Raw genomic sequence first — 288358 nt, 5'->3', positions numbered from 1 at the left:
ACGAGCAGGTTGACCAACATCAACAGCGACGCAAAGAGGAGAACCTGAGAATTGGAAAAGCGATGCATAGGCAGGTTGGAGAGGATAAGATCGAGATTCCAGTTCAACTGATTCCTGATGAGGTTGAACTGAAGAGCAGCATAGCTTTGGAGACATGTCAGGAGTTGGAAGATCTCCCATAACTTGGCGTATAGGGGCATACCTATTGATGCTCAAATATGTGTTTATACACTTTCTTTTCAAACTGTCTACGGGCACATGTTTGGTAATCCTCTGTGGGTGGACTAAAAGCCGAAATGGCTGGTTCGACGATGAATCTAAGCTAGCAACGGAACGAGTAATGTTGCATTATGAAAGGACGCGGTCACGCGCGGAGACTTATCACGAACTCCTTCGAGCGAAGAAGCGACACAGATGGTAAAAGGAAGCCTGGCAGAACCACCGAATCTGTGAACTCGAAAAGTGCAGGGAGCAACCGCACCAGGCGTGAAAATTTTACAAACAAGTCAGCAAGATGGAGCCTTACAGACCTTGATGCTCATCCTGCCGATACAAAGAGGCAAATCTGATTTCCGACAGAATGGGCATACTAGAGCGATGGCGTGAGCATTTTGATGAACTTCTCAAGGGCTAAAACATCAGCAAATTGGAGGTTCCACGGGCACGGACGACAGACAAATACTGCCATCACTAAGTATAAAAGAAATAGTCCGTAAAGAATCTGCAATTCATCGGCTTAGAAACCATAAGTCGCCAGGAGCCGATGGAAATACAGCCGAATTGGTTAAATATGGAGGCGACTATTTACACCAAGTAGCAAGGCGTGGAAGAGCCACGACGGGCAAGGAGGCATTATATGTCCCATACATAAAAAGAGAGATATCACGTAGTGCAGCATTTATTAAGGTATCATGTTGCTGAGAGCCATCTGCAAAGTATTCTCCGCTATCTTACTAGACCGGATAGGCCCATACTCCCAAAAGCTCATTGGTCCATATCAAATAGGCTTCATTTGAGACAAGTGAGGAACAGATCAGATTTTCTCTCTCCGGCAAGCTATGGAAAAACTGTTGGAATATGGATATCAGTTCCAAGAACTTGTAAAACTGTACACGGCTATGAGAGAATTGGGTATCCCGACGAAACTGATAAGACTAACTAGGCTGACCCTGACCTATGTGTAAGGCCAAATAAAAGCAACAGGATCACTCTGGAGACCATTCGGCATCACCAACTGTCTACGACAAGGGGATGCCCTATCATGCGTCCTCTTTAACCTGGCCCTGGAGAAAGTGATTCGATATGCTGAGGTAAATGCGAAAGGCACAATCACAAGAAAAAGATGACGAGACATACTCTGCCTGAGATGGAATGATGGCGGCGTAGGCGCCAGGGACCTTTTAGTGTTTTCGAATTGGTGGACTTTGGCGCAAAATTGGTATGTCTGGAGTTCCTTTTAAGATCTGGTCAAGACCGGATACCGATTTTTGCTCGTTGACTATGATGATTTATCATCAGAATGGAGCCGAATGGAAAAGATCTATAATGGCAACAAAGATGGAATCACTCAATAAAGGTCATTCCAAACACAGGTTGGTCCCTGCCATCGGTGAATGAATGAAGCAAAAGCATATTGGATCAATTATAATCTGATCTAGCTTCTCACTGACCATGGAAGATACCGCAATACCCTTTCAGATTTAAGTTTGACATACCAGCTGATTGTCCAAATTGCGACGGGATTCCGAAAGGCCCAGTGTACGTATTCCTCCAATGTTCGAGGTTTAGAGAAGAAAGGAGAAGCTGAAAGGAATACTATCACCGAAAATTTTGCTGGCGTATCAGGAGGATAGAGATTAACTCTAAGGTCGTAAAAATCCAGGGTAAATTGGGAAAAACAAAAGAGATCTGGAAGGTGTGATTATGAATACCACGAAAAGCAGACCTAACTAAAGAGAGCTAACTCGGTCTCGTGATACGATTTCTAACTGTGATTCCAAAGGGGGCTTTATTGCATACCAATCCCAAGCCAGCGTCTTTTGAAAATTTTCACCTTTTTATAAAAAAAGGTTTCCACGAGATGGGAGGAGTTATTGAGGATTTACCTTGCGTCAAGGATATGCTACTTGACGTAAGGTTAGAGCACATTAAAGCCACCGCAAGTAACAAAGAAGGGAGAAGGGAAACACAGTTAGGATTCACGATGATCTGTCGGAGAATGTTTCCTACAGGTGGGAAGGATTGTGGGAGGGAAGAAATACACAGGGAATAACAAATCTGGTGCTGCTTAGTTCGCTTTGTCTAGGGCTGTGATGTTGCGATCATAATGAAGCATTGATGTCTATTCTATTCTCATCATTCTGAACACGTAAATTCCTTTCGTTTATGAGCAATCTGAATGACACTTCCTGATTAGCAATTCAGCAAATTAACTTGCTCTAAACCTGAATTATATAAATTGAATAACTTATATGAGCACTTATGGTCAAAACTGGTGGAAGACGACCTCAAAAGCCATTCCAAGAACTCTTACCACTGGTAATTCGTTTCTTCGAAAAGTGTTCATTCAAATGGAAATTAAGGATCATTCTACCGTAAAAAGGTATCACTACCCGTTTGATTAACCAAAAAGCTAACCTGTTTTTCGTCCCTGTCATTTTAATTTTATTGAGACGAAGCAGAGGTAAATCATTAATAAAATTTCCTAGACGTTATCATGAATTTTACAAGTGAGAATTTTTTAAAATTAAGATTTGCGACATTCTATGTTCCATTGATTACCTGCCGATTAGTCTCACGGCATTGAACAATTTGCTATTTCCACTTCATAACGATAAACCTGAATGATATTTTTACAACCTATGCTAAGGAGTCGATCCTATCGACGTGATTTCCATCTTAATTCGCGCTAAGCACCACTAACTTTTTATCGTGTAAATCTTCTTGTGTGGCAAGCCATCAATTAATTTCGCTATCTTTTATTGCTCTTTTTGTCCCGCGGACCATGGAATAAAAAGTACGTGCTCAGACAGAAGCAAAATGCAGTTTTTATTTGTGGTAGGCAGTGCCGTCACCCTCGGAAGTGATTCATAGAGAGATCCTACAGAAGAACCTGATCGACATTGACCTCCATGTTCACAAGAAACTTGGCCAGTGGCTTGATGGCCAGTTTATCTGTCTGCATTTTAATTGATTCCCACTTGGAAATTTTGAAGGATCTTCAAGGTGAAAGAGTTAGTTGGACGAGAGAAGGTTCTGATCCTTCCTCAATAATCTTGTCTAAGGAATTACTAGAATTGAATGCTTCAAGGCAAATCTACTTTCCTACTGTTCTATTTTCTGAGATATCTAGGTTTTTGGTAGCTACCTGGCATAGATCTAAATACAGATACACAGACCAGATTTGGATCAAATTAGTTTTTCCTTACAATATCTTCCAGTTCTATAAATTTGCAAATCCGTATTACCTGCTGCTCTGGGAATAATCAATGAAATGGATCCAAAATTTATTGATCTAATAAAATATACAAATTACAACATCTCCAATCCATGAATGACATAATCTCTTCCCAGATGGACTAATGCCCAGCCTCCGATGCTCCACATTTCTTGGCTTCTTAGCTTCTCCCAATTGACCAAATTGTGCTCATACACATCCCAAATTGGTAGCGTTGACAGAAACACGTTCCCATGATTTGCATAACATCCACCAGACAAGTGCAATATAACTAAATCAAGACAAATAAGTTGGGGAATAAAAAAGATACGGATCTGAGTGGAACGGCACCAAGGCAGGTCACTAATCGGCGACTTTATTTGATGGATACACCCATCACATCACTAACATGGATAAATTCCTGGAAGTTTCAGGCGACCGCCGACCAGCGTTAGAGGGTAGACAACATGCAGGCAGGGAAGCATGATGCGGACTCCGGGGCGAAATAAATTTGCAGGAAATTAAGATAATTGATAGGACCTAATTGGCGGTTATTAAATATTAGGAAATGGAAATAACAACAATCACCAGATTCGCCCAGAATGGTGCGTTTCGGAGAAGAAGGTACCTCGCCGAGTATATTGGGATCATAAGAAGGTGCTATAAATATTTTGATTTGGTGGCTTCGGAATAAGAAAACAATGCAGACAGTCGTTATGGCGATGAAGGCCAAATATTGGCAGCCTTGCGCCCAGATATTTTCAATTGGATTGTTTATATTTGATTGATTTATTTTTCTGAGTGAATTTTCTTATAAGTATTCTAAATTTAGAACGTTCTGGTCTACATTCTGAGAAACTGAAGAAATTTGAAACCTCGCTAATTTGAAAATTTTTTGAGCGCTTTAATGGAGTCAATTCAAATTTCTGAAAGATCCTTATTACCTTATTAAAATCGGTTTACTGTCTGTCTGTCTGTTTTTTTTTTTTTTTTTGTGAGGAGGTGGAAATCTTCAAAAGACACTGGCCTGGACACGCCAGCGTGTGGGATTCTTACCCACTAAAACCACCCCCGACTCCCTCCAAACCCCGTGGAACCACCGTACGGTATTACATCACGGGGCGGAGTCAGCTCATTTTAGCTTCGTCCCCTTTCGTCTCTACGCGACGTACGTAACCGCGCTTTCCTGATCTCCTCTGCCTTTCGCAGTTCGCTATGGATAGATACGACCATGGAGATGATCGCATCGCAGTCTTCCTGACATGCTAGCATTCTTTGCACCAGATTCTCTGGTACGAGCACCTCTCCTAGAGTCTCCTCTAGGTTCTTCCTTTCCTCCACAAACCTTGGGCAGTGGAAGAATACATGCTCTGGGTCCTTTGGGACTCCATCGCAGTTTGGACAATCGGGTGAGGTATCTAGTTTAAACCTGAACAGGTACTGGCGATAGCCTCCATGCCCCGTGAGAAACTGAGTAAGGTTATAGTTAATCTCGCCGTGCCGTCTCTCCAACCTTTCCTTGATGGCAGGGATGAGCCTGTGTGTCCACCGACCCTTTCCCGAGCGTTCCCATCTCTTGCTATCTATTTAGAGATCTCTCCCTTTCGGGGTTCTTCGTCTGCGATGAAGGAGAGATAGACTTCGCGCTATATATATTCGTCATCTCATCTGCCAGGATGTCAATGGGCATCATTCCTGAGACGACGAATGCTGCATCATCTGAGACAGTCCTGAATGCCGAGCACACCCTTCGGGCTGCTCTTCTGTACACTGAACTCAGTTTGTTAGCGTTAGATGTAACCTGCAATGCCTTTACCCAAACTGGAGCTGCATAAAGCAGGATCGAATTCACTACCCTAGCTATAAGCAACCTGGAAGCATGCCGTGGCCCTCCCACGTTCGGCATAATTCTTGCCAGGGCCACACTCGCAGTGGATGCTTTGTCGTAGACATACTGCACGTGTGGCTTATAGCTAAGCTTCCCATCTATCATCACTCCCAAGTATTTGATCGCAGGCTTAGAAGTGATGATATGATTCCCAATTAGAATACGGGCAAAATTTCTTTTACGGCGCTTGGTGAAGTGGACCGCTTCCGTTTTTTCCTCCGCAAGTGCCAGACCAGGACTCTCTAGCCAACCCTTAACAGCAATGATCGCTTCGCATGAGTATAACTCAGCATTTTCGAGATGCTTTGCAACAACAACCAGCTCTATGTCATCGGCGTAGCCCACCACCGTGGCTTCCTCCGGAAGGGGAAGATTAAGAACATCGTTGTATATGATGTTCCACAGCAGTGGGCCCAGTACGGAGCCCTGTGGAACACCCGCGAAGACAACGTACTCCTGGGGTCCATCATCGGTGTCATACCAAAGCCTCCGTTCTTGTAAATAGCTGTTGACAATAGCTGCAAGATAAGCGGGAATACCAATCTTCGCCAGAGATTCCCGTATTAGGTTCCAATTGGCCGAATTGAATGCATTTCTCACATCCAGGGTCACTACTATGCAATATTTGCTAGTACTGCCCTTTCCGTGGATTGCATCTTCGGCCAAGCCAGTAACCAATTTGATGGCATCAATGGTTGATCTGGCTTTACGGAACCCATACTGTCGATCTGAGAGACCTCCCTGGCTCTCGACAACCGGGAGTAATCTATTATAGATAACTCGCTCTAGCATTTTGCCCACAGTGTCCAAAAGACAAATAGGTCTGTAGGAGGTTGGCTCACCTGGAGGTTTGTCAGCCTTAGGCAGTAGCACCAACTTCTGTCGTTTCCATGATGCAAGAAATATCCCCTCGGACATGCACGCTTCGAACAACTCAGCGAACATGTCCGGTCTGGATTTCACGGCAAGCTTAAGGACCTTATTCGGCACGCCATCTAGACCCGGAGCTTTGTTATCTCCTATCCTAGTGCAGATCTCCAGCAGCTCGTCACTGGTGACCGGCGGTATTGCCGTGTCGTTCAGAGGTCGCTGGAAGCTGTCTATGCCCTCCTCTTGCTGAGGGAATAACCCCGGGATAATTTTTAACAAGAGCGAAGGGCACGTGATCTGCGGAGATGATCGGACTCTGAATCGCCCCATCACGATTCTATAGACGCTCCCCCACGGGTTTACGTCCGCTTCTAAACAGAGCTCTTTAAAGCATTCCCTCTTGCTCCGTTGGATGGCGAGCTTGAGGGTTTTGCGGGGCTTCCTTATAGGCGCGCTCTTTTTGCCCTTGGTCGATTCTACCTACCGCTCTTTGAGCCGCTCTTCCGGCTCGGTGACAGGCTGATCGAAGGCTGGCCAGTTCAGCATTCCACCAGTAGTTTGGTCTTCTACTGGGGAATGAGCACCTCCTCGGTATGGATGCGTCACACGCTTTGGCGATGCATTGGGCCACCTGGGCAGCTCTTTCCGTAGAGGCGCCTGCTTTATTAGGCTGGTCTAACCACACCTCCATGAAGGTCTGCTCATTTAGAGCTTTAACGGACCAGCCTGACATCTTTCTTGGTTTCGGGCATGATGGTCTTATGCCCGGTGACTCCACCATAGCCCAAAGAAGATTGCCTGGTGATTGCTGTGGGTGTAGTGCTTGCTGACACACCAAAATATACCACGTGCCAGTGCAGGGCTGACAAAAGTTAGCTCTACGATTGAGGTAGACCCCCCTTTCTGAAAGGTGTTTACATATCCTTCGTTGGCCAGAACGACATCCAACTGTGTGAAAGCGTCTAATAGACTGCGGCCCCTTGCATTTGTCTCTCTGCTACCCCACTCACGGGCCCAAGCATTGAAGTCACCAGCAATCACCCTTGGACTACGACCCCTTGCGTCGAGAACAAGACTGTCAAGCATTTCCTCGAATTCGGGCAGTGTCAGGCTTGGGGGTGCGTAACAGCTGTACACATATACCTCGTTTATTTTCGCCCACACAAAGCCGCTGTATGTCTGATTCCCAGTACATTGTATCGCTTGTCGACCGCATGCCCATATCGCCGCTCCACCAGACGAATCCATAACCCACACGCCACCGTGACGGTTTCTATAGGGTTCGCTAATGATGGCAATTTCCACCTCGGATTCGTAGATGGTCTGCTCGAGTAAATCTTGAGCGACCCTACAATGATTGAGGTTTATTTGAATAAACCTCATTTTTTCATTGAAGTCAGCGCCTTCCTAAATTCCGGGCATTTACCACTTCCGGCAATATGCCGGTAATCCCGTCCCTCACTTCCTTCGCACAACAAGCATTTAGGGTCCCTATTGCACGCTTTGGCAATATGGCCTTTCTCCCCACACCTTCTGCATTGATCGGACCGATCAATGCTGCTGGTGCATGCCTTCGCGAAATGGCCAAACGCGAGGCACTTGAAGCACCTCTTTAGAGAAATCTGCTCTCTCAGACGGCAAACAACCCATCCAATTCGAACCTTCCCGGCCGCCAATAACTTCTTCGCGGCGTCCACTGGCAATCGCAATGTGGCCGTCTGAGTATTGCCATAGGCTTTCCGCAAACTCACAATGGACTCTTCGGCAAGTTCCTCCAACTTTAACTGTTCCATCAAGGCAGTGCAAATTTCTCCTTTGGATGTCACTTCATCGAGATCCTTGCACTGTATATAGACCTCATGTTTTTGGGTCCTTACTGTGACATTCTCCCCAAGTGAGTTCTTCACCTGAGTTCGGAAGCCATCAGTTTTCCCCAAGCTGGTTTTTTTCAGCTCAAACATGAGGTCACCCTTTTGGGTCCTTCGAATCTTGCTGACATTTCCGCCTAGATCTTTTAGGTCGGGGTCAGCTTTGACCTTTTTCAGTATCTCCGCGTAAGACAAACTTCCATCGCTGGAGATTACAACCGCTTCCGGGCGAATTCGCACTTTTGCCTTTTTCTTAACTACCTTGATCCATCCACCATTTTCATTCCCCTTAGATTTTGTCGATTCGATTGCCGGAGCTCGCACTTGGGGACCTACTTTCTGTCTTCGGTGCCTTTAGTTCCGTTTTTCGGAACTATTTGTATGGTTTTTTTCCTCTTAGGCGTCTGCTGACTTCCCTGAGGATCCACATCTACTTCCCGCACTCTCTTGTTTGGTGGCAGGTTGATTGCAATACGATTAGGTGTCACTTGGGTCGCCTGTGACACCGTTGGGGCAACAGATTTCGACTTGCCCTTGGAATTTCGTTCCTCCTGCTACGATTTATTGTAGAGCACTCTAATTGCTCTGACCATATTTTTTATGGCTTGGTGGACGTTATGCTTGTCCTTGATGAACTCAGACAGCTCCATTATTTTGGCACCAAGTTGTGTGAAGGGTAATTCCCCTGCTTCAGGGCTCTGCTCTCCATAATTCCTAACCAGATTACTACTTTTAAATAGTCCTTCACATTTGGCATTCATTGACCTTCGATCCGTTTTATCTTCTTTGATGTTTGGCATTGGCGGAGATCTCAAAGTTGACGAACTTATTCTGAATGGGTCCTTTTCCTGGTCCTGGAGTACCTCCTGTTGCTGCTCCTCTCGAATGTGTCCCTTCGATGTTGTTGCTGTTTTTGTTGTCCAGCGATCTGCTTTCAATTCATCCTTCTTCGGCTGGTTACTGGTTACTGGTGTCCTAGGCAGAGTGGTACTTCGCTTGAACACTTCCTTTTCCAAATCTAAAACTCTTGTAGCATTAGATGCCACGGTGGCCAAGTTGTCCACCACCGAGGCACTGCGGTCAAGGGATATCGACGACCGGGAGCCCGCTTGCTTACTCCCAAAAGCCGCCGGTACTGGGGTTCCGAGCCCCTGCACCGTAAGTTTCCTCCTTCTCTCGTCTTCCATGGTGGTTTTATGTGCTGGGTATCCTTCCCATAGCCATTTTGGTCCGCGCACCAGAGATGAGCAAACACTAGCCCATGCACAGTCAGAAAAGAAAAGTGCATGAACACATATTTACACATCAATAGGTATGCTGGGGTCGCGCCTGATGGGAGATCTGGCCACTCCTCACAGGACTGTCTGTCTTTTTTTTTTTTTTTTCCCGATGGAAGGTGGAAAGCTTCAAAAGCTACCGCAGGCTCCTGCCACACGGTTATGTGGGACTCTTACCCACTAAAACCACCTCCTTCTCCTTCCACTCTCCCCGCGGGACTCCCATTTGGTATTACGTCGCGGGGCTGGATCAGAATTTATTCTGCGCTCATGTCAACATTCGTTTTCCTCTCGCGTTCTTTCTTTCGGATGACTTCCTCCTGCCTAAGCTTCTTTCCGATGGCTGTAATCACTTTTTCAACTTCGGTCCATATCCCCTTGGCTTTCACCATAAGCTCCATGATATTTTCGGGTGTAAAGTACTCCCCGGTTGTAGCTTCTAATGTGGCCCTTTGGGTTTCGAATCTGGGGCAGTGAAAAAAGACGTGTTCTGCGTCCTCTGGAATGTTTGCACAATGTAGGCAATATGGCGAATCATCGCGCCCAAATCGGTACAGATATGCTCGATAGCCTCCGTGTCCGCTCAAGAATTGAGTTAGGTCGAAACCTACTTCGCCGTGAGGTCGCTCGATCCATTTCCGGATATCCCATATGATTTTGTGAGTCCAACGGCCTTTTTCCGACTCGTCCCACTTCTCTTGCCATTCCGCGACAGTTTCAGCTCGTGCGAACTGTCGCCGACGGGCAGGAGATTCTCCGGTGAGGTACGTTCGATCGTAAAGTCGTTGTATTTCTTTCACCAGAATCTCAATCGGGATCATTCCTGCTATCACGCAAGCTGCTTCATTAGAAATTGTTCTGTAAGCACAACATGTTCGGAGTACACTTATGCGATACGCAGCTCCAATCTTTTTTTTATTTATTATATTTTCCAGTGCATCTGCCCATACTGGGACTGCATACAGTAGGATCGAACTGACCACCCTTGAAATAAGGAGTCGACGGCTCGGCCTTGGGCCAACTATATTTGGTAGCATTCTCGCAACCAGCGCTCCGATGTTATATGCCTTGGTTGCTGCACCCTCCACATGCAATCTGAAATTCAACCTTTGGTCAATCATTACACCTAAGTACTTAAGTGCAGGCTTGGAATAAAGTGTTTGCGTTCCAACTTTGATCTTCATGGAAGTGCACTTTCTCCGCTTGGTAATAAGTACTACTTCCGTCTTATGCTCTGCGAGCTGTAGACCAGCATTCTCTAACCAGGATTTAATCTCATAGACTGCTTCATTCGCATAGAGCTCGGCTTCCTCGAGAAGGCGTGCAACAACCGTCACACCAATATCGTCCGCGAAACCAATGGAGGCCACACCAGTAGGAAGGTCTAGGGTCAGTACCCCGTTATACATAATAATCCACAAGAGTGGCCCTAGGACAGACCCTTGTGGAACTCCGCATGTCGTTTGGTAGGATTTCATTCCTTCATCTGATTCGCAGCACAGAGTCCTATCGATTAGGAAGTCGGCAACAATACGTACCAGGTACTTCGCCACGCCTAAGTTAATTAGGGACTCAAGTATCTTGCTCCATCTAGCGGAATTGAAGGCATTCTTCACATCAAGTGTAATCACTGCACAACATTTGCCCTCGTCAAGTGCGGTCTTAGCTGTGTTAGCTACTAGGACAAGTGCATCCGTTGTAGACCTCCTCTTTCGAAAACCGAACTGATTTTCGGAGAGACCGCCATCCTTTTCGGCAATTCGAATTAATCTGTTATAGATTACTCGTTCGAATAGTTTGCCAGTATTATTTAGAAGGCATATCGGCCTGTAGGACGAAGCTTCACCCAAAGGTTTGTTTGGCTTGGGGACTAGAATTAATTTCTGCTTCTTCCATTGTGTAGGAAATACTCCTTCTTTAAGGCATGTGGTGAACACCTCGGCAAACATATGTGGAGCTATTTTTACTGCTGCCTTCAGAGCTTTATTGGGGATGCTATCCAAGCCAGGTGATTTATTTCCAACAATTTTATCCGCAGCTTCGAACCTCCTTTTCGCTTACCGTGGGAACTTCCGCGGTGTCTATCTCGACAGTGGGAAGGTTAGCGGTACTCACATTCTGTGGGAAAAGATCCGTTACTATTTCATCAAGCAGAGTAGAGGAAGAGATCGGTGGGGAGCGTTTGCATTTAACTTTCGATATTACGGTTTTATGAGCGCCACCCCAGGGGTTCGTGTCAGCTTCATTACACAGTCGCTTAAAGTGTTCGCATTTACTTTTCATGATGGCCACATGTAGTTTCTTCCGAGCGTTTTTATATTCTTCATGTAATTGCTCGTATCCAGATCGGTTTCTATTTCGCTGACTGCGCCTTCTGGCCTTGAGGCAGGCCTTGCGGCATTCTCCGATTTCAGAATTCCACCAAAAGTTCGGAACTCGCTTCTGTGATACAACATACCTTGGCATGGATGCGTCACATGCTCGTCGCAACTTCTCGCCAATCTGCACAGCTTTATTTTCTGCGCTTCCTTCAAGCGCTGTATTTTGCTGCAAAACCTCTCCGAAAATCTCCTCGTCAAACCTATTAGCTGCCCACCTTTCAGCTCTCGTCCGAGACCGTTTCATTCGTTTTCCATGTCTGATTTCAAAATTGATGGCCTGGTGGTCGCTATGTGTATATTCGTCACTGACATACCACTGCAGATCCTTAGCTAAAACATCGCTAACAAAAGTGACATCTATCACGGACCCCATTTCTCTCTTACGGAAAGTGTTCACGCCTGTCTGTCGGTCTGTCCGTCACACTCAGTTTTCTCGGAGATGTTTATAGCGATTGACACCAAATTTGGTAGAAAGGTGGGGACTATGAACGCTCATGCATATAGTGAGTTACATCCTTCTACGACGAATTTAAGGGGGGTCCCCATACATGCAAAAGGGGGGTGTACATTTTTTTTCATCAAATATAGTCAGGTGGGGTATCAAATTAAAGGTTAGTACTTTTCGAAGCCGGTCTTGGTTTTGACTTTTATTGAAAAGGTGAGGAGTACTGGGAGTTGAAAGTGGTTATTTTTCTTAACGAACCCATTCTCAGGAACTACCAAACCGAAAAATCTGAAAAAAATCAGGGGGCTGCTAATATATGGTACCTAGGCTCCGAAATACCATCTATACCGATACCTGTTCAAATAAAGTTAATAATAGTATATTACTATAATTTCTAGTAATTGACAGGAAAACCAACCTTAAATTCACCCTAGAATCACAAAATTTTGCAACAATATAGGCTACAGTATGGACCATAATCCTGCCAAATTTGGTGGAAATGGTACTATTACTAACAAAGTTACACTAGGTCAAAACTGTCGCTCCTCTGCAAATTCAAGACTATGAATGTCGATATCACTTGAAAGTAGCTATTTTCACATAATATATGCATATTTTACCTGCTACATGCTAATGGGACAAATGCATACTCAAATCTCTTTATAAAAGAAATACACAAAACCTTTCATACCTGAAGCGCCCAACTTTCGGTTTCCCGACTTGTTTGAAGATGCATTAAAATCAAACTTTAAATAGGAAACTCTACCAGTACACGACCGTTATAAATGTTTGGCAGACCCAGAAAACTTCATACTGTTTTTACCCTCTCCTCATTCGGGGGTGGAGTAGGCAAACCAAAATTTATCATAATAAATTAAAAATACCCTCCTCTCCTCTTGAGCAACATACTGCCTACCGCGGTAATTTTTCGCTGGGGCATATCCCTCCATAACCTTTCTTCCCTCTCAAGGGGTGGACTTCAGAATGGAACCCTATCGACTTTACCTAAAAATAGTCCCATTTTGAGGCATAATACCTTTCTGAAATGAGGCGTTGCGAAAATTCTTCAACGGAGCAAGAAGGAAAGAGCCTTCCTCTAACATTCTCTCCTTGTCAACCCTCTCGCCAAACTTCACCATGATAATATCAGAAAGCCCCATTTGGAGAAGAGGTGCGTATCGAATTTTCATCGAAGTTCAAGAAGGGGACAGGTCTCTTTCTGCTCCGTAAATTCCCTATTGCTCCCTTTATCAAACATTCAACATTAATCACATCAATCGGCTCAGTTTTAGCTCCTCTTCTCCCAGAGAAATTGATTCCCATCGTCAGACGACTTTCCAAGTAAAATTCTTGTGCCTAACCCCTTTGCTTCCGAAGTCCTCCATGACGCCGTAAAACGGCGTCCTTCGTTGGAAATTTGGTGGTGCATTCCCCACGTACTCGAGAAGTCTACAAATTTACAAGGGACTCATTTGAGATTAGAGAACCAGAAACCGACATATGCTTCAAGAGGATCCCAGGAGGATGTGCTCTCGGGCCCGTGATTTGCGGTTGGCCCTTTGTTGGAATTTAGTGGTGGTTGCGGTTTAATCCATGAAGAGTAGGCAGAGCTTCTTCTGGGTTAGTGTAGTTCAAGAAAAATATTTTTTTTTCCATTTGAAAACCTGAATCAGAATCACCCACGGCAATTACCGAATATTGAATATCTAGGTCCACATGTAGCTACTTGCAGCAATGGAAATGGTCCCACCATAAGCCGTAGCATTCCTTTATGCCTAAGGAATATTGAGACGCCCGTTGGATATTTCACTTTTTGTGACTATAAAAAAATGTATATCTGTCTAACAAGTGGAACAATGGAATGGGAAAATTTAAATTTGGATATACAAGTAACCGGATAGATAGCCTAAGGTACAGACAGAAAAACTGTGCTTGTCCACGATGACAACCTACTGCATAGGAAGGGAGGAAACTTCTTTGTGGACAATCTCGATGAATTACCCTTCTGTCGCCATAGGTACACACCCCGTGTTCGTACTACGCCTCGGAAGGACCTACTGACGGCCATACTTGATCTCTCAGTGAATATTGTATCAGAGCTACAATGTTTGATGCAATGTCAAGAAATCCTGACGGCCCATTTCAACTCACTGTCCTTCCAACTTAACTTCGTTACCGGGTTGAATTGGAACAGAACTCGCCAACGTAATCGAGGAAACCATTAGCGGATCAAAAGCTTTTCATAAAACCAAACGTAGGAACTGCGGGTAGGGGGAGGAATGACACCATAATGACGTACGCCGTTGCATCTCTGCGACTCTGACAAACTGGTGTATTTAAACCTAAATGGCCTTGCTGTACTGACGGCCAAAAAACTTGTCAAGCGGAGATTAAAAGAATTTGGGAGATTTTTTACGGCATACGTTGACCCCCTTTCGTCATGCAAGAATAGACGTAAAGCTTGTGTCTATGGGCTGGAACGTGTCTCATTATATAATGACAACAATTGACAATAACATTTACTCACGTAAATGGTACTTATGGCTCTTATGGTTCGACGACATTGTCACTGGTTAAATATCTGAGTACCTGAAAGATAGAACAAATATTAGATAAAACATAGTTATCAAGTTTCCCATTTGGAATCCCAAAATATCGAGTTCATTGAGTTTGTGTTTTGTCATTAGTACTAATTCCTTTGCATGATTCGGCAAGTAGCACCGCTGTGCTGAAATCAACCGCAGGGACCTGCCAAAGGGAGGCAGCAGACGGACTAGTGGTTCCCAGTTTGGAACCCATTGGCGTCGAGCTGGGTGCAACGAGTACCAGCCATAGTACCCCTAACCCGAAACGGTGGACGTCGAGGACCTCCTCAAAAACAAGGGCAGGCAAGAATGTCGGTCACCAGAAACCGGTAAAGCAGCGGAGGTCCACTGCAGTCCTGCTCAAGAGCCAGAACAAAACGCCATACATATTCTGAGAAAACCTGCGAAGAGTTAGGAGCTTGGTATTGTCGACGAGCCTAGTTTTAAGACAAGCAATGCAGAGTGCGCGAAAGTTCGGACGTCAAGCAATCTCTGCAAATAGGTGAGAAGCAACAGCCGGCCGACAGGCAAAAAACTGCGAAACCCTGAAGCTAGGAGCCACTTACGTGTGGCGGTGACAGATGGCAATTCCACAAGCGGCAACCAAGACCCGGAATTGTTAAGGCCAGGCTGTCGGAGATTGTCATCGAGAAATTCCTGGACGACAAAGGCGAAGACAAGAGATTCATCCCCTGTTTCGATTCATCTCAGATGGTCCGTGGGTTCCATGTAATAGCATACGAGGGCCAATACTCCAGGGACTTTCTCGCTAGGATCGACGCCTGGAAGGGCGTAAAGCTCAAAGCCATCCCCTATGACGAGATACCCCTGCCCTTAAAAACACCAGGAACGAATGAAAGACTGCGTGGTTATCAAAGAGGAGAAACTGTAGTCAAACAGCCAACCTTTTCTGCTCCGTATAGATGGAGAACGCCTGGAATACCCGGAAAAAAAACAGAATACAAAGCGCGACTCGGAGACAAGAACGTCCCGAAGGTAACGCTGATAAACCTGCATCACCCCAAGTGGGCAGCTAATTTACTAGATCTTTCTGAAGGAAGACACTCGCACTAATATAAGAGTCCTGAATCGGAGGCTGGTGAACCATCAAAAGACTCCAAAGCAAAAATTATAATTTATTCCACAGTGCAAGAAACACTGATCGGGACAGACCTAGAGCATGTGTCCTCGCCAGGAAGAGTTTGCACATTTTCCTGTGTATGGACCCGAGTTGCAGTGATCTAGTTGTGGTCAAACTGGAAAAGACTAGAACAGGAAACGTGTATAGTACCTCGGTTTTCATGGCTGACGACTGTTCAGATCCGCCACAAAAACCGCAACATTTGACGTCCACCATAGCAGCAAAGAAGGTAAACCTGTTGGTAGGCTGCGATGCCTATGCAAGGCATTCGATTTGGGGCAGCTCGGAAACCAAAGTAAAAGATGAGCCAGCCTTCCTTTGATTTTGTTATTAACACAAATCTATCGGTATGTAACAAGGGCAGCACATCAACCTTCCATTTTCCCCATTTTGGAGAAATTCCACTAACCGTCAATGGGATTCTTGGAATGAAGAACGGAGAGTGACTGACCAGAGGTCCCTCTCAGATCACAGTTGGATATTTTCAATCTAGATCTCGCCGCAGAAGTCTGCAATCCTTTTCGAGACCCCAGAGAGTTTGATTGGAAGTTTTGTCAAGTTATCGAGAACAAACCAGCAGTGCACAATTTGGTAAGATTGTCATGATCGATGAACTGGGGTCAAAAGCCTGGGCTCTGGAAAAGACATTCGAAACCACCTTCAAAGTCTGACCTGCTGACCAAGATGACCCTGCTACCGTGATTGAATGAAGACCTATCCAGCTACAGAAAGTGGACTAAGGAGATTTTCAACATCTGCTGTAGGCGCACATATTGGCAGCCATACAAGGACTGCCCGAAGAAGTACAAGTCGGCCATCAAGTTTGCCAAGGGGCGGTGCTACTTTGACTATTGTCAGAACATTGAAAACACCAGCAAATCTGCGAGGTTGAGTAAAATTCTATCTTAGGAACATAGGAGCCCATCCTTTCTTAAAAGGTCAGAAGGCCCCGCCACGGAATCTACTGACGAAACCCTGATGCTGCTGATCCTGATACACTTCCGTACAAGCGAGGACTAATCATAAACCCAACCGAAACAGAACTGAAGCTATTCACCATCAATACAAGGGTACCCGAATTCCACCTACTTCGGCTGACTGAACAAAGATTGGTTCTTTCGTCCAGTGTAAGTAAGTAAGTATCTGCGTGTAATCATGGATCAGATGCTAAATTCGAGATTGAAGATAGAACTGAGGGTTAAAAAAGCATGTATAGCCTTGTATGTCTAGAAGGAAATTAAAGGGGTCCGCGGTCGAGGATGTTTCTCTGGATATACATAGCTGTGGTGCATCCCATTCTAACGTATGGCTCTATTGTATGGTGGCTGGCTTTGAGCAAAAAGTACAATAGAACGAAGCTTAACAGCATTGGAAGAATGGCGTGTAAAGGTGCTACCAGGGCTTTGCAGTCCTGCCCCGCAGATGCTCTCAATGAACTCCTGCATCTCCTCCGCCTTGATCTCCACATTAAATACATTATAGCGTGCAGTGCCGTCAGACTAGGTGAATCGGGATGCTATACAGCGAAGCCCTACAGCCATAATGAGTTCCTAAATGAGGTACCTCAGAAACTCTTTGCATTCGCCGCGGACTATGCCACACGCAAGTCGAATTTCACAAGGAGCTTTCCTATGGACTTTCCAACCAGGACGAACTGGAAAATCAGCGGCGTATTGCAAGGCTCGATCAAGGTCAGCTCCGTCTCGGTTTCCGCTCATAGGAATATAGGGGGGATTAAGCACGCTGACGGATTTCCTAGGCGAAACTCTACTCTTAACAGTCCATCGGTGGGCACAGTTTATGTGCTGCTGGCGATTATGCAGGGTGCAAGCTATTCCCACTTCTTAGCAGCCGCGAATCTCGGATGGCAAAGGCTCACCACCTGTGCTAAGTCAGTTAAGATTACGGCGTTCTGTACGAGGCACTGGCCTACTGGAAACCATGCCGCAACACCCGGTATGCCCTACAATTCGCATTGCTGCAGCAACATAGAAGAAGGAGAAACTCTCAGGCACACGCTTTGCGATTGTCCTGGCTTTAATTAAAGCCAGCCTAGAGGTGCTAAATCATTCGTTAATCACCTCAGAAAGATCTGTAGCTACAAGGCTCCCTAGTGAATGTTACGTGCTGGCTCTGCAGATCTGAGCGGCTGGACTGTATATCCTTCCTCTTATCACAACAGTTATGGTTTTAGGAGTTTGTGACATCAAAACGGTGCAACACAGCGTTAATTCGGCTCCTTGGGTCCCATCCAAATAAACGAGATTCCTGGAATAGCTTAGAATTTCGTGCAATTAGCCGACAAACTAATTAAAGTCTTTACCTAAAGCGGCTGAAATGGCGCGCAAATACAGTTTGCCTATGGGTCACAATAGCCTTCCAGTAGATGATTAAATCTGCAACGATAGCTGCGTCGAGTTCCATGATAAAGCTCATTTCTTGCAGAAAAACGTTTGCCAGGGTCTCAGAAAAGTACGATTAGAAATGTTTGACTAAAAAATGACTCTCTTCTCAACCTCTAGTGATATCTTTGTTGAAGGAGTTATCTTGCAGGAAATGTTTCTATTGCAAAACTTTGAAGCGGCAGCATAAAAATATGGCTACGTCAAGGTAAGCCACATTCTCCAATTTCAACCTGGAATCTGGGGATTAAACTGACCATCCTGTGCATCTTCTTTTCTTTTCTATTTCATCCTTCAATTAGCCATTTTTCATTTCTATGCCATATTTTTGATAAATTCATTATGTATAGGTGATACATAAATAGCATAGATTATGCATTTATTATTAAGCGAAATAAACCCTGACATAGGAATCTACTGAGAAAGTATCTTTCGCCCATATATGGAGTCCAATGTATACGTGCACAATTGTGAGGAAAATATCTGAAATCCATTTGAATCATAGGTTGGATAACTCGAACCATAAGTTGCGCGTGTGATAAGGTCGGCTGGTTACCGTACTTGTTCACATATATTGCGCTGTAATTGATAAAGTGACACTCATTTGTGACAGATCTGCCATAATATACTTGTGCAAATCTCCAATGAATGCATTTTTTGAAAAAAAAAAACAAATTGTATATGGAGTGGCGCAGCATATTTACATCGAAGAACATGTCTACGATGTTACGCTAGTCACTTGGCTGGTAGTTTAGAGTTACCGATATCATGCATCATCGGAAAATACCGTCTGTCATTCCACTTATAATAAAGTATAATGAAACTGCATATTAAGATAAAGATTGTTTTTTATTGTGGAAGGAAAAGTTATTATTCAATTAACAATTTGGTAGAAGTCGTCTCAACCATACCTGCGTTCCATTGCTATCGGGTCCTGGCAATACCCTTTGAGGTCCCCCATGACTTTCCGAAAAGCTTGCACTCTTCCTCCACTGCTCTGTACCACGTAGCTGAAGGATGACCCATACGGTGGCCATCATAGGATAGTAAGTTAAATTCGTCACATAACCAGCGATGAGAATATCGCCCTTTCTTTATGTGTGACCTATCCACTGCCACTTCTGCCTTTTGATCACCAAATGAACATACTTTCCTCCGCACTACTCATATTCTGATTCTATCGCCAGAGAAATTATTAGCTGCCCTCCAAAATTTCATTTGACAATATGACAACCCTCTAACCGCCTAAAACTGAGCTATCACCAGTAACTTCAAGACACTGATTAATCTTAAAAGGCTTTTCCTTCCTTACAATTAAGGCAATACAAATCATGCATCAATTGAGTGTTTGGAAGGCTGTATATGTAGTGTTTAGCGCACTGGCACCAGCTCCAATGCCTTTTAGGGATTGAACTTATTAACCGAAGCACATATTTCGTCCGTTATAGGCAATTTCAACTGCGGATCGTTTAACCGATTTTTAACGCTTCGCACGTAGGAAAAGTAATGGCATCAAAACCAGATTTCAGTATCCAATCTGAAGCGTATATGGCGAATGAGTTAATATTAAAAGTTTGTAGAAATAAGGCAGAGGGATGAGATTATTTATGATTGCCAAATACATAAAATTGTTCCTATACTAAACGATCGATTTCAGATCGAAACCAATAGAAAATCATCTCCCTCTTGTCCTTTCTGCGATAGGTTTTAAGAGGTTTTTAGGCCGTAAATAGTGGAGATTTTTGAACATCAGCCTCTCGATCTCGGAGTCCCGGGTTCGAATTCAAGTCATTATGGATGCTTCGTGTTGTCTGGCTGCTGTACGTTTATCACAGCAAAATCTTATAGAAAACAGAGACTGCGTGAATGCCTTACACTACAACTAGGGGTAAGAAGGGACCATTTATTGGCCCTGGAGAGTGTATCGAAAGCTTAACCTACGTTTAAGATGGGCAAGAGTCTAATCTGCTATGCCACCTACTTCAAGTAAGTAGACCGTGAGAGTAAGTGACGTCAAGAGAAACAAAGTAACCCATCAGGCTAGTAGAAAGTTTGAAGAGAGTACACAGATCGAGGTAGGTTCGCCCTGGTTTGAAGTAAGAGAGGATAAAAGGGTGGAGATAGAAATGTAGTCTGCACGTTAAAATTGGTATACTGCGTGGGCTACAGCCAGCGAACACCACTGCTCAAAGAGCAGGGACCAGCAAAAGCACGTCTGAGATAAATATAACAGCCGCCAGGAAGGAGACAGGTCTCAGTGGCGCCGGGGTTAAATGGTACCTGCGCTATCTGAAGGAAGGCCTGAAACCAGAAGAGGCCCTTAAGAAGGCTCAGGACAGACCTAAGCCATCTCTACCGGAGCCGAGAAAGCGGGGAGCAGCAGAGATCAGCCCGCATGAAGGGAATGCTCCCAAAAAATCCAGACCTGAACCCACGGGAGAAGAAAACCCGGGCAGGTCAGAAGTGAAGGCAGGACCCAGGAAGCCCGGCATTAGTTATGCTAGTGCGGTCAAGGGCATTCGACTGGCCATACTGCCAAAAAGGTTTCCCGAGCAAATATTCACTCGGAGGGAACAGGAAATCATTGAGGAACTTGTCGTCAAGTAGATGATCAAGGGTTGGACGTCGAAACTGGTGTTCACCGGGATACGCTTTCGACCAGGCCTTATACTGGTGGACTGCGCGACGGAAGGCACCGCAGAATGGGTTAGAACCATAATTCCATATACCAGAAGCCCACATGGTGACGGTTTTTCTGCCAAAGGCCGCGGCAATAGAAACAGAAGACCTTATGAGACTCCTAATTGCTCAGAATGAAGATCTCCATACTCTTCAGAAGCAAGGTGGAGGGAAAGGGTAAACTCCTCACGATCGGGGTAGATGACCGATCCCTGGAGGCAATTAAACGTCGGAGTTGTCATATCAACTACCGATTTGGCAACATACCCGTACATCTGCACAAGGAAAAGCCAAGGAAAGAGACCTCGGAGGAGGCATCGGGTGGAAAACTTACCGAGGTCCCTGAAGAAGTCGCGGAAGCCATAGAGGCGGAAAGAACTGGATCAACCAGGGAAATAGACCTGCTGCCCAGTGAAGAGCAGAAGCTGGACGACCTAGACCTAGGACTCTTAGGGCTCGAGGTGGACAGCGACGCGCAGGAAAGCGCCATGTCGGAGGAGGAGGGTGACACTCCGACAGTGGAGAAGAGCTCCAAACAATAACGGAGCCAATGGCCAGTACTAGGATAGCCCAGATAAACCTCCACCATGCGAGAGCTGCCTCTGCAGTGATTGCAAGGGCAAATTCCAAGGAGAACATTGGAATAGTGCTGGCTCAGGAGCCCTGGGTGTACCGGGGGCAGATTCGCGGTCTGCAAGGAGGAGACATGCAGGTAATTTGGGACTCCTCTTGTGAAAAACCAAGAGCTTGCATAATTCTCAAACGTAATTTAAAATACATTTCAGAGTTCTTAACCGGGGAACTTGTGGCTATCCAAGTCTCATTGGAAGCCGGGAGGAGCACTCGAGAGGCAGTTGTAGCATCGGGATACTTCCCAGGAGACGGGAGCCGGGCTTCACCGGAACAAGTCGCAAAGCTGTATTGCGGAGTATTGCGAGGAGAGGGCGTTAACACTTCTTCTCGGCTGCGATGCCAACGCCCACCACGAAGTCTGGGGAAGCAGCGACACTAATCGTAGAGGTGAGTACCTTCTCGAATTTATTCTTAGTAATAAGTTAGAAATATACAACGTAGGGAACACTCCAACATTTGTGACCAGCACCAGACAAGAGGTACTAGATATAACTCCAGGAAATACCCTAATGAACGGGATGGTCAGGAATTGGAGGGTGTCGGATGAACCCTCAATGTCTGATCACAGGATAATCAGATTCGACATTGAGGGTAACTCCAAAATAAAAAGAATAATAAGCAATACCAAGAGAACGGATTGGGAATCCTACACAACGCACCTGAGCAACAACATTGCCCACCTTCAAGGGGGCGGTGACATCAGGAGCCAATTGGAATTAGAAACGGTGGTGGAAGACCTCAACACAATCGTCATTGACGCATATGAGGCCAGCTGTCCGGCCAAGACAGTCAAGTCATCAAGGGATGTGCCATGGTGGAACAGGAACCTAGCCAAAATGAGAACGGAGGTACGAAAACTCTTTAACCGGGCAAAACAAACCGGGGACCGATGGAGGTATAAAAATGCACTGACTGCGTAGAGCAACGTGATCAGGGAAGCGAAACGGAATAGCTTTAGGGAATTCTGTGAAGATATTGAACAGATCACAGAAGCAACCAGGCTGTACAAGGCTGTAGCCAAAGACGGGGGAATATCCTCTGTCTGCTTGAAAAAGGAAGATGGGACATTCACCGAGAATGAGGAGGGCAGGGTACACCTGCTTCTCAGAACTCATTTCCCGGGGTCCTACCCCTCGGTGGCAGGCGACAACAATCTGCCTGAAACCCAACAACGAATAAAAGGGGAAGGAAAGAGAGCTGGAAACTTGCAAAAGAGGTATGCTCAGAAGCTAGGCTAAGATGGGCAGTGGGAACTTTTCAGCCAATGAAATCTCCCGGAGCAGATGACATTTTCCCAGCACTTATCCAGAGAGGCCTAAGAATTATCTTATCTTCTGAGGGTGGTAAGGGGAAGCATTGCACTGGGTTACATACCAAGGGCATGAAGACGGGCAAAAGTGGTCTTTATTCCGAAAGCGGGTAAAAAGGATCCTTTTCACCCTAAATCTTTCAGATCAATCTGCCTAACATCGTTCGTACTCAAAACGGTGGAGAAGGTCATAGACAAATATATTAGAACTAATGTTCTAAAGCGTAATCCCGTACATCACTGTCAACACGCTTACTGGGCAGGACGGTCAACTGAAACTGCTCTGTATCAGCTGACAGAGGTACTGCGGGACTCCATAGAAACAAAAGAAATTGCACTGTGCGCGTTTCTGGATATCGAAGGAGAATTCGACAACACATCGCACACAGAAATACAGGATGCCCTGAGCCGCAAAGGAGTGGGAAACACTCTGGCACTCTGGATGGGCAAAATGCTAGAAAGCAGGCAAATAGAGGTACAAACAGGTACAAATTCTATTATCATGAACATCACTCAAGGCTGTCCACAGGGTGGAGTACTATCGCCGCTGATGTGGAGTATGGTAGTGGATGAACTCCTGGACGTGTTAACTAACACTGGAATGCAAGTCCCGGGCTACGCGGACGACATTGTTCTAATCTGTAGGGGCAAATATGAAGATACCCTATGTGATAGAATCCAAACTGGATTAAGGGTTACTAGTGCCTGGTGCAGGAAGGTGGGACTGCGGATCAACCCAACCAAAACCACCATAGTACCATTCACTAGGAGGCGTAAGCTGGATCACCTGAAATGTGCCTCCTTTAATCTGCAAAGGAACTACAGGGGGCTGAACATAGCTATTCTCACCGAAAGCCAAGCAGCGATCAAGGCACTTAGGTCCAACCAGGTGAACTCTAAACTGGTAAGGGAATGTCTTGAGAGACTGAATACACTCGGTTCGTCCAACAAGGTACTTTGGGTTCCAGGCCATGCTGAGTTGGAAGGCAATGAGACAGCGGATGAACTAGCCAAGAAGGGAGCAGGAATGCCTTTACACGGGCCAGAACCCTTCTGTGGTATCGGAAACGGTTTCATGGCTATGAATCTAAGAAACGAAGAGAAACGGTTGAGGAAACTATATTGGGGGGGCCTACCAGGGATGGAGCATTCCAGGATGCTTATTGGAGGATACGAACCCATGCGTACAAAGGATTGCTTAAACCTTACCAAAAAGAACCTCCGAATCATAGTGGGAATTCTCACTGGTCATTGTCGGCTGAACTATCACCTAGGGAAGCTAGGGATATCTACGGACACTGCCTGCAGGTTTTGTGAGGAGGAGGACGAAACCTCTATGCACGTCCTGGGGCAGTGTCCGGCACTTGTGCAAAGTAGGTCGATATATCTGGGAGAACACTTAATACCAGATGCAAAGCTGAAACTTTTGGAAGTGGGGAACATACTAAAGTTCCTAACGGTTACAGGCCTGCTTGAGATACTATGATCAACAGGTACACTATAACCAGTAAAAGGGCACAATAGTTCTTCAAGGACGCGGTGCGACTTTCCCTTAACAGAAAAATAATAATAATAAGGTCAAGATAATCACAGTTGAGGCAAAAGATCACAATTTCAACGAACTAGTGGAGAGAGTATTAAGTAGGGTTGGTCAGAGTGAGCCGAGGTGTGCAATGCGAACTCAGGTATTCTGGAATAGCTATTGCTGACAACATGGCACTGTTTGTTGAAGGCGAGCTTATCATCGAAAGTTACAACGAGAGCTTGGATACAGTTCCGGAATGATAAAAGTTTGTCGCGAATAGGGCATAAAGACTAAAGAAGAGTTGGAGAATATAAGGCAGCAACACATGGGTATTCGCCCACTTATTTATAGGACACACTCTATTGGGGAAGATATAGAGGAAAAGAACTGAAGGTCGTCCACAAATCCCTCTTTTTGAGTTAAAGCCCAAGTTTTAAAAACTGCTCCCAGGGCAGAGGTGAGGGGGCATCTGATAAGATGCCTCTGCCCTGGGCGAAATCGCCAGTCAATGTTTCTTATCGAAATGACATCTCGTTGTCATGTAATCCCTTGGTATTAATAATTCAGGGTATCGTCTTGAAAAAATATCAATCTTCCTTCGATTTAGGCAAAAAAAAATACTGCTAAAGCCACGGCTTGGATTGATAAACATTATTCGGACTTTTCACCGGGGAAATTAACCGTTGAGAAGTGGTTTGCTAAGTTTAAACAAGGGAGAATGAGCATCGAGGATGACGCATGTAGTTTGCGGCTGTTACCGACGAAAACACCATGGTTGAGGTTGATTTGTACTAACCTTATTTAGCCCAGCGGATCAGCTCCCTCGTATATGCCAGGCACCTGCCTGGTCGTCCACTCCCCTTTTAAGGAAATGGCCCTCTGCTCCACACTTCCTGCACCTTCTCGACCTATCATGCTCACTAGTATATGCTGTCGAGGATACTTGCTCCCTAAGTCGGTACACAACCCAACCTATTATCACCTTGCCCGCGGAAATCATTTAATCCCTGATTCGATAAGCTAAGAATAGCGGTTTGTGTACCTCCATACGCCATCTCCATCGTTTTGAACGCATTTTCTTCTATTTCGCTCAGGTTGAATTCTTCCCTTAGCGCAGCACAGACATCCTCTGGTTTATGTTTTCGCATTTGATTACTATCTTTTGCTTTCGACCTTTTATTTCCGCTTGCACACTTTTCCCTCCTGGCCGCGAAAACTATCTGCTGTCTTTTCGCTGGATTTGTTTAGCTCCAGCATTAGATCCTTCTTCTGCGTCTGTTTGATACGATTCACACTGCCGCCCAGGTCTGTCAATTCTGGATCGGATTTGACTTTCTGAACCATATCGACGTAGGGCATATCTCCTTTCTTGGAAATAATGGTTATTTCCGGACGAATCTTCTTTTTATCTTTCTGACGCTTTTTACCGTCTACCTTTGTCTATTGTTCCGGTTTACTGGCTGCAGACTCTTCCACGCTTGTCAAAGTGGGTGCTATAATCGAAGAACTACCCGGGTTCAGCTGTCTTCGGCGAAGAGGATTTTGGCTGCTTGTTGGGCACCAAGGGATTCACTTATTCCATCTCTACTCCATTTGCCTGCGCTCTCACCTAACTTATGTGGAGGAGGCGTCGCCTGTGTCTTCCGCTTCACTTTACTACATAACGTTTAGGCGTTTTTCTCCTCCACCGCCCAAATATAAGACAACTTCATGGCAGCTATCAAAGCCTCGATATTTTGGTGTGTATTTCGCTTTTCCTTGATGAACGCGAGGAGTTCATTTTTGCGTTCTCCCAGTGAAAGAAACGCTGCTGTAGTTTGCTGCCTTCTACGTTCATCTTTTGCAACATTAGTAATCATGTCAATCCAGGGATTACCCAAGTTCTTATTCGAGTCACGCGACGAGTCTCCATTTCGTAGGGGTAATGTTGCCCTCAGTGGTGCCTCTCCACGCTTAAGCTCTTGCGAGAAGTATCCGGTGTGGATCTCATCTCCACTCCACTAAGATCTCTTGTAGCAAGTACCTAAGTACCTCTTGTTGTATCTAAGTTTCCCATTACGGAGGCACTGTGACCGCTGGATATCGTCGGCCTATTTGATTTGATTTCTGGGTATCCTCCCCATAGCCAATTTTATCGACGGGTGGGCATTTACTCACCACCTTTCCAGCCTGCGTGTATGCACGTCTCCTGATGCACACCATGCCCATAACGCATCACCGAGCGTTCCCTTATCCGCACGAAAGGACGGACCCGATGGGAGATTTGGCAACTCCACATAGGAGCCAAATATGTCTTAGTCGCACGGTTATGAGCATATACTTTAGCTGACTTCTACGGTGGACGGTTCTAAACCTGTTGCCTCAACAGCTCCGTCAATCTATTCTTAGTTGTCCCTAAGATTTGATTAGTGTTACCTTGCACAGATTTCTAAGCTAAGGTGGTTTGCCTAGCTCTGGTAAGCCTGTTAGTTACGCTTGAATAGTCCACAGGCAACCGGTGGCCGGAACGTCCGACTCACTTGCCAGTTACGAGTTCAGGCAAGCCGGTTGGTGATAGGATGCCTTCAGCCGGCATTTGCCGAACAGACGGTATTGATAGTGAGTGCTATGTTCACTATGCAAATTTTATGTCGAACGCTTTGTAGGTCAAGGGTTCAACTGATAATGCCTTCCTGCCAGAGCGTGTATGACTGGCTTAAGGGAGTGCGAAAACTGGCCTTAGACCTTAATTTGAAGCATAGACTGACTGTTAGAACTTTATCACAACTTCCTAGGCCACCAGTGCATATAAAACCACGGCCGTATGAATTTGCAATGAATTGCCAATTGTTCCCAAGAGAAATAGGGTTATTATCTCTAGTCAAGGTATAACAAAGCTTGGGCAGCCCACCTAAGGATGAAGTCTGTTGCCCCGAACTGCTGTATTCAATTGACTTTTGACACCCATTATTATTTAGGGACCTCTCGGTATTTCCCTGTTCTACGAACTTTGCCGTCCTGAAGTTAGAAGGCGGACATGATACCTCCAAAAAAATAAGAAGAGAAGACGTGATTAACGTCAGGGTGGATTTCGCATATGGCCATTAACAAAATCCATGTTATAATATTGTCCACAATCTATAGTAATGCTCCATTGAACATTGAGTTTCCTTGTATCTTTTGTGGAGGTGCTCAGAGGTGGCGGTGAGGGAGAAGGGGCCCCAACTCTGTCGGCTGAACCAAAACCAAGTGCCCGAGAAGAACCTGCATAGTGGTGACACCAAGAGACGCTGTATCACTGTACTTTACAGACAAAAGTACGAATGCGACAAAGGCACAAATGACTACCGTGCCTCAGCTAGAGTCCCTCAGGAGTCAATACTGAGTCCACTCCTGTGGAACATCATGGGGTCTTCCGCCTGAATTTTCCAAAAGAGGATATTACCAACGTTGTGCTTGTACAGTACATCCATGAGAGAGGGGCAGCATCCAATAAAGCTATCTGGAAGATCAAGAGTTGACTGGAAACTGCCGAACTAGTGCTTGCAGATCATTAAACAGAAGCCATAATAATAACAATCCGGATGGCCCTGGAATACGTGGTGCAAAGACAATCGGGCCCTTCCTCTTTCTTTTTTCTGTAAGCCAAAACAGAATTTGGACCTGGGTTTGGCTATATACAACAATCTCAATTGCGTGAAACAACGGAAAGATGAACTCTACGTTGGGGGGTAATTGTTGTAAACACTGAGAGCTGCAATGATGCTCCTTCTCTATTGTTGTGCCATAAGGAATGAAATATAGACGATTTGTGGTTTCATCTAGAGCATAGGAAACTCACCAGATGCTACCCCTGCCTCTAGCGAACTCAGGGACGTGCTGCTTGTTGTGTTTATGTTTTCTTTTAAAGTAGGTGTGCTGAGATTTGTGAGGAGGATTTGTCTGAGACAGTGCGATAAGAAGACGCTACTCGTAAGGCTCCTCGCTTATGCACCTCCTTGTCAAGGGCATGCATTACTTCCATAAGAAGACATCCCCTAGTAGATATAGGGCCCCCAACATTCGCCATTAGCTGACTCAAGGCTGAGACTCCAGCTGCAGCCCTGTTCGCTGCTGCTTTGATTTGCTCGAAGAAGTTCATCTTCGAGTTGAGGATTCAACCAAGGTATTTAATCGCTGGATGTAAATCTATAGTCAACTCGGCGATCGAGTCAAGAGATAACTTGGCATGTGAAATGTGCCTAGCATATCTGTCTATATTACGGAATTACGGCTTGATGAACCGCATCCACGACCTCATAACAGCATCCACAGGGGTTCCCACTGTTCTGAACCCGAACTGCCTAGGGAATAACTCCCCGGTAGCGCGGATCGCTATAGTGAGTGTACTCCTGATGAGCTTCTAGAGAACTTTCCCGGCCGTGTCAAGCATACACCGCGGTCGGTATGCAGACGGGAGCTCCGGGTCTCCTTTCCCCTGGCTGACCAGTACAAGTCTGGCTACCTTTCAGCAACAAGGAAAAATGCTCTCCTTGAAACAAGCGTTGACTGCCCCAAGCAGCAAATCTGCCTGTAAGCGGAACACCAATTTATAAACTTCCACCGCGATGCCATAAGAGTTTGGCTCCATCTTGTTTTTCGAGCTTTTTCATTGGGAAAAGGGGGCAAGTTTATAGCAAAGTCCCCACGGGTCCTCATTCACCTCGTTGATCAGGTTCTGCTAGTCGAGAGCTTTGCTTTTATTTATGGGACTGCGGAGCCTCCTTTTGTTGACCTATACTGTGCCTTTATGGCGCATACCTCTTCGTTGGCGTGTAAACGTTGTGCCAAACGGCGGAGCTTAGATCGGCAAATTCGATCATGGAAAGCTGGTCACGGCTGGGGACTTTCCGAGGCATGGAAGCCTCACACGTTGTCATTATCTGGTTTATCACTGAATTTACGACGGTGTCAGTTGCGACCGCAGCCCCCCCGCAAGACCCTCCAGCGCGGCTCTGGCTCCTTCAAGGACTTCGACGAACTTTCCCATGCTCACCCTTCACGACATTCAAACCGCAAGAAGAGCCTCGGGTTGGTGCACGCCGGCAAGTAGCGTCAACCACTTCGAATGCGATGTACTGGAACCACTTGCCGAGAAGTCTTCCAGGATTCGTCACCTGTCCACTTTTGATGCCAGAGGTTCCGACGCAAAAGTCAGGAGAGCTTTCTTCACAGCCTGGACTCTGAAACTCTGGCATGAATCCGGTATTTAAAACTACGAGCCCGGTTCTCGTCGCCATTTCCAGAATCCGTTTCGTTCTATAGTCTGACTGAGGCATGTCCCATTCAAGGGCCCTACCATTAAAATCACCGCCTACCAGGATTTACTTCCCCGTACCCGAAACGGCGTTCTCCAGTGCATCATGCCGGCGTCGAAAGTCCGGCATCGTCTCATTCGGTGTCAGGTAAACGCTGAAAAATACGTTATCTCTCAACACCGAATCCTCGGACTTGGGCACGAATACCTGATAAGTCGAAATCCCATGAAGCTGGGTTCCTATTTCGGTATAGCTCGCTAATTAGCACTAGGTCAGCATTTACCTTCGCAGCTAACTTCGCTAGCAATTGCTGAGTGGTTGCACTCTGATCCATGATTATTTGTAAAATGCGGATCATGTCATTCGCGCCCTAGCCCTTTCCAGCCCTAAAGATTGGACAAAGTCCCGAGCCCGCAGTGTGTGCCACGATTTCACCAGACGCGCTACAATCCCAGCAGATAATGCAATTTTCACTTTCATTGCAAGTCTTCACTTGGTAGCCCTACCTGACGGCATCTCCGACATACTGTCCTCCTGTCGGCTCTCTTACAAGTTGTTGACGTGTGTTTATAGTCCAAACACCTGTAACATTGGTGGGGACTATTTGCATTCGTACCCTGGATACTAACCATGTAATTTTGATTTTCCCGCTGCTAAGGAGTTTCCTCGCATATTGTTCGGGGCTTCCACCACGGAGAGTTTTTGGTCTCAAGCATTTACAGAGGGGACACCTATCCGGGCTTTGATTACCTCTGGACAGTCACACTTTATGGCCTCCTCCACTTCGATCTTTTCTGTGAGGCAGTCAAGGTCTTGGATTTCTAGACAGCATATAGGTTCTAGGCTAAAAACAAGAGCGTTCTCCCCCAGCAACCCTGCCTCCCGTTCATTTTCCGAATGGAAGACAATTCTGCTCCGTTGACTTCGGGTTTCATCCTGAAACAGGTTTCACTAAGGACCTCCGCAAAAGTCTTGCCTTCCGTCAGCTTAATGAGCAGAGCCGGTGGTCTAGTCTTTCTTCGTTTCCTCGTGTTTTCTGCTACTGGCTTTTGGTTTGCAGCCAAAGACAAGTTCTTTAGACAGACAGGTCTCTGGTGGCGTAATCCGTTATTTCCTTTTATCTTCCTTCGTCTTCTTTTTTTGCACCCTGGAAACTATTTTGATAAAGTCTCCTTCCGGCATGTCGTCCTCTTTCCGCTTTTCCCCCTGTCCCCTTTACCGTGAGCTATCTGCGGTCCGTTTGGTGCTAGCAGTGTTCTCAGCGTGCGATGTTGCCGACTGCACACGCTCTACCACTGCCGCGCATTTCTTCATGAGTCTCTCTTCGGCTCTAGCTAGGACGGTCGACTGCACTTCTACTAGGTTCGCGTCCGAATCCACCTGCTCACCTGGCGATTCTGACTGGGTTTTTTCGGAACAGGGGCACACTGGAGTCCCTGCACCCTCAGTTGCCCCACTTGGTAAGGCTTCCTCTTTCTTTGGGCGTCCCGGTGTCACATCAGCCTTCACTACCTCTTTCGCTGATCGCTGCGGTGACTGGCACATTTTTGTGTTTTGCCCAAACGCACTCAGTTCTTCTTCCTTCCCTGCTATTTCGTAGATTTTTTTGTTGGCCTCACTTGAAAAATCCGTCCAGGCACCCCCGACTAATTTTCTTGGTCAGTCCCTTTCGGGCCTCGACGTGGTGGTGCGTTTCAACACGGGTGCCATACTCCTTAGTTCTTTAGAGATTTAGGTTTAGGTGCTGAGCCATGCACTCTGATTGTGGTCACAAAATCAATCCGTGTTTGAAGAAGACCGTGGGATTAAGTCCCCGGGACAGGTACCCACGTAAAACCACGTAAAGAGGCGTAACTGTATCTTTTGTGGTAAATTCCCTTATTATTGTTCAATTCAAAACCATTTTTTAAGGGACTCTGTCAAGTAGGAATAATGCACTGTTATTATACAATTCCTCCCCTCATCCAGCATCGCAAAAGTCCAACTCACACCCCCATCACCTCGGCGGGCTACTGCCTCACAGCACTGCATGACAACTCCTTGAAGGATTCTTTCATATTATTTGTCCATAGAATCTCACGTGAAAGGAACCCTTTGAGCAGCTTATCACAAAGACTCCAAAGTAGAAATCTTCTTCAGATTTTATCTTAAATCTTCCGTTCTTTAGAAAATTTCCGGTTTCAGCATCTCTACAGATACAAGACGATGAAAGAATGCGAAAATATTGCGTCAACATGCCCGACTAACCCGTTGAGAGACAGTTTCGACCTAATTACGGCACGAAAATCGATTTCCTAATTTGTTTGCATTCCGAAAGAGTCTCATTCCCAATTTCTAGATTGGTATCGGGGGCAGAAGCAAGGTAAGGGTTATATCACCTGCGGAACGTTTCGGCCGATTTTTCCCACAATTTTGTTCTTGTTTTGCCTTTTGCAATCGGAAGGATGACAAAGTTCTATTTTCAGTTGAATTATTCCTTTTTGTTTTTTCCTTGCTGCGGATTCGTTCGCTGGGGGTTTGTTTTTTGATGGCATTCTCCTTGCGTTCATTAAATGGGGACGGATCCTAGATAAAGAGAACTTTAGAATGGGACTGGCAAGGGGTTGGATGGAGGAAATTGGAAGAAGTAGGGTGAATCCGATGCCTTCAGTGGTAATTCAGTTTGCTGAATTCGCCTTCATTCCGAAATAAAGTTGAGTCCTTAACAAAAACAAGCATCTTTTATAGAAACGAAGATTTTGTTTAATTTTGGAAACAAATAGGATCTTAAGTTTTGAGAAGTTCGAGTTCCATTTCCCGAAAATTTCGAACATTCAGAGAAACTTTTGCTCTCCCAAAACTAATCCTCCAGTTAAATGGCATTCATAACAGAAACAATTCCGCTCTAAATAGCAACAACAATGGAAACTAGTGGATCTCGTTACTCCGGGGCTGAACAAAACAACCCCAAAAAATTGTTTCCTAAGCCTACCTGTAGTCAATTTGCATCCCTCGAAAGGACTGTGCCCCAACAATTAATAATTAATGGGTCGCTGTTTGGAAATCATTTATCAGAGCCCAAGGGTCCTTCGGCCCAGTTATCTTTTGTCTTATCGTTCAGATACTTATTATTGACTTACAAACACCCTTAAAGTGTTTCGTAAAGGAGCTGCTCAAAATTATCGCTGCGATGTCAAAGTTACCAAATCAATCAGGAAACAGGAACAAACCTCCCTTCAAGCTGTTCCTCGCGAACCTGAGACAAATGGCGTACGAAGACGTCGGAGAATGGAGTTCCTGCTGGTTTTGATTTCGGAATTTAAATGAAGTTAAGCGTTCACTGTGCGAAGGAAAAGTACGCAAGAGTCAATGATAAATGACCGAAAGTGGCGTGAGGGCTGTGAATCTGGAGCTCCGAATAAAATTTCAATTTGTTATCACGGAGGAGTCGCTCACGAACAGAAGGGGCGCAAAAGACAATCTTGTCAGTAGGTAGGCCAGGTGTGAGGTGTAAATGCTGTGGAGGGGGTTGTCTGTGATTTTCTTGTTATTCATAATTTGATTAACTGTGTTGAAGATAAATACTTATGAAAGTGATATATTCGAGTTTGTTAGTAATTTTATTAAAGGTTTTGGGGAATCTGGTTCAGAATGGCAATTTAGAAAGGCATCGGTAACGAGTTGAAGGCGGTTGACTTCGTGTATACCTACACGTCAAGTAGGGCCGAAAAAAAATGTACACACACGTTTAGAATAAGACCTACAATCGGTTTCAGATATAAGTAATAGTCCGTCACCAAGTGGATGCGGACTCTGGACTCCCAGCATCCTCAACAAAAAATTCACTTCGGTCTGATTTAGGTCTGGACTTATGACGGATTTCACTTGAATATAATTCATACCCATTACGTGCTTGCGTTTATAATTAATTGGAGCGATTTCCATCTGTCGTTACTTTCGGTCACGCTGCTCCCAGGGCAGAGGTGAGGCAGTGTCTGATGAGTTGCCTCTGTCCTGGACGAAACCGTCAGTAAGCTTTTTCGTTCTTTTTTGAAAAATTGGATTTTACTCAAAAAAAGAAGAGTCCGTGGACTACAAAAGAGGAAGTAAGTTACTTCCCAAATGGCCCGGTCTGTCACCAAGTGGGTCAGGACTCAGGACTCCCAGCATCCTCAACAAAAAATCAAAAAATTCAGTAAGTCAGTTTAGACGAAGTTAAGCCAACCATGGATCTTGAATTGAAACAAATGTCCTACGTCCTCCATGATGTTGTATAGTTAAATGTCTTTATTCAAGAGCTTGCTAGAATGACAGGTGAAACTGATTGTTTAGTACTTTTCAGGTATCTTGAACATACATCGTTTTCCTGTTATGTGGTGGCATTCTAAAGTACCGGCATGATATAGGTTGGAAGCTCTGAATTCAAACTAAGATCTGCTCTGCGATTTTCTAGGAAACTTTAAGTGGGTCATGCCACCCCAAGCACTTCAATTCACCCAGGGCCCGGATTCTGTATCAAGTAACAGTTAAGAACCCGAGGATAAGTAATACGCTTGCAAATACGACTATTACTGGGATCGCGATGAACTGCACACAGAGGTTTCCTGACTCAGATCCCCAGGACCCTTACATTCTGTTTGAAAATAGTGAAAACAAGCTTTCTGAGGTAGAGGGTAATATATCCACAGTAGCAATATGTGGAAGTCATTGTAATCGCAGAAGCCCGTGACATCACTGCGAGGTCGAAGATAGATAGCTCATACCACCAGTTACGAAAACAAAAGCGGTTGTTTGCTAGTTAGGAGGCAAAAAAGAAACGACTCATGAATCATAAGAAACCTATCAATTTCTGGACTGTTTGCAGAGCCTCGGCGGCACCGCAGCTTCAGAGTCGCTGATGCGGCGTCTATGGATGAGATGGCAACTATCTGCTTTTTAGTCGGTAGATGGTCAGCCACTGCAAACCACTGCAGACTTGGCTAATAAGCACTGTACCACACTTCTGCCAACCTCGCCTTCGGCAGTAGGAACACATTCAATGCAACTAGTCCAACAATAGTCAAGCCAATTTGCAAAACTGGCGACGGGGCTATACGCGGTCAATCATGTGTCCTACTCCGTCAATTCTTTCGGACGTACACGTCAGTGCTCTCGATTCCGATCGCATTCACAGTCGGAGCAATAATCTGCTACTCCAGGTTATATATTAGTATCATAGGAGCCACCAAATGGCTTCGAGGAAACGCTTATGTTCTCTCCTTATGCCGTCCGTCTATATTCGTTTCCTTGTAGACACATATGAGTGCTTCCGTACTCTGCGTTCCAAGGCCCTTGTAAAAGGGCATAATTCGAGCTTTCGGCAGCCTCCTACTCAATTTCAGCGTTTGATGGGATGTCCCTTACAATTTATAGTAGCTGTCGTGCCTTAGGGCTTCTTATTGAAACCTACCTACCAAAAAGAGATGTAACGATGTACAATACCGACCATAAGGGCGATTACTAAAGGAATATGGAATTGCAAGGATGGTGTACCACCAAATTAAGCGTCATAACACTAGCCATTTTAAAACCAAAAGATTAGCTCCAGACAAGTTGGACGCGAATAAGTTTTGAGAATGGTTTACGATTTCCAAATAAGATGCAAGCTGGGGCGGAGTTCAGATGAACATCGACCCTCGACCAATTCTTCTACGGACTTGGAACTGTACAAATATGTGTTCGAATCAAATACAGGAACCTGGGCTCTAACCAATAGTCCAGCTCTTCATATGCGATAAGATCATGTTCTTGACGACTTTTCGTAAACTCTCCTTCGTAAAACTTGATGTGGAAACTAATTTATTTTTCAAAATTCATTATTTTTCTCAAATCACGGCCTGCTCTACCACAGATAACACCACTGTCAATCGAATTAACAACATTCGAAATGCTGCGCCATCCAGCTTGGATTTGAATATCTCTCTTAAAATAATAACGAGTAAAGACCGAGCACAGATGTCGCCACCACCCCGATAATAACCGGAGTTACGTCGAAAAATAGTCTGTTCGACATATCCAAGATGCTGAAAAAAAGCGTATCGAAAACTGACAGCATAACACCATTCGACTTTTCGAATTTCCATTTATGACATTTTGCCCACGCAACGCAGCGCAAATGTTCCAGCGTTCCATCACCGAAACTTTCAGGACATTGGACTTCAACTATTCCAACATCGATGACATATTATCTTCTCCTGAGGAGCACATCAACCACTCAAGGAATCTGTTCCCTAGGATAGAACAGTATGGAGTCCTGGTGATTCCAAACAAATTCATTTTTGGTCAGCAAGTAGTCTGCTTCCAGGGATACCTAGTCTCACGTCTCTTGGCACCTAAAGTCAAAACGATTCTGTCAAGGTCAAGGTTCATGCTAGAGCAGCAGCACTACAGGAACTACTCAACGAAATTCTTCATGGAAAAAGCAAACGGCACTCACTAATCAACTTAACCTGGAAATATACAACAGCTTTCGAAGGTTCCAAAAAAGCACTGGAATATGCAACGCTGTTTGCGCATGGAAGATTTGACGCACCTTTGGCCATCTTCTGCAATGAATCTAATTTTTCGGTTAGAGCAGTCCTCCACCAATGGATCAACTCCAGCTGGGAGTTAACATATTTTTCTCTCAGGAAAGTTCGGTCCAGCGGAATGTCAATATGGAGTATACGACGGGACACTACTGACCACGCACCTAATGGTATAACACTTTCATCACATGGTTGAAGCAAGGAAATTCAGCATGACTACGGGTCGCAAGGCTTCATCTTCCATAGCATGCTTTGCATAAGTTCCAGAGACTGTCCCAGAACATGTCTGGAGGTTCCATCGCTCTCCTCACAGAATCTACAGACAATGCCCGTAGGTATCCCAGGTGATAGAGGTCACAGTTTCGCCTGCAATGAGCACTGAGCATTCCCACTCTGTTCTGGAGGCTCTTCTTGGTGAGGTATAAACAACCTTTCGAGCGCTTGCGTTCATATCCTCCCCTGAAGCACTCTGAACTGTTCTATTCTTGGCAAGTTCAGCGAGTAAAGTTCCCTCAGCTATTCCTCTTCCTCTTTCAATGTCGTAGCCATGAATCCATATCCGACTTCACAGAATGGCTCTGGCACGTACAGCGGCATAGCTGCTGCTTTCCCGGCCAGCTCGTCCACTGCTTCATTGATTTTTATCCCAATATGGCCCGGAACCCAGAGTATCCAGACCTTATTGAATGAGCCAAACATCTTCACCTGTGCGAAGTTGCCAAATCTCCCATCAGGCGCGTCCCTTCGTGCGAATAAGGGAATGCAAGCATCCGGAGATGTGCGTGTATGGGCATGCTTATGCGCAGGCCGGGTAGGTGGGAAGTAAACGCCCACCCGTGGATAAAAATTGGCTATGGGAAGGACACCCAGAAATTAAACCAAATATGGAAGAGGAGAAAAGTAGTTTTTTTACGGTGCAGGGCTTCGGAAACCCAGTGCCGACGGTTTTTGGGAGTGAGCAAGCGGGCTCCCGGCCGTCGATATCCAACGACCGCAGTGCCTCAGTAGTGGGAAACTTGGCTACTGTGGCATCTAATGCTACAAGAGATAATGGTGGAGTGGAAATTAGGTCCACACCGGATCCCTTTAGGAGGAGTTCGAAACTTGGGAGATCACCACCGAGAACAATGGTTCTTTTTGGTAGTCGAGATTCGTCGCGGGATTCTGAAAGAAATACGAATAGCCCCTTAATCGAGATCATTCCTTGTGGCGCAAGGCGCGAAAGCAAACGGGTACATACCGGAATGGCGTTCGTTACACTCGGGGAACGAATAAATGAACTGTGCGAGTTCAGCAAGGAGAAGCGGAATATCCACCAAAATATTCGAGCCTTGATAAGAGGCATTAAATTGTCTTATATCAAGGCACTCGAAGAAAAGAATTCCCAAGCATCAGTTGGCAAGGTCACAAGGGAAACGCAGGTGACACCTCCCCGTGATAAAGCAGGCGGGAAGACAGGAAAACGGGCTAGAGACGGTACCAGCGAGCCTCTTGGACCACAGCAAGTCCCGAAGAAGAAAAAAGCCTCTTCACTAAAGAAGGCGGAGCCGGCGAGAGTACCCGCGAAAGTCGGTAATCTCACGATTGCAGCCACAACACCTACAAAAGTGGAAGAAACCAACGCCCGGAGGCCCGAACAATGGACTAAGGTGAGGAACAAGAGGAAAAAGGACGAAAAGAAGCTCCGCCCGGAAATAGTAATTATTTCCAAGAAGGGAAATATGTCCTATGCCGACATCCTCCGAAAGGTGAAGTCAGACCCGGAATTGAAGGATTTGGGGGATAGTGTGAGCCGTATCAGGCGAACACAGAGAGGGGATCTGATGCTGGAGTTAAGTAAATCCGCCGACAAGTCGGCCGATAACTTCCGCGGGAAAGTGGAAAGTGTACTTGGAGAGGAAGCTGAGGTAAGAGCTTGGAAACAGGAGATAGTGGTCGAATGCAAGGACCTAGATGAAGTCACCTCACGGGAGGACATCTGTGCTGCGCTGAAGCAACAGTTCAACCTTGGTGATATAGACCAGAGTGCCATAAGAAGGATGAAGAAGGCATATGGTGGCACACAGACCGCTATTATTAGTTTGCCGGCGGAATCAGCTATTAAGTTAATTACCGCGGACAAGGTAAGAGTGGGTTGGGTCGTGTGCAGGCTCAGGGAGCAAATCTCTCTAAAGAGATGCTTCAGATGCCTCGATTTCGGCCATTTTGCGGCAGCATGCACTAGCCAGCATGATAGGTCGACGAGTTGCAGGAAGTGTGGGGAAGAGGGCCACCTCATCAAAGATTGCACCGGAGATCCACGGTGTATGTTATGTAGTGGGAAAGAGGGCGTGGACGGCCGGCATATTGCGGGAAGCAGCAGATGTCCGGTATATAGGAGGGAGCTGAACCGCACAGGCAAATGAGATTGATACAAATCAATCTCAATCACTGTGAGGCAGCTCAGGACCTGCTCTCGCAAACCATTCGAGAGTCGAATGTCGATGTCGCGGTTATTTGCGAGCCGTACAGAAACTACGGCGGTGCGACTTGGGCGGTGGATGCGTCTGGCAACGCCGCAATCTGCGCGTGCGGAAAACAGGCCATTCAGGAAGTCATGGGCCCCCCGGCAGCCGGTTTTATAAGGACGAAGGTCAACGGTGTCCATATTTACAGCTGCTACGCTCCTCCTAGTGCAACCTTAGCACAATATGAGGAGATGTTAGACAGTCTGGTGTTGGATGCTAGAGACCGCAGCCCTAAAATCATTGCGGGCGATTTCAACGCGTGGGCCCTGGAGTGGGGAAGCCGATCGACGAACACCAGAAGTCAAATTCTGTTGGAGTCATTTGCGGAGCTGGACATCGTGCTGCCCAACGTTGGATGCGTGCCCACCTTTCGAGGAAGAGGGTCGGGTTCGATCGTTGACCTGACATTTGTTAGCACTTCACTGGTGAGGGAGATGGCTTGGCAAGTGAGTGAGCACTACACCCACAGTGACCACCAGGCCATCTTCCTCTGCATTGGGAACCGGGGAAGCAGTCAACGACGCTCTGGAGGTGGAAAGGCTAAGGCGGTTTGCTGGTCTATCGGAGCTTTCGACGAGGAGACATTCCTGGCCGCATTGGAGGGAGCCCATGATCCGGATGGAACAGCGGTGGAAAGGGTCACACAGCTGTCTCAGTGTGTAACCGAAGCATGCGACGCTACGATGCCACGACGACGTTTGCACCACGGCAAGAGACCAAACTACTAGTGGAACACAGAGATCGCTGCCTTCAGATCCTCTTGTCTCCGAGCGAGGAGACTTTCCCACAGGACAAGGGGAAGGCCGGAGCACCAGGAACGTGAGGAGGAATACAGAGATCTGCGAAGCAACCTTAAGAAGGCCATTCGGAGAAGCAAGCGGGAATGCTACCAGAAGCTCTCCATGGAGGCTAATACGAATCCGTGGGGTACAGCCTACCAAGTTGTAATGAAGAAGATCCGCGGGCGAAAATCACCTCAGGTGACATGCCCACGGCTCTTGTTGCAAATAATTGCAACAGGAGCAGCAGGAACAGGACGAAAGAGAACCCCAACTGGCAGCTCAGCAGGACGTCTTCTCGATCCCTGATGTTACCGAAGAGGAACTTTAGGAAATCTGCAGACGTATTGGGGACAGCAAGGCTCCGGGATTGGACGGAATTCCGAACAGGCCTCTGAAGGTGGCGGTCAAGGCCAGACCAAGGTGGTTCGCAAGCACATTCGAATCGTGCATGGCGGAAGGAGTGTTTCCCGCCCAGTGGAAGAGGCAGAAGCTGGTCTTGCTACCGAAGCCCCGAAAACCACCCGGCCTGCCCTCTTCATATCGCCCTATTTGTCTCTTAGACACCATGGGGAAGATATTGGAGAGGGTGATATACAACAGGCTGCTCCCGTTCATCGAGCTTCCGGGTGGCCTTTCAGAGCGGCAATATGGGTTTCGGCGAGCCCGTTCTACGGTCGATGCAGTAGCAAAGGTCGTGGAATTGGCTCGAAATGCAATGGCCATGGGCAAATGCTGTGCTCTGGTAACGCTGGACGTCAAAAATGCTTTTAACTCAGCCAACTGGGGCTGGATTAAGGGCGCTTTGACCAAACTGGGTGTTCCTAGCTACTTGGTTCGGCTCATCGAGAGTTACTTTTCGGACAGACTTCTCTGGTACGAGACGGACGACGGGCCGAAGGAGTACATTGTGACAGCAGGTGTGCCTCAAGGTTCTGTATTGGGACCGCTGCTGTGGAACATAATGTACGACGGAGTGCTTGGCCTTCGCGTGCCGGAGGAGACAACGCTGATTGGTTTTGCGGACGACTTGGCGGTAGTTGCAATTGCAAAGCATCCCGAGGACGTGGAGCTTTATGCAAATGAAGCCATTCATACCATCAAGTTATGGTTACGAATGGCCAAGCTGGACCTGGCGGACGAAAAGACGGAGGCGGTCCTCATTACCAACCGTAGGAAGAACAACATGGTTACCATCCAGGTTGGTAATCGTGAGGTCGTCTCAAAATCGGTTGTCAAATACCTGGGGGTGATGATCGATGCCAAGCTGAGTTTCAAGGGACACTTGGATTATGCGCGAGAGAAGGCAGCAAATGCCAGCTCATCCCTTGCAAGGATGATGCCTAACGTGGGAGGGCCGAAGTATAGTCGCAGGCTACTCATCGCGGGAGTGGTGAGGTCGATCCTGCTATACGCGGCCCCTGTCTGGGCGGGAGCGTTGAACCACGCTGTCAACCGGAGGAAGATAAGTTCGGCATACCGGCCAATTGCGCTAAGGGTGTGCAGCGCATTTAGGACGGCGTCGACGGAAGCAGTGTGTGTTATCGCAGGAATGATCCCTATAGATCTTCTAGCGAGCGAGGCACACTGGCTCTACGAAAAACGGAGGGCAAATCCAGCCGAGGTGAATGCGGATTTCCGAAAAGCCATCAGGAGAGAGTTGTGTGGCAAGTGGCAACAACGATAGGATAACTCCGACAAGGGCAGGTGGACCCATACATTGATCCCGTGCATCGAGAAATGGGTCAACCGAAAGCACGGAGAATTGAATTACCACCTGACACAGTTCCTTACGGGACACGGTGGCTATAGGAAGTACTTGCATCGCTTCGAGTTGGACGAGTCTCCCAACTGTCCTGAATGCGGTGCTACACTCGAGGACCCGGAGCACGTTATGTTCCATTGTCCCACATTTCTGCAGCAGAAAAGTAGGTTGAACAGCATCTTAGAGGCGGACATTGAGCCCTCCAACCTGGTGGAAGAGATGTTGAAGTCGGAGGAAAACTGGATGGCGGTAAATGAGGCAGTAGCCGTGGTGCAGACAACACTCCTGGAGTTGGATCGAGCTCGGAAGGCGGCGCGACGGAGACGTGACATGGACGAGCTGGTATAGCGAACCAGGGCCTCCCCCGCGAAGTAATACTTCACGGTGGTCCCGCGGGGAGGGGCGGAAGAGTGGGGGTGGTTTTAGTGGGTGTGAATCCCACACACTGCTGCAACCTGGCGTAGCAGCGTCTTTCTAAGATTTCCACCTCCATCCATAAAAAAAAAAAAAAGAGCCAAACATCTTCAGTCTGCTAAGACATTCCCATACCAATTTAGAGTTCACGTAGTTGAACCTAATTGTCTTGATCGCCGCTTGACTGTCGGTTAGAATAGCAATGTTCTGTCCCTTTTAGTCCCTTCTGAGGTTGAAGGATCTGATTATGGCGTATCCATTGGTTCAAAGTGAATTTTCCTTAGACGAATAAACCCAGCACCTGCCTCCCTCTGCCGAAAGGAATCTGTCAGTGTACCAAGTAATTAATTACTGGTTTAAGCCGCATGTCAATGTCACGCTCTCCTCATTTTCCCTGTTGTTACAAACTATTTCAACCTTCTTATCAAGGTGAAGCTTCGTTGTCATGTTATCCTTTGGTATAAGTAATTCGTAGTTCTGTTTGCATTCTAACTTATAGGGTATCCTTAAATTTGCTCATACAGATTAAAACAATATCATCAACGTAACCGTTTGTTAGCTCTCATAGGAGCTCATCAAATGCCATGCTCCACATTTATTATGATAATACCCTACCTTGTGGCCAACCTCGATGTCACTTAGGTGCCTTGTATAGGACGACCAATATCTTCTCCTGGGATTCCTTGTTATTCTGTTTACTTCCGAGTTACCCTCGGTGGTCCGGTCTGAATATACTGTGATCCGGCATAGAATGCTCATCCGACACCCTCCACTTCTTGACCAAGCCGCTCATCAAAGTGTTCCCTAGAGTTATGTCTAGTATCTCTTGTGTGGTGTTTATCACAAATGTTAGAGAATTCCGTTCGTTATGCGTTTCCAATTTATTATCGATAATGAATTCCAAAAAGTATTTTTCGATTAATGGCGCTGCTTCCCCAGACCTAATGGTGGGCGTTGGCATCGCAGTTGAGACGAAGTGGTAATGCCTTCCTCTCGTAAAACTTCCGCAGTCTAACACTTAATTCCAGTGAGATCCGGGTGTCGTCGCCTGGAATGTATATTGATGACTGCCTCTCAAATACTTCCCGGCTTCCAGTGGGACTTGGGCAGCCACGGGGTCTCCTGTTAGAAACTCGGAAAGACATATGTATGTTAAGTATCTTTGAGAATAATGTATGCTTTTGGGTTTTCATAAAAAGAATCCGAAATTGCCTGCATAATTCCTCCTTGCAAATTGTGAATCTGCCCTGGTATACCTAGTGTTCATAAGTCAGTATTATTCTTGGAACTTACCCTTGCCCTTGCCCTTGCATTTACTGCAAATGCTTTTTATTTAAGTGCTGGTCAGCGATTCCGTTAGTACCTCGAGCTCTCTTCCAATGTTGGAGCGTTACCTTCCTCCTTCCACATGGCACTTCATTACTTTTCGCTGTCTGACTTGAGCTCTAGATGATGGTCGTTCAGCTTTTTCTGTTCTGTGGGCGGCAGGTCCACAACCCTGCTCGGCCCTGCACTTTCACCCTCTATGGCTTCCGCTGGACTGTCACCATTTGTGCCCCTGGTAGACTATCCTCAGCACATGTTGACAATTCCGTTCCCTTCCGTTCTGCCAGTTTAAAGACTAAATGCCGTCTCTTCAGCCACGCGGTCTACCAGTATCAAACTTGATCGAAATAGTATGCCCGTAAACACGAGTTCCTCACGAACGAGTACTTGCTCTGGAAATACTTTCGGCAGTATGGTCAGTTGAATGCTCTTTACAGCATTAGCATAGACAACAGAGGGCTCTTGTATTCACCCCTGACCTCCTCGATATTTCCTCTCTCTTGGGCTCGAGTTTAGGTCTCTTGGGAGCATTTCCTTTTTGCTGGCTGATTTCTGCTGCTCCTCGGTTTCTTGGCTCTGATGTTAAAGGCTTAGGTCTGTCCTAAGCATTCTTAAGGGCTGTTCTTCGGATGGCGTAGACACCATTTAGTGATAATCTGGCTATGAGTGTTACGGAGATGACCCTCTGCCTGATGGGCCAATTTTTGTGCGGTACGAGGTCCCGCTTGTTTATTGTTTGATTTGTTGGTTTTACATTTCCGAGGTGTTACAATCTCGGCAGATACCGGCTTTTACCTAATGCTAGCACTAAGTGCCAAAGTCCGACAAACCTATCTATTTAAAAGATACAGGGGCGCTGGTGATGATGGCCGGTGGTAGGTTAATGGAAGAATTCGTGGAAAACTGTAGCTGGCAATATTATGGGAACTACAGCCACCCGCTCGGGGCGCCAAATTTCTTTGATTTCCCGTTCCAGTGGCTCATAATTCACCTTCTTCTCCACGTATTTCGTTTCGATGTTGCTATTATGGGGGATAGCTACATGAATAATATACGCGGAGCGGCCTGTCTTGTCAACTAACAGCTCCTCAACACACATGCATCTGTTTGACAAATGCAAAGACATTTTATGTGCTTCCAGTGCATCGCCTTCGACTTCCATTCATCGATCCAACTTCGCCCTATTCAGAGGAGTGAAAGATCGATCCTCCAAGTTAAGTGGAGTCAGACAAGCGCATGCAAGGGACTCGCCTGCTCTTTGCTGTAAAAATAAGCGCGCTGTGAGTCGACTTGGCGATGATGTTGTGCCTCCACGTCAACCACGCCCCTACCTCCAATGTCACGAGGCAGGTTCATCCGCTCCACGGCAGACTTTGGATGATGCATTCGGAATTTGGACATAGTTATCCGTATCTGCCGCTGGACATTTTCCAGATCGGTCTTCGTCCACGGCAATATTCTGAATGCATAAGCCGTTGAAGGGGTAGTGAATGCATTCAATACGCTTATTTTATTCTTCCCTGAGAGATGCGATTTCAGTACCAGCTTTACACATCGCAGAAATTCAGACAGCGGAAAATCCTTCAGATCACCAACTCGAGTATGGATTCCTTGCAGAATTCCTAGGTACTTGTAGAAGTCTGTCTCGGACATAGCTTCGATATGGAGGTCACCAATGCTATGTCCGGCCTGCGGCTCGTGATGGCCATTGCTAATAGCTTGGATTCGATACTTGTCTACTATTCGCAACAAACTTCTAAGGTGGTCGTCAATACCAGTATACAACTTGAGGTCATCTAAGTACATCAAGTGTGTCAGTTTGCACTTAGCACACAGGCCATACTTTATTGCAAAACCATGCCCTTTAGCATCATTCAGTAGCCATGAAAGGGAGTTCAGTGCCATGCAAAACCAAAAGCGACTCAACGAATCCCCGTGGAAGATGCCCGTCCGTATATGGATGGGCTCTAAGGTATTAGCACCCTCAGATGTACGCACTGATAGGGTGGTGTGTCACCCTTCCATGACTGCCGCCAAAAACTTTATTGGTTTCGAATCAATGCGATACAGATGTAGGATATCAATTAGCCGGGCATGCGGGATGCTATCAAAAGCCTTGGAATAATCGATATAGCAACTAAAGAGGTTTCTTTGGCCTCTAGTTGCTTGTCCTACAACTACTGAGTCGATAATGAGTTGCTCTTTGCAGCTCCTTGACCCAACTCGGCAGCCCTTCTGCTCCTCGGAGAGAATGTTGTTTGTCCCGAGGTACGCATTGACCCTTCCACTAATAACGGACGTTATGAATTTGTAGAGGGTTGGTAAGCAAGTAATCAGTCTTGTATCTAAGGGCTCCTGCACCTTGACCTTCTTAAGGATAAGGTAGGTATTCTCCGCAGAAATAAAGGGTGGAAATTCCTCCGATCGACTAACGACCGGATTTATGCTGTGTGCCAATCGACCATGTATACTGGTGAACTTCTTGTAACAAATGTTCTGCACCCGATCCAGACCTGAGTCCCTCCAGTTCTTCGAGCTGTTTATGGCTCATCGATCCTACTCATCGGTAAAATCCGCCTTCGGCGGTGATCCACTCAGCATGCTCAGCCAAGGTCCACCCAAATACTCTTTCGTTTCCGTCATCGAAAACTGTCCTGTGTGAACGCTCTGTGGGGATTCGTTGAGAGATCTGAAATTCTGAACACATCTGGAATAACTATCGCCATATCGTCGTAACCGACTGCATATGACAAAAAGTTTCTGCTTTAGTGTGTCCAAAATTTCAACTACGGGTGTCTCACTGAGGATGGCATAGTTTCTGTAAGCCCTTTGCACTTTATTTCTCACCCATCTGCTGGCATTGCCAGTATTTATTTGAATCAGCCTAGCCATGTCTTGCTTTAGTCAGTCCCGCCGTCGTTCCAGACGAATTTTGCATGGTGGATCTCTTCTGACACTCAAACCAATAACGCGAAATCGAATCTTCTGACCATGTAATCTGACACCCGCAACTGCACCACAATACACGAGCGATTGTAGTTTCAGCAGCGACATATCAGCACACAGCCGAGATGCAATCTCATCATTGATTTAAGATAGAATTCTCAAAGTGGCTGGAGATGCATAGAGTCTGGGAATACACGGTCTATGCAAAGGATCCATTTCCGAGAATTCTATACTCGCTCTTTGGAATTCGTCTCGAAGCTTAGCAGACAGTGGAGAAGAGTGCTTCGGCGTGTACTGAAACTGTTACCTGCAGTGCGGGGTTATGTTGTTGATGCCGCCGCTTCTGCCCCCTGAAGTCGAACACGCTTCTTGATCTTGATGATGGCCGAGATTGTGCCACTGCAAGTTATAGAGCGGTGCTGGTCTGCAACTCGCTGTACAGTCACGTGCGCGAATTGTGGGAAACGCTCCACGAAGCTCTGGTGCAACAAGGGGCGGTAAGATGTTGTACCAGCCCCGTCGTTTTTTCGTTGTAGGAGTGGATGTTCCGGAGGTTCATTATGTCTGTCCACTTCATCCGCTGCCTATGCGAACCTCCCGAAGTAGTCGCCACAGACTGTAGCGAAACAGGTGCTGCAGGCAGAGCAATGTTTCTGGTCGTCGTGGAGCCTAGACGTCGAACCGCCCCACGACTAGCGATTTCGACGCCATGCTGTCCATTACGGGAGCCCGACCCAGTTACCAAGTCAGACGACTTCCGCCGGTTATTCGTACCGGACCTCAAGTTTCTCTTTGTTCTCATTAGATGGATTTGCAATTTATCCCTAACTGTCAGGTATGGTGAAAGCTTCCTCAGTGAGTAATCTGCAAGACTACCTGTGTAGGCCTGCATTTTCCTCACCTACCCCCTGAGACTCTGTGGTGGCGTACAGCCATTCAGACTGAAGCTATCTACCCCGCCTCCTTTCACAACCGGGCTTGTGACAGGCTACGAGGGGTTTCACTATTAATTATTTACTATCTTCAATTATTCAAATAATTCCCACAAGTGTGGGGTGTTGGGCGGTCCGCCTTGTCGTGATTCTCCCTAGGACGGTAAGGTCAGGCTCAGTTTACTACTTGACCCCGGGTATAGTGATCTTTTCAGGTTCAATTTCATTATCATCGGGCTTAATAGTGTGCAGTTGATAAGACCACTTCAACAGGATATCACAAGAACCGGAGTCCGATGCCGAGGCTTGCGCTGAACTATGTCGACTATCGCACTATAGCCCTATGTATACTTAAACCATATGTCCATTACATTATAATGGATTATCCTTTTTATACTCAAGAAAACATTGATTTTACCTTCCAACCATACAAGAACTCCTCTTCAGCCATACCCCAAAGTTTTATGTGAACAACCATTTGGATGGTTTCAAACATGGGGAGTATCCTCCTTTACATCCAAATGACTATTATTTCTACACCCCCTCGTCCTTGTTTGATTTTTTGAAAGTTATGTTTATTACAGGGTGAAATAATTAAAATAATCCCCAACCCATTGCACAGTCTTTATCAGGCTATCTGCAGGCCATTGACAACTAAAATCATGACTCCCATGTTTCCCTGCACAGCTTTCTACCCACTTTCTCCGTGTGGTTTTCCCTTCAACGACGACCGTTAAATTTTATAATGAAATTGGCATTGGCGATTATGCGAAACTGGGGGAAACGCTCAAGCGGCACTCGAACCGTTTGTTTGCCAAATTAAATGAAAGTTTAATGGTTGTCGATTTTATGACACGAAGCAGTGCACCGCGTAAAACATAAATCGTAAAATGCTTGGCTCTATCAAGGCTCGACTTGACGTAGCTGCATCTGATTTACATCCTTGCGAATAGCATCTCGACATTTCGTATGTTTGCGCTGAGAGATTTTTAACGAGCAGAATCACTGGTGAATGTGCATAGCTCGTCATAAATGAGATAGTTCAGGGTGCATGGGTTCAATTGCTTCAAACCGCTGAAGGGTTGACGGATCTAAGGACTTCTTCCATCAAGCAAATGAAGGGACTTGGCGGAGACATTAGGTCAAACTTAGTGGCTTTAAGCAGGATTAGTCATCATAGTCAAACCCAAATACAGATAACACCCCAGGACGACATCGAGCAAAGATGATACATAAAGCTCCTACCTCCCCCAGCAAACGACTCCTTATCACCCACCCCCCATCCACCTGTATCCTGGGAAGCGCGATAACGCTGGATGCACCCCCGTCGACCTTCGCAAGTGCACTTTTATTTGTTTACGATCAACCCCGGGCTGCACTCTCCTGCACTTTGTAAATATGCGGCCGACGCCGTTCGAGAGCTTTTCAAACGCATGTTGTACATAATAATAAAACGCGATAGTAAAAATCCTGTTCTTAAATAGATTTTGATGTCTGGAACGTCTGTCTATGAGTGCACGTCTGTGTGTGCATTGGCATCCCGAGTTTGATTTTTGAATGCTTTATGGCCGATATAAAACGCATAGAGATATAATTTATTGACATCAGTCATCACGGTGCAATGGAAATCCAAATCAAAATAGACATAAAGCGAGTGTTGTTCTCAAAAGGGAGACTCGCTGCCGAGTTTAATGGCTTGAATTCAAAATAGATGCTTTTAAGTGAAATACAATAGTCGATCGGTGGATTGATTGGTTTATTTCTGCAACCAGGAAATTGTAAACAAATGAGAATGGAATTCAGATGAAAAACTTTGTTGTGAATTTTAATGAGAACTGCTAATGGCGCTACGAGGAGTCCTTCCTAGCTTACTAATGTACTATTCATTGCTCAGTAGTGCAGCTTTACTGGTTTCTATTTTTTACTTTAATAATACATTCATGGAGAAGCGATATTCTTATAAATAGCTCCAATCGTAATTAAACTCAAACGATGATGAAAATATCGTGATTATCACTTTGATATGGACATTCGATGAGATGGCCTTAGAAGTCCTAGTGTGAACACCCCAATACCCAATGAACTGTGTTGGGTCTCTCGATAAAAAGTTCATTTTCTGACAGTAATCGACTAATAAGTCCTATATAGCCAATAAATGCTTACACTGAAGCTTCCCACCTCATTGGGTCGATCCAGAAAATTGGCTTAGTTGTCCTTCCTCGACAAACTCAGTATTGGCTTCCAAACCAGCAGTGTCTCTATCTTAACGACTGAGCTATCAGCGATATATCTCGCCATAACTGTCTCTCTTAATGGATAGACTATCCTTAAGTCCCAATTCCATTATTGTTCCTTAGCATAAAGGGCGACAGGAATCACTCCTGCGATCATCACCACGGCTGGTTCAAAGACAGCTCGTTAGGCAGGCGCCACCCGCAAAACTGCTCGTCTCTGTACTTGCGTAAGGTGCTTGCGATGTAACCCCTTGTCAAGAGCCCAGCCTACAGCTCTGTGCAATAGAGCAGAACAGACTGCGTTGTACTCATCAGAAGGCGTCATCTACTAGACGCAGGACCTTCAATGTAGCCGACTTAAGGCTCAAATTCCTCCTGCAATTTTATCCGCTGCTGCTTTAATATGCTTGAAAAAGCTCGTCTTTGAGTCAAGCGTCAGTCCAAGGTACTTAACCATTGGATTTGACTCGATTATCGACTCGTCAATCGATATGGGACGCATGATCGGGATTCTCTTCTTCCAAATTGGCAGACTATCATAGGAAATGTTCCGGAGGACCGGCCCTATGATGGACCGCTACGCTAGAACCAACCTGACTTCCATCCTCCCCGGCGCCACATACCAGTTCCGCAAGTTTACTCCTGATGTAGTTTTGAGCGCATTCTCGGCCGTATCAAGCATTCAAAGTGGCCGGTATGCAGATAGAATTCAGGATCACCTTTGCCGCCAAGTCTGGATACCTTTCAACGGGAGCAGTAGGTCTGACTAATAGTAGAATACAAAAACGCCGATATACCATCGCCTCCTTTGGGGAATAGTGCCCATACAATACGATCTAAAGTCGACAGCGTTTCCGCAGTTCCCGATTTTTCGGGTTACCAGTTTATAACCGATTCCCCGGGGGTTTCATACACCCCAGTGAATATGGTCCTAGAGCAGCGACCTTTGTCTCTGTTCATCGCGTTTCGGAGTCGTCTTTTGGCTGTGACTCTGTGTACATTGTGATTAATGCCATCTTCCGGTCGTCTAGGCATGGTATCAAATGATGGAGTTTGTGATACTCCTCGGGAGCTCGGCAACATCTGGGTGCCCTGCAAGGCATGGAAGTTCCGTAAGCTGTCTGAATTTACGACAGTGTCAGCTGCAGCGCCAATACCTCGCAGAGCTTCGGAAAATCTCCTGATATGCACTTTTGCGACGTTAGACGCACTGGAAGAGCAGCAGTGCGTTTCGAGAAGTGCCGTCAACCACTACGCACACGATTTATTAATGGTTGCTGGCCAAGAGATCTTCGAGAACTCGCCACCTGTTCACCAGGGATTCCAACGATTCCAGCGCAAAAGTTATATTGGGAAAGCTTCCTCCACAGCGTGAGCGCCGGAGTGTTGATGTGGATTCGGTGTTTAAAACTACGAGCCCAGCTTTCGGTGCCATTTCGAGAATCTGTTTCCCTCTAAAGTCAAGGTGAGGAATTCCCCCTTCAAATGCACTGAAGCCACTCCCAACCTGAATGTACCCCCCAATCCCAAGACAGCGTCCTCCAGAGCAGCACCCTGCATGAAAAGTCCGGTATCGTCTCATTTGGTGTTAGATAGATGCAGAAAAACATAATCCCTAAACACCGAATCCAGGCAACTCTCTTTTTTGATGCAAATATTGGCTATACGACCCACCTGGCCACATGCTGCGGGCATGCCGCCCTAATGCGAGCTCTTCAGCAAGTTGCAGACGTGTGTCCATAATCTAAGCATCTTTAACACTTGGACGTTGCCCGAATTCGTTAAGAAATTTTCTCGCGTATTTCTCGGCAACTTCTACCATAGCAAGTGTAATTCTCCTTCGTCTTCCCACTTTTTTTTTGAGCCCCACCATTTATATTTTAACTTAAGACAGAGGTTTTTTGCCGGTACCGTATGTTGCTGCCTCTAGTCCTTATATACCTTCTTCTTTTAAAACTTAGAGACTACCTGGGTGAAGTCTCCTTCATATGCGCCTTCAAAGCGATCCATTTGGCCCTTACGGGGGATGCGGTTGTTTCTGTTTTTTTCGCCCATTTTTTGTTGCTCTATATGCCTGTATACGATCCACGAGTTCCCCCAACTCCAACTGCCCGTATGGAGGAGCTTTGCTGACCGCGTGCGCTCTACAATTTCCACGCATTTTCTGATAGGCCTTTTCTCCTGGCCTTTTGCAAGGACAGTAGTATTCACTCCCATTCAGCTATCTGCCCAGTTTGAACGGTTTTCTTTATTCTTCTTTCAGGAAAAGCAGTTCTGAATGGTACTGGGATTGCCATCCTTTCCCCGGCGTTGCTTTAGATTGCCAGATTTCTTATTTATTTGGCTGTGCATATGCCGGTGTCCTCGGGTATTATAATATTTGCTATCTCCTGTTGCTCGCTGGATAACGTTGCTGGCGGCGTATTTTCGTACTCCGCTCAAACGCATTCAACTCTTTCTCCATCCCTACTTCCTCAGTTTCCCTGTGGAAATTTTCCCAGCGTATCGTGTACGAAAGAGCGGGCCCAATAGTCAAGAACGGGTGTAACCTCGGTGACAAAGCCCCTTTCTAAGTTTGCTGGTTCATGACCTATGCGTGTGTAATCTGGAAACTCACGCGATCTACTATACGTACTACCCGGAGGGGCTCCCGATACACGCTACAACTATCAACTTGCCCTTGCACATCATTCCATCAAGGCAAAGAGTCGTCGATAGCTCCGGGGAGACCCAGGGTATCCCGGCATGTATCGGTTATTAGCAGTTTGCTCTTCACTGAGAAACCTTCTCGAAGCTAATGCCAACTAAGCATCAGAAATACATGCTTGTGCACTTCAAGGACGCTACTACCCGTATCGTAAACTGCTTCTTAAGGACTGCTGGTGGCCCTTGAAACAAGATGTGGATCAGTGTTGATGCTAGGTTATCAGAGATGATCATTGAGCATCTCCTGGAGAGCATGAGGACAAATAACCCAAGTGATTTTTTGGGGTTCACATGCCGCTAAGATTTTCGATGCCAAGGAAAGTAAAAAGCCCAAAGTCAGCCCAACAGCGAAATTCCCAGGAAACCGTCGATCACATCTGGTTGTCGAAGGTCCGCATGGAAAAGGACAACCTCAGTCCATCCTTACGTCTTCAAAACACCAGGATCTCCATGGAGGACTCGGTGCTAATAAAGTAAAACGAACTTTAGATGAACAGCCAATCGTTTCTGAGAGTGCTTGGAGGCGCTAGACAGCTTCGGAATCACGAACACAGATGGTAACCTGGATCCAGTCGACGTCGACAATGAACTGCTAGAGGAGATGTAAGTCAACAGTCCGACGGGGACTATCGAGCCCCCTGCGAAAACTGATCTTGCTGAGGATAACGCAGCTAAATCTGCAGAATTCGAAGTGCGCCTCAGCTAATGTGCTGGTCTTCCTCCTAGAGGAAAACATCGAAGAAGCCCTGGATCGGAGGAGACGGAATCAAAGGAAAGCTCTGAAACAAATATTATAAATATAAAGCCCGCACGTTTTCTGTTTCCGGACCTGAGTTCCAGTGACCTAGTCATGGTGAAATTGGAGTAGGTTCAGCTTATATGGCTAACGAACTCCACCAGAAGAACTGCAACATTTGACATTCACCTTCGCAGTAAGGAAAGCCAACCTATTGATAGAATACGATGCCAATGCACTCACTCTTTGTTTTTATTATTGATACAAATTTATCGGTGTGTAATAAGGTAGATACACCCACCATCCATTTTCCCAGCTCTGAGAAGCATGACAGTTGGGAGGGAGTCCTTGATATCACCCTACTAACAAGCAATGGGGTTCTTAGGATCACAGTTGTATACTTTTCAGTTTAGATCTCGCTAAAGAGATCTTCAAACCCCCCATGAGGATCGACTGGAGGAAATTTGGTCAAGTTATCAATCTACCGCGGGCAAATTGATAAGATTGGCCCGACAGAGATCTGTCCAGCCTCAGGAAACTGACCGAGAAGATCTTCAACATCTGCTTACAAGCACAAATTTGCCATACAAGGACTACCTGAAGAAGTACAAGTCTGATAAGAAGACTGCCGAGACACGTTGCTGGTTGGACTATTATCAGAACATTGAAAGCACCAGCGAATCGGCGAGACTCAGTAAGATTCTCTCCAATGAACATAGGAGCCCATCTTTTCTTAAAAACTCAGAAGGCTCTGGTCGGTATTTTCTGGTGAAACCCTAGAGCCGCTGGTTCAGACACACTTCTCCGCTTGCAATAGGTCTGAGGATCAGATTGGAGGCACTAGCCATGCGTGATTATCAAATCGGTACCGAGGATAAGATCAGCATAATTCCAGCCACTAAAGCAGCAGGAAAGGGTTATGCCGTGACCGGAGTAGTATCTTTTTGGGATACATGCCACAGTCCTGGAGACGCGCACTAATGGTTTTCATACCGAACGCGGGCTGGCGTGCACATCAGTCCGCGAAGGACTTTCGATCAACAAGTTTCACCTTTTTCTTGTTTAAGACATTCACTTAAGGATGATTATAGAGAACGCCCTTTTTCAACTCTCAGCACGCCCACCTCAAAAGCAAAACCACAAAAAACGCTCTCCACGAGATGTCTTCCAATTCTTGATTGATTTCGGCCTTTTCGATAAACTAATTAATGGTTAAGTTCCAGCTGGTTTCACAAGCACCCTGCCACTAAACCACATACGGTTTGATTGCAAAGCAGACACAATTTGGCAGTGCCAAATAACCGTAGCCTTTATACACACAATTAGTAGGACTGGATAAACAATTAAAAAATGAAAACTTTAGTTAAGCTCTCATGAAACAGCACTCCGCGAAGGTTACGGTGAGAAGGAAGTAGAAAGAGGAAGAAGAGACTCATTTCAAACCGCCCCGGACGTGGAGCTTGTAAGAGTGCTTCATTCATTCCAGGACTTTAAAGGGATCCTCAGGTGGGCCATCGCCTTCCGAGAAGCGTTCACCCTAATGAAAACCTGCGAGGATATCGACTACGACGGATAGTAGCGAGGCATTAAGGCCTTCACCGTCCAGTGCCAATGCTACAGCATCCCACTGTACTGCGGGTATTATGCAGTGGTCTTGTGTCGTTTGAACCCCTAGAGCTTGTCTTACCTCGAGAAAAGGATAAACTCAAATTGCATTCGCTGGCCCGTGATGATTACGGCTGGTACACCAAAGCACGGGATCCATTCTCCTCAAAAGGCCGCGACACATGATTATACCGTAATGTCAGTCAGAGGTATTACTTCAGGCCACCTCATAAACCTGTGGTGATTGTGAGGCAATATTTGTATTCGTGCCAGTCTTGCAAAGAATCAATTATGTCGAGGTGGATGGTGTATAAGCGTTTGTTCGACTGAGGGAATACGCCTATTTCCTTTTTTACGTGCATGTTGATCTTACACTTCTGGCACGCGATGCACTGTCTGGCCCAAGAGTTTACCTTCTTGTTCATGAATATTTTCCGGTGACTAACTGGTTCGTCGTTCTGATATCTGGGTGCGCAAGATGGTGTACAAAATTCAGCCTGAATAAGGAGCCTAGGTCCCTTGTTCGAGCTCTCGTAGAAAAAAGCAGGCGTTTGAGCCGCGGATAAGAAACTTCTTGAACTTGTATTTGCAGTTTGTCCTCAGGCTCTCAAGCTCTATGTCATCCTTCTGCGCCTCGGCAATTCCCATATAATCGACCGCGGTGGGGACTGTAAACACCGATATTTGTGATGAAGCGTCTGCAACGATGGTGTTTTTCCAGACGCGTGTTGAATGTCGGAAGTAAACTGGCTGATGAAGCCCTGTGCCGAAGTTGGCGAAGGGACGCTTTTTCGGGCTTTTGTTTAAGCGCGAAAGTAAGCGGCTTCAAAGAAATCTTAACCAACATAGAATTGGAGGGGTATCTTTAGCATTGGATAATATCCACGCTAATCACTAGGTTTATCCGTTCTGATCTGGAAGGTAACCACTTCTTGACCAAAGGTCTGAGTAAGGGTATGCCGCAGGGTGGCACTATCTTTTCAGTGAAATTCTGTACATATGATGAGCAGGAGTAGGATGAAGTTGGTGACGCATCCCAACGACTTGATTGCATTGTTATCAAGGATGTTTCCCTCCGTTATGAGAGAAATCATAGAGGGAGCATGTGGCCTGCATGATGCGGACCCGGCTTAAATCCGACCAAAACAGAACAAACATTGGTTCTTAATTCCAATGTAAAGTATCTTAGTGTAATTTTAAATACTAAGTTAAAGTGGGGCATGGACGTAGAACTGCAAGTTAGGAAGGCCTGTACAGCCTTCTTCACCTATAAGAGGACCTTTCCAAGGAAACGGAGTCTCCAGCTTAGGACAAATCTCTCCCCTTGGACCCCACATTAAATATGCATGCAGTAGTGCTGTCAGACTACGAAGACTTCGGATGTTGGACAGCGAACTCGGGACCTCTGGTCATTTCCTACGAAATACGCCACATACAAGCCGAAGTTCACATGGAACTTTATTGTGAACTTACCAACTAGGGTAGATTGAAAGACCATGTTTCGACGCTAGGACACAATATTCTTTACCGACGAATCAAAAATGGTGTGTGCAGTAAGTGCACGAATTTTCTCGGATGCGTACCATGAAATCGAGTTGTATGATAATCCGGGATTTGCCAGTGTATTCCAAGAAGTGATGCTGTCGTTATTGGAGGGCTCTCGATGGCTAATGAGTGATTCGAAACTCAATCGTAAGATAATAATTCTGACTAACAGCCAGTCAATAAGGTTTGGAATTGGTGGAGACATGGTTCCGGTTGGTGGGGCAGTATAGGAACACGCTGAACAGTTTAAGCGGAAGTCACCTTCATCTAGATTCCCGATCAGAGAAACATAGAGAGAAATGAGCGGGCTAACGGACTGGCCAGGCAAGCCTCTGCTCTTGCGAATCGCTCGATGGGTACAGTTTGTGGCCCTCTGGCGACTGTTAAGGATGGAATCTACTCGTACCATTTAGTAGCGCGAACTTCAAATGGCAAAGTCTCTCCAAGAGATTAGATTTTTGTCTGCAATTTGCAGTCGAGTCTAACATTGATAGACAAGAGGTAGGTTCATCCAAACTACAATTTTTCGTTATAAATGTAAATATATATATTTTTGGAGCGACTTACCCCCCTTACAAAGCTTTGTACTGATGAAGATTCAGTTGTTTGAAAAGAATCTCAACGGGAACCAGATTTGGTTGATCCGTGAACGAAAAGCAGCACCCACCGCTGTATCTAAGACATCGACAAACACGTGGCGTATCTGGCTGAGGAATCACCAGAAGGGTAGCATCAACCAGCTGTTTTTTTGCGGTTTCAAATACCTGGATGGCCACTGTAGATTATGCAACTTCGCGAGAGTCTTTTGTTTTGAGCCCAAACAAGACAGCATTAAGGATCGCTTGATGGTGAGCGGCCGGACAGGACACGACGATAGAAGTTTAATATTCCCAAGAACAATCACAGATCCTTGACCATGGTCGGCAGGGGGAAGCGTTTGATCGTTTCAACCTTGTCTGGATCTGAAGTCATGTGACTGCGAAATTTCACCTACTTTTGTAGGAGTTTGCACTTTTCAATGTTTTTAACAAAACCAGCCTCAAGGACATGTTGAAAGATACACTCGAGATGGCCCAAATGCTCTGAATCGGAAGAATAGGCTACCAAAACATCATCCATGTTCGTCTACATAGAAGTTTAAATCTGAATGTCATCCTGGTGAACACGAAAAATCCGAAAGGTGTGCAAATAGCTGTTTTTGGAATACTTTCAGGGATTTGATGGTACTTTTTGACTAGATCTAGGGTCGATAAAATACGGCCGTTTTACAAGTAATGTGTGAAATCATGGATGAGTGGAATAGGGTATCGATAAGGAGCTGTCTGAGCATTGAGACCCTTGTAATCTCCGCAAGGTTTCCATTCGCCTTTTGGCTTAGGGAGCATATGGAAAGGAGATGACCAACTAGCTTCTTATAACAAGACCCAATCACAAGAGTTTGCAAATGCATACAACGGCACCACAATGCATGTACAGCGCGCAAGCTTGTAAGGCACCATGCGGTCAGACCTGGCAGACCATACGAATCGAATGCGGAGAAGAAGGAGAAACGCTAAGGTACTTCCTCCGCGATAGCCCTGCTCTAGCTAAAACAAGGCTACGGACATCAGGAAAACCGCTCTTTCAAGACATCAAGTAAATCTCTAATTGCAGGATAGGGGAGCGGCTTTCCTTCGTGAATACTACAGGCTGACTCTGAAAATCTGAGCCAGCAGGACCCTCAGCCACTTTGCTTTTCTCACAGCAGTTATGGTCCTTGAATTTTCTCAGCAAATGAGGAATATTTTCAGTGAATCCTTAATCTTGACTCATTGGGCAGTCACTATCTCAGTCAGGTAGTTAAGGTCTTGAGGGTCACATCGTCTTCTATTACCTGAAGCAAGGTCCACTGTCATTGCTAGGATTCACTCATTCAGTTTACTGCAACTTTTCCTTCACCTTTTAGTACAGAATGGTTAAAAGTCAATGAAGGATATAGTCGGTGATACATGTTCGGAACTTCTATGTTCCTAAGTTTTGCCCGACTATTTTGCCCGTTGCTGACCCTATTATGCAGATGAGCCACTTCATTGCACTAGTTAGGGGGCAGAATCAATGTATGGACATAGAACATCCATAGATTGATTAACAAAGTTTATTCCATTTTAAAGGAGTACTTGTAAAAATTTGGGCACTAATTAGTAGCCTTCGAGCTATTGTGTTAAAAAACGGCCATTGTACCTTTCAATTTCCTGAAAGCTTGTCGAAATATTGTAATACGCCACGGCTACCAAACACAATGTAACTTTCATATGCTCATTTGCCACACAAAACATTTTATCAGCATCCCGAGCACACAGATTGTTACTGGATCCCTTTGAAACGTCACGTTCCGTTCCAGCCATCCAGCACGAAGCCCCCCTGTTGCAGGATTCATTTGCTAAAAATACCTTTCATCTCAATTTTTTTCCAACATGCTTCTGTAATTAATCCTTTTCAATACGTTTGTTCCGAGCAACCGGGAAAAAACTCCCTCGCTCCACGTTCTCCATATCCAGATATAATCCCTACATCAACTTTGTACATGATATTTACGGGTAAATATTGGGAATTCAGGTTTCATTCGTATTCGACGCCGGATATTGCAATATCGGGCGTATTATGCAACAGACATGCAAGTGGATATGTAGATATTCCTGGAAAAACCAAACAGGAATTTCGTCGGATTTCCAGTCCGACGTCGAATATGATCCAGAGCAAATGCAGAGATAGTGAAATTGAATGAGCCTGCGGGCACGGAAACCAAATATTGTCCGGACTCTATTAAAAACGTTTAATTAAAACAACATGAGGAATTCGTGGTTCGCTTACGCGTATCGAATTAATTAAATGATTTTGTTCCCTGGCGAGAAGGAGTTGTGGATTTCCTAAAAGTGCATTGAGTGAATCCCACCCCCATTTAAGTATGATAGAATGTCCAACAAATTGACAGCAACAGATTTTACATGGGACATGGGTTTAGAAATGTTCGGAAGGGACGCTTTCACTGGAGCTTGTCTGACCCTTTCCGCAGGACCCGAAATTCTTTCTTTAAAGGAACGGAAAATTGCACAGCAACAAGTTGAACTGAAACTAGAACTGAAAGTAATTTAAGGATTGCGAAGAAGATTACGCATTCGATCGCTCTTACCACCCTAAACAATTGTTTCAGTTCGCAGTCCCAAGAGTTGATTCAAAATGTTCCTCCTCCGAATAATCCGAGATAAATTGCCACCACTCCGCCAACATCCAGGAAGTAGACGTGGATCGAACAATAGTAGTCGTACTTCAACTCTGGAAGAAACTTTTCTAGTAACAAAAGACCTTCATCCAAAATCGTCACAGTCACTTCCGCCAGCGTCCTCGCTTCGCAAGAGTCACCTGTGGAAAACTCTATTGTGTACGTCAAAGAACATTATTTCACTCTTAGCACTAATTAGCAAGTAACCAGGGTCGGAAAAGTTATGCGACAGGCAGGGCGGTCGGCATATCATATGGGAAAACTTTTAATTGGCAGTCAGTTGGCTTTTCTTTAGGAAGCAAATGAGAAGGATAATGCGACGGAAAATTGAAGTGAAATAACTACTCCTACATATCGATTTTAATCACATGATTTTCAGCAACATTTCCCTGATTCCACCTATGCAGTTGGTTGGAAGAAAACATTCGATTCTGACACTGAAGTGCTACGTGTATCGTGTGCGTTGGGCATTACTAAGTTTTCATAGATGTCGAGGCGTAGCTAACCAACAGAAGCCATAAGTCATTATTGCAATGCAGAAGCTTTGAAAAATCTCCGCCTCCTAGGGTGTGGGGTACATTTTTAGATTTTTCTTTTTGTTTGGAAAAGTGTAAAAATGATGATATGGGCAGCAACGATCCCATACGTATGCAAATATTTATCTGTTTCAAGCAAGAAAACTCTTCAGCGGCAAATCTCATTGGCGGAAAATATTCTTTTTATTTAAGATTGTTGGGGTATCAGGACAGCGACAATTTAGTATGGAGGATCAATAACGAACTCGAAATGGCTTCACCAAATTGATAGCAATAGCAATATTCAGTGTAAGAGGCGACTAAAAGGGATCGAAATTTGTGGGCTAGCAACCTGCAAGTTTTGAAACGATATTACTACCTTGTTTGTTTAGGGATTGGGGTGTCCTAAGTCCGCATCCACTTGATGTCTGACCGGACCAAATGGAGAGCAACTTACCCCCTACTCTTTTTGATACCCGGACTCCTCCTTTCGGGCTTAACAACCAAGGTTCAATAATTAAAAGGGGATGAAGAGGGCTTACGGTTTAGTATCAAGCCGGAGGCATCTCATCAGACGCTGCCACACCTCTGCCCTGGGAGCAGCGTGACCGATGCGGTTCGCAGGTATTACGAAGAAGGAATCCATGAGTCAAAACAATGGGAATAAGCTGCTCTCCACTTGGTCCAATCCAACATTAAGTGGTTGCGAACTTAGGAATCCTCAATCCCTAAAAAAAATTTCTAGATCCGGCCAAGCTTTGATCTGGTGCAATCATGTTGTGTTTTGCGGAATACAAAAAGAAGCGTATAAGACTTGTGAACGCTATTCCTGGAAAAAATACGGCGGGTCTATGAAAGAGGCAATTTTTTGCTTTAGCAAGTGCAGGAGAGATTAGAAGGGAAAACACACGGCTCTGTAACCCCCTAGCACATTGCGACGTTGATTGCCCTACCAAGGTCCTTGTGCCTCCTACATAGTCTCTTTCCCCTCCCTCTCTAGAGTAGAGCTGGCAGATCAAACTTTACTATGGTGATATCAAAATGCTCTTCATTTGAAGTGGCATAACGTTTCAATAGGAGACTTTCCTCGATTTGTCAACATGGGTCGACAGAGAGAACCTCCCGCTTCTCCCTTCATATCCTTTTTAAGGTTTGTGTAAACACCAAACCTTATTGAAATCGGTTTACTGTCTGTCTGCCTGCCTTTTTTTTTCTTCAGGAGATGGAAATCTTCAAAAGACACTGGTCTGGGCACACCAGCGTGTGGGATTTTTACCCACTAAAACCACCCCCGACTCCCTCCCTGCCCCGCGAAACCACCATAAGGTATTACATCCCGGGGCGGAGTCAGCTCACTCTAGCTTTGTCACCTTTCTTCTATACGCGGCGCACATGACCGCGCTTTTCTCCTCTCCTCTGCCTTTCGCAGTTTATTTTGAATAGATGCGATCATGGTATTGACTGCATCCCGATTCTCTTGACGTGCTACCATTTCCGGCACCAGATTTTCTGGTACCAGCATTTCTCTTAGAGTCTCCTTTCTTCTACAAATCTCGGGCAGTGGAAGAGTACACGCTCTGGGTCCTCTGCGACTCTATCGCAATTTAGACAGTCAGATGAGGTCTCCAATTTAAACCTGAGCAGGTATTGGATATATCCTCCATGCCCGTGAGAAACTGGGTGAGATTATAATTAATCTCACAGTGTCGTCTCTCCAACAGCCTCCTTGATGGGAGGAATAAGCCTGTGAGTCCACCGAACCTTTTCCGAGCGTTCCCACCGCTCTTGCCATCTATTTATGGATTTCTCCCTCTCACTCTTTTTCGTCCGCGATGAAGAAGAGGTTGGCTTCTCATTGCATATGTTCGCCATTTCATCTGCCAAGATATCAATCGGAGTCATTCTAGAGATGACGAATGCTGCATCATCTGAGACAGTCCTGAAGGCAGAGCATGCCCTCAGGGCTGTCCTCCTGCATACTGAACTCAGTTTGGTAGCGTTCCCTGACATCCGCAACGCCTCCCTCAAAACTGGGCTCTCATAGAGCATGATTGAGGTCACCACCCTAGCTATAAGCAACCTAGAGGTATGCCGTGGCCCTCCCACGTTCGGCATTATCCTCGCCAGGGCCATACCAGTAGTGGACGATATAGCGCGAACATACTGTACGTGTTGCTTATAGCTGAGCTTCCTACCTATCACCACCCCCGAGTATTTGATGGCCGGCTTGGAAGTGATGATGTGATTCCCGATTTTAATACAGGCGTAATTTCTCTTCCGGCGCTTAGTGATGAGGACCTTTTAACAGCACCGATTTTCTCACTTGAGTATAACTCAGCATCTTCGAGATACTTTACGATTACAATCAGCGCTATGTCGCCAGCGTAACCCACCATTGTGGCTTCCTCCGGAAGGGAAAGATTAAGTACATCGTTGTACATGATGTTCCACAGTAGTGGGTCCAATACGGAGCCTTGCGGGACACCCGCGGAAAGAAGGTACTCCTGGGGTCCGTCATCAGTGTCATACCAGAGCCTCCTTTCAGTTAAATAACTATCGACGATAGCAGCGAGATAGGCAGGGATACCAACCTTCGCTAGGAATTTCCGTATTAGATTCCAATTGGTCGAATTGAATGCATTTTCCACATCAAGGGTTACTACCACGCAATATTTGCTGGTATTACCCTTTCCGTGGATTGCACCTTCAGCCAAACCAGTAACCAATTTGATGGCATCAATGGTTGATCTGGCTTTACGGAACCCATACTGCCGATCTGAAAGGCCGCCTTGGCTTCCAACAACAGGGAGTAATCTATTATAGATTACCCACTCTAACATTTTCCCCATCGTGTCCAAAAGACATATGGGTCGGTATGAGGGTGGTTCACCTGGAGGTTTACCAGGCTTAGGCAGAAGTACCAACTTCTGCCGCTTCCATGCCGCTGGAAATATTCGCTCGAACATGCCCGCTTCAAATAACGCAGCAAACATGTCCGGCTTGGCTTTCACGACAAGCTTAAGGGCCTTATTCGGTACTCCGTCCAGGCCCGACGCTTTATTGCTTCCTATTCTTTCGCAGATCTCCAGCAGCTCGTCTCTGGTGACTGGTGGAATTGCCGTCAAATTCAGGGGTGATTGGAATGTGTTGGTGCCCTCCTCCTCTGTCCGTCTGTCTGTCTATCTGTCTGTCACATGCATTTTTCTCGGAGATGGCTATAGCGATTAACGCAAAATTTGGTGGAAAGATGGAAACTGTGAACGCACGCGCATGCAGTAAGTTGCATCCTTCTACGTCTAATTTAAGAAGGGATCCCCATACATGCAAAAGGGGGGTGTAAATTTATTTCATTAAATATAGTCATGTGGGGTATCAAATGAAAGGTCTCGGTTAGTATTTTCCGAAGCTGGTCTTAGTTTTGACATTTGTTGCAAAAGTGGGGTGTGTTGGGGGTTGAAAGTGATAATTTCTTTAACGGGCCCATTCTCAGAAACTGTCCAACCGAAAAATCTGAAAAAAAATCAGGAGGTTGCAACTATATGATGCCCAGCTTTCAGTTTCCCGACTTGTTTCCACCTGCGGGTGGAAATCAAAATCAAGCCCTAGCATTTTTACATTTTGGAGAGCCACGGCCTTTTAAAGGGGATTGGTTAACTGCCCCAATTCATTGACGGATTTAGAAAGAGGGGAGCCTTTTTTCGTATTCATATCATCTAACCTCTCCTCCTCACGGAGTGTAGTAGAGTATAGTTGAAAACTTAAACTTTATCTTGACTACATAAAAAAAACCAAACTTGGGGAAATTGTGACTTTTTAAGGGAGGTTAGTTACTACCCACCAGGCGACACCTCTCCTCTCCCTCTCCATAAACCCCTTGCCTCCTCCGCCGAGAATGGGGTCGAAAAGTCAAACCTTTCCAAAATCTTGATGAAGTTCTAAACGAGTTGGCGGCGTAAGCTATTTTACGGCAGAAGATAGACCTCGTCCGGAGAACGAAGCCAGAGGAAGTGAGGTTGCTTAACAAGTAGAAATGGAAATAGAGAAGAACTCATTGATCTCACCATATACCAACAAGTCTCCTAGAAGACCATCGAAGAGAAGTTGAAAAGAAAGCAAGTCGCCAATGCAGCTCCCATCTCTGCTTGGTCTGATGAATATGGAATAATCAACCGATAAAAGAAGGGAAATTAACCGAGACATGTGGCCCCAATGATGTTTTAAAGGGAATGCTGCACTAACCGCGTAAGTTAGGGAATGATCGTCTGCAAAACTGAAGTCAATATGCATCAACTGCATCACAAAAAATGAAAAAATGTAAACTACAGCCAGAGACCCTTCTCATTTTTTACGAAATCCGCAATAATGTTAAACCAGAAAACATAGGGATAGATGTCAACTGTATCCACCAGCCTCGAACCGGTGACATACCGAACTTAGATCGGGCCTTGACCAGAAAAACATATCCTGTGAGGCAGTCAAAATCACCTTGGGTTCGAAAGTAGTTATTTCCTGTCTCAAACCGTAGAACGATGGACCTAGAATATCGTGGCAGATCTCAAAATCTCAATCGCATATGTCAACATATGTGTGGGTACCTTATTTCACAAAGGAACGAGCAGAAGACATTGAATTGCCATTATGTGAAGCTTGTTCCCAGTTTGTGATAGCAACATTCGCTAAAACTACTGACACTCCAATAGCTAGTTCCGATTTGCTAACCAATTCAAGATTTCATTTCCCTTTACACTATAGTGACCGAGTCGTTTCACCGTAATTAATCCAGTAATGGATTGCAGTTTCTGCATTCCTAGGCGATTTCTGATCATAGGACTGTCCGACACCCTGAGTGCAGGTTGATTAACCCTGGAGATTGCAGCATGCCTGTCCTTCCATCATTCGTCAGTCATCCAGGTTGCTGCTCTTACGTATATTTCAGCTTGGAAGACCGTTGTACATTGTTCCGCAGGAAAGGCTATTTCTGATTTTTATCTGAAAGGTAGACTCCACGTTCTCTATCTTTGAAACAAAGGAATGAAGAGCTGACTTATAGGACTTTCTGCCCTGGTAGGCATGTTGATTTTATGCGAATACAACGTTCAAGCAGTGTCTTCAGACATTTAAACGAAGAGAATGTTAAGCTGATCCACCTAAAGTTTTTGGGTTTGAATTCTGTTTTTGTCCAGGCTCCGATATGGGGACTACCTTAACCCTATGTCAAGAGGTAGACATGTGGCCCAGAGCAAGATGTGTTGTAAAAATATTTCTTAGAGGTCGCTTTATGTGCGGTATGTCCGCCTCTCCCTCCACTGGAGGTGCTTTGAAGTGTTCAAAAGGCAGTCTAGCAGTGTCACCTTTTCACTGGTGACTGCGACAGGCACCATATTCTTCAAGTCCACCCAACTGTTGGCTTACGCTGGCGATATCGACATCATGAGAAGAATAACCCGAGACATGTAAGAACATCGAATTGCACTGGTCAATCGAGAACAATCAAGATAGGAAACTACAACCTTGAGACCGTCGAGAATCGTAGCCGATAACAACTATGACAATGAAATCCGCGGATGGTTGTTGAATCCGCTTTGAACTTACAAAAACTGTTCCGCTCGAAACGTCTCACCGTAGGGTCAAAGCTCTTCCTATACAAGATAGTGATCTTACCAGTCCTCATGTATTCCTCGGAGACCTGGGTTTTTAGGAAGAAAAATTACGAACTCTTGGTCGTGAGAGAAGAATCCTCCGACGAATTTCTGGCCCCCTATATGAGGATGGACGATCACGCAGTCTCTACAACGATGAAATCTAGGAGCGATAACACGACCGTCTGGTTGTAGATAAAATACGGTTCAATAGGTTGCGGTGGGCGGGTCACTTAACCGGTTTGGATAAGGATAATCCAGCCCGAAAAGTCTATTAGTGCAATATCTATGGTAGGAAAAAAAGAGGAAGTAGACCCTGCCTGAGATGGACCGATGATGTAGGCTAGGACGCCAGGCAGCTTTTAGGGATATCAAATTGGTGGACCTCGGCGCAAAACCGGGATGTCTGGAGTTCCTTATTAAGGCAGACCAAGAGCGGATACTAGTTGTTGCGCCGTTAATAATGATGAAAAAAGCGTGAGGAGTAAGGTGGCCTGACCTACACGACCGCCCGTCATTATCAGTGTGGCACAAACGTGAAATCAAAGCAAAAGTACAATCCACAAAGTGTACGATTTGACAGCGCTGCTGTTCCAGTATGGAAAAAAAAGAAAGCTGCATTCGCGATATTATTGAAATTATCGTGATCTAGGTTTGACAAACCTACGGAATTTCTAAAGTAATGCAAGCTATGCTATTATCACGCCTTGTCGCCGACTATGGTTCTGAGTGCTGGCCGACCAAGGACAATAAACGGCGCCTTGCGGTAGCGAAGACGAGATGTTGCAATGGATCAATGACGTAACCTACTATGATCTCGTAAAGAAATGAGGATATCCGCGATCGATATAGAATAACAACATTAAAGGAGAGGTGTTCTTGACAGCATAACCCAGAATTCTGAAAACATATTTGCTGTTGAGTCTTAGTAGCTTGCAATAAATCGAGTATGGCTGAACTTTTGGCTATTTTGGCAGTCAATAGCGTTAAGATTTTACCTTGTTCTTCGATGAACACCTTCCCCCACCAGCATGTGTCCTCCATGCTACGTTGCTGATAGTATGATAGTATGAATTTCGCCTTTCGGAATCTTACTCAATTCTAGCGTTGGTTCCACCTTCAACATGGGTTGCAGCACTCAGTCTCTATTGAGCATATTTGGAGTATATCTCACTATGACACCCTGTGATGTGAAGGGGTAGGTAGGTAGGTATCAGTGGCCGCTCCGAGGAGCCCAATTAGCGCTTTGATGCGCAGTTTTGATGCCACAAACTACTAAGACCGTGACTGTTGTTATGGGAGCAGGGAAGCAGAGTCCAGCTCGTCTGGCGCTGGAGCTCTCGTGATCGAGCTATGTTATAAGCGGGCCAAATTCTCCTTGACTTGGCACAGCTTGTAAGCCTTCGTCATCTTAGGCCCGCGGCTGCTAGGTAGTGCGAGTAGACTCGGCCCCCGACAGCCGCCAGCGGAACACCGACTGTATTCGCCGAGGGACTGCCAAGAGCACAGCCTTGCCTGACCAATCCGTCAGCCCGCTCATTCCCCCTCTATGTTCCTATGCCCGGGAACCCAAAGGAGAGTGACCTTGAGCGTGCCGCCCAGATGGTTGAGCGCGTCTCTGCACTGCCCCACCAACCGGAAAGATGTCGTCGTTGAGTACAAGGCCTTGATGGCCGCTTGGCTGTCGGTCAGAATGGCTATGTTACGCTTGGGGCTCGAATCACGCTCCAGCCATCGACAGACTTCCAATATCGTCAGTACTTCCGCCTGGAATACACTGGTGAAACCTGGGAGACCATACGACTTGGATGCACCGTGTGCATTCGAGAAAGCCCCCGCGCCGACTCCATAGGCCATCTTTGATCCGTCCATAAAGAATACCGTGTCATAGTCTTGCAACACGCCGCCGGTCTTCTTTGCTTCTTTGCTGTGGAAAGTTTCTCGTGAAGTTCAGCTTGCGTGTGACATAGTCCGTGGGGGATACCCAGATTTCCCGAGGTATTTCATCTAGGATGTTGCTGTGGCCGTAGCACTTCGCTGTCCTGCATCCGGACTCACGTAGTCTGACGGCAGGATCGAACGCACTACAGTGGTGTACATCCAGAGAATCATCCTCAGCCGGAGACCCCATTTCTTTGCAAAGGTTCTCTTACAGGCATAGAAGGCTATACAGGCCTTCTTAACCCTCAGTTCTATGTTCAACCTCCAATTTAGCTTAGGATCCAGGATTACACCCAGATACTTTACATTAGAGGAAAGAACCAATCTTTGTTCATTCAGCCGTGGTAAATGGAATTCAGGTATCCTTGTCTTGGTGGTGAATAGCATCAGTTGCGTTTTGATTGGGTTTATGCAGAGTCCGCATCTTGCGGCCCACAGGCACACCTTTCGCAACTCTCCTTCCATGATGTCGCTCATAATGGACAGAAACATCGCTGATATTAATATCACCAAGTCGTCGGCATATGCCACCACCTTCACCCCGCTGCTGTCCAATGTACGTAAAATTTTGTTCATTACTATTAACCAGAGCACCGGTGAGATGGCGCCACCCTGGGGCGTGCCTCTGCTCGCAGCTCTGGTCAAGTAGTTGCCTCTCAGATCGGACTGGATTATCCTGGTACTCAGCATGGATATAATCCAATGCGTGAGATACCCCTCCAATCCAATACCGGTCAAGGCTTCCCTTGATGGCGTTGGTACTGACGTTGTTGAAAGCTCCCTCTATATCCAACAAGGCAGCAAGGGTATACTGCTTGTACTGCAGTGACCGCTCAACCGTACCAATTATCTAGTGGAGGGCGGTTTCTGTGGATTTTCCTTTGAGGTAGGCATGCTGGGACTTAGAGAAAGGCGTTCTCTCCATAATCGTCCTTAAGTGAATGTCCAGAACGCGTTCTAGGGTCTTCAGCACGAAAGAGGTAAGGTTGATTGGCCGAAAGTCCTTCGCGGACTCATGACCGCGCCTGCCCGCTTTCGGTATGAAAACCAGTCGTGCGCGCCTCCTGGACTGCGGTATGTATCCTAAAGTGGTAAATCCGGTAAATCTCAACAAGCCACGGCACAACCCTTTCCTGCTGCTTCTGTAGCATGACTGGCATTATGCCACCTGGGCCTGGAGATTTGTATACGGAGAAGCTGTTTATAGCCCAGCCGATCCTATCCCCGGTAATTACCGATTTGATAGTCTCGCACAGCTGGGGTTGCCGCAAACCCTTCAAGCGAGGTTCTGACTCACAGTCCTCCTCGCTAGAGGGAAAGTGCGTTTGCACCAGCAGCTCCAAGGTTTCACTAGAAGATTCCGTCCAGGAGCCTTCCGACTTTTTAAGGAAGGATGGACTCTTATGTTCCTTGGACAGAATCTTATTGAGCCTCGCGGATCCACTAGCGCTTTCAATGTTCTGACAATAATCTAGCCAAGACCGCCTCTTGGCGGTCCTGATGGCCGACTTGTACTTCTTTAGGCGGTCCTTCTATGGCTGCCAGTATTTTTGCCTGTAGCAGATGTTGAAGATTTCTCTGGTCAGCTTCCTGAGACTAGAGAGATCTTCGTTCCACCACGGTGGCAGGGTGTTTTTGCTGTACTTAGCAGGGCACGAGACTTTGAAGGCGGTATCAAAAGCCTTCTCCAGAGCCCCGACCTTTGACTCCAGTTCGTCTGTCGTGCCATTCCTACCAATTTGCGCACCGAAGAGTTTGTTCTTAATTACCTGACCAAACTTTCTCCAGTCGATCCTCCTGGGGTCTCTAAAGGGCTTGGAGACCTCTGCGGCGAGATCTAGACTGAAGAGTATCCAACTGTGGTCAGAGAAGGATCTCTGGTCAGACACTCTCCAGTCCTCCACCCTAAGAATCCCGTTGTAGGTTATTAGGGTGATATCAAGGACCTCCTCCCAACCGTCACAGTTCTCCGAGCAGGGGAAATGAAAGGTTGGTGTACTGCCCATGTTACACACCGATAGATTTGAAGTAATAATAAAATCAAAGAATGACTCACCTCTTTCGTTGATTTCGGAGCTGCCCCAAAGCGTATGCCTTGCATTTGCGTCGCAGCCTATCAGCAGGTTGGCTTTCTTTGGTGTTATGGTGTTCGTCAGATGTTGTAGTTCTTGTGGCGGAGCTGATCGGTCGTGAGTCATGTACGCCGAGGAAATATACACGTTCTCTGCCCCCACCTGCTCCAGCTTGACCACAACTAGGTCACTGGAACTCAGGTCCGGGCACAGGAAAGCGTGCAGACTCTTCCTCGCAAGAATACATGCTCTAGGTTTAGCCTGATCAGCGTCTCCTGTGCTGTGGAATAAATTAAAATATTTACTTTGGAGCCCTTTGATGGTTCGGTCGCTTCCGACCCAGGGCTCCTGTATTAATGCGATGTCGATGTCTTCCTCTAAGAGGAAGACGAGCAGATTAGCCGAGGCACACTTCGAGTGCTGCAGATTTATCTGCGTTACCCTCAGCATGATCTGCTTGCGTGGGGGGTTTGTCAGCCCCCGTCGGACCGTCGATCGTCATCTCCTCCAACAGCTCGTTGGCGGCGTCGATTGGGTCAAGGTCGTCATCCGGTTTTGCAGAGCGGAACACTTTTACTTTGACATTCCTGACTCCGAACCACACTTTATAATCAGCCTTTTTCAGTGCCTCCAGGCACTCCTCGTTTATGCGGAGTAGTACGGGCTGGCTGTTTATGTGAGGTTCCTCCTCCTTTATAACAACCCAGTCGTCCATGGGAATCCCGGGGTTGTGAAGGCGCAGGAAATGGACCAGCTTGTCCTTCTCCATGCGGATCTTCGGCAATCAAATGCGAGCGACCGGTCTCCTGGGAATCTCGTCGTAAGGGATAATCTTGAGCTTAACGCCCTCCCAAGCGTCGCTGATCTTAGCGACGCACGAGCCGAGAAAGTCCTTAGAGAACTGGTCCATGCAAGCTATTAATTGGAACCCACGGACCACCTGAGATGAATCAAAGTGGGGAGTGAGTCCCGGGTGTTTGCCTCCGGTTTCCACGAGATGTTCATAGATCATGCCCGACAGCCTAGCCTCAACAGTGGTCCACACCTCCAGCGTTAGTTTGCCGCTAGCAGAATTGCCATCCGCCAGCGCCACACGTAAGTGACTCCTGGCCACATCGCTGAAGGTCTTCGCAGTACGTGGCCCGCCGGCTGACGGTTGCTGTACAATTTCCTTCGTATGTTGCTTGGCGTCTGCGCTCTTGCCCACTCTGCTCCGCTTCTTATCTTGTTCGACCTCGTCTTGAGATCGGTTGCGTTTTAGAGCGATGGGCTTCGCCTTCTGCTCGTCAGCCCGGCGTTTGCTGTTGTATTCATCAACAATCGCCTGGTATTTAGCGAGGTCTTTTTCATCCCGCTCGTCGACAGTACCGGCCTCCTTATTCTTGGCAATCTTGCCAAGAATATGCATGGCCTTCTGGTACTGGCTCTTGAGCAGGACACCCGTGGACCTTCGCTTCTTAGCCGGTTTCCGGCGACCGACATTGTTGTCGGTTTTCGCTTTCGAGGGATCCCCCGACGCTGAGGGCTTCGGGTCAGGAGTACTATGTCTGGTACTCGCTACACCCAGCCTAACGGCAGTGGGTTCCAGGCTGGAAGCCACTAGTCCGTCTGAGGCCTGGCTCCGGGAGGTCCCTGCGGTTGGTTTCAGCACAACGGTGCTACGGCTGGCACCGAGTGTACTGCTCTCGACGGCCACTGTCTCCTGGCTGGAGGCCAGCAGCTCGTCCTCCGATGATGCGCCTGGCATCATCGCCTCCTCTTCTATCGTCGTTTTGGTTTTTTTGTTAATTGAGTCCATGTCTTGGTCCCACGAGTAGTCCGGGAAGAATGTCCACCCTGGCTGGCCCGGCCACCAGGGTAAGGGTCATATTTGAAACTGAAGGTGCCCAAGGTATTCAGAGTTCGCATACTAAAGACCAAGCTCCCCATTGACCACGCAGCCCTCGGCGTATGCTGTTCCACCTTGGCTTGGGGTCCTATTAGCACCTTCTCCGGTGCATGGAGGACGATCCCCGGGCTGTTGTTTCAGTCCATCCCCCCGCCAGATCTACTTGCCCCTAACACATGACCAGTCAGTCAGTCAGTTGGATGAGCCTACTCCCAGCCCGGCCCTACACACTCTTGGCCCGCCCGAAGACGGTTTCCAGCGGCCACCACGCGGAGGTTGTGTGAGGACTTGCCCAATTATGCAACTTTAACCTGAACCATAACCAGACCAGGCCGCCTAAACTTCCAGACTTCCTTGAATCATTGTCTCCTAATTCTTCGCAAGGACCAAAATCTTACTTTTTTCTCCTTTAAACTCTTTATTAGAAAAGGTATCTGCACCCTTGCCGTCTTCGGTATCTCAACCTTAGCAGTATCACACTCTATCAAGCAACAAGCTTATTTGTAACTTAGATCAAATTTGCTCATTTTGGTGTATCTACAAATAACCCGGTAGCGTTCACACGTTAACAAGTTGTCTGGTTTCCTGGTTATCATGTAGTACAAACGAGGCACCGTCGCATCGTCACTTCGCTTTAATATCGGACGAATTCCTTTGATGTTCTATTGCATTTCTATTATAGATGGTTTTGTTAGTGAGAAGAAGTGGCGTATCTGCTTTCAAAGAATCGCGCGCTTCATCGCGGTGTCATCCTCATCGTCATCGTCATGCCCTGTTAATTTCGTACACTTCGCAGCTCAAAAGATGAGTGTGCAAAATAAGGAGACGCCAATCTCACATGCATAAGTTTGCATTCAAATGCATGTGCGGGTACCGTACACCTGAACCAAGAAAGTGCAATGTGGAAATTTTGGCCGCCGGTGGAAAGCTGAGAGTTCCTTTCTAATGATATTGCCAAGGGAAATGGAAATTCCCAGTCTGCGGTCGCATACGATCCCAACTTATCAACATAACTTTGCTAAATTAGTTCCAACTGCAAATAAAGGTAATGAGGTATAAAGTCTTACACTGATATGTCCTTAGAAGCCAGTTCCAGGGAAAGCTGAAAGGAGCACATTCTGGGAGGATGGAATCTGAAATTGATACCCTCACATGCTGAGTTTGTCGAAGTTTTCAGATTCTCCGCAAGTTGCGAGATTTTCGGGAAGAACCGGATTCCACTTCAAGTTCTTATCAAATGCTCCCCACCACCCCTCCGCGCTCCTTTAGAAAAACGAAACTGTTTCGAAATTAGAATCAGAAAATCTAGATGTTCACGTGTGTATCTCTTATGCAATTGGCTGATTACAAATTGCTAATAATACATATGTACGCATATGTATCTTTTCCAACTCGGAACCAACAGTCCCCCCATAGTTTTCCCGGGGACAAGCGCTTCTATGTGTGTTCGTATGCAAAGTTCACGTACGAACTTCTGATGACTAATTGGGAAAAAAAGAGGACTGGGGAAATCCAATTACAGTGCACAAATCAAATCGAATGCCCCCAGCGGCGAATTTATCGTGAGCACTAGCAATGGCGAGGAATAGTTTGGACGCGATGCATATGGTTCATACTTTGGGGTATAGGCGATTGGGAAAGCGCTCGCCTTTTGATGGAAACCCTCATGGAAACTTTCGGCCAAATGGTTTTTGGATGCTACAATTTATGGTGTTCTATGAAATAATTTTCTTGCAAATTTTCCGTAGTCCCGGATCGATTCAGGCAATTAATCCATTTTTGATTATGGGCACTTAATTTTTGAAGCCGATGTAACGTGGCCTATATCCAAACTGTATCCCTCATCAAGGCAAAAGTTCAAATTTTTGAAAAATGTCTTGCTTTTATACTATTTGTTCTCTAGTACTGGAGAACTCCAAAAAGTGCCTTCATGATGATGTGGTTGCATCCTGGTAGGACATTGATATCCAATTGATGAAGGATCGAATCAATTGGAAAGAAACTTTCTTCCAATTTTTCAGTCCACGGACTCCTCTCTGAGGTTAAATGCCGAAACTCAAAAAGGACGACTGACGGTTTCATCCAGTGCAGGGGTAGTTCACCTGACGCTGCCTAATCTCCTATCTGGGAGCAGCGTGGCAGAAAGTGATGCACTGATTGTTGCACTTTCGGTTAAGACGCTCCCAGAGCAAAGGTGAGCCAGCGTATTAGTTGTCCTTTCCTAAAAGCGGAGTGGGTGTATACCGAAAATGCTACGGTTGAACTTTGCCGATAAAAGTACGAACGAATGGCTCAGACAATACTGCTCCTCCTTCAACGATGTATGGGAGGGTACGCGGCCACCCTGAAAAGGGTATCTGATTTCCAATCGCTCAAACTCTTTCACTGGCTTTCAAAAGAGGAGCGTCATGGCGCTGTGGTTCGCGAAGAACTTGTTGTTCAGAATATCCTCGACATTTCCTCCTTGATGCTGCCACGTAACAACACTGGAGAAACTGCCGACAGGCATGGTACTTTCCTTGCTATCGGTAATCTTGAACCACTCATGAAGAGGCCTGCTCTGCTATGCGCTGGGGACCGTCACTTTAAAAGTATCGGCTTCTAAGGCCATTGGAAGGGATGTGCAGCCCGTGGCTTCTTCGTCTGAAGCTTAGATGAGGTGCCATACATCTTGCAGCATTGTAAAGTGGCGACTTCACTCCCTTAGATCCCTTTTGTGCGTGGTAGTTTCAAAACACCTCTAGGCTATCTTTGTTAACGAACTATATGATTTCGATACCACAACGGCCAAACTGACCAAAAACTGTCAGCAGGGAAATAAGGAGATCTTTTGATATTCCGCTTATTCTTCCGTCCGACGTTTCCAGTAGAACATCCATTAGAGCTATCCAATATGCCAAAGTAAGAGCATGGGAGTCATAGCAGGATGTTATGTAAACACCCATCATAGGTGCTGGGGAAGTTTGAGCATCCATACTTGAAGTTCGGAACTATTGGAATATTAGATAGGAACCGAGGTGCAGCCCTTCAATTTAGACAATGAACCCTCTTTCTTCAACGTGGTGAGGCTAGAGGATGTCGACATCATGGTGGCATTCACCGACATTGCAGATCTTATCGGAGAATGGGAAGCACCCAGCGATATCACACTTCCGGATCACAGGCACAATGATCTTGTAATGGGCATGACATTCACAAAATAAAACTGGGCGTCAGAGTTATTATACAATCCCTGTGGGGCGCATTAAATCCATTGCTGGAATTGAGAAAACTATTCAAATGATCGCAACTAGCATGAAAAAAGCTTTCGAAACGAGCTATCCACTCAATACCCCGACAGTAGCGGAACCCGGATTTTACAAAAGGAATGATAAGGGCGCTCCTCTACAGAGCTCTAAAATCCTATTCAGAAGTACAGAGGGGCTCAATAAGTTGCAAAGAAAAGCAGCAGATCAACTCTCTTGAAGCAACCCTAAAGCTGAAGCGGATCGTTGTCAAAAAACGTAGCCAGCAACTTGCTTATCAACGCTTACGGGGGGGGGGGGGCTATACAGAAAGCGATTGGATAACAGCAGGCCCATACCCCATACATTGTCCCAAATGCTAGCGACCAATCAGTATGAATTCCTTTCCACTAAAACGATCGGAAATACTAGTAAATCCGTTCATAAGAGATACATACGTATATTCCTAGGTTTCCACTTCACTATATGCGTCTACCAGAAAGACAAGTCCATAGAGGCAGCACTCCATAAGCACATGGAAGAGAAAAAACGTTTTCCGAAAAAGAATACCCCTTAGTCCATATATGGGTATCGAAAATACCTTTAATTGTGGATCCTTCACATGCTTGAGGGGAGAAAAATCCACATACTAGTCGGACAGAAGTCTATAGTCTCCTCTTGCGGCTCCTGATAACGGGCACTTTGCTATAGTTCCTAGAGGACACAAACGTCTTTGCATAAGGACTTCTTGATGAGTTAGGTGCAGTATTTATCGGCAGATTCTCCCTCGACGATTATGTCCCTTGTCGTGGTGAGGGAGCTCAGTAAGGAAGATCCTCCAGGAGGTGACACCTGAAGCCAAGCGGTAATCAAAACCCCAAGCCAAGGTGTGACGACCGTGCCGAGGGCTGAATGGTCACAGGGGTTAAGATGTGGCCGTAAACGGTGAACTCTGGGTACCAGGCGATCCCCAGTTTCAACTAGCCTTGTCTCGGCAAAAAGGGGCTCTGCCGAGATCGGCTTACTTTCCCCGGAAAAATTGAGGCCATGGCAGCCAACTATGAAAACAACAAAAAAACAAAAACATAAACCTATCAAGCAAACACAGTTAAACTTCGATCGTGACGATCCAACCCCGAGTGAAGGGGCAACCCTGAGCTCATCGATGGAGAATCTGAGTCTAGACTCAGATTCCCCACTTATTCCAGTGGGAACCAATTCTATTGGGGCCCAGTCCTTAACGAACGAGCCGAAACAGGCCCCTTCTGTCAGTACTCCTGACCCCAGACTCCAATCGGCGCCACCTGCTGAGGCTAAAGTCTTGCCCATGGGTAAGCACCTGCCCACGGACAGCAAACTGCCTTTGGGCAAACAGCCTTCGGGCAAACCGCCTTCGGGCAAACCGCCTTCGGACAACGCACAACCAAAGAGCTATGCCAAGATTGAGGGGAAAAGAGCGTTCGGGGCACCTGCGGCTAAGGGGAAACTGAAGCGGCAACGGCCCTCGGACGATCCTTACTCTTCGACACAAAAGGCAGCAAAGAGGGCTCGACCGGCAACGGCTAGGCCTTCATTTGCAATCAAGGCTATCGAAGCTGATGGATGGGTCCTGTATGACGACTCTAATCCATCCGGCTACGATAATGAGCAGTGCGAACAGCTTAGGAGGAAACTCCTCCTAGCTGTAAGGACGGCATCCGCGCAAGGCATTAAGCTTTGCTTTGAGTCGGTAGGTGTAGGTGTACGGCTGAACTTTGACGAAGAAGACACGAACGAGTGGCTCAGGCAGTACTTCTCCTCCCTTAACGATGTGTGGGAGGGTGCACGACCAACCTTGAAAAGGGTCTCTGAGCTTCCATCGATCAAAAAGTGCTTTCTCTGGCTTCCAGAAGAAGAGCGAAATGGTGTTGGGGTTCTGGAACAACTTGGTGTACAGAGCAACCTTAACACTTCCACCTGGTTGCTGCTAGGCAGCAAAGCAGGAGGGAGAACCGATAGGCCGGGAACTTTTCTCACTATCGGCGTTCCCGAACCTGATATTAAGAAGGTAAACGGATATACTGGATGCATACATCCATATAAAACCCATTTTGATGTATGCATGCATCGTCTGGTGGCCAAGACTGAACTTTGCTAACAGCAGGAAGCTGCTAACGCAGATTCAGTGACTTGGTTGCCTAAGTATTACTGGAGCAATGAGTACTACGCCGACTGCGGCATTTGAAGCTATCCTAAATTAACCCCCCATTCACTTGGAGGTGAAACGGAAAGTGGCCAACGACGCATATAGGCTCGATACCATTGGGGCGTGGAAAGGCGGCCAATCCAACGGGCATGCGTGTATCTGGAAATTCCTTGAAAAACATCCGGTAGCCCTGATGCCGACCGATCATATGGTTTCTAGATTTGTCTTTGAAAAGACATACACTGTCGTAATCACCGAAAGAGAAGAATGGTCGACAAGTGGCCATGAGTCTTTTCAGGTTACAGACCTAATAATCTTCACCGACGGGTCAGGAGGATGGATCGGGTGCAGGTGTGTTCTCGGAGAATCCGATTATAGAACTGGCCCGACCCCTCGGAAAAATGACGACCATATTCCAGGCGGAGGTATATGCCATTTCATTGGCAGCAGAAGAATGTCTGCGACAAAAATGGAGGGGTCGCACCATTCGAATCTGTCCCGACAGTCGGACGGCATTATCAGCACTAAATGGCAACAACATATCAAGCCAGTTGGTGTGGAGTCGTCATCAGGTGCTGCTGAAGTTTGGCCGACTGAACGAAACATTCCTGATGTGGGTGCCGGGGCACTCTAACATCGCCGGTAATGAGGAGGTTGACAGACTGGCTCGCCGAGGGTCTGGATCCACAATGGTGGGGCCAGAACCAGCTTTTGGAATTCGACCATCTACTGTCAAGTCTACTCTGAAAGGTGAAATTGCAAGGATTCACGTAACCGAGTGGAGAAATTTGGACTCTTGCCGACAAGCGCAAATCCTTGTGAAGGAGCCTAGGGCCAGTAGAGCGGCATTTTTGTTGTCCCTTAAGAAGTGGGACATGAAAACCCTAGTAGGGCTTTTGACGGGACACTGCCCCTTAAACTACCATATGGAAAACATTGTGGTAGTGGTTTCGGCTGTGTGCAGCCAATGCGAGGAGGAGGAGGAGACAGCCCTGCACTTTTTATGCAGCTGGCCGGCATCCTCAGATCTCAGACGAAGACACCTTGGCAAGGTTCTCTTCAATGAAGAATCTGCACACTCTCTGCCTCTTGAGAATGTTCTCAGATTCGCTAAAGCCTTGAATTCAACTATACAGCTAACCCCCCCCCCCCCCCCCCATTCGTTTTGAGGTGGAAGGGAAAGCAGGTGACGAAGTGTATAGACTTGATAGAATCGTCGCCCGGAAAGATGGCAATCATACGGTCAATTTGTTGGCAAACCTCCCAAATTCCAGATCGCTTTTGAAAAAGCATGCTCCATCGTAACCTTTTGGAATTAGAGACCTAATAATCTTCACCGAAGGGTCAGTCACGAAAGACAGATTGAGCGCAGGGGTATTTTCGGGAAATCCGACTATTGAACTGGCCCGACTTCTCGGAAAAGTGACGACCATATTCCAGGTTTAGATATATGCTATTTTGTTGGAAGCGGAAGACCTTTGCGACAAAAATGGTGAAGTCGCACCATTCGAATCTGTTCGGACAGTCGGGTCGTTGCCACTAGTTGCTGTTGGGACTTGGCCGACTGAATGAGCCTTCTTGATGTGGACGGTAGGCAACTCGAACATCACTGGAAATGATGAAACCGAAGACTGGCTCTTGAAGGATCTGGATCCGGTATGCGACAATTCACTGACAAGTCTATTATGAAGGGTGCAATTGAAAGGATTCAAGACACTGAATGGAGAAATTTGAGCTTCTCCTCATTGACGATCATCTTTCTGAAAGAATCCCGCATTTTCGTTGTTCGTCAGAAACTGGGACCTGAAAACCCTAGTAGGGCTTTTAACGGGACAGTGATTCTTAAAGTATCATATGCATGTTATGTTGACATTGGGGTAGTGCTTTCTGCTATATGCAACATAGTTGGAGGAGATGGGCTTGCAGTTCATATGCAGTTGTCTGGCCTAATCATATCTTAGATGAAGATATCTCGGTATGGTTTTCTTAAACAAAGAGTCTGCGCACTGACTCAGGCCATTATGGTTTCCGAAGTGCTGTAAAAATTGCGTAAAGTAAGTGAGGTTTTGGTAGCACTAATAAGCTACGTCATATGGGTAAATATAAATGAACAAAAAAATGTTCATTGTCATATGTTTAGAAGATTAATAAAAGATCCTCCGACGTCGATGGTTTAGTTCACAGAAATAGCCTGAATATACGATAGACAAAATAGCGAAATCGACCCCAATCTGAATATTGTTGAACCATTAGGTCTGACGAGAGAGGAGGGGTAGAATTCTGAAAAAGGAGTAAAATAATTTGAACTCTGGATCAGAAATTTCTATTAATTTTTATCTATTGTCTAGTATCGCAAAATAGAGGAAAATCGGCGATATTTGCGGATTAAGAATTTGCTTGAATAGCCAATCACTTATGGCCCTCTTAGATGAAAAATCAAACGGAGGACTGGCAAGCGTATGGAGGCAGAAGCAGCAGATTCTTTCTATTCAACTCCGTTGGAAAATTGCGATAGCCGCCCATCCTTAAAAAGCTATGATGTCTCAAAAGAAGGCATCCCAGTAGGATATGAAGGAGGATCCTTCCTGAAAACTTGCGACAGTTATCTGGCTTCTCATATACAGTTACGGGTTAGCCTCAGAGGTGCAGAAAGCAGTGGTTTCCCTCCTCCTACCTCCATTGCGGTAGTACTGTAATTGCCTTACGAATAAACTTATTAATCATGTGGAAATAGCTGCTTTTTACAGCGCCGTTGCTTTCTTTCTCTCTCTTTCGTAACCGTAACCGTTGCAAGTTTATAGCATGACCCCCTTACCATCCCTTTCCAGAGGTTCAGTTGAGAAGTTGATCTTTCCCCCGATGACAGTAAAAAAATTTCTATTTGAAGCAATATATACCTCCAGAGGGGAGGGAACCACCAGCATTTTCCAACGCAGTTAAAGAAAAAAGACCTGGCCACCGCCTAAGGGTAGAACGACCGCTTGGAAACAGAAGAGAAATTATTCTAAATCCCAAAATCGGGATCTTTGACGTCACTCAAAAACTTCTGAGCTATACTCACGCGACGATTGCTCTGGATTAAACTTCGCTGACGCACATCCCCTTATGCCCAAAATATCCGTAAATATTGCTGAAACCAAACGAGACGCTAATGTCATCAGTATTCTCTAGTAGTGATTCGACGATCCTTCAACACAATTTCTTCACTTTTTCATCAGTTTTTGTCCAGAGCGAGCTTCGTCATTAACATCTTCTCAGTCTTCTTTGGAGAGCTTATAGCAACTGCAGACATTCCTTTTAAAAGAGCAACGGCGATGATAAAAAGACCACCATATGTGGCCGAAATCGATATAGTGCAGAGAGCTATCCCAAAAATCTAAAACTTTGGAGGGATTCACCGTGAAGGTCCGCCCGCAAATACTGAAGCGGGGACTCGATATCCGCTAGCACCCTTCTTTGGTAGCCAGGTTCGGGAATGTAGAAGGGGTTCTTTGAATACTTCAGTGCCTCACGTATCATTTTAGGAAAACTTGTCGTGCCCTTAAACTGTTTGGTGGGTTCGAACCGGATCCTGAAAGCGAGACTAGCACGGGGAATATCGCGCGAACTAAAACTAGAAATAAGAAAAACATAATTATGGCTTGTCCGTGCCGGGATTGGGAGGGAAAATCCACGACGGATTACATTTACAATCGATGATCCTCTTGTCTGGGATATTCATGATATGCGGTCTTTGGGGTTCTCGTACTGCTATGACATCCTGGCAAATATTAAGGGATGCCCCAACGAACACTACACGATTGAGACTATGAGCATACCTCCATTCAGTACAAGGACAGAAAGGGACTTTGGCGTTCTGCAGGTTAATTTAACTAAGCTTTATGTTTGTAGACATAGGCGTACGCTAATGTAAAAGCTGCTCGCTGCTCCAGTGTGGATCCCACCGAAGATATCAGCTTCTCCTCACCTTCCGCCGAAAGTTCCGCTCCCCTGTGCCCGATTTATCTGGATATCCCCAGGACTGGTAGTGTAGCAACGTCTATTTGGGAGCTTGTATTCTTTTATAATTCGAAATAGGTTTCTGACATGTTTTTCGTATTTAACAAAGTTCAATACACAATTTCAAAAATGTACTCCTATTATAGCTCCGAGATATTAGAAATTATACTGATTTCCGTCTGTAACTATTTTCTTTCTGGATAAAACTCGTTCTTTTCACAATGACTGCCAACTGTCTTTTTTACTTATTATTATTTTTTCGTCTGACGTTTCTCGTCACCTACTCTGTTCTTCACTCTTGTAGCGAGTTCTGAACTGAGTGGAGAGCGCCGGTGACGTCATCTGCCCGCTGGTATTCGCGACATTCGAAATAAATTTCGAATGCCGCGAATCCTGCCGCGCCACATCACTCCACCCCCAGAGGGAAACCGAGGGGTTTCAGCGACCGAATCCGGAACTGTGTTCCCCATCAGTCCTTGAAGCGAACGCGCCGTTGTTTAGGGATGCACACGGGCTTCAGCCTGGACAAGGAGACCGCCTTTTTGTGTCCACCAATCTCGAGCTGGAAGAAATGTTCTCCCCGCTCGAGAACGCGGTACGGGCCTTCGTAAGGAGGCTGCAGCGGCTTCCGGACGGCATCCGTCCTTGGGCGCACAGACAGGTGCGGACGAGTGTTGGATGGGAGGAGTGGCCTTGATGCGTCGGAGATTGTCCCTCAGCAGACGCACCAACCCCGATTCTGTGAGACCCGATCTCTTGTCGAAGACCGGATCACTTGGAAGTCTCGGGTTCTCCCCGTATACCAGCTCCGCGGGGCTGGCAGCAAATTCCTCCCGGCGGGTTGTACGTAGGCCAAGTAGGACGAGAGGCAAGACTTGGGTCCAGGACGAATCGTCGCGTGCCATAATGGCGGCTTTCAGCGTCCGGTGCCAACGTTCTAGCATCCCATTGGATTGCGGGTGGTATGCAGTAGTCCGCTGGCGTTTAAACCCTAGGAGTTTGCCTAACTCGGAGAAAAGGGTGGACTCAAATTGCATTCCCTTGTCAGTGATGATCACTGCAGGGACACCAAAGCGAGGTATCGACTCTCGACAGAAGGCTTCGGCACAAGATTGCGCCGTAATGTCTTTCAGAGGTATTGCCTCAGGCCACCGCGTAAACCTGTCGATGATTGTGAGACAATACCTATAACCGTGCCAGTCTCGCAAAGGTCCTACTATGTCAAGGTGTATTGTGTGGAACCGCTTGGTAGTGCGGGGGAATGAGCCCACTTCTTTCCTTACATGCCTGGAGACTTTACACTTCTGACATGCGATGCACTCTCTGGCCCAGGAATTGACGTCCTTATTCATAGAGGGCCAGGAGTATTTCTCGGTGACTAGCCGATTTGTTGTCCTGATGCCTGGATGCGCTAAGTCGTGAACTGCGTGGAACACTTCCTTGCGAAAGGTGTCCGCAATGTATGGCCGAGGTCCCTTTTCCAAGCCTTCGCAGCAGAGAGAGAGATTTGAGCCGAAGAGGGGCAACTCCCGAAATTTGTATTTGGGGTTGGATTTGAGGCTCTGAAGTGCTGGGTCATCCTCCTGCGCCTTGGCAATAGCCGAGAAATCGAGTGAGGCGGGGATGTTAACCTCGGAGACACGAGACAAAGCGTCAGCAACTATGTTGTCCTTGCCGGACACGTGCTGGATGTCTGACGTAAACTGGCTTATAAAGCTCAGGTGTCGAAGCTGACGAGGGGACGCTTTGTCGGGCTTTTGTTTCAAAGCATAAGTGAGAGGCTTATGGTCCGTGAACACTGTGAACGGCCTGCCTTCTAGGGAGAAACGGAAGTATTTGATGCTCAAGTACGCGGCAAGCAGTTCGCGATCGTAGGTACTGTAGTTCCGTTGAGCGGAATTCAACTGCTTCGAGAAGAAGCTCAACGGCTGCCAAACTTGATCCACCTTTTGGTGAATGGCAGCACCTACTGCGATGTCAGAGGCATCAGCAAAAACGACTAGGTGTGCATCTTGCAGAGGGAATGGCAAGAGTGTAGCGTCGGCCAGTTGTCGACGGGATTTGTCAAACGCGCTGATAGCCTCTTCAAGACAAGTACGCGTTCAGAATGGACTGGTGATGGGCGACCTTGGGCAGGAAACGACGGTAGAAGTTTAGCATGCCCAAGAACCTCCTCAACTCCTTCACTGTCTTTGGACGCGGGAAGGTTGTTATCGCTTGCACCTTGTCTGGGTCGGGCTGTATGCCTTCAGGGGAAATGAAATGGCCGAGGAATTTCACCTGATTTTGAAGAAATTTGCATTTCTCAACGTTTAGGACTAAACCGGCCTTAAGGCGACGTTGAAAAATGCACTCGAGATGGGCTAAGTTCTCAGACTCAGTTGAAGAAGCGACCAAAACATCATCCAAATATACGAAACAGAAATCGAGCTTTCGCAGGACTGAGTGAATGAACCTTTGAAAGGTTTGCGCCGCATTGCACAATCCGAAAGTCATTCAGGTGGACTCGAAGAGTCCAAAGGGTGTACATATTGTCGTCTTTGGAATGTCTTCAGGAGCTACTGGGATTTGGTGATAAGCCTTGGTTAAGTCCAAGGTCGAAAAGATGCGGCAATTCGCGGTGATGCGCAAAGTCGTGGATGAGTGGAATTGGATATCGGTCAGAAACAGTCTGTGCATTTAGCCTTCTGTAATCCCCACATGGGCGCCATTCGCCGTTTGGCTTAGGGACCATATGCAGTGAGGAAGACCCCCAGCTGTTTGAGGGCCTACAGATACCCTGTTGGACGAGTTGTTCAAACTCTTTCCGGGCAATAGGCAGTTTCTGGGATGGTAGAGGACGCACCTTCGAGAAGATCGGGGAATCAGTAGTGATAATGTAGTGCTGCACATTGTGCTTCACTGGTTTGGAGAGACTACACTCGGTAGTAATCTGGCTGAACTTTTGGAGGAGTGTCCGAACACGAGAGTCGGTGATGTCTTCCAAAAGAACGGAAAGGTTATTGTCAGTGTGAGATACCATTTGGCCCGACGAATTAAGGTTGGTCGTAGGGTCTATAAGGGACTTATTTTGCAAGTCCACCAGCAAACCATAGTGACACAGGAAGTCTGCGCCTAGTATGGGGAAGCTGACATCCGCCAGGATGAAACGCCACAAAAACATCCTACGCAAGCCAAGACTCACGTCAACTTGCTGCGCCAGTTTGAGCGGTTGTGGAAAAAGTTGATGTTGCCGAGGTACGGGAAGAACCGAAACTTCCGCACCAGTATCGATGAGGTAGTTGCGCCTGTTGAGAGGGTCGTAAATTGTTAAGCGACGTGGCGCTGCGTTCTGGGTGGCCGTCGCCAGGACCCCCCGCGGACCTAGTTTTTTGCGGCAGGCGTGAATTTACAAGGGATTGTACACTTGGTGGCTTTATCGCCGAATCTGCGGTGGTACCAGCAAATCCCTCGGTCCGTGGACTGTCCTGACGATATGCTACCTGATCGCCCTTTTCGGGTGGCAGACCGCGAGTGAGCTCGTAATCTGGCGCCCGAATGCTGAGCGTCGCCTGCATCTCAGCCACACTGGCTGTTAAGGCGGCTATTTCGCGCCTTAAGTCGCCCACCTCATCCGATGGTTGTTGAACGGCCGCTATGGTCGGGCGTACGTGCACCTTGTGCACTTTGTCGGCCGCAGCTGCCAGTGCCTCCAAGGAACCAGAGAAACACGCGAGGACCGCCTGGGTGCCTTCCGAGAGCCGATTCGCGACATTCGAAATAAATTTCGTAAGGCGCGAATCCTGCCGCGCCACATCTCTGTCCTCATTACGAAGAAGCTTTACCTCCTTTCGTGGTGCCTTCCATTGTCGTCTGGCGGGGGCCCTTCCAGGTTCACGGTGTCTGGGCTGCATGGATCTGTTTCCACATGCTGAAATTAAACTAGTTGCATCTACATCACCAGCTTCTCTTCCATCCGTTACATCAGTAGAGGCGAACGGGAAGGCTCTGGTAGGCAAGCCTGTAATCCCATCTCTTTTGCGACTGAAGATTTAGGCTATAGTGTCACTGAAAGGCCGGTCGTAATCAGATTTCCAGTTTTTTTCATTAAAGGAGTTGCTCCACTATTCTTGCTGGCTGACCGCGCCATAGTCACTGTAGGTTTTCCACTGAAGTGAAAAACCTGTCTTCCACAGATTTCTCCATTTTAAAAGAATGTTGCACAAACGCTGGGGAATCACCCCCCTCTTTCTCACCCCTTCGCATTGGATCAGCCAGCTCTTTCCCAAAACTATCAAAAAATTCTACAATTGAACCTTTGAACAATCCAAAACTTGATTTGCAAATTTCTCAACCGTTCGTCTGGGTTTTCAATCAGATCCATTTTTTACATATCGCAGACAATCCCCCCTCCTCGATTCGTCAACCGCCTTACATAGTACTAGTATAACTAAATAGGGCTAGTAGATTGCGATACAATCTAAACATATCAATTACGATTTATTATATTTTTGTATCTATTTTCGAGCATACCAAAGCAACCAGGAATAAGTACTGAGTTCTGTTTGGCATGAGGTGTTTATACCAGCCCAAGACAATGGGCGCTCGATAACTGTCATTAAAATGTGACGTCCATATCAATCGCCAAGTGATATGCATAAGTTCACAGTATCTTATTGAAACATCTTTTTAGAATTCATTAAGTGTTTGTACACTATGGATATAGCAATTAGTCGTGATTCGTATTTGGAATTTGTATCGTGTCTAAAGAGATCCAAGCACGTTACACTATTATTAGTAAAATCAATCACGAATTATCACTTTTACAGTCATCAACGCCAGTTTAGACCCCAAACACCATCCCTGGCCGCTGGGCATGAGGTTCCCTGGTTTATAATTCATCACATGTAAAGCACACACTGGTCAATTGTTCTAGCAATTGAGATAATATTATATTATTATTGCTCTGCTGGGACGATGAATTGATAAAGTACGGTAATGGGACGAGGGCATGGAAAATCTTAATTGTAAACATAGGATACGTTCGGTTCAGATGCTAATTGTCTACACATGCTTGGTTTTTCAACGGTTTTAATTGTTTTGTGAATAATTTTCTTGTTTATTGACTACGCATAGTTGGACATCATAAATTATAGGTTTTAATGGTCCTTACTATTGCTGATAATGGAAAATCTGTACTATGTAGCTGTTAATAAGTCATAAAAGATTCATTTTAATTCCTATTCTGAATAATTGTCCCCTTATGAGTGTTATATATTGAAAATCGAGAAGTGATTCATTTTATTCGGATGAAAAGCTGTGAGAGATACTCGAGGGAACATGCCACCCATGAGAAGTAGGACCTAACTTCTGTTAACACCCGCCTCCGCCGTCCCATCGGAGTACGCTGACCTGATACTATAATATTACAAAAGAAGGCCTCTGTAGGCGGAGAGGCCAGGCCCTCGTACGCAATATGATGGGCAGGCCAAAGTAGCAATATCAAGGAGGGGCGACAACCTAAATGCACTCTCTCTACTAAGAGAGCGGGTAAATGGGTCGGCCTAGGGCCACTAAGCGGAGAACAGAAGAGAAAGAGAGCCGACGTCTCGGTCGCATCTTTTGAAAAACCTTGAACACCCGTATCTCCGTTAACATTGCGAGTTTCGAGAAAAAGAGCTTACTTCGTGATCACTTGCATAGAGCACGACTAGACCTTTGAAATGATGTATGGGTTGGGGGGTCTAGGTGGCGGTAAAATGGCCGTAAATTGGAGGAATCTTTTGAAAAACTTTAACCGCGCGTATCTCGTGAAAAGGAGCTTGATTCGTGATCACTTGTATAGAGGACGATTAGACCTTCGAAATGATGTATGGGTCGGGGGGTCTAAAAGGCGGGAAAATGGCCGAAAATTGGGGGAATCTTTTGAGAAGCTTTAAACGTCCGTATCTCCGTTAATATTGAGAATTTCGAGAAAAGGAGCTTAATTCGAGATCACTTGTATAGACGACGATTAGACCTTCGAAATGATGTATGTGTTGGCGTGTCTAGGTGGGGGGAAAATGGTCGTAAATTGGGGGAATCTTTTGAAAAACTTTAAACGCCCGTATCTCCGTTAATATTGAGAATTTCGAGAAAAGGAGCTTAATTCGAGATCACTTGTATAGTTGACGACTAGACTTTTGAAATGATGTATGGGTTTGGGGGTCTAGGTCGCGGTAAAATGGCCGTAAATTGGGGGAATCTTTTGAAAAACTTTAAACGCCCTTATCTCCTTTTATTTTGGCAATTTCGCGAAAAGGAGCTTAATTCGTGATCACTTGTATAGATGACGATTAGACCTTTGAAATGATGTATGGGTTTGGGGGTCTAAGTGGCGCGAAAATGGCCGTAAATTGGGGGAATCTTTTGAAAAACTTTCAACGCCCGTATCTCCGTTAATATTGAGAATTTCGAGAATAGGAGCCTAATCCGTGATCACTTGTATAGAGGACGATTAAACCTTTGAAATGATGTATGGTTTGGGGGTCTAGGTGGCGCGAAAATAGCCGTAAATTGGGGGAATCTTTTGAAAAACTTTAAACGCCCGTATCTCCGGTAATATTGAGAATTTCGAGAAAAGGAGCTTAATTCGTGATCACTTGTATAGTTGACGACTAGACTTTTGAAATGATGTATGGGTTTGGGGGTCTAGGTGGCGGTAAAATGGCCGTGAATTGGGGGAATCTTTTGAAAAACTTTAAACGCCCGTATCTCCGTTAATATTGAGAATTTCGAGAATAGGAGCCTAATCCGTGATCACTTGTATAGAGGACGATTAGACCTACGAAATGATGTATGGGCTGGGGGTCTAGGTGGCGGGAAAATGGCCGTAAATTGGGGGAATCTTTTGAAAAACTTTAAACGCCCGTATCTCCGTTAATATTGAGAATTTCGAGAATAGGAGCCTAATCCGTGATCACTTGTATAGAGGACGATTAGACCTACGAAATGATGTATGGGTTGGGGGTCTAGGTGGCGGGAAAATGGCCGTAAATTGGGGGAATCTTTTGAAAAACTTTAAACGCCCTTATCTCCGTTAATATTGGGAATTTCGTGAAAAGGGGCTTAATTCGTGATCTCTTGTATAGATGACGACTAGACCTTTGAAATGGTGTATGGGTTGGGGGGTCAAGGTGGCGGGAAAATGGCCGTAAATTGGATGAATCTTTTGAAAAACTTTAAACGCCCTTATCTCCGTTAATATTGAGAATTTCGAGAAAAGGAGCTTAATTCGCGATCACTTGTATAGATGACGACTAGACCTTTGAAATGATGTATGGGTTGGGGGCTCAAGGTGGCGAGAAAATGGCCGTAAATTGGGGGACTCTTTTGGAAAACTTTAAACGCCCGTATCTCCGTTAATATTGAGAATTTCAAGGAAAGGAGCTTAATTCGTGATCACTTGTATAGAGGACGATTAGACCTACGAAATGATGTATGGGTTGCGGGTCTAGGTGGCGGGAAAATGGCCGTAAATTGGGGGAATCTTTTGAAAAACTTTAAACGCCCGTATCTCCGTTAATATTGAGAATTTCGAGAATCGGAGCCTAATCCGTGATCACTTGTATAGAGGACGATTAGACCTACGAAATGATGTATGGGTTGGGGGTCTAGGTGGCGGGAAAATGGCCGTAAATTGGGGGAATCTTTTGAAAAACTTTAAACGCCCTTATCTCCGTTAATATTGGGAATTTCGTGAAAAGGGGCTTAATTCGTGATCACTTGTATAGATGACGACTAGACCTTTGAAATAGTGTATGGGTTGGGGGGTCAAGGTGGCGGGAAAATGGCCGTAAATTGGGGGAATCTTTTGAAAAACTTTAAACGCCCGTATCGCCGTTAATATTGAGAATTTCGAGAAAAGGAGCCTAATCCGTGATCATTTGTATAGAGGACGATTAGACCTTCGAAATGATGTATGGGTTGGGGTGTCTAGGTGGCGGGAAAATGGCCATAAATTGGGGGAATCTTTTGAAAAACTTTCAACGCCCGTATCCCCGTTAATATTGAGAATTTCGAAAAAATTAGCTTAATTCGTGATCACTTATATAGAGCACGACTAGACCTTTGAAATGGTGTATGGGTTGGGGGTCTAGGTGGCGGGAAAATGGCCGTAAATTGGGGGAATCTTTTATATAATAATAATCGTTGGCGCAACAATCCATATTGGATCAAGGCCTTGAAGTGTGTTAGAGCACTTCATTCAAGACCGTAACGGTACACCACAGTATATTGTGGGAGGCAGTGTGGTCAGCATTGCGCTCGCCCGAGATTATTACCCTGATTTGACTCAGGTACTCATTCACAGCTGAGTCGACTGGTGTCCGACATCCAATCACGATAACAAATTCCTCTGCCCCCAGCGAGATTTGAACCGCGACCTTCCGCTACGACAGCCCAGCGCTCTAACCACTTGAGCCATCCGGACACTTTTGAAAAACTTTAAACGTCCTTATCTCCGTTAATATTGGGAATTTCGTGAAAAGGGGCTTAATTCGTGATCACTTGTATAGATGACGACTAGACCTTTGAAATGGTGTATGGGTTGGGGGGTCAAGGTGGCGGGAAAATGGCCGTAAATTGGGGGAATCTTTTGAAAAACTTTAAACGCCCGTATCTCCGTTAATATTGAGAATTTCGCGAAAAGGAGCTTAATTCGTGATCACTTGTATAGAGGACGAATAGACCTTTGAAATGGTGTAAGGGTTGGGGGGTCTGGGTGGCGGGAAAATGGCCCTAAATCGGGGGAATCTTTTGAAAAACTTTAAACGCCTGTATCTCCGCTAATATTGAGAATTTCCAGAAAAGGAGCTTAATTCGTGGACACTTGTATAGAGGACGATTAGACCTTTGAAATGATCTATGGGTTGGGGGGTCTAGGTGGCGCGAAAATTGTCGCAAATTGGGGGCATCTTTCGAAAAACTTTAAATGCCCGCATCTCTGTTAATATTGGGAATTTCGAGAAAAGGAGCTTAATTGGTGATCACTTGTATAGAGGATGATTAGACCTTTGAAATGATTGATAACTCAGAGTTCTTAGGGCAAGGAGAGTCGCGTTGGCAGACCGTGCGGTCGGTGATAAAAATGATAACGTCATCGTGTGTAGATTCCATACCCCGAAGGGTCCCCGGCCATGAAAAGCTTACTATGTTATGGCGGGCGGTAGAAATTGAAGACCTATAGAAAGAATGCCATAAGTTCCGCCGTTTGACACAACCTTTACATGCCCAAGCAAGAAGAAGACTCCGCAGAGCTATAAATAAAAGGGAAGCTCGCGGTTGGCAACAGCAACAAACAAAATGAAGACCCGTGGTGCCTGGCTATAAACTTCTCAACCGGAAAATCAGTTTCCTGCGGAAATCTCGCACACTAAGTTCATAGCAAATGGACCACATTGTAAGCGCACCTACGGCACTTGTACGAAGTTATGTCAACAGGGCGGAAAGCGTCGAGAAGTGCCGCTTTTCGCAATAAGAGAGCTCGAGGAAGAAGTTCTCACAATGAGCCAGGACCTAATGGTATCCTGGCGGAAGTTGACAAGCTGCTGTTACGTCAATGGCCAGATTTGTTGAAGAGCAATTTTTCTTCTCGCTGAAAGGAGGAGAGGCTCGCGCGAATCAGCAAGGCAAAATGAGTCCCTAGGCTGCCATCTGCATAACTACCGCTGTGTATCCTGTATATGGGAAGCGCTCAAAAAGTTCGTCAGGACTCGCTGAAGTCATCCGCACTGACTGGGATTTATCCCCATGAAAGTCCTGGGGGTTTAACGTGAGTACCTGCCGTGAAGGCATAATCGCACGGTCCTCTTCAGACACGGATTGATTTTGGGACCACAATCAGAGCCCCGCCATGCAAGCACAGTGGTCCTGGTTTATACTGAGTGCAGGCTCAACATTCATACCAGTGGGTGCGAGGCCTATCTAACACCTCTACCGCAACTAAGGGGTACAGCACCCGAGTTGTACAGCGCAACTCCACGCTTGAGCTCCGAGGAACTCTGCCCGCGATGTAGGCACAACCACAACCACCATGAAACTCCAACCGCAAATAACCGTGCCGAGAACACATCCTCCAGGAATTCTCCTGGGGCATATGCTCCCAGAGGGCCATCCCGGTTCCCATGGTACCAGATAACCTCTGGTGAGGCTTCGTGGCCGAAGCCACTTCAGATGAGTCCCTTGCAGACTCGGGTCTGATTGCCCTCCTCGAGTACGTGAGGACGGAACTCCCCAACGAGTTAACTGAAATCAGCCCGAGGCAGAGAACAAGGGATTTATCCCCAAGGCAGTTCAAGTTCAGAGCTGGAAGATCCACTTTGAATGCTGTGCTGTCGTGGATGGAGTTCGTCAAGATGAGACATACAGCCGCCGATCCCGAAAGACAGTGTTCTTCATAAAAATTAAGGTCAGAAATGCCTTCAATTCCGTAAGATGGACAGACATGGTAGGCACATCAGAAAACTCATTCCACGTAGCAAGCTATCTCTTGCGTATAATGAGGGATTATATGAAGGACCGCTCTCTGCACTTTGAGATGCTGGAGGGTCAAAGAAAGATGGAGATCACGTCAGACGTCTAAAACACTTCTTACGATAGTCTGCTAAGACTCGACATGCCAGAAGAGTCGCACCTGGTCGGCCATGCAGGCAACGTTGCTGCACATGTTGCCAGACGCAGTGTTAAGTACATGTAAGGTAGGCTTTGCATATTGATGCGACCAGTAAAAATAGAATCTCGACATTGTGTGCTTTATGGATCAGTGGGCTGACTATAGAGTCAAACCCAGCGGTTAAATACATTGGCTTAATGTTCCACGGGAAGATGAGCTTCTTTGAGCAAATCAAAGCAGCAGCAGACATAGCTGCAGCTGGAGTTTACGGCTTGGGTCGACTAATGGTGGATATTGGAGGTCATGTATCTACCAGGAGACGTCTTCTTATGAGAACAACGCTGATCCCTTGACGTGGAAGTTAACCATATGCACCTTGCTCAAGTGCAAGACGGGGCGCTTTGCGGGTAGCATTTACTTATCGCACTGTCTCAAAACCGACCGTGATGGTGATTGCAGGAGTCACCTCCCTTGCTCTGCTTGCTAAGGACCGGGAAGCTATCGACAGCCGCAAGAGTGACGATTTAAGAAAGATAGTTGCCCGTGAAGAGCGTCATCGTAGACTTATCAAGTGGCCACTCTCTTGGCATAATGAAAAATGAGGCCGAGGGACTGCGCAGCTCATCGACAGTTTAGGCCCGTCGCTGAATCGAATGCATGGTGAGATTAACTACTATCTTACCCAACTTCTAAGTGGGCATGGAGATTTTCAGTCTTACCTTCTCAAGTTTGAAAAGGCACGATCTCCTGTTTGTGCAGACGCAGGGAGCTCTCTTCAAACAACATTTTCAGAGAGATGCGTTCGGGCTCTTCTTGTTACGAAAAAAATGAGCCCGACCGGCGAAGAGCGCGTATGGCTAGGCGTTCCCTGAGCTTATAATTCCACCTTCCACCCCTCTCTTTCTATTAGTGGAAGGAATTCCCTGACTTGAAGATTGCTGAAGCCAGAGAGCGGTTGGGCTTGCTCGAGGTAATGTATCAAACAGTTCCAGGATAGTTGTCTGATGACAAGGAAGTGTTCAGGAGTTAAACACTCCGTGCGAAGGTACATTAATATACTCTACTCTCAAAAAAGGAAGTAGAAAGTAGGAATGAGGTGTGAATTCAAAAAGACATACTTAAATCCAGGACGACGATACTGAAAACTTTGGTGCAAACCCGACTGTTACTAACGCATTCTTATATTATATCTTATGTAAAGATATATATGCACGACAATTTTAGATATAAATTTAAGTAGAAGGAAGTGAATAGTCTGGTCATCTTAATTCATGTTCGTTAGGAGCGACAAACGAATGGGATTTTCGTGCTCCGATATAAACGTACATAAGGAGTACATTAAACGTTTACACCTGAAGTTCCAAGCTTCCGACTTTTAACTGACTTTCCGCTTTAAATAGTTCCCTCATTTTGAAAAGTCTCTATGAAAAATCCAACGAAATTTACGTCATAATTCACAAAGTAACACGAAGTCATGTTGCTCATTGCACCCAAGAATTTCCACCATAAATCCTAAACTATTTACAAATCGACTGCCAGCAATATAAATAAAATTTTCGTTCGTCTCTGCCATATTTCATATTGTTAATTGCTTTCCAACGGACTATAATTAGTGTCCTGTTTTTCCTAACTTTCATGCGAAATCGCATCACGTACGATCCACGTACGGTGGTACTGCAAACGGCTCGCACGGTGAGAGTTACAAAGCACACCAGGTTAAATGGCATCACCAAATGTTGCTTCACATTCTCCATAAACATATTCGTGTGAAAAGCATAAATTTCCTTTAATTAAGAGAATTTATTTGCTTCGGAAAATAGCGGAACGTTTTGCTTGCGCTTAGTGCAGGATTTCCACTGCAAATGTATTGTGTCGTTGTAGAGTGTCATAGTCGCAGGAGTGAACTCCTTGAAATGCGTGCAGTTAATCACAGCAAAAAGTAGCGCATAAATCTCCATAAATACGTCACGAAATGAAAACATCGCAAACATTGCAATGGATAATCCGGATAACAGCAACTGCTAAGTTATAGGATAATGCGATTTAGACTGGACCTGATAGTGTGTCACTGAACGGGGGCCTCACAATCAATGGTCGCCAGTGGTCTTCCACTACTCCATCCTCTGTGTGAATTGTTTGTAAAATCATCTGTGATTTATCCCTGAATACCATAATAAATCATGACTAAATCTGTTGCGAAGGACCCTCTGATTTTTCTCATCAATTTATGCTATTTTCTTTTCAAACAGGTTCGAAGGAAATCTTCCCACCAAATCCTTTCTATCTATTCTCATTTGTTATTGATCTTAAGTTTAGCATCTCTGGTCCTGTGGATTGTGTTTACACTAGTATATCCAAACCATGGTCGTGAAGGCAATCCATTGTGATCGTGAGCTAATCAGAAGCCGGAGATTTTCCAGAACGTACTGATGCAAAAAAGATACAGTTGACCATTTTTTCCACTCGGTTCAATTCCTGTGTTTTATTACCTTAGGTGTGATAGGGTTCCGCCATGCGTATGAACACTTCCTGGCTGAAAGCGTGAATTATTGTATATTCGTAATATGCACCTTTGTGGACAAACTTATATCCAAGTATTACGCCTTAAAGCTCTTAAGCAGGAATAAAGCACCAACCACCAACAATTGATAGAGTCGCTTCCTTCAAATTTAGTTTTCGACAGTAATTGGAAATCTAAAGCCAGATCTATTAACTTTTGGAAATCCATGGAAAATGATAACCCCTATCCTTAAGAGTGCATTTAGGCACCTCCCACTAAAGTTGTATGGGGCGATCTTTAACGGGTCGCCCACAATACAGGGATAAGTAGTTCTGACCCCCTAGCTGGCAGTATACTTGCGTTCTAGGTAGTAGCCTTGACAAAACCCCTCGGAGAAGAGCGAATCTCGAATGACCGGTACACGTTGGAACACACTGGGAGTCCCCGGAACCGTTAGCAGCTCTCTGCCAACGTGAATGAAGTGATATGAGCCAAGCTCTGCCAAGGTAGTTGTTATGACGTGTATCTGAAGCCAACCCCTTTCGGACCCTGGTCGGGTAATGTGCATTAACTCGGTATTACTAGCTCACGTTTTCCCTAGCGAACGCTGATCCGTCCGTGAGTTTCGGTTTCAACTAAGCGTAGGTCAGGCCAGAAGAAACCGGGCTTTGTTCTTCCAGGGTACACCCATTCCCCGCTCCCCTGCATACGATGCGTTGGAGAAACTCAAATGGAGAATAATCATAACAACACAAAAAAATTCGACGAAATATCAGCGAAGGAGGCAGAGTTGACTGCGTTTGGACGCACCATGAAAATGTGTCGCTCACCGCAGCGACCAGTGACAGAGGCAGCGAGCGCTAAAATACCCGATGTGGCATCGGGAAGCTCAAATAAAGAGGAAACTTGACCGCCTGGCACGACTGACAGTGCAGTGTCCTTTTTCCGGAAACAAGCGGGAATACCGGGAGCTGGTGCTTTGGGTATAAAGGTTTTAGGTTCATCTCTGTGAGAAACCTGGTAAATTTTGTACTTTTTGCATGAACTTAAGGGCGGTTTCCTGCAAAATTTATAAAACTAAGTAATGTGCTATTATTAACTTTATTTGTACAGAAATAGGGACGGGATATATTTTGAGGCCTAGATTTCGTTTAGATATACCACTGTGATTTTTTTCAGATTTTTCGGTTTGGTGGGTTCTGAGAAGGAGACCTTTTACATTTTATAGTGGTCATATTTTGAGCCTCACTCCGATACGTTTCACGCGATATCATATATGGGACGAGTTTCGAAAAGTACTAATCAAGCTCTTTCATTTGATATCCCACATGGCTATATTCTGTTAAAAAAAATTACCCCCTTTTCGTATGTATGGAGGGACCTCCCTCCTCCCCTTAAACTCAACCAAAGTAGCGCCACTTGCACTTATAAAGGAATTCACAGACGACACGTTCTCACCTATTTTCGTAACAATCGGTCCAACCGTTCCCGAATAAATCGGTGTGACAGATAGACAGACAAACAGACGGACAGATAAACAGACAGACATCGACTCGCTTTCAATAAGATTTTATTTAACACAAAACCTTAAAAAGAACCCAGTCAGAAAAAAGGAAAAGAAAAATCCAAGTAGTTTCCAGGGTCCAAAAAGATAAAGTAAGGAAGGATAAAGGACAAGGCTGGCAGATCAGCAAAAGGCTAGCTACACCGCTAAAGACCCATCTGTCCAAACACAAGAAGGCAACAAATCAAAAGCCACTAACAGAAAAGAAAAGGAAATTAGGGAAGACTAGGCTCAGTTCATTAAGTCAGCCGAAGGCAAGACATTTGCGGAAATCCGCTACAAAATGAAACCCGAAGCAGCTTCCATACGGAAAGCGAAATATGGCCAAGTTCACGTCAAACTGGTTCCGAAGACTACTAGGAAGAGAACGTTCTGTCAAGCGGTGAAGGAGCTACTGTGGGAAAAGGCTTTCGTTTCTAGTCTAGAGCCTTACAAAAAAAGTCGAAGTAGATAAGGCAGGTGACTGTCCAGAGGCAACCAATGCCCGGATAGGTATCACCTCTGTGTATGATGCAGGTTAAAAACTCGGTGTGGTTTAAGTCCACCCCCCCCCCCCCCCCCTCATGCGAGGAAACTTCTCAACAGTGGGAAAATCAAGATTCAAGGAATAATATGCAGGGTATGAATGCGGAAAGCCCCACCAAGTGCTACAGGTATCTAGTCTATGGACACATTCAGTAATTTGCAAGGGACCCGACAGGAGGACAGCATGCAGCATTCTACAAATTAATATACACTAGAGTGCAACCGCTCACGAGCTACTAACGCAGATCCCTGGGTAAGTAAAAGTTGATCTGGTGCTAATCAAGGAGCAATACCGGAACAGGGACACGAATTCGTGGCATCTCGACTTATTGGGAACTGCTGCCATTTGGGACGCATTCGACTTCGGCAAGACCAAAGGGGTGACTTTCTCTGGATTCGGTGGTTAAGGATAAGGATATTGATGCGCTAGAGGACGCCGTTCTAAGCACGGAAGGGCGAAACCTGATAAGAGATAACTTCAATACTAGGGCTCTTCATTGGAACATACCTCATCCAGACTCCAGATCCTGAAAATAGCAGCTTGTAGCTTTAAACACTGGGTTCACATCACGGCACGCGGATGCGAAGAAAGTACCCCTGACGTAACTGAGTTTCGGGAGACTTTTTGGCAAGTGTTTCACCAGTAATCGTGTTCGAAATGGTTTACGCTATTTGTCAGCGTTCCGCCAACGCGTGGAACGCAGCGCGTGTCAAGATCGGGAGATGCAAAGTCGTTCTGGCGGCCAATTCGGGGGGAAAGGGATGGCGGTACTGGAGACCCTGATGTAAATTCAGTCATGAACCTAATGACGGCCTGCGGAACGTCCACGGCCCGAAGGATACTAAGCCGTAACAAACATCCTATGTACTGGTGGACGGCGAAAGTTACCTACAGAAAGTCTTAATTCCGCCATTTGACACAACGTTTGCACGCAAGGGCAAGCAATACAGTTGCAAAGTACTAATCACCTAAAGTGAAATTCCGGAGCGCGATTAACAAAAGCAAAGCTCGCTAATGGTAGGACCTAGTCACCAAGGTAAATGAGGATCCCCAGGAACTCGATTATAAACTTGTCACCCGGAAAATCTGGCCGCTGCAGAATACTGCCGGATACTTAATTCCACCGGGTCAAAGGGTGATGACAACAGTGCAGAAGGCCTCCTGGCCTGCCCGTTTTCCGCTATGAATGAGCTCGACGAGTTCATTATGAAAAATAAGAAGAAATATTTAATCTGGTGTTCCACCAACGGCAAGACCCGTCGGGGATATCGCCGGTATTCATTCTTGCACCGGACTTCTGGAATACTTCCAACGATAGTTCGCGCTAAGAGTCGGCTTGCCAGAAGAGTCGTGCCTGGTCTGCAATACACCGGTAAGAGGATGGATAACTGCCCAGAGCTTCCAGTCCAAAGTAGTCATCTAGACCAAAAAAAGAATCCCGATCTTGTGTCCTCAATCGGCGAATTGACTATAGAGTCGAAACCAACGGTTAAATAGCTTGGTTTACCGCCCGACTCGAAGATAAGCTTCTTCGAGCAAATCAAAGTAGCAAGGGAGAAGGCAGCTGACATCTCGGCCTTAAGCCGGCTAATGGCGATATTGTGAGCCTCATATCTACCAACTCTTTAGGCAAAATGTGTCAAGAGGCAGAATTGAAAATATAATGAGATTGACTATTTTTTTATCCTATCCTTCTATCCTTCCTATCCTTCAGTGCAACCTGTGATCCGGAAGGCACGATTCCCTGACTGTGGGTTCTGTAATGAAGTTGTGGACGACGTCGATCACACCTTTTTCTCTTGAGGTGGGTTTCATCAGTAACTTTATGTAGACGCACGTTGTCAGAGAGATTCTCAGGAGCGCTGACAGGTGGTGTCGTGTTCCGTAATATGACCGGCTTCTCCTTGTTGTGAAGAAGATTGAGCCCCATCCAAGGATAGACCGAATAGCAAAGGTTTCCTTATACTAACAGCTCCCTTCCCCCATTCCTTACCCGGTGGTGAAAGCGAATTCTTGACTTCAAGACTCCCTAAGATAGGAGTGAGGAAGGACTAGCCCAAACTAATGGGTCAAACGGTTCCAGGATAATTTCCTGATGACGGGGAGGTGTTTAGTCGGTAGTTGCGGTGTCGTAGGGTTGCGTTTTTGTAGTAGTTTTTTACTTTCTGCACTATATTAATGATTTTTATTAATTAGTAAATTATTTTCATCTAAAACAAATTGATGGCATCGATGGCACATCTTACAACAAAAAATTTGTATTCACGTCAAACAAGCAGGAAGGTCCCTCTTCACACGACTCCTGATTGTGAACTTTTCCCGATCATTCAAACCGACATTGTGGTAGGCTGTGCTCTTTTCGGCCGATGGCATGGCGCACATTACCCAGTGCTTAGTTTCACTCCAACCCAGCGAAAACCTAGCAATTCTGTCGAGAAATGGTAGACTACATAGCTGCGGTCGATTGCAGCCGTCGAAACAAGCGAGATGCTCTTCTTCCCTCGAGTTCCGATTGCTTTCTGGAAGGAAGGCTTCAACGTGTCCAAAGAGATCCGTTTGGGCTTGCCACCGACGTCCAGACTGAACACGTTATCCCCGTTGACAACAACGGCTTCCGGAGAGCACCAGTCCTCACCAGAACATGGGTGCAAACTTCAACTTCCCTAAGAATACGGACCGCCGGCTGCGCGTAACGAGGTGGCTTTAATCTGAGAACGGCTTCTCGTAGTAGGCGCAACAATTCCGTCTCTCCAAGGCCATCTCTCCTGTCGACTGACAGCAAACTCCAAGTGGCCGGGGAGTCGAAGGTTGCCCTTGTACACCGGGTCAGCACTGCTGGTAGCAAACTCCTCACGAATAACTATACAGAGGCATGCAGAACGAAATGCAAGACCTACGACCGCTCGACGGGGTTCATAATGGCCGCCTTCAGCTTTCAACGTCCGTGCCAACGTTCTAGCATCCCATTTGACTGCGGGTGGTATACTGTTGTCCACTGATATTTGAGTCAGAAGAGCTTTCCGAGTTCCGAGAAGAGAGTAGATTCAAACATCATCGATCAATGAGCATGAGGCAATAGTTGTAGCCATACGAATCTGGCAAACGGTCTTTAATATCGAGGTGTTTAGTGTGGAAGCACTTTGTCAACTTATCCAGTACACCTACTTTCTTCCTAGCATGCCTAGTGCTTAGACATTGGCATGCGATTCACTCTCTGGCCCAATGTTTCACGTCCTTGTTCATGGAAGGCTAAAAATATTTACTGGAAACTAGCCGATTCGTTCTCCGAATGCCAAGGTAAGCTAGATCGTGCACCGAGCGAAACACTTCTTTACGAAAAGTAAGCAGAGTATATAGCCTAGGTTTCAGCTATCTTGCGGCAAATAGAGGAATATGAGCCGAAGGTAGAGAACTCCTTGAGCTTGTATTCTGGGCCACAGCGATTGGCAAAAAATCGACTGCGGCTAGGATATTGATCTCGGAGATCCGGGACAAAGCGTCAGCGAGTTGTCTTTACTGGACACATGTTAAATGGCCGATTTGAATTGGCTGCTGTAGGTTAAGTGCCGAAATTGGCGAGGGACGCTTTGTCGGGTTTTACCGTAAGGCAAAAGTCAGGGGCTTGTGCTTCTTGAGCAAAAGGAACTGAAAGTGCTTAAGACTGAGATACGCAGCTAAAAATTTACGATTATAGGCACTGTAATTCCGTTGAGCAGGATTCAACTGCTTTGAGAAGAAACTTAACGATTGCCACCTTTGATTCACCTTTTTGTGAAGAGTAGTACCTACTGCTGTGTCTGAGGCATCGACGAACACGGTCAGAGGTGTATCTTGTTGGGGGTTTAATGTTTTCATACCAACACCGTGCACCTTGAGACCACCACTTTCGCGAAGTGCAGCAGTACTTTTATGGTTTCGCTGGCTTCTCCTGTTTGTATACTCGTACGGGTAGCCTCCAGTCTCATCTAGGTTTTATCCCATACTGTCACTGCTCCTAGACCAAATTAAAAGAAGAACGTTATCTAGAAGATAATTATTAACCTTTTCTATTATGTACAGCCATAACCTTTGATTACATATAGATTTGTACAATCTGCAGTGGCCCAAAATCTATCTATGATATGTCCTAGAACCCCTGGCTGATAAGCACACGAGGTTCATTGCACGAAAGCGCAGCAACTATCCTCGGCTTAGGGCTAACTGGAGTTGCTAAGCCTTTCCTACAATAGAGTCTCTGGCATGAAGCAAGCAAAACTCCATCCTAAAGAAGGTCAGAATCGGCTTGAAGCCAACTAATGACCAACTTGTTCAGTATAGGAACTAAGACAGGCCACTTTCCCTATCCTGGACTCGACTTTCATCAATATACAAGAAGTGCATAAAAATGTCTTCATAAAGAGCAGCTGCTACTCGAAGCACATGGTGGGAAATGGTGGGGGTAGATTAGGGAGGCGTGCGAGTACTCAGAGCGAAGCAGCATAGGAGATTCATTCGCTCTCTATGCTGGTTCGCTTCGGGCTAGTACTGCTGCTATATACGAAAAGTGTCTAACGCTTTTGGAGTGAATTTTTCATATCATAACAAGGGAATGTCAAAAGTGTAGCGTCTACCAGTTGTTGTTTGGTGATTTCAAACGCTTAGACGATATCCGGAGACAACACAACCTTCCGCGAATCTTTAATTTTAGACCAGACAGGAAAGCGTTTGTAATGCCTGGTGGTGAGCGACTTCTTGCAGGAAACGACAGTAGAAGTTTATTATGTCCAAAAGCCTGCTAAGGTTTTTGACCCTTGTCCACCTTGTCTGGGTCGGGTTAAACGCTATCAGGGGTAATGGAAGGGCCTATAAATTTCACTTGTTGCTAGAGAAATTTGCATTTGTCAACGTTGAAAATTAGGCCATTTTCAAAGCGGCGTTGAAAGATGCATTGGAGATATACCAAATGCTCGGACTCAGTGGAAGATGTGACCAGAACATCAGCCAAGTAGACAAAACAGAAATTCAAGTTTCCTAATGCAGAGTGGATGAACCTCTGGAATGTTTGCGGCACATGTCACTGGTCAAAAGACTCTAAGAGTCCAAAGGCTGTGCACATTGCTGTCTTTAGAATCTCTTCGGGAGCTACAAGGAGTTGATGGTAAGTATTGGCAAGATCGAAGATCGAGCAAGCACGACCATTTGCCAAATTGTGCGCAAAGTCTTGGAAAATTGGATTGGGGTACCAGTCCGGAATCGTTTGAATATTCAGGCGTCTAAAATCTTTTCAAAGTTACCATTCGCCATTAAGCTTGGGGACCAAATGGAGTAGTGATGGCCAACTGTTATTCGAAAATCTACATATACCCTGCTTAACTAGCTGTTCAAACTCCTTCCGCCCAACAGAGAGCTTCTGGGGTGGTAGAGGATTCACCTTCGAGAAGATTGGGGAACCAGTAGCACTGATGTTATGGTGCACATCATGCTTAGCTGGCTGAAAGAGACTATATTCGGTAGTAATGTAACGATATTTTTGAAGGAGTAGGCCAATGCGTGAATCGGCAACGTCCTTAAAAATGCTAGAAAAGAGTGTTGTTGTTCGAGTAGGTTGAAATTTTACCTGACGATTGTGGGGTCTATCAGGGATCTATGCTGCATATCTACCTGCAACCCTAGGGACACTGATTTCAGCCAAAATGAAGTGCCACGAAAAGGTCCAACGCAATCCAAAACTCACGTCTACCTGCCTGAAGCCGGAAGTTACGATGGGCGAGGAATTTTCTGCTTGTTGGGTTTGGAGACGGGGAGGACCGAGACTTCCACACCTATGCCTACTAGATAATTGTGCCTACTAAAGGAATCGTACACTGTAAGGCAACGTGTTGCTGCAAATCGGGTAGACATCTTTGTGCCTCCAGTGAACTCAGTTTTTCGCACGGGCTGGTTTCGTGGTCTGATCTGCAAAGCTACCGTGGCACCAGCGATCTAGACTCGCGATAGCAGCGGTATCTCTCAAATTCCCAAAAACACATACATTTTTGTAAGCCGATGGAGAGGAACGTTGTCCTGTGGGTAGACTATAAGTTACATTTTTCTTGTTTAGAATGTAAGGAGCCCTGAATCCACTTGATGACGGACTGGTCCGAAAAAAGTAAGAGTAGTAATAGATTGTTTCTATAATCCCGAACTTGATTCCCTTCATCTCCTCATTACGGTAATATTTACCATGAAAAATTATTATCCACAACATATGTATGTATATTTTTTCATTAATCTAAACATTATCATAAAAATTGCTCTCATTTGCTTGCAAATTTCATTCGGAAAAATTAATCACTTGCGTAAATTTCTGGTATACCTTGGAAACTACTTGTCTTCACCTCAACTCACGCTACTCTAATAACAGATATTACTCCACAATCCCAGCTAAGCTCTAAATGTAATATGTGTCTAATTACCTCAATTATCCTCAATAAATATGATGTATTGCATTATTTAACCAACTGGTTCGGAATTGCACTTTCTTACTGGTGATTTAAGAACAATTAACACCGTCAAGCCAATAATCAGCGTCGTAGCATTTGCCTAACTCCTGTTGCAATTCAAATTATCTCAATTTTTTCTCTCTTGACCTACCGCAGCGGTACGACTTACGTAAATGCGGTTTTTAATTGACGATTTTATTGAATTAACGGCTTTGAGCAACGAACTAATGATGTTTACTGGAAGTGCAACTTTGATGTTAGAAAAGGAGTTTGTCCATCATGTATGCATATTCAAATATCCTCAGCACATATGCTCAGAGATGGCGAGAAGGCAGACAGAGCAAGTAGCCAAGGAGAGCCTCCAAATGGCACCGGGAAACAATGTTCGTAATTCAGTAAAGAGACTCATCGGAAGTAGCCCCAAGCGAGTAGCCTCATTCCAGATCATCTGGTACCATCGGAATCGGGACGGCCCTCATATGTCTCAGGAGAATTCCTGTGCATCTGCTCCCGGCTCGGTTATTTACGATTGGCCCCCTGTGAAAGTTTCATAGTGACTTTCTTTGTGCCCTGTAGACTCAAGTCTGGAGTTGGGCTGCACATCTCGGGTGCCAAGATCTTTAGTTGCGGTAGATGCTTTGGGTTAACCTTGTATCCACCGATATGAATGCTGAGCCCAAATTCGGTAAAATTATTACTGCTGTGCCAGTCACAGCGGGCTCTGGATTTAGAATCCCAATAAATCCGCATCCGAAGAGAACTGGAAGCTTAGTCCGACACGTACATTGAAAGCACCAGCGAGTCCGCAAGGATCAGTTGAATTCGGTCCAAGGAACATAGGAGCCCATCCTTACTTAAAAAGTATGAAGGCTTCTTGAAGAAATCCTCTGGTGAAAGCTTGGGGCTGCTAGTTGAGACACACTTTTCCGCTAGCGAGGAAGGCTATGAGCCAACCGTTAGGCAGAGCCTTGCTTGGAGCATATGCAGCCGCCCAAGCCGAGCAAGACTATAAAATCGGTAATAACTGAGGATAAGATCGGCTGAGCTATAAACAGCTTTTCCACACATAAATAACTGAGCCCAGATGGCATAATCCATGCTACAGATTCAACAGGAAAAGGCTGTGCAGTGAGTTGTCGAGATTTACCAGAGCTGTAATTGTTTGAGATAAGTACCACATTCTTGCAGACGCACACAAGTAGTTTTCATAGCCGGATAGTCGCGGCCATGAGTCTGCGGAAGACTTTCGACCAATCAGTCGCACCTCCTTCTGTTGAAGACCTTAGAGCGCGTCTTGGACATCCACTGGAGAGAATGTCTTTTCCTAAGTCCCAGCATGCATCCCTCAAAGGCAAATGCACAGAAACCGCTATAATTGGCATAGTTGAACACTCACTGCAGTACAAACAGTTTACTGACTTCTTAGATATAGAGGGAGCCTTCAACAATGTTGGTACCAACGCCATGAAAGAAGCCTTGACCAGTATTGGATTGGAGGAATATCTTACGCATTGAATATTATTTTCCATGGATATTACCACCAGGATAATCCAGTCGGATCTGGGAGCCAACCGCTTGACCAGAGCTATGAACAGAGGCACCCCGCCGCCATCTTTCCGGTGCCCTGATTAATAGTGATGTACGAAATTTTACGGATATTGGACAACAGCGGAGTGAAGGTAGTGGCGTATGCCGAGGACATCATAGAAGGATCGTTGGGAAGGGTATGTCTGTTGGCCACACGGTGCGGACTCGGTATAAGCCGACCAAGACAAGGGTGCCTGAATTCAACCTCACACGCCTGAATGAACAAAGATTGGTTTATTTCTCCAATGTACTTTACATCTGGTGTAATACTCGATTCAAAGCTAAATTGGAGATTGAACATAGAACTACAGGTTAAGAAGGCCTGTATAACCTTCTATTCCTGTAAGAGAACCTTTGCAGAGAAATAGGGTCTCCGGCCGAGGATGAGTTTCTAAATGTATACAGCTATGGTGCATCCATCCTAACATAAGGCTCAATTGTATGGTGGCGGACGCTGGGCAAAAAATGCAATAGAACGGATCTTAATAGGATTCGAAGAACCGTGTGTGCAGGTGCTACTGGGGCTCCGAACTTCTGCCCTGCAAATGCTCTCAATATACTCCTGCATTTCTCCCCCTAGACCTCCACACTAAATACGTTGCACCGTGCAGTGCCGTCAGACTCCGTAAGTGCGGATGCTGGACAACAAAGCCCTATGGACGTAGTAACATCCTAGACGAAGTATCTCGGGAAATCTAGGCATTCCTCATATATCATGCTGCACGCAAGTCGAACTTCAGGAGAAGCTTTGCTGTGGACTTTCCAACCAGGCAGAGTGGAAGACAGGCCACGTTTTGTAAGGCTATGACGCAGTATTCTTCATCAAAGGACCAAAGATGGTCTGTAGAGTCGATGCGGGGTTGTTCTTGAATTACCACCTTTCGCCTGTGTATTCCAAGCCAAAGAACTGGCGATACTGGAAGCCTGTCGTTGGCTGATCCGAACCCCAAGCGTAACATGGCTATTCTGACCTGGCTGTCGGTCAGTAAGGCCTTGAACTCAGCGACGACATCTTCTGCACTAGTGGGGCAGTGCAGAAACGCGCTGGAGAGTTCTTGTGCGCGTTTTAGATAACCACCAGTTTTTGCACGTAACAGTATTTAGACCTGATGAAAAAGTCGACGTAAGAAATAGTTTCATGTAAAGGTGGAGTTTATGTTGCTGATTTATATATTTAAGATTTAAGCAAAAATGGCTGAGGGATAATAGTTTTAATTCAGTTAAAAACTTAATAATTTGTGTCGGCTTCGATTTTGTTACAAAGTATTATTGCACCAAGTATCAATTAACTAAAAAATGGATAGACGGTTTCTTATGCGACGGTGTTGCTCACGGCCGCTCTCCTCCACAGTGAAAATCAGAAAACACGCGCGTTCAGCGGAGGAACCCCGGACGTGATCCCGCCATTTGAGTTACGCGCGATCCTAACGCTTTTTTGGAGCGTCCCCCAGTTCGGCTCCCTAAACGTCGAGCTTGAAGGAGTACTCCCGTCGCTCCAAGACTTTAAAGGAGCCCTTGTATGGAGGGTACAGCGGCCTCCATGAATTGTCCAATCTAATGAGGACCTGTGAACATGTCTCAAGGTCCCTGGGGTGTCGACCCCCGGCGTTGTATGTCGGGAAGGTGAAGATGGCCCCAGTTTCGAAACCGCGTTCCGTAGCAGACGCAGCATGATGGAGTCGCTTAACACTGCTCTGATATCCAGAATAAGGTCGGCGAGAAGTCGCACATTCTGCCAGTTTACCATCTCTGCAGGGCTGATTGTGAACTTCCCTCGATGGACTATGTAAAGGCTGAGGAGGACGCAAGGCAAGGACGGCAATCACGACGGATCGTCGCGAGCTATCAAGTCAACCTTTAGTGTCCGGTGCTAACGTACCAGTATTGCGCAGGACTGCGGATGGTATGCAGTGGTCCTGTGACATTTAAAAGTCTCAAACTGCATTCTCCGGCCTGTAATAATTGCGGCTGGTACCCCAAAGCGCATTCTCGCAGAGGACCTCGGCTCATTATTGTGTAGTAATGGCAGAGGTATTGTTCAGCTCACCACGTGGTCCTGTTGATGATTGCAGGGCAATACTTGGAACCATGCGAGTCTCGAAAAGGGCCAATGTTGTCGAGGGAGATGGTGTGGAAGCGCTTGGTGAACCAAGGGAATGCGTCCTTTCCTTTTTCACGTGCTTGTTAATCTTACGCGTCTTCCCCAAGAGTTTACGTCCTTGTTCATGGACAGCAGTATTTTCCAGTGATTAACCGATTCGTCGTCCTGGTTCTGTGAAAGATCGTTACTGCGTGAAATATTTCCTTGAGAAAATCGGCCTGAATAAATGGCGTAGCTCCCTTGTCTGAGGTCTCGCAGAGTAAGCGAAAGTTTGAGCTGAAGATAGGAAACTGCTTGAATTTGCATTCGTCTTTCTGCGCCTCGGCGATTGCCTTATAATCGACCGCGGCGAGGGCTGAGATCTCCGAGATCTGAGACAAAGCCTCCACAACGACGTTGTCTTTTCCAGACACGTGTTGGATGTTGGAAGTAAACTGGCTGTTTAAGCGCGAAAGTAAGGGGCTTGTGGTTCGTGAACCTTGTGAACAGCCTACCACCAAGGGAGAAGCAGAAATATTTAATGGCAAGGTACGCGGCGAGTAATTCGCGATCTTAAACGCTGTAGTTACGTTCAGCTGGGTTGAGTTGCTTCCAAAAGAAGCTCAACGGTTGTCAAATTTGGTTCACCCCTTGGTAAACAGCGGCGCCTACTGCTATCTCAGACCGCCAACAGCATCGGCAACAATTCACCGCCAGCAATGCTGTCGTGGTTCTTGCTTCCGAGCTGCTCACGGTCAGCCTTCTCTGAGTTCCTTGTCATAGAAACATAGAGGGGAATGAGCCGGCTAACGGATTGACTAGGCGGGCCTCTGCTCTTCGCAATCCTTCGGCGAGTACAGTCTGTGTCCAGATGACGACTGTCAAGGGCAGAATCTACTCGCATTACTGAGTAGCCACGGACCTCAGTTGCCGAAGACTCACCACCTGTGCCAAGTCATGGAGGATTAGGCTCGTTTATAACAAAACCCGAACGCGAAAGCTCCTATGCCAGACTCGTGCAAACACATATAAGATTATGGCGATATGCACTAGGCACTGGCACATTGGGGACCAAGCCGCCAAGTTTGGCATACCCTACAATTCGCATTGTCAAAGCTGCGAAGAAGAGGGGAAACTCTCAGGCACTTCCTCTGCGATCGCGCAGCTCCATCTAGAGTTAGTTTCCGGACACTAGCTCAGCCATTCTTTGGGGTCCTCAGCTGGGTTTCTATTTGCAGGGTGAGAGACCCCGCGTCCTTGCTCTCATAACAGCAGCCACGGTCTTAGGAGTTTGTGAAATCAAAACGGCGCACCACCACGCTAATGGATGATTATGGCTTGTTAAACCACTGGTCCAAAGCAACATCTTGGCTTCCATGACTGCAAGACGCCGTTCATTGTTTTTCATAGTCAACGAGCACCAAGAACCAGCATAACTTCAAACTCCGTAACGTATTATAAGCTGATCAGATGCTATCCATGATTCCTCTGTAGGCATAATTCAGTTTAGCTAATTGGGCTAATTGAAGTCTTCATTTAAAGAATTAATTGAAGTCTTCATTTAAAAAATTAATTCAAGTGTCTATCGAACCTCCTGCCAACCTTAGTACCTCCACGACTACCTCGCCAAAAAAGGATTAATTCACCAAACCATATGGCACGAAAACTTTGTTGTGAAACTGCTAGTCTTCTTAATATCTGTCGTTGTATTTCGACCTTCGCCGAAAACATATCAAGGATGATGAATAATGAAACAGCAAAATGGCGAAAATAAACCTTGAATAATTTAACAGAAAAACAAGTGTCCAGACTTTTATTATCCTTGTCGTTTCAGTCTTTTATGTTTTTCTCATTCACCCGTTACCATGATTGCCATAAAATGGAACTTTTCGCAGGGAGCTTTGACCTTCTGGGAAATTCCCTGCTACAGCAATTAACTGGCCACAGGATGCACACACAAGCATGTCTCTACGTAGATAGTTGCATTGTACAGCAATAAACTCTACAAGCTATTGGCATTTATCCTTAACAAATTCCTGCATGCCAGAATGGAGTTAGGTTCGTCAAATGACCAATCAATCAATAAATTCGTCTGCAGGCGACCACTTTGTCCGGTTCATGCACTCCTGATCAAAGTTATGGGAGACTGTAAAATATCCAAGTGTCCACTGAAGAGCCATCACCGCAACTCCTACCTTCATCGTCTTTTATTGATGCCCTCGAATGTGTTGCACCCTTGGAAGAAGTGGGAGGTGGAGCTCTCGCAATCGGGGTCGCACGTTTATTGTCCTTTTTACAGTCTAGTACATCGCGAAAGGATTCATTCGACCACGTAAAGATTATTGCCATGTGCTGCTGAAATGTTTTCATGGAAAGTTAAGGGTTGGCTTGCGGATAACCTGCATGGGAAAATGTCCTCTTGATATCGACACACTTGCAAATGTCTCAAAAGGAAAAATTTCTTAGCTCCTTGGATTGAGATGCAAGCACGTATGAGCATGTAAATTTACGGTGGAGGACTCTCCAAAGAAGTTTTCATGGCTCAAAAGTTTTCTAAACTTGGTGGTGGAAACTTCCAAAGGGACTTCAAAGAGTCACAGTAATTCATAGCCAGCTCAACCCAATTCCAGAGCAATGGCATTTATAAATTTCATATACTCCAGGATACCAACAACTCTCAAATGCACTCGTACTTTCACTCTATTCAGTGAATGTTTTTCGCGATACCCAGCGGAACATGGCTACACTTATCCCACAATAATTACCAACCGCCATTCCTCCACCTGTAATAGACTACACCGACAAATGGAAAAAGGACTTTTCCTCCGATTCCTCTAATCTTTCAAGCGCCTGAACGTGAAACGACGACAACAGCACGGACTGCGATGTCGGTCGACTCGAACGGAGTGTAATCAAATGTAATTTGCTGCAATTATGCACCTCAGAATGATTCTTTGATTTTCATTGCTGGCCACTAATTTTTCTTCAAGTGTATAAATTGCAGTCCTCGGGTTTTCCTAACATCGTGCAAAAGGGAGGACGACGCCAACTAAATTCTCATTGCAGAGCTTTTGCACTCGGTCGGGTCAGTCAGGATTCAATGAAATTTTAAATAGCCACCTGGAGGGTATTACCTTTATGTTTTCCAAAAGGACTCTTCTAACTTTTTTGATGGTATGGTAGGGGCTCTTTCAGGAATAATATGTTTTGCGGTTCATGGGGGCTACGGAAGTTATTTAACATATTACGGTAATTTGGGGGATGATTTTTTTAGTTCAGGGGTTTTACATTCAATTTGTTTGACATATTTTATTAGGGTTCATTAGGGTGAAGAATTGGAACGGGAAAAGCTGGAACCACCCTATAAGGACAAATCATGATTTGTTCTCATTTATTCTGATGAGTTTTTCTTGACACGTCAGCGAAGGAAATACTGCTGTGGGTGTAACCTGAATGGCTATTATCTAAAACACCCTCACCTATTGCATCTAGGACTTTAAACCAGAACAGTTTGACACATTGACCTCAGGCTCATTGTAGTAGCAGAACCCCGTGATACAGGGGCGTCAGCTATCCTGCATCTCTCCTAACATATCCGTCTCTCACTTGTTCGGCTTAAGAATTCCTTGAGTGTAACATACCACTCGGCTCCACGTGTCTTCGCTCTAAAGTGTGACCTCAACTATGGTGTCCGAGGACACTTGGTACACTTCCATCGAAAGGTGGTGGTGATGGTGCTGCCAGATTCTGCAGAAGAAAAAGGTGTGGCAGGCATCATCCACCATGTCTTTTCAATAAATGCAGCCGGGCGACCGTGATTTACCGATTGTGTGCAGGTAAGAGTTAAAATATCGATGTCTGCTGAGCAGCTGAGTTAGGTAATGGTCAACCTCACCGTACCTCCGACTGAACCACATCTTCGCTAAGATGTGCGATCCATCTACCCCACGATCCTCTTTCCCAAGATTGTTGCTATGTACAGGGAGTACGGACTCTTTCTTCACAAGCGGCGGCTTCCTTATTTCCCTCACCTTATTTGAGGAATATAAACCTCCGCTCGGCACTATCGAGAGCGATCGGAATAACTCTTGTTGTTAACATTACTGCTGGCTTCGAGACGATACGATAGGCGAAGACTATTAGCAGACCCCATCGTCTTTGTACTTGTGCTAGGCGCTAGCTGGTGCATCTTCTCACTTATAGAGTTAACCCATACCTCGGAACCGTAAAAAAGAACGGAATGAACCGCACTTATAAGCAAACGATTCCTACCAGATAAGCGACCTCCGTCATTGGACACCAGTCGGAAAATCGCAAACATTCTAGCTGCAGGCTTGTTTGTGGTGTAACGAATCTGCTCGAAGAAACTCATCTTCTTCTTTCTCACGATGTTGAGGTATTTCACCGCCAGCTTCGACAAGATCGTGATTTCACCAATCTTAATATGGAAATAAATAAATAAATAAATCTGCTGACTTGCCACATGCCCATTCCCAGTGTGCGCCTGAACTGGTTCAACCGTGCGTGTGGTAACCAGTGCCGCAGCATCGCCCACGTGCCCGTAGAAGACGACCGTACAAGGCATTCCAAAAGTCCAGGCCAAGGATAGATCCTTAAGTCACAATGATTTTACGCTGTCTCATAGAGCAAGACACAGTCCGTTAAATAGCCCCTCAATATCCGCAATAGAAGCCTGGAGTATGAAATTTATTTTCCACTGCCTCATGCAACCGCACCACCTTAAAGATTCGTTTAGGGTCACAAGGAGCACAGCTGGCTGATAGTGCCAACTCTGCGCCTCAGCGAATTTCACCACTTGGGCCACTTCTTCAACCGCATCAAGTATTGTCAACCATTTTGTGTTGGTGAGCAATCTCCCGCAGCCTGCATTGCGTTAGTCAGTCTGAGCTTGAAGATCTTCTCAAGCAGCTCTTTGCAATAACTAATGATATTTGACGGTGAGATCATCACCACCCGGAGAAGCGAGAATGTGGACGCTTTGTTTGAGCACTTCAGTCCTTCGACTGCCGTTTAACAATATTCCTCGTGTCCTTATACCAATGTGTCCGCAATGGAACCTGAAGACCAAACATCCATCGTGATATCGCGCGACCTATCGCTAACTTATCGGAAGATAAACACGCGACCTAAATCTGGAAATGAAAACAAAAAGACTTACGCCTCAACCGCGGATGTGGCCCAAATGCCGCGATCGAGAGGGAAGATCCACGGCGAATGGCACCCTCTTCTTCAGACATCCATGAGGCGCGGGCTATGGGGCTCATACTCTGCCTTGACATTCTTAGGACAAATTCAAGAAACCCCTCATGTTATTGTGCAATTGGCAGTTAGAGAAAAGAAAGGGAAAAGAGAGTCCTCAAGTTAAAGATTTGAGCACAAATTGATATCTGAGAAGGATCAGATAATTCTCAGCCTATCGCTCAGTTGGTAACCAAACAAACACTAGCCATACACGACTGCGAAAGGTTATCTCAATTCGCACCTCTTTTCTCATAAGTCTACTTGCGAGTGCATCAGTCAGTAATCTCGAAACTGTCGTCCTTTAGGTAATTAGATTCCGCTTTCCGTTTTCAGCCAATTGACTCCCTATTCCCTCCCTCCTGCGTTCAGTCGAGTAATTATTCTCAAAAATTCACAAAAAAAAGTCCTGATAACGATTTATTTCTTTTCTTTTGTCTTCAATATCCACTCCCTAGGCACCCAAACAAAAATAGCGTCACAAAAAAACTCCACTGCGTCCCAAACTCGATTCCCTTCACAAAACAAAAATCAGCCATATTCAGTCACTTCCAAATTCACTTCATTCATCTGAGCCGCGGTTCACCTTCCTGAGCTGCTCAATATACCGCTAACTTTTTCGGTACAGTGTCTGAATCCAAAATTTTCGTCAGCTAAGACAACAGCGAAAACTGCCTGAATTTTTCAATAATGTATGGAGCTCTACCTGCCTCGACCCGGTCTCATTACAATAACAAAATCCCCTGAAAATCAATTTTCATTCGTATGCATTTCCACTTAGCCAAAAATAAGCGTTAGAAATGCATTTAATAATATGCAGCATGAGTATTCCTATGTGAAAGCAGCAACAAAAGGTTTAATGATCGTTGTCGGAATATTAGTAAATTGCTATGTTAAAGTAAATATCGCAATGGAAATCAGAAAATTGGAAGAAGGATAAGGGAGAAGCTGGGATTAAATGTGAAAAATAAAAATGCTGTATATTAGCAAATAAATAAATAAAAGGTGATAAATTTCCATTACCAAACAAGGAATTTATATGTCATTACCCTGTCTGTCTGGCATACTCTAAGTAGAAGATAGAAATTCGTCACTTGCTTTCTACAACTCTGCATATTTCATTTGGTAACCTTTCTTAATCTCCGAGTGGGGGGCCCTTTCGCCCAGCTTATATGTTTCTCGTTAATCTAAACGTGAGAAAATCGGTATTTTCCGACCATTTTTGACTGAGGTAGCATGGAGCTATCAGCTGGGACTTAAGAACACACTCCAAATTTTTCTACGGAAGAAACGACTAAAAGTGATAGAAATTTGTGGACTGATAGGTACCGATCGCACGTCGAAGACCTTCCTATCAAAGACGCTTTTGATCAGCGGCAACGAGGATCTCGACAGTGCTCGCTTTCCCGAAGGATAGCTGACATTCTACATTGGTAGCACGTTGTTTAAGCGCTGAACCTACCGTAAGCTCAGTTGGGTTTCAACGGCCCGCCCCTTCCTGTAAGGTTAGAGAGCTGCTACCGCCTGAGTTCAACATTGACCATTTGTATGATCAGGCTGACGCCCTTCAGTGGAAGAGCTATCCTGCCGATCGGACAATAGATACCCTGAGTAAGGCTGAGGCTTTATTGACCACTGCAAATAATGCCGGACGTAACGCACCCGAATTATGACACCGAGCAAAATCGCGAGAAGCTGCACTACATTCAACTTGTTGTGCCGTAACAAGAAGAGTTTATTATTGTCCTGGTCGGGGAAGCAGAAGATGCTGCAGGATGCAACGATTTCAGAAGTACATACCGCATACGCAGGAACCAACATGTCCTGTGAATAACGTTAACAATCGATTCCTTAGCGACATTGACCAGCATCCAAAGAGGTGGAAAGAACACTTCACCATAACGGTATCACTATACCAACCGAATACGGACTGTTCCTCCAAGCGGAAGGGAAATCGTCTCGGGCAAGCTCGGTATAGCCGCTGGGCTCGACGGTCTCCGTCTCAGAGTTATTTATCGTCGCACATGCAGCTACCGCAGATCTACTACTTCTACTATGTACTCTAGGTAATCGAATACTTTTTCCAGAGAATATAAAAAAGGGATAATCTTTAAGATTCCAGAAAAGAGTCCTTTTTGAACGTGATAATTGTTGGGGTATCTGCGTGCTCTCTACCGTTGTAAAGATTATAGCTAAAATAATCCTGAAACAAATCGATGAACATCTCGAAAGCTTGATCGACAGAATCAGGCTAGTTTCCGCTCCGAATATCATCATTTTGGTATCATTTTGGAATAGAGTGCGGAGGTTACATCTTCACCTCACCTGTTCTTCATCGATTTCGTGGAAGCTTTCGGCAGTGTGAACAGGGAGTGTATCTGACATGCTCTGCACAGGGGGTGCGCAGCGAAGTGCACCCGGGTTCCATTTTATTGCCGATGTTATTTCTTCTTGTTATCGGTTCTTCATACTGTCTTGTCCGAAGGACATGGAAGAGTTCAATAGACGATGACATATTTCCTCAAACACCTCCACTACCCTGATGATATCTGTTTGCTCTCACCGGGTCATGGGAAAGAGAGGCAAGTAGAGTTGGACTGACAATAAACATCAACAAAACCAAGGCTCTTAGTCTAATGGTTTAAGGCACTCTCCCTATTGATTTATTGGCAAAGCATCGAGAGCGTCGATCAATTTATGGCGTGGAATCTGTCAACGGCGGCACCGAACTGGATGTTGTCCAGTGCTAGATCTGCTTTCGCTGCCCTGTCTAAAATTTGGAAATGCATTTATCTTAACACTAAGATGAAGTTCAGACTGTTCTGTGCTAGTGTTCTTTCTGTGTTGCTATATTGGACAAGCACATGGAAAGTGAACTCCATTGTTACTCAAAGGCTCCAAGCTTTCTTCAATACTTATCTGCGTCATATCATGGGAATACATTGGCCTAACACTATCTCAAACAATCAACTTTGTCGATGCAAGCCTGGCACTCGTATGCGGCATAAGGGGAGGACGCAAGTGGCAGTGGATAGGTCACATATTAAGGAGAGGCAGGGTAATCCACTCTCCCAAGATGGCCGACAAGTGGGTCACCCCAAAGGCACCTGCGCAGAACAGTAGAGGAGAGTGTGAATTTCTCTGGAAATCTGAAGCGGATTTCAGTTAACCGCGAGCGATAGCGCGTGGATGTTGTTGACGCGCTATACCCCACCAAGAGGTCACATATATATAAATTATAAAAACTCTGAACAGCCCGCTCAAAAAAAGTGACAAGCATTAGACCGGCATCCGCTGGCGAATGAAATTGTCAGCCACTTCCCAAAAAAAAGTCGCAAGACTTGGCTGACTGTGGAAGCGTGGGGTCGATCAATGGACGTAAGAACCTGAAAGTTCTATCGATCACTGGGAACAGAGTAAGTACGAGAAGTCCAGTGCAGCATATGTCGCAACAAAAGAAATTCTACCATCGTGTTGGTGCAGGGATTATAAGTTACCACAAATATCAACGAAAAGGTGGAAGTAGCATTTTACCAAAATTCTCAACCATATAACATTAGGTGAAGTTCCTTTTTTCTGCATGATGCAGTATGCCACCGTAACATTCAATACTGTTCCTCGAAAAAAACTGTCTCCCAATGGCACTGTTCATTGCTTGCAGTTTGTGAACAGTTGCAACCTCCATTTGAACGGAAATCTTGGGAATTTCAAATCTTTTCCAGGAAGTGTAAGAAGAGGATATTGGTCGAAATTCCAGAAATAGCATCGACCATCAGTGCGACAATCGGAGGGATATTTGCGTGTTCCCTGCTGTTGCAAAAATAAAAGCTAAGATCATGTGTTTCATCAAAAATCATCCCACAAAAGGCCGAATTCCGCTGTGGATTGCTGGTAAGCCGACTATATTCTAAGTGTACTCTAACACCTCGTTTTAGGCGTAGCATCCAAGAAAAGAAATACAAAGAGCCATTTAGGTGGGCACTATTTTTAAACCAGGGGCACTGGTCCAAACAAGCGAATTACCCGGATAGAGGACTTCGTGGTCTGCAACCATGCAAAGACGGAAGCGGATGATTCGCCGAAGACGGTATCTATGTCAGAGGGGTTAATTGATATAAGTGGATGTCCAAAGCAACAGAGTAATCTGAAAGATTTCAATTTGGGATTTGGAATTGGTTTGACTGGAGAAGTGTACTCCCAAATATTCGACTGATAACGCAGTCAGAATGTAGCTACTCCAGTTAATGTTATCCCCGGTATGCGGAAAATCTAAATAATCATACAGTGGATCGATTACAGTCTAATTTGGGTCGTAAAATACCTCTTAATAGTTATTGATCCGTGCCATATCAATGAAAGACCCAACGCAAATTTCAGCGATGGCGTAGGCCAAGACGCCAGACAAGTTTAAGGGATATCGAATTGGTGGACTTTGGCGCAAAACCGGGATGTCTGGAGTTCCTTACTAATGCAGACGTCTTCCGAGCCCTCTTTGAATAAGATACACAAATGTCTTTCATCAGTCTTTCCCACGACTGGTGCAGCCAACGAGCTTTTTACGATGCTACTAATTTATTTGTGAGGCGTTCATCTCATTTCGATTCAAAAGGAAGATGCCCGGGAATGCAGGTTTCCACCTGTAAGTGCCTTAATCACCACTTGGCTGTCAGTTAGAAGAGCAAGATTCTGCCCGCTGTAGTTCCTTTGGAGATTAAAGGAGGCGCATCTGTGAATGGCGTATATTACCGCCTGGAATATGCTAGTATGCCTATCCATTGGCTCATAGATAATTTTCCTCGCTCCCTCTGCTGAGAGGGATCCGTCAGTGTATCAAGTAATGAGTTGCTGGCTTAAGCGGTATGTCGCAGCCGCATTCCCCCAGTGTGCCTTGTTACTCCAACGTGTTTCAAATTTTTTATCGAAGTGAAATCTCGCTGTCATATTGTGGCTTGTTATCAATAATAGGTAATCATTGGCCTTCCTATTCCAGTGTATATTCAAACTGGTATCTTCGGGGTATAGCCCCATTTTTTACTGCTAAGTGCCTGCATGTCATCAAAGCCCGCGTAGCCTCCCGATAAGTGTTTCCGACATGCGTCTCCCAGTAATTTGTGGTCGAATGAAATTCCCAAATATTTGACCTCTACTTCTCGTTTTACCTCCGTGCCATATAATCCTCCCCCACCCCTGTTGCTGTTGCTTCGCCGAAATATGTTCCAGCTCTCTTCAGGTCTTTCTGATAGTGTGACCTACCCAATGCCACTTCCACCTTCACATCAAAACGTCTAGCCCACGAAGCTCCTCGTTCGAGATGTTGTCAAATGAGAGCACCCCGATGACTTGGTAGAAATAATCATTGAGGCTATGGTCACTTTCCATGTACTTCTCTCATATAAAAGCACAGAGAGTATATCAGTGCGAAACAACCACAGCTGGTGTTGAGGTTCAGACATTTCTACATGTTAGACAGAATTGTAAGTGCGAACCAAGTGCTCTCAATATGTTAGGTGACATCTGGTACGGTGCCATCATTAGCAAAAACAACCCTATAGATAAACGACATCAATACGACCTGATTAACCTTGGTTTTATAGTTGTTTATCTTCTGTCCGACTATGCTTCTTTCCTTCTCCAAATCCAGAGCCATTTCACCAACCATTATGACTCCTTAAAAGATCACCACCTTTGAATCTCTCCACAGCCTCCCTTCAGGATAACATAAAGAACTTCAATCCACAACAGCCATAACAGGAAAGAATAGTATCACCGGCAGAATTCAAGCTTGTCGGACCCGGCTTTGGACTTCAAAATCCTCCGAAATTTTACAGTGATGCGTCGTCTTATGTTACTTTGGAAATAATTATTAGTTTTTTCTGGAATGGCTCTTCTGCATAGAGTACTCCAGATACACTACCTGTTTACGCTAACGAAAGTCTATTCGAAGGCAGTGAAAAACAGGTAAAGTGAAGTTCTGAATTCCGCTCAAAGCCCCGAATTGAATTGATGTTGTGGTCAGTACAGGAGGGTCAAGAGCGGGAACCAACCCGCTCTCTGCTTTCGAGGTCTCCTTTGGTGTGTTCTAGGATAATTCCAGCTATTTACTTTGCGACGGCAGAGAGCACGCAAAAATACCTCCAATTGTCGCACTGGAGACGGGTATCCTTTTTCGGAATTTTGGCGGTGATCCCTTTCTTCTACAGCTTAGGAAGACTCCCAGGATTTTCAAACAAGTTAAAGTGCCAGCTCTGCAGAGGCTGTAAAGAATTGTTCCTCAAGAAAACCGCCCTTTATGGATGTCGATATATGAGAAGCAAGTAATACTTACGGTAGTTTTTTTGAGGCAGATGGAATCAGTGGAATGATGTCTGTTGTCGTCTTTGGCCATTTTCTCCCTTTACTTTTGGTTACCAAGAAATTCTTTGCTTTCATGGTTTTCTCTACACGTAAACGAGCATTTCTGCTCTTTGACCGCGATCTTTTATCTTGAAACTTCATTCAGAAGTTCTGGTAGTATTCTTGTTCTATTCAGGAAAAGAGGGTCCTCCGCTTCCAAAATAATAACTCTTTTTCAGGTGTCGAAATTTTCCCACTGAATACATTCGCCCCTAGGCTGTTTTCCAGCGCCCGTAACAATAGTTCTTCCATGGGGATGAGTTGTTTGTCCATCACCTAGATGCCAACCTGGAAGACTATATTGAAGATGTCCTGCTTTGTAGCTCAGAATAGTCACCGCTAACCTTTCGCCTTTGACCGGGGGCTCGATTTCCGCGGTCCTACGATTCACCGATAAATGTGACAATGTTCATAAACAGTCGGCCTTGTTGTAGATCGTCACCGATAGCAGGCCATGTCCTACTTGAGTCAACTGGTATCAGATATCCAGTCTACGATAATAATCCCTCTACCACCAGTGACATTTGCTTTGATTCGATTTTCTGAAGCAGATTCAATATTCACTTCACTTTTGGCTTTTAACCGAAATTATGCCAATATGTCATAGATTGCGATTCGTATATCTTTACCAAAGGAGCGATATTTCTTACTAGAGAACTCGTGGCTTTTCTGCTCGCTGTGATTCAATAGTAGAAGCTTCTTTCAACATGAGCATGAAATGCGAGATTTGTAGGTATTTATATGAATACAATGCTGAACATTCGTTTCAACAAAGGTTGACTTAACTTCACTTACTGCTACTGCGAACTTAGTTCATTGAATGCAAGATTAATTTCACAGCCATGACAGGGCTTTTATCAACCTCAAATGGTTCTTGCATTACGTCTGTAATCCTCAGTCAATTCATCCAATTACTACAAACGGATTCCCCGCTATACAGCATCAACTCTAAAAGGACCATTAGTCAAACCATAGAAAAATGACTCATCGAATTTATGCATAAAGTGCATCAGAAAAACCCAACATTATTTCAACAATCGACAGAAGTCTATTAACCATTCAATTTCCACTGCAGAAAGCAGAAAGAAAGCAACTTGTAAATCGATTCACAATCTATCTTATTGCCATCACGAACACACTCTTCATAGAATCTTTGTCTCTTCATTCATCTTCCTTCGCCTTCCACTCGCCAGTCCTTTATCCTTGTGCGTTTGTCTACCAACTCTAAGAAGCCTGATATATTACGTTCAAAAGTAAAATGTTTACACATATGGAAAATCGTTTCATGGAAAACCTTTACATGAAAATATAACCATTTTCCATGTGTTTCGTGGAAACATCTGTCAGTGACATGGTACTGGCATCCAACAAATAATTGGGAACAATTTTAAAGGAGAAAGTAAGGAAAAATCCCAGGGAGAGAAAAGTGGAAGAAATGCATCCCTTATGCATGTTGTGTAGAGGAAGAGTGCCTGCTCTCAGACAGGATGAACGAATTGGTCCCAGGAGACACGTTGACTTCATACAAATATTTTCAACTAGGTCTGAGCTGGCTTTGCTCTGAGCAAATGTTTGGGACGAGATAGAGCTTACAGGAGTACCTGTAGTGTTTGCTGCTTCCCACATTGACAGAATAAATCTTTGATAGAGAGACAACTCAAAAGTTATTAATTTGAGTCTTTCTATATCACCTTAGACCCGCTCTGTGGGGACTTATTCAACATTCGCTTTTGTACGTATCTCAGCAAACAATCTCGTTTTACCTTATTTCTCGGAACCATTCTTCAAGCCTCAACACCATTTCCAACTAGAAACCAATCATATCCTCAGCAAGGTGCCATTCCTTTACGTCGAACGCAGCAAGGATCTATTCTATTCGGTGTACATTTCGTGTTGTACGATAACAAGAAGGACTCGGTTTGTAATTTGCTCACCTGAGTGCAGCACATCTGTCTTTGTATCGAATGCTGGGATGAGTCCTTTTGCCTCGTCTATTGGAGGTGGCATGGAGAATACCTGGGAACTTTATCCCTTCTTAAAGCACCCGAAAACCTGTGCAACAACAGTTCTCAAGAAGGCAGACAGACAGAAATCCAGTCAACCAACCCGATAGCTAAGCATTTAAGGTCAACGGCTGTCTGGAATTTTGTGCATGTATCCCCGTTGAATGTGCACACATATAAATTCCCTCTCATGGTGAGTTTATTATTATTTTTTGAAAGTTCGTCCTTTTTTTTCCTGCTCGACGAAATCTGCAGTTTGAGAGTTCAATATTACATTTTCCTCTTTGTCGGATAATTTGTTATGTTAGAGATACTTTCACCGGGAATGCATAGAAAGGTTCTTACCTATTTCAGTCCCACAGGACACTAAGTTATGAAGGACCATGGCGCTTGCAAGATTTTTTAGGCAGCTTAATAAGGATTATAGATAAATTCGGCTGGAATTTGGTTGGTTTTTTGCAATATGATTGAGTCCACTTTGAACCTTCGGTGGTATTCTGCCCGAGGAAATCTACACATCGTCTATGAACAGTTTTTTTAAAGCTGCGCCTGACTACGCATCCTATTCTGGCTGGTACCTACTTTAATTCCACGTTGCGTGTCCGTTCGGAAAATCTAGTGCAATTCGTTTGGGAAAATCATCACCAGATGTTCGGTTACATAATGTCCTGCAGACTATGCCTCAGGATTGCTGGAAAGCCATTTACAACCTACATACCTTGCTTGTCGAATCTGGCGTTTGACACCAAAAGGTCGGCATTGATGAAGATATAAAAAGTTGATGTAAATCTGAAGGCAGTAGAGAATCGTGCCAATGAATTGCAAGACTATGTGAATCTAAATAAAATAAAATACAATTGATTCCTTCCTCAAACGGGATACTTCATGTATTCTTATATACGTATTTCGAGCACGCTGTGTCCTTCTTCAGTACCTGATCAATTAAAATAATAATTCCTAATCTATACTATGCTCCCCCACGGAAACCACATTGTCGTGGTAGTAATTTATTTGTAGGAAGGCTCGGCAGAAGGGAACTTCGGCCACTAAGGAAAGGGGACTGCAGGCTGAATCTTGCCTGTCAGAACCTCCGCCTTCACCCATACCGGGAAGAGCGGACGAAAGGGAAGCTAGTGACGTGGAGGCTACTGGTTTAACGCCGGTATGTGGAAATGGATCCAAGCGGCCCGGACACCGTGAAGCTGGAAAGGCCCCAAGTCGGCGGCAGAAGAGAGCACTGCGAAGAAAGATGAAGCACCTTGGGAATGAGGACATGGACGTGGCTATACCACTAGGTGCGGTAACGTCCGGAGAAATCGGACGCAAGGAAGCGGAATCTCCAGCGGAAGGTGGGGATAAACTGGAAACCCCGGTGAGATCCACACTGGACGCACCAGACTCATCTGTCAACGGTAATGCGCGCAAGAAGCGTAAGATCAACACATCTGCTATAGCCAATGGTTTGTTGTGCTGCGCACCAGAGCTTACATCCACGCGTCTCGCGGGGATTAGGATCGGTGTGCCGGGAGGTGATCAAATCAGCGAGAGAAATCTCAATGATGCTGGTCCCTCCCATAGGAATACGGACACGAAGGCGAGAAGGAAGAAGACGTATGCACAAGCTACAGCCCCTGTTCAGACTGCTGCCGTGGGAGTTTCGTCCAAGAATGGCAAAATGTCAGAGGGACAATTTACCATCTTCCGGGAATGCCTGGAAGAAAAAATGCTGGACCCTGGAACGAAGCTACGATTTACCAATCTAGGTTTTCACGATGGGCTTCTCCACTTGGACTGCACTGACGAGGCTGGCTTAAAGTGGCTCTAGCAGACAATTCCGGCTTTGAGTTCTGCCGGCCCAAGAGCTGTAAAGGATAGATAGCGAAAATATTTCGAGCAGATTTCAACTGAAGAATTTGCTCATCTTCCACTTGCATAATCATTACCGACACTTGGAACAGTTCCATTTGTCAGCGCAACTGGTGCTCAGAGGTGGTGGAGATAGTCGGGCGAACCAAAACCGAGTGGTCAAGTAAAACCTTCATAGTGGTGGCACCGGGAGACGCTGTATTACATTGGTTTGCCGGCCGTGATACAGTAGGTGAATGCTCCAAAGGCCTAATTAAGGGGACAAAAACCCGAGTCTGCACGGGGACTCATCTAAAGTGGCAGTAGGTCACGAATCCTTACCAGGGGTAGATTGGTACTACGGGAAAGGGGATAGCTTCTGAATTGACATCCTTCGGGAGAATTCCTGTTGTATGTGCGTTCAGCTCAGTTGTTGCGGTTGGCCTCCTAGTGCGAGCTTCATGAGGTTTGGGGTTACGTTCAAGCGAACAGAGACCCTCGCACCTCGACGTCGTGTCACGTTTCAATGCAGGAGCCGCACTCCTTAGTTCGGCAGAGGTTTAGGTAGGTCCTGCATCCACCAGCATGAATGCCGCGCCATGCACTCGGTATAGACTGGTACCGTTGTAGCTAGTCACAGCGGGGCTCTAGAATTCAGTCCCCGAGACAAGTACCCGCGTAACACCATAGAAACCTAACTATCAGCGCAACTGAAGTCGAGGAAGCAATAAAACGAATGAAGTCGGGGAAAGCAATTGGAGCTGACGACATGACGTCTGAGCTCTGGAAAGCGAAGAGCTTGGAACCAACACTGTGGCTCAGGTTATTCTAGAAGATAGAACACCATCTGACTGGTTAGAAAGCACCATAGTTACAATATGGAAAACGAATGGTCGTCCAGCAGAATGTCCAAATTACCGTCCAATCCGGTTATTTTCCCATATCAGAAACGTTTCGCGTCTTTATGGATGTTCTTCACAGAAGTGCTCCCTCTTCACTCCTCTTTGATCTGGTTACGGAGACTGTTCCACGCGACATCCAACGTCCAGCGCAGCTACTTTATGTAGATGATACTTTCCTGGCGTCTCATAGCAAAAATTATCTCGAATTTCATCAATAATGGAATGAGCGCCTTATGCAACGCGGTCTCAAATTGCACCAAAATAAAACTGAATTTTTGACCACCGATCCCCATAAAACAGGCACTTTCACTGTCATTGGCAATGACTCGCCCAGAACTGAATGATTTAAATATCTCGGGTCAATTCAATCAGCCAATGGAGAACTGTTTTATGAAACCGATTCACGAATTAGCTCAACCTAGATAAAGTGGCGTTCCACAACTGACAATGAACGGCGTCTTGCAGTGATGGACAAAAAGAAGACCCCGCTTGTCAACGGGACAAAGGCTAAAGAAAAGGAAGAAACGCTTGGAGTTTTCAAATAAAAATGTGGTCGATTTCTGAGCCGCTCCCAAATGGTAGTGCAAAAAGAACATCAGCACAGAACAATCTCAATTGGTGTTGACATAGCTGCATTTCCAGATGCTAAGGAAAGGAGGAAAGGCTGATCAAGTGCCCTAAATTTGTCTGGGACATCAAAATCCGTACCAACCCAGCCTTCGGCAGAAATAATGTTTTCTAGATATACGAGTCAATCAACACCAACAATATTCTGCTTACCAATTCGAATAGGGCCCGTCAGACTAAATACCTTGGTTCTTCTGGAGTTTATCTTCTCCTTCTTCCCAATTCAGAACTATAAGGTTTGGTCTATAAATCGATCAGAGAACATCAGCGTAGTCAAGGTGAGGAAAAATGTCACAGTCCATTGAAGGCCTCCCCGCCCTTCATACAAAACAGCATGAGGAACGTCACCGATGCCAAAAGGTAATAGTATCGAACACTGAAGGCAATCCTGGCCGGTTCGACTTTGGACTTTAAATGGCTCAGGATGCAGCACGTAATATTTTGCTATATATCGCTCTGATAATCGCTACTAATTTCCGTATAGCGCCTCTCCTACGTAGAGAATTCACGCTGTCAAGAGCTTTCTTGAATTCGATGGTGTTTCTATCATCGCGAATTACATGACCACATCATTGAAGACACTCTTTCGTGACTTTCTAACAATCGGTGCAACCTTGTGTCGTTCGCGGATGTTACCGCGCTGATTCAACGCAACATTTTCGTTGCTTTAACGCAAGGCGCCAGTCACTGTTTTTGATAGTCAACCAGCACCCAGGTCCAAAGTGGGCATCAAAGTAGACTCTGAGTGTAATTTTGGATTTAAGACCATTGATCGGGGCAAAAGTCACTGGGGAAGAAGACAAGCTGATGATTCTAGTGACAGGTTATTGATTTCGATACTGGACACGCCTTTCGTAAAGATAAGTGAAATTTAATGAGACGTCATTTGTTATTCAAACAACAGTCGTAAAACAAACGCCTGGGTAAAAGGAGCAAAAAAAATGTATTATTGAAGATGAACCTCAGTTTGGAGTAGGAAGTTCACATATATGAATATCGCCTGATGAGCTTGGATCAGCTTAAGTTCGAAATGCTTCGACAGAAAATCAGGATACATATATCGATTATTGAGCTTGCGGAGGTTGAAGAACGTAGTTGTGAAATATGGTTCATCTTCACAAGACTCAAAAACTTCTTGGAAATGAGTCAAATAAATGAAAACTGCAAGCTCATAACCCATCCTAGTCCGGACTCCTTGCATTCAAAACTAACGTTTCAATTTGCACTCCGTCTGATCAAGTTATGCTGGTTAAGGACGCCTAGTGCCTTTGGGAAAAAAGTGTCATAGACCTCTCTCGTTATACATATACCAAATCTAGGCATGACGGCTTGAAGTTCGTCAGAAATTATAACCAGGAATGACAGCAATAATCATATTAAAACTGGGTCACCCTCTCATCGACAGGACCAGTTCGAATGGAGTGGACAAGAGGAGGTGTCTGCGCGATTTTCTTTATCTTCACTGTTTCTATGGAACAGGGTAATCGATAAGCACCAAGTTTTTCGGAAACCAGCTTATAATCGAGACCCCCGATTTTTCCTTGATAATTTCTTTGAAGGGTTCCTTTTTTGTTCCCCTCATATTTCTCCTTCATATTTCAAATCACTCCGAACTTATTCAGAAAGGTTGGTTCAGTGTGAGGTAAACGCTGAAAAAACTTTCCCACAGCGAAGTCATCTCCTTGACAATGGCTAGTTGCAAGTTGATCGTATCTCTCCCCCATATACCAGCAATATAAGATATATTGGCATACCTCTAAGGAGAGCTACTATCATGCCACTGCTCGATGAGGAGCAACAGGTTAACACTTCTTTCTTACACTATCTTCCCCAGTTGCACTTTTACGTATGGTGCTTGACTTTTCATTTCTTGTAACTCTTCTTTGAAGACCTGACAGTACTGGAACTGGAACTGAGAACATGAACGACGTCTTCTTTCTGCAGACATAGTCCTTGCGGAGAACACAGCAGTTTTTCGACACGCAAGTCTTCACTTTGTGCTCGGGTTTGCCACACTTGTAACACAAAGTGCTTCTTTCCTACCTTTTGCAAACACCTACCCTTAATTTTCTTTCTTAATTTCCGCAGTGAAGAAGTTCGCTCACTGTTTTCTCTGGAAAGGTGGCAATTACAATTTTTTTTTCCTCTGGAGTTGACAGATATATAACTCCCACCTTGAGGCTGTTCATATCTGGGGATCACTTTCGCTACCACCTCCTTATTTTCGAGGCAATCCAAGCTCCTTATTTAGAGGGTTCACATGGTTTCTAGGCAGAAAACTAGTGTTTTCATACATAGAATGCCCTGTACTGAGTTGTAGAATGTATGTTTCTTATCGGTAGGGGTAGTTCCTTGATAAACTTAGGGGTATTCCTCCATCTGTATTATCCCATTTGAGACATCCACAGAGGTGTTTATTTGGATGATGATAACGGCCTTTGTCCTTTCCTTTGTCTTTCGGAGGAAGTTCTTCGCATTCGGTGAGATGAGTTGCAGTTCACCTTGGTTGGCGAGTTCGTCAATTTCTTTGCCGATAAGAGAATATCACACAGCTCAGAGCTTGCCATATTTTCTCGATAATGTTTTTTCGACTTCCAACCCATTGGCGTCTCTCTAGTACGCTGCACTCCCTCTTTCATTACTAGTAGCCTTCTCCACTGGCATAGTGCACCTTTTTTCCTGTTCAGTCATCGATCGTTGTAACGTCGCGCTTCTTATAGTCGAATCTTCCATTTTAGCTGCCAGAAACCGTGACCGTCGTATATTGCCGCTGCTTTGCAACTATTGCCAGTTGTGCCCTTGTAATTGTTGCACTGTTCGTGTCGGTGTTATCCGCTATACAGCGCCATAAATACTCCCCATGATCGCGCCAGCTGAAATCCTTATAAAAGTTTGTGTTCTCGGCCAGGATCAGGCGTTAGTCAGGAGTACATCCCAACTGAGCTTTGAACGTATTTTTACCCTTGCGAACCTAATCGAAATCGTTTGCCAAATTGTAAGTCCGTGGCATGCCGGATCATCGTTGTCATCACCGCTCACGGTAGTTCACCAGCAGACTGACTGGTTGTTATCCGGGGCTACCAATTGAGGGGTGTAATTCAAGTGGGTTCGAAAATAATCAAGGATAGTCGCCATCTAGCAGCTTTGTTCTGTCTGCACAAGCCCATTTGGCCCTAAATATCAATAGGTATGTCAAAACTGAGGATATTAATTCTTCTTGATAAAGTGGAATAGGGACATCTCATGCCCTCAACCAAAAGAATTGCACTCATCCGTCCTACTACAATCGCTTCCTGGCCAGATACTAAATTGTTCCAGATGAATTCCACGTCAAATATACGAGTATCTTCAATCCAGTAGATAATCTATATATGAAAATAGAATCCTATTCACAGAGGTCATATCAAAAGTTCCTAATTGATGTAGCTCTCCTAAAAAAGCCGGAAAATTGCAGAGAAATATCGCGGAAATCCGCCGTATTCTCGGCAGTGTCCTGCCCTGCAGTATGTCATAGCGACCTTGATTGCAAATTTGTACTACTGTGACGTAAACAATAGTGGTTCGCCAGAGGTTAGAAGCACTGAATCACTGTCTTCAGCTCATATGCTGGTTGGTCGCCCTTCAGTCTGATTGTACGGAAAAAGGAAGCCACTTCAATGCTGTAATATGCCTGGATAACTCATGATTTAATTACAATGCATTTGCAAATATTACACACAAGATACATACAATTATTCAAAAATATTCTCCGACTGTGAACAAAAAATCCAAATCAACTTCAAGTTCAACGTAAAATTCAAGATTACTTCCTACAACACCACCAGCAATCGAACAATAGTCAAACCCGCATATTGGAAGCAGAGCCTTTATCAGCGAACATGTAATATGGAAATTAATGTGTTTTTTGATTAAGTTGTAACAATGAAAGTGCTGGCACCAGGGCAGGTACTGCTGGCGACAACAATAGCCGTGTCAATTGCAAAAAAAGTGCAGCAAGAACTGCACATAAGATTCTACGAAGTGCATTCGAGCACGCTCTCAAGGACTCGATTGGAATTATTCACACACCCCGAGCCGGGCTGCAACAAAGCAATCTCAAAGACCACCACGAACCTGTCATCCATTGTACAACAAATGAAGGAAATAATTACTGCGCTCAGATATTCGCTTTAATCAAAAACATAAACATTTTCCGATTACTTAGCGGAGAACCTGAGCGACGGATGAATAATGAGGTTCAACTGAATTATTGAAAGTACATTTTGTAATCTACTTTGGCTCCGTGGAAAATGACGCAGGTTTTTGGCCTTTCGTGGGAACGATTTTGGGGGAGTTTCTAGTGAGTAATTTTCAGTACTCACGGTAATTCGAAATGGAACGGAATCATGGGGTGCGTTGGGGCTTATAAGAAACTCAAAATATTCCAGACGTCTAGACGTGGAACGCTCTATAATTTTTCTTAGAATTGTGATTATTGAATTTGCTTGAATGGAACGTCTCGGCGAGAAAGGAAGGTTATTGTCAATAAAATATAAACACATGCTCTTGGCGACAATCATCGAGGACTATCATCATTATGAACAGCCCCAAGTTGGCTACTAATCTTTTAGATCACCGAAACAAGTTTAGAACCTCTTGACGTGTTGTAGTTTTTCAGGACAACATGGGGTTTTCCACTTAGATAATGTGGCGTTATCTGATAACTAATGGTTGAATATCTAGTGTGGATTGAATGAATGATTTATGTTTAGGTCAAAAGGACGAAAGAGATTCATTGAGTTCAAGGGCAGCTTCAGAGCGTTAAACATGCATGACATCCATGAGCTTACTACTAGAGTACATAGATATGTATGTATCTTTACAGCTGGAATAGATAAAACAAGTACCAACAAATTCATGAACATGTAAATGTGCCTTTTCAAGCATACTGTTCAAAAATGATATATAGGCTATTTATCTGGGCAATTCTGGAAGCTCCAGAGAAAATCAGCCTATTCTCCGTCAAGGTGTTATTTGGTAGATTCCTGGATTATTTTAGATAATACCCTTGCTACGTCAAAAAGCACGCGAATTCCCTTCCAACTGAGGTCCTAGAGATGGGTGCTCTATAGTAACTGCACCGAACTTCCTCCACGATTACCTACCTTGTCGTGATGAGGGAGCTCAGTAAGTAGGATCCTCTGGAGAGTCAGAAGTAACACAGAAGTAAGCTAACCCTAAACCAAGGTGTGTGTGTTTGAGGTGGGGAGAGGCAAAGCCTCTGAGCACTCAGACCTTTGTGGTCCATTGTACTCGATTCCACCGTCTAACGGAATATCCCGGATTCGTTTATGTATCGCAGAATTTCCGCTAGTGGATGTGATGGTATTCGCTGCAGTTGGAGCATATCAGCACCAAAAATCTGATGTCTGATCCGTCCGTAAGCGGGGCACTCACATAGAAAATGTTCTGTGGATTCCGCTTCCTCATTACAGGATGGACACGTATCATCTTGGATAATTCTTATTCTGAACATATGCCCAGCTAGTGAATTATGGCCAGTCAGAATGCCCACAATACTTCTGAAAGTCCTCTTGCTTTTCGACAGGATAAACTTTGCAGTATGTTTGTTTGGTTCTGACAGGAAGAGTTTAGTCTGTCTAGCAGCATTAAGGCTTCGCCATCTGTCATAATGGGAAGTTTGTTCCCAGTTTTTGATAGCAGCATCACCCAATGCTACCGACGCCCTAATTGCTGGTTCCGGTCCGGGCATGGGGAAAGTTGAAGCCTCTTTTGTTAAGGCATCCGAGATTTCATTTCCCTCTACACCACAATGACCAGATACCCAGAGTAAATCCACCATGTTGAATCTGAAATCAGAATTCAATCGGTTTCTGCATTCCTGAATGATTTTTGAAGTGATCAAAGTACTACTCAACGCCCTCTATGCAACTTGACTATCGCTACAGATTGCGATGCGCCTGCCCTTCAACCGCTCGTCAACCATCAGGTTGCAGCCTTTAGGATCGCATACACTTCAGCCTGAAAGACCGTTGTGTATTGTCCCAAAGGAAAATCCCACTTCTCGTTTTTATTCGAGAGGTAGTAGACTCCTGCTCCAGAACCGTTTTCTGTCTTTGAGCCATCGGTGTAGAAGACGTCAGTATATCCTGACACGCATTCTTCTGGTTCATCCCAGTTTTCTCTTCGGTTTAAGATAACATCATATCTTCTACCAAACAGATGTATGGGGATCTGAGAATCGGAAAGCATCGCGAAAAATAGATTCAGTTCTCCCAATGACTCTTCCAATGCTTTGTGTCCCCCACGTCCATTGTTAGTCTGTGAGCCGCTCTCACTGAAGTGCTCTGAATAAACAAACCCAAGGGCTGCAAATTGAGTAATGCATTTAGAGCTGCGCCGGATGTTGTCCTCATGGCACCAGTAATACCTAGCCACACAGTTCTTTGCAGTGTGCCTAGTTTACAGCGAAGACTCTTCTGTTTTACCTTAACCCACCGCACTACGGATGCATGCGAGCCTAATTATAGCAACATATCTTCACATTACTACCTGAGGCCTAAGTCCCCATGTCGAGGCAAAGGTCCGCCTACACAGCCCATAAGCTGTAAGAGCTCGTTTCATCTTTACCTCAACATGTTTGTTTCAAAGAAGCTTCTTGTCTAGAATAACTCCCACTTCACTTCTTCGATGAGTTGAAGGGTTGTACCCTTCATCTCTGGAAGGCAAGGCCCATTCAGTTTCCCCCTTTTTGTAAATAATATCATTGCGGTTTTATTTGGATTTACTGAAAGTCCATGCCTGAGACTCCAACTGTCAATCAAATCAACGGCGCGTTGTGTATTTCTACACACCATTCCGAGATCTCCACCAAGAGCCAGTACAGCCACGTCATCCGCATAAACTTGAACGTGCATTGGCAGATTTTGTAGTTCGCATAGTAGTGAGTCGATCAGCATACTCCGCAGAAGAGACGATAGCACACATCCTTGAGGACAACCTTTCGTCGCTTCAGTTGTTAGGTAGCGATTAACACCCACTTCAGCACACAACAATCTCTGCGTTAGCATAGCGTAGATCCACTTTATTAGAGTTTCATCAACACCATTCTCTCTGGCGGCATCACAGAGCTTTTGGAAGGGTGCGCAGTCAAAAGCCCCTTCAATGTCCACGAAAACCCCCATCGCGTACTCACCCTTCAGAGTTGCATCCTCTATTTTTGAAACCAAAAAATGAAGAGCAGACTCATAGGATTTTCCACGTTGGTAAGCATGTTGGTTTTCATTTAGGTGGTGCGACTTTAGCGCCTTCTCGCGAATGTGACGCGCAAACAGTCTCTCCAGACATTTCAGCGAAAATAATGTTAGGCTGATTTGTCTGAAGTTCTTTGGATTAGAATAATCATTTTTCCCAGGCTTTGATATGAAGACTACACCTTCCAAGCCAAGGTGTGACTACCGTGCTTAGGATTGAATGGGCACTGGGGTTAAGATGTGGTCCTGGATGGTGAACTCTGAGTACCAGTGGACTCTTAGTTTCAACTACCCTTATCTGTCTTCGAGGGGCAAACCGCTTTTGAGCAAAATGCCTCCTGACGAATCATCTCCGGCTAAACTGCTTCCAGGCGGACCACAGCTTCCAGAGCATGCCAATGTTGAAGAGAAAGGAAGGAAAAAAAGAGAAAGGAGGAAGTCTGGCCATCCCAACTCTTTTGCTCAAATGGCTGCAAGAAGGCTCGGCCAGCAACAGCTAAGTCTTCACGCCCGATCAGCACCGTCGATTATGAGAAGGTCTTGAATATCACCCTATTAACTGAACAATGGCACTATCAATATTAATGATTGGAGAGTGCCTGATAAGCGATTCTTCTGAGATCAAGGCTGCATATTTGTCAGTCGCAAGGGAAGTTATCCAAAACATACTCACCATGATGGACAAGCTAGATTGACAGGTAGAAGCTTTGGAGAAAGTGTTCGAAATCACCTTTAGAGTCGCATGCTCGTCAAAATACAAGAAATAGAACAAAGTTCTGCCCAGTCTCAGGAAGTTGACTGCAAAGGTCTTCAAGGCATAAATACCAACAGCCATAGAAGGACTGCCTAAAGAGGTATATGTCGGTCATCAAGACCACTTGGAGACGGTCCTGGCTGGAGTAATATCAGAACATCTAAAGTATCGATGATTCTGTGAGGCTCAATAAGATTTTGACCAAGAACTATACGAAACCATTCTTTAATGAAAAGCTGGACCCTTGGACGCAATCTTTTGGCAGAGCCCTCAAATTGTTAGTCCAGACATATTTTTCCGACAGTAAGGAGGACTTTGAAGCGCCCTTTTTGGACGCTATCCAGTTCCAATCATTTAACAATACCGAATCGACAATCATCAAGGATAAACAATAAACAGCTTCTCCACTTACACATCTTTAATCGCAGATAACATAATGACCATTATTTTCGTGGCTTATAAAGATTTATTGGTACTGCATTTCGGTTTAGATATGTATCGCACTTCTGGAGACGTGCATGGTTTTCATACTGAAGGCGAGCAGACGGCGCCATGAATCCCAGAAGAACTTTCGACCGATCAGTCTCGCCTCTTTCGTATTGAAAACTGTGTAAGGTGTCTTCACTTTTTAAGGACGATCATGGGTCTCCCCTCTCCAAACCCAACACATATACCTCAACGGCAAATCCTCGGTGACCGCTCTACACGGAGCAAACTAACGCTTTTCAGCAATTGTTACCCTACAAACAACATACCTTAGTTGTCTTTCTGGATGCAAAAAGAGCATTCAATAACATAAGGACCAAAGCCATGATGAAGACTTCGGTATTCCGGAAGCATTGGAGGGAATTTTATGTAATGGATAGCACCCATGCTAAAGGCTAAGATAATCCAGTCTGATTTCAGGGATAGTAGCTGGTGATAGCGATGAATGAGATTCCACGGGCGCTGGACATGAGTGAACGTCATAGCGGATCCCAACAAGTCGTTGGTATTGCTTTCAAGGATGTTTTTCTCCATTATAGGCGAAATTATGGAGGGTGCTTTGAGAAAGGCCATGTGGCTGCAAAATACGACATGCAATATAAATCTAACCAAAACAGTATACGTGAATTTCACTTCTTTCGCCCAAATAGGCAAAAGATGCCACTTCCCTCAAAGTAAAGTATATCCCGGAAAATCCAAGTCCATAGCGGGGCGGTTAAAGGATAGTATAAGTTCAAGGGCAAAACGCAGATTGGTACATACGATGGAGCATACGTCTCCTAAATCAACACCAAAAACTCTACTACAAAACCCTACCTCCACATCGTGATCGCTGGGATTTCTTTCTTAATGGAAAACTGCAGATGGAGAAAGATGAAGGCAAGCCTTTCGCGCCTAAAAATGGGACAAATTGTTACCACTGGTCTTCCAGGTTGGGGGTTGAGTAGAGCGTACAATCTTCAGCCTTGGACAAGATGGAATTTACAAGGACCAACCCGGCAACGAAAACGGAATAAGAATTTGAGCGTTTTTTCATGGAGCGTGCGGTCCCTGTACATACCGAATACTGCTCAGAAGCTAGCCGATACCTTGTCACAATTTAAGGCTGATATGGAAGCGCTGAACAGGGACCGGTTTTGAGATGAGCCACTACACGATACAGAACAGCGGTCATCCAATTCTTAGTCAGCTAAAAAATGAAACCTGGCAATGTGGTCAGTATTGCGCTCGCCCGAGATTATTACCCTGATTTGACTCAGGTACTCATTCACAGCTGAGTCGACTGGTATCCGACGTCAAATCACGATACAAATTCCACTGCCACCAGTGAGATTTGAACCGCGACCTGCCGCGACAGCCTTGTGCTCTAACCACTCAGCTATCCGAATATCGTAGCTATGGTAAAACTGTACACGGCCATGAGAAAATTCGTTATCCCGACGAAATTGATAACACAGACTGGACAAACTCTGTCCAATGTGCAAGGCCAGATTAAAGCATCAGGATCGCTCTCAAGACCATTCAACATCAACAATGGTATAAGACATAGGGGTGCCCTATCATGCGTCCTCTTTAATCTGGCCCTGGAAAAGGCTGTTCGTGGTGCAGATGTCAATGCAGGAGGCACCATCCTCTTCGGCTGTTTAGACCGAAACGTCTCACCGAAGCTCTTACTATACAAGATCTTGCCAGTCCTCATGTATTCCTCGGAGACCTAGGCTCTTAGCAAGAAAAATTGCGAACTCTTGGCCGTGTTCGAGAGAAGAATCCCTTGAGGAATTTTTGGCCCCCTATATGAGGATGGACGATTCCGTAGCCTATAGTTCACTAGCATCTAGCTGGTATCCAAAGGGAAAGCTATGTAATTCTGGTGAACCGTACTGTCAGAGGTATGGAAGTGTGAGTCCTCCAATGGATCTGTATTAAAAAACAACTATTCTAATCATAAACGATGCGGATCAGTCAAGGCCCAAAGTTGAATGATGCCTTGATGCTACTTGCTACAGCACCGGTAGATGTAATCTGCGGGTTCGTACTTCACGGAGACCGACATAATGAACATGCGAAATGTCCACAGAAGTTAGAGAAACCAAACTAGCCGGCTCAAAGCCAAGGAACCGAGCCTTTTGACTCCAAACCTCGTCTTAAGAATCAAAGACAATAATCTGAAGTCGTTTGATTGAGGAGGGAGAGACCTTAAGTTTGCATTTACCTGTTGTCAGACCGGACCGAATGGTTCACGGGCACCTCGTTTTAAGCTTAACATTCAATGTTTAAAAATCAGGGACGAAAACAGCTTACGGTTTTATCGAAGGCAGCGACAACACATCAGATGCTGCCCCATCTTTGTCCTGAGAGCAGCGAAACCACGGTTCGTAGATGTTGACGCGTCTGATGAATTTCCCCTGCTTTAGATGAAACTGTAAGTCATCCCTGATAAAAGCTGGACATAACTAAACCATTAGCACAGTAAAACCGTACTAATTATCCTGTTGATGTTCGGATGAGTTAGTGGTTAGAACGCTAGGCTGTCGCAGCGGAAGACCGTGGTTCAAAACTTACTGGTACCAGAGGGATATGTATTATGACCGGATGTCGGATAGAGCAAGAATCACGTGCGAGTGCAATGCTCCTATAGTATCCCGTTTGCCTGTATTGTTACGGCCTTGAATTAAGTGCTGTTGAAGGTCTAGATCAAGTTATCCTTATCCTTATCATTGTTGGAATGCATAGACTAGAATGTGCCCTTCCAATTTCCCCAAGAAGTGGCTTAGACAAGCTGGATAATCCGGTGCCAATACAGACAAACAAGAATGCTATTGATTGTATTTTACTCATTATCAAGTCACAGCTAAGTCGTTGTGGTTTTCCATGAATATCCGCAGTGACAGACTAACGTTACGGCCCTCGTCAGACGCGAATTGATTTGGAGATCCTAATCAGTTGCAGACTTAGCATTCATAGCGGTGGATGCCAGGCCTACCCAAAGCCTTTACTGCAACTACGTCACCCACAAGAAACCCTGCCCGCGACATGGGCTATAGTTCCCCATAAAACTGCCAAATGACAAACAACTGGGCCGAGAACACATTTTCCAGGAATCCTCCTGAGAGATATGAACTCAAAATAGCCCTTTGTTCCCAAGGTGCTAGATCACCTCTGGTAAGGTGTCGTGGCCAGAACCACTTTAAACGAGTCCCGTGCTGACGTACGTCTAATGGCTCAACCTACGACTACGCCTAGTGCATCACGACCACTGAGTGACTGTGAATACAGAGTTTCCTGATGCCACTATTTTGTGGTTCGCCTTGGCCACTCGGTGTTGACTCTGCCCACAGGCTTGTTTCCCTATCTGCCTCCTCGCCACTTCTTTCATAGATAGAATCCTGACAATCACCTCTGAACTTATAAAGAAGGAAAGTATCCGTAGCTTACATAACAATGAAATCTATGGGCGATACCATGACCGTCTGGTTGTGAATAAAATCCGGTTGCGGTGATCGGGTCACTTAATCCGGATGGATGAGGATGATCCAGTCCAGAAAGTCTATAAGTGCAATATCTATGGCAGAAAAAGAAGACGAGGCAGACCCTGCTTGAGATGAAGTAGTGGCGTAGGTCAGGATGCCAAACAGCTTTTAAGGATATCAAATTGGTGGACCTCGGCGCAAAACCGGGATGTCTGGAGTTCCTTATTAAGGCAGGCCTAGACCGGTTACCAGTTGTTGTGACGTTGGTGATGATGATGAAATCGATAAACATAAATCTGAGGGTTAAGAAGGCCTGTGTAATACTCTACTCCAGAAAGAGAACCTTCATTTGGAGGCTGATGATAGTTCTTTGTATTATATATACATAGATGTGAGGAGATGGGACCTAACGGGCTGTCCAATTGCATGTACAGATGTTACTTGGGCTCTACGTTAAACACAGGAGTTCTGGATGCCTGCTAGGAAACCCCTACGCCCAAAGTAGTATCTTAGACGAAGTGCCACTAGAACTCTGGGTATTCCCACTGGACTACGTCACCTGCGAAATGAACTTCAAGCGTAATTTTGCGCAGAGACTTTCATTCAAGTGAGAGTGGAAGGTCGGTGATGTGTTGCGAGGTTACAAGATATGGTTTAACAGCGGATCAAAGACAGTCAGTGAAGTCGGATAGCAATAATATAGTACAGCCGAGTTGTATGGTCTTCCATGATATGCCAGGATATTCCATTTGCCTGTCGACGACTGAAGCATAATCCGAGTCACATTCAAGCCGGCATTAAGGCCTTATACTCAGTGTCTTTCAAGATAGTGGCGTAGTGTAGAGACATGTTGAAATGTCTTGGTCCTCCTCTGGGTTGCCGGTGATAGAAGCATAGAGGAGAATGAGTAGGGCTCCGGTCTTAATAGTTCCCCTATGTGTGAAGTCTATGGTAGGTCCCGCTGACTAATGTGAAGGGTGGAATCTACTCCCACTACTTGGCAGCCGCTGGACCCAGATCAAAGAAGTTCTGACCTTTTTACAGCAAAAGCGAATCGCAAGAACACGCACGCAAACTGGTACAGAGTCACTACAATTCGCATTGTCGAAGTTGTGGAGAGAAGGAAGGGACTGTCAGGTACTTCTCTGGCAACTACCCAGCTCTAGATAAAACCAGGCAGCGAATACTAGGTGAACCCATTCTCTGGGGACCTCAAACAGGGAGGGTGGAAGAGCTGCTATCATTCGTGAACACCACGAGCTGGCTAGATTCTACTCCCCTTATCGTTCTCACAGCAGTCACTGTCCTAGACGTCTCTTTTCTGCTAAGATAATTTTTTGCTCCGTGTTCTGACGAAAACTCATGGACAGTAAATTAAATCTGATACCATTTTCTCACAAAGCCCCTGTACTCTACAAACAAACACACAAACGGAACCGTTGCAGTGAATTCATCAAAACGATATAGTATTACCCAAAGTATCATACAATGATTATGCACGTACGCGGATGCATATCTACATATTCAAAGTCCTCATTGAAGCGCATAAGGTATCACAATGAAATGCAACGATTACGCAACGCATGTACCTTTTAATTCCATGCCGGGAACAGAATGCCTTGCATTGTTGCATTTCTTCTCCATTCCAATTTGCATTCTATCTTCGGCTTGGAATTTTTTCCCACTCAAAGTAACTCTTTGAAGGCAGCTTTCCAACTCTCGACACCCTCTTGTGGTATTTGAAGAACAATAATGACTGCAGTGCCAACAGGTTTTTGTTACACCAGCCATTTACCTGTGAATTTCACACATCCTGCAAGTGCAACTTGCGTAGAGTCTGTACGAAAAAGATTTCTGCTTCCAGGGGATTTTCTAGAGGAAATCATTTGTAATTAAATTCTCATCATGCGAAAAGGAGCCAGGAATTAGTTGGAAATTAGGCGTTGGAGCTTTGAAACTAAAGGAAGCCCCCCTCAACTAACACCTTGGTATTATCCTGTTTCCTTGCAGTTTGCTAGAGGTTTAATTCGCGCAATCTAACTTTTCAGTAAAGTAGTTCTGTAGATCTGTAACAAAGACCCATATAGTCATCCAGGAAGGAGATACTACGAACAGGAGCAGAGCGTTCGGAACACGGAAATGAAGCAAAATAATGGCAAGAAAAATGATTAAAACGAAGAACCCTCGAAAAGGTTCACATCAAAGTAACTTCCGATTCGCAACACTACCTTAAACCTTCAACCCAAGTATCTCCTCAAACACTCACTGTTTCTGTCAATCAAAATATTCCCTTTTCAACCTTATTTATTTCTCGGTTCCCACACGTGGATTTCTATTACGATTTCAGCCCCCACGAAGACAATGAAATGCATTGTCGGCAAAATTCATTTGAAATTCGATATAGCATGAAAGCTGTTAGCGGAAATCAGACGACACATCAAAGAAACTGGACTCTGATGATGGTCACTAGCGGTCATTCATACACATATCGCTATAAACAATGCAAAATACCACATAATGCTGAAAGAATGAGGATCTGTGCGGGAGCCGAGAAATTGCATTTCAGTTTTCCGCGCCACCCCCTTTATTAACGGGGAAGATACTCTTCAGGTAGGTCATGGGCAGAGTGATGCAATCTGCTGCGATTTTCCATAACTGGAAATTTCAATTGAACGTTTATGGTTTCCGGAAGCCTTTTATATCAATCGAAAGGGGTTCGTGTGAAATTCAATTCATTTCTATATTCCTTTCATGTTTTCACACTTTGAAACAATTTTGAGCCACGAAATGAACCAGATTATTTGTGTTTTCAACAGGATTAATAACAAGCCATTGAGGCCAGAAGAAAAGCCGTCCTTGCATAACTTTGATGGCAGTTTAGTGGGCCCCTGGTCATAAGTTTCCTCGGGGGTCCGGAATAGAGACTTTAACAAAGACTTCTTTGATAATATGGAAGGTCCCACTACGATCTTGTTCATGTACTTTGAGGAAGCAAACAAAAGGGTGTTGATTGCTCCATTCGATCCATAAAGTAAAGGGATAAAAGCCCACGGGACTAGAAATCCCAATGATGCAAAGAAACCGAGGGTTTACATAATAGCCAAATTCCTTCGAGCCCCAAATTACTGAAAATGAGGTAGATGCTAATTGCAACAACCTCAACTTTGGATGAGTCTCTCAGGATTTTAATACCCCGACTACTTCCGATGTAAACCTTCCGAGAACCTTTGTAATAACGTATGGATCACAAGTGCGGTTAGTGAGGCAGCAAAACGAGATTGCGTGAGGCAGATTTGTATCACCTAAATTAAACGGAGTTTTCAACCTTCTCTATCACATACAAGTGATTGCTAAAGGCTTGTGAAAATCCTAGGAAGTGTAGAAAACCTACTGATCCAAAAAGGGGAAGAGCGTCAAGCTGACCAGCAAAACCAATAAACTACCTAACTTTCGGAATTCATCCTGATGAGCTTGGTCAAGAATTGGATGATGTTGGATGAGCCTTCTATGTCGGATCACAGAATAATCAGATTCGACATTGAGGATAACTCAGAACTAGATAAAATAATAAGGAATCCAAGAAGGGGACTCCTACACGAGACATATGAGTGACAACATAGTTCATCTACTAGAGACCGATGACATCAGGGGCGAAATAGAGTTAGAAACGGTGGCGGAAAACCTCAACAAAGTTGTAATTAACGAGACAAACTGTCCGACTAAAATAGTCTAGTCATCAAGAGGCGTACCCTGATGATATCGGAACCGACCCAGAATGAGAGAGTAAGTACGAAAACGCTTCAACCGGATGAAATACACCGAGGACAGGCAGAGGTACAAAAGACCACTAACGACGTATAGTAATGCAACGAAGAAAGCAAAACGAAACAGCTTCAGGGAATTCTGTGAAAGAATAAAACAAACCTCAGAAGCATCCATGCTATATAAAACTATAGCCACAGAAAAGTCAATATCTTGTGTCTGCCTGAAGAAGGAAGATGTGGCATTTACCGAGAATGTGGAAGGCAGGGTACATCTACTTCTCAGAACTTATTTCCTTCTTCGTCCCTAGGGCGTGATGGTTGAAGGGGTAGAGCGTTAGCCTCCCAATCTCGCTGTTCTGGGTTCGAATAACAGTCGTCATGGGTGTCTGTGTTCATTTTGCGTTTTTCTCACCACTGTGACCTTATCACTTGCACAGCATTGACTGTGTGGATGACCTATAATCCACCAAAAAGTGAACAGGAAACAGGAAGAAAGGAGGACTGGAGACTAGTAAAAGAGGTGTAATCAACAGCTGGAATAAGATGGGCAGTGGAAACTTTTAAACCAGTGAAATCACCCAGAGTGGTTGTCATTTTCCCAGCACTACACCAGAGAGGTCTTGACATAATCTTAGGATCTCTCCTATGAGTGATAAGGCGCAGCATAACCTTGGGATATATACCAAAGGAATGGAGACAGGCAAGAGTAGCCTTTATTTCGAAAACGGGTAAAAAGCATTCTTTTCACCTTAAATATTTCTGACCAATCTGCCTGACATCGTTCGTACTTGAAACGGTGCAGATAAGAAGTAATTCCCTACATCCATGTCAGTACGTTTATTGAGAAGGATGAGCAACCCAAACTGCTCTGTGTTAGATAACGAAAGTAGTACGCAATGGCATAGAAACAAAAGAAATATATTAGCACTGTGTGCGTTTTTGGACATCAAAGGAGCTTTCAAAAACACATCGCACACAAAAATACGAGATGCCTTAATCCCGCGAAGAGTGGGAAACACCCTGGCCTTTTGGGTGGGCACAATGTTAGAGAGTAGAAGTACTGATTCGAACCAATTCTATTGTCATGAACACTAATCAAGGTTTTGTATTATCACCATTAATGTGGACCATGGTATTTGGTGAACTCCTAGGAGAGCTTATAAACACTAAAATACAGGGGTACGCTGATGATTGTGTATTAACCTGTAGGGGAAAAGGATTCATTATGTGTCAGAATCCAAGCCGAACTGCGAATCACTAGTAACTGGTGCAGGAAAGCGGGGCCTGCATATAAATCCAGCCAAGGTCAATATAGTGCCATTCACTAGGAAGTGTAAGCTTGATCACCTGAAAACCATTTAATTGCGTGGCATGAAGGTGAAACAAGTAACAGAGGTAGAATATTCGGAAATCCCACTTGACCAAAAACTACTCTGGAAGACACATGCTAAATTAATATGTATATCGGAAAGTCACAAGGGTTCTAATGACTTGTATGTCCCTAGCAAAGGCAAAGTGGGGATGCACACCGAAAATGCAGCGCTGGATAGATACTAAAATAGAGTGGTAACCTGGGTAGAAAGAACAGAACTCAGCACAACAGCCAGAGAGTTACACATGCTTGAAAGACTCGTTAGCCGGTGCATCAGTGAATACTCAGGAATACCAGTGAGGGGGAGAGCTGCCTAAATCGAAGTAAAATTGATATTCTTTCTAGGCGGCATCCCGAATTATTGATACCAAGGGATAACAGGGCAAGAAGGCTTAAGTTCGTTAAAATGTTTGAAACACGTTGAACCAGCAGGACAAAGTGGGGGAGCGTCGCATTGACATACGGCTTAAACCGGCAACTGAAAACCTGGTACACGGATGGATCACATGCAGCAGAAAGAGGGGGGAATCAATGGATAAGCATACCAGCATATTTCAAGCGGAAATATACGGCACGGACAGAAGTGCCTCTTCAAACATCGAAAGGAACTATAAGGGGCAGACACTGCTATCCTTACCAAAACCCAAGCGACTATTAACCCACTTAGTTACTACCAGGTAAATTCCACATTGGTATGGGAATACCTGAACACGCTTGGCTCGTTCAATAAGGTCCGCATACTGTGGGTTCCAGACCACATTGAGTGAGAAGGCAATGAGGCAGTGGACGAACTGGCCAGGAAAGGAGCAGCCACGCCACAATGTCAATCGAAGCCATTCGGTGAAGTCGGAAATGGGTTCATGGCCACGCATTGAAAAAGGAAAAGGAACTTTACCGGGTGAACTTACTAGGAATGGAACAATCCAGGGTGCTCATGGGGGAAACGAACCCAAATTCTCGAAAGTTTGTTTAAACCGCACAAAGAAGAGCCCCCGATCATAATGGAAATACTCACTGGCCATTGCAGGCTAAACTGTCACCTGGGGAAACTAGGGATATCTACCGAGTCTAGATTTTTTGAGGGGAATGATAAAACCTCCAAACATGTTCTGGGGCAGTTTCCTGCACTTGTGAAAAGTGGGTTGAGGCACCAGATGCCAGGTTGAAAGACTTGGAAATAGAAAACATAACACACATAGCACTCAGGTTTACATCAGTACGACTAAGTCACCCGTCCGACGTGTTTTCCGGGCTCGATTCAGTTCCTGCAGTTTTTACGCTTATCGCAATCCAATTTACTTTTGTCCTCAGCATCTTCTCCACGAAATTGTGAGGTCCGATAACCGCGGTGAGGGAATCGTTTAACCTCCCTCTTCCAATCATGAATCTCAGACAACGAAACATAACATGCTCCGGGTCCTCGGGTGTAGCGGTGCATTCGAAACAGTCAGAGAACTCATCCAATCCGAAGCGATGCCAATGCTTCCTGTATTCACTGTGTCCCGAAAGGAACTGCGTTAGGTGGTAATTCAACTCCCCATGCTTCCGCTCGACCCATCTCTCAAAACACGGATCAGTGCCCTTCTTCGGAATTTTCACACTTATTTGCTGCATCTCCTTCCTAGTGGCCTTCCGGAAGCCCGCAGCCACTTCGGCCGGATTCACCCTCCTACTCCGGTGAAGAAAGTGTGCCTCATTTGCTAGAAGATCCAAGGGAGTCATCCCCGCGATGACACATACTGCCTCACCGAATACTGTCCAATATACATTGTACAGCCTCAGCGCGATTGTCCGGTATATTGAACTTACCCTTCCCTTGATCACAGTGTTATCCAGTGCGCACACCCAGGCAGGAGCCGCGTATGTAGTATGGATTTCACCATACCTGCGATAAGTAGCCGACGACCAGACCTTGGTCCTCCAATATTAAGCATCATCCTTGCTAGAGAGGAGTTGCCTTTTCGTGTGCATAAATCAGATGCCTCTTGAGCACCTCCTCCCAACCGTCACAGTTCTCCGAGCTGGGAAAATGAAAGGTTGATGTACTGCCCCTATTACACAACGATAGATTTGTATTAGCAATAAAATCAAAGAATGACTCACCTGGTAGAATTAGGTCCAAACACAGAAAATCGCGCAGATTCCTCCTCGCGAGAATGCATGCTCTAGGTCTGTCCTGATCAACGTCTCCTGTGGTGTGGAATAAATTATAATATTTGCTTTCGAGCCCTTTGATGGTTTGTTCACCTCCAATCCAGGGTTCTATTGGTGTGGTGTCAATGTATTCGTCTAGGAGGAGGACAAGCAGATTGGCCGAGGCGCACTTCGAGTGCTACAGATTATCTACGTTACCCTCAGCATGATCTGCTTCCGTAGGGATTCGTCCGTCGCTGTAGGACTGTCGATCCTCATCCCTTCAACAACTTGTTGGCGGCGTTGTCGGCATTCAGGTCGTCGTCCGATTTCACAGAGCGAAAAACTTTCACCTTTACTTTCCTGAATCCGAACAGCGCTTTATAGTCTACCTTTTCCAGTGCCTCCAGGCACTCTACGTTTATGCAGAGCAGGAAATGTTGGCCGTTCGTCTGGGGTTCCTCGTCCTTGATAACTACCCAGTCCTCCATGGGGTTTTGAAGGCGCAGAGATTGGACGAGCTTGTTCTTATCCATGCTAATCTTCGGCAACCAGATGCGAGCGACCGGTCTCCTGGGGATTTTGTCGTATGGGATAACTTTGAACTTTACGCCACCCCAGGCGTCGCTGATCTTAGTGACGCGCGGAAATGCCATTCGTCAGCGCTACACGTAAATGACCCCTGATTGCGCAGTTCGTGGTTGGCCGGCTGTTGCCGCTTACCAGTCTACCAACCCAACCCACAGGATCTCTCCGCGTGACCGCGTGCCATCGTCAATCAGTGCGCAGGTCAAGCTTAGCCGAGCTCCATTGACCTGGAGGTGATGTCGAGGGAAAGCGATAAAGGTCGTGATCTCGTCGATGAGACATACTTGTAATATCAAAGGAAAAAAAATAATAGACTTATTCTCCACCCAAGAAAAACCAAACAAAATGTTCAAATCAGAAAGAAAAAGAACCGAAAATTACGCAAACAGAAATAACAAAATCGCAAAAAGTAATGAAAGTCAAAAATGAAAATATCAAAAGGAAAAAAATCTAAATTTGAATAACCAAAGAGCTAAAGGGAAAGCGAAAATAAGGTATATCATAGAGAAAAAAAATTAAATCAAGAATAATAAAAAAAGAATGAAATCAGGTAAATTCTCAATAATCAAAATAAAACGAAAAACAAAATACCATAGAAAACGTACCCTGAGGGCTCCTTCCTCTCTAAAATGACACTTCTTTAATCAACTCCCGCAAAACTCTCGGATAGCCAAAATGCCATCCCAACCTCAAAAATTGTTTCAGAAAAACTTCCACCCACAGTGCTTGTTAATGAAGAAACCACAATCGACTTGTCCCCGTAAATAATAAAAACAACAAAAGGGATCGGGAGAATTCTATCTTCCTCGTTTAGAGTCAGAGAACAAAGTGAAGATGAATCACTTAGGACGGAACGGCACAGTATATAGCCGACTACTTCCGTATTTCATCAAGGATTCATTTCCCCTGCTACTTCATCCCTACGCAGAAGAAAGAAGATTTAGTTTTTCAAATTCGAAAACGAAGAGATAGCCGGACACTCCTCAGAAGCTCGGACGGCTATACCTTTCAGCATATAGCCGCAGAGGCCCGTAGATCCAAAAACTTCTGGAAGGCAGTCACCTACGAGACGTTAAGTCTCAAAGGCAAACACAATAAATGACTAACTCTTGTGGTATTCCATCAAGGATAGGGTAGGAAACTCTGCTTTACGCACTCTTAGCCTATCCGAAGACGGTTTCCAGAGGCCAACGTGAGGATATTATATGAGGACTGGCGAATCATGCAACCTTAACCTGAAGCATAATTAGACCAGGCCGCCAAATATTTCTACAAATCTTCCTGCATTTGAACAGGATAAACGCTACGGTATATTTATGTAGCTTTGACAGGAAACGTTTTATGCGTCTAGCAGATTAAGGCTCTCTCACAGGTCCTTATGGGATGCTTGTTCCCAGTTTTTGATAGCACCACTAGCCAATGCTACTGACACTCCGATTGCTGGTACCCGTTCTAGCTAAAGCATTCGCGATTTCATTTTCCTCGACACCGCAGTGACCAAGTTACCAGAATAGTTCCACCACATTGAATTTAGAAATAGAGTTCAAACGGCTTCTATATTCCTAGGTCATTTTCTAGGTGATCAAAGGACACAACGCCTTGTATGCAGCTTGACTATCACTGCCGATAGCAATGAGCCTTGAGATCGCATACACTTCAGTCTGCATATTATTGCAAGGGAAAAGCCTTAGTATGGTTGGTCCAGGACGCTGTTCTGTTACCAGACTGGGCCCAATTGAGAAAAATGTCCTTATGAGATCTGACCCCCATCTCATGTCTTTATGAGGTCTCACCCCATAATTATACTTTTGTTCATATAAAAAGAGACACTTCCTTCGCAAATGAGTAGTAGTCCTCCGAAAACTAATCACAAACAATAGCACATCCTCCTAACAAGTAATTGGTGAATGACACATTAGCCTCGGTTCCCCACTGTGTATGGCAATCTTGACGATAAGACCTGTTTTTCTGAAATATGTACTAAAAATTTGGGCAAAGCTGACTGATTTATGAGCCATGTCAAAATGGTATACCCAGACTTCAATTGAAAAACTATATTTGCCGAATCCAATTGACTGCCAATAACTTTGAGTTTCAGACTTTTATTGTGTGACTAGAAATGTCTATGTTTTTTCCTTTTCCTTTAATGGCACTCAAAGCTACCCTCATTGATTTATGATCCCCCACAGCGTTATTGATTATCCCGCAACTTAGCGAAACTCCACAAGCGAAAACTTGTAATAAACACTCCAGATCGAAAATGTATTTTTAATACACAATCTATGCAACTTTATGGGTTTTAGTATGCAATCGAAAAGTCAACTCCATCCATCCAGCCCCCTGGCAGCTAGCCTGATTCAGGCAGCGCCGACATTTCCACAGAGTCCCTGCCAAGAAGAAAATTGTTATGTACATTGGCTCCTTTTTTGTCGACGGGGACCTCTAATGCATGCAGCTCAGTCGGTGTATGTAGATGTCCAAAGTATTAATGATTGATGGAGTGTCATGAACGCTGTTTCCGTTGCAACATCGTCTTGGAAATCAAGCAACGCTTTTTCTTACTTATTTATGGAAAATGTGTTGATTTCTTACTACGCCATGGCGCGCTGTGAAGACCAAAGTTCTCCGAAGTCTCACTGCTGCCACCACATTGCGGCCGGCATGCATGGGGATGGGGATAGCTTAGTTGACAGTAATTACTTTTTAATAAATTGCACTTTAATGTAAGATTACAGAGAGACGAAATGAAACCACCCGGGAGACAGAGCTGTTGCAGTTAAACGTCGTTGGAGTCATTACGGGCGCTATTAAAATCTAATGAAGATATCTAGCACGCAATCGCTAAATGTGCTAATATTATAGCCGACATTCTGCCTGTTTTTGATGACTCCGTGGAAAACTCGAGCTGTGCCGGGGATGAAAGTGCAATAATCGTAATTCATTTGCGTGCAATTCGGACTGGCATTTAGTGATTCAATCAATCGTTTCCTGGAGATTGCTCATCGTGAGTTATTTCTCGAAAGCTGAATGTCACCTTCCCTCAGTAAGGAATTTAGAAAGTTCCCCAGTTTACCCAACAATTTCACTTTTACAATATTCTGAGAGACTCTCCAAAGATCAGCCATAAAAATCAACCCCACCCAGCGTACCCACTTCCTACTTCACACTCATAATCAACCCCTGCCTAACCTATCAAAAAATTTTCCGCTTATAACAATTAGCAACCTATGGCTTAGCAATCAACTGGAAAAGCTGGCAAATTTATTTTCGAATTTATTTTTTAAATAAAAATACAGATTACAAAAAAGTTACGGGAGTGCTTCTATGCAACTTACCAACTTGTTTGTGTCGATTAGGAGCCGGGTAAAGACGAGAAATCGACAACATCACAATCAATCATGAGTCCCGGCAAAATGGGTAATGGACGCTTCCTATTCTATCCATCTTTTGGATGAGTATCTAAGATACTGCAAGGATGCTCAGTCCAACAGTAAAGTGTCGTGTATGATTTTGATATCCTTTTGTGTTGCAGGCGAAAAGAAACTGGTCCGAGTTGGCAATTATATGATGACAGGGAAAGTACTCGGCAAAGGACATTTTGCCAGAGTAGAAGAAGCAGTCCATGGTGTTCTTAATGTCAAGGTGAGTGGGAATTCTTACTTAATTCTAAAAAGGTTACAAAAGATTGAAACGAACCGGATGAATTGTTACCATTCGCATGAATATTGGCGTAATTTTTGCACTTGATATTATGATGCTGGTATCAGACACTTTTAATCCTTGATAGTAGCAATGGAGATGAGAAAGGTATTCGAAAGTTTTCACAAAGTACCAGGATGATTCACACATTTTTGGGCCGATATTGCGTCAAGGCCAACCCTATTGGAAATGTCCAGCAGTTCTTCCCGGGTCACTGCAGGTATTATTACTGCGGTATGCCATTTGTGGAAATGCGCAAATTTAAATCTCGGCGTTACAGCTCCTTAGGTGCCTTTCCACGAGTTTATTTCGGCCTCAGATTGTCTGAAGCCACCTCTCTTGCAACGAAGTACAACTAACTTGAGGTCCTAGCAAGCTTCTTTGTAGGTGTTTTTGTTATTAAATTCACTGTAACCTCCTGTGTATCACACATGCCGACCTAAGTTCAGACAATTTATTGTTCAGGAGTATCTGAACCTTCCACCAGGAAATGTCTACTATTTCAATAATGATGAGCTGCAATGCACTCTATTATATGAAGAGCTCTCTCTAACACCATATTCCATAAAAGTTTGTTAGTTAACTCTTTCGCAGACTAGCCCCATATCGTCCTATTTTTAGGCTGCACAGACCCCCAACAACTTGGCTTATTTTTAAATCGAAGATCATTGTCTGGTAATCGAATGTGGTCTTCTTTTCGGAAAGCATTAACTTCATTGACGTCCACACCCCTACCGAGGAGACTACGGAGTCAGAGAATGATACCTTCTGCAAGGCAATAGAGCGGAATGATACCAAAATCGTACTTGGAGATTTTAACAGTCAGGTAGGGACGCAGCCCGTATTCAGACAATACATCGGCTCCCATAGCTTACATGTTGGAAGTTCCTAGTTTGCGCGGAAAGAGGACAGCAAAAATACGTGAGTCTCTCCAAACGGGATCACTTTCAACCCAATTGACCACGTCTTGATCGAAAGCTACCACTTATCAACCTTGATAATTGTCAGATTGTCAATATCACCACCATCTGGTGGTGCTCCGAGCTCGAATAACAACACCGCTACTATCCCCTCTGACAATCAGGTGAGTTTGAATAGCGAAGCCATCCACAACAAAGCTCTATGTAACACCTATAAAGGGCAAATGGATGGTACAATAACCACTGCTAGCTGGGGTCCCGGAAATAAGGCATCAACAAGTGAACTTCACAATCATCTGAAGAACGTTAGCATTGATACGGCCGCAAAAAAACTTGGCCCCAGTTTTAAAAAAGTCGGAACGGCTGGATCGACGATAAATGTAACCAAACAACGGAACGGAAGAATACTGCATACCAGGCAATGCCGCACTTTCAAATAAGACGGTGCTCAGAGGTAGCGGTGAGGGATAGGCGCAGCAACCCTGCCGGCCAAACCAAAACCAGGTAGCGGAGGAGAAGCCCCATAGTGTGATGCCGGGAAATGTTGTATTCACTTTGGCTTGCCGGCCGTTTTACAGTAGACGAATGCTTCAAGGGCCTACTAGGGCCATCAGACCCGAGTCTGCACGAGGACTCATCTGAAGTGGAAGTAGGTCACCATGGTGGTACCATGGGAACGGAGATGGCCCCTAAATTCACATATTTCAGGAGAATTCCTGTTTCATGTGCGTTCAACTCGGTTGTTACAGTAGGTAAGTCCTGCATCCACCAGTATAAATAAACTGAGTCATTCACTCAGTATAGACAGGTACCGTTGTGCTTCTTTCAACGGAGCTTTGATTGTGGTCACAAAATCAATCCATGTCTTAAGAAGACCGTGGGATTAAGTTTACAGAACCAGATAAACACGAGACGTAGCTCTCAAAGAAGGTGAACATCTGCAGAGGCTTATCCATCAAGTGGAGCAGCGACTTCACAGCCATAAAAATGAATACTGAGAGAACCAATAAGTCTATGCACTCGAGAAGTCCAGCAAAAAACCGCACCAAACGCAGAAGATAAAAATTTCACCAACGAGTCAGCAGGATGAAGTCTAATACACATCGATGTTCATCCTGCCGAGACAAAGAGAGAAATCTGATTTCCGACAGAATGGACAGAAGGGTAGGTGAATGCGTTTACGCACAGAGTGTTGGACTCCCGCAGCAGAGAACTAGCCTGGAACCGTTTGACATATTACTTCGGGCTAGCCCTCCCGCTCTCCCGGCTTTGGGAGCCTTCAAGTCAGGGAATTCCTTTCACCAACGGGAGGGGAGGGGAGGAAGGGAGTTGTTAGTTCAGGGAACCCCTTACCGTCCGATCCCTCTGCCGGTCGAGTTCAATCTTCTTCGTAGTAAGAAGAGTCCGAACATAATGCGCAATACGACTCCAGCTGCCAGCACTCTTCAGCATCTCTCGCACAATGTTATCTGGAGAGAGCTCCCCTATGTCTGCATAAAGCTGCTGGCGGAGGCCGTCCCACCTCTCGCAAGAGAAAAAGGTGTGTTCAGCGTCATCCGCCACTCTATTGCAGAACACACAAGCAGGAGATCGCGGCTTCCCGATCCTGTGCAGGTAAGACTGAAAACCTCCATGCCCACTTAGAAGTTGGGTAAGGAAGTAATCAATCTCACCGTGCTTTCTGTTCAACCACGGATCTAATTTGTCGATGAGCCGCGCAGTCCACTTGCCCCTTGGCTCATTTTGCCAAGAAAGTTGCCACTCGTTAAGGGTGCGTTGACGTTCTTCACGGGCAACCACTTCTCTTAAGTTTTCGCTCTTACGGCGGTAGATAGCTTTGCGCTCCTTGGCAAGGAGGGCAACGGGGATCACTCCCGCAATCACCATCACAGCCGGTTCGGAGACCGTGCGATAAGCAGACGCCACTCGCAAAGCTCCCCGCCTCTGCACTTGAGCGAGGCGTTTACGATGCACCTCCTTGTCAAGGGCATCAGCCCATACCTCCGCACCATAGAGAAGGGCGGACTGCGTTGCTCCCATGAGGAGACGTCTCTTAGTTGATATAAGGCCGCCGACATTCGCCATTAGCCGACTCAAGGCCGCGACTCCTGCTGCAGCCCTGTCCGCTGCTGCTTTGATTTGCTCGAAGAAGCTCATCTTCAAGTCGAGCATTAAACCAAGGTATTTAATCACTGGTTTTGACTCTATAGTCAACTCGCCGATCGATATGGGACGCAAGGTCGGGATTCTCCTTCTGGTCAGGATGACTACTTCGGTTTTTTCCAGCGCAAGGTTGAAACCGCGAGCAGTCATCCATCCGCTTACTCGTCGCATCAATATGCCAAGTCTGCTTTGCGCCTGTTCAATAGTGCGTCCGGCAACAAGTGCCGCAACGTCATCTGCATAACCGACCAGGCGCGACTCTTCAGGCATATCGAGTCTCAGCAGACTATCGTAGGAAGCGTTCCAGAGGTCCGGCCCTAGGATGGATCCCTGCGCTACTCCCGACGTGATTTCCATACTCCTCTGGCCCTCTAGCGTCTCATAGAACAGGGAGCGGTCTTTCAGATAATCCCTCAATATCCGCAAGAGATAGCTTGGCACGTGAAAGGAGTTCTCTAGTGTGCCTAGCATATCTGTCCATCTTATGGAATTGAAGGCATTTCTGACATCAAGCGTTATGAGGAGCACTATCCGTCGGCGGCTGTGTGCCCCGGCTCGATTAAACGCATCTACGACCTCCATAACAGCATCCACTGTAGATTTCCCTGTTCTAAACCCGAACTGCCTTGCGGATAAGTCCCCGGCAGCACGGATCGCTTCAGCGAGTCTTCCCCTGATGAGCTTCTCGAGCACTTTTCCGGCCGTGTCAAGCATACACAGCGGTCGGTATGCAGACGGGAGCTCCGGGTCTCCTTTACCCTTACTGATCAACGCGAGTCTGGCCACTTTCCAGCGACAAGGAAAAATGCCCTCCTTCAAGCACGCGTTGAACGCTTCGAGCAGCAATTCTGGCCGTTGGCGGAACACCAGTTTGTAAACTTCCGCCGGGATGCCATCAGGACCTGGCGCCTTCCTGTTTTTCATAGTGAGAACCGCTTCCTCGAGTTCTCCCATTGTGAAAAGGGGGCAATCCACGACGCTTTCCGTGCTGTTTACATCAACCCGTACAGGGTGTCTGGGGAACAATGCCCGCACAATGCGGTCCATCTGGCCGGTGCTCAATATGCAGGGCTTCCGCAGAGCCCCGATTTTCCGAGTGACAAGCTTATAGCCAAGTCCCCACGGGTCATCATTCACCTCATTAACAAGATTTTGCCAGCCACGAGCTTGGCTTTTATTTATAGCACTGCGGAGTCTCCTTTTTGCTGATCTATATTGTGCCTTTATGGCACATGCCTCCTCGTTGGCATACAAACGTTGTGCCAAACGGCGGAGCTTATGACACTCCTTCCGTAGGTCGGCAATTTCCGCCGTCCACCAGTACATAGAAGGCTTGTCGCGCCTGGGGCCTCTCCGGGGCATGGAAGCCTCACACGCCGTCGTTATCAGGTTCATCATTGAATTTACGATGGTGTCAGCTGCGACACCACCACCCCCCGGAGTGCCCCCCAGTGCGGCCCTACCTGCTCCAAGAGCTTCGACGAACCTTCCGATGTTCACCTTCGCGACATTTCACACGCAGGGGGAACGTCGTGTTGGTGCTCGCCGGCAAGTAGCGTCAAACACTTCGAACGCAATATACTGATGATCACTTGCCGAGAAGTTTTCTAGGACTCGCCACCCGTCCACCGATGATGCCAGAGATTCCGACGCAAAAGTGATGTCGGGAATGCTTCCTTCACAACTTGGGCGCCGAAACGTTGGCGTGGATCCGGTGTTTAAAATTACGAGCCCGGTTCTCGCCGCCATTTTCAAAATCCGAATGGACATATTGGAGCGATGGGTTGAGTACTTTGAAGAGTATTATTCTGTTAAGGGAAAGTCGCACCGCGTCCTTGAAGAACTCAACAACCAAAATATATGCAAGTTAGAGGTCCCGCCAACTGAAGACGACAGACAAATGCTGTCACCACAAAGCGTGAAAGAAACAGCCTGTCCAATTTATCGGCTTAAAAATCATAAGTCGCCAGGATCCGATGGAGGCGACCAAGTACACCATGCAGTTCATCAACTGATGTTTAACGTGTGAGACAGTGTATCAATGCGTGAAAACTACAACTAACAAGTAACAACGGAACCAGTCTATACTGACTGCATGGCTCAGCATTCATACTGGTGGATGCAATGCCTATCTAAATCTCAACGGAACGAAGGAGTACGGCTCGGGAGTTGTAAACGCAGCTCCCCGTTTGAGGCCCGAAGCTTTCTTGTCCGCTTGGACAAGATCCCTATCCCTAACACCTAACTGGCGTCCTGGCCTACACCATTGTTCCATCTCAGGCAGGGTCTACCTCGTGCTCTTTTTCTACCACAGATATTGCCCTTATAGAGTTTCCGGGCTATTAAGTTGGAGGAATACATGAAGACAGGCAAGATCATTTGTGAGACATTTCGAGCGGAACAGTTTTTGTAAATAGGTTCTGTTGGCTGCCAACAACCGTGCGCGGATTTCATCATCGTAGCTGTTATCGGTTGTGATTTTCGACCCTAGATAGGAGAAATTATCAATGGTCTCAAAGTTGCAGTCTCCCTATCTTTATTCTTCCCGTTTGACCAGTGCGGTTTGATGTTGTTGGTTGCTTGATATTCGGTGCTGACCTTGCCATCATATATTTTGTCTTGCCTTCATTGATGTGCAGCCCAAGATCTCGCGCCAATCGACGCCTGCTCGATCTGGATGAACGCAGTTTGTCCGTCTCGGGTGGTTCTTCCCATAATGTCGATATCGTCAGCATAGGCCAATAGTTGGGTGGACTTAAAGAGGATCGTACCTCTCGCATCTACCTCAGCATCACGAATCACTTTCTCCAGAGCCAAGTTAAAGAGGACGCATGATAGGGCATCCCCTTGTCGTAGACCGTTGTTAATGTCGAATGGTCTTGAGAGTGATCCTGCTGCTTTTATCTGGCCTCGCACATTGGTCAGGATCAGCCTAGTCAGTCTTATCGATTTCGTCGCGGTACCGAATTCTCTCATGGCCGTGTACAGTTTTACCATGGCTATGGTATCATAGGCGGCTTTAAAGTCGATGAACAGATGGTGCAACCGTTGTCCATATTCCAACAGTTTCTCCGTCGCTTGCCGCAGAGAGAAAATCTGACTTGTTACTGATTTGCCTGGAGTGAAGCCTCTTTGATATAGGCTAATGATGTTCTGGGCGTAAGGGGCTATCCGGCCTAATAAGATAGCGAAGAATATCTTTCAGATGGTACTCAGCAACGTGATACCTCCATAATTGCTGCACTGTTTGATATCTCCCTTTTTATCTATGAGACAGATAATGCCTCTTTACCAGTCGTCAGGCATTGATTTGGTGACCCATACCTTGAACACAAGTTGATGAGCCACTTGATGTAATTTATCGCCTCCATATTTAACTAATTCGGCTGTAATTCCATCTGATCCTGGCGACTTACGATTTTGTAATGATATGAATGGAGTAGGCGATCAAGTCGATCATCATGAATGGCCGATAACGACCTAGAGGGCAGAGCTATCCCAAAAAGCTAAACAAATTGGCAAAATTGACCGTGAAGGTCTGCCCACAAAGATTGAAGCTCTATCAAAGTGCTCGGTCGACACGTTCTTGCACGCCTCTGTGCTAGCCAGGCTCGGGAATGTGGGGGGGTCCGTTGAGCGCTTTGATCCCTCACGCTTCATTACGTAAAACAACGTGCCTTGTCCGATGCGTGGGTCCGCACCGGATTTTTAAGTCGATTTTACAAGGAATTTCGCGACGGCCTATCGACGGAAAACCAGAACGCGAGCTAAATTGGAAAATAAAAAAAAAACCGGCTCGACCGCGCGCGTGGAGCCGTAAGTCTCCGGACCCGAGTGCCACGATCAAGGAGGAGAAGATCCACGACGGATCACCGTCTCGATTGCCGTCTCTTCCGCCTCAGATCTTGTACGAGGCGCGGCCTGTGAGGTTCCCACCCTTCCTCGACATCCTCCGGCCAGTTATTCGATTAGAGGATGTCCCTTCATATAAAAGTTCCGCGGGGAGGGAAAGGAGGATTAGAAAAGGAGGAAGTCCTCAAACTACGATAGTATTATTCAATCTTCATTATTTATCAGAGTTCATTTATCATAACAATAAAAAAAATAAAATGAAAAAAATATGGTAAAATTCAAAGAGAACTTAACTAATAATAATAAAAAAACAAAAAAAAAAGAAAAATAAATAAAAGGAAAATAATAACCAGGACTCACCCAGGTCGTCCCTCCGAGCTCGGTTGGCGGCTGGTGTAACAGGTTCTAAAAAAATTTTTATAAAAAAACAATTAAGTTCAATTAATCATTAATATAAATATATGTGTGTATATGTGTTAATATATATATATGTAACACTTGTCATCCAGCAGGCGCACTGCTCAAACTCCCACCGAAACGATGATTATACCATGCTCGAACTCACACGTTTCCCAGCCGTTCAAAATCTGTCTTTTTCTATTAATCAAAATCTTTCCGGAATCTATCCCCAACGTTTGAAAATGAACCAATCCCGTTACACAACGCAAAGCACTTTACTTTCTCGCCCTAAATCACTGTGCATTTATCATTTGTTACCGATTGAACGATTTGTCCATGATTTGAAATTATTCACGGAATTTTTCTTTCGCTCGCGAAAACCTTCACATCTTCCGGATCTTCTTCTCTCCTCTCCAAGACTAAAAAATTCACTTTTTGTTCCTCTTTTTCTTCTCGTCTCCTTTTTTCATCCAAATTCAATCCCGTTCCTCCGTTGCTCCTCCAATCTTTCCACTCAGATCAAACCTCACTCCCGTTCCTCTTTTCTTCTTCTCCCAAACTTGTCATTTTCCGAAAACTACTCCTGAAACATCTAAGAATTCTCCGCCAAAACAAAACTTATAGACACAGCCCGATGAGCCACCTTCTCTCGATCTTTTCCTATCCTCCACCAAGAAGCTCCAACCACCGTCCTCCGACCAAAAAACCTTTTCCTCCGCCAAATCCAAAACTCGCAGTTATTTTTCTGTGCACCGTTTCCCTCACCAAGCAACACTCTCCTCGTTCTCCCTTCATGCACCGCTTCTATTCCCGCTACATAGCCTTTCTCACTCGCTAGGCAATGTTGCGGCAACATGCGCATGCGCCTGCGGATGCGGCAAATCATTCGCCTCTTGTCAAGATCAATTCGCTCGAATGCATTCAATAATGTGCAATCTGCGGCGAACATTAAGGCAATTGCACACTATTAAATGCATTGTTTAAGCAAATTAATTAAGAAAGAGCCGAATGAGATTCCGCTCCTGTCGCGCAGCCGCGGTCACTACAATTTTTAAGCCGATGAATTTGCAAGGACTGTTTCTCCTATACTTGGTGGTAGCAGTATTTGTCCATCGTCTTCAGTTGGCAGGAGCTGCAACTCGCCGATGTTCTGGTTGTTCAGTAGCTTATCAAAGTACTCAACCCATCGCTCCAATATGCCCATTCTGTTGGAAATCAGATTTCCCTCTTTGTCTCGGCAGGTTGAGCATCGAGATGTATAAGGCTTCATCCTGCTGACTTGTTGGTAAAACTTCCGCGCCTGGTGCGGTTGCTCCCTGAACTTTTCGAGTTCACAGACTTGTTGGTTCTCCCAGGCTTCCGTTTTCCACCTGTGAAGTTGCTTCTCCACTCGATGGAGCTCGTGATAAGTCTCTGCGCTTGCCCGCGTTTTTTGAGAATACAACATTACTGGGTATGCGGCATTCTTCCGTTCCGTTGCTAGCTCACATTCATCGTCAAACCAGTCGTTCCGACGATCAATACGTGGTCAATTCAATTGAAACTTGTCCCATATGAAGAGGCCTACGATTGTTTGTGGACCGCTTTCCGCGCAAATCAGGTACTTCCAGCAACCATGTCGTGCGACACTGCTTATTGAATAATCCGCCGTCCATTATCAATAATATTTTCATGAAAATCATGGGAGCCAACGTATCGCCTGAATACGGGCTCCGTTCCTACTTGACTGTTAAAATCCCCAAGTACGATTTTGATATCATATCTGGAACAGGCTTCGAGGGTTCGTTCTACTGCCTCGTAGAAGGTATCCTTCTCCGACTCTGCAGTCCCCCCCCCCCCCCCTGCAGGGGGGTGAACGTTAATGAGGCTCATATTTCTAAACTTGTCTCGCAAACGCAGAGTGCATAGCCTTTCGCTTATATTTTCAAAGCCGATAACAGCAGGTTTCATTTTTTGGCTGACTAAGGAACCTACTCCGAGCACCTGGTTTACTGGACGACCATTATAATATTTGGTGTAGCAGCTCTTCTCTAGCAAACCGGTCCCTGTTCAACGCATCTCCTGAAATGCTGTTACATCAGCCTTATATTGGGACAGGGTATCGGGTAGCTACTTGGCAGCTCCATCTCTATACAGGGAGCGCACGTTCCATAAAAAAATGCCCAAATCGTTATTCCTTTTTCTCCTGTTGTGGCTCCTGTTGTGGCTTCGTAACAAGTTTTTTCCGTGTAGGGTTGTCAGCCCTACCCAACCAGTTGGAACATTTTGTCACGTTTTTAGGGACGGGAGACTCACCTTTGTCCTTTCCGTCTGCAGTTTTTCATGAAGAAAGAATTCCCAGCGATCATCACGTGGAGGTAGAGATAGAGTTTATTAGTAGAGCTGTTGGTGTTGGTTCAGCAGGCGTTTCCCAGGTTTTATGCTCCATCGTAGGTACCAATCCAACGTTTCGCCCTGGGACCCATACTATCCTTTGACCCCTACTCGTGGATGGAACACTCACGAAATTAGCATGATAACAAAAAAAAAGGCGTATAGCCCAAGGGCCTAAAACCTCGATAGGCGAGAAAATAGTACCTAAAACACTAACGCTGCCAAGGGAGTCGATATTCGATCAAAAGGTTTGCGGGAAGAAGGAGGGAATGAGGATCCGACCTGAGGCGAGCATAAGCTCAAGCGCGGGTACTATATCCTACGCAGATATACTAAGACGGGTGAAAGCGGCTCTGACCTCAAAGACTTGAGCGTAAATGTAAGCAAGACTGGGTGGAACCAGAAGGGGGACCTCACGCTGGAACTGAAAAAAATTCGAAGAGAGCAAAGCTTCCCCTTCTGAGAGAAGGCTTCGGCAGGGTAAGTAAAAAAAATTGCTTGGAAAAAGTGCTGACGTACACGGTCAAAAGTACGAGATCGGTATAAAGTGCAAAGACCTAGATGAGGTCGTTTATAAGGCGGAATTCTGTACAACCTTAACGAAGCAATTCAAGATGAACGACTTGCAGGAGGCAACCATTGTAAGCCTCAGAGAGGTGTATGGAGGTACACAGACGGCGACTATCCGCTTACCAACAGAAGCAACGCACAAGCTGCTTGATGCCGGGAAGGTCCTATTGAGTGGGTAGCCTATCGCCTTAGATACTTTAAGGGTCTCTTCTACGGAAATTTGGCGAGAGCATGCACAAGTGCAGTCAATCGGTATGACCGATGGAGACGTTGTGGGAATATCTGCCTGATTGATAAATTCCTCAATAAGATTTTGAAGTTGACGACCCTGTTCAGCTGCAAAATTCTGATGAGTAGGAAAAACAACAGATTTCCAAAGAAAAGTTCTCAGAATAGCCACCATTTTTACTACCACGAGCTTAGTCAGAGATGAGAAGAGCAGAAGGAAAAACAGCTGTAGGTTCCCTACACCCAAGCAAGCGCTATAAAAATGAGGACATTAAATAAGAAATGGGAACGGGATGAACTAAGATTTACGTGTTTGCCTCATTAACCACATACATCATTTGCTGCTCTTGCTCCATTTGCGAATTGTACTCGCATCCATCATCCAACCCGGAAGAAGCTTAATTGCTGCCATAATTATTCATCTCGAATCCCAAATGAAAAACTACATACCGAAACGTATAAATAATAATCCTTGAAACCGTGCACACATCCATACAGTCGATATCCTGCCGGAAAACTGTCCAAAGTCAGAGAAAAACTATAATTTGGAGCGCAATAGACCAGAAAACATTAAGCCATTGATATATGAAAGGAAACTACTACCCGAACGGGATCATAACTTGCCCCCACCTCACGTGACATTCTCGAATCTCATCCCATAAACAGGAAGAGGGATGAATTCATACACTATCGAGCGAGAGAGGGTAGTTGCGGGGCAAGTTAATAGAATACAATGCCAACCGGTGGCAAAGCCTTAAAATGCCGATTCCATGCCGTCGTCCACATAAAAATAAAATATGGTCTCTAGCACTTCCGGGAAAATCGATTGGATGCATTTTCTTCTTCTATTACTGACCGTATATTATCCGGGTATATTCGGATATGGTTGTCGATGGCATAGAAGACGAAGGAAGTTTGCAATATTTTACAGTTCAGTTAAATTGGTCGCCTACTTTAAATGATTGCGAATGATGGCGACGACGATACTTGGAAGATTCGGAAAAACCGAGAAACCCCATTGAAATTCAATGAAAATTCCGGGACGCACTAACAGTACGTTTCTGGAGAAAGTATAGATGGGAATGCCTGTATCACTTCCCCCCGTGGTTGTGGAAGGCTTTTAATTTCATTGCGTTCCATTTGAGCAAGTCGTCATTGAAGTATCTTTTCAAATTTAAAAGATTAAGGGAGTATCTTTAGGCTGTTGAGAGGGATGAGTGCGGGTTGGACCTACCGAAAGTGGAGGCATTCTTTCGGCACATATTATCCGCATGCATGTTATATCACAAAAGGATACACACCAGACTACTTCAGCTCCACATAGTATAACCACCCGAAAGGAAATGTATGAACATAATTCCGTGTATGGAGAAGTATTTACTATTGGAGAAAATACACCAATAAAATTTTATTCGAGTACATTTCTACGCTAATTCGAAATATAAATTAGCCCTGTTTACCGTTGAAGGGTGCATGGAAATAATCCGTGTTGAGTGGATCCTTTCGGGGTTTTTTTTTTTCTGGAAAAATAAACATAAAAATAAAAGTGGATTCGATTATTACTCAAAAGCAATGAACTGGGATTTATAAATTGAGGGCCGAACCCTGCAGTAATTTTAAATCGCCATGGGGAGGAGGGTCACCGTCCGTAATTTGTTCATGAGTGAAATTATTTGGAGAGTGTGGATTAATATGGTGAAGTATTTCCTGGAGATTGGCGTAATTTTCATGTTGATTTATTTGTTCACTGGTAGAAAATGAAGAAATAAAAATTTATTGGAATATTGCATTATTGGAATTAAAATCTGCTTTTTTTGTCAATAAAATCTCCATTTTATGAGTATTACAAAGCTCTTCTGCAGTGCATCGAGTGCTTTTAATGCATGTGAAAGGTTTTATTCGAATCCAGTTCATTAAAACAATAATCGGATGCGATTTTGAGCCACAATAAATAAACCGTTAATTAACGAAAATAATACTTTTCAAAAACGTATACTTTGTTCAGATGGATTGTCACTTTGGTTTTCAATTTATAGCGAATTTTGTTGAAACATAGTAAAGCAGGATCTTTGAGGCTTCTAAGAATCCATTCCTACAATCCATTACTCCAGTAGCTCTATTCATTTGCTTGAAATGGAATGGCCGCGAGAAATGACTAATTCGATAAAAGGGGGCCAAACCGGACACCAAAAAGGTTAAAAAAGGAGAACTAGCCAAAGCACAAAAAGATAAAAACAACAAAAAAGTCCATACTTCATTGTCCACCCTTCTCGCGCGCTCCCTCTACTTTGAGGGATCCACCAGTCTACCTGGTAATCTTCTTCTTCTTTTTCTTCAGCCTTTGTCCCGTTCAGAAGCGGGGTCGGCTCGTCGTGATCGGCTTCGCCATTTGGCTCTATCGAATGCCTGATCTGGGTGCAATCTCGAGGCTTTCAGATCCCCATCCAGCGTATCAAGCCACCGTTGTTTAGGTCTGCCTTTTGGTCGTTTACCATCGACTTCTATGTTCAGACCAATCTTGGCAAGTGAATTCTCGTTTGCACGAATTGCGTGACCATACCAGTGAAGACGCATCTCTCACAATTTTTCCACGATCGGTGCAACCCCATAACGATCGCGGATATCATCATTTCGGATGTGATCTAAACGTGTGACGCCACTAGTCCAACGTAGCATCTTCGTCTCCATTACCGCAAGACGCCGTTCATTGTCTTTTATGATCAGCCAACATCAGAACCATAGAGAGCGACTGGACGGACGACATTCCGGGAAATTTTAGATTTGAGACGTTCGTTGATACGTCGATCAAAAAGAACACCAGTTGTGGAACGCCACTTGTGGAACGCCACTTCATCCAGGTTGCGTTAATCCATGAACCAATTTCATAACGCAGTTCTCCATTGGCTGATAGCGTTGACCCGAGGTATTTAAATCGCTCAGTTCTGGGCAGATCACTGCCGCTGACAGTGATTGTGCCTGTTTCATGGGGATCGGTCGTCAAAAATTCAGTTTTGTTTAAATTCAATCTGAGACCGTGTTGCACAGGCGATCATTCCATTTTTGAACAAGTTGCTCGAGATCATTTGCTATCAGATGCTAGGAAAACATCATCTGCATAAAGCAGTGTGTATGGCGCTGGACGTTGGATATCCCGTGTGACGGTGTCCATAACAAGAACAAAGAGGAGTGGTGAGAGAGCGCTTCCTTGATTAACACCAACAGAGACACGAAGCGGTTTTGATACACCCGCCATACTTCCAACTTTACTTTTCGGATCGTGGTAGAGCAATTGAACCCAGCGCACGAGTTCTTCTGGCACGAAGTGTTGTCGTAAAGCATACCAGATGAGTTCGTGTGGTACACGGTCAAATGCTTTCTCTAGATCCATAAAGGCAATGTAAAGAGGGCGATGCTTCTCACGGTGTTTCTCCATGATTAACCACGCAGCGTGCATTGCGTCAGTAGTTCCGCAGTTCTTGGTAAATCCGGCTTGATTCACGGTTATTTCAACGATTTCGCGAATACGGTTGTCAAAAATGCGTTCAAAAATCTTCATGGTATGGGAAAGTAACCCATTCTGCTGGGCTACCTTTCTTTTTCCATCTTGGAACAGTGGTACTTTCTTGCCAGTCAGATGGTGTTCTTCCTGCCTGAATAACCCGGTTAAAGAATTCACTGAGCCACAGTGTTGGGTCCCAGCTCTTCGCTTTTCAGAGCTCAGATGCGATGTCGTCAGGTCCTGTTGCTTTCCCCGATTTCATTTGTTTTATTGCCTCCTTGACTTCAGTTGCGTTGACTGGTGGAACTGCTCCAAATGTCGGCAATGATTGTGGAAGTGGAGGATGAGCAAATTCTTCAGTTGAAATCTGCTCGAAGTATTCTCGCCATCTATCCGTTGCGGCTCGACGGTTGGTAAGCAAAGTACCGTTCTTATCATTAACACAACAGAAATGTTCGATATCCTGTGTGCGTTCATCACTGCTTTTAGCAAGTCGATAAAGATCTCTCTCGCCATCCCGAGTGTCCAGTTTATCGTAAAGATTTTTGAAATGGTTTGCTCGGGTGACAGCGACCGCTTTCTTTGCTTCCCGGTTGGCATTCTTATAAATTTGCCAATTAGCAGGTGTTTTATCGTCGAGAAATTTGTGGTAGAGGCGTTTCTTTTCACGGACCTTCATTTCAACACCATCATTCCAAAGCCAAGTATCTCGGTTGGTGTACCGCTTACTCGGCTTGGTGACCCCGAAGGGTTGCAGAGGCCGCTTTGTTGGTCGTGTCTTTCATTTGGTTCCATGATTCTTCCACATTTGTAATGGTTGACAATCGTATGAGTGAGACCGTTTCTTCTTTCTTCTCACCAAATTGCCAGCATTCAATGCGCGGCGGGCCAGTGCGTTCCTCACGCTGCTTTATCGGTGGCTTAATTCGCAGGACGGCAATCAACGGCCGATGTTGAGGTGCGATGGTCTCATAGGGAACGACTTTGCAATCAGTGACAGTGGTAAAATGTTGGCATCTTATGAGAATATAGTCTATTTGCATTTTACTGTGTGGGAAGATGAGACAATCGTTTGGTGAACCATGTATTCATAAGTACAAGGTCATGGGTGTCCGCAAAATCGATTATACGCTCGCCAACTTCATTGCACGCTCCGAACCCCTTTCCTCCATGGCACCTGTTACCGTCTGCCTTTTCACCCACATGGCCATTAAGGTCGCCGGCAATGATTATGTAATCGTCAGCAGGCACGTGACAAGTCTTTTCATCCAGAAGTTGCCAGAAGGCATCTTTCTCGGCATCAGGTCGACCTGTCTGTGGTGCATACGCGGTGAAGAAGTGAATAGTGCGATCAGCTGATATAATGGTGAGCTTCATCAGCCGATCATCAAATCGTTCGACTTCTTTAATGGCATCACGGAAACCCTCTGAGATGGCAATGCCAACATCATATTGAGTGTATGGGTTACCAAAATAGAGAAGTTTGTAGCCATTTTTACCGCGTTCGCGTTCAATGTCGCAGCTTTTGGCACCAGACCATCGGGTTTCTTGCAGAGCTCAGATATCAATGCACCTTTTCCGAAGGGCTCTTGCGAGTTCCTCGGTCTTTCCAGTTAGCGTACCAACATTTAGCGTGCAGACAAGTGTTTGCTTTGTTTGTTGTGTGCGGACTAACTTGCTTACGTCCTGACGCCGTCCATGCGTCAAGAACCCTTGCCCATTTCTCGACAGGACCGGGGCCCGTCCTGCCGCGTCGACTGAGGTGGACGCCCTAGCATTTCTCCGAGGCTTGTGGCTCAATCCGATCATCATGTTTGTAACGACATTGTATGCATTTTCTTGGTCGACCTGTCGCGGGGCCTGTCACCAAGAGAGATCAGGTAGAATTTAGCATAGTGGAATAACTCCAACTATACTCTATTTATCGCTTTCCCTGATCTCAGCATTTTATTTTTGTTTTACTGAGGATAGTACAGAGTACGTTGCCTCAAACTCTCCTCCTTTACCAGGGCTTGGGACCAGCATATTATATTAATAGCATAGCGGAGTTCCAGTCTACCTGGTAATCAGTTGCCGATTTAGGCCATTGGTCATTGACACGCTCTACCAGTTTGCCCTGCTACTCCACCCTGTTCCAAATTCCTTATTGTTCCTTGTCGCTGGAGATCCTGGGCCCCGGCCCGGAAAGTACACGAGGTGTACGTGCGCCACGTGGTTGCGGAAGTGTCTAGAAACACACGTTGGGATGTAGAGATCTCAAATCAATGGTACGTTATGGCGACGTTTGGTACTTCGCGTTCAGGGATTAGGTCCCGATCACAGTCACGGTCAAGATCTGCTTTCTGAAAAGGGCGTTCGGGTACTCGCATACCGGGACCATTATCGGCCCTAATAATTTGCTGATACCAACGTAAATTTGGAGCTCAAGCGACTAAATGTACCTTCGGATGCAATTTCAATTCGAGAAAAATCAGGCTCGCTGGTTGGTGACTACCCGAAGCGTAACACCACGTCACCTTACAATTTTTGACCCTTTGAGCAGGCGTTGCTTTCTGGTTGACACGGGCGCAGGATTATCAGTTCTGCTCGTACGCCGTCCAAATACGCTAATACCGCAAAACTTGCAACTGGCTGCCGCAAACTCCTCTTCCATTGGCACTTACGACTAGAGGCAGCATCCCCATCTTAGGCGCAGACTTCCTGTGTCACTATGGCTGTTCATGGACCCGCAACCTCTTTAAAGTCGTCAGGAAAAAATTCCACCTGCCCAAACTCCACTCTTTCGGTTGTTTTCAAGGATATTGCCAACCTTCGCATTCGGGCACCCCTCCGGAATGATAGCAACATCACTACCAAAAGTAGTTTTCCTCAGCCGGTCAGGCATGAGGTGCAGCACATCACGTGCGATCGTCTCAAACGGGCGTCCCCGATCATCCCAGAAGCTAGCTGTTGCAAAAACGAGTTCGAAGATCTCATGAAACAGGGTATTTTTAGACCTTCCAATAGCTGTTGGCCATGTCCACTCCATATGACCCCTAAGCCAAACGGCAGAGGCCGTGCAGAGATTACAGACATCTGAATGCTCAGACAATTCCCGACCGATACCCTATTCCACTTATCCATGATTTTACGCGTTCATTGACAAACTGCGGTGTTTTCACGACCATGGATCGGGCCAAGGCGTAGCACCAAATCCCCAAGACATGCCAAAAACAGCTATCTGCACACTGTTAGGACAGAACGAGGATGGGATTTGGCTTAGCAATGCTGCGCAGACATTTCAGATTCATACACTCTGTCCTCCGAAACTTAAGTTTCTGTTTCGTCTACATAGATGACGTTTTGGTCGCCTCTTCTTGGGAATCTGAACAATTGGACCATCTCGAGTGCATTTTTCAACGTTGCCTTGAGGCCGCGCTCATTATAGACGTTGAAAAATACAAATTCCTACAGAAGCAGGCGAAACGCACTCGAGTGACCCTCTGCAGCAAGTCGCATCACCGTCTAAGAAACTTTTCGTTACCAGACTTGCCTACTCTACTTCTTCTCATGAAGTTCTTAATTACATCAGAAGTAAAGCTGGTTTATCTCCGTCGACTCATTCGAGCTTGAAACTGACGAAGAATGGCCCCTCCTGCATCTTTCAAAGTGACGTATCCACATGACTTCGATGCCATCGCGCAACCCTTCTTTTGGCCGCAAGGAGAAGCCTTATCAGCGGAATACATTACAATCAAATTTCCGTGTCGCCCGCCTACCTCGCCGACCAGCATAAACAACTTGTCAAGTCTTTATTATCAAAATGTCTTAGGCTTACGTACCAAGCTGTCTTGTTTCAATATTTCTGACCTGGCTTTCCAACACCACCTCATCTGTATCACTGAAACGTGGTTGGATGATAGGATTTTAAGCTCTGAGCTCTTTGTGGGGTTCTCTGCCTTTTGCTGCGACAGAAATCGGATAGCTTCAGGTAAGTCAGTTAGTGGAGGTGCCTTGATCGCGGTTAAGTCTCCCCTACGATCCGAATCCATTCAATGAATTATTCGACATTCTTTCAGAAGTCCTTACTGGAACCTTCTTCTCTCTTCCCTTCATTGTCTGTGGTGACTTTAACCTCCATTTGCTCTCCTGACCTAACATTTCCGGGCGCCACAACTTCCAAATTGTTCCTCTCATCCGTCTCCCCCTTTATTCACTTTCATGAACACCTGTGCTGCTCTTCAGTTCAACTGTCAATCTAGTCCTCTCCAACATGCCACCTTTCTTAATCATCTCTTGCTCTTCACCTATGTTGCTTCTAAAGCCCATCAACCTGCTCTTGAGTTCGAGGAACAATTACCACGTCCCAACTCCCATACTATGCGCAAGCCCTCTAAGCTCAACTTTCGTAAGGGCCACTTTAAGGGTTTAAACGTAGCTTTCGCGTCAATCAACTGGGTTCCCATTCTCCCACCATTGACTGCAAACAAGCTCTCCTCTCCTTTTATTCCATTCTGTCTCACCGTCTTCTTAGTTACGTTCCTTCCTCCCGCAAATCCCTCAGCTCCCACCCATTACAGTTCACCACTGAAATCCATAAAAACTTCGTGTGAAGCAAACTGCGTGAAAAAAGTTTTTATCCACCGGAAGCCGTGCGCACTTTGACCATTTCAGCTCTCTCTGGCTCCACGGTGCACAACTCCTCTCCCTCTTTTTCCTCTCTCCTCCTTCAGAGTTCAGCTTACTCCGAATCTCCTGCTATTCCCCTCCTTACTCCCTCTTTGGTAGAATACCTCATTGAAAACCTTGATGCCAATGTCGAAAATGACCCCGATAGTTTACCTAACCTCTTCGTGATTAAAACATCTAAACTCATTTCCCTTCCTCTCTGCATTATTTTCAATAGGAGCCTCGAAGAGTGTCATTTTCCCAGCCTGTGGAAAGAAGCCCTTATTTTTCCCATACACAAAGGCGATGACCATACTCTCGATAAGAATTACCGCCCTATTTCGCCACTCTGATCCTGCTCCAAGATCCTCGAGAGCTACGTCAATGACTGGTTGACCACCCACTTCAGTCACCTTATAGCTAAGCACTGCTCTCTACTCCTATCTGAACTCTATCCTCGACCTGGGCGTAACCTTCGACAATAAACTCCGTTTTGACAGCCATTACGCGCTTCCAAAATGTCAAGTTTCATACTGCGTTCCTGTACAGATTTCACATCGGTCCAACCCTCCATTATGCTTTTTAACTCCCTCGTGAGAAGTTTCCTTGACTATTGTTCCGTGATTTGGTCCCACTTCCATAATTGCAATTGTCTTGCCCTAGAGAAGAAACTCACTCAAACAAACTCACCCGCTCGCTCTTCTTTTAGATGAACCTTTCCCGTATTGACTGTCTCGCTCGCTTCCGCACGTTTCGTCTCCCTTACCTCCAATAATGTAGAATCTTCCTCGACTTTTGCACCCTCTTCTCTCCTCCGCCTAATTGCGGTGAAGAATCTGCGAAGGTTTTCGGGCATGTTGAACTTCTATTGTCTTTTCCGTGCTCATCAAAAAGCGATCCTGAACGCTTACTTGTCTGGGCCCAAAACGAAAGACTATGGCGAGGATGCGTCGTAGGCGCCGCTATTCACCAACGGGTAAACCAAACCTGGCTTCTTTTCAAAACAACGCATCCCAGCGTAGCTACAGCTCATACAATCGTAAGCTACTCGCAGCGTACCTCTCCACTAAATACTTCCGTTTCTCCTCACCAACTTCGGCAACTGAGCTATATCAGCCAGTTTGCATCCGACATCCAACACGTGTTTTTGTAAACGACATCGTTGCGGACGCTTTGTCATGAATCTCGGAGGTCACAGTCCCCGCCACGGTTGATTATACGGCAATCGTCGAGGTGCATAGCTTCAGAGCCGTATGGCAAACTTCAAAAACAAGTTCAAACGAGACCTCAGGCAAGGGACCTAGGCCATTTATTGCGGCCGATTTTTACAAGGAAGTATTTTACGCAGTACACCATCCTGCGCACCCAGGCATCAGGACGATGAACCGATTAGTCACTGGAAAATCTTTCTGGCCGTCCATGAAGAAGGGCGTCCATCGCGTGTCAGAACTGTAATGTCAACAAACACGTAAAAAAGGAAATAGGGGTATTCCCTCGGTCAACCATGTGCTTCCACACCATCCAACTCGACATCATTGGCCCTGTACGAAGCTCGCACGGATACAAGTATTGCCTAACAATTATCGACAGGTATACACGGTGGCCAAAAGTAATACCTTAAATTACATAACTTTACTGCACAATCATGCACCAAGGGGCTCTGTCGAGGATGGATCTCACGCATTGGTGTACCAGCCGTAATTATCACGGACCGGAGAACGCAGTTTGATTCTACTCTTTTCAGAGTTAGGCGAGCTCCTGGTTTTCGAACGCGACAGGACTACTGCATAGCATCCGCAGAGGGTTGCTAGAACGTTGGCACCAACCACTAAAGGTCGCCTTAATGGTTAGCGACGATCCGTCGTGCTTGCAGTGCTTGCCTTTCATCCCCCTCGGCCTTCGTACAGCCCATTGGGAAGAGTTCACGGCCAGCGGAGATGGTATACGGGGAGAATCTGCGACTCCCCCAGATCTTGCGGTGGATATCAAAACCACAACCGAAAGTAGCTATGAGGATGAAATCCGCGTACGGTTGTTGATTGCCAACAGAGCCTATTTCAGCCTACAAAAACTGTTTCGCTCGAAACGTCTCACCATTGAGTCAAAGCTCTTATTGTACAAGACTATGATCTTACCAGTCCTTATATTTTCCTCGGAGACCTCGATTCTTAGCAAGAAAAATAGCGAACTCTTGGGCGCGTTCTAAAGGAAAATCCTCCGAAGAATTTTTGGCCCCTTACATGAGGATGGACTACTCCGCAACCTCTATAACGATGAAATCTATGAGGAATACCACAACGGTCCGGATGTGGATCAAATCCGGCTCAACAGGTTGCGGTTGGCGGGTCACCTAATCCGTATGGGTCAAAAAGATCCTACCCGGAAAGTCCATCTGCTGACGTAGGTCTAAATTCCAGACAGCTTTTAGCGATATCAAATTGGTGAACATCTGCGCAATACCAGGATGGTCTAGAGTTCCTTACTAAAGCAGGCCTATCCCGGATACCGATTGTTGCGCCGTTGATGATGATGCTGTTCGACCTCCCATCCCGTTATGTCCTGGTTTACTCCTGCTTGTCTGCCTTCATACTCAACTTGATTCACCACGAAGATCCATAAAAACGTCCGCCTGAAGTTTCGTGCTTCTAAGCTATACCTTCCACTGGGAAACGTATGATTAAAAAGCGCGTCCAAGTGTCACTTGTTAGTGGTGACTTGAAACCGTTCTGGTCTTGCAATTTTAGTGACTCCGCTGTGAACTCCCAATAACAATCTTTCGGCGTACGCTGTTCTTACTTCTCTTCCGTATTTACTTTCTCTTTACTTACTCTAGCTGTGAACTATCATCTTATCTCTCTTTTCTAGCTCCAAAATCTGTTGGAAATATTTCAACGACTGGCTAATTGTGCAATTCGGTTATCGACGTCGATTTACTGCTCTAAAGCTCCTGGTATTTACCAATGATACCACAATATTCTTCTCCCCAACTTCTCTGTAATCAACTTCTGGCTTTCCTCCAATCATATCGTTCCGTCAGAGTTACTCATCCCGTTCCTTCTGTCTTCCATATGACGCTCCTGGAGGCTCTACACTTGTTTCTCCTCATATTTCTGTTTTTAATTAATGGCCACTCCTACATGCTTATCTGACCGTTTTTCCTTCACACAGACGACCTTAAATTATTTGCCTCTGGTTCGTCTCTGCTGGGCTGTTCTCTCTTGAAATCCAAACTGGATAATTTGATGCGTTAGCGCTCGGCTAATAAGCGCTAACTCTAAATGTTAGCAAATGCCAATGAATGTACTCTTCCCACGATCTTTTTCTTACTCCCTCAATGGACACTACTAACCTCCTTCCAGGACTCGGGTGTAATCTTCGATGACAAACTTCGTTTCAATTCCATCTTTGTCGACATCATCAATCATGCTTCTAAAGTGCTTGGTTTTACCCTACGTTCCCCCTCCAACTTTACGTCAATCACGGCCTCCTTAGCACTTTTCAACTCCCTCCTTAGAACAATCCTTGAATACTGCTATGTAATGTGGTCCCCTTTCGAAACCGAGACGGTCGCCCCTTCGAAGCTATAAAGCGAAAATTCACCCGATCCATGTTTTTCAAAAAGAACTTTTACCCATGTGGACTATCTCCGGCTTCGCGGCCTCAGTACCCTTCCCTGCAACAGCTACATCTTCCTTGATATATGGGCCCTTTTCAAACTCTGTAATTACCTGAAGAACTGCTCTGCCAACTCCAATATTTCATTCCGCATCATCTCCCATGGTATACCTAGTGCACACATTTTTGGAGTCCCCTTCGCGAAGCTCGACATCTACTTTCACTCCCTGAAATTACGCCGGTCCTACAACCCCTTACCGCTTAGGTCTTTTGGCCCTGTTTCCTTCCTTAGTGTCAAGCCTAAATAAAGCTGTTCCGCCTTCTGAGGACAACGCGTAGTTAGAAATCCAGGAACAATATCAGGTATGATATGGGAACTTTCACCGGAAGGAATTCATTGGACATATGCATCCACAGTAAGACCTACTTTGATGTATGCATGCATCGTGTGGTAGCCGAGGCTGAACTTTGTTAACAGCAGCAAGCTGCTACTACAGGTTCAAAGGCTCTGTTGCCTAAGTGCTACTAGAGCAGTAAAAACTAAACCGACCTCGGCCCTTGAAAATATCCGTTAGCTGCTTTCCATATCACCTCCAAAGGGAGAGGGAATAGATTTATTCCTCTTCCTTTGGAAACGACATGGAAAGCAGCTAAAGCATATGGGCTTGATTCCACGGGCGTGTGGAAAGCCCACCAATCGTACAGTCATGTGTCATTTTGAAAATTTCTTGGTAAACATCTGGTGGCTCTGCCAATCATTTGGTTTCGAGATTTGTCTTTGGAAAGGCATACCCCGCCATAATCACCCAAAGAGAAAAATGGTCGATAAATGGCTTTCGGGATTACAGACCTAATAACTTTCACCGGTGGGTCGGTCATGGAAAACAGATCAGGTGCGTCCAGTTGGTCATCTTACTAACAGCAGAAGAATGTTTGCGACAAAAATGACGGGGTTGCACCATTCGAATGTATTTCGACAGTACGGCAGCGTAATGAGCACTAAATACCAACACAATACTAAGCCAGTTGGTGTGCAGTTGCTGCTGAAACCTGTGCTGATTCAACGAAAAATTCCTCCTGAAGTGGGTGCCAGGGCAATCGAACATCGCCAGTAATGATGGAGCTGCTGACAGACTGGCTCGCCAGGTCTCCAAGGATCTACAATGGTGGGGTTAGAGCCAACATTTGGCATCCGGTCATCCCATTGTCAAGTCTACTCTGAAGGGGGAAATTACAAGGATTCACGCAGGCGAATGAAGAATTTTGAATTCCTGCCGTGAGGTGAAAATCTTTCTGAAAGAACCCGGGCCCATAGCCGCACCTTTGTTGTCACTTCAGAAGTGGACATGAAAACCCAAGTAGGACTTTCAACGGTATACTGCTCCTTAACCTTCCACCACCCCACAGTGGTCTCGGCTATGTGCAGTTGATGGAAGAAAGAGGACCTCTTCTCAGCTACAGAAATCCTTGCGTCGCCATCCCAGCCTAACAGCTGGTTGGCGTTTCTCGCTACAGGTCGGACATCCCTCCCTTCCACTGAGTTTTCAATGGCATCGTTCATCTATTTCATTCTTAATGAATATCCTGAAAGTGAGAGCCGGCAGTAGCCATTTAGGAACTACAGAAAGAAATCATAATATTTTGGAATTTCTGCATGCAACACTTTCATTCTTTGGCATAATATCATTCAATATTACTATTTGCTTCATGTCCATCTGTTTGATCTTTTCCTAAGTCACTACACTTTAAAAATTAGCCATTTCTTCATACCCAATCATCGGAAGATCTCATGCTGAGCCTCCAACTCTTAGATGCATCAAGACTAGAATACTCTAGAACGATTTATGCCTTGCGGTCGTCTTGAAGATCATGGACCATGAAAACCACTATCGCAATTATCATGATCGCCATCATCAACCAATCGCCAGTGACTGGAAGGACCAGAGAGAAGATTATTGTAATAAGAATGGTTGCAACCAGTTTTGTTTACTTTCCGTTGTGGTTTACGACAAATGGCCGTACACACGGCAGCACGATACCGAGGAGCAGCTCTTGTTTGAGTACGGGTCATTGGATGTCTCGCTTCAACAAGTCACGAAGTTGACCCGCACAACTTCAGCTTTCTACCATAGCAATGAATAGCTTCAAGTCTTAAATAAAGTACAATCTACTACTGAAGGAATGATATAGCTTGTCTTCTGCTCTGGGACGTGTAGTTAGGAATAGGGCTTCCTCGGGAGGTATCGATTTAGGTGCTGCATCAACCTATAATCCGGGGCTCTTCAAAGCGAATAATTACCAGCAAGCAAGGTCCTTTCTACCTTCAAATAATAAAAGGATGCATCTATCTTCCGGTTGAAAGTATGGTCCCAAGTTGGCCTGTCTCCATTTCAATACTATTTAAAAGGCTAAGTCAACCAACGTCACCTCAATCTCAAGGGACCAGGGGCAGGGAGTTCCAGACCCTCTAGCCTTGAAGCATCGATCTTTCATTTGCCCATTCCTAACTTCTAGCACCACATTCAAGTGCAGCAGAGCAAACTCCACCAATTGGCCCACTCCAAATCAAGAGTGGTTGCTGTCTTCCCGAGGATGCTATTATTTACTGTCATAACTAGTCTTGGAGGACCGAATTCGAAAACTTTGTTGCAATATCAAAACACGAACTAGCACTTAAACATGATGTTGATGATGGCTAGTTTATGCGCCTTGGCAAACAACCACTATCTATTCGCGATCCTAATGAGTTCTTGTCGACCGGGCTAAAGTATCTTATTTACAGAAAGCACTTCTTCTTTTTCTTCTAAGCCCCTCGTGTGCCACTAGCATCCGTTCTAACAGGCTCCTCCAGAATTGTGTTGTGTAATGATCTCGATGTCAAGTTAATAGGAAGCAAGCAATAAAATGAGCACAACTCACGTTTCGCAAAAAGGTCAAAAAGACAGTCCCACTCCTCTTGGGCTTGGAGTAAGTAGACCTCGTACGGCGCAGCCTGCAGAAGCCTCCGAGACCTCATAAAATTTACATACTAGCTAATGGTTTGAACTATTAAATAGGTTGAACAGATTTAAGCGTGCAGTTCGTTAATATATGGGGCACGTTCTCGAGATCGGGTTTGGGGCTAACTGTAGCAGTTGTCACCTTATCTGGATGTACATCCAGTATCTGAAGATCGTTAAAGGAGTGGGTTCCGCGCAGTTGGGTAAGGTAGCGATTTTCGCTTCTCACTAGTAAGTCGAACAGATTACATTTTATGAGTACTAATTACTGACATTATTGGAACGGAATAGACATTTGCTAGGGAGATTGGGCAAACTGTTTACTAATTACGAAAGATGTAAATGTAGACGTATAGGTGCAGGCTCATTAGGTGGAAAATGGGACCCCCTTTGTAAAACCGACCAATAAATCTGACTCTTTTACTTCACTTTCCTCAATCGTTTTATTTCGAAGTTTATCTGGGTTACGCTAAGACCTTATTCTATTTACAGTAAAAACTTACCCAAATGTCCCTTTCTTCTTGGGTCGGTGAAAAACCGTTCTTGTGAAAACTGCCTAATTGGGGATTCAGTGCCGATATTTGAGAATTTGTGAAGTTGATTCATCTACACAATTGCCAATTGCGGTATGCAACAAAAGTGTTAAGGAGCATAAGTGACAGAAGTAGCAGAACCTAGCTCTCAAGAAACAAGTCCTAGGGGGACCTGATCCGGGGGATCAAAGCGACAATCCTCTCGAAGCGTTGATTAAACAGATGTTTTAGGGACCCAGCTCAGCAACAACAACGAGAAATGATGGAGCAGAGACCGTGCTAAATCAATCACAAGCTAGGCTAAGGTGACCAAACAGGCAACCTCACAATCGTCAACAACGCAGCCAGAATCAAGGAGATATGTCGACCAACCAAACCACTCATCGTGATAGAATCTCTGAATAGATACTAATCAAGGAGAACATATCTCGTGCTTTTCCCGACAATTACCAATAACTAAAACTATTCGTGCGTAGGCCAGGACACCAAACAGCTTTTAGGGATATCGAATTGGTGGACCTCGGCGCAAAACCGGGATGTCTGAAGTTCCTTATTAAGGCAGGCCTAGACGGGATACCGGTTGTTACGCCGTTGATGATGATTATGATGATGAAAACTATTCTACGAGCAAGAAAATTCAGGCTGGGCACAATAATAAGCCCTTCACTTACACTCTCCAAAAGGACGACCAGTCTTAACCCCCAAGGTCTTGAATCCTCTTTCTCCGCCTAAGAAATCGCTGAAAAACTAAAGGCCTTTGGAGCATCCAACATTACCAGCGTTAAACCCTTCGTTATGACCTAACCAAAAGCAATGAATATCCCGTTGAACCTCTGGCTGATTTGCCTCATCGTTCTCCAAAGAGTTCCTCCATTGAACATGCCAAATTGAAAACAAACAATGCAAGAACTTCCAGCGTTCCAATGCCAATTAACCTACCGCTGTGTCAAATGTGACCAAAACATCGGACAAGGCACTAAAGCGCGTTTATTGCGGAAATAACGACCACCCCATAAATTACCGAAACTGCCCAATTTTCATTAAGGTCGTGACGATAAGAAATGCTCAAAAACGAGCACCGACTCCAAATCTCATACCCTTTCAAACCATTCGATCGAGCGGTCCTACCACCAACCTAGCTTCCACAACTCCGTCTGTGTTATTCGTCAGACCATTCATCCAGTACCACTCAGTGGGCCCAACTAGCCTATCCAATCCCGATTTCTTCAAATTCGCCAGAAAATCTCAAATATTCATGCAGATGTTCAACGCTATGGTTGGTATTGTAAACTTCTATCAATTGACGTTAGGATCATCGAGAGATGCCAAGCCCACAAACAAGAGTTTTCTTCATTTCTCGATGAACCCACGCCCCAAGTGCTTCTGTGCGAATCAGGGTTGCACTAAAAGTTCAAACCCAGCTTTCCAAACTTGAAACTTTTCCACACTGACCGCCCATAATCTTATCCTCGCTCCATCCCTGGTGGAATAGCTATCTTTACCGCCGAGAAATTGCTGTCTTACCAATACTTCCTAACTGTCCACTGTTTCAAACCACTCGAACTTACCCTCATTTTCCTTTAAACCCAATCGTCCGCGGTCCTCATTGCTGCCGTCTTTACCTTTTGCCAGAAACCATTAGCAATAGCATTACCGTTAACCCCCATTACAGTCCCGTGTGGAGTTGCCAAATCTCCCATGAGGCCCATCCCTTCGTGGGGATAAGGGAATTCTCGGCAAATGTGCCATGGGCATCCGGAGATATGCGTGTATGGGTAGGCCATATGCGCAAGGGGCCGTGGTTATACTGGGTAGGTGGCAACAAAAAGCCTGCCCACGGATAAAAATTAACTATAGGGAGGTTACCCAGAAATAAAACCAAATATGCAAGAATAGAAGAAGAATAAAGTTACGGCGCAGGGCTTCGGAAACCCAGTACCGGCCGGTTTCGGGAGTGGGCAAACGGGCTTCTGGCCGTCGATGTCTAACGACCGCAGTGCCTCAGCAGTAGAAACTTTAGCTACTGTACCATCTAATGTTACCAGCATACAGGAGAGACTCGAACTAGCTCCATCGAGAATAATCCGTTCAGAAGAAGCTCGATTCTTCGCAGATCCCCTCCCACATGGACACAACCCCCGATCTCGGATGAAGTGTGCAGGGGTGGTCTTTAATGAGGGAGAATCCTTGGCGCCGAATCACCCTAGCGATATTTTAGGCAACGATCAGTCAGGAACTGCCTTTACTGCCCTGGGTAAAAGGATCATGAAGCTGTGTGAAATCATAAGGTAGCGCAGGAACATTCACCAAAATATAAAGGCCATGACAAAAGGCCATCTGACGTACGGCAAGCCAGGGGGAAGCCATCGAATGAAAAGTTAAAAGTAACGCCTGTTCAAAATACAAAAGAGGAGAAACCGGGGAAACGGCCGCGCGAAGAACTGAACCACTCAACAGGCCAGCAAACCCGAAAAGAGAAAAGGATTCAACTCCCAAAAAAGCGTAGCATATGAAGTCTACGACTGAAAATGCCAACGAAACTGTTGCAGCGATGATCTCGAGAAAAAGGACCGGACCTTCAAAGCCGCATGCTGAAGCCTGCAGAACAACAGAACCACGGAAAATAAATGATCGGAGGAAAATAAGACCGGAGGTGATTGTCATTTCCAAACGTAGTGAAGCATCATATGCTGACATTCTCAGGAGGGTGAAGACAGACCCCGAACTCACCAATTTTGAGGACAATGTCAGCCACACTAGACGGACCCAGAAGGGAGATCTTATGTTTGGAACTCAAGAAATTCAAGAATGTAACTGTGGACAAATTCTTGAGCCAAATCTGAAAGTCGTTAGCATAGGAAGCCGACATAAGGGCTGGCAGGCCCGAGATGACTATAATCTGGAAGGATATTGATGAAACCACCACGATCGATCTTGTCGGACTACAAGAATCAGCGGTGGAAATGTTGAGGACAGCCTACGGGGAACAAACCGCCATAATCACCGGTGGAGACATCACTCAAACCGTTAGCAGCAGGGACAGTGAGAATAAGCTGGGGAGCAGGAGGCGTTGAAGCGATACTTTAGATGCTTTGGCTTCGGTCACATTGTCAAAGCCTACACTAGTGCAAACCTCATTGCAGTGGACCATCGGCACATTGCAGGTAGCAACAGGTGCCCGGAATACAAAAGAGCGCTTAACAAACATTGCAGATGAAGTTGATACACATCAACCTCAACCACTGTGAGGCGACGCAGGATCTACTATAGCAAACCATCCGCGAGAAAAACATCGACGTGGCCATAATTAGTGAGCCATATCGAAACCACGGTGGTAGCATTTTGGTCAACGACCAAATGAGCCAAGCAGCGCTATGGTCTTATGGAGAACGAGCCTTTGAGGAAATACTGGAGCAGCCGGAGGAGGACTTCATCAGAGCGAAGGGAGTCCATATCTGCAGCTGCTATGGTCCACCCAGCGCTACACTTACCGTGTACAAGCAGGTACTTGCCCCCCTGGTTTTAGGTGCAAGAGAACGTTGGCGACTATAATAGCAGCAGCGTGGGTTCTTCAATGGGGCAGCCGGACAACTAATGTGAAGGAACGTGTTCTTCTCGAAGCATTGGCGGAGCTACACGTGGTACTGGCGAGCATTGGGGCCTCGTACACTTTCCGGGGAAAGGGTCTGGGGTCTATAGTGGACCTGACATACGTGAGTGCAACTTCAACCAGCAGAATCGTTTGGCATGACAATGAAGACTATACCCACAGCGACCACCAGGCAATCTGCATGGAAATCAAAGGCGGATCATCATCATCAACGACGGAACAACCTGCCTTAATAAGGAAATCCAGACACCCCGGTTTTGCGCCGAGGTCGACTGATTTGATATTCATAAAAGCTGTCTGGCATCCTGACCTCCCCCATCGCTCCATCTCAGGCTGGGTCTGCCTGAGACAACTACAAAGCCATGTTGTCGCCAGCTATTTGCGTTAGCCTCCATTGACTACACGTGACATTTGGAAACGTTGTTTTAAGTTGTTAGCGAAGTCAAACCTGTATACTTGCACGTTATTGATCTGTGAGCCGAAAAATTTGTCTGCGAAGCGTAATTGTTGACCATACACCGTCTCCGCTGCGGTTGCGTCGATCAGGTTGCTAAGTTCTTGATACAAACTTGAACCTGGAGATCTGGGACACTGTGATGGCTTCTTTGCCAGGGATCGGTGCTACTTGCAACCTTCGTGAGAACCGGTCTACCATGATGAGACACAATAAAGCGTAACAAAAAGATCCAGATGAATGTGTTCGAATCTAGATAATGGTGGGGCAAAGGTCTCAACCCGCCCAATTGCATGACGAGCCGTTTTTGTTCGCTGACAATTATTGCAACCACGCGTCGAATACCTTAAATCGGTTTTAGCAGCTGGCCACCAGCTGGTGTGGTGTTTCTTCCCGGATGTGATAGGTGATTCATCGCTAGTTACATAGCCAGTGCTCCCGGTTGTACGCTCCGTATTTACATTCCGCTGGACCTAGCTTTCTTGAAAAGCAACCCAATGGCTGCCAGCAACAGTTTATCTGGTGTTGAAGGACTACTCCAGAAGACTGCCAAAGATGCGTCAGACCTCGGATGTGCAAATGTCAATACCTGTTTCAGTGCCTTTTTGGAATTTTCAAAAGTTGCGATAGATTTGATGGTCCAGTTCGGGGTATGAACCTTCTGGAAAAATTTAATAGACCCACGAATGCTCTGAGCTTTTTCGCATTGGATGGTTACAGGTATACCTGGATGGCTTTTACTTTGACTGGCAGGGAATGTGTTCTCTCCTTTCAGACCAGATACCCTAAGAAACTAATCTCCTTTGGATCAAAAGTGCGTTTGCTTGGATTCAACACTACTCCATATTGTTTCAACCTTTACGTGGTTGGCGCACTCTTCACGTGAATATGAAGTGGCTGATATACAGAAGAAGTCCGAACCCCTCAAAGCTTCGTCGGTGAGTCGCTACAAAGTTTGAGATCGAATATCATAAACTAGTAAAGGCAGTCTTGAATGTCTTCTTTAGTATCAGGCTCTGACTAAATGCATCCACCAGATCTATTGTAAAATAGACAGTTTTATCATACAGCCCTTTGGCGAAGTCTTGGATATCTGAGTACTTGTCGAAGTAAGTCCAGCTGTCGGGTGCGCGATAATGTCCGCGCAGTCTTCACTCAGTATTCTTAGCACCGTATGCAAGGGTGTAGCTCATGGACTATTTGATGGACGAACCAATCCTAATTGGATCAAGTATTGAATTACTTTCCCAAGATATTCAGCTTATCTGCAGCTAATCATCTGAGTTTTAAGGCAACTTTAAGCCCTGGTGAAGTCACTGCATGAGTTTATTTTTTCAGTTCCATCCGACCGGGTTATTTCCGGAAACTCCTGTAGGATATCATGATAAGGGGCTCTCCGGTAATTGTTGTAGATTCTGCCATCTCTCCTTGGTAGGTAAGGAAGAGAGTTATCGAATTTTGAAGAGGACCGTGCTGAAGGTCTGAAAGGAGTCAGTAGTATGCTACAAAATCTATGGTATAATTAATCTCCAAGGGAAATTACATCAAAGACCGAGGTTGAATGTTATGTTGTATGTGGCAATTGGTGTCTCGTTGGCACCCGAGGGCTCAAAATGCGCCTTTTCCCATGCTCCTTAGAGTTTAGAGCGAGGTTAAACGCATATATCGGCACCTGCGTATGAGGAATCGTGCTTTTGTATTTTTCGATAACCCTTTCCTGACAAAGTTCATCCAAAACCGACAAATGGGCGTGCTCGTTGTGACACCGTCTCTCTATTCCCTTAGTTCAAGAAATTTACTCAACTTGTATCACTTGCATCACCCCCTAAACCACGTCACTCACTTCCATTTAGAGGTATATTTTCTACTTTTAAGTATCCTGGCGTGAAAAGGTCCTAGAAGCAGTCAACAACTCTAATATCCCCCTACCACTAGCCCACATCCCCAAGATAGAGTAGCACAAAAATGGTTACTAAATTAACTGATTTTTTCAACGCAATTCTGCCATTCCTTTCGTCGAGAATAAATTGTTAACGTTAAATCCCATGACTCTGAGCATTCATTACATGAAATGCATACCAAATGCAATGTTTACCTCCTACAGTGCGAAAAGCTGATATCTTATTACACACTGCACCGCGCCGCCATGCATCCCGCCCTCCCTCCCGTGCACACATAAATTCTATGATAAATCTAATTTAAAAGCCACACAACATTCATTAGCAATGAGCCCTTGCGCATTTGAGGGATAATCATGTGCATATTTTATAGCAAATACACCGGGACACCTCCTTCTCGCTGTAGACAACTATCTTGACTACTGTGGTTCGTCGCAAGCTACCGTGTCCGGAAATATTCAATAAGAAAAAGTTAAGTGGAAGAAAGGGTATCGTAAACTATAGGCTAACATATCAAGATAATTCATAGCCTCGGGAAACATTTATATATGTATCTATGTTAGCTGGAAAAGTTTTCATAGGTAGTGAGTCACACATTAATAACGGCGATGATTTTAAACAGTTGTGCTTAGATGTTGAGTCAACTGTTTAGTTCCCAGTTAAGGACAGAGCCTCGCTGAGGGGCTGGAAAAAATATTGATCCTATCTCATGTCAATACTCCCAATTTTTCATGATTTTCGGAATCATTTGCAAGAGGTTCATTAGGGGATATTCCCGCGGTCTATAGTTCCCGCGTCATGTTAAGATCACTTCCATTCATCTGATAGCAACATATAGCCTAGATGGGGTACCTTCAGGAGCAATCTGTTAGCTGATTCCAACATGAAGAAATATTGGCGAAAACGCAATCTAATGCCCTCAGGGGTCGTTAATGAGGTGCCCAAGCAAGTAACCCTGACCCCCTAGCTGGCATAATACCTGCGTCCTAGTTAGTAGCTTCGAGAAACTTTCTCGGTGCTGCCCTGCTAATGATCGATATACGCCGGGACACACTAGGAGTACCCCAAGCCGTCAACAACTCCTTATCGACGTCGATGGGGTGATGTGAGCGTAGCTCTTCCAAGGTGATAGTTGTGAGGTGAGGAGCCAGCTCCTTCGGGACCCTGGTCGGGTAGTGTGCACTGAACTGGTATAAGTAGACCGCGTTGCCCCGAGCGAGCGCTGATCAGTCCCTGAATTCTCGGATCAGCTAATCGTAGGTTGGGCCTCAGGGAACTGGGGTAGGGCTTTGTCCCCGAGGGTATACCCGTTCATTTGCACACGATGCGCTGGTAGAAAACTTAAATGGCGAACAAAAACAGAATGAACAAGGGGATAGTGGAAATGGAGGGTGAACTGGCTGCGTTTATACGCAGCACGAAAATATGTCGCTCGGATGCGCACAGGGACAGGAAGACTCGCAAAGTGATGTGGCACCTGCAACAGAGACGGGAACCCAGACAGTACCACGCTGTGCTATAGTTGCGGAAAGAGGCGCAGTGGAAACTGCCGAAACTAACCAAATGGTTTCCAATAGAAGAAGAGTGGGAGGGCTGTCGACTACTTAGGAGCAAGCTGAAGTGAAGAAAGAAAAGCTTATTAGGAAATGCACAGCAGTTGTTAAGCGCATGCGATCTGCGACGTTCTTCCAAAAAAATGTGAGCGAAGAGGTGAAAAACAGGCTGCTGGAATTGGAGGAGTTCCTCGACAGAATTTCATACTATAGGCGAAACAACCGCGCCTCCCGATGAGAACACTACGAGTGCAAAACGGATGGCAGACAACCCATCGCAGAGCGAACTGGGGAAAAAACGAAAGGAGAAAGAGGCATCTGAAGGAGACCACTCAGGTAGTCTCCAGGGCTCGAAAGAAGAAGGCGAAGAGGGACAAGAAAGAAAAACACGCCGCTTTATCAGAAAAACCTCTGCTTAAAATCAAGGCGGGCATGAAGGACGAAGCACCAAAAGAAAAGGTAGTGAGACGAAGGAGGACAAGATTAACAGCTTTGCTTATTAAGCCGACGGAAGGCAAGACTTTTACAGAAGTCCTCAGTGAAATCCGTAATAAGATCAAACCCGAATATAGCGGAGCAGAAGTGTCTTCCATTCGTAAAACGAAGGGTGGTGCAGTCCTAATTGAGCTAGGCCCGAGGATAACAAATAAAGTTACGTTCTGTGAAGCAGTCAATGGGCCTCTGGGTGAGGAAGCTTTGGTTTCCAGCCTGGAACCCACTCGCATCTAGTAAATCCGAGACCTTGACTGCCTCACAGAAAAAAACGAGGTAGAAGAGGCCATTAAACGCGAATGGCCCGAGGTAACCAATGTCGGATTGGTATCACCTCTGTGAACTCCCGAGGTCAAAAACTCGTTGCGGCGGAAGTTGCGAAAACGCTTCTAAACAGCGAAAAAATCAGAATTTTTTGGGTAGTGTGTAGGATAAGAATCCGGGCCACCCCAACCAAATGTTAAAGATGCTTGTATTATGGGCACACGTCTGCAACCTGTCGAGGACCTGACAGAAGGGCAATATGCCGCAAATACGATCAGTCAGGTCATAAAGCGAATACCTGAAATGAAAAGGGAAGCTGCGTCCTATGCAAGGACTGTACCTGATTAGAACGTTGCACACACTGCGGGCTCGGGGCAGTGTCCAGTCTTCAGAGCAGAATTGGAAAGAGCTTGGACGCGGGCAACATAATTCGGATCCTACAAATCAGTAGACACCGGAGTGCAACCGCTCACGAGTTGCTAGCACAGTTCGTTACGGAGACCAAAAGTGATTTAATGCTCATCAGTGAGCAATACCAAAACAAGGACCCAGTTTCATGGCACCCTGACATATCAGGTGCCGCTGCCATCTGAGTTCGGGATGGCATCCTCCTTAGGGTTCTTACCCAAAGCAATGGGGATGGCTTTCTCTGTATTCGGTGTTCAGGGATAACGTTTTTCAGTGTCTACTTGAATGGGGCATGCCTCACTCAGACTCTAGAGGAAAACGAATTCTCAAAATGGCGGCGAGTACAGGACTGGTAATTCTAAACACCGGATGCACCCCAACGTTCCGGCGCCGAGGCTGCGAGGGAAGCGCTCCAGACAACCTTCGCGTTGGAGTCACTGGTGTTGCCGGTGGACAGATGGCAAGTTCTGGAAGACTTCTCGGCAAGCGATCATCAATACATTGCTTTCGTAGTGGCGAACACAAACCCTTGGTGTGCGTCACCCCGGGGCTCTTTCTGTGCATGGAACATTACAAAAGTGAACACCGGGAGTTTTGGCGAAACCATTGGAACAGGTGGGGTCGCACTGGAGGGTTTCCTGAAGTTAGTGGCGCTGCAGCTGACACTGTCGTAAATTTAGTTATGAACCTGATAATGATGGCCTGCGGAGCCATTATGCGCAGGAGGGCATCCAGACGTGGTAAGCCTTTTATGAGTTGGTGGACGGTGAAAACTGCAGGGCTTCGGATGGGGTGTCATAGACTCCACCACTTAACACAACGCCTAAGCGACTAGGAGGAAGCACCCACCATAATGGCGAAGTTCAAATCAGTCAAAAGGAGACTCCGCAGTGCAAAAAACAGGAGCAAAGTTTGTCGTTTGCAGGATCTGATCGACGAGGTGATCCGAGACTCGTGAGGACTCGGTTACAAACTGGTAACCTGAACAATCGGGGCTCTGTGGAAACCTTGTTCACTTAAGGCCGAGCAGATGGACCGCATTGTACGCGCACTATTCTCTGCGCACCCTGTACGGAATGATGACATCCACTTTTCTCAATAATAGAATTAGAACAGCCAACCCTCCCTATGAAAACCAAGAAGGCGCCAAGACCCGATGGTATTGGTCCAAAAGGAAAGCCGATCCCAAGTTGCCGTCTTCATACCGGCCACTTTCTATGCTTGACACTGTTGGAAAAGTGCTCGAAAACCTCATCAGAAGTGAACTCGCTGAAGAGATACGCGCTGCCGGAGACTTACCTTCAAGGCAGTGTGGGTTTAGAGCAGGGAGATCCACAGTTGATGCTGTCATGAAAGTCGTGGATGTCGCTCGACGAGCGGAGGAACATAGCCGCCGGACTCGTTGAATAGTGCTCCTCATAACGCTTGACGCCAGAAACGCATTTAATCCCGTAAGATGGAAAAACATTCCAAGCAAAGAAGATATAGCTCGACTGGTGGAGGAGCCGGAAGGCAGGGGGTTCCTCGAACTGACAATTCCCTTTCTCCTTTCCCCTCCCGTTGGTGGAAGGAATTCGCTGATTTCGCAAAACATATTCTTTTTGTCAATCTTCCAATCAAATTGGGCAAGAATCCCCCGAAGTTATTCAACATCCACCCCAAGGTCTTTAGGTTTGATGTTGTTTAGGACTTTTTACAGAACTAGCACGAAGATCTTTGTTCGGCTTGACGAAGCGCGACTTTGTTACAATGCAGTCACTGCCATCACTATCCAACCTATATTGTTGTTATGTTTTCGCCCCTTTTTTTGACGTTGCTTAGCGCGTTTAGTTACCACCCTACGGAATCTTCCTCGCTTCGTCCTGAGCGGCAAATCCATACTGTTTTACCCTCGTTTCTTTGATGGGCTGTTTGTCTCTCCTCTGGCGGACTGAGGACATGGCATTTTATGCAGTTAGGGGGTTCGTTTTCTCAACTGCTCTTCGGCTGTCGTCCAGTAGTTTTGCTGCTGTGTAATATCCAACATATTTGCAAAAAGTGCCTGATGGAAGATGCATCAACTATTTAGGCTTGTTGTGCATATTACTTTCTTTGGTGTTATTGTGGAGGCGATGCAGTGTGGAGCTATAACTTCTCCGAGACTAACTTAATTCTGGTTGAAAAGAAAGTGAGTAAAGCTGAATCACTTACTGACGGAGCTCACCTTAGGTGACGGCTCCCCGAGCTAATTACTGTGTGAGTTGAAGTAGTTGGGCGGAGTTGAGATCGGGTTGAACTGCTGAAGCCGCTGTAGTTACAGCGATTCCCGGAGAGCACCCAGGCCATCTCGACCTGTGCGGACTCCGAATCTTTAGAGGTGTCAGCAAACACCGCTGACAACATCCCCGAGGTGCATGCGCGGCACGTGGTCAATGAATTATCGCAGGAGGCAACGGGCCAAATTACCGAACTTCAGCAGACGGCGGACGCCCTCCCGGCTACCGTCCCTAAGATAACAGCAACAATGGGAACTTTGATTTGGGGAGGTAAGTCCGAAACTCAATCGCCGTCCGCCAACCATTGGGTAGTCACGCGTCGGGAACCACCACGAGTCCTGAAATTTGCTGCTACCACCGCATCTTTATCGACAAGGCAAAAAAGTGTGCCTGCCCGTGCGGGTTCACTGCATTAAAAAACTGAACTCTTTGGAAGCTCTGACGACGGCAATCCCGAACGCAGCTTCACGCCACCTAATAACCTATGATCCTTTGAGCAAGCACCATTACCCTTCAGACTATTCGAATTGACACGGATGACTTTTGGTCTGCATAATGCGGCGCAAACTTTTCAGAGGTTCATCGACTCAGTGTTGCGAAACCTTAACTTTTGTTTCGTGTACTTGGATGATATTTTGGTCACCTCTTCTTCTGAGTTTGAACATTTGGTACATCTGCCTTTTTCAACGTCTCCGTCAGTTCTCTCAATGGCCACACGATTTCGCCTGCGGGAAGCCACCTGGATCGAGACAAAGTTCAGGCCATCACAAACTTGCCACAACCAAAATCAGTCAAGGATCCGCGAAGGCTTTTTGCATGTTGAAATTCTATCATCGTTTCTTGCCACAGCCAAACAACATCCAGCAATCCTCAATGCCTACTTGTCTGACCAAGACCAAGACCAAAGACTCACGCGTGATTGCGTGGTTTACAGAGGCGTCCAAGCATTTGAGCTAGCCAAACGACAGCTGCCTGATGCTACATTCCAGGCATTCCCACAACAAGATGCACCCCTAGTCGTATTCGTCGACGCCTCAGACATTGCACAAGGTGCTGCGTTTCACCAAAAAGGTAAATCAAATATGGCAACCGTAGAGCTTCTTTTCTAAAAAATTGAATGCAGTTCAACAGAACTACAGTACCCACTGTCATGAGCAATTAGCAGCGTGCATGGTAATAAAATACTTCCGATATTCCCTAGAAGGCAGACCGTTCACTGTGCTCACGGATCACAGGCCTCTTGCCTTCGCTTTTAAGCAGTAGCCTGATAAAAAATCCCCTCGTCAGCTTCAGTACTTGCACTTCAGAGGCCACTTCACTTCCTACATCCAGCACGTATCCGGCTAGGACAATGTAGTTGCAGACGCATTGTCACGCATTTCATAGGTCAAAATCCTTGCCACGGTCGAATTTTGCCGAGGCACCGAAGGATAACGCAGTACTTCAGAGCCTCAAGGGCAGTCTCAAATCCAAATTTCGGGATCTTCCCCTTTTCGGCTTAAACTCGGGAATACTATGCCAGAGCTCTAAAAAGAGACCTAGACCAAGGAAGTATACCATACAGTGCACGATCTTGCGCACCCAGGTACCCACGAATCGGCTGGTTACTAGAAAATATTTCTGGTCCTCAATGAATAGAAGTGTTAACTCCTGGGCGAGATATTACGTCACGCGCCAGATAAGTAAAGTCACTAAACACATACAGAAAGAAGTAAGCTCATTCCCTCGGTCTACCAAGTGTGTTCACACGATCCACATCGACATCATTGGCGCCTTGCGAAATTCACATGGCTTCAAGCATTACCTCCCAATCATCGATAGGTTCACGCAGTGGCCTGAGGCGATACCTCTGGCCGACATTTCCTCACAATCGTGCGCCGAAGCCCTTGTCGGAAATCGCTCCCACGCTTTGGAGTTCAAGCGGAAATCGTTACTGACTAGGAAATGTAGTTCGAGTCTACCCTATTCTCAGAGTTAGGCAAACTCCTACGCTTCAAACGCAATCCTATGGGATGCTGGAACGCTGGCATAGGATACTGACGACCGCTATAATAGCACACGATGACTCGTCGTGGTCACAAGCCCTGTCTTTTGTTTTACTTGGCCTACGTATAACCCATCGTGAAGAGTTTGCCGCCACCTCCGCCGAGCTAGAATATGGGGAAGATTTGTGACTGCCCAGCGATCCTGTGTTCGATACCAGAAAAGTCCTTTCCACCACTGGGCTTTTGCGCTTGCACCGGGACGTCAAATCAAAATCACCCCGCCATCTGGTCATTCTTCGACGAAAGTTAGCGCCCCCAAAGACCTGGACTTCTGGACTTCGTGGATGCTTCCCGGAAGCCCCTGCAACCATCATATAAGGGCCCATATGAAGTGTTGGACAAAGTGAAACACTTCTTTAGGCTTAACACTGACGGCAGGCCCAAGAACATCTCCGTGTCCAGGCTAAAGCCTTTTGTCCCCGGGGCCGAGGTCTCGGGGATGAAAGGTGCACGGCGCGTGAGATTCGAACTGCGCCCTTAAAATTAGGGGGCCAGGAGTCGGGTTTTGAAACCCAGTATCAGATGAGGGTGGCATAGTGAAGAGGCGTAGTAACCGGCTTGGAGTCAGTCAGTTGTCAGACGTGAGATTTACGGAGTATAGACTAAGTGGTTAATTATTAAGCTAAAGTGAATAGAAAAACGTGGGGGTAGTTGCCCCTCATTCCGTTGCTTAGTAGGAAAGTTTCTTTTAGTAAGGCTTAAGACAAATTTCTTATCATTTAAAAAAAAAATTAAAAGATATCACGTTTGCATCACCGGATATCCCCCTTAAATTCAAATGCAGAACTCAACGCATATTTTATCATAGCATAAATAACACGAAAACTGGAAAGACTAATTTGCAGATTGTGCACTTCAGTTGTGAATAGTTTTCCCTGAATTTGTGCACTCGCATGTAAATATTATGAAAACACGCTATTTAATTACCGATAATTTTAATTAAGCTCAACCCATGCGGTTAAAACAGTGACTAATAACAACAAATCCAGTTGTACAAACGCGACTGTTACGTAGAAAGCATTAGATACCGCATCCCAACTTGTGGAATATCTGATGAGTTTCCCGCGAATAATAAAATCATACCAGGCACCATCACATTTTCCCCAGCAATTTCCATTTTTCTAATAAAACATTTTGAAGAGGTTCACCGCTCACTTATTATATCCAATGACTGGGCTCGACCAGTTAACTTTTGAAGAAGCTGAAACAGGCGTAAACGGAGGCACATGGTTCAGATGTGAGTCACCAGTGTGAGAACGGACAGTACTCAGTCGAGGGTAAACACTTGTGGAGCTGAATCATCCTCATCATCATCATTACCTACTTTGTTTTGATAAATAGAATAGCGGCTCCACCAATTACCAGGGGGGCTCCTTGGGGAGTTGGAGAGCTGTGAATCGAATGTGGAGCAGATATTGTAGGTTGGTTGTGGAGTAAACATGGATAAGTACACGGAGTACCTCTAAGAGTGGAACAATGCATCGGAAAGGGTTGGGGGATATGAATTATGTGAGATCTAAATCCTCATTTTTTGGTGAATGGATAAGTGCAATCTTCAATCTTCTCACGGAAAAACATTCACTCTAATTCGTAGCTTTCACCATTGAGCATTCCTTCACCAGTTTCCGAGTGAGGGAGCAAACCGCTTTGTACTAGGAACGCTTCTAGGAAGAGAAGTAGCTAATCATCCCCTAACACGATATGTAAAGCTTGCATTGACCCTCGGGAGGAATATGGATATCGTATGATATGCAGTTGATATGTATTGGATATCAGAGTATCCTCGGGATATTTGCTTAAGGGTCTTTGGCCACAAGAAAGATTACCGATCCTTGGAGCTGGTAATGGGGCTAGTAAAGACCAGTAATGGAAAACACCACGGATTGGTTACGACTAGCCTACTTTATTCGTTTTCCTCCTCATTTATATAAAAAATTATTTCTTACTTTTAAATGCTGAATCAACAAATTACAATTCTTCGCAAAAAGATAAATTGAATATTCAACAAAAAATTCTTGGTTGTAATTCGGTCGCCTCGATCTTGACCGTGTTAAACTTCCGTCAGCGTTTTGTTCCCTATATTATTTGCAGGGCAATATAGGTCCCAGGGCGAAATGTTGATTGGTACCCACAATGGAGCATAAAACCTGGGAAACGTCTGCTGAACCAACAACAACAACTCTACTACCAAAACCCTATCTCCACCCTCATGTGGTGACCGCTGGGAGCTCCTTCTTAACAAAAAGCTGCAGACGGAGATGAATGAAGGCGAGTCGCCCACGCCTAAAAACGGAACAAATTGTACGAACTGGTCCTCCAGGTTGGGGATTGGGTAGGGCTGATGACCCTACACGGAAAACCAAAGTTACGAAGCCACGGAAGGAGCCTCGGACAGGAGGCAGTATAGACTCCAACCACTACCTCGCTGGCATAGTGCTCCGAGCTTGAATTACAACACCACCCAGAATCCACTCTAACGATCCGGTGAGAGTGAATACTGAAGCCATCCACAACACAGCCCTCCGTAACACCTATAAGGGAGAAATGGATACCGCAAAAACCGCAGCTAACAGATGTTCTGGAGATGAAGCATCAACAAATGATCTTCACAATCACCTGAAGAACGTTATCATAAATACGGGCACAAAGGTATTTGCGGGTGCAAGAAAAGTCGGAACGGCTGGTTTGACGATAAACGTAAGCTAGCTACGGAACGAAACAATCCCGCATACCGAGTAATGCTGCATTCTCAAAGAACGCGGGCACGTGCGGAGACTCATCACGAACTAGGTCAAGCGGAGAAGCGACTTCACAAACGGAAAAAGGAAGCCTGGGAGAACCAACAAATCTGGGAACTAGAAAAGTACAGGGAGCAACCACACCAGGCGCCGGGAAGTTGTACCAAGAAGTCAGCAGGATAAAGCCTTATACATCTTGATGCTCATCCTGCCGAAACAAAGAGGGAAATCTGATTTCCGACAGAATGGGCATATTGGAGCGATGGGTTAAGTACTTTGATAAACTACTGAACAACCAGAACATCGGCGAGTTGGAGGTCCCGCCAACTGAAAACGACGGACAAATACTACCGCCACCAAGTATAGAAGAAGCAGTCCGTGCAATTCATCGGCTAAAAAATCATAAGTCACCTGGAGCCGATGGAGTTACAGCCGAATTAGTTAAATATGGGGGCGACCGATTTCACCAAGCAGCTTGTCAACAGATGCTCAAAGTATGGGACAGCGAATCAATGTCTGACGACTAGAAACGGGGCATTTTTTGTCCCATACATAAAAAGGGGGATATCATGCAGTGTAGCAATTATAGAGATATCACGTTGCTGAGTACCATCTATAAGATATTCTCAGCTAGGCCGGACACCCCATACCCAGCGACTTCAATCCAACCAAATCAGCAACAGAACAGATTTTCTCTCTGCAGCCAGCGATAGGAAAATTATTAGAATATGGCCATCAGTTGCATCATCCTTTCATCGACTTTAAAGCCGCCGATGGCAGCATAGCCAGAGTAGAACTGTACACGGCCATGAGAGAATTCGATATCCCAAATTAAAAAGACTGACTAGGCTGTACGAGGCCAGAAAAAAGCAGCAGGATCACTCTCGAGACCATACAACATCAACAACGGTCTAAGTCAAGGAGATGCCCTATCATGCGCCCTCTTTAACCTGGCTCTGGAGAAAGTGAGTCGCAATGCCAATATAAATGCGGGAGGCACCATCTCCTTCAAGTCCACCCAACTGCTGGCCTACACTGACGATATTGACATCATGGGAGGAACAACCCGAGATGTACAGTCTACCTTCATCCAGATCGAGCAGGCGGCGCGAGATCTCGGGCTGCACATTAATGAAGGCAAGACGAAGTACATGGTGGCCACGTCTTTGACAAAACTGAAAGAACGAACACCATCGAGTCGCACTGGTCAAACATACCCAATGAAAATAGAAGACTATAACTTTGAGACCGTTGAAAATTTCTCTTATCTAGGTTCGAAAATCACAACCGATGACAGCTATGACGATGAAATCCGCGCACGGTTGTTGATAGCCAACAGAGCCTATTTCAGCTTACAAAAACTGTTTCACTCGAAGCGCCTGACCACACGGTCAAAGCTCTTACTGTGGAAAACAGTGATGTTGCCAGTCCTTACGTATTCCTCGTAGATTTGGGTTCTTAGCAAAAAAACTGGGCACTCTTGGTCGCGTTCGAGAGAAGAATTCGCCGAAGAATCTTTAGCCCCCTACATGGGAATGAACGATTCCGCAGTCTACATAATGACGAAATCTATGAGCGATACTACGACCGTCTGGTTGTGGATAAAATCTGGCTCAACCGATTGCGGTGCGTGGGTCGTCTTATCCGTATGGATGAGGATAATCCAATGCGGAAAGTTTATAAGGACAATATCCATGGTAGAAAAAGAAGACCAGGCAGACCCTGCCTGAGATGGAGCGATAACATAGGTCACGACGCTCAAACCGGAGTATCTGGAGTTCCTTATTAAGATAGGCCTAGACCGGATCCCAGCAAGAGGAGAACACCGACACATTCCAACCACCTCTGAATGTGACGGCAATCCCGCCAGTCACCAGAGACGAGCTACTGGAGATCAGCGGTAGAATAACAGACAATAAAGCGCCGGGTCTGGACGGAGTACCAAATAAGGCCCTTAAGCTTGCCGTGAAATCCAGGCCGGACATGTTCGCTGAGTTGTTCGAAGCATGCATGTCCGAAAGGATATTTCCAGCGGCATGGAAGCGACAGAAGTTGGTACTTCTGCCTAAGCCTCGTAAACCTCCAGGTGAACCATCGTCATACCGACCCATATATCTTTTGGACAATGTTGGGAAAATGTTAAAGCGGGTATTCTATAATAGATTACTCCTGGTTGTTGAGAGCCAAGGCGGCCTTTCACATCGGCAGTATGGGTTCCGAAAAGCCAGATCAACCATTGATGTCATCAAATTGGTTACTGGCTTGGCCGAAGATGCAATTTACGGAAAGGGTAGTACCAGCAAATATTGCGTGGTAGTAACCCTGGACATGAAAAATGCTCTGACGTCATAGCACGGGTTGTTGTCGCAAAGAATCTCGAAGATGCTGAGTTATAATCAAGCGAGGCAATCAGTGCTGTCAAATGCTGGTTAGAGAGCTCTGGTCTGACGCTTGCGGAGGACAGAAACGGTCCTCATCCCGAAGCGCCGGAAGAGAAATTATGCCTGTGTTAGAATCGGGAATCATATCGTCACTTCCCAGCCCACCATCAAATACTTGGGGATGGTGATAGACAGGAAGCTCAGCTATAAGCAATACGTACAGTATGTTTGTGATAAATCATTCACCGCTAGTATGGCCCTGGCGAGGATGATGCCCAACGTGGGAGGGCCACGGTATACCTCTAGGTTGCTTATAGCCAAGGTGGTGACCTCAAACATGCTCTATGTGACCCCAGTTTGGAGCGAGGCGTTGCGAATATCAGTTAACACTAGCAAACTGAATGCAGTCTACAGGAGGACAGCTCTGAGGGTATGCTCTGCCTTCAGAACTGTCTCAGATGAAGCAGCATTCGTTATCTCTGGAATGATGCCGATTAACATCTTCGCAGATGAGATGGTGAATATATACCGTGCGAAGCCAATTTCTCCCTTACTGGAACGCTGAGAGGGAGAGATCCATAAATAGATGGCAAGAGCGGTGGGAATGCTCGGGAAAAGGTCGGTGGACTCACAGGCTCATTCCTGCCATCAAGGAGTGGTTGGAGAGATGACACGGCGAGATTAATTTTAATCTCACCCAGTTTCGCATGGGGCATGGAGAATATCGCCAATACCTGCACAGGCTTAAATTGGAGACCTCACCCGATTGTCCAAATTGCGATGGAGTCCCAGAGGACCCAGAGCATGCATTCTTCCACTGTCCGAGATTTGTGGAAGAAAGGAGGAATCTAGAGGAGCCTCTAGGAGAGGTGCTGGTAACAGAAAATGTGGTGCCGAAAATGGTAGCAAAAGAAGAGAATTGGGATGCGGCCAACTGAAGATCGCATCTATTCAAGATAAATTGCGAAAGGCAGAGGAGAGGAGAGGAGAAAAGCGCGGTCACGTACGCCGCGTATAGAAGAAATGGGATTAAGCTAGAATGAGCTGACTCCGCCCCGTGATATAATACCTTAGGGTGGTTCCGCGGGGCAAGGAGGGAGTCGGGGGTGGTTTTAGTGGGTAAAAATCCCACACTCTGATGTACCCAGACCAGTGTCTTTTGAAGATTTCCACCTCCTCAAAAAAAAACGGCCTAGACCGAATACCGGTTGTTCCGCCGTTGATGATGATGATGATTATTTGCAGGCACAGTTGATATGGATCGATTACCTGTTCGCACCTGGCTAGCACGTTTTGTGGTGCAAAATGAAGGTCGCTGACTTAAATATTAGGCATTGTGCGTGTGTCGTGTGTCTATCATGTACATTTTGCGGTGGAGTGAAAAATTTTCGATGATCTATTCCTCGAACGTACCGCCCACCAAGAACCTTTGGGGTCTTGGGTTGATGATGATTGATGATTGCTGCGGCTTACAGAATGACTGGATATTCTTCTATAAGAGTAGGATGATAACGGTACTGGCTAAACCAATGACGATAGTTAGGTCTATTAGAAAATTGAATGCGTGGGAGCGCATGACACATTCCTGCTTAATTCCTGGTTTTCTTTATGTTCTGGTTATCTTCTCATGGGAGTTCCTCGTTTATTGAAAAACGACACAGTTTCAATACTGGTCGCTTTGTGATATGCCCGTTTATTTTAATTGTTACTACCCTGACCAATTCATCTTGTCCTGGGTGTACGTCGATTATTCGTGCCAGCGGGGGGGGGGGGGGGGGAGAGAGGAGTTTTCTCACTTTTTACCAATATCAACATGTCCGGTTATAAATTGGCGATTGGTTTTAACAATTTTGGACGTTCCTGTAGTCTGGACACGTATTCTTAATGTCAACGGTTCCAGAATTCGGTTGACAGCTTTTGTGTTAATTGCCACCGTCGAAGTTGTTTGACGTTGTCTGGTGTTTCATCTGGCTGTGCGAACATAGAGGAAGTGTGCAGGAGTGAGCGCATCTTCATCGCTCACATCGCTGCTTCATCATCATCAACGGCGCAACAACCGATATCCGTTCTAGGTCTGCCTTAATAAGGAAGATCCACCAATTCGATATCCCCAAAAGCTGTCTGGCGTCCTGACCTACGCCATCGCTCCATCTCAGGCAGGGTCTGCCTCGTCTTCTTTTTCTACCAAAGAAATTGCCCTTATAGACTTTCCCACCTGGATTATCCTCATCCAAAAGGGATTAAATGACCCGCCCACGGTAACCTGTTGAGCCGGATTTTATCCACAACCTGACGATCGTGGTATCGCTCATAGATTTCGTTGTTATGTAGGCTCGCTGCTTAATGGAACTAAAGAGCTGTTCTTTAAGCATGCTTCGACTTGAGCGAGGGCGGTGTATCTCTTCGATGTTTAGAGGGGATTCTCCGAAGGTTTTGACAAGGTGTCGTTTCAGCAATTTTACGCCGGCCTCCATTAATCCACCGAAATAGGGACTACTTGGTGGAATATGATGCCACTCGATGTGATCGTTGGCCATCCATGCTTTGAAACATTGCTTGTATTTCCTTTCCAGCTGCCACGACTCACGTCCACTTGCCTGTACCGGTAGGTACTTATTTGTGAGGAGTTCGCTGCTGCGAGTTTCAGATTTTATGGTATTAATCTGTTGAGAGGGTCTTGGATCGTTAGGCGACGTGACGCTGCGTTCTGGGTGGCCGTCGCCAGTACCCCCTGTGAACCCATTTTTTGTAGAGGTCGGGAACTTACAAGGTAGTGTACATACACTTTATCCCCGAATTTGGGTGGGGGAGGGGGGGGGGGGGAGCTGATGCCCTTGACAAGGAGGTGCATCGTAAACGCCTTACTAAAGTGCAGAGACGGGGAACTTTGCGAGTGGCATCTGCTTAACGAACCATCTCCAAACCGGCTGTGATGGTGATCGTGGGAGTGATCTTCGTTGCCCTCCTTGCCAAGGAGCGCAAAGCTATCTACCGCTGTAAAGGCGAAAACTTAAGAGAAGTTGTTGCCCGTGAAGAACGTTCTTGGCAATGTGAGCCAAAGGGCAGATGGAATGCGCGGCTCATTGACAAACTAGACCCGTGTTTGTACCGAACGCACAGTGAAATTGATTATTTCCTTACCCAACTTCTAAGTGGGCATGGAGGTTTTCAGTCGTACCTGCACAGGATCGGGAAGCCGCGATCTCCTGATTGTGTGTTCTGCAATAGAGTGGCGGATGACGCTGAACACACCTTTTTCTTTTGCGAGAGGTGGGACGGCCTCCGCCAGCAGCTTTATGCAGACACAGGGGAGGTCTCTCCAGACAACATTGTCAGAAAGATGCTGAAGAGCGCTGGTAGCTGGAATCGTATTGCGCATTATGTTCGGACTCTTCTTACTACGAAGAAGATTGAACTCGACTAGGGGAGGGACCGGACGGTAAGGGGTTCCCTGAACTAACAACAACTCCCTTGCTCCCCTCCCCTCCCGTTGGTGAAAGGAATTACCTGACTTGAAGGCTCCCAAAACCGGGAGAGCGGGACGGCAAGTTCGAAGTAATGTGTCAAACGGTTTCAGGCTAGTTTTCTGATGACAGGGAGGTGTTTAGTTGGTAGTCCAACAGCGTGCTGTTGCGGAACCCTACTCTTTGACCTCGGCCTGTTCGTATTCTGTTATAAACCGCTGCAAAAGCTCCTTGGTTTGACCGAAGTTCTGTTTGGCTGAAAGGTGGTTGTCTTCGCAAGTCTTCCATTTTCGATGGAGTAATTCCAGCTTGGTTTGAAAGTAAAGCTCACTGTGTCGAGTCTTAGTATCCTTCTTGAAGTTCCGTATGACCTTGAGGAACTCCTCTAGATTGTGCTTCTGGAGGACGTTGATGGCCGAACCCGCGCCGCTACTGGTTGGCATCACGTTGCGCACGCAGTCAAAAATGGTTGCGAAAAGACTTGTTATGGAGCAGATATTGTAGGTTGGTTGTGGAGTAAACGTGGTCGAGTACACGGAGTACCTCTAAGCGTAGAACAATGCATCGGAATAGGGTTGGGGGATATGAATTATGTGAGATCATACTCATCTTTTGCTAAATTGATTCACTCTAATTCCTAGCTTCCACCAGTTTCCAAGCGAGGGAGTAAACTGCTTTGTACTAGAAACGCTTATAGGGTGAGAAACAGCTAGTCACCCTCAACACGATTATAGTTTGCAGATATGCAAAGCTTGCATCCACCCCCGGGAGGAAAATGGATATCGTATGATGTGCAGTTGATATGACTCCACAATAAATAACGGAACATATCCCATTCGACTATAATTCAATCTTGCAAAGGCAATTTCACCCACTATCGATGCAGTTCACTTGACTAATTGATTGAATAATTAGCCAATAACGGACATGAAATGAATTGCCAATAAAAGTTGCTTCGTGACTCCAAATAAAACGAAATTATGACCACGAGTCCACCTTATCCTTCAAATAATTTGTATCTACCATTCTCGTTCTAATTACCATCCAAATATGGGCCTTTTACGTTTGATATTTTTTCCGTCGGTTTCAAATCACGGGTAATTACCGATTCCATTGTATTTGACAATTATGGTCAAACAATTCCATTTTCCTCGTTCTTGATCATTGCACTTCCACCACTCGGGGTCCGGTCCATCCAAAGGACAAGATCGAATTGTTCACGATCTCCGGCGCTCAATTACAGTAGTTTTGTATCATTGTCGAGGTCATCATTCGTCAGAGCTAATTGCAAATTAGACATTCAATTGCTCCGTGCGATCATCTTCGATTATAATGAGGATAATGGATGAGCAGCGCAGCCTCTTAAGACAGTAATGCAGCCAATCACGGAGTCAATCAGGGAGTTACTTAGCAGTCAATCCCAGTCAGCGTGTCTAACAATAACGAGAATCAAGCAAAAAAGCCACCATTGCAGATAATGAGTTTTCGATCGATATCAATTAGCGGCCGCGGATTGAGATCATCTCGAGTGGCGTAATGATGCTGGGAAATGATCTTCAGACTGATTGACGGGCTCGCGTCCACTATCGACTGCATGTTATGACATTTGCATCAGAACATTGTTTTGTTTGTTGATTCGATGGCATCATTAGATCCCGGCAAGACCTCCAATCTGTCCGATTTCGTAACAGATACCAATCACGTATTGAATTTATTGTGGATTTTTTTCCAGTAATTTATTTGAAACGAAAATGGGAGCAGTAGGAAGTGACCTTGCACTGAACAAACGTGCAACATGCAAGTTCAGTGAACAAAACCTCATTGGGAAATACTCATTTGAGGCACCATATATTGCCGCATTACCTTGGTCAACTTTGTCAATGGTTTGATATGAAGTGTGGTTGCAGTATCTGCGAAGTATGTATGTGTCATACAAGTATGTATCAACAAGCTTGTGACAACTTTATAGCTACTCTCGCGCAGCAACCAAACTTACATATTCGAGGTAGATACTCTTCGAAGGCAAGAACTACAAAACGCAATTCAGTGTCGACCACTTAACAACCGTCTTATCTGAACTATAACATTTAATCCTGGCAATCTGTAGTTACCATCACTTGGTCAACACATCTTTTTTGCAACACTACAACGCGTCTCTAGATATGGTTTCGCACAACCGTCTTCATGCCACCTCCCCCCAGGGTCAAAAGGTTATATCCCACGATAAGCCCAGTTCTGCTAATATAAGAACTATTGTGCCCCTTAAATGGCTGTAATATACCTATTAACTCTTATCTGTCCTTCAAGCCTATAACCGATAGCAACTTGTATTACGTACCTACTGGGTTTTGGCCTGGTATCTGGTATTAAGTAGTGTCCCAGTCCCAGAACATGTGTGTCCTCCTCACAGAATCTGCAACAGTGTCCGTAGATACCCTTAGATCATTAAAGTGATGATTTAGCCTGCAGTGACCAGTAAGTATTTTTTTTTTCTTTTTTTTTTATGGATGGAGGTGGAAATCTTAGAAAGACGCTACTGCGCCAGGTTACAGCAGTGTGTGGGATTCGCACCCACTAAAACCACCCCCAATCTTCCGCCCCTCCCCGCGGGACCACCGTGAAGTATTACGTCGCGGGGGAGGCTCTGGTTCGCTATAGCCGCTCGTCCATGTCGCGTCTCCGTCGCGCCGCCTTCCGAGCTCGATCCAACTCCAGGAGTTTTATCTGCACCACGGCTACTGCCTCATTTACCGCCATCCAGTTTTCCTCCGACTTCAGCATCTCTTCCATCAGGTTCGAGGGCTCGATGTCCGCCCCTAAGATGCTGTTCAACCTTCTTTTCTGCTGCAGAAATCTCGGACAATGGAACATAACGTGCTCCGGGTCCTCGGGTGTAGCACCGCATTCAGGACAGTTGGGAGACTCGTCCAACTCGAAACGATGCAAGTACTTCCTATAGCCACTGTATCCGTAAGGAACTGTGTCAGGTGGTAATTCAATTCTCCGTGCTTTCGGTCGACCCATTTCTCGATGCACGGGATCAATGTATGGGTCCACCGGCTCTTGTTGGAGTTATCCCACCGTTGTTGCCACTTGCCACACAACTCTCTCCTGATGGCTTTTCGGAAATCCGCATTCACCTCGGCTGGATTTACCTTCCATTTTTTGTAGAGCCAGTATGCCTCGCTCGCTAGTAGATCTATAGGGATCATTCCTGTGATGACACACACTGCCTCCGTTGACGCCGTCCTAAACGCGCTGCACACCCTTAGCGCAATTCGCCAGTATGCCGAAATTATTTTCCTCCGGTTGACAACGTGGTTCAACGCTCCCGCCCAGACAGGGGCCGCATATAGCAGAATCAACCTCACCACTCCCGCGATGAGTAGCCTGCGACTATACTTCGGCCCTCCCGCGTTAGGTATCATCTTTGCAAAGGATGAGCTGGCATTTGCTGCTTTCTCTCGTACATAATCGAAGTCTCCCTTGAAACTCAGCTTGGCATCGATCATCACCCCCAGGTATTTGACAACCGATTTTGAGACGACCTCACGATTACCAACCTGGATGGTAACCGTGTTGTTCTTCCTACGGTTGGTAATGAGGGCCGCCTCCGCGTTTTCGTCCTTTTGGCCATTCGTAACCATGACTTGATGGTATTAATGGCTTCATTTGCATAAAGCTCCACGTCCTCGGGATGCTTTGCAATTGCAACTACCGCCAGGTCGTCCGCAAAACCAATCAGCGTTGTGTCCTCCGGCACACGAAGGCCAAGCACTCCGTCGAACATTATGTTCCACAGCAGCGGTCCCAATACAGAACCTTGAGGCACACCTGCTGTCACAATGTACTCCTTCGGCCCATCGTCCGTCTCGTACCAGAGAAGTCTGTCCGAAAGGTAACTTTCGATCAGCCGAGCTAAGTAGCTAGGAAGACCCAGTTTGGCCAAAGCGCCCTTAATCCAGCCCCAGTTGGCTGAGTTAAAAGCATTTGACGTCCAGCGTCACCAGAGCACAGCATTTGCCCATGGCCATTGCATTTCGAGCCAATTCCACGACCGTTGCTACTTCATCGACCGTAGAACGGGCTCGGCGAAACCCATATTGCCGCTCTGAAAGACCACCCTCAAGCTCGATGAACGGGAGCAGCCTGTTGTATATCACCCTCTCCAACATCTTCCCCATGGTGTCTAAGAGACAAATAGGGCGATATGAAGTGGGCACGCCGGGTGGCTTTTGGGGCTTCGGTAGCAACACCAGCTTCTGCCTCTTCCACTGGGCAGGAAATATCCCTTCCGCCATGCACGATTCGAATGTGCTTGCGAACCACCTTAGTCTGGCCTTGACCGCCACCTTCAGAGGCTTGTTCGGAATTCCGTCCAATCCCGGAACCTTGCTATCCCCAATACGTCTGCAGATTTCCCGAAGTTCCTCCTCGGTAACATCAGGGATCGAGAAGACGTCCTGCTGATCTGCCACTTGGGGTTCTCTTTCGTCCTGTTCCTGCTACGGGAAAAAAGCTGTAATTATTTGCAACAAGAGCCGTGGGCATGTCACTTGAGGTGATTTTTGCCCGCGGATCTTCCTCATTACAACTTGGTAGGCTGTACCCCACGAATTCGTATTAGCCTCCATGCAGAGCTTCTGGTAGCATTCCCGCTTGCTTCTCCGAATGGCCTTCTTAAGGTTGTTTAGCAGATCCCTGTATTCCCCCTCACGCTCCTGGTGCTCCAGCGTTCCCCTTGCCCTGTGGGAAAGTCTCCTCGCTCGGAGATAAGAGGATCTCAAGGCAGCGATCTCCGTGTTCCACCAGTAGTTTGGCCTCTTGCCGTGGTGCAAACGTCGCCGTGGCATCGTAGCGTCGCATGCTTCGGTTACACGCTGAGACAGCTGTGTGGCCCTTTCCACCGCTGTTCCATCCGGATCATGGGCTCCCTCCAATGCGGCCAGGAATGCCTCCTCGTCGAAAGCTCCGATAGACCAGCCAACCGCCTTAGCCTTTCCATCTCCAGAGCGTCGTTGACTGCATCCCCGGTTCCCAATGTGGAGGAAGATGGCCTGGTGGTTACTGTGGGTGTAGTGCTCACTCACTTGCCAAGCCATCTCCCTCACCAGTGAAGTGCTAACAAATGTCAGGTCAACGATCGAACCAGACCCTCTTCCTCGAAAGGTGGGCACGCATCCAATGTTGGCCAGCACGATGTCCAGCTCCGCAAAAGACTCCAACAGAATTTGACCAGTAAGTATTCCTACTATGATCCAGAGGCACTCCTTGGTGGCGCCTTAATTGCCGCTTGGATGTGGGTTAGAATAGTAATGAGATGTACATCTATCTATAGTGTGCATTTGCGCCTGGAATATAATAGGATGCGTCAGTGTACCAGGCAATCAGTTACTGGTTCGAACCGTAGATCACTGCCAGATTCACCTGTTGTTCTAACATGTTTCAAACTTCTCGTTGAAATTATTTCGTCATCATGTTATCCCTTGATATAAGTACATCGAAACATCACGTAAAACAAATTCGATCTTTCTTCAATTTATGCAACTCCCAGGACATTTTGAAGTCAGCTCTCCTTGCCTGTATCATCTGGATGTACAGATGGAGAAGAATCAGACTATCATAGGTCATCATTAGGCATACTATTGCGGCATATATATCGACTGCAGCATTATAGAGGTACTTCCCAATTTGTTCCCTGATATGGACTTATAAGTCATTAGGACCTTTGTAACCTTCAGCATGTGTTTTCCAAATTAGTTTTTCATCTTCATCAACGGCGCAACAACTCGTATCCGGCCTGCCTTAATAAGGAACTCCAGACACCCCGATTTTGCGCCGAGGACGAGACGTTCGATCACAAATAACGCCAGTTGTGGAACGCTACATCATCTAGGTTGCGTTAATGTGTCACACGATTTCATAAGATAGTTTTCCATTGGCTGATAGCATTGACTCAAGATATTTAAATGGCTCAATTCTGGGCAGATCAATGCCACTAACTGTGCCTATTTCATTGCGCGCTCCGAACCCCTTCCCCCAAGGCACCTGTTACCGTCTGCTTTTTAACCCACATGACAGTTAAGGTTGCCAGCAATGATGGTATAGTCATCAGCAGGCACGATGCAAGTCTTTGCATAGGGAAGTTGACAAAATCTGTGTGCGTACGCGGTGAAGAAGTGAATAGTGCGGTCAGTTGATATAATTTTGAGCGTCATCAGCCGGTCACCAAATCGTTCAACTTCTTTAATGGCATCATGGAAATCCTCTGGGATGGCAATGGCACAGTATTGAGTGTCTTGACTACCAAAATAGAGATAGAGAAAGAGCTTTTAGCAATTTTTACCGTGTTCGCGTTCTATGTCGCAGCTTTTGGCACCAGACCATCGGGTTTCTTGCAGAGCGCAGCTATTAATGCGCCTTTTCCGTAAGGCTCTTGCGAGTTTCTCGGTCTTTCTAGTTAAGGTGCCAACATTTAGCGTGCAGGCACGTATTTGTTTTGCTTGGACTAACTATGGCAGTCAAGGTCGACGTCTGCTTCCGAAAATGGGCATTCAGGTAGTCAGGACTATTTGCTGATCACACCATAAATTTGGAAACTAAATGTACCAGCGTATGCATTTTGAACCAAAAACTAGCCTCACTGGGTACCTCGTATCTGAGGAGTAGCAGTTGCTTTGGTTCGACAACTATGTCGAGACTCCAAAGGATGCTCGTTTTATTTAACTCGAGCGCGAATTCCAACGACATAAACTGGACATTCTGGACCCAAGCGAATAGGATGGTGGAACTCTTCTTGCCATATTAATGCGATGTGCTTTTGTATTCTAGAAAGCCGAGTGGCAGTAGACACGAATCCTGGGTGAAGTTGTTTCTGACGGCCTACCGTAGCCACGCTTTTTTCACCTGGAAGACGATTTATGAATACTTTCTGCAAGATTCCTGTCCATTAGCCTGGATCAAGTCATCACAATTGTAAAGTGCTATCCCCCAACAGAGACTTTCGATATAGTGGAGAGGGACGCTTTCTATGAGCAATTATACGCCCTTCAGGAGAGGTTTCCGAAAGGTGACATTATGATCATAATGGGTCTGTCAACACCATACTCGGGAATGTGATGGGGAAACACGATCTTAGCGACCGTAATAATAATGTTTGCGGATTTCTGGCACTTCTTTCGCCTCATCATTTATTCGATCACAGAGCTTGCCTTAAAGTAAATTTGCTTTCAGTTGACAGACACCGTTCAAGCATTCAGATTGACCAATTTGCGATCAGCAATAGATTTAGGAGTTGTTTAATGGATATGCGTAACAAAAGAGGCACTGACATCGGCCTCAGAAGAATCACTTGCGTGTTGCATCTACCTCCCCTCGCAGGATAGAAATATAACCTCCCCGAGTTCCACCTGTCGTTCGACAATAGGAGAACTGTCTTGCTGACTGAAGGGCAGATATACTGAGTAACCAGCCTGAGAATATCGATGAGCATTGTGCCTCCGTCAAAAGTACTCGATCTCGAGTACGTTCACCACATCCCAAAGGGCGGCATAAGATCTGTATGACTGCGGAATCCAGAATTGGGATGGATGAATGTTATTATATTGGTCAGGAAAGCGCAAGCTAACCAGATGGCAATGATTTCAGAATAACGCATCACAAAGGATGGTTCTGTGAAGGTGGTAACGGTCGACTCGAAGTTAAAGCCTCAACCACGGTTCTCAACCGTTTCACATCTGGTGAAGTTCCGCCACTTGTGGATGAAATGGCTAATCACCACAGCATACAGACACTGAGTTCTTCTCCAAATAAAAGAAACATCATTTCAACCAGCAATGCAGTCAATCGAAATAAAGCCAATGGACCTGATGACCTCACTGTAGAACTATTTATCGCTTCTCCTGCAGTTTCTACAGATTCCACTTCCACTCCAATCCTGAGAACTCCTAACCTTTCCCAGAAATTGGAATAAGAAAAGGGAGCCAGTGTTGAGTGTGACAACAGAAGGGTATTTGTGTGCATACTGCTGTGGCGAAGATGCTAGCTACAATCATCAATGAGTACCTTGAAATTTCAATCGACAGTTTCCCTGGATCCACATCTGGGATACTCCAAACAGAATTGGCATTATATTCCGAATATTATGGCCCACTGGACTCAAGAATCCCTTTGTACATAAGTACATACATTGCTGTTTTTAAGGTTTTATGTAAAACAAAACCTGCCTGTCTGTCTGTCTGTCACACGCACTTTTCTCCGAAACGGCTTAACCGATCCGAACGAAATTTAGTGGATAAATGGGAACTATAACTCATATTAATTTAGATGGAGTTTAAAGGGGGGCTCTCCATACATGCAAAGGGGAGATTTAAAAAAAAAATTCACCGGATATAGTCGTGCAGGGCATCAAATGAAAGGCATTGATTAGTACTTTCCGAAACTCATCAGTTTTGGCGTAAGTGAATTCTCGTTAGCGTGAATTACGTGACCACACCATCGAAAACGCCCCACTCGCAGTTTTTCCACGATCGGTGCAACTCCATATCGACCGCGGATATTTTCATTTCAGACGTGATCAAAACCTGTTACGTCACACATCTTCGTCTCCATTACTGCAAGACGCCATTCATTGTCTTTTATAGTCGGCCAACACTCAGAACTATAGAAAGCGGCAGACGGACGACATTGCAGATAATTTTAGATTAGAGACGTGCGTTGATACGTCGATCACCAGGGGTGGAATGCCACTTCATCTAGATGGCGTTAATGCGTGAAGCAATTTCATTACGCTGTTCTCCATTGGCTGATAGCATTGATCGGCGATATTTAAACCGCGCAGTTCTGGGCAGGTTACTGGCATTGACAGCACTGAGCAATTTACATATCTCGAGTCAATGCTATCAGCCAATGGAGAACTACGTTATGCTCCTCACATAGGGAGACACAAACCCTTTTATACCAGAAGCGTCGAGCTTCCGGTTTCCTGACTTGTTCTAGAGTTAAATGCAAGTCTCCAGGGAGGCACTTTAAAGTATTGGGATACTAATTGCTATCTCTAACAAGCAACTGAAAAGAAGATTTGAAACATAATCCTGTGGTATTTTTTACGTAACTCTATTTAAGGGAGATTAACCGACACAGGGGAGGGATTGAAACTAGTTAGTTAGTTTGGTTAACTGGGCGGAGCCGCAGCCCCGAGCACTCAGGCCATTGTTAGGCCCATTGTACTATCCCCGTAGTTGCCTATTCAATGGCTTCCCGCCTACGGTGTTCGCAGGCTTTAGCGAATCTGAGAACATTCTCCAGAGGCAGAGAATGTGCAGATTCTTCATTGAAGAAAACCTTGCCAAGGTGTCTTCGTCTGAGATCTGAGGATGCCGAGCAGCTGCATAAAAAGTGCAGGGCCGTCTCCTCCTCCTCCTCACATTGGCTGCACACAGCCGAAATCACTGCCCCAATCTTTTCCATATGGTAGTTTAAGGGGCAGTGTCCCGTCAAAAGCCCTACTAGGGTTTTCATGTCCCACTTCTTAAGGGACAACAGAAATGCCGCTCTAGTGGCTCTAGGCTCCTTCACAAGGATTTTCGCTTGCCGGCAAGAGTCCAAATTTTTCCACTCGGTTGCGTGAATCCTTGCAATTTCACCCTTCAGAGTAGACTTGACAGTAGATGGTCGGATTCCAAGAGCTGGTTCTGGCCAAACCATTGTGGATCCAGAACCTCGGCGAGCTAGTCTGTCAGCCTCCTCATTGCCGGCGATGTTAGAGTGCCCCGGCACCCACATCAGGAATGTTTCGTTCAGTCGGCCAAGTTTCAGCAGCACCTGATGACGACTCCACACCAACTTGCTTGATATGTTATTTCCATTTAGCGCTGATAATGCCGCCCGACTGTTGGAACAGATTCGAATGATGCGACCCCTCCATTTCTGTCGCAAACATTCTTCTGCTGCCAATGAAATGGCATATATCTCCGCCTGGAATATGGTCGTCATTTTTCCGAGAGGTCGGGCCAGTTCTATAATCGGATTCTCCGAGAACACCCCTGCACCTGATCCATCCTCCATGACTGACCCGTCAGTCAAGATTATTAGGTCTGTAATCTGAAAAGACTCATGGCCACTTGTCGACCATTCTTCTTTTTCGGTGATTACGACAGTATATGTCTTTTCAAAGACGAATCTGGAAACCATATGATCGGTCGGCATCAGGGCTCTGGATGTTTTTCAAGGAATTTCCAGATAGACGCATGCCCGTTGGATTGGCCGCCTTTCCACGCCCCAATGGTATCAAGCCTATATGCGTCGTTGGCCGCTTTCCGTTTCACCTCCAAGTGAATTGGGGGTAAATTTAGGATAGCTTCAAGTGCCGCAGTCGGCGTAGTACTCATTGCTCCAGTAATACTTAGGCAACCAAGTCTCTGAATCTGCGTTAGCAGCTTCTTGCTGTTAGCAAAGTTCAGTCTTGACCACCAGACGATGCATGCATACATCAAAATGGGTTTTATTATGGATGTATACATCCAGTGTATCCGTTTAGGTGAAAGTCCCCAGGTCTTACCTATCGCATTCCTACAGCACCAGAGCAATCTGCAGGATTTCTGATATTGTTCCTGGATATGATGCTTCCACGTTAACTTGGAGTCGAAATGTACTCCTAAGTACTTGACTGTTTGTGCCAGCTGGATTGCCGCCCCTGCTAAGGTGGGTAGCGTATAGCTACCCCACCTGACGTTCCTAGTGAACATAACTAGTCCAGTCTTCCTAGCGTTCACCGTGAGTCCATTGCGGAGGCACCAGCTGTGGATTACATGCAGAGTTGCATTCAAGCGGTCACATACTGTGTCCGCAAACTTACCGGTAATTATTACGGCTAGGTCGTCCGCAAATGCTTCCGCGAAGACTTTTTTGTCCTCCAGGAGCCACAGCAGGGTATCCATTACCAAGAGCCATAACAGTGGAGAGAGAACCCCTCCCTGTGAGCAGCCCTTGAGACATCCTGGCCGACTGATATGTGGATTTTTCTCCACTCTAGCATGTGAAGGATGCAACTGATTAGCAGCGGTTCGATTCCATGCTGTCTTGCCGCATCACAAATTGCCGCGAATGAGGCATAATTGAAGGCACCTTCGATGTCCATGAATGCGCCTAAGGTGTATTCTTTTTCGAACATCGCCTTTTCAATTTTTGGCGTAAGTTCATGGAGTGCTGTCTCCGTGGATTTGCCTTTCTGGTAGGCGTGTTGCCTATGGTGAAGTGGCCACTTAGGAATGTGTGTGTCCCTTATGAACCGATCTCCTAGTCTTTCTAGTCCTTTTAGCAGAAAGGACGTTAGGCTGATCGGTCGAAAGCTTTTTGCGTCTGTGTAGGTGGGTTTTCCTGGTTTGGGAATGAACAACACCTTCACATCCCGCCATTTAATTGGAATATAAGCGTGTGCTAGGCATGCGCGATATATATTCCGAATATGTAGACCCATGGCATCCATTCCTTCTATTACTAGCGCAGGGATGATGCCATCCGGACCTGCAGACTTGTATCTATGGAACGTGTTAAATGCCCATTTCACTCGCTCCAGTGATACTACTTTGCATGCCAGATTCCAGTCTCTCGGTTGAGGGCTGTATGCACCTGTTGGCCCCGAGATTAGATTTTGGATGCTGCTGGAAACTACCATTATATTGAAAATATCTAAGCTCGTCTGTCAACAATTACTTTTCTGCTGGCACAGCATTTTTGGTACTCTAATGCGATATTCCAAGTAAACATTCTCCCAAGACATGTTGCATTTAAATTCAGCCACCCAGAAGCAAAAATGGCATAAACCGACAGATTGAAACGTCTATTATCGCGGGAAATTTCCATTGCCATCGTCTCTACCCTCTAACCACATTTCAATTCAAATAAAGATTTCATATTTACTTTGCAAAACCAGTCGGCGACATGCAGTCTGGTGTCGGCAAATCTTATTATACATATGAGATGAGATAAAATTTCTGCAAAAACACCCACCACCCACCCGCATGATTTGCAATGACACGCAAAAAGCATGTTGAGTAGTTTTTATTTGCTTATCTCATCTGTGAAGTGAACAAGTATAGTCACTTTGCTGGTAATGAGGCGTCATATCGGGATCCAGTCAATTTTACAATGTAACCATAGACGCAATTCCCAGATAAGAAAACTGGGCCCAATGGCCACATTCACCCGGCACGGCCATCTAACAAACTGCAACCCGATAACGTTCAAGTACGCAGATCTAAATTGGCTCAGCATGGCCTTATCGAGACCATGTGTTACTCAATAGATGCCGCGAATATGCACAATACATTTCAGATACTCTTATCTTACGGGAAGTGTATGTTTCAAAATTGTATCGTAATGCAAAATTTAGCAATAGCACTTCATCCATAAGCTGCGATAAGGGTCAGAAAGTCATGAAGTCACTGGCGACAAAGGTGGATTTTGGGGCTTGTTTTGTCGTAATGCTTTCAGCCGACGATTCTTGTATCGTCAACTGGTCCGAAGAAAAACTCTTGGGAAAATACCCCTTGGTAAAGCACTTAATTTGCTTAGCTCAGTCAATCGTCCTTAACAGCCTCACTAGGGAACACCAAAAAAGGCTTAAAGTAACAATTCTTTATTTAGAACATTCGCCCAATTGCAGTTTTTGTTGCTACGTAAGATATACGTGCGGAACCTTTTTTCTTGGAATGAGATATTGGTTTTACTGTTCATTGCCTACACATGAGCGCTCGACGTTTCCAAGGTAATACCATGGCGATGAGGACTGCTATGCCAAATCCTGATAAACTCAGCACGGTTTAGGGAACCGTCTCCCCCGTTAATTGGAAGAGATCTCGTTCTTCTATCTTTATTTGTTGATTCACCAATTCCTTTCGCATATATCACAGTTTTCTTCGCTATTTGCTAACTATCAATCTATACTACTGTATCACAATATTCCTAGACTTTTTGATTATTTTGTACTCAGGTGAAGGCGACCTTAGCCTCCGCGGACGTGACTAGAGTATGTCATTGAGACTGTTGCAAATGTCATTCTTGTCTTCTTGACGTTTGTCACTCCAGTCTCATGTCAGTCAGTCAGCTGGTTCTGCGGTCATTGAATGCAGCGAGGGAGGCGAATGACGCCTAGGTTCGCGTCTCCGATATGCTGCCACAACGGTATTGTGAAGTTGGTGATGGTGCATTTTTTCTGGTAGTTCTAGCCGCTGTTGCTTAATTTCGTTCGCTAGCCTTCGAATTTTTTTCTGTGTAAAGATTGACGCCCATTTTGTTAAAGTGAATTTTGACGAGCTGTGTTACGTATATGTTGATATCCATTAGTATTAACCTTGAATAGGAGACGTTCAAACTGCTGGAGTTGTCTTGATGTGTTTGTAGAGCTGTGTGCTCCTGCTTCGCGTTGCATCCTGGCTAAAGGGGCAAAATACCTGATCCTTTTATCGGTTAAATGATATTAGAGCCGTGACATACTATATTCAAAGGGGGTTCCTCGATCACGGCATAGATCCATTTGTTAGTTGTGGGGATCTCTATCCAGGCAGAATTGGTCATGATTGACAAGACTTCGTCCTCGAAACATCGTGGAACAACTTGATTTCAAACTTGTTTTCATTCCGCGATGATAAATGGGATGAGACTGGGCGCATAAGTAAAATGAGTTGTGTATTATATGCATTTCAAACGTTCGATGAACAGTGACCGCTAAGTAGTCACAGGATAGTCGCACCATTATAATTGTCTTCTTCAAGGCTGCTGGAATGTGAAATATCCTGGAGAGAGGAAATCCCTCCAAGCCGACTACCGGAATTTTGACTTAGAACATAGCGTGCTTAGCCGTTAGCAGACCGTCTGCTGAAATTGATAGAAAGCATCCGTTGCATTGTTGACTCCATGTACAACTTGTCCCAGATGCTCTTCAAGGACCTTGTACCGTTGGTCAACTGTTGCCTTTGAATACGAATCTTGGCAGCCGAAATCCCAAAAAACTCGTCTTGCACAGTTAGTCCTACATGCAAAATGTCCTTTAACGAGATATTCGCCGATGTTTTTGTCGAGGCGTCGAACACGACCCTTAATTTCAAACTGCTGCTCTCGGGTCGAAGTACGCAGTGATGTGCTATGAAATAATGAGGATGGGGTATATGATTCGGGTTGATATCCTTCATGTGACCGAGATTAAGGTACTCATTGCTGCTCAATGCTATATCCCTCGAGGTTCCAAGCTTCCTGACACTGTCGGAAAATGGCAGGCTTATAATGAATCGGCCGTTCTCTGTTCACATCGCTGTTCCGCTAATGTATGCGTGAAGGCTTTTGATGATAGATGTTCAGTTTGCCAAAATCACTCAATACTGCGCTCTAGTGGTTCGTCAAAACCATAGATGCTGCATATCACATGTCGAATTCCACCTTACAATGCCCAACTCTTTGCAGGCACATTGGCCTTGAATTACATACTGAATTTCTGCAAAAGTCTGTCTGACACGATGTTGACTTGATAGCCAGAATCTAAAATCGCTCGACAACTGACTGTAGTTCTATCCAGTCCCTTTACATTAACTAACGCTGTTCTGAGAAACACGTAACTATCTAATTTATCGGTGCTAACCGCAGCTACTGTAGCTTTCTCATGTGCTGCCCCCTTTAAATGCTTTCGGCTTGAGCTGTTTTTCTCAAGACCCTGCGTTAGACCGCTTCACGATGCTTCCTTCCGGGGGTTGAAATGAACCAGTGTTTTGTATTTTTTGGAACACTTCGTGCATACTCTCAAAGAGTAAGATTACGACAAATTACCACCCTTCAGACAATCGATGCAAAGCTTGTGTTTCCAAAGGTGCTAAAAGCGATCCGTGAGTGACAAAGTCATTGCACGCAAACAGTTGATGCGATTCTCTTGCACATTATGCAACTTTAACTAACGGTAGTGACTGACATTGCAGTCTTTGGTAATTTCTACTTGACGTCCTGGTATTCCTGGTATCCAGCGCTTCCAGTGACTGGAAATGAGTTTCTAGGAATTGTAAGAGTTCGGCCAGCGATTGCAACTGTTTTGGGTTTTGTAGCGACTGCTCATACAACGTGAGGGTAGTTTTATCCAATTTCTTCAACACGATATGCAGGGATAGTCCGCAGAAACACCAAGATTTTTCAGACCATGAAGACACACTTGTGTGATATCGTGGAGTGATTTTAGCGTTCCAGATGATTTTGTATCTGATGACTGCGATGGTTGGTCAAGAATTTTGTTGAGAAAAGCTGACCGTATTAGACTCATTTTCAGATGCCACATTTTTTCACATGGCGCATTGCTGCTTATCAACCATCTGGGTAAACAAATGGAAGAACTGCTGCTACTGTAAATAATCCCCTTACATTGTTGCTAGCAACGGACCAGTCTGTGGACAGTGAATCAATCGTATCTGCTATCACGACAATGGTGTGTTGAACTTGCTACCCTAGTTGAAGATAGGCATCAAAGCAGTAACAATTGTCTCCGTATCATCTGAAGCCTCCCAAATGGTGTTATGAACCTCTTCAACCTGATCTCCATAGCGCTGAATGGTTGTTCCCTGCAACTCGTAATATTGCCGGGATTGTTCCTGCAGGAGTGCATTTTGAAGCACTCGTTTCAATGCACCCATCACTGACTGCTGTCACCGGAGCTGTTTTTGAAGCCCAGCTTTATCGGGGGAGATAACTGCCAATTGTGGAGCAATCGTTTTGTGTTTCGGTTGACCCCGCAGCTTTTAAGAGAGTTTCCAATTGGTCTTCTATCACCAAAGGGGTCGTTAGTCGCCAAGAGAGCTCAACTTTGTCGCCAAGAAGTTCATCGAACTTTGTCCAATCCGTTTTCCTAGGATTCCGTCTTTTTATCACAGGCCGTTCACCTGAAATAGTCAGACTAAATTCTAAGTAACGGTGATCTGCGAGTGAGACTTCATCTAGCACATCTAGCACTCGCAAGTTTCTAATCAAATTTAACAACTTTGAAGTGCAGATCGTTAGGTCAATTACTTCACTTCTTCTTGGCCCCACGAACGTAGCGTACCCTACATTCGCGGTAATCAATGATAAAATCAAATAGCTTCACTCCTCTAGTATTCCATTTGCTTCCGTCCCAACAAATACGCTGAGCGTTCCCATCACAACCTCTTGAAAGTTCAACGTCACTTGATTCTGCATACACTACCAAATCCCTTAGTTCCTGCGTTGGCGGAGGGCACAAAGAATCATAGGGTAAGTAAACAGAGGCAACTATAATGTTTCTCCTCTTATCATTAACCTAGTATTGTAAGTTGACCGCAACAAAGTTCTGGGGACCGAATTGCCTTAGCATGGTTGCCTCTAACAAATTTGACGTCAGAACGAAGACCATTCGTCTCGAGGATCTTTCATCGAAGACGATCCTAGTCGTTTTGACTGATCGAATACCACAGACTCTGTTAAAACGAACCCACGGCTCTTGAACCAGAAATATATAAGGACAGTCCTGCAACTTTGTCAGTCTTGCCGCCAGTAGATAGGAAGAAGCTTTAACATGCCATAACTGCAGTCTAATATGAAAATCGCCGCTAAGTTCAGTGTGAAAGTGCCGCTTTCTTGCGTCCGATTTCTCTGAATATCGGCACACTTGGTGATGTGGCAACATTCATGTCCTCATTCCAAAGAAACTTCGTCGGCTTGAAACCCCTCCCAGGGTCACGGTGTCCGGGCTGCATGGGTCTGTTTCTACATACTGGTGTTAGACCAGTTGCGTCCATATTACCAGCTTCCCCTTCTTCTGTTTTTCGGGTTCAGGCGGAGGAGTAGGTTCTGACAGGCAAGCCTGTAGCGCTTCTCCTTTGCAGCTAAAGTTTACTTCTGCCGAGCCCGTATTTTAGAAGAGTTGGGCAACAGTGTCACCGACAGACCGACCATAGTTTGGTTCCCAGTTCCTCTCATTAAGGTAGTGATTATACTATCCTTTCTGGCTGACCGTGCCGTGGATACCGAGTGTAGGCTTTCCACTGAAGTGGAGGGACTTCCACAGATTTCTTCATGGGGAACATTGGTAAGGCCTTCAAAATCCATGCCTCAGACATGACCTGATTTCTCAAAGTCGCGGGAGGATTTAAAGTGTGCGACTTCTTACCAGTTGGAGAGTTACAATCCTTGGTCTCCATCTTCATGTGTTTTTGGACACCCTTAGTATAGTAGTATACTAACACAAGCTCCCCCACCAATCTCTCTATCAGATTGAGAACGAACTCTCGAAATGGTTTTATTCTTGCTCCCCGGTACACTTCAGTGTTGGGGCCGCACTTCATGGTTTTCCAATTGGAAGGACTCACATTTCCTCATAGTTCAAATACCCAAGACCTTGAGTCTTGCACGTTAACACCTGTAATGTGAGTGTGGCTTCTATGGACATTAGAAAATAGTCAAGTATGAATTGAGTTTCAGAATTTCAGGGCTTGTGGGTATGCCGGGCAAAATCATCTCAAACTGGTCTATTGGATCTTGGTTGTGGATCCATTTTTCCAGGATAAGCGCTTTCAGAGAATCCATAACTCCATAGGCTCATTGCCAGTTGGATAGCAGCGACTTGTCGTTGTTCGTTAGTTTGGGCCGAAGCGAGCGTTTTGACCAAGTTTCAGAAGGCCAACTTATTGCCTTGCGAATCTTGAAGAGCTGCGGCTCTAGAAAGAAAGTATTCCTAGCTGCTTGAGCGTAAGATACGCCTGGTTGGGCCAAGCTTTGTGATATCTGAGTCACCGACTGTTTGGCTCTCATAGCATCAACATTCTCTTTTGCTCTGCCAGCTTTCCTCCTGGCAACCATGTCCTTGTACGCCGGGCATCCACATTGGTTGGCAGGATGTCCGGTCTGGCCGTAAATTGGTTGGTGTTGTGGTTGAGTTTTGAGTTTTTGAGTCTTAGACATTCCCCTCGCACATGGGTTTTTGTGTACTTCACATACCTCTGCACTATGGAGCAACTGAGGGCGAAGTGCCCAAAGTTTTGACAATTGTATCACTGCATTTGATGGATAGGCTTGACTTTCTCAAGCGAAATTTTTTGGCGACTCAAAGGCTCCGATTGCGACTTCAACGGGAGCGTAGGGTTCTGGCTATGGTTCGGCACGATTTTGACCTTCAAGTGCGGTTGCTCTTAATTGAACTATCGCATTATATCAGCCGGGTCTGTCCCTCTGTGGAGACCGCGGTTTACCAAGGACTAAGTCATTAAGGCTGGTGGGATGCTAGTTATGGCGTGTAGCCCCTTTTCCCCTCCTCCCCTTTTCTTTAATAAGCACTTACATGACTAACACTGACCTTATCTTCGACGTTGATACCGACATTTTCCTTTCGAGACTGTAAATTGCAAGTACATAAACTGATGGACTCACAGATTTCCATGCAGGTATCCCCGGTTATTGATTTCTGTGAAATAACATTATTATTATTATTTCCGAGTTATCACAATCTCGGCAGATGTCGGATTTTACCTAATACTAGCACTAAGTGCCAAGCATTTAGGCTCGGACGATCCTACCTACTTAAAAACTAAAGGGGCACTGGTGGTGGTGGCCGGTGGTAGATCAGTGGGAGAATCCGTCGAGTACTCCAAGCAACATCTAGCACGTATGCAGAATGGTGTACTTCTGCATGGTTTGAACCAGACTGTGCGAAAGTCCCAGAACATCAAGGGAAGCCGTCAGGGATTTAGGTACAATACCTGTAGCTGACAATATTATGGGAACTACAACCACCCTCTCGAGACGCCAAATTTCTTTGATTTCACGAGCCAATGGCTCATAGCTCACCTTCTCCTCCACGTATTTCCGTTCAATGTTGCTATTATGGGGGATAGCAGCATCAATAATATACACGGAGCGACCCGTCTTGTCAACTAACAGTACCTCAGGCTTGTTGTGTGCGGTATGGCAATCAGTCAGAACTTGCCGGTCCCATACATGCTGTAAGCAGAACTATCAAGTACTGCTTGCGGCTCATATCGGTAAACCGGACATGTTCCCGTGATCAGCCCATGCTTATATGCAAGGTTTTGATGGATAACCTTACATACAGCATTATGCCTGGTGATGTATTGCACCGGTGCCATAACAGTACAGCCAGAAATGAGATGGTCCAACGTCTCTAACGCCGAACCACACATTCTGCACTGGTCGTTCTCCACCCGTTCTTTCATGATGAGCTTTTTATATGTTCGGGTGGCGACCACGCCATCCTGAATGGCACACATGAACCCTTCCGTCTCAGCAAAGAGCTCCCCAGCACACAGCCATCTGTTCGACAGATGCAAATCGACAAATGGCTGCCAAAGACAATTCACGTGTTTACCGTGCATTGCCTTCGACTTCCATTCATCGATCCGCTCTTGGCCCGACTTCACCCCACTCAGAGGATTGAAAGATCGATCCTTCAACTTAAGTGGAGTCAGTCCACAGTCTGCCTTACAGACAGCGCATGCAAGGGACTCACCTGCTCTTTGCTGTAAAAATAAGCGCGCAGCGAGTCGACTTGGCGATGATGTTGTGCCGCCACGTCAACCACGCCCCTACCTCCGATGTCACGAGGCAGGTTCATCCGCTCCACGGTAGACTTTGGGTGATGCATTCGGAATTTGGACAAAGTTGTCCGTATTCGCCGCTGGACGTTTTCCAGGTCGGTCGTCGTCCACGGCAATATTCCGAATGAATAAGCCAGTGAAGGGATAGCGAATACATTCAACGCGCTCATTTTATTCTTCCCCGAGAGATGCGATTTCAGCACCAGCTTTACACGTCGCAGGAATTCAGACAGCAGGGCTTCCTTCAGATCACCAACTCGAGCATGGGTTCCTTGCTGAATTCCTAGGTACTTGTAGAAGTCTGTCTCGGTCACAGCTTCGATGCGGAGGTCACCAATGCTATGTCCGGCATGCGGCTCGTGATGACCTTTGCGGATGGCTTAGATTCGACTCTTGTCTAATCCAAACTCCATCCGAATATCACGGCTGAACATGTCTATTATTCGCAACAGACTTCTAAGATGGTTGTCAGTACCAGCATACAGCTTGATGTCATCTATGTACATCAAGTGTGTCAGTTCGCACTTAGTACGTAGGCCATACTTTATTGCAAAACCATGCCCTCTAGCATCATTCAGTAGCCATGAAAGGGGGTTCAGTGCCATACGAAACCAAAGGGGACTCAACGAATCCCCCTGCAAGATGCCCCTCCGTATACGGATGGGCTCTGAGGTATTAGCACCCTCAGATGTACGGACTGATAAGGTGGTATGCCACCCTTCCATGACTGTCGCCAAAAACTTTATTAGTTTCGGATCAATGCGATACAGATGTAGGATGTCGATTTGCCAGGTGTGCGGAACGCTATCAAAAGCCTTGGCATAATCGATATGGCAACTGAAGAGGTTTCTTTGGCCTCTAGTTGCTTGTCCTACAACTACCGAGTCGATAATGAGTTGCTCTTTGCAACCCCTTGACCCAACTCGGCAGCCCTTCTGCTCCTCGGACAGAATGTTGTTGATCTCGAGGTGCGCATTGATCCTTCCACTAATAATGGACGTGATGAATTTGTAGAGGGTTGGTAAGCAATTGATCGGTCTTGTGTCTGCGGGGTCCTGCACCGTGTCCTTCTTAGGGATAAGGTAGGTAATCCCCGCAGTGAGGAAAGGTGGAAATTCCTCCTGCCGACTCATGACCTCATTTATACTGCGTGCCAACCGACTGTGTACGCTGGTAAATTTCTTATACCAGAAATTCTGCACCCGATCCAGACCTGGGCCCCTCCAGTTCTTCGAGATGTTTATGGCTCCTCGAACTTCCTCTTTGGTAACATCCGCAAAATTCATGGCAGGTGTATTGGCATGGCGGGTGCCTTCGGCGGTGATCCACTCAGCATGCTCAGCATGCTGGGCAGGTAACCCCCAAAGTCCACCCCAATACTCTTTCGCTTCCGTTACCGAGAACTGTATTGTCTGGGCGCTCTGTTGGGATTCGTTGAGAGATCTGAAAAAGCTCCGCTGGTTCCTCGCGTATGTTGCAGGACACGTCTGGAATAACTTTCGCCATACCGTCGTAACCGACAGCATATGACAGAAAGTTTCTGTTTTAGTGTGTCCAGAATTTCAACAACGGGTGTCTGACAGGGGATGGCATAGTTCCGGTAAACCCTCTTCACTTTGTTTCTCACTCGTCGGCTGGCACTGCCAGTGCTGATCTGAATCAGTCTAGCAATGTCCTGCCTTAGTGAGTCCCGCCGACGTTCCAGACGAATTTTCCATGGTGGATCTCTTTTGTCACTCAAACCAATAACGCGAAAGCGAATCTTCTGACCGTGCAATCTGATAGCCGCAACTGCACCACAATACACAAGTGATTGTAGTTGCAGCAGCGACATATTAGCACACAGTCGAGATGCAATCTCATCATTGATTTGAGATAGAATTCCCGGAGTTGCTGGAGATGCATAGATCCTGGGAATACCTGGTCTATGCGAAGGATCCATATCCGAGAATTCTATACACACTCTTTGGAATTCGTCCCGAACCTCAGTGGAAACCTCAGCTGGACGCTGGAGAAGAGTGCTTCGGCGAGCACTGAAACTGTTACCTGCACTGCGGCGTGGTGTTGTTGATGCCGCCGCCTCTGCCCCCATCGACTCTCGGTCACCAGTTTCTCCGATGACTTTAAGTCAAACACGCTCCCTGATGGTGGCCGGGATTGTGTCGCTGCGAGTAATAAAGCGGTACTGGTCTGCGACTCGCTGCACAGTCACGTGCGCGAATTGCGGGAAACGCTCGACGAATCTCTGGTGCAACAAGGGGCGGTAAGATGTTGTACCCGCCCCCGCCGTTATTTCGTAGTAGGAGCGGATGATGAAGAGGTTCATTTCTTCAGTCCATTTCAACCGCTTCCTACGCGAACCTGCTGAAGTGGTCGCCACAGATTGTGGCGAAACAGCTGCAGCAGGCGGAGCTATGCTCCTGGTCGTCGTGGCGCCTAGACGTCGAACCGCCCCACGACTAGCGGTTTCGACGCCTTGCTGTCCATTACGAGAGCCCGACCCAGTTACCAAGTCAGACGACTCCCGCCGGTTATCCGTACCGGACCTTAAATTTCTCCTTCTTCTCATTGTTGGTGGTGAATTTTATCACTAGCTGCCAGGTGTTGAGATAACTTGCTTAGTGAGTAATCTGCAAGACTGCAAAGTTCCTGCACTTTCCTCACCCTGAGACGCTGCGGTGGCGTACAGCCATTCAGACTGAAGCTATCCATCCCTCCTCCTTTCACAACCGAGCTTGGGACCGGCTTCGGCTTGTTAAGGGAAAGTCACACCGCATCCTTGAAGAACTATTGTGCCCCTTTTACTGGTTATAGTGTACCTATTGATCATAGTATCTCAAGCAGGCCTGTAAGGCCTGTTAGAAACTTTAGTATATTCCCCACTTCCAGATGTTTCCGCTTTGCATCTGGTTGTTCTCCCAGATGTCTCGACCTACTTTGCACAAGTGCCGGACACTGTCCCAGGACATGTATAGAGGTTTCGTCCTCCTCCTCACAAAACCTGCAGACAGTGTCCGTAGATATCCCTAGCTTCCCTAGGTGATAGTTCAGCCGACAATGACCAGTGAGAATTCCCACTATGATTCTGAGGTTCTTTTTGGTGAGGTTTAAGCAATCCTTTGTGTATCCTTTTCGTATCCCCCAATAAGCACCCTGGACTGCTCCATCCCTGGTAGGCCCGCCCAATATAGTTCCTTCAACCGTTTCTCTTCATTTCTTAGATTCATAGCCTTGAAACCGTTTCCGATTCCACAGAAGGGTTCTGGCCCGTATGAAATAACATTAGAGCCGTGGAGTTCAACAATGGATTCGAGAACATGCAAGATATCGAGCCTTTTGTTGCATAGTTCCTTTTCGTAATTTGTGAATTCTATTAAGGACCCTCCGAAACTACCACATAATCTGCACCACCGACGAAACCTCCAAAATTTCAAAGACACAAAAAACCTTGATGGAAACTGCTCATTCCTCAACTGACCCCAGCCACATTCTGCAAATGAAATACATCCCCGAGCGCTGTCATGCCTTCGACTAAGAAGGATTCACTGGCCCAGCACAATCAAAACAACGTACTCCATCATGCTGAACAAATGGAACCAAAACAATTCCTTGGACTTTTATAATTCATATTTCAGGAATCTATTTCAGAATTCCTGAGCTATTTCTCTCCCTTCATTTGACCCGAGACCAAATATCATTACAAACTCCACTAATAAGACTTTATGCATGGCATTATTTGTGCATTCGCCCCTACCCCCAGGAACTCTTCCGTCGTCCGGACTTCAATTTCAATGCAAAATTATTGTTTTTGTTGGCTTCAGGACTGCTCCCGTTCTATTCCTTGCCATCCCAGCAGCCACAAACTTTCTTTCTCTCAAGTTTTAATGGAAATAGTTTCGCAAACATCTATTTCATCTTTGGGAACTTCTAAATATTTCAACAAAAGTTTTTCAGTCTCATTCGCCAGAATAAATGATGATTGCATGTATCATTATGGCGAAGATGTTTTTATAATTCATCTTTTTCGGGAGGAAGGATGCGTCCGGGGCTGAGTTGCGGAACGAGCATTTTCACGGTCCTCGAATGCCTTGTGCTATCCGTAATTCGTCTAATTATTACTATCAACTTGTCAACTTAAGAGACGTAAATTATCTCTGACATATCGCATTACACCCTCCTCTAAAGCGTTTTATGTACGAATGTATCTTATCTTAACGTATTCATTAATTCAATTGAATGTTCCCATTTAGTGAGCCGCGGTACCGACGTGAAGTGCATGCGGATTGCAATTGCACAGTAAAACTGCACTTATCCACGACGCAATGCACTCGTACAAACGAAATAGTTGTAAATAGGGAGTTTCCATGGCACATAAATGTTTTTCCTACCATTAACCACGAGGCATGTTAATTTACTCACGGAGGGTGGGGTTGCTGTTTTACGCGAAAATTTAATTAAAATGGCAAAAGGATGCTGGAAGTCCATTTATCGGCGAATATATTGATGAAATCTCTTTAGACCGGAAATTTAAATGAGTGCATCTTAATGCATCCTTTATAAAGGAATCTGTACTGCATCACAAAAGAATTCAATAATGAGCCTTTAAGCTTTTGAAAAGAGAATCACAGAAGTCTGCAATTAATAGCTGCCCCAATAAATCCTTTGGATCTTTGTGAATGTGTTAATGTTAATACCAAAGCGACACTAGCTTCAAAAACATAAAAAGATTCACAAGTTGGACAGTACAGCTATGAAAAGCCAGAAAATCCCATCAGCTGAAAGACACTTCTGCAACACTAACATTGACATGGTATCATCCAAGGATAGAGAAGCTGTCAAACCAGGCAGCGAAGCGAAGCTCAACAGAGAACATCAATGGTTAATACACGCTCACACGCTAGAAAGAAAGAGGCCTTCGTGTGTCGCAGGGATCAAATAATCCCTACTCTAACAAAAGTATCACCTGGGATCGGAAGAACCCCTTAAATGGAAAGTACGCAGCAGTGGAGATAAGTCTACAAAAGAAAAATGCTCCCAAGGTAGGAACCACGCAGTACATTCACAAAACGCATTACCTTTAATCAGATAGGCCACGTCCTCATCACCAAAAGATGGTCATCCAGCATCTTTGATGTGAGATAATATCAAGGAGTAAACTGCGACTCCATCCAAAACATGGTAAGAGCGTTAACAGTTGCCGAATCACAAAGATCCGCGGAATGTTGGGCCCCGCAAGAGTTCGCCATCGCACTCCCAACTAAACATCCCGTCGTCAAAGAACTAGCATGGAACCGTTTGTCACATTCATCGGGTCAACTTGACAATCGATATGGGACGAAGAGTCAGGACCCTCCTTCTGGTCAAAATGGCTACTTGGATTTTTTCCTGTGTAAAGCTGAAACCGTCCATTTACCCGTCGCAAGTCTACTTTGCACCTCCTCAACAGTGCACCCTGCAACAAGTGCCGCAACATCATAAGACGGGACTCTCGTGGCATGTGGAATCTTAGTAGACTATCGAAAGAAGCACTCCAGAGGTTGGGACCTTTTTTTTGAGGAGGTGGAAATCTTCAAAAGACACTGATCTGCACACACTAGTGTATGGGATCTTTACCCTTTAAAATCACCCCGACTCACTCCCTGCCTGGCGGAAGCCACCGTGATATATTACATCGCAGGGCGGACTCAGCTCACGTTAGCTTGGTCAGCGAAAACCACCACCGGACGGGGAAGATTAAGCACATCGTTGTACATGATGTTCCACAGTAATGGACGCGGGTCATCCGCAGAAACAACGTACTCCTGGAGTCCGTCATCGTTGCCATATCAGAGCATCCTTCCAGGTAAATAACTATCGATGATAGCGCGGGAATACCATTTCTCAGATTTGTACATGGTCTGCTTTGAACAACCCTGCAATTATTGAAGTTTATTTGAATAAACCTCGTGTTCTCATTGCAGTTAACGCCTTCCCAAATTCCGGTCATTTACCACTTCCAGCAATATGCCGGTTAGGATAACAGGATGTCCCCTTCGCACAATAGGCTTTTATTGTTATATTGCAATACAATGACAATATGGCCTTTCTCCCCACACCTTCTGCATCGATCCGATCAATCAATGTCGTTGGTACATGTCTTCGCGAAGTGCCTAAACATGAGGTATTTAAAGCACCTCTTTATTGAAGTTTGTTCTCTTAAACGGCAGACTACCCATCCAATCCGAACTTTCCCGGAGGCCAACAACTTCTGTGGCTTTTCGTAAACCCACAATAGACTCCTCTACAAGTTCTTCCAATTTGAACTGCTCCTTCAAAGCAGGACAAATTTCTCTTTTCGTTTTTAACTTGAGTGCGAAGGTCATCAGTTTTGCCTGTGCTGAATCTTTTTAGCTCGAACATGAGATCCCCTCTCTCTCTTCGGATTCTGCTCACATTTACGCTCAGATCTTTTAGGTCGGGATCAGCTTTGACCTTTTTGAGTATCTCCCTTTATAAGGGAAGCTGAACTGCCTCACAAAAGGATTCAGTAATGAGCCTTTATGGCTTTGGGAAAGGGAATCACACAATTCCAAAATTAATAGCTAATAAATCCATCCGAAGAATGCACCAGGCTTACAAATCCAGGTTACCATGCGAACCGTACCTATAGGGCACTTTGCAGCTGGAATAACTGCTTTGCCATTAACTGGCACCTCGGGAGAAGTTATACCTCTACAATACTGATGTCCAAGTAACAACAACTGGGCGCACCAAACTGTTCTGTCAGCAGTAGCGCAAGAAACGTAAGACCAACACATCTGCGGTGAACAATCCTTTATTGTGCAGGGGCATCAGGGCCTACATTCACACGTCCCGTGGAGATTAGGACTGTTGTGCCGAGAGATGATCAAATCAACGTGAGTGGTGTCAATGAAGCTGGTCCCTCCCATAGGAATACGGACACGAAGGCGGGATGGAAGAAGACGTATGCGCAACCTGCAGTATCAGTTGCGACTGCTGCCGCGGGAGTCTCCCCCAAGGACGGCAAAATGTCAGAGGGACAATTTACCGTTTTCCAGTAATGCCTGTGGAAAAAATGCTGGAGGCCGGAACAAAGCCAAGATTTAACGATCAAAGTTTTCGCAATGGGCTTCTCCATTTTGCTTGCACTGCTGAGGCTGCCTTAAAGTGGCTCTAGCAGGTTATCCGGGCTTTACGCAGATAATGTTTTGCTAGCATCTGATAGCGAAAATGATCGCGAGCAACTTGTCCAAAAATGGAATGATCGCCTCGTGGAACACGGTCTCAGATTGAATCTAAACAAAACTGAATTTTTGACGACCGATCCCCATGAAACAGGCACAATCACTGTCAGCGGCAGTGATCTGCCCAGAACTGAGCGATTTAAATACCTCCGGTCAACGCTATCAGCTAATGGAGGTCTACGTTATTAAATTGCTTCACGCATTAATGCAACTTATATGACGTGGCATTCCACAACTGGTGTTCTTTGTGATCCACGTATCAACGAACGCTTCAAATCTAAAATTTACCGCAATGTCGTTCGTCCAGTCGCTCTCTATGGTCCTGAGTGTTGGCCGACTATAAAAGACAATAGACGGCGTCTTGCGGTAATGGAGACGAAGATGTTCCGTTTGACTAGTGGTATAACACATCATGATCACATTCGAAATGAGGATATCTGCGATCGTTATGGGGTTGCACTGATCTTGGAAAAATTGCGAGAGAGGCGTCTTCGATGGTATGGTCATGCAATTCTTGCTGACAAGAATTCACTTGCCAAGATTGGTCTGAACATCGAAGTCAATGGTAAACGACCAAAAGGCAGGCGGCCGAAACAACGGTGGGATGATACGCTGGATGGGGATTGAAAAGCCTCGATATTGCAACCAGATCAGGCATTCGATAGAGCTAAATGGCGAAATCGATCACGACGAGCCGACCCTGCTTGTGAACGGGACAAAGGCTGAAGAGAAAGAAGAAGGTCGCCCCAAGTTCACTATTGTGAACACAAAGCCGCGCAGGACAAAACATGTCGGATATTAATTACCGATCCCTCGAAGAAAGGTAGAGGATATCATCCGCATGTTGGGTGGACAAAACCCGGCTATGAACTTCGGACACTGGATGGTAAAGTTCATGAATGCCAAGAAGGACAAATCTACAAAGGTGGAGGGTTTCAGCTTGGCATTGAAATTGGACCAAAAGAGTCTGATTGTGCTCCGGGAAAGTCACCATATGGGGCTCCATTTTTCCCAGATAGATTGAAATTCAATCATATCAGGAAACTGTAGAGCATCATCTTCATTTTGAGAACGAAGAACAATGATGGTCTTCAACTCACACACTCACGCAAATTGCAGCATCTTCGGTGCGCTTTCCAACAATGGAACTGCGCACAGAAAATGGTGCATACCGTGGCGAAACCTTCGTATGGAGGTTCGCACTGGTGAAGGGGCTACAGAGTGAATCCTACCTGCTAGTAACTTCTCCTACACCATTGACAGAACAGGCGGAAGAAAGAGAAACCATAGGGGGGAACGGAACTGAATTGATGCCAAGACACCGAAACCAGTAAAGCTGTTAACTCGAAAAGAGACGAATGCTCCCCGAGATTGGAACCTTTTTTTAAACCTTCTTTTATGCAAGAGCAGCTATTCTCAGAGAAATCAAACACGAGGGCATCGGGTCCCTGGCGGCACGGTGTGGGGGAAACCCTATAACACGCGGGCTGCGGCATACGCTTCTAACACTTTCCATTACACATTAGACTAAGTTTATGTCGAAACATGCCAAAGCGTCCTCCTGTCTGCTAGAAGCGAGGCTGGCAAAGTTTCAGGACTACCCCCACATTTTTCTGACGCAAGAGCCGTGGGTTCGGTGTAATAGATTCTGCGCCAGTGGATCAGTAAAGGGGACTAGGATCTCCTACGATGAAAGATCCATAAGATTGAGAACTTGTGTCCTGATGTCAAGATGGTTAGACGCAGCCACGCCGAGACAGTTCTGCTCCCAGGACTTAGTTACCGTCATCATACAATAACAGATTAATATCGAGAGGAAAAGCATCATAGTTGCCTCCGGTTAACTACCCTATGATTCTTTGAATCCTCCACCAACGCAAGAACTATGGGATCTGGTAGCATATACAGAAACAAATTATCTCGAACGATTAATAGGTTGCGATGTAAACGCTCAACATAGTTGTTGGGGCAGTAGTAAATGCAATCCAAGAGGAGAGAAGCTATTTGATTTCATCACTTCAGCTGATCTCATGACTACGCCCCTACATTCGTGCATCCGAGAAGAAGTAAAGTAATTGACCTAACAATCTGCACTCCAAAAGTGTATTTTTTCATCCTTTGTCCAAAATTCAGGGAAGAAAAGAGGAACCTAGAGGAAACTTTAGGGAAGTTGCTAGTACCAGAAAATCTGTACTTCAAAAGTGTTAGAGTTAATTCCATACTGGCGGGTGTTAGAAGAAGTCTCACTGTCGGATTACCGATACCTAGAATTCAACCTTACTATTGTGGACGAACAGTCTGCAATACAAAGACGGAATCCAAGGCAAACTGATTGGACCAAGGTCAACGACCTTTTTGGCAATAAAGTACAACTCCCTTGACATCAAAGGACTCCTTTGGCGCTTGAAGATGAAGTCAAAACTGTGAATTGCACACTTTTAGGGTGCTATGAAGAGGCTTATCCTATTTCCCGAGGCCAAAGTGGTAAACTGGTTCCTTGGTGGACCCACGAACTGTTAAAGCAATAAGAACGAAACTTCCGGAAATCAGAACGTGAATATAAGAGGCTCGTTAGGTGTTCGAAACAAGATTCCTTTACATGCTACTGTCAGGAACTGGAAGGCGAAAAAGAGACTTCAAGGCTCTGTAGAATTCTTAAAAGGGATAAGTCAGCCAAATTGGATTCTCTGAGAAAACCCCATGGTAGTTTTATGTGCTTCAGACTGGAATCATTACAGACCCTCCTAGGTTAAGGTAACCTTCATACCGAAACCTAGGAAAGATGACTATTTTAATCCAAACAACTTTAGACAGATCAGCTTGACTTCATTCTTACGGAAAAGTTTGGAAAGACTGGTTGAGCATCACATTCGTGGAAACACACTTAAGTCGCACCCACTTAATGAAAACCAAGACGCTTACCAGCTTGGAAAGTCCTATGAGTCTGCTCTTCATTCTTTGATTACAAAGATAGAAGATGCAAATTTGAATGGTGAGTACGCGATGCGGGTGCTCGTGGACATTGAAGGGGCATTTGACTGTGCGCCATTTCAAAAACATTGTGATGCCGCCAGAGCACATGGTGTTGAAGATGGTAAGTGGATGCATGCTATGTTAATGCAGAGGTTGCTGTGCGCTGAGGTGGGTATCGATCGCTATCTAACAGCAAAAGCAAAGAAAGTCTGCCCCGAAGGAGGTATTATTCACAAAAAGGAGAAAACTGGATGGACTTTGCCTCCCAGAGATGAAGGGTACAACCCTTCAATTCTCCGAAGGAGTGAAATATCTGGAAGCTGTGCAGACGGACATTTGCCTCGGCATGGGGACTTAGGCCTCATGTGGTAATGTATAATAGATATACTTTGGTATTATTAAGTAGATGTTCGCTTATACATCCGTAGGGTGGTCAATTAAGGTGAGGCCAAAAAGTTTTCACCAGCCGGACTGCAAAGAACTATGTGTGTTACCGGTGCCAGGAGCACGACATCCGGCGCAGCCCTGAATGCATTACCCAATTTGCAGCCCCTGGATATATTTAATCAAACCACAGCAATGGAAGCAGCTCATAAACTAATTCGATTAGGTGTATGGGGAAACAACGGACGTGGGGGACACAGAACATTGGAAGAGTTATTGAGAATACTGAATCCAGTTCTCACAATACCTTCCGGTTTGCAGCTCCCCATACATCGGTTTAGTAGTAGATATGAAGTTACCCCAAAGCGTAGAGAGAACTGGGATTTCTTTTTCTTCAGCCTATGTCCCGTTCACAAGCGGAATCGGCTCGTCGTGATCGGTTTCGCTATTTGGTTCTATCAAATGCCTGATCTGGATGCAATTTCGAGGCTTTTAAATCCCCATCCAGTGTATCAAGCCACCGTTGTTTCGGCCTGCCTTTTGGTCGTTTACCATCGACTTCGATGTTCAGACCAATCTTGGCAAATGAATTCTCGTTGGCACGAATTGCGTGACCATACCATCGAAGACGCCTCTCTCGCAACTTTTCCACGATCGGTGCAACCCCATAACGATCGCGGATATCCTCATTTCGAATGTGATCATGATGTGTCACGCCACTAGTCCTACGGAACATCTTCGTTTCCATTACCGCAAGACGCCGTTCATTACTTTTATGGTCGGCCAACACTTAGCACCATAGAGGGCGACAGGACGGACGACATTGCGATAAATTTTAGATTTGAGACGTTAGTTGATATGTCGATCACAAAGAACACATCAACGTTCCGGCACCCAGGCTTTAAAGGAAGCAATTCCGATGTAATTTTCTTGTCGGATCACTGGTGTTGTCGATGTACGAGTAGCGATTTTGCGTTCAAAGTGGTTGACGCTATTTCTGGGTGTGCACCAGCCGAACACTCCTCGTGTACGTGGAACGCTACGAGATCGAACACTCTACGAGCCGGTGGAGCCGAGCTTAATTGCCTTTTTGGCGCTGCAAATGGCACCATTGTAGATTCAGTTATGAACCTGATAACAGCAGCCAGCGGAGTTTCCATGCCTAGGAGGCATCGAAACATGATTAAACTTCTATGTATTGGTCGATGGCGCACATTGCCGAGCCCTGGTAGACCGAAAAATGGCATGTAATACAATAACAGAGCCACAAGAAGACTCCACAGCGCGTTAAGCAGGAGAAAAGCTCACTGCTAGATCCAGTTGAGCAGGTGAATGGGGATCCGCGGGGACTGAGTTATAAACCGTTAACTCGAAAAATTGTAGCTCTGTAGACCCCTTGTCCACTTAGGACTAAACAGATGGACCGTATTGTACAGGCACTACCCCTGCGCATCTCATACAAGTTGACGATAGCGGCTGGTTGGAAAGTGGTGAGGCTTGTGCTGATCAGTAGAGGGAAAGGCGACCCTGACCGGAGAAATTCGTTGAAGCGATACGAGCTGCCGGATATTAACGAAACGATTAAATGAGTGGCGATTCTTCGAACGAAACGAGACAAAAGGTGGAAGCACTGCCCGGTACATTGGCAACTTAGGTATGTGGTTGAATCGAAAGCATGGTGAGATTAATTATTTCCTTACCCAGCTCCTAAGTGGGTCCGAAACTTTTCAGTCTTGTCTGCACAAGATTGGGTACGCTGAACTAGCCCAAAGTAATGTGACAAACGGTTCCAGGCTAATTCTATGATGGCGGATAGGTGTTTAGATGGAAGTTCGTGGGGTAGCGTTGCGGGATTTCAACACTTTGTAAGTCAAGGCATTTACCGACCGTCAACCCCCACCCCCCCATAAGCGTACTTCAATGGACCAACTCACACTTAGGGAATACTTTGAATTCAGAAGGGAGCTATATTAGGATTTATTAACGCGGGAGGCTCCTACCGCTTTTCTGGAAGTTCCTTGAAAAGTTGATACTTTCCCTCCGTAAGTTTTATTGACCTAAGCCAATTTTGAACGTATTGGGTGGGGACGTTATGGAGGGGGATTCTGGGAGCAGAACTATGGCATCTCAAAGTTGGGTGTTTCTTTTCAACCTTATTGCCAGAAGAGGAGACAATGGGGAGAGAACACAGAAGAAGAAGAGTAAAGTCCCCCCTCTCTGACTCTACTGTAGAACTACGACGGTCACGCCCGGCTCTTAAAAAGTTATATCTCTTCAAAATGGAGTTACTTTGGAGTCAAAACAACAGGGTTTGATTTTTAACTCCCCTCGTTGAAGAAATAGAAGAGTATAGCGAGGGTGGAGGCTTTGCTGATGAGCCCCCTTGTGGATTCAGAAAATGGGGGAGTGCCATCCCTCCCAACCTCCTTACAAACCTCCTTACAAACGGCCGCGATAACTTAATTGCCAATAAGCTTATCAACGCTGTAGACATAGCCCCCTTTGTGCACTTCTTGAAGAAGAGTGGTCCGCGAACTTTCGGCAGGCTAGAAAAGATAACCCCTCCTGCCCCTTTTGGGGGAAGGGGGCGCCATAACATTTTAAGGATGAATGACCGCCCGATTTTGGAAAGGGTTTGAAGAAAAAGGAGCTCCTGCTTATCCCTCCCTTCTTCCCTCATGGTGGCTGTGCTCGAAACTTAACCTTACGGTTTGACATCCAAATGGCCCCATTGTGAGCGGCCATAGCTTTTTAAGCAAGTAACCGCCCCAATTGCTCAGTGAGGTTAAAAACGGAACCTTCCTTTCCCCGCCTCCTGACTTTGCAGGAGTACAAGGCATGGTTAAATATTGAACCTTTATCGCATCAGTATAGCTTAAGAGAGATTAATTGAATTAAACCAAGAAACCTGGACTAAGCTACGAATGCAGGCTTGGGTTTATACGTAATTCACAGAGCTCCGACCTCATCTAATTATTATTACTTAAAGGTCTCTTAAATTTCTATTCACCCAGTCGTTACCATGACGACAACCGGCAACCCCATTTCCCATAACCACCTGAAGAGGGACTCAAAGAAAAAGCCCTTTTGCAATTTAGCAATTGCTCGACTTCACACAGGTGCCTTGTTTTATTTGGTTTGTGTGCATAAAGAAGCGCATTGCACTTTTTCTGAAAATCATTTCCCATGTCGGAACCATGTCGTCATCATCAGAGTCTCGAGACCAACATCGTCGCCGCTGTCGACAGTGATGTGTGTTTTATATTAGTAGGTTCGCTTTTCAAAGGAAAACCTGCTAATTCGCCAGGAAGCCTCCCCTGAACCGCACCACGAGGTGCATTCGCGGCTGTAATTAGTAGAAAAGAACGAGGCTTTCATCCGCACACAGAGCAATGCCTGCAAGAGTAACGTAAAATGCGAAATTTATAAAATGTCTAGCGATTAAATCTGACGGCATAATGGGCGTGATAGAAAAGTTAAATATAGTGGAATTGCGATTATATGCCATCTTCTGTGACTGGATCGTCAATTAGGGCCGGCGATGCACTTCTATTTGAACGGCTAAATGCACCAGTGCAGGCTCTCACGGTGCCGTACCGTATCTCAAAGAGTTGCTGCGGTGAACGTATGTTTGGGGGAAAATTGAAAATTGCATATGCTCCTGACAGCAACAGTAAAGGAACTTCAGGCCACGGCACATGAATTAGAGAAAATTACACGAGAGGAAGGGACTCCGTCAAGACTGCTTGGAAGGTACGAATTTTCATGATGACACGTTGCTTTCGGGGAAGTATTATACAATGTTGAGTGGCAGAAATACATGCTTTCCAACGACCCCTGAGAAAACTGCACGCAGCTCTCAATACCTCCCATTAATAGCAGGCTTGACAAAACTCGGTTACATTTGAATGCGATCCACTAAGCAGCGGGAATGTCTCCAGACCAACTCTTGGAACCCAAAGAGAGACTTCCACCCTCTGCTTCCAATTTGAACGGAATCCTCAAACTCGCAGCCCAATCGGCGCCACGCTCCTCCTGCACTATCTATTCCACTTAAAACAATCAACTGTGCACCCCTTTTCATGAACACTCGAAAATTTAATTAACACCACCACTCGATAGTTATGACTTGGTCCTGGGGGAAATGTTTCGTCTTGCAGAAAGAAAGTCGGGATTTGTTCACTTTATACTAATTGAAAAAGTTTGATTAAAGGTCAATTGCAGTAAAGCTTTTTAGATGATGGTAGTCGCTCGGTAATTACAGAAAAGATAGAAAAGAAAAACCAAAAAATTGAGAGAAAATTCAAAGCAAACTTTTCAATGTGTACCAGTGAAGGGACCGATAGTGCTTTTGTGGAGATCTGAATATTTCTGAGTCTTCACTGGGAAAGTTCCTCTATTAAAGAACTTCTTCGGGGCTTCGTGTTTGCTAATTAAGATAAGTACTATTGAATTGTCTGGTGATTTTAGAAACCAAATTATGTGCATAGTTGAAAATTGGCATTTTCTTTTCAGGTTGCTGTAAAAATTATTAATGTAAGCGAAATAACGGATCATTATGTCAAGAAAAATCTGAAGAGGGAAGCTTCAATTATGTCCAAAATTTCACATCCAAATATTGTTTACCTCTTCGAGACGATAGAGGTAAGTAATGACCTTAGATTTCATTTTACTTTCACTTTGCTTTCACTTTTTGAAGTTAGTAGATCACTGAATCCCCCCCCCCCTTTCCCAAAATACTTTGCACTGAATTCACTGCTGAAAGGGTGATTACCATGCATCCACCTGGTAAGACAAAATAGGAGTAAAATCTGATGGGCTCAAAGTCTTAGAAAAATAATACCACCTTACCTCGGCTGAGATAAGCCAAAAGGGACGCGTTCTCATCCTGGAATAAAGGCTTCACCCAAGCCAAAGGGGCCCTCTTGGAGGTACTTCCGACGCCAAGGTTTCAATGGAGGAGGATCTCGCTCGATGATTTCTTAGGTACCTTGGTGCAGGGGTCCCCAGGAGCCTTCAGTCCTAATTAGGACGTGCGTCCATGCGCCGAGATCTCTGGGCATGTCGACCACGTTTTGCGGTGGTGTCGGGTACAACTTCCGCACTGCGTGCTTGAGCAGACACAACAACTCAGAGGTGATAAGGCTCGTCCTAATATCGAATATAGAGTCACAGGTGGTCTCAGGTACTGATACCGCGTGGATTACACAAAATTCATGGCAAATGGCTGTCCGGAGACTTAGTAGAACGAGCGCCAGAACTTGTGACTAGGAAGGGTCATCTTAGACCATTATAGCATCCCATTGGACTATGGGTCGTACGCGGTTCTCTGGTGGCGTGTGAAGCCGAGGCGTTTGCCTAACTTCGCGAAAATGGAGGAATCGAACTGCGTTTTCTCGTTGGCCACCTGATAATCTCTGAGAGCATCCTCCTGAACCCGGTCAAGGTGCAAGCAATTTCGAACTTCCCGCTTGCAAGAACGATTGAGGATCTAAGAAGGTTGTGTGTGTGTGTATGGTGGGGGAGAAGCTACAGGTTCTGAGCACTCAAGCCTTGTTGGCCCATTGTACGCGCCACCCCCATCTAACGGAATATTCCGGATTCGTTAACATATCGCAGGATTTCCGTTAGTGGATGTGATGCTACCCGTCACAACTAGAGAACATCGGCACCAAAGATCTGATGCCTGATGCATCCATAGGTGGGGCATTCACATAGGAAAGGCTCCGTGGATTCCGCTTCCTCATTACAGGAGGGACACGTATCATCTTGAATAATTCCTATTCTGAATATATGCCCAGCTAGTGAATTATGGCTGTCAGAATGCCCACAATACACCTGCAAGTCCTCCTGCTTTTCGACGGGATAAACTTTGCGGTACGCATATTCGCTTCTGGCAGGAATAGTTTGGTGTGTCGAGCAGCATTTAGGCTCTGTCCCCTGTCATTGTGGGAAGCTTGTTCCCAGTTTTTGAAAACAGACTTAGCCAATACTACTGATACTCCAACTGCTGGTTCCGGTCCCGGCATAGGGGAGATTGACCCCTCTTTCGCTAAAGCGTCCGAGATTTCATTTCCCTCTATGCCACAGTGACCAGGTACCCAGAGTAGTTCCACCGTATTGAATCTAGAGATAGAGTTCAAACGGTTTCTGCATTCCTGAACGATTTTCGAAGTGATCAAAGAGCTACTCAATGCCCTCAATGCAGCTTGGCTGTCACTGCAGATTGCGATGCGCCTGTCCTTTAACCGCTCGTCAATTACCCAGTTTGCCGCCCTTAGGATCGCATAAACTTCAGCTTGAAAAACAGTTGCATATTGTCCCAAAGGAAAACCCCACTTCTCGTTTTTAATCGAGAGGTAGACTCCGGCTCCATAACCCTCTTCTGTTTTTGAGACATCGGTATAGAAGACTTTCGTATAACCCGCCACGCATTCCTCAGGGTCTTCCCAGTCCTCTCAATGCTTCAGGGTAACTTCATATCTTCCACTAAACAGATGTATGGGAACACGAGAATCGGAAGGCATTGTAAGAACTAGTTTCAGTACTCCCAGTAACTCTTCCAATGCTCTGTGCCCCCACATCCTTTGTTTCCCCATAGATCTAATCGAATTAGCCTATGAGCTGGTCTCATTGCAGTGTTTTCAATAAATATATCCAGGGGCTGCAAATTGAGTAGTGCATTCAGAGCGGCGGCGGATGTCATGCTCATGGCACCAGTGATACCCAGACACACAGTTCTTTGCAGTACGGCTAGTTTACGGTGAAAACCTTTTTGTCTCACCTTAACTTACCACACTACGGATGCATATACGAACAACGGCCTAAATATGGCCACGTATATCCACATTATCACATGAGCCCTGAGTCCCCATGTCGAGGCAAAGGTCCGTCTGCACAACCCATAATCTGTGAGAGCTCGTTTCATCTTTACCTCTACATGTTTGTTCCAAAGAAGTTTTTTATCTAGATTGACTCCGAGATATTTCACTTCTTCGGAGAGTTAGAGAGTACGCCTCATCTCAGGGACACAAAGTCCATCTAGTTTTCTCCTTTTTGTGAATAAAACTATTCTGGTTTTATTTGGATTAAATGACAGACCAGGTCTGAGGCACCAGATAGCGATCGGCACCCACCTCAGTGCACAGCAATCTCTGCGTTAGCATAGCATGGATCCACTTAATTAAAGCATCATCAACACCATGCTCTCTAAGAACTAAGAAAGATAAGGGGTACCACCCTTCAACTCTCCGAAGAAGTGAAATAGCTGGGAGTCACTCTAGATAAAAAGCTTCTTCGAACGAGCTCTCACAGCTTATGGGCTGTGCGGACGGACCTTTGGCTCGACATGGGTAATGTGGATATTCGTTGCTATCATTCATTACGTCGATGTTCGTGTATGCATCCGTTGTGTGATGGGTAAAGGTGGGTATATCAAATTTCACCGCCGGTTCTTACCCAAGGCCGCCCACCATCAATCCTTCCGTAACGCTTATTGTCTGGACCGAAGACCAAAGCTTCCCGCCTGATTACGTGGTCACCAGAGGTTGTCCAGCCATTAGAGACCACCGGATTTTCACCTGTGGCTGACAGAATTGCATTTCTCAACATTGAGCACTAAGCCAGCCTGAAAAGTGCACTCGAGGTGCTCTAAATACCCAGACTCAGAGAAAGAGGCGAACAGAACATCGTTCAAATATACGAAACAAAAATGAAGGTTTCGTAGTAGAAAGTGAATAAATCTGTGAAAGGTTTGCACCGCACTGCACAGTCAAAAGTCATCTTACTGACCTCAAAGAATCCGAAGGTGTAGATATTACTATTTTCGAAATGTCTTCGGGAGTTACTAGAATTTGCTGATATGCCTTCACTAAATTCAAGATTGAGAAAATACCGCAGTCAACGATGAAGTGGGCAAAATCGTGTATGAGTGGAATGCGATATCGATTTAGAATTATCTGGGCATCTGAACGTCAGTAATCACTACTAGGTCCAAACTCCCCTTATTAATCATGTAGAGTAGCGGAGACCAGCTACTATCTGAAGGTCTGCGAATACTTTACTTAAGGAGTTCTTCAAAGTCTTTCCACGAAACTGCGACCTTCTACTGTGGTAATGGACGCGTCTTGGCGGAGCCGGTAGTGATCTCGTGTTGAACACCATGCTTGACTGCCTCGGACAGGCTACGCTCGGTAATGATATTCCAATAAAGAACGAAAAAAGTTGACTAACAGTTTCATCCAGGGCAGAGACAACTCATCAGACGCTACCTCACCGCCGTCCTGGGAGCAGCGTGACAGAAAGTAACGACAGATGGTAATCGCTCCATTTAAATATAATCGCAAACACATATTGGGTACGAATTTTATTCAAGTGAATTACGTCATAGGTCCAGACCTAAACCAGGCCGAAGTAAATTTACTGTAGAGGACGCTGGGAATCTTGAGTCTGCACCGACTTGGTGACGAACCGGACCCCTTGGGAAGCAACTTACTTCCTCTTTTGTAGTCCACGGACTCCTCTTTTTTGGGTTAAACATCAAAGTTTTCAACAAAGAACGAAAAAAGTTGGCTGACGCTTTCGTCCAGGTCGTCCGGTCCATCATCAAGTGGGTGCGGACTCAGGACTCCCAGCATCCTCAACAATGGTATTCCAATTTTTCTCAATAAGTGCATGAATACTTGAGTCGGCAACGTCTTCAAAAGTGGCGAAAAGTGGTTGAAATTCTTCCAGATGACATGAGGGAAATTGTGGGATCTATTATGCAGACCTCCAGCAATCCATACTGACACAGAAATTCTGTGCCTAAGGTGGAAGTGCTGGCATCCGCTATAATGAAGCGCCAAGAAAACATTCATCGAAGGGCTAGCCTCATACCTACTTTTCTGCAGCCGTAAGTACGAATCGACAAGAAATTCGCTGCAGCGAATTTCAAGGTTTGCAGTTTGAGTCTATAATTCTGGGACGCGTATGCGATGTATCGATTAGGTAATTACCTCAGCTTAAAAGGTCAAGTCTAGTTTTTTGTCGAAAAGGTGCATGGGCTGGTATATTCTCTAGCTCTTTCTGCAAACCTTCGACAGTCTAACGACCTACTAACCTGTCGCCCCTTTTTTGGAGTTGGATCTAAACCGTGATCTAAACATACTTCCTGAACACAAAGTACCGATCATCTCCGCCAATTCATAAGTTGTGGCTGTTGGCACTGACACCGTCTGCTGCAGGTCGGTCACCTGGATTGACGTCACTTAACCTAGATGTTTTGAGACCTGCTGCCGACGTCACACTTACAGAAGTGCTCCCCTCTGTTCAGCACTTCATATGGACCCTCATATGGTGGCTGTAAGAACTTCCCGGAAACATCCACGCAAGCCAAGACGTGTGTGCAGATATCTTGGTCCTTGGGGGTGTTAACCCTCGTCCAGGAGCTATCTCGGTTGCCATGGTACCAGTATACCCCTGGTGAGGTTTCGTGACCAATTTCCCACTTCAGATGAGTCCCCGTGCGGACTCGGGTCTGATTGCCCTGATAAGGCCTTTGGAGCGTTCGCCTATTGCATCACGACCGGCAAGCCAAAGTGAGTACAGCGTCCCCCGGTGCCACCACTATGGAGGTTCTCCTCGGCCACTTGGTTTTGGTTCAGCCGATGGGGTTGCCGCCCCATCTTCCTCACCGCCACCTCATTGGTGGCCAGAGGGTACGAATTATATTCAACGGGTCACGCTGCTCCCAGGGCAGCGTCTGATGAGTTGCCCTAAAAAGAAATTGCTTTCGGTAGTTTTGTTGCTCTATTTTTGAAGAAACACATGAATGCGAGGGTCGGCTGCTTCCTCAAAAATGCTAGAAAGACTAAGAGCGAGCAGGTGACAAGTTATCCTGAAGGCCTGAGTTACAAACTTAAGTCCACTTGCCTGTAGCCGTAAGTGTATGTAGGTAAAAATTTGGCGCCGGGGGATACCCGGGAAGACTGAGACGACTGTACCTGTGTCGATCAGCTAATAGCGCTTACTCATAGGGTTGAATATTGTTAAGTGACGTGTTTTCTTTCAAGCCGTGAGCGAGCACGGCATTGCACATTTGTTTGCTTTGTCGTCAAAGGTATGGTGGTTCCAGCAACTTTCAGGACTCGTTGAGCACCCCGACTACCCGATCGTCCATTTCGGCTGACGGACCGCGAACGAGTTCGAACGCAAAGTTCCAACCGTTGCCGCTAGCTTAGAGGTGATAGCGCGAGAGTTGGATCGTCTGCAGCGATTTGGCCCGTGGCTTCCCGCAAACTTCACTGACCACGTGGCGCGTGTGCACCTCGCGGATTTTGTCAACAGTGTTTACTAACACCTCCAACGATCCTGAGTCTGCACCTGCCAAGATGGCCTGAGTGCTTTTCGGAAGTTACTGCAACCCCAGCTCAACTGCTTCATCTCACGCTCCACCCCTCCAGAACATCAGCGACTAACCCAATCGACTCCTCGTCCAAACGTGCAACGCTACCGGGCAACCAAATTTTCGGCGTTATTTATCGTTACATCTCTGCCTCTCTCAAGTCCATGCATCCCTACCTGTTTCAACACTTAGAGCCATAAACTGCGTCTAAAACTTTCAGTAAAGACAAATTTTGAGCTTTTTAGAAACCACCCTGATTTCGTTCATTTCAAAATCCTGCAGTCCCCAATAAAATCCTTGGTCACTTAGTCTAAAAAGTTACTACAGCTTTCACTTTCATGAGGTTCACAGACTCCTCTAATTAATTACGCTGTGACCTACTTTAAAATTACTTTTTTGGAAAGTAACTTCTCCCTTCTGCTGTGTTCCTTATTCCTCACTTAGTCTAAACCAATATTGGACCCAGCCTCTATGGTCTTCTTTATTCTCATTACCTACTTACCCTCCCCCCTCCCCTCCCGTTACTTTTTCTCTTCCGCTGGGGATTAACAAGTGTGCATTCAGTAGCCCCTACTATTTCTATTCTTTGTCGACCCATCTCCTTAATTGTCAATGACCTCAAGCCCACAGTTAAATACTAGACAGCTACCTCACTCCCTCTTGCCCCTCAAGGGGGGAAATCAGTGCGAGTACACACGATTTCAAATTGTTTTGCCCTTGAGCATGAGCGAGATGTACCGAAAACCCGATCAGCTGAGTCTGACATACCGCCCGGACTTGCCAATGTATTGGTGAGATTGGCAAGTTTTTGCTTATGTGTAAGTGAATACGTGAAACAACTTTTTGCTATATGGGTGAGCACGCCGTAGCACCAGAATAGCAAAAGCTCACCGATCTCTCTCTTACTAATACGATTTGACGAAGATTATGCCTTTTCCTTGTTTAGCGTCTCTGATGTGTACAGATAAGCCTATGCAAGCACATTTGCAAGTGGGGTCATTTTTGTAAGGGCACTGCCTATAGTAGATCTACTGTGCTCAAGCCGTTTTCTTATATATTATTGCGAATACACTCATCTCTCTGCAGTCAAGCTAAGACATTCCAACTCTATTGAGGAACACTATCAAATCCGACTCCTCCATTTGAACGTTCAAGTAACCTAGTAGTTTCTTGCTGACTATAAACTACTAGACTCTTACTCCAGAGTCTCACTCACCTCAAAAATTTACACTGATGGGTACAGAGTTGCATGCCTGGATGTCTTAATTAATTTTTGGAACCACCCCATGGTAGACAGATTCTATCTTATATGCATATTTTTTAAATGGTTGAGCTAAGTAACTTTTTACAGGATATGCTAATTTGGCGTCATCTTACGCATTTTTAAGAGCTGACCTGATTCATAGCCCAACCCCTTACGGCAATTTTTTTCCTTGCCCAACAATGACACCTACGAAATCCAGAAGTTAATAATTAAAATGAACCAAAAAACGAACAACTTTAGTTAAATTGTCCAAAAGTGATAAATTAAAAGGAGGAGCGCAGTTTCGCTAAAAAATATGTCCCTGGAAAATGAGTCAACTTTTAAGATGTTTCACCGGCATTTATCGTACTTACAAATGTTAAGGGTATAAATAGCGAAAATCCCAAGTAATGAAAAACAGACCAAATTCAGGTTCTCTAAGTAAAGAAACTGTCAAAATAGAAGAGACTAAAAATGTTCAAAAACGCAATCAGATCGCTCCAGTTAATGGTCGAAGCATTCCATCCAGAGTTTTGCAAGGAAGCCATCGACTTTTTATATTTGGAAGTGAAATGTTTACAGAAGGAGAAAGTGAAAGCTCTTGCCTTCCTCGAAGGATACAAAGGGGACATGACTAACCCTTTACGGATTATCATAACCAACGACGTGGAAAACTACATAAAACGATTAGACATAAAAATTAATCTTGCTGAAGAAAGTATCTGTGAACTGAACATCCGAATGAAAACTTATGAGTTGCACAAGGATATTCTAGGTGACGAGGACATTCACTCTATTAAAATAGTCGACTACGACGAGGGAAGATACTCACCAGCCTTCAGTGATGATTCTAAGGATTCAGGGTACTCATCACCACAGCTTCGTCACTATCCGCGAGATACCGTAGCGCTTTTGGGCGGTGAAGTGCCTTACTTCAAACTGGACGAAAGTACGCTTCCTACTTCGTTGTATGGCTACCTGAAGTAGCCAACTATGTTAGTGATAACGCAATTAGATTTAAGATAAATAAATGGAAATTCCATCTAATATCAAGGTTTTTATATATTACAAAGTGGTCGAAACAAAATCAATCATTACCAATGAATTCAGTATTAGTTGTGCTTACCATTGGATGGGACCCCGCCCCACAACACAGGCAGAGGTGACGCAGCGTCTGATGAGTTGCCTCTACGCTGGACGAAACCGTTAGTAATTTTTTCTATTTTTTCAAAACTTGGATACTATGCCCAAAACAAGGGTTCCGTGGACCAAAAAAGTGAGAGTAAGTTCTTCTCCCCTGATCCAGTCCAGTTGATGTGGACCTTCATATCCTTAACAAAAAATTGAGTAATACATCCTTCTTGATACTTTTGGAGAGGTGCACCTCAACTTACTGCCTTATGATTATCACTTACCAAAGGTGGTCTTTTGACACCATGGCATGCTTCTGCGATTAAACCAATACTACTTCTAGAACGGGGCCTAATTCGTTTCATTTTTTTTCTTCAAAAACATCGCAAGGAAATCTTATGTTCCGGCCGATTTTTCAAAACATCGGCCGCCTCTATACAATTAATTCTCGCATGAGGAGATAAGTCGTCCCCCGGGGTCACCATCTTGCGCGATGCCCTTGGATGGCATGAGCAGGTAATATATCTGAAATATTCTATGCCGAATGAAATTAGGCTCTGTGAGTCTTCGACCAAAATTTTTGGGCTAACAGCCTGCTAATTTCGAAACGTCAAGAACGGTATATCCGGTGCCGTGTAAGTCGGGGTTGAAGAGCAGAATCAGTCTTCTTTGCTTGTAGTAAATGGTGATTGAAAGGTCCTCGATGTTTACCGCAATATCCGAAAACCTCTGCCGCAACTAAGGAGTACAGGACCCGAATTGTACAACGCCACTTCACGCTGGAACCGCGATATGGGCGAAACCACAACCCCCATGAAACTCCCCTCTCATGGGAGCAAACCGCAATTAATAGGGTCGAGAACACATCCTCCAGAAATGCTCCTGAAAGATATGATCTCAGAGTGCGCTCCTGGTTCTCATAGCACCAAAAAACCTCCGGTGACGCTTCGGGGCAAGAGCCACTTCAAATGAGTCCACTGCACACCTGGATTTGATCGCCCTCCTCGAATACGTGAGGACGGCACGACTAAAAAATATGGAAATCTGTAGGCTAGCTACCTGCAAATTTCAAAGCTTTACAACGCCTCGAACAGGAGCTGACTTCACGTCAAAGATCTTTGGCAATCGAAAACGGACTGTAATTGGTTTCAGTGATGTACGCACGCTCTTCGGCACCAGTAGCGAAGTTCCTCAGAATGCTCACTTTCTCTACCTTGAGCAAGAATTCCAACGATGTAGGCTGGACATTCTGGGCCTAAGGGAAGTAAGGCGGGACTCAGGAGAGTACTCCTCTTCTTTCCTTCCTTTGTACTCTGCAAAGCCACGTGGTAACAGAGGCGAATCCTGGAGAGGGGGGAGGGTTAGCCGATTTCTGACATCAGCATCACAATTGTGCAATGCTATGCATCAACGGAGACTTCCGATATAGTGAAGAATGATGCTTTCTGCAAAGAATTGCACGCTGCTCAAGGGAGGCTTCCTGAAAGTGGTACTATGATCATGATAGGAGATCTGAATGCCAAGGAAGGCTCTGACAACACCTTGCTTGGATATGTGATAGGGAAAGACGAAACACGACCGTAACAATAACGGTGGAAGGTTTGTGGGTTTCTGCAACTTCCACAGCCTCGCCGTGGGTCGTTTAAGTGCAGAGCTTGTCATAAGGTTAGTTGAGTTTTAACTGACCGAGACTATACGAGTAATCAGATCGACTACTTCCGGATCAGAAATAGACTTCGGAGTTGTCTCGTGGATGTGCGTAACAAGAGGGGTGCTGACATCGGCCTCGAATGGAATCACATCCAATGGTCGCTTAGGTTCGCTTGTGTGTTGCTTTCACCATTTTTCGCAGGGTTGAAGAGCTTATGACCATGTAAGTTCAACACCAACCGCTTGAACGACCCAACAATGAGAAAGCTATCTTGCTGATCGAACGGCAGATACCCTGAGTAACGCTCCTGAGAATAACGTTGAGCAGCCATCAAAATTGCCTTTTGCTCGTCCACATCCCGAAGGAACGTCATAAAATCTGGCGGACTGCGAAATCGTGAAAACCAACGGATGAATGTAAAGGGTTGAAGGCATTACGCTCTCGAAAAGTTCAGCGTAGTGTACAACATGTCAAGAGAAGATTTTCTATTGCGCTGGTCATGCCACAGATGCAATGATTTCAGAAGTGTATATTGAATCACGAAAAAGCTTGCATGGGGTCACGAATACTTCGATGATGCTATGAAGGATGTCAAGGGTCGACTTCTCATCCACGATGACGAGCAACTGAAGGGGTGGAAAGAATACTTCACCTTGGTTCTTAAGCGTTTCACATCCAGTGAGTTTCTTCTTCTTGTGATGAAATGGCTAGTCACCGTAGCATCCGGACACGGACTGTTCCTCCAAACAGAGGAGAATTTCGGCCATCAATACACTCAAATGGAGTCAAGCCGCTAGGCTGCATGATCTCCCCGGAAAGTTATTTATCGCTACACGTGCAGTTATTGCAAATCTGCTGCTCCCACTCATACGAAATCTTGGGAATCCGAGGCTGACTGCTACTGCAAAAATAATAGCTTAACAAATCCTGAAACACATCAAAGGTTATCTTCAACGCTTGATCGACAAGCAGCAGGCTAGTTTCGGCTCCAGATCCTCCCGCATTGGTCACATCGACACTCTACGGATCATTTCAGAACAGTGCGCTGAGTGAGAGTCTTCACCTCATCTGCTCTTGATCGATTTCGATAACGTGAACGGAAAGTGTATCTGAAGTGCCCTATGCAGGAGTGTCATTCCCGAGGAACTAGTAGACATTATCAGAGCGATATATGGCGCAAAATGCCATGCGCTGCACCGGGGTAAAGTCTCGGAGGATTTTGAAGTCCAAAACGGTGTGTACCAGGGTTGCATATGGTCATCAATATTATTTCTTCATGTTATCAGTAACATTCGTCATACTGCCTTGTCCGTAGGACGAGGAGGACTACAATTGGCTATGACATCTTTTCCTAATCGTTTCGACCAAGCTGAGGACGCCTGTTTAGTCTCCCACCTTGGACAAAGGATTTTGAGTGAAAGGCAACTGGAGTCAGGCAGAAGTTAAACACCAGCAAACCCAAGGTTCTCAGTCTGATGGCTCATCCCTTTCTGTATTAATGGACAGAGTATCAAAAGCGCTGATCAACTTCTATAGTTAAGAAGCGCCATTTCTACCAACAGTGCCACGGAATTTGAAACAGCATCAAGTTGAGACCGTTTTGATGCTATGTGGGAGTAGCACATGGAAAGTGGCCTGGTCCATAGTTTCGCTGATGAGATGGTTCTGATCTGTAAGAGCAAATATGAGGGATCCAAACCGGACTACGAATTAATAGGAGCTGGTGCAGGGATCCAGCCAACACTAATATATTGTATTACAATTTACAATAAAGCGTTAGCTTGACCACCTGGGAGCCATTACTTTACATGGCATGGAAGTGAAACGAGTAACAGAGGTTAAATATTTGAGAATCACACTAGACTAAAAACAACTCTGGAAGACACCCGTTGAAAACGTATGTCGGAAAACTACGAGGACTCTCATGAATTACAGGTCCATAGCAAGGAAAAATGCAGTTACACTCCGAAAATTTTGCACTGGATATGCACTGCAATAGTAAGGCCAATGATTACCTACGGAGCGGCAATCTGGGCAAAAAAACTGACCTCATAAAAACAGCGAGGGAGTTACGCAAACTTGAAAGATGTTTGATCTATACTTCCTAGATCCTTTTTCAAATTACAAACCCAATATCTCGGGCGATATCCTCGAGGCCCATACCACATATCACTACAATTTACCTTAATATACATGCACGGTTATATCTCAGCAATCAATAAACCCATTTCAACAAAACAGAAGAACTTTCTCAAATCACTTCTCGATCTCCTTTTCTTTTCAAATCACATCAACTTCTTCCTCCGAAAGCCCAGAACCAATTCCCCCGTTGACTCAAATATTGGCTTCACCTTCATCGATAGCGGATTCCTGTCTTTTGGCCTGGGATCACTATAGCTACTTCCACAGATGGATTATTCTCGGAAAATTGAGGATTGAAAATGTCTACGCGAATTATTTGCAAAAACAAACACAATAACCGGAAAACTATACAAACCAAATCCTCCTCGGCGTCTTTTCTCCATGCTGCACTCGACACGAATTCCCTGTGTCCAGCTGATCAGCTGTCCATCCAACCAGCCGGTCCCGGTCCCGCTAATCCTGCACCCGATAATATTCAATATAGGCAGGTTTATAAGGTTCAACAAACGATTGCCCCGGTCAATTTTTGTTTCACACTATTTGAAAATTATTAAAAAATAAAATTTTAAATTAATTAATTAATTAATCAAATTAAATTAGGCTCTTGAATTTAAGCGAAAGGGACCAGTTTTTAGGTTGTTCTAAAAATAAATAAAATTAAATATTGGAAATGCTAAATATCGTAAACTGGTCTTCGAACAGGCCAAGAGTGTGTAGGGCCGACCTGGGAGTAGTTTTATCCAACTTACGAGGATTTGCTTGTCTGCTTATCATATGTTAGGGGCAAGTGGGTCTGACGGAGGATGAGCCAAAGCAACAGCCCGTGGATCATCCTCCCTCTTCTGGAGAAGGTGCTAATAGCACTCCATACGCTAAGGGCTACGTGGCCAATGGGTAGCTTGGTCTTTGGTATGCGAACTCTGAATACTTTGAGCACCTTCAGTTTCTAATAAGACCCTTGCCCTAGTGGCCGGGACATTCCCCCCCGGACTACTTGTGGGACCAAGGCATGGTCTCAATTATTAATAAAACAAAGAAACCAACGATAGAAGAAGAGGTGTTGATGCCAGCCACATCATTGGAGGATGAGCTGCCTGCAATAGCTGTGCTGAAACCAAGCGCAGAGACCTCCCGGAGCGAGACGGCAGGTGGACTAGTGGTTTCCAGCCTAGAATTCACTGCCGTCAAGCTGGGTGTAGCGAGTACCAGACTTAGTACTCCAAACCCGAAACCCTCGACATCGGGGGATCTCTCGACAAGAACGTCAGTCACCGGAAACCGGGTAAGAAGCGAAGATCCTCTGCTGTCCTGCTCAATAGCCAGTACCAGAAAGCCATACATATTTTCAGCAAGATTGCTAAGAGTAAGTAAGCCGGTATTGTCGACGAGCAGGATGAAAAGGATCTCGCTAAATACCAGGTGATTGTTGAGGGATAACAGCAAACGCCTGGTAGACGAGCAGAAGGCGAAGTCCTCCTCTACACAACGCAATCAATCTCAAGATGAGATCGAACAAAGGTACAAAGGCCAGGAGCCTTTGTACCTTTGTACCACGTGTGGCACTGACGGATGACAATTCCACTAGCAGCAAACTAACGCTGGAGGCCAGGCTGTCGGTTTTGGTCATTGAGCATCTCCCCGATGGCAAAAGCGAACACATGGGATCCATCCCGTGGTTTGATTCCTTTCAACTGGTACGTGGATTCCATGTTATATCCTGTGAGGACCAATTCTCCAAGGCTTTCTCGGTTTATACGTCGCTAAAATCAGCGGCGCCTGGGAGGGCGTAAAGTTCAACGCCATCCCTTATGACGAGATTCCCAGGAAACCGGTGACTCGCGTTTGGTTGTGGATAATGACAAGCTCGTTCAATCCCTTCGTCTTCAAAACCCAAGAACTTCCATGGACGACAAGGTAGCGAACAGGGAGGAGGAAGCCGAGATAAACAGCCAACCCTTTCTGCTCCGTGTAAATAGAGAGTGTCTGGAGGCACTGGAAAAGGTAAACTATAAAATGCAGTTCGGAGTCAGGAACGCAAAAGTGAAAGTGTTCCGCTCTGCAAAACCGAAGGACGACCTGGATCGAATCGACGCCGCCGAACGGTTGGACAACGTGAGCATCGACTGTCCGACGGAGACCGACGAACCCCCCAAGCAAGCAAATCATGCTGGGGATAACGAAAATAAATCTGTAGCCGACAGCAGGCAGGCGTGGCCATGAGTCGGCGAAGAACTTTCGGCCAATCAGCCTCCCCTCTTTCATGTTGAAGAGCCTAAAGCATAATCGCCCTTAAGTGGATGTCGAGGACGCCTTTCTCTAAGTCACAGCATGCCTACCTCAAAGGCAAATCCACAAAAACCGCTCTCCACGAGGTAATTGGCATGGTTGAGCAATCACTGCAGTACAAGCAGTATACCCTAGCTGCCCTCTTGGGTATAGAGGGGCGTTTTAAACAACGTTATTACCAACGCCATCAAGGAAGCCTTGACCAGTATTGAATTGGAACGGGGGTATCTTGCGCATTGGATTATATCCGTGCTAAATACCAGGATAATCCAGTAGGACCTGTAAGGCAACCACTTGGCCACAGTTGTGAATAGAGGCTAATAGTAATGAACGAAATTTTACGAATATTGGACAGCAGCGAGGTGAAAATAGTGGCATATGCAGACTACTTGGTGAAATTAGTGTCAGGAATGTTTCCGTCCATTATGAGTGACATTATGGAAGGAGCGTTGCGAATGATGCGCCGCTGTGGTCTGCATAAACCCAACCAAACTGATGCTATTCACCATCAGAACAAGGGTACCTGAATTTCACCTACTACGGCTGAATGAACAAAGATTGGTTCTTTCTTCCAATGGAAAGTATCTGGATGTAATCCTAGATCCAACACTAAATAGGGATTGAACATAAAACTGAGGGTTAAGATCGGCTGAATAACCTTCTATGCCTGCAGGAGAACCTTTTCTAAGAAATAGGGTCTCCGGCCGAGGATGGTTTTATGAATGTACACTGCTGTGGTGCGTCCAAACCTAACTTACGTCTCTATTGTATGGTGGCAGGCTTTGAGCAAAAAATGCAATAGAACGAAGCTCAATAGGATTCAAAGGACCGCGTGTGCAGGTGCTACTGGTGTTCTTCGATCATGCCGGCAAATGCTCTCAATGTAATCCTGCATTTCCTATCCCTAGACCTCCACATTAAATACTGTGTAGCGTGCAGTGCCGTCAGTCTACGTGAGTTCATATGCTAGAGAGCAAAGCCCTATGGCTACAGAAACATCCTAGACGAAGTACTTCTGGAAATCTGCGCCTTCCCCTAGTACTATGCCACACGGAAGCTGAACTTCGCGAGAAACTTTGGACTTTCCAACCAGGGGATAATGGAAGACCGGTGGCATGTTGCAAGGTTACGAGACGGTATTCTTCGCCGATGGTTGAAAAATGGTCTGTTGAGTCGGTGCATTGGTTTCCTCGAATCCAAACAGTGTATATGAATCGTATGGTCTCGCCAGTGTATTCCAGGTGGAAGTACTGGCGATACTGGAGGTCGGTCGATGGGTGGAGCATGATCCGAGCCCCAAGCGTAACATAGCCATTTTGACCGACAGCCAAGCGGCCATTAAGTCCTTGTACTCAGCGACGACCTCCTCCAGGCTGGTGGGGGAGTGCAGAAACCCCCTAGACAGTCTGGGGAGCACGCGCAAGGTCACCCTCCTCTGGGTTCCCGGTTATAGGAACATAGAGGGGAAAGAGCAAGCTGACGGGGTCGATACATAAACAATCCGGACAAGCAGACTGGTATCAAATCGATTGAATAAGTTCATCAAGTGAATATACCCTCTGTTTGACAAAATTGGTAGTAACACATCCGCAGAGGTACAGCTTCATCATATTTTTCATATTCAAACCAGAATAAGGACCCAATATACCCCCCAAGATTAGCAAAATGAATTGATATGATTCCCTTGATATTTAGAAACCCAATCCCATTGTCGAATATAGCAAAAGGAGGGATTAACGGACAAGTCATTGCATATCAAAAGTTCTATCTTAAGCGACCACCTTGCACCTCCACGAACATCCCTATTTCCATCAATTCAAAACTTTCATTTATTGCACTATTGATCCCCGCTGTACGCATCTATTTTTGCTCTTACAGACAGAAAAAAATTACTATATTGTCACCGAAATAGGATCAGGTGGCGATTTGTGTACTTACGTTAAATCTCAACGATATGGAAAATTGGATGAGAGAAAGTCACGTCCCTTGGCAAGACAATTGGCATCTGCTGTAGGGCACCTCCATGATAAAGGTGTCGTTCACAGGTAAATTCGCCTTCGATATTACACTGGATACTACCCTGAGCGAAACACAACCACTGCCAACATACATCTCATCACACGCCGACCCCTGCCGACCCCAATCTGGCTAAGGGAAGCAACAGTAACATCAACAGTGGCATCATGTACACAAAGTTACACTTCGCTGTTCAACTAAAGCCAATTTTTTAAATGAAATTTCCCTGCAGCAACGTCACCCAGGAACACTGTAACAAGGACAAAAACAACAACAATTGTGTGACACCAACAACAACAATGACACGCCTCGCTTCGCCGACAATGACACCAACAAAGTGAACCCCCCTTGCATTTTCTTTATATTACATTTTTCTACTCCGTTTACTTTCAGAGATTTAAAAATGGAAAATATTTTACTTGACTACGCCAAAGAAAAAATTAAGCTAGTTGGTAAGTAAATTCAATTTGGACAGCCCGACAGCCCCAGCACCAGCGACCTATGATGTTTTCATTTCGGATTCAGTCAAATGCAGTTTTCATTTGTACGAAATTTTCTGCATTTTCATTCTCGTTCCCCGGAAAATATGCAGCGCGCATACTTTGCGGGGTCTTGTTAAAAATTAATGAAAACATGGGAATCGCTGAACTATCCTTGCCTTGGCTGTCGAGGGTTGGTGGAGACAAACCGCCATCGGCGGGAGTTTTATTTTCATTTCAAATCAAATTATTTCAGAAAGTCATGCGAATATAATATTTCATTTTTATGTGAAATCATATAGTTGGGAAGTCATTCAGGAAAAATATGACAATTGATATTCCCCCTCCCCTCATTTAGACAGATGATGTACATAGGGAGGGTCATTTGCGGTTGCATACTGTTAGTGTGATGATGACAGCGGAGGGGGAGAAGGGAGGATCAAGAGAACAGAATCTAGCCTACTTAGATCTTCAAAGACAACCCGTATCGTTCACGAGAAAGAACGCTCCCCAAACCTACCTGCAGAGGTCGTTTTAAGCTCCTCCAGTGTCCACAACCTGGGTCTTGCTAGAGTTGACTAGTGGCAAAGGAGGTGCCTGAGGGTCTTTTCTACCTCTCCGTATCTTCGACACTGCAAATTATATGATATACCGATTATGGCGGCATTATCTTCTATAGGCTACTACCTATTGCAAACCACTGTAATCCTGTACGCGTTTCTGTCTGTCAAATCCAAAAGCTCTCCTGATCGGGCGGCCCAGATCGTCCTTGAAGAACGGTGATGTGTCTTCGCCATCTGGAGTCAGTGGCTGTCAAATCGTATTAATACATCCCACTCTTCACCAGACCGACACAGACTGCACCCACTGAGGGACTGTCGAGAACGATCTGTGCGTTCGTCAGTTCGTTTTCCTCCCCACCACTAGAAGCCATGGACCATGTGGACCATTCCCTCGACTATGAAAACTGTTTCATCTGACATTATTCGGAATGCACTAGCAACTCTGAACACCCTAAGACAATATGCTGAGGATCATTTGCTCCTATACGCCTGAACGTTATAGGCCTTCATCCAAACTGGTGCTTCTTCATCCTCTTCAGTGATGGGGCAGATCAAATCGGCAAATGCGTCCAAGATAGACTTCCTCCAGCCATCTCGATCTTTCGATCGCATCCTCCAGTTGGAAAATTTTAGCAGTCTTATACTAGCCTCGTAAACTGACTCCTTCCATCGTTTGCCTGACTTTCCCACTGGATGGCGTCCTTTGAATGTGCTTTTAAATATCCCCTGAATATCTTCATCTGCAATGCTTCCTACATCAGTGTTGCTTCAACTAACTACGAGTTACGGTTCACCGAGCCTCCGATCCTATCTCGCTCTATCGCACCTTCAACGGAACAATATCCGCAGCCTCCTCAGCAGGCCACGGGAACACTGCCGCCCCACTTTTTAACATCGTTCCCCTCGTCAACGAAACTACACTTCCCGCCACTGCTCTATATCCTGGCATCTCTTCCACCCGTAACAGTTGCCCCAGGTCAAAGATGACCTTCCCACATAAATTGCTATTTATCTCCAGGCTAGCGTTCGCAACTTCTACGGATGATCCACAGGAGCAAAATGGGTTTACTTTCTCCTCTGACCTGTGTGAAGCTGACCAACCCCATGCCATCTGTATCCTCGAAAGCTGACTAGACAATGCCATATTAAACTCCGAGCTCCCCGAAGGGTACTCCACTTTCCGCTATAACAGGGACCGGAATGCATCTCATAAGTCCACGGGCGGTGGGGTGTACCTTTTATTGTAATTAGATAAAAGGTACACTCCACACCGAACCGTGCGTGTGTCCCCACTCAATTCCCTCCCGTTCATTGTATCTTGTACATACGTCCCCTATATTTGCCCTTCTCACCAATATGAAAAACTGTTTGACAGTTTGTCTGAACTCCTTACTGTCAGATTCCCTTACCTTCCTTTGCGGAGATTTTATCCTCCCCATGCTCCACTCGCCTAATCATCCTAGCCCCTTCCAATTCTTTTCAACAACCTCTTCCATTCCAAACTTCTACTCTCTTCCTTTATGAATACTTGCTCTGCCCTGAATTTCAATACGACCAAAAATTCCTTGGGCCGCACCCCCCATCTCTTTCTTCCTAACCTGCCCGAGTGCCACCTCACTTTATTTCGTTGCACATTCCCATATATCAAAACTGACGCTCACTATCCCCCACACTTGAATTTGTAGCGGAGCCCCCAGGTCAAACTCGAAAACTATGCGAAAATCTACTAAATTCAACTTCCGCAAAGCCAACTTTGACGGTCTCAACTCAGCTTTAGCGTCTATCAACTGGGCTTACATGTTGAGCAACTCAACGTGTGATCAAGCTTTTAGCACTACAATATTCTGTCCGATCTCCTTTCCCGTAGTGTCCCTTCTTCCCCTAGTTCACAACGGAGATCCTTAATGACATTCGCCTGAAATATGTACTGCGGAAGAAGTTGCGGGCTTCTAAGAATGAAGCAGACCTTGTTCACTATAAGGCTATGCGCTCCACTGTGCAGTTCATGATTAAAAAATCACATAAAAGTTACTTGTTGAACATCGAAACCGTTCTTACCCGCAGTAACTTGAAACCGTTTTGGTCCCACACTTGCTATTCCCGGAATCCCACCCAATCTCTTCCTTCTTCTATCAGTTTTACTGACTCCACTGCTAACTTTCCACAATAATCCTGCGAGCTTCTCTGCACGTACTTCTCCCTCGACCACTCCGCCCTCTACGCCTCTTCTAACTGCAGACTGTTCCGAATATCTGGCCATTCCTCTCCTTACGCCTTCCTTGGTTAAGTTCCTCATTGGTAATATTAACACCGATATCGGATCGGACACCGAGAGCCTTCCTAATCTCTTCCTTCTTAACTGTAGAAAACACATCTCCCTCCCCCTGTGTATAATCTACAACGAAAGTCTAGAAGAAGGCTGCTTTCCTATCCTGAAGAGTGGGGACCGTTCTGGTTTACCGCGCACTGCGGTCACCTCATTGTCAAAGAGCAGCATGGTTTCGTGAAACGTAGATCTACGGTATCTCTGGTTTTTACCAACTTCGTTGCTAAATGCTTTAATTTGACAGGAGGTATATGTTATTTATACTGATTTCTCCAAAGCCTTTGATACCGTTAGCCATAATATTCTCCTCTCTAAACTCTCATTTCTCCACTTCGCTCCCTCAATCATCTTCTGGCTTTCCTCCTGCAAATTTTCTTTTCATGGTTACTCATCTCGTTCCTTCTCTTCTTCCTCTGGTGTTCCCCAAGGCTCACCTGCCCGTGTTTGCCTTAAGCAGACGACCTTAAATTATTTGCCTCTGTTTCACCTCCGCTGAACTGCGCAGTCCAACCTTGATCATTTGGTCCGTTGGTGCTCGGTCAACACTGAATGTCAGCAAACGCCACTGAATGTGCTAACTATTCGCTTAAGCAATCCCCAACATGCTTTTCTTATTGTCTTAGTGGACAACCCCTTTCACTACTGGTCTCCATCGAAAACCTGGATGTAATATTCGATGGCAAACTTCGTTTTAATTCCCACTTCGTTGACGTCTTCAATAGAGCTTCCAAAATGTTTGGTTTTATCCTAGCTTCCTCCTCCGACTTTACCTAAATTCAGCGCTTCTTAACACTTTCCAACTCCCTTGTCAGAAACATCCTTGAATATTGCTGTGTAGTCTGGTCCCCCTTCCACATCCGTGAGTATCGCGCTCCACCTTCCACGGCTTGACGATCCGTCACGACTCCGCACCCTCGATATCCCTTCCCTGCAGCAACGCCGTATGTTCCTTGATATGTGTACTCTTTTCAAAGTCAGCAATTGCCTGATGGTCTGCTCTACCAACTCGGATATTACTTTCCGCACTGCCTCTCATAACACAAATAATGCGGAAATTTTTGAAGTACCCTTCCAGGAGCTCGAGATTTACTTTCTCTCCCCGATTCCGAGGCTATACCGGTCCTACAACGCCCTACAGCTTGGGTCCTTTGACTGTCTATTTCTTTAGTTTTAAGCGTAAGGTAAGCCACTTACTTGCTCCTCCCTCTAAGGATAATATGTAATAAGGAATTTGTTTTCTGTATATTGTCTTTATTAAATAAATAAATTATACATGATGTTTCGCAGTAGTGGACCGGTATAGAGCCCTGTGGGACACCAGCGGAGACTGCACGTCCAACACTCCATCATTTTTCAAGACGGTGACGAAGCAGTTATTCGCGCATTTCCACAAAAATATCACTACCGAGAATATATTCCCTCCGCCTGTTAAGCATGATATTTAGCGCCAAATTAACACTACTATCGTTTCTAAGGTGCGTCTATTAACACCGCAGTTGCATGGAAAGAGTTCGAAGAACTCCTTGAGCCGACCTTGCACCTGGTCCTGAATGGAGGCCTTGTGGCGATTACAGACATCGAAATGTCCAGACAATTCCAGACTGATACGCCATTCGACTCATCCTGGATTTGGCCCACTCTATCACAGACTGCCGTATTTTCTCGATCTCGAATTTAGCCAAGGTATATCATAAAATCCCTGAAATTCTCCAAGACATTCTGAAAACGTCAATATGCCCAACCTTCGGAGTCTTCGAGTTGACTAGGATGACGCTTGGACTCGACAATGTCGCGCAAACCTTTCTGAAATTCATTCACTTTGCACTACGAAATTTTCAATTTTATTGGTATATTTGGTTTCTGTTCTGGTCGCATCCTCCTTTGAATTTTGACTCGAGTGGAGGTAATGAGTGATGCCAACTTCAGCTTCAAGGGACACCTAGACTATGCGCACGAAAAGCAAAGGTTTGCTCATCTCTAGCAAGGATAATTAGGCATTATTGGAAGCAAAAAATATAGTCGCCGGCGCTTAACGCAGGGGTGGGGAAATCCATCCTGCTATACGCGCCTCCTGTCTCAGCGGGAGCACTAGACAACACTGTGAATCGGAGAAAGGTGTGTTCCCCATACTGGCCAAACGCCCTGGGAGTGTGCAGCGCATATAGGGCAGTATCTGGTGAAGCAGTGTGTGTCATCGCGGGGATGATTCCCTTGGATCTTCTAGGGAATGGGGCACACTGTCTCCACCAGAGAAGGGGGACGAATCCGACCGAAGTGACTGTGGACAAAAAGCCGCTAGAAAGGAATTTTATAGGAGAAGACAGCAACGGTGAGATAATTCCGAAAAAGGCCGTTAGACCCATACCTGATAGATCAAACGAAAACACAGAGAATTGAATTAGCACCTAGTTTAATTTAGTTAATTGGGGGGAGCCGCAGTTCCGAGCGCTCAGGCCATTGTTAGGCCCATTATACTATCCCCGTAAGTTGCCTACTCAATGGCTTCCCGCCTACGGTGTTCGCAGGTTTTAGCGAATCTGAGAACATTCTCCAGAGACAGAGAGTGTGCAAATTCTTCATTGAAGAAAACCTTGCCAAGGTATCTTCGTCTGAGATCTGAGGATGCCGGGCAGCTGCATAAAAAATGCAGGGCCGTCTTCTCCTCCTCCTCACATTGGCTGCACATAGCCGAAACCACTACCCCAATCTTTTCCATATGGTAGTTTAAGGAGCAGTGTTCCGTCAAAAGCTCTACTAGGGTTTTCATGTCCCACTTCTTAAGGGACAACAAAAATGCCACTCTAGTGGCCCTAGGCTCCTTCACAAGGATTTTCGCTTGCCAGCAAGAGTCCAGATTTTTCCACTCGGTTGCGTGAATCCTTGCAATTTCACCCTTCAGAGTAGACTTGACAGTAGATTGTCGGATTCCAAGAGCCGGTTCTGGCCCCACCATTGTGGATCCAAACCCTCGGCGAGCTAGTCTGTCAGCCTCCTCATTGCCAACGATGTTAGAGTGCCCCGGCACCCACATCAGGAATGTTTCGTTCAGTCGGCCAAGTTTCAGCAGCACCTGATGACAACTCCACACCAACTGGCTTGATATGTTGTTTCCATTTAGTGCTGATAATGCCGCCCGACTGTCGAAACAGATTCGAATGGTGCGACCCCTCCATTTTTGCCGCAGACATTCTTCCGCTACCAACGAAATGGCATATATCTCCGCCTGGAATATGGTCGTCATTTTTCCGAGGGGTCGGGCCAGTTCTATCGGATTCTCCCCTCCGATCCATCCTCCATGATTGACCCGTGGGTGAAGATTATTAGGTCTGTAATCTGAAAAGACTCATGGCCACTTGTCGACCGTTCTTCTCTTTCGGTGATTATCATAAGACAGTGTATGTCTTTTCAAAGACGAATCTGGAAACCATATGATCGGTCGGCATCAGGGCTACTGGATGTTTTTTGAGGAATTTCCAGATAGACGCATGACCGTGTGATTGGCCGCCTTTCCACGACCCAATGGTATCGAACCTATATGCGTCGTTGGCTACTTTCCGTTTCACTTCCAAGCGAATGGAGGGTAAATTTCGGATAGCTTCAAGTGCCGCAGTCGGCGTAGTACTCACTGCTCCAGTAATACTTAGGCAACCAAGTCTCTGAATCTGCATTAGCAGCTTCCTGCCGTTAGTAAAATTCATTCTTGGCCACCAGACGATGCATGCATACATCAAAATGGGTTTTATTATGGAAGTATACATCCAGTACATCCGTTTGGGTGAAAGTCCCCAGGTCTTATCTATCGCATTCTTACACCACCAAAGCAATCTGCAGGACTTCTGATATTGTTCCTGGAAATGATGATTCCACGTTAACTTGGAGTCGAAATGTACTCCTTAGTATTTGACTGTTTGTGACAGCTGGATTTCCGCCCCTGCGGAGCATATAGCTGCCCCACCTGAAGTTCCTAGTGAACATAACTAGTCCAGTCTTCCTGGCGTTCACCGTGAGTCTATTGCGGAGGCACCAGCTGTGGATTACATGCGGAGTTGCATTCAAGCGGTCACATACTGTGTCCGCAAACTTGCCGGTAATTATTACGGCTAGGTCGGCCGCAAATGCTTGCGCGAGGACTTTTTTGTCCTCCAGGAGCCACAGTAAGGTATCCATTACCAAGAGCCATAACAATGGAGACAGAACCCCTCCCTGTGTGCAGCCCCTGAGACATCCTGCTTCAATAGACTTCTGGCCGTCCGATATGTGGATTTTTCTCCACTCTAGCATGTGAAGGATCCAACTGATTAGCACCGGTTCGATTCCATTCATCACAAATTGCCACGAATGAGACATAATTGAAGCCACCTTCGATGTCCATAAATGCGCCTAAGGCGTATTCTTTTTCGGACATCGCCTTTTCAATTTTTGCCGTAAGTTCATGGAGTGCTGTCTCCGTGGATTTGCCTTTCTGGTAGGCGTGTTGCCTATGGTCAAGTGGCCACTTAGGAATGTGTGTATCCCTTATGAACCGATGTACTAATCTTTTTAGTCCCTTTAGTTAGGCTGATCGGTCGAAAGCTTTTTGCGTCTGTGTATCATAGATAGGTTTTCCTGGTTTGGGAATGAACAACACCTTCACATCCCGCCATTTAATTGGAATATAACCGTGCGCTAGGCATGCACGATATATATTCCGAATGTATAGACCCGGGACATACATTCCCTCTATTATTAGCGCGGGGATGATATTATACTATCCAGACCTGCAGACTTGTATCTATGGAACGAGTTAACGAGTTTGTGGCGCGGCAGGATTCGCAGCATTTGAAATTTATTTCGAATGTTGCGAGTGCGAGCGAATAGATGGCGCGGATCTATCCACTTTGCGTAGCACGCCACGGGAGTGGAAGATCGGAGTAAAGTGTGCCATGAGTTTGAAAAAACGAATTGAAAATTTTGTGAAGAGAGTTGAAAAATAGAATTAGAAAGTTTTGTTATAAATAAATAAAATGAAAAGTTAAAATGTAATAACCCAAATATAAATGTTGTTGAAACTATAAGTTAAATATACTAATTTTGAACAACTAAAAATAATAAAACCAATTAAGTTTTACCAACTTAATTGGTGACCCCGATATGTAAAAAACGACAAATTATCCGCCATCGCCGCCATTAGTGAAGTTCTATTGACGACAAAATTCGTCCGAACAACACGGCAGAAATAGAACTTCCAAACACCGAGAAGTCTATCAAGAACATCAGTAGACCGTACGGCAAGTGATTTTCACGCGTTCGCATCTACAGTTGAGTGTGGAGTGCCGTTGTAAACATCACGAAAACGTGTCGCATCTCCACATCCCGAGTCGGAGCAGAGGCAAGAAAAAACGCGAGAAAACCTTCTCTACACAGTGTACTGTGCGACACACGTCGGACCCTCTCCAGAAGTAGATTTTCACGCGACCACCGCCGCCGCCTTCACATCAACGCCGTCTTCAACAAAGAGGCCGCAGCAGCGAAGCATTATTGTAATTTATTATTGTTCAATACATTAGAAGTTTTAAAAAAAATAATAATAAAAGTTTGAAATCGCTGCAAGAGACGGCGAAGAGGTGTTTAGCATCGCGAGATCTCCATTTTCATTGGAGGTATTTTTGGTCTGCGCTGGAGAGCGTCCGCTTCGGTCGTTGTTTTTCTCGTTTCGTACGTGCATTTGTGGGTGCGGCCTGCCGTGTCGGTGTAAAGTTCACCGTGTTTCAGTATAAACTCACCGCGTCTACATCTCGTACTTAAGAAAAATGTCGTTTGACAATAAAGACGCGCCAGGCCCATCGGACCCACAAGTGACCGCCCTCGCCGTACGCGTTCCTCCGTTTTGGCGGCGGAACCCCGAGCTGTGGTTCGTGCATTTGGAAGCACAATTCCAAATGTCCGGCATCACATCGGACGCTACCCGCTTCAACTACGCGGTGGTCGGCCTGGACGAAGAGTCCATACTTCTGGTGTCCGACGTGGTGAAGTCGACATCGTACGTGCAGCTCAAGAGCGAGTTGATCAAGCGCCTGTCGGCAAGCGAGTCGGCAAAATTAGACCACTTGCTGGCGGGTTTAACGTTGGGTGATCGAACTCCCAGCCAATTGCTTCGTGAAATGAGGCAATTGGGTGGGAGCAAGATCGGCGACGACCTCATCAAGTCGCTCTGGCTGCGTCGGCTCCCGGAGGGCACCCAGGCGATCCTCGCTTGCGTCTCCGGTTCCTTGGAGGAACTGGCAGCGACGGCCGACCAGGTCCAGGAGGTGTACGTACGCCCAACCTTGGCGGCCGTTCAACCACCGTCGGATGAGGTGGGTGAATTGAGGCGCGAGATTGCTGCGTTAACAGCCAGCATGGCCGAGATGCGGGCGACGTTGGACGCTCAGCGTTCGGGCGCCAGATCGCGAGCACGCTCACGGTCTGCCATCCGAAAAGGGCGATCAGGTAGCAGGTCGTCAAGACAGTCCACGGACCAAGGGATTTGCTGGTACCACCGCAGATTCGGGGATAAAGCGACAAGATGTACGCTACCGTGTAGATTCTCTCCTACCGCAAAAAACTAGGTCCGCGGGGGGTCTTGGCGACGGCCACCCAGAACGCAGCGCCACGTCGCCTAACTATTTTCGACCCCCTCAGCGGGCGCAGCTACCTAATCGATACTGGTGCGGAGGTTTCGGTTCTTCCCGTACCTCGGCAACATCAACTTTTCCTTCAACCGCTCAAACTTGCGGCAGCAAATTCCTCCCGCATAAACACGTACGGGTATAGGCAAGTGGACGTGAGTCTTGGCTTGCGTAGGACGTTTTCGTGGCGTTTCATCCTGGCGGATGTCAGCTTCCCCATACTAGGCGCAGACTTCCTGTGTCACTATGGATTGCTGGTGGACTTGCAAAACAAGTCTCTCATAGATTCCACGACCAACCTTAATTCGTCGGGACATATGGTATCTCACCCAGGCAATAATCTTTCCGTTCTTTTAGAAGACATTACCGACTCTCGTGCTCGGGCACTTCTCCAAAAGTTCAGCCAGATTACTACCAACTGTGGTCTCTCCAAACCAGTGAAGCACAATGTGCAGCACCACATTATCACTACTGGTTCCCCGATCTTCTCGAAGGTGCGTCCTCTACCATCTCAGAAACTGGCAATTGCACGGAAAGAGTTTGAACAACTCGTTCAACAGGGTATCTGCAGGCCCTCAAACAGCTGTTGGTCTTCCCCACTGCATATGGTCCCTAAGCCAAACGGCGAATGGCGCCCATGTGGGGATTACAGAAGGCTAAATGCACAGACTGTTCCTGACCGATATCCAATTCCACTCATCCACGACTTTGCACATCACCTCGCGAATTGCCGCATCTTTTCGACCTTGGACTTAACCAAGGCTTATCACCAAATCCCAGTAGCTCCTGAAGACATTCCAAAGACGGCAATATGCACACCCTTTGGACTCTTCGAGTTCACCCGGATGACTTTCGGATTGTGCAATGCGGCGCAAACCTTTCAAAGGTTCATTCACTCTGTCCTGCGAAACCTCGAATTCTGTTTCGTATATTTGGATGATGTTTTGGTCGCTTCTTCCACTGAGTCTGAGCACTTAGCCCATCTCGAGTGCATTTTTCAACGTCTCCTTGAGGCCGGTTTAGTCCTAAACGTTGAGAAATGCAAATTCCTTCAACAACAGGTGAGATTCCTCGGCCATTTCATTTCCCCTGAAGGGATACAGCCCGACCCAGACAAGGTGCAAGCGATAACAAGCTTCCCGCGTCCAAAAACAGTGAGGGAGTTGAGGAGGTTCTTGGGCATGCTAAACTTCTACCGTCGTTTCCTGCCCAAGGCCGCCCATCACCAGTCCGTTTTGAACGCGTACTTGTCTGGCCCCAAAACAAAAGACACACGAGAGATTGTGTGGTCTGAAGAGGCTGTCTGCGCGTTCAATAAATCCAGACAGCAACTGGCTGATGCTACACTTTTGGCATTTCCTCATCAAGATGCACCCCTAGCCGTTTTTGTTGATGCCTCTGACATCGCAGTAGGTGCTGCCCTTCACCAAAAGGTGGACCAAGTTTGGCAGCCGTTGAGCTTCTTCTCGAAGCAGTTGAATCCCGCTCAACGGAACTACAGCACCTACGATCGCGAACTGCTCGCCGCATACCTGTCCATCAAATACTTCCGTTTCTCCCTAGAAGGCAGGCCGTTCACAGTGTTCACGGACCATAAGCCTCTCACGTTCGCTTTGAAACAGAAGCCCGACAAAGCGTCCCCTCGTCAGCTTCGACACCTGAGCTTCATAAGCCAGTTCACGTCAGACATCCAGCACGTGTCCGGGAAGGACAACATTGTTGCTGACGCTTTGTCTCGTGTCTCCGAAGTTAACATCCCCGCCTCACTCGATTTCTCGGCTATTGCCAAGGCGCAAGTGGATGACGCAGCACTTCAGAGCCTCATGTCCAACCCCAAATACAAATTTCGGGAGTTGCCCATCTTCGGCTCAAACCTCTCGCTCTGCTGCGAAGACTCGGAAAAGGGACCTCGGCCATACATTCCGGCCACATTTCGCAAGGAAGTGTTCCACGCAGTTCACGACTTGGCGCACCCCGGCATCAGGACAACAAACCGGTTAGTCACCGGAAAATACTTCTGGCCCTCCATGAACAAGGATATCAATTCCTGGGCCAGAGAGTGCATCGCATGCCAAAAGTGTAAAGTCTCCAGGCATGTAAGGAAAGAAGTGGGCTCATTCCCCCGCACTACCAAGCGTTTCCACACCATACACCTCGACATAATAGGGCCTTTGCGAGACTCGCACGATTATAAGTATTGCCTCACAATCATCGACAGGTTCACGCGGTGGCCTGAGGCAATACCTCTGAAAGACATTACGGCGCATTCATGTGCTGAAGCCCTCTGTCGAGAGTGGATACCTCGCTTTGGCGTCCCTGCAGTGGTCATCACTGACCAGGGAATGCAATTTGAGTCCACCCTTTTCTCCGAGTTAGGCAAACTCCTTGGTTTTAAACGCCAGCGGACTACGGCATACCACCCACAATCCAATGGGATGCTGGAACGTTGGCACCGGACGCTGAAAGCCGCCATTATGGCACGCGACGACCCGTCCTGGACGCAAGTCTTGCCTCTCGTCCTACTCGGCCTTCGTACAACCCGCCGAGAGGAATTTGCTGCCAGCCCCGCGGAGCTGGTATACGGGGAGAACCCGAGACTCCCAAGCGATCCGGTCTTCGACAAGAGATCGGGTCTCACGGAGTCGGGGTTGGTGCGTCTGCTGAGGGACAATCTCCGACGCATCAAAGCGCCACCACCCTCTCGACACTCGTCCATACCTGCCTGTTCGCCCAAGGAGCTGGACACTTGCACGCACGTGCTGATCAGGACGGATGCCGTCCGGAAGCCGCTGCAGCCTCCATATGAGGGCCCGTACCGCGTTCTCGAGCGGGGAGAACATTTCTTCCAGCTCGAGATCGGTGGTCACAAAAAGGCGGTCTCTTTGTCCAGGCTGAAACCCGCGTGCGCCCCGAAGCAACGTCGTGTCCGCTTTGTGGATTAACGGCGAACGAAGTTCGGGGATCAGTCGCCGAAACCCCTAGGTTTCATCTGGGGGCGGAGTGATGTGGCGCGGCAGGATTCGCAGCATTTGAAATTTATTTCGAATGTTGCGAGTGCGAGCGAATAGATGGCGCGGATCTATCCACTTTGCGTAGCACGCCACGGGAGTGGAAGATCGGAGTAAAGTGTGCCATGAGTTTGAAAAAACGAATTGAAAATTTTGTGAAGAGAGTTGAAAAATAGAATTAGAAAGTTTTGTTATAAATAAATAAAATGAAAAGTTAAAATGTAATAACCAAAATATAAATGTTGTTGAAACTATAAGTTAAATATACTAATTTTGAACAACTAAAAATAATAAAACTAATCAAGTTTTGTCAACTTAAAGTTAAATGCCCATTTCACTCGCTTCTGTGATATTACTTTGCATGCCAGATTCCATTCTCGGGCGCTCAATTCTATTTGATACATCACCCAATCTGTCTTCCTCGGATTCCGAAATGGAGTGGGTGGAGGTGGATCCATGCCCATAACGAAATCAATGCGCCTGTGATCCGAGAGTGTGATATCGTTTGATACTCTCCACTCTCCGATCAGAGACGCGATGTCAGGAGATGCTACCGTGATGTCGATGACCTCTCGCCTGACCACGTTGAAGAAAGTGGATTCATTACCCACATTTAGGGTCAGCAAATCGGTTCCTACTGTATACTCCAGTAGTCTCGATCCTCTTACATTGATGTTCGAACTTCCCCAGCATATGTGGTGAGCGTTGCTGCTATTACCCCCATGCCTCTACTTTTGGCATATTGGATAGCTCTGATGAATACGCAGAGCACCATAGTATCTCATTATCTCCCTGTTGACTTTTTATGGTTAGCTTAGCCGATGTGGTGTCACCATCACATAGGTCGATAACCAAATTAGCCTGGAAGTCTTTGGAGACTACCATGCAGGTGCGGGGACGATCACTTCCATTGGCATTCAATAAGTCAGCATGTTGGAAGTTTAGGCCCCTGACTACCCCACTAACAACCCACGGTTCTTGTATGAGGTATATAAATGTCTTGCAGCTATTGATCCGACGACTAATAAGTGCAGTCGCCGCTTTACAATGCTGCAAATTTACTTGGGAAATGTGTCACCTCATTTACGTTTCAGATGATGATGCCGGGGGCTGCATGTCCCCTTCAATGGTTTTAGGAGCCGACACTTGTAACGTGACGGTCCCCAGCCCATAGTAGAGCCAGCAACCCGATTTTTCCCGAACCTTCTTAACATCAGGTTCGGGAACGCCGATAGTGAGGAAAGTTCCCGGCCTATCGGTTCTCTCTCCTGTTTTGCTGCCTAGCAGCAATCAGGTGGAAGTGTTAAGGTTGTTCTGTATACCAAGTTGTTCCAGAGCCCCGACACCATTTCGCTCTTCTTGTGGAAGCCAGAGAAAGCACTTTTTGATCGATGGAAGCTCAGAGACCCTTTTCAAGGTTAGTCGCGCACCCTCCCACACATCGTTAAGGGAGGAGCAGTACTGCCTGAGCCACTCGTTCGTGTCTTCTTCGTCAAAGTTCAGCCGTAACATTTTACGGTATACACCTACCAACTCAAAGCAAAGCTTAGTGCCTTGCGCGGACGCAGCCCTTACAGCTAGGAGGAGTTTCCTCCTAAGCTGTTCGCACTGCTCAGTATCGTAGCCGGATGGATTAGGGTCGTCGTACAGGACCCATCCATCGGCTTCGATAGTCTTGACTGCAAATGAAGGCCTAGCCGTTGCCGGCCGAGCCCTCTTTGCTGCCTTTTGTATCGAAGAGTTAGGATCGTCCGAGGACCGCTGCCGCTTCGGTTTCCCCTTAGCCGCAGGTGCCCCGAACGCTCCTTTCCCCTCCACCTTGGCACAGCTCTTTGGTTGTGCGTTGCCCGGAGGCCGTTTGCCCGAAGGCAGTCTGCCCGGAGGCGGTTTACCCGAAGGCGGTTTGCCCGTAGGCGGTTTGCCCGAAGGCGGTTTGCCCGAAGGCGGTTTGTCCGGAGGCTGTTTGCCCGAAGGCGGTTTGCCCGAAGGCGGTTTGCCCGAAGGCGGTTTGCCCGAAGGCAGTTTGCTGTCCGTGGACAGGTGCTTACCCATGGGCAAGACTTTAGCCTCAGCAGGTGGCGCCGATTGGAGCCTGGAGTCAGGAGTACTGACAGAAGGGGCCTGCTTCGGCTCGTCCGTTAAGGACTGGGTCCCAATTGAATTGGTTCCCACTTGAATAAGTGGGGAATCTGAGTCTAGACTCAGGTTCTCCCTCGATGAGCTCAGGGTTGCCCCTTCACTCGGGGTTGGATCGTCACGATCAAAGTTTAATTGTGTTTGCTTAGTAGGTTTATGTTTTTGTTTTTTTGTTTTTTCATAGTTGGCTGCCATGACCTCAATTTTTCCGGGGAAAGTAAGTCGGCACGGTAGTCACACCTTGGCTTGGGGTTTTGATTACCGCTTGGCTTCAGGTGTCACCTCCCGTTTCCTGGAGGATCTTCCTTACTGAGCTCCCTCACCACGTCAAGGTAGGTGATCGTCGAGTATTCTCTGCCCTGCTTGTCGGAAAAGACTACTAAACAGGATAGAACTTTGTGGGCTGGGAATTTTGAAAATTTCTTATTATCGAAATGTCAACGCTACTTCGGATAGGGATTGTTCTCACGGCTACGACCTTTGACTATCGACAGCTTTTTATAATTGGAGCCTGGAATATACTCACAGTAATCGACAACGCTAACGAGAGCCTCCAAAATGATTGGTTTCCTCAACTTGTATGTAAATACGTCCCATATCGAATGGTGGACCTTTAGAAAACATACCTTCCTTGTTGCGGAACAGCACGTTTTGACTCTGTAAAGTGTCGTGATAACAGGCTCAAATTTGATATTGGACCGTTGCTTATAACCGCCACTTGGGATGACAGTTCCTTGACTACGAAATTTTGGGTCAGAATAAGGAGCATCACAACAGTTCAGTGCTAGTCGCTGTTTTCTATGAACAACTACGCGCAGCTCAGGAAAGGCATCTCAAGGAAGACATTGTGATCGTGATGAATAGTGGGCCAAGCTCAGGCCCATGATAGGGAGACATATTCTTTTGAATTTCATTTCTGCGTTCGCCCGCAGAGGAAACAGTGGGTCTCTATATTCAGCGTGGACCGTTTCCGCAATCAGACTGTCGTCCAACAGTGGGCGCAAATTCTAAATAACCCGGAAGAGAATTCTGATGAGCGCGATTCAAGTTGTCAACCTAGTCCACAAAGACGTCATAAGATCGAACTAATTGTGAAGGCGGATCGATGAGCGAAAGAGGCTGGGAGCTCTGTTAATCTCTGAGAGTGAGGTGAGCGCAGCATACTACTTGCTGGAACTCGGTTACCGGATAAAAGTACAAAAGTGCAGTGTACTGTGTACTCTGACATAACAGGAATTCCATCCCTACGTTAGTCAGGGAATCAGAAACTGTTCCAAATAACAACAATTTCGCCACAATATATCTCATTACGAACGAGGTTACAGATTGTTGTAAGCCTTAAAATAGCAATGTGACAGGCATCTATCGCTAGGCTTCCTGAACTGAACTACTAAAATGATGGAGGAAGCACTTCATCACATTCCTCAACTATATAATGGCAGTGAAGTTGCACCTCTTGTGGATAATATGACAACCAACCGTGACTTGCGAATAGGAACTGCTCCCCCAAATGGATGACTAAATTGACATCAATACGCTCAAGCGGGGTAAAGTCGTCTTCGCATCGAAGATTATCTCGAAAGCTTCATTAAGGTTGGTTTTTGCCCTGGATCTTGGGCGTTAGCCACGGTAAAGACTTAATGATCACATTGTGGAATGTGTCAGGATCTTATATCTTCGCTTCATCTCCACTTCATCGACTTCGAGAAAGCTTCGATAGCGTAAACTGTAAGGGGGTATCTGGAGTGCTATAAGCAGAGATAAATTAATAACTATTATTAGACTGACGTATGATGGCGCGAAACTTCACATGTTGCATTTCGGTAACATTTCAAAGGAATGCGAAGTCCAAAGCGTGATATTTCTTTTCGTTATCGGCAATATCGTTCCTGCTGATTTCCGGAGAACGTCAAAAGCTTCCATGAACCATAACATCTTTTCCAAACACCTCGTCCATGTTAATAACATATACTAGTTCCCTTACCATGTCTTAGACCTTGGCTAAATGGTTCTCGGTCTTATAAAAAAGATAAGGAGTGGGACTGAAGATAAATGCCAACGTAACCAAATCTGTACGACGGTCATGCTGGTTGAGCGTCAGTGCCTCGCACTCATTGCCTCGGGTTCGAATTCCGCTTGGTGGTCATGGATATTTGTGTTCTCCTTTTTGTCGTCCCACTGCTGTCAGTTTATCACTCACGCAGCATTAAGTGAGATGATAATGAAACTGAAGCACAGTCTCATTGAAAAGTAGCCAAGGTTCTCGGTCAGACGGGTCTTCGCAATCTTCCTGCATTAAGGGACAGAGCATTGAAACACTTTGTTCAATTTGTCTATTTTGGCAGCGTTGTTTCTGCTAAGGGTAACATCGAACTTGATGTTAGTCGACTCAATCATAGCACTAAATCCATCTTCGGTGTTTTGTCGTATATCTGGAAATGCGATGTCACGTTTAGGTTGATCTAGCCTAAGATAGTCTCTGCACTGCTACATGGGAGTAGCACGTAGAGAGTGACCATCACTGTTGTCCGAAAGCGTCCCAGCTTCGTTAACATTACCCTCCACCGAGTCATCAAGGTCCGTTGGTTCAGCACGATCTCCAACGAACAGCTACGTCGACATTCAGGGTAGGTAGATGTTGTTGATTAGAAGATGTGGATAGGTTCCACTATGAGAAAGGGCAACAATTCTATTACTATTGGGTCGCCTTAAAAATGCATAGCATAGAACAATAGAGGGATAGTCTCGGAGGCTTCTTTCTCAAAACGACCTGGAGAAGGCTTAGACATCGACGGCGAATGTGCCTACGCTTCTCACGTCCTTCACATTGGTGGCATAATGCGTAGGACAGTAATTATCATCAACGGCGCAACAACCGGTATCCGGTCTAGGTCCGCCTTAATAAGGAACTCTAGACATCCCGGTTTTGCGCCGAGGTCCACCAATTCGATATCCCTAAAAGCTGTCTGGCGTCTTGACCTACGCCATCGCTCCATCTTAGGCAGGGTCTGCCTCGTCTTCTTTTTCTACCATAGATATTGCCCTTTCCGGGTGGAATCATCCTCATCCATACGGATTAAGTGACCCGCCCACCGTAACCTACTGAGCCGGATTTTATCCACAACCGGACGGTCATGGTATCGCTCATAGATTTCGTCATTGTGTAGGCTACGTGTGTGATTTTCGACCCTAGATAGGAGAAATTGTCAACGATCTCAAAGTTGTATTCTCCTATCTTTATTCCTCTTCGTGTTTGTGTTTGACCAGTGCGGTTTGATGTTGTTGGTTGATTCGTCTTCGGTGCCGACGTCGCCACCATATATTTTGTCTGGCCTTCATTGATGTGCAGCCCAAGATCTCGCACCAATCGCCGCCTGCTCGATCTGGATGAAGGCAGTTTGTACGTCTCGGGTGGTTCTTCCCATGATGTCGATATCGTCAGCATAGCCCAGTAGTTGGGTAGACTTGTAGAGGATCGTACCTATGGCATTTACCTCAGCATCATGGATCACTTTCTCGAGGGCCAGGTTAAAGAGGGCGCATGATAGGGCATCCCTTTGTCGTAGACCGTTGTTGATGTCGAATGGTCTTAAGAGTGATCCTGCTACTTTTGTCTGGCCTCGCATATGGTCAGGGTCAGCCTAGTCAGTCTTATTAATTTCGTCGGGATACCGAATTCTCTCATGGCCGTGTACAGTTTTACCCTGGCTATGCTATCATAGGCGGCTTTAAAGTCGATGAACAGATGGTGCAACTGTTGTCCATATTCCAATAGTTTTTCCATCGCTTGCCGCAGAGAGAAAATCTGATCTGTAGCTGATTTGCCTGGAGTGAAGCCTCTTTGGTATGGGCCAATGATGTTCTGGGCGTATGGGGCTATCCAGCCTAGCAAGATAGTGGAGAATATCTTATAGATGGTACTCAGCAACGTGATACCTCTATAATTGCTGCACTGTGTGATATCTCCCTTTTTATGTATGAGACAGATAATGCCTCGTTGCCAATCGTCAGGCATTGATTCGCTGTCCCATACCTTGAGCACAAGTTGATGAACCACTTGGTGTAATTGGTCGCCTCCATATTTAACCAATTCGGCTGTAATTCTCCTAAACTTGGTGGTGGTTGGTGTCTTCAGTTTTCTTCAGGTGATTGTGAAGATCATTTGTTGATGCTTCATCTCCAGGTCCTCTGTTGACTGCGGTTATTGCGGCATCCATTTCCCTCTTATAGGTGTCGCGGAGGGTTGTGTTGTGGATGGATTCAGTGTTCACTCTCACCTGATTGTCAGAGGGGATTCTAGGTGGTATGGTTATTCGAGCTCGGAGCACCATGCCAACGAGATAGTGATCCGAGTCTATATTGGCCCCCCTATATGTTCTGACATTCATCAAGGCTGAGAGGTGGCGGCGTTCGATCAACACGTGGTCAATTTGGTTGAAAGTGGTCCCGTCTGGAGAGGCCCACGTATGTTTGTGGACCGCTTTCCGCGCAAACCAGGTACTTCCGACAACCATTTCGTGTGACCCTGCTAATTGAATAGTCGGCAGTCCGTTATCATTTGTTTTTTCGTGTAAGCTATGGGAGCCAACATATCGCCTGAATACGGGCTCCGTCCCTACTTGGCTGTTAAAATCTCCAAGTATGATTTTGATATCATATCTGGGACAGGCTTCGAGGGTTCGTTCTACTGCCTCGTAGAAGGTATCCTTCTCCGACTCTGCAGTCTCCTCTGTAGGCGCGTGAACGTTAATGAGGATTATATTTCTAAACTTGCCTCGCAAGCGCTGAGTGCATAGCCGTTCGCTTGTTTTCAAAGCCGGTAACAGCAGGTTTCATTTTTTGGCTGACTAAGAAATCTACTCCGAGCACATGGTTTACTGGATGACCGCTATAATATATGGTGTAGTGGCTCTTCTCCAGGAAACCGGTCCCTGTCCATCGCATCTCTTGCAACGCTGTTATATCAGCCCTATATTGGGACAGGGTATCGGCTAGCTGCTCATCAGCTTCATCTCTGTACAGGGAGTGCACGTTCCATGAGAAAATGCGCAAATCGTTATTCCGTTGTCGTTGCCGGATCCGTCGTTTTAAAATCCGTCCTGTCCGAGGCTCCTGTTGTGGCTTCGTAACAAGTTGTTTTCCGTGTAGGGTTGTCAGCCCTACCCAACCCCCAACCTGGAGGACCAGTTGGTACAATTTGTCCCGTTTTTAGGCGCGGGAGACTCTCCTTCATCCTTCTCCGTCTGCAGCTTTTCGTTAAGAAAAAGCTCCCAGCGGTCACCACGTGGAGGTGGGGTTTGGTAGTAGAGCTGTTGGTGTTGGTTCAGCAGGCATTTCCCAGGTTTTATGCTCCATCGTGGGTACCAATCCACGTTTCGCCCCGGGACCTATACTACCCTTTGACCACCCCGTAATTACTGGCCGATATTGAGGTGCGGAAACCTCAGAGGCCACAACTCTGCTATCAGTGGTGCTAACAAAATAATGGTGTATCAGGGCTAAGATTCACCACACCACACTCTAGAGGCTTACCCCAATCTTATGTTCGTTTCTCAGCACGTCCTTTTCTTCTCTATTGTGACATGAGCGAAGGTCAGGCAGGTTACTAATTCAAGAGTAGTTAGGTATTCTACTGAGGAATGTGCTTAATCTGAAGATTGTCACATTTTGTTCGGTTGAAAGCTACAAATCTTTCGTTACCCAGCTTGACAGGGTCCACATTTTTGTTTCACAGGTTTCCTACCATACCATACCCTTCTTTCCCCCGAACAACATGGATTTGAGGTCGTGTCTCATTCCTTGGTAATGTACCTTTCACCCCCAACCCTTCTGCATTGAATGAATAGGTGCCCCATTATATTGCCACCGGGGAGAGTCGCCCCCCTTCAGGCCTGCTTGATGGTAGTGTGCATTGCCCACGAGATAAGTTATTTCTACTTCCTAAAGATTGACCTCATATTGTCCAACGTCTTACAGAAATAGAGAAGGTCCATGCATACCCACGGGAGGCGAACCAACATCTATTTTAATCAAATATTATCTGAATAAACTGAAAACAAAAAAGTTAAATTCAATTTAATTTGTTCATCTCCAGATTTCGGTCTTAGCAATTTCTGCAAATCAGGTGAATTTCTCCGGACTCATTGTGGTTCACCGGAATATGCGGCTCCCGAGCTGTACGTAAGCGGTCGTAGATACGGAGCAGAAGTGGACATATGGAGCTTGTGTGTAGATAACGTATATGATATTTCAATTAAGGTAATCACTTTTAATTCCACTCTTCTCAACACTTTGCAGGGGCGTCGTCTTCTATGGCATGATAATGGGTAAGCTGCCATTTCAGACACTCTACAAAGCGGGCGTAACACACGAAGAGAAACGGAAACATCTAATGGAGGAGACAAAACGTGGTCTGACGATGAAACATCAAAAAGCTCTTATGGATTGTTCGCATTGTAATTTTCCTCCTAACATTTTCATCCATTTTCCCACATTTCACTTTCTGTTGTTTTTCTTTTTTGTCGCATTCAACTTGAAATCGTATTTTGAATTCCTCCATTGTTGGAACTCAGCAAAAAGTTTCATTCCCGCTGCAACATTATGTTTTTCTCCGCAGTATTTCGAAATTTAATCCCGAAAATGCTGAATCCCAACTCGAAGGAGCGCATTTCGATGAAAGAATTACAAAAGCACGCTTGGATTTATGGAAATCAAATTGCAGAATTCCCTAGTCCCGATGAGGATTGGAAGCGAGAAGTATGCACGGAATGAATTTGGAACTTTGTCGTACTCACAATTTGTTGGGGATTTTGGCTTTATCGTCATTTTGAATTTTGATCCTTTTTTCCTCATTTTCTCAAATAGATAGGGTCGAAGATTTCCAACTTTCTGGAGATACCATTGTACGAGGTGTACTCGCAAATCTTGAAAGCGCCTTACGGGCCCATCGGTGGAATTTACAATATCGAGAAGTTGGCGCATCTTATCAGGAAGGTCAAGACGATAAATATTATTCCAAGAATCGATTTCAAAGTGTTGAAGGTCAGTCGAGTTTTTTACCTTCTGAAGATTGTCCTTAAGCATATCTGAATTTGAGATGCTTCATAACTTTTTGGTAAACAATCTTGGCAACTTCACGTCGGATACTTTGAAGGAACTTATGAAATTATGCAAAAAGTTCTCGCCAACAAATACGGATCATTTGCCCTAGTACTCATAGTGATGAAATTGTTATTGTTGAATGTGAGAAGAAAGGTAGATATTCGATATTAGGGTTGTCCGAACGCTTTCCCTTATGGTTTCCTAAGTGAGGTCAAAGGCTGAAAAATATTCGGGCTGGATCAGGAAGACGTAAATGCCACTGTTGTGATAGGAGGACATATGCCCGTTAATCAATGGGAAATATGTTTCCCAATGATGGCACCTGTTTTCGTTAGTGTGTTTTTAAGGTTTTGTTTGCAAAACAAAACCTCATTAAAATCGGCTCAATGTATGTCTGTCTGTCTGTCTGCCTGTCTGTCGTTTTTTTTTTTCCGATGGAAGGTGGAAAGCTTCAAAAGCTACCGCAGGCTCCTGCCACACGTTTATGTGGGACCCACTAAAACCACCTCCTTCTCCTTCCACTCTCCCCACGGGACTCCCATTTGGTATTACGTCGCGAGGCTGGGTCAGAATTTATTCTGCGCTCATATTCTCGTTGCTCGTGTTCCTCTCGCGTTCATTCTTTCGGATGACTTCTTCCTGCTTAAGCTTCTGGCTGCAATCACTTTTTCCACTTCGGTCCATATCCCCTTGGCTTTCACCATAAGTTCTTTGATATTTTCGGGTGTGAACTGCTCCCCGGTACAAGCTTCTAATGTAACCCTTTGGGCTTCGAATCTGGGGCAGTGAAAAAAGACGTGTTCTATGTCCTCTGGAATATTAGGACACTTTGGGCAATATGGCGAATCATCACGCCCAAATCGATACAGATATTCTTGATAGCCTCCGTGTCTGCTCAAGAATTGAGTTAGGTCGAAACCTATTTCGCCGTGAGGTCGCTCGATCCATTTCCAGATATCTCATTTGATTTTGTGAGTCCAACGGCCTTTTTCTGACTCGTCCCACTTCTCTTGCCATTCCGCCACAGTTTCAGCTAGTGCGAACTGTCGCCGATGGGCAGGAGATTCTCCGGTGAGGTACGTTCGATCGTAAAGTCCTTGTATTTCTTTCGCCAGAATCTCAATCGGGACCATTCCTGCTATCACGCAAGCTGCTTCATTGGATATTGTTCGATACGCAGCTCCAATCTTTCTCTTATTTGCTATATTTTTCAGTGCATCTGCCCATACTGGGGCTGCATACTGTAGGATCGAACTGGCCACCCTCGAGATAAGGAGTCGACGGCTCGGCCTTGGGCCACCTATATTTGGCAGCATTCTCGCAAGCAGCGCTCCGATGTTATATGGTTTGGTTGCTGCACCCTCCACATGCAATCTGAAGTTTAATCTCTGGTCAATCATTACGCCTAAGTACTTGCGTTCCAACTTTGATCTTCATGGAAGTGCACTTTCTCCGCTTGGCAATAAGTACTACTTCCGTCTTATGCTCTGCGAGCTGTAGACCAGCACTCTCTAACCAGGGTTTAATCTCATAGACTGCTTCATTAGTATAAAGCTCGACTTCTTCGAGAAGGCGTGCAACACCCGTCGCACCAACATCGTCTGCCAAACCAATGGAGGACACACCAGTAGGAAGCTCTAACGTCAGTACCCCATTATACATAATGAGTGGCCCTGGGACAGACCCTTGTGGAACCCCGCATGTCGTTTGGTATGATTTCGTTCCTTCATCTGCTTCGCAGCACAAAATTCTATCGATTAGGAAGTCGGCAACGATACACACCAGGTACTTCGCCACGCCTAAGTTGATTAGGGACTCAAGTATCTTGCCCCATCTAGCGGAATTGAAGGCATTCTTCACATCAAGTGTAACCATTGCACAACATTTGCCCTCGTCAAGTGCGGTCTTAGCTGTTAGCTATTAGGACAAGTGCATCCGTTGTAGACCTAACCTTTCGAAAACCGAACTGATTTTCGGAGAGATCGCCATCCTTTTCGGCAATTCGAATTAATCTGTTATAGATTACTCGTTCGAATAGTTTGCCAGTATTATTTAGGAGGCATATCGGCCTATAGGACGAAGCTTCACCCAAAGAAGAAAAAGCTGCAGAAAAGAAGCCGGCCCGAGGCGCTAATAATAACAAAAACAAGTGAGCTTACGTACGCTGATACTCTGCGCAAGGTCAAAACAGACACCTCATTAATAGAGCTAGGTGAAAGTGTGAACCGCATAAGGCGAACACAGAAGGGCGACCTATTGCTGGAATTCAAACCAGGCGAAAACAAGTCAGAAGACTTGCAGAAAAAAAGCGAGTCGTCACTGGGTGAAGCAGCAGAAGTGAAGCTCAGCCAAAATCGTGTGGTTATTGAGTGTAAAGACTTGGACGAGATCACAACGCAGGAAGAAATTTGTCAAGCCCTACGATCCCAGCTGGGAATACAGTCGGTCCAGGAGCGAGATATTCTACGGCTGAGGAAGGCATATGGGGGCACACAAACTGCGTCCATAAGTCCAAGACTTGAAGCGGCCAAAAGGCTATCACTGCCAGTAAACTTCGGATTGGCTGGATCGTCTGCTGACTACGAGAGTAGATGCTTCAGATGTTTGGAATTTGGGCACGTGGCAAAAAAATTTACTAGCGTTCACGATAGGTCCGACCTGTGTCGAAAATGCGGAAAAAAGGCCACATTGTAAAAGTTTGCGAAGAAAATCCCAATTATCTGTTCTGCAGGCAAATAAACGACATTGACAGCGCCCATATCACAGGCAGCAGCACATGTCCGGGGTATAAGAAGGCGATCAACACTATGCGCAAATGACGTTCCTACAGCTAAACCTGAACTATTGTCAAGCGGCTCAGGACCTGCTCTCCCAGACAATATTGGAAAACAAAATCGACGTTGCTATTATCTGCGAGCAGTATAAAAATCTAGACAGTGGAGTCTGAGTGGCAGATAAGAGCGGAAAACTAGCGATATGGACATGCGCAAATCGGGCCATAGAAGGTACCACGAAGACCCTTGAGAATGGCTTCACTAGAGCAAAAATAGGCGGAATATCTATTTACAGCTGTTATGCGACTCCAAGCCTTACGACGGAGGAGTTCCATTCTTTGGTGGAGAAGCTAGCAACGGATGCACATAACCATAGCCCTAAGATAGTGGCTGGCGATTTCAACGCATGGACTGAAGAATGGGGCAGCCGATAAACGAACACAAGAGGACGTATATTTACTCGAAGCTCTTTCTCGCCTGAATCTTGTAGTTACTAACACTAGATGCGTGAACACCTTCCGTAAGAGAAATGGGGTCCGTGATATATGTCACTTTTGTTAGCGATGTTTTAGCTAAGCATCTGCAGTGGTATGTCAGTGACGAATATACACATAGCGACCACCAGGCCATCATTTTTTAAATCAGACATGGTAAACGAATGAAATGGTCTCGGACAAGAGCTGAAGGGTGGGCAGCTAATAAGTTTAACGAGGAGATTTTCGAAGAAGTTCTGCAGCAAAATACAGCGCTTGAAGGAAGCGCAGAAAATAAAGCTTTACAGATTGGCGAAAAGTTGCTTCGAGCATGTGACGCATCCATGCCAAAATATGCTGTATCTTAGGAACGAGTTCCGAACTTTTGGTAGAATTTTGAAATTGGAGAGTGCCGTAAGGCCTGCTTCAAGGCTAGAAGGCGCAGTCAGCGAAATAGAAACCGATCTGGATACGAGCAATTACATGAAGAATATAAAAACGCTCGGAAGAAATGACATGGGGCCATCACAAAAAGTAAAAGCGAACACCTTAAGCGACTGTGTATTGAAGCTGACACGAACCCCTGGGATATACCTATAAAACCATAATATCAAAAGTTAAAGGCAAACGCTCTCCACCGATTTCTTGCCCTACTCTGCTTGATGAAATAGTAACGAATCTTTTCCCACAGAATGTGAGTACCGCTAACCTTCCCACTATCGAGATAGACACCGCCGAAGTTCCTATGGTAAGCGAAAAGGAGGTCCTCGAAGCTGCGGATAAAATTGTTGGAAATAAAACACTTGGCTTGGATAGCATCCCCAATAAAGCTCTCAAGGCAGCAGTCAAAATAGCTCCAAATATGTTTGCCGAGGCGTTCACCACATGCCTTAAAGAAGGAGCATTCCCTACACAATGGAAGAAGCAGAAACTAATTCTAGTCCCCAAGCCAAACAAACTTTTGGGTGAAGCTTCTGGCTGTCTATCTGCCTGTCTGTCTGTCTGTCACAGACACTTTACCGATTGACACGAAATTCGGTGAGAAACTCGGACCTGTGGACCCCCAGACATGCAGTGAGTGGTATTCTTCTACGTTGAGATTAAGGGGGGTGCCCATACATGTAAAAGGGGGGTGTAAAATTTTTTTTCACCAAATATAGTCAAGCCGGTCTTAGTTTTGAGATTTGTTATAAAGACGGGGAGTTGGAGGGGTGGAAAGTGATGAGTCCTTTAACGGACCCATTCTCAGAAATTACCCAACCGAAAAATCTGCAAAAAATCATGAAACTGCCTCTATATGGTGCCCAGGCCTCAAAATACTCTCCATATCGATATCTGTTCAAATTAAGTTAATAATAGTATATTACCATATTTTTGGGAAAATTGAGTAAACCCCGCCCCCCCTTAAGTTTATCTCAGAGTTATAAAAGTTGGTAGTAGTGTAAAATATAATATGAAGCATATTATCTGCAAGTTTGGTCAAAATCATGCTATTAGTAACAAAGTTACAGTAGAAGCTCAAAGTTGTCTTTACCGTGTAAATATACAACCTGAAGTACTAAATCTGACAGGCTAAATGCATATTCTTAGCAGACTACGTACAAATGGGATACTTCTACACTCAGATATACTCACACAAGAAGCAAACAAAACCTTTCATACCTGAAGCGCCCAGCTTCCGGTTTCCCGACTTGTTTGTCGATGGACCTGGAAGCTTTAGACAGGCGAAGGTTACAGCACATGTAATTCGCCCCCACTAAAACCATCCACAATTTTCCGCCCATATATCCGCGTGATCACCGTGAAATATTAATTCGTAGAGACGGCGCCTTCTACATCACCATTTTCCGACCTCTACAATTTCTCCTTTCCTTTCATGTAATGAAGCATAATATGCTCCAGTTTCTCGGGTTCTGCGGCGCATTCAAGACAGCCTGTCCGTCTAGTCCGAAACGTTGTAAATACTTCCTATTATCACACTGTCCTGTAAGGAACTGTATCGGGTGGTAGTTCAACTTTCCCTGTCTTCGCTCAAATCATTTCTCAAGGCCGTGCATTGACCCAACTGCCTTTTTGGAAGTACGCAGGCACTTCGGATAGATTCGCCTTCCTTCGTTGGAAGAGGTGACACACATTATTCAATGCTGTCCTATACCTGCTGCTAACTTTTAACACGATCTACTAGCCGGACTAGGCCTTCTTCCATTCACAGCATTTTCCTTTGCCTACCCTCAGACAAAACCCGCATATAATAGAAGGGATTTTACCACCCCTGCTCAATATTAGGTGTACTATCCATGCTTAAGTTTAACTAGCTTTTACGATTGGTAATGCGGACTGCCTCCATCTTTTCGTCTGCCAAAGCAAGTTAAACATTCGTAACCATGATTTAAAAGCATGAATCGTTTCAATGGTGTTGTTGCTTTCTTTCACACGCAAAGACCAAGCAACCCATTCTCCATGACGTTCCACAGTAAAGGTCCCAATGTAAGACCTTAGAGAAAACCTGCTACCACAATGTATTCCTTCAAAGGCAAGTCTGGACTGAGTTAAATAACAAAGCGCGCAGTTTAGTCAAGGTGTCCTTAATCCAAACGTGTCACCACAACAGTTGGCATCGGCCAACGCATTCGGAGTCGCCCCACAACCATAGCCATCGCATCTACTAAAGAACGGAGTGTCCGAAACCTAAACTGTTGTTCCGATAGACCACCCTCTTCATCTCTCTTACCACCCTAATATCTTCCTGGTAGTGTTTGAAAGATTGGTACGAATCTGAAGAGAGCACGACAAATGTTTTCGGATCTTCCGTAGTAGAACCGCGATGCATAATTCAGATATGTTTATCACTTTGGTTAGGTCCTACCAGCCAACTTTGCTCGTAATTGAGTCAATTTCTGGAGCCCTATTATCTCCAATACGTACACAGACTTCTGATTGTTTCTTTTCGGTAAACCCAGGGACAAAAAGGACTACTATGGAAAGGAATTGTAATTATTTTCAACAGGAGTGGGGATACACGACTTGAGGAGATTTTCATCCACGTATCTTGCTTATTACCACCTTATAGATAGTATCCTACGGGTCGTAATAGACCCACTCAAAGCTACTTGCTTCTAGCAATTCTGTTTGATTTTCCGTATGGCTTTCTTCAAGTTACTTCGAAAATACAAATATTTTCCTTCCAACTCCTGGTGTTCCGTTTTTCCCCTTACCTTTAGGCAATCCTTCCTTCCTCACAGACATCATCATCAACGGCGTAACAACCGGTATTCGGTTTAGGCCTGCCTTAGTAAGGAACTCCAGACACCTCGGTTTCAAGCCGAGGTCCACCAATTTCATATCCCTAAAAGCGGTCTGACGTCCTTACCTACGCCACCGCTTCATCTCAGGCAGGCCGGCCTCGTCTTCTTTTTCTGCCATAGATATTGCCCTTATAGACTTTCCGAACTGGATCACCCTCAACCATACGGATTAGGTGACCCGCCCACCGCAACCTGTTGAGCCGGTTTTTATCCACAACCAGACGCTCGTGGTATCGCTCACAGACGTCGTCATTATGTTGGCTACAGAATCGTACATCCTCATGTAGGGCCGAAAAATTCGTCGGAGAATTCTTCTTTCGAACGCGGCCAAAAGTTCGCAATCTCTCTTGCTAAGTACCCAGATCTCTCATCAGGACTGGCAAGGTCATTGTCTTGAACTGTAAGAGCTTTGACCCGATGGTGAGACGTTTCTAGCGAAACAGGTTTCGTACACTGAAATAGGCTTTCCTGGCAGCCAACAACCGTGCAGGGATTTCACCATTATAGCTGTTATCGGTTGTAATTTTCGACCTAGATAGGAGAAATTTTCAACGATCTCAAAGTTGTAGTCTCTTATTGTCTTCATTGTTTTCGTTTCAGCAATGCGATTCTATATTGTTCGTTCTTCCGGTTTTGGCGTTGACGTTGCCACCATGTACTTCGTCTTGCCTTCTTTAATTTGCAGCCCAAGATCCCGCACCGCCTGCTCGATCTGGATGAAGGTAGACTGTACATCTCGAGTTATTCCAGTTGGCTGGACTTGAAGAGGATGGTGCCTCTCACATTCACATTTGCATCGTAAATCACTTTCTCCTCCTTCCCTTTGCTACTTTCTTGACGGATATTCCTTATTAAATTGGAATTACACCCAAGACATCGAAGTCACTTTCGACAATACACTCCCCTTTGATACTCGACGTGATCTTGAAGTCAGCAATCGCACTGCGAATTGTGGGGCTTTATACTTTGCTCCTCCTCTGATTTTGAACTCCGCTCATACATTCTTAACTATCTTCAACTTCTTTGTGAGAACTATCCTTGAGTACTCCTCCGTGGTCCGGCCACCCTTGCGTAACTGTGATTGTCTTAAAGTTGAAAAAAGGCAACGTATATTCATCCGTTCCCTCTTCTTCCAAAAAACTGTCCCTCCCGCCACCGCTTTCTATACTCTCCCCACCACCCTCAACAGCATAGAACCTATCTGGATTTACACATATTTTAAAAATTTTCCTCGAGCCTGACGGACTTTTCCACCCCTTGCGTCTTATAATACACCACCAGCTAACGATAGAAGGACAATATGAAAATGATGCTAAAGTTTTTCTAACCCACCGTGTATTATTTCATTTGTAAAGTAACTTCAAGAAAAGCCTAAATACCACGGTTTAATTAGGTTGACCAACAGATTGTCAAAAACTGCCAGCAGCTGATACTACGATAGGCAAAAATTGGCCAAAGTGTATAAACTGTAATTGAACCACTCAAGCCAAAGTCCATTGCGACAAATCCCGCTAAAATGATACAAAATCTCGCCACAACCCTTCCAGCTTTTCAATTGACAGACTTCACTAACGTCCGCAATACCAGCTTCATAGTTGCATTAACCTCGAAATTATGATGCGATGTAATGTTCTTCTGAATATTCAGTAGATATGTCAGCCATCACATCGATATTTTGCGAATTTGTTTCGTTTGGTGAGCTGTCACTAGGAACCAGTAGGAATACCAATATTTGCCCCATAACTTTCAGACTGTCAAACCCTTCCGATACTCAAAACGGTCAGGACGGGGTTATATCAATGAATTCCATCATGGACATGAAAAATTAGATGCGTATACCCGATTGTTGAAAACGCAGAACTTCAACGTCAAAAGTAAAGTGTAAAGAGCCCTTTCATTTGATACCCCAGATGACTATACTCAGTGAGGAAAATTACACCCCTTTTTTGCAGGATACCAATTGTTTTCGAACCCCTTCGACATAACAAAATGCCATTTGCTGCATGACTAGAGATTCATGAATCTGGCATTTTCACCGAATTTCGTATCAACGGGTCGAATGGTTTCCGGGAAAACTGGGTGTGACAAAATGGCAAAAAAATAGGCAAACAGACAGTAAACCGATTTTGATAAAATTTTGTTTTCCACCAAAGATTAAAAGCCAACTTATGAACGAACTAATACATTTCGCCCAATTTTGCGGTCACGCTACACTAGATTCTGAAGTAAGTCAACATCTTGAAAGTTGCTTCTGCCCTAAATGGACCCATGGTTCATTTTTCTAAAAACTAGATTCAAAAATTCAGAAGTCTGACTGCCAATTAGTCATAAAATGCTTAAGCCCTCCTCCTCCCTGCTCTTTAAAAAGTAAGCAAAAGCACAGTGCAACAGTCTAGGTTTAGTTCGACTTCATCGATAAAATTCCTAAGTACCAAATTCAACTTGTCAAATTTCGCTGGAAGGAAATACCAAATAAATATTGAATATCAGCGAAGAAATTTCAGGTCAATCAAAGTGTTATATATACCTATAACATATAACTAGTATCTAATATTTTAATCTGTCGAAACTTAGGGGATGTCACCGAAACGGGCATCAATTCGTCCATTAACCTACACAAGCCGTGACAGAATAATTCAAAATCCAGACAACGAAGGGCCAAAAAGACGCCCAACAACTGCTGAAGGTATTCAAATCCAGAATGAACTGAAAGCTACAACGAATTTCCAAATAAAACGGGAAACCAATCTACCAATTCGCCGAGACCTAAACCACAGAATAGGTGATGGACGATCACCGGAAATGACTACCAAAGAGCGGTCTACAACTTCATCCAAAATGTTGAATTTCCTCAATGAAAAAATTTCAAAAGCCTTCAGCATATACTCAAAACGCAACAATAACTACAGCGAAGGAGAGCCAAGATGTACGACAGACCGCTCATACATGAAACCACCACAACGCCCAGTTATCGTTCCATCCTTAGAGAGCGTAGCCAGGAAGTCTGCCGATTCCAACCTAACTAGCATTGCTGGCCTATCGATGCATAACGACACCGGCTCGGAAAACTCGTCTGTAAAACAAACCGCCAGGACTCGATTCATAAAATACCTGTGCTCCCCAAAATATCAGCGACAGTCAGCTGCCATGAAGAAACCTCGTCCCTGCACTGCTCCAAACTGTTATCCCCCAACTAAGCCATGGGTGCAACCAATAAGTCCAAAAATTAGCCGGTCTGCAATGCCAGTGCCGGCCGAACCAGCGCTACGACCTCCTGTGCTCAGCAAATACCTTAACTTCAATTCTGTGCAGCCAAGAAAATCGAATGCCCCTATCAGTCCAACGACAAACAGTTCTAGACCGTCCACGTATTTCTCACCGAGCCCCGGGTGCAGTAGGAATGCATCCTTTACAGCAAGCTCAAGGAGACGAGTAACATCCGGTATTCCATCACATACTGCAAAAAGAGCTGCTATCAGGAAAGAGTAGGTTCATCTATTTATCATGTCGGTCCCAAGTTCTTTAAAGAGACTCCTTTCTTTTCCAGGCTCGCTACTCGCAATAATTCTCAAGTGAAATCAAAAACTTAATCCTAGTGATTACTGTTAGTGTTAATAAATTTTATTATTTTTCTTTCAATTTACGGTTCACAGTATATTTAAGGTATTGAATTTAGTAAATAAATTTGACGCATCAAAAAACAAGGTGGGTTTCAATTATTGTAAATAAGGAGTGTTGGAAGGCTCGTCCCACACGGTATCTACGATTCCGATAAGGTCAAAAACATATCCTGTGGCAGACATCTACTGGATGAGGATAACATAGAATGAACGCCAAAACTCCGCAGCGAGTAATAACGAACAACCCGCATTCATCCGACATCTCACTGCCGATAGAACTTTCGATCCTTTCGACAAATATCGTGAAATGCAAGCAAGTATCTGGGATCTCTTCCTCATTTCTCAGAACAAGCCCTTGACACCTTTTAAACCATTCAATTTAACTTGCTTCATTACTGGACCACTTGCTGGCGATCCCCTATGTTCCTAACTGTTTTCGATTTCCTATGAAGTCACTGATATCTAAGTCCACAAAAAGACATCTGACCAGTGTTAAGGGCGCATTAGCAAGTGGAAATCAGAAGCCCTTCTTATCTCCAATCTACAACTCTCGCAATCCCAAAAAGCTCTCTTCAATATTCATCAATTTTAAAAACCCCGTCTCAATTATCGTGTGACTTTCGTGGTAATGCTTTTCCTCGATTTATAACTCTCCCCTCCTTTTTAAGGTTTTGTGTAAAACAAAACCTTATTAGAATCCATTCAATGTCTGTCTGGTGGTGGAAATCTTTCAAAGACACTGGTACACATATCCTTCCGGTTGTACCCATTGAAACTACCCCACCTCCTAATTCGTGTCCTCTTCCCCGCGGAGCCACAACAAAGTATTTCGTCGCGGGGAAAACATAGCTCTAGCCTCTCCCTTCGCCCATCGATTGCATTCGCAACCGCACCTTTCTCGCCTCCTCTGCCTCTCTCAACCTGCACCGAATCCGCCATTACAGTTCTCCTGGCACGCAAGCATTTTCCCAATTATATTTTCCGGTTCTATTGTTCCTCCCAATGTCTCCTCTAGGGGCCTCAGGGGTCGTCAACGATCCTTAACGGGTCGCTTACAATACGGGAAGTGGCGTCCCCGAGGTGCCGAGCAAGTAGTTCTGATCCCCTAGCTGGCATAATACCTGCGTCCTTGGTAGTAGCCTCGAAAAAGTTTCTCGGTGAAGCGAACTGCTAATGACCGATACACGCCGGGACACACTGGGAGTCCCCGGAGCTGTTTATGGGGTGATGTGAATCTAGCTCTGCCAAGGTGGTAGTGGTAGCGTATATCAGAAGCCAGCCCCTTCCGGACCTTGGTCGAGTAGTGTGCACTGAACCGGTATTAGTAGACCTAATTGCCCCGAGCAAGCGCTGATCCGTCCGTGAGCTCCGAGATCACTTAATCGTAGGTCAGGCCTCAGGGAACTGGGGTAGGGGCTTTGTCTCGGAGGATATACCTGCTCCTGACTATTGGGGCCCGCTCCCTTGCACACGATGCGCTGGTAAAAAAACTTAAATGGCGAACAAAAACAAAGCAAACGAAAAGATAGTGGAAATGGAGAGTGAACTGGCTGCGCAGGACGAAAATGCGCCGCTCGCCCGGAAACTGCTGAAAATAACCAAACGATTTCGAATATAAGCCGAGTGGGAGGGCTTTCGACTACTCTCGCGCAAGCTGAAGAGGCTTATTAAGAAATGCGCGGCAGTTGTGAAGCGCATACAATCTGCGACGTTCCTCCAGAAAAACGTCAGAGGGAAGCAGAAACAACCGCACCTCCCGATTAGAACATTACGAGTACCAAACGGATCGCAGACAGCCCATTGCAAAGCGAAATGGGGAAAAACGAAAGGAGGAAGGGACACCTAAAGGAGACTTCACTCAGGTACTCTCCAGGGCTCAAAAGAAAAAGGCGAAGAAGGACAAGAGACAACAACACGCCGCTTCATCAGAAAACCCTCCGCTTAAAACTAAGGCAGACCCGAAGGACGGAGCACCAAAAAAAAAAGGTGGTGAGACGAAGAAGGACTACATCGCCAGCTCTACTTATTAAGCCGACGGAAGTTAAGACTTTTGCGCAAGTCCTCAGTGAAATCCGTTACAATATAAAACACGAAGATAGCGGAGCAGGAGTGTCTTCCATTCGTAAAACGAAAGGTGGTGGGGTCCTAGTCGAACTAGGCCCGATGACAACAAATAAAGTTACGTTCTCTACAACAGTCAAAGGGCTTCTGGGAGAGAAAGCTTTGGTTTCCAGCCTGGAACTCACGTGCTCTCTAGAAATTCGAGACCTTGACTGCCTCACAGAAAAGAACAAGGTAGAAGAAGCCATCAAGCACAAATGTCCGGAGGTAACCAATCTCCGGGTTAGTATCACCTCTGCGCACTCCCGAGGCCAAAAACTCGTTGTGGTGGAAGTTTCCGAGCAGCACGCGAGGAAGCTTCTAAACAGAGGGAAAATCAGAATTGGTTGGGTAGTGTGTAGGATACGAATCCGGGCGCCCCAACCATATGTTTGGATTATGGACATACATCTGCAATCTGTCGGGGACCTGAAAGAAGAGGAACATGGCGTAAGTGCGATCAATCGGAGACCAAAGCTGATTTATTACTCATCAGCGAGCAGTACCGAAACAAGAACAAAGTATCATTGCACGGTGACATATCAGGTACCACTGCCATATGGGCTCGGGACGGCACCCTCCTTAGGGTTCTTACCCAAGGCCGATTGGACGGCTTTGTCTGGATTCGGTGTTCAGGGATATCGTTTTACAATGTCTATCCTACATCGAATGAGACGACACCGAACTTTCAACAAAAGCTTGATGCTTTGGAGGATGCTAGCTTAGGCACAGATGAGCGGATCCTGGTCGGGGTGACTTCAATGCCAGAGCACTTGAATAGGACATGCCTCACACAGACTCCAGAGGGAAACGAATTCTCGAAATGGCGGCGAGAACACTACTGGTAGTTCTAAACACCGGATTCACCCCAACGTTCCGGTGCCCAGGCTGCGAGGGAAACTTTCCAGACGTAACCTTCGCGTCGGAACCACTGGTGTCGCTGGTAGGCGGGTGGCGAGTTCTGGAACAATACTCGGCAAGCGACCATCAATACATTGTCTTTGAAGTTGTGGACACAAGCTCTCGGTATGCGCCACCCCAGCGCTCTTTCTGTGCATGGAACGTTGCGTAAGTGAACACAAGGAGATTTATCGAAACTCTTAGAACAGGTGAAGCCGCGCTGGAAAGTACTCCTGGGGTCGCTGCCGTTGTAGCCCATACTATCGTAAATTCAGTTATGAACCTGATAACAACGGCCTGCGGAGCCTTCATGCCCAGGAAGGCATCGAGACGTGGCAAACCTTCTATGTATTAGTGGACGGTGGAAATTGCAGAGCTCCGGAAGGAATGTCACAAACTCCGCCGCTTAACATAACCTCTAACCGATCGGAAGAAGGCATGTGCTATAATGACGAAGTACAAATCAGCCAAAGGGAGACTTCGCAGCGCAATAAACAAGAGCAAAGGTCGCTACAGGCGGATCTGGTCGACGAGGTGAATGCGACCTGTGGGGACTCGGTTACAAACTGGTAACCCGAAAAATCCCTGTTCGCTTAAGGCCGAGCAGATGGACAGCATTGTAAGGGCACTATTCCCTGCGCACTCTGTATGGGATGATGATGTCGGCGCAGAGAGAGCGGAGGACTGTCCACTTTTCTCTATAAAAGAGTTGGAACAGGTAGTCCGCTCTATGAAAAACAAGAAAGCGCCAGAACCCCTGGTACTACTGCAGAGGTATGCAAACTGGTATTCCAACGCCGGCCAGACCTACTGCTCGGCGTAATCAATGATTGCCTGAAAGAGGGCATTTCCTCTGCTCGCTGAAAGGTGGCGAGGCTTGCGCTGATCAGCATAAAGAAAGGCGACTTCGAGTTACTATCATCATACCGCCCACTATGTATGCAGTTCGTTTTTAGATGCTGTCATGCAAGTGGTGGATGTCGTTCAACGAGCGGAGGCACATAGCCGCCGAACTCAACGGGTGGTGCTCGTCGTAACGCTTGATGTCAGAAACGCCTTTAATTCCGTAAGATGAAAAGACATATTGAGCACCCTAGACAATACTTTCCACGTGCCGAAATATCTCTTGCGGATATTGAGGGACTATCTAAGAAAAGGTTCCCTGTTCTATGAAACGCTAGAGGGTCAGAGGAGGATGGAGGTCACGTCGGGGGTAGCACAGGGATCCATCCTTGATGCGGGACCTCTGGAACGCTACCTATGATGTCGAACAGGCGCAAAGCAGACTTGGCATATTGATGCGAGGGGTAAGCGTATGGATGACTACTCATGGTTTGAACCTTATACTGGAAAAAGGCGAAGTAGTCATCCTGACTAAAAAGATAATTCCGACCCTGCGTCCCATACACAACAGTTGGCAGACCTGGCTATTTATTGGATACGGTGTACACAAGAAGACGAAACACAAGAGCTTCAGCTTCCATTACGTTTGAAATTGAATTGTGGAGAAAAATCATTGCACATATTCCACTGGCTACGGTAAATGCGCGAGAAAAAATCTGCGCATTAGGTATAGTGTAAGTGCCGTGTATGTGTCACATGATAGTTAACTACCTCGTCCCTACCCCACGAATACGCAATGACATCCACAGGGGGAACGTGCACATGATTTGCTACTCCTGGAGAAAGAGATGGTAATGTCTACCGAGTGTCAAAACGCGCATAGAAAAATGTATGTATAAAATATGTCGACATGCTGACTGCCTCTGCACCTAATGAATTTGGAGTTAAACACGCTTCACTAAATGATAGAGATCGTACAGTTACGTCACCGGGTTTTACGTAGGTCCCTGTCTCGTAGACTTAATCCCACGGTCCTCCTCAGACACGGATTGATTTTCTGACCACAATCAGAGCCCCGCCACAGCAAACTACAACGGTACCAGTCTATACCGAGTGCATGGCTCAGCATTCATACTGGTGGATGCAAGACCTACCAAAATCTCTACCGAACTAAGGAATGTGGCACCCGTGTTGAAACGCAACACCACGGACTCTGTTCGCTTGAAAGCAACCACAATCCCCATGAAGCTCCTACTAGGGGGCCAACCGCAAACAACCGAGCTGAACGCACATACAACAAGAGTTCACCTGAAGTATGTGAATTCAGGGCCTATCCCGGTTCTTACGGTACCAGTATACCCTTGGTAAGGTTGCGTGACCAATTGCCACTTCAGATGAGTCCCCGTGCAGACTCAGTTCGCCTTATCGCCCTAATTAGGCCTTTGGAGCATTCGCCTACTGCATCACGGCCGGCAAACCAATGTGATACAGCGTCTCCCGGTGCCACTACTATGGATGTTCTCCTCGGCCACTTGGTTTTGGTTCGCCCAACAGGGTTGCCGCCCCGTCTTCTTAAACACCATAGAGATCGTACGAGAAAGTTTCTCAATACCTATGTACAATACTATGGTCTGGAATCCAAACGACCAAGTCTACGATTTCCTACCTACAACAACCGCCGCTGCATGAAATACCTATGAATAGTACCTCCCAAAACTTCTTCTCTAAGCCTTTCCTTAATCCTTCCTGTCTATCTACATAAGTCACTTAACATAGAAACGAAGGATTAGGAGTTCGGCAGAAGTCAAGGTTCAAGCAGTTTTCACCCCTTTAGTGGTTAAAATAGCGACTATGTATGTACAGTAGAATGAAAAATCAAGCGGGAAAAACTTTTCCACGTGGAAATGTAGCCTAATCCTGGTCTTCATGAAAACAACTGCATCTAATAAACACCAAGTTTACAAAACACACGAGAGGTCAAACGAGACTTTGCCCGGTTGATACCACTTTATAGGCGGAACCAGAGGGAGGTCATTCTTCCATTGCCACGTGACCAAAGTCCTTGATTATATACACCAGAAGCCAATCTCGCAACCTCGCTCAGCTCCTCCTATAATTTGCTCCTTTGTCTCGAGAAACTGCGTCTCAAAGTGAACCAGACACACCAAAACGAAGAAACTGAGTGTGGAACTTTTTAAGATTCACGCCTCTAGGCAACAGTGACTCAAAAAGATAATCGTAGACCAAATGCCACGCAATTTGCATATTAGCTAATAAAACGCATTTTGCAAAACATCAACAAATTTAATAACGAGGGTAGTAACAGTAAACTATCTTTAATAATTTATGGTTTTAATGAAAATTAAAATAATTGCAATTTGATAACCTGACGAGAGAAATGAATGACCCGCGACCAGAAACTTCGATTTTCCAATCGGACAATGCAATTTCAATAAATTTTCATGTAAATATGGAAATGGGCTGTGTATTTCGTTCCATTATGACGATTATGCCTAATTATTATTGAGCGGCCACAACGCAATTAGATACACGCGTACAGTTGCTTTGTTTACATAATTCTGGGAAGGCAATCGAAAGTTTAGTTTGATTATAACGTACTCGAGCACATATTGGGAGAAATCCACTATTTTATTGGATCCGTATGGGAAAATGGGGTGAACGTGACACAGCTCAGGTTTGTGTACTGCATAAGCATGTGTGACAACAGATTGAAGATACTTTGTGGGACAAAAAGGATGTTCGCAATCAATGTCAATTATCATATTTTCCGAGTTGTCACAATCTTGGCCTGATCTAGCACAAAATATGAAGTAGTTAGGCTCGGACCATCCTACCTACTTAAAGTAAATGGGGGTCTGTTGGTAGTGACCTTCGGTAGGTTAATGGGAAAATCCGTCGAGAACACACCACCACAACGAGCATGTCTGCAAAATGGTGTACTTCTGCATAGTTTAAACCAGACTCGGTGAGAGGCCCAGGCATCAAGGGAAGCAGTCAAGAATTTAGGTACAATACCAATAGCTGACAATATTATAGGAACTACAACCACTCTTTCGAGACGCCAAATATCTTTGATTTCACGAGCCAGTGGCTCATAGTTCACCTTCTTCTCCACATATATCCGTTTAATGTTGCTATTATGGACGATAGCAACATCAATAATACGCAGGGCGACCCGTCTTGTCAACTAGCAACATGACTTGCTGTGCAGTATAGGGCAATCAATTAAAACAGTGCCCGGATAGCTCAGTGGTTAAAGCACAAGACTGTCGTACGGAAGGTCGCAGTTCAAATCCGATGCCATTAAAGTGCAGCCAGAAATGAGATGGTTCAATGTCTCTAACACCGAACCACATATTCCGTTCTGGTCGATCTTCACCAGTTCTACCATAAAAGCTTTTTATAAGCTCAAGCGACGACCATAATAACCATCTAAGACAGGAGAAGCAAGGATCGAGACTGTGGTCCGTTGTGAATCTTCCCTCTCGATCGCGGCGCTCGGGTCCAGAGATTTACGACTACACGCACGCGGTTGAGCTGCCGTTTTTTTTTTATTTTCATTTTCAGGTTTTAGCTCGCATTTTGGTTAAATTCGTTAGACTTACGCGAATAACTATGTTTATGCTCATATTTTCAAGATCCAGTGCAGACCCACGCACTGGTATGGTACACGTGAATTTTGTATAATGACACGTGAAGGAACGTGGCACTCAAAGGACCCCCCCCCCCCCCTCCATATTCCCGAGCCTAGCACAGAGGCGTGCAAGCACGTGTTGACCTAGCGCTCCGATAGTACTTCACCATTTGCGGGCGGACCTTCACGGTCAGTTCCGCCAACTTTTTAGGTTTTTGGGATAACTCTTCCCTCTAGGTCGTCTTCGGCCACTCAGGATGGCCGTTTGATCATCCTATTTTTCATTAGTTACACAATGCACTGTGCAGGGGCTTACCGTGCATTTCCATCGGCTTCCATTCATCGATCTACTCTTGGTATGTCTTCGCACCACTCAGAAGATTGAAAGATCGCTCCTTCAAGTTAAATGGGGTCAGCCCGCAATCTTCCTTACAAACAGCTGAATGCAAGGGGCTTCGCCTGCTCTTTGCTGGCGGTGGTGCTGTACACGCGCCTGCCTGCAATATCACGAAACGCTGGACGTTTTTCAGATAGGTCGAGAAATGTGATTTCTGCACCGGCTTTACACGTCGCAAAAATTCGGACAGCAGAACATCCTTCAGATCATCAATTCGAATATAGGTTGCTTACAGAATTCCTAGGTACTTGAAGAGGAAATTAGCCTCGGCCATACCTTGGATGTGGATATCATCAATGCTAAGGCTTGGATTCGTTAGTTATGTAATCCAAATTCCATCCAAATACCACGGCTAAACATGTCTACTATTCGCAGCAGACTTATAAGGTAGTCGTCAGTACCAACATACAGCTTGATTTCATCTAAATACATCAAATGTGTCAGCTCGAACTTAGCACGTAGGCTTATTTGATTGTAAAACCATGCCGTCTAGCAGCAAAGAGGGTTCAGTGCCTTAAAAAACCAAAGGAGGCTCAACGAATCCCCCTGGAAGAAGCCTCCTCAAATATGGATAAGCTGTGAGGTGTTGGTATTGTCAGACAAATGCGTTGATAAAGTGGTATGCCACTCTTCCATGACTGTCCCCAAAAACTTTATTAGTTTGGGATCAATGCGATATGTAGGATATCAATTAGTCAAGTGTACGAGACGCTGTCGAAAGTTCGCATTGACCCTTCCACTAATAATGAACGTTATGAATTTACAGAGGGTTGGTAAGCAAGTAATCGGTCTTGTGTCTGCGGAGCCCTGCATAGTGCCCTTCTTAGGGATTAGGTACGTAATCCCCGCAGTGAGGAAAAGAGGAAATTCCTTCGGACGACTCCTCCTTTTTGGTAACGTCCCCAAAATTAATGCTCGGCAAAGTGGCATGGCGGGTTCCTTCCGCCGTAATTCACTCAACATGCTGAGCGGGTAATCCCCAAAATCCACCCCAATATTGTTTAACTTCCGTTATCGAAAGCCGCCCTGTCTGGACGCTCTGTTGCGATTCTTTGATTGATATCAAAAATGCTCCTTTGGCTCCTCGCGCAGGTTACATTTTGGACAGCGGAGTCAATACTGTCAATACTGTCATACTGTCGTAACCAACTGCATACGACAGAAAGTTTCTGCTTTAGTGTGTCCAGAATTTCAACTAGGGATATTTCACTGAGGATGACATAGTTCCGGTGAATCCTTTGCATTTTATTTTTCATTCATCTGCTGGGCTTGCCAGAGCTGATTTGAGTCAGCCTAACAATGTTCTGCCTTAGTGAGTATCACCGACGTTCCAGACGAATTTTCCATGGCGAATCCTCGGTCCTTCCTTTGGTCACTCAAACCAATACGATAAAAGAAAATTTTCTGACCGTGCAACCTGCACAAGTGATTTTGGTCACAGCAGCGATATATCAGCACACAGTCACAGGGCAGGGCATTCTCGAAGACCACCATTCGTTAACAACATATTGCTGGATCACTGGCCGAAAGCGAAATTGTACTTCGTTGTAAATTGAAGAGTTTTCTACTGTATATAGCAAATGAGAACACCGAAAGAGGCCATCTCTTGGACATACAAATCCATTTGCATTTTGCGGCTGCGTCTCCTTATAGGGACCAGCATTCCACTCCAGAAGCTGAAGTGAGCCAATTTCTCATCACGTATCATAAAAAAATATAACCAAATATAACTTTATCTCTGGTGGAAATCAAGTTACCTATCAGCCCACGTCCGTGCAGAGCGAATTAAACCTGACTGAGCGCTGGAGCAAAAAAACGAATCGATCACTAATAATCTCCTCAGAATGCTCGCTTACTTCGACTTGAGCGAGCATTTTCCTCGATCTTCAATTGCGTACCTCACCTACGTCTGCTCGCGAAGACGCAGAGCATTAGGACCCCAAGTTTAACACAAGCCATTTCCATGATCGTGAAAACCCTGCCTAAGAATGAGGATGATTACTGAGTCTCCGGCGCGGATTAATTTGGCAACTACTCCTCAAAACTAAGTCATGGTATGGGAGTACTCTCGGATATGCACAGTGTTGTCGAGTCATACGGTCTGCTAAGATTCGCCAGTGTATTCCAAACAGCTTTGAATTCACTGACGATAGCCTCCAGACTGGTGGGGTACTGCAGAGATACTCTGAACAATAGCATGCTCAAAATCACACTTCTCTGGGTCCTAAGTCATGTGATGATAGAAAGGAATGAGCGGGCCGATAGGATGGCCAGCCAGGGCTTCAGTCGGCGCCCCCTGACGGCTATGGAGGGTAAAATCTACTCGCACTGACTTCAGATGGCGAAGACTCGCCACCTGCGCTAAGTCAAGAAAATCCCGCTTACAGCAAAATCCGATCGTAAGTGCGTTGAAGCCAGACACACATCAATGCCTACAGAATTATGGCCTATACAGAACCATACCGTCAAACCCGACATAGTCGACAACTCACATTGTCAAAATTGGGTAAAGGAGGGACATACTCTCAGTCACTTCCTTTGTAGTTTCCCAGCTCTAGCTGAAGACAAGCTACATACACTAGCCAAACAATTTATTGGGACCTCAAAGAAATTCCTGGTTGTAGGGTGAGGGAACTACTACCTTTCGTAAATGCAACGGCTAGCTCTGAAAATCTGAGCCGGCTGGATTCTGTGCCCATTACCCTTCCCACCGCAGTTTTGGTCTTAGGATTGCAAGGATCAAAACACATCAAAAGCACAAAGGAGACACCTGTGGATTACTTTTGTAGCACTGCTACTTTTACTTATTTGTAAGTTCCAAAAATCTGAAATCTTTCGCAATGGAGTGAAAAAGAGGATGACCGTTAGGATCCCATTCCATGGCATATGATGAGACAAAATATCACGTACTGTATTAAGGCGAAATCTCTGAGGAATTTCAAGTTCAAATTGGCGTGCGCTGGGATTGTATCCTGTTGCAGATATTATTTCTTCTTGTTCTTGATGATGTTCTTCATGCCGCTTTGAGCAGAAGGACGCGGATTTTGGTGTAACAATCTATGATTGCATCCAAAATGAGGACATCTGCTATCGATTTGGAACGATAATTAACGCAGTTATTTTAACATTTGGGTCTTTGAATGAAAGCGTATAACGAATGTTAAAGTAAGTGTTCTGCTCGAAGTATTCGCGGAGTCAGCCGTGATACTCGTGAATATTAGGACCTTATACCCACTAGACAATCTGCAT

The 288358-nt window shown here is 45.7% G+C and overlaps 1 protein-coding gene across 1 annotated transcript; it reads left to right on the top strand.

Annotated features, from left to right (window-relative positions):
* Positions 1-145853: 145853 nt before the first annotated feature.
* Positions 145854-277278, top strand: LOC119660280 (serine/threonine-protein kinase NIM1-like). Its single transcript, XM_038068754.1, has 11 exons — positions 145854-146091; positions 146207-146316; positions 228445-228573; positions 244645-244811; positions 245176-245234; positions 266036-266165; positions 266239-266396; positions 266558-266697; positions 266806-266982; positions 276169-277079; positions 277142-277278. Exons 1-11 carry the CDS (start codon positions 146073-146075, stop codon positions 277182-277184), a joined length of 2043 nt encoding a protein of 680 aa, XP_037924682.1. The 5' UTR covers positions 145854-146072; the 3' UTR covers positions 277185-277278.
* Positions 277279-288358: the final 11080 nt, after the last annotated feature.

The sequence above is a fragment of the Hermetia illucens genome, chromosome 1 (genome assembly GCF_905115235.1).
Source record: "Hermetia illucens chromosome 1, iHerIll2.2.curated.20191125, whole genome shotgun sequence".
NCBI classification, from domain to species: domain Eukaryota; kingdom Metazoa; phylum Arthropoda; class Insecta; order Diptera; family Stratiomyidae; genus Hermetia; species Hermetia illucens.
Note: the sequence above shows the minus strand (reverse complement) of the source record. Positions and strands in the feature narration are given on the sequence as shown.

Coding starts and splice junctions, on each gene's coding strand:
- LOC119660280 (XM_038068754.1), top strand. Junction 228,574..244,644: donor ACCTCTTCGAGACGATAGAG/GTAAGTAATGAC, acceptor TTGCTCTTACAG/ACAGAAAAAAATTACTATAT. Junction 277,080..277,141: donor AGAGCTGCTATCAGGAAAGA/GTAGGTTCATCT, acceptor TTTCTTTTCCAG/GCTCGCTACTCGCAATAATT.